This window comes from Pleurodeles waltl, chromosome 8 (genome assembly GCF_031143425.1).
Source record: "Pleurodeles waltl isolate 20211129_DDA chromosome 8, aPleWal1.hap1.20221129, whole genome shotgun sequence".
In the NCBI taxonomy this organism is placed as follows: domain Eukaryota; kingdom Metazoa; phylum Chordata; class Amphibia; order Caudata; family Salamandridae; genus Pleurodeles; species Pleurodeles waltl.
This window is the reverse complement of record NC_090447.1, coordinates 1243998550-1244286907: the sequence shown is the minus strand read 5'-3', so window position 1 is coordinate 1244286907 and position 288358 is coordinate 1243998550. Positions and strand designations below refer to the sequence as shown.

General features: G+C 44.1%; 1 protein-coding gene across 5 annotated transcripts; it reads right to left on the bottom strand.

Moving 5' to 3' along the window:
- Positions 1–53098: 53098 nt before the first annotated feature.
- Positions 53099–247968, bottom strand: LOC138250553 (probable tRNA methyltransferase 9B). 5 transcript variants are annotated; one of them, XM_069205542.1, is made up of 7 exons: positions 247729–247962; positions 175529–175659; positions 148627–148671; positions 142597–142707; positions 108801–109001; positions 100567–100740; positions 53099–54620 (listed from the first exon to the last, which is right to left on the bottom strand). In XM_069205542.1, exons 5-7 carry the CDS (start codon positions 108952–108954, stop codon positions 53620–53622), a joined length of 1329 nt encoding a protein of 442 aa, XP_069061643.1. In that variant the 5' UTR covers positions 108955–109001; positions 142597–142707; positions 148627–148671; positions 175529–175659; positions 247729–247962; the 3' UTR covers positions 53099–53619. The 5 variants fall into 5 exon arrangements, with proteins under 5 accessions (XP_069061643.1, XP_069061646.1, XP_069061648.1 ...); XM_069205545.1 differs by having other exon boundaries at positions 247855–247962; XM_069205547.1 differs by lacking the exon at positions 100567–100740 and having other exon boundaries at positions 247729–247968.
- Between the last annotated feature and the right edge of the window lie 40390 nt (positions 247969–288358).

Here is a 288358-nt window from a genome sequence, read left to right as displayed (position 1 = left end):
TGAGAAGCAGTGGTTATTTGCACATCTCTGAATTCCGGGGTGCCTATCCTAGTATGTGAATTACAGGGCATTTCTCAAATAGATGTCTTTTTTACACACTGTCATACATTTAGAAGGACAAAATGTGGAGAAAGACAAGGGATAATAAATGCCCCCGACAGGATACACAACATGGACACATCACATTTTTCTATTGAAATCTGACATGTTTTTTTGCAAAGCGCCTAGCTGTGGATTTTGACCTCTAGCTTAGCCGGCACCTAGGAAAACCTACCAAACCTGTGCATTTTTGGAAACTAGACAGCTGGGCTCTCACCCGGTTCTGTTTCCCAGAATCCTTTGTAAATCTCAAAATTTGGCAAAAAACACTTTTTCCACACATTTCGGTGACAGAAAGTTCTGGAATTTGAGAGGAGCCACAAATTTCCTTCCAACCAGCATTCCCCCAAGTATCCTGATAAAAATGGTACCTCACTTGTTTGGGTAGGCCTAGTGCCAGCAAAAGCAAATGCCCCTGTTAGAAATGGGGTCTTTGGTTGACAGTCAGGTTACCCCCTGTTCAAGCAAGGACCCTCACTCTAGTCAGGGTAAAAGAGAATCACCCTCAGCTAACCCCTGCTTACCCCCTTGGTAGCTTGGCAGAGCAGTAGGCTTAACCTCAGAGTGCTAGGTGTAAAGTATTTGTACCAACACACACAGTAACTTAATGAAAAACACTACAAAATGACAACACCAGTTTAGAAAAATAGGAAATATTTATCTAAACAAAACAAGACCAAAACAACAAAAATCCAACATACACAAGTCAAGTTATGAATTTTTAAAGATTAAACTCAAAAATAGTGCTTAGAAACAAAAATGCTTCGATGAGATGTTAACACGGCGTGGTGATGGAGTCGTTCCCAACAAGCAGACACCAGCGGCGCCGGACACGGAGTCGTGTAGACCCCCAAGTACAGTACCTTTGGTGAAGAGTGAAAACAAGCCGATGCGCGAAGTCGGGAATCGCGACGTCTGTGCGAAACGTTGAATCCGTGCACTTCGAGCGGCGTCGGTCACGACGTGGTGCGACGACTTCCACGGAGTCGCAGACTTCAGCAGGGCTGCTGCGGCGCCAGGCCTGCGAAGAGCGTCGCGTTCCAGCGAACGTCACGCCGTCAGGTACAGGCGGCGTTACCAGGTTCTGCAGCGGCGTCAGTCCGAAGTCGTCCGAAGTCGATTTCCTTAGATTCCACCAGCTTTCCTTTCAAGGGCCCAGGGACTGGATAGAGCACCACTTGTCGGGGCAGGAGTCTCTCCAGAGACTCCAGGTGCTAGCAGAGAGAATTCTTTGTTGTCCCTGAGACTTCAAACAGGAGGCAAGCTCTAACTCAAGCCCTTGGAGATTTCTTCACAAGATGGAAGGCACACAAAGTCCAGTCTTTGCCCTCTTACTCTGGCAGAAGCAGCACTGCAGGAAAGCTCCACAATGCACAGTCACAGGCAGGGCAGCATTTCTTCCTCAGCTACCAGCTCTTCGCCAGGCAGAGGTTCCTCTTGGTTCCAGAAGTGTTTCTAAAGTCTGTAGATTTGGGTGCCCTTCTTATACCCATTTTAGTCTTTGAAGTCACCTTTCTTCAAAGGGGACTCACACCTACTTATGAAATCCTGCCTTGCCCAGGCAAGGCCTCAGACACACACCAGGGGGTTGGAGCCGGCATTGTCAGAGGCAGGCACAGTCCTTTCGGATGAGAGTGACCAATCCACCCCTCCCTCCTAGCAGAGATGGCTAATCAGGAAATGCAGGTTACACCCCAGCCCCCTTTGTGTCACTGTCTACTGCAAGGTGAAAAACAACCCAACTGTCAAACTGACCCAGACAGGGAATCCACAAACAAAGCAGAGTCACAGAATGGTTTAAGCAAGAAAATGCTCACTTTCTAAAAGTGGCATTTTCAAACGCACAATCTTAAAATCAACTTTACTAAAAGATGTATTTTTTAATTGTGAGTTCAGGGACCCCAAACTCCACATGTCCATCTACTCTCTAGGGGAATCTACACTTTAATCATATTTAAAGGTAGCCCCCATATTATCCTATGAGAGAGACAGGCCTTGCAACAGTGAAAAAAGAAATTGGCAGTATTTCACTGTCAGGACATATAAACCACATTACTATCTGTCCTACCTTATCCATACACTGCACCCTGCCCTTGGGGCTACATAGGGCCTACCTTAGGGGTGCCTTACATGTAAGAAAAGGGAAGGTTTAGGTCTGGCAAGTGGGTACACTTGCCAAGTCGAATTTACAGTGTACAAATGCACACACAGACACTGCAGTGGCAGGCCTGAGACATGATTACAGAGCTACTTATGTGGGTGGCACAACCAGTGCTGCAGGCCCACTAGTAGCATTTGATTTACAGGCCCTGGCACCTCTAGTGCACCTTACTAGGGACTTACTAGTAAATCAAATAGGCCAATCATGGATAAACCAATTCCATACAATTTACACGGAGAGCATATGCACTTTAGCACTGGTTAGCAGTGGGAAAGTGCTCAGAGTTCAAAAGCCAACAGCGACAGGTCAGAAAAAAATAGGAGGCAGGAGGCAAAAAGATTCGGGATGACCCTGCATAAGCAAAAGTCCAACAGCCCCCAAAACACTATGTGGACACATCACAATTATCAAATATAAAACAAACTACCTGTTTTTGCAGGGGGAGAGGTGTAGCTGCCTTTTTGGTCCTGGGCTCAGCAGCCATATAGGAAAACCTACCAAACCCAAACATTTCTGAAAACTAGACACCCGACGGAGCCCAGGGAGGTGTGACTTGCATGGATCCCCCAGTGTTTTCTTACCCAGAATCCATAGCAAACCTCAAATTTAGCTAAAAAAAAAAAAAGAAATAAAATTTTTCCTACATTCATGTGTGGGATCACTGCACTGGTGCAAATTTCCTACCACCCAACGTTCCCCTCAGTGTCCCAATAAAAACTTGTGTAGGTGTGCCAAGTGCCTGTGACAGGGAAGAACCAAAAACATATTAACAATGAGGGGGAACCAAAGCGGGTCCAAAAGGGCAGTTTTAAAAAAAATAAAAAACGTTTTATGGCTGACAAGTGGGGCAGAATTTTTATCTGTATAGATGCAAAAATGCTGGGTGGTAGGAATTTTGTGGATTCCTGCAGATTCTGGAACGTTCCATCACAAAAAATGTGGGAAAGATATGTGAGTTGGAGGTTTGCAGGGCGTTGTGGGTAAATGGTGCAGTGCATGTGAAGCACACCACCCTGGACTCACCCAGGTGATTAGTTTTCAGATGTGTCTCGTAGATTTTTCTACATGGCAGCGTCCCAAAGTCCAAACAGTGCAGCACTCACCATTCCAAGTGGGACGATGTTGAGAGTGAGACAAGCTCTCATGGCCCAAATGTAAAACCAAAACCCAAAATGACCCAGTGCCACATGCTTGCTGTGGGATAAGATGTTTTAGTGTGCAGGGGAAGAGCTGAAAGACTGTTAACCTCTTCAGTTGGGGTGGGGGCATAACCATGCCCATACTGGTTGGTAGCCACCACCCCACAAATTTGTTTTTTAATTTCCTGGCATCTAGTAAGCTTTCTGCCCCCCCGGGAGTGGATCAGGGGTAATTGCCCCATCTGCTTACCTGTGGGCAGAACAACGTTGTCACCATTTATTTGGTGGGGGGGGGGGGGGGATATGGCCATACCTCCATAGTCTGTTTTTGAAAAAAAAATCTTTCCTGGTGGGCTTTCTGCCTCTCTTGTGGGCAGATGGGCCGATCTGCTCCCAAGGGGGGAAGAGATGGACAACAGTAATGTGCCACCATGGGAAGCGACCCTTGCCCAAGGGGCTGCCCCCCACCAAACAAAACACACACACACACACCAATCCCTGGTGCCTAAGTGGTTTCTGCCCCCCAAGGGGGACAGAAATGCACTAAAATAAATTTGCCCCCCAGTGGAACGACCCTTGCCTAAGGGGTCCATCCCCTTGCGTGAAATTGATGCCAAAAAATAAAAAAATCCCTGGTGTCTAGTGGTTTCTGCCCCCCTTGGGGGCAGATTGGCCTAACAAAATTAGGCCGATCTGCTCCCAAGGGGGGCGGAAATGGCCTAAAATAAAATTATCCCCAGGGGAGGGACCCTTGCCTAAGGGGCTGCCCCCCAAATAAAACACACACTTCACGTTCGGGCAGTAGAAATGCTCAGAGAGACATCAAAGGAACGGAAAGGCCTTTCCTTTCCTTTGATGCCTCTCCTTCCCCCACCACGTGATATGAAGAGAAATGCGTTTGCATTTCTCTTCTGATCCATGGTGGAAGCTGATCTTCCAGCATGGTGGGGGTGGCCTATGATGAGGTCAGCGCTGCCGACATCATCAGATGTCACTTGGGGGGGTCGGGCGGGGGTCGAAGGGGAAGCGATTCCCCTTCCAACCCTGCCCATGGGAGGGGGGTGCTTGGCCATCTGGGGAGCAGGACATAACGGTTATGTCCTCGACACCCAAGCAGTGCAAACAAGGATGTATCCGTTACGTCCTGGGCACCCAAGGGGTTAAAAGATACATCTGTTGGCATTATAAAATAATTTTATTAACACAAGACCAAGACTTACAACAAAACTCTTTAATTAAAGGCTTTAAAAAAATGATGTGTTGTAATAAAATGTGATGTCATAGGATGTGTCTAAACCATACCTCCCTGGATTCTGTTGGGTCTGTAGTTTTTTAAACAGTTTCTATTTGGTAGGTTTATGAGTGCTTACTCAAGATCCTCATTTAAGCTGGCATTCTGCCCACTTTGGGGCCCCAGAAGCCCCTTCAACTAGCCTGGACACTGTTACCCAGTGGATTAAAATTTGATGCAGAAAACCTGGGGCCAGAATGGAGAAATGGGAGCACAGCCCTCTTGTCCAGATTCAAATTGGATGTGCTTGGATGTGTTGGTGCTGACTAAGGGTTACATGTTCATCAGGAAAAAAGAAAATAATTCACTCTGTTCACCACATGCGATAAATGTCAGAGGTAATGTCTCTGCTGATGGGATCGCAGGAGGGAAAAACAGAGCATAGTTTCAGCTTTTAGGTTGCCCCTAACCAGGTGGACCCTATGTCTTGGAATGTGGCCCTGACAACAGCTACACAAATGTATACTCTAGCCCTGCCATTGGAATAGCACCCCAACAAGAAGATCAAATCACAAACTGCAACTCTTTGTTTTATTGGTACATTCATGCCTCCTAAGTGGGCACACTAACATTACACCACATCCTATGCTGCATACAATTAGCTTGCCCTTTCACAGGCATTTTCACGTCTACACCTGTGCCCTTATATGGTCATCCAAACACCATCAGAAAACTGTGCCAACAATATCCACTTTGTAATTAAACCGAGTTCTTATAGCTGGCCTACTTAAGGTCTGGTAGGCTACAAAGAGTCGCTCATTAGTGAAGAAGTCTGGGGAATCTGAAGATTTCAGCATGCAAATACCTGAACTGTTAGTGCTTTTCATCATCAGAATTGGGGGCCTATAAACAGATATCTGACTTTTCAAAATACACACCTGAAGCTAGCTATTAAACAATACATTTAAATAACGTGAAGCATATTTGGCTCCATAAGGAAGGCAGTGGTTAAGTTTTCCAACAAAAAAAGGTTTATTAAAAGTTAAAAAGTTTACATATTCAAAATCATCAATTTCGTGTCACTCAATACATAAATACATTTAGTAATTATAACTTTTTTATATTTGTTTATTGGCTTAACCACAGTAACATAGAAAAACATTTCACAAAACAAAATTTAGACCCTTCGTCTGGACAGCTTACTATCAATAGTATATGCAGCAATTGAATTTCAAGTAATGTATCAGCATAGAAAAGCTTTTATGCTGTGTCTTGTCGCCTATACCCAGATATGTTTCAGCTGTGTACAACTCAAGGCAATACATCCAGAGAGGAGCAACTCTTAGGGTGCAGAGGAGGAGGAGGGAGAATGGGTAGGGAGGTGACACTCGTTCGTTCAAGCTAAGAAAACCTGTACATTGTTTCTCTTCTATTTCTCACACATGCAGCCACCGCTGTTGCACTCATGCAATTAAGATGGTGGATGCGCCCTCTCTGGTGTATGTCCTCAACCAATTACATCTGTAACCAATTCAACAGGGGGGGCCAGCTGTCTGGGGGTCGTCAATCATCAGGCAACATATCCCAGTATCGTTTGAGTTGTTCCTGGCAATATGCAGTATCCTTCAGCCAGTCGGACTTGCAGGGAGATCACCTGCAACCCCATCTCATTGCTATCCTGCATTTCGCCAATAGGAGTGGCATGCCCACCAGCTTCTGCATCTCACTCGGGATATTCTTCACATATCCCAGGAGGATGATCATCGGGGTATGCAGGGTTGTACTTCCCACCACCGCATACTACGTCAGACACCTCTTGCCAGTAACATTGCACCTCGGGGTACCCTCAAGCAGAATGTAGAAATCCACCGTCTCAGTGAAGCATCCCTGACAGCGCAAATCCAGTTGAACCCCCATGCACTGTAAATGCCCTGGAGTAGAGAAAACCCTATGCAAAAAAATTTAAATGAATCAGGCACAAGCGATAATTGAGGGAGTGTACAAATATGTGCACAGCAATATTGTCAACTAGCATCTGATATTGCCATGTCTAAATCACAGTCCCATAGTGTGCGGGCACCAGGGGAGGTGGCAGGTGCTGTTGCCTGTATAGCAATGTATAATCTAGTGATCAGTCGGTGTGGTGTCTGGGAGGAGTGGACTATCTCTAGGGCCTGAAGGACTGGCAGCATGGCCGGAAAGCCCACATTCTGAGCATGAAGCACAGCACGTAGTTGGAGATAGGTGAGTCTATATATGTCAGAGTCACCAGATCCTTGGGGTCTGTGCACGTTCCCAACACGTCCACCACTGAACAGCTCCAAGACTCTGATAGATAAATCACAGAGACTGAGAGAATTCAAGAGGGGAAGAGGGGATTAGGAAGGGAACAGCTGGGAAGGAGACCTGTAGTAAGAAAAAGGTTAGAACACACAATATGAAAATTATATCTCCTGAAATCAATACTAGACTATGATTCTAAGCCTAGTCTCTCTGAAAACATGAATAATCTAAGAGTTAAGTTTAAAATGACTAAGTTTCAAGATGGCCGGATACCTGTAAGGGAATCAAGATGAATTAAATGAAAACTTTCTTATTCAAGTACTTTCCTTTACATGAGAATCAGAAAAAACATTCTGACTAAAGTCATATAAATCCTGTTTTGAGAATGTATACTAGGACCATACAATATTGCATCTAGAAACTCTGGCCTTCTGTGTACTCTTAAAATGTTTCAACACAAATTGCGCATATTGCAGATATATATATATATATATATATATATATAGTAAACACCATAAAAGGATTGTGCACCATGAATAACACAATATGGTTTCAGGAAACAAATCACATAACTTGTCAACTCGAATATTACATAATAAATATCTTAGAATAGTGGCATACAATAAACAACATGAAATAAACTTGGAGAGAATCGTGCGTCTTGCCGATTCGAGTGTCACCATGTAAAATACCAAGAAATGGTAGCACGCAATGAATATCAAAGTCAAATCATCATTAATCGAATCGCGTGTCTTGCCGATTCGTAAAACACAATGTAAATGTCAAGAAATAACAGCTCACAATAAATAACAAGATCAAAGTACAATGAAACGAATCGCGCTTCTTTTGCCGATTCTTAAGCCACCATGTAAATGTCAAGAAATGGTAGCGCGCAATGAACAACAAAGTTAAATCCTCATGAAACGAGTTGCGAGTCTTGCCAATTCGTAAAGCATCATGTAAATGTCAAGAAATAGTAGCGCACAATGGACAACAATGTTTAAACACCATAAAACAAATTGCGCCTCTTGACGATTCTTAAGCCACCATGCCAATGTCAAGAAATGGTAGCACGCAATGAATAACAAAGTCAAACCTTTATGAAACAAATCGCACGTCTTGCCTATTTATAAACTACCATATAAATGTCAAGAAATGGTAGCGCGCAAGTAATCTGTTACTCATTTAAGAATTAAACCAAGAATATGAAAATTCTCAATAACGGTGTCAGAACAGTCCAACCACCGTCTTACCGCCTGGAACAATGATCACCAATGAAGGATGAATGGCAGAAGACTGGAAGATCCAAATAGGCCGCCGGGACAGGAGCTCAGGAAGAAGCTGCTGCTCTGCACCAGGATCTCTGAATAGTGAGCACTGGGAGTTGGGCTGGCTCTCTTTTATAGAGTCTTGGCCTAGCCCAGAACCACCCCCAGGCATGTTGCAGGGAAAGTCTCTGGAAGGCCCTGGAAATGGGCCACACCCTAACACACTCTGAAAACCTGCAGCAATACATTGCAAAGGAACAGTATTTGTAAGCATATTAAAAATAAGTTTTCAGGATTGAACTCTGCAATGCAAAAGGTTAAACCACAACATATCAGCACAATGCATAAATTACGTTGTATTGAGAGTGCTGTTTTTTTGCATTTTTGTCACCAATAGAGCGCGTACTGCTCTGGTGTTGACAGTACTCCCCTCTCCCAGACGCGCTCTAGGGCCTGGTTTGCTTGGATTAAGACGATGAAAGCGTCTCACAAGTACTGGAGCATGAACATCAGATGCGGGAAACCCATGAGTTACTTTCATGATCATAACCTTTCCATGCAATTAAGTACCATAGATTACGCCCTCTCAGTTTAGAATCCAACACTTTCTTGACTTCGTATTCTTCTTCCCCTTGTACTAGAACAGGAGCTGGATGAGGGTGGACCTTTTGGACTGCCTTTTTCAAGAGGGAAGTGTGGAACACTAAATGAATCCGTAAGGATCTGGGCAACTGTAGTTTATAGGTCACCGGATTGATTTGCTGAAGGACAGTATAAGGACCTATGAATTTGGGGTTAAACATGTGCTTCTTCTTGAAGTCTATATGTTTTGTGGAAAGCCGCACTTTGTCACCTGGTTGATATTTCGGTCCCTCACAATGTTTCTTGTCATAATGCCGTTTATATTTTTGTTTGGCTTTTTCTAAATGCTGTTGAATCAGTTTCTGGGTTTGATGTAAATGCTGAATGGTTTCTGACACAGCTGGAGTAAGAGAACTTTCTTGAGGAATTGTGATGGGCAAGGTGTTAGGATGATAGCCAAATAAACAAAAAAGGGTGTAACGCCAATAGAAGTGTGGAATGAGTTATTGTAAACTAACTCAGCTAACCAGAGCATGGATGTCCAAGAATGAAGTGCCTTTTCAGCGTAGGCACGTAGGTATTGTTTCAAAGTCTGATTTAGTCTCTCTGTTTGACCATCTGTTTGAGGATGGTGACTAGTAGATAGCTTAGATGTCACCTGGAGTGTTTTACACCATGTCTTCCAGAAATTGGAGGAAAATTGTGACCCCGATCGGAGAGGATAACCTTTGGCAGTCCATGATAACAAACCACTCTGTTCAGTAAAATAGTTGCCAATTCACTAGAAGTGGGCAATTTTTTACAGGCGATGAAATGTCCATATTTCGTGAGACTATCTACTACCACCAGAATTACTGAATGCTGTTGAACCACTGGTAGACCGGTAATAAAGTCTAAAGTAATGTGCTCCCATGGACGACTTGGGGTTGGAAGTGGATGTAACAACCCTTTTGGTTTTGAATGACTTGTTTTAATGCGAGCACAAGCTTCACAGTTGTTTACCATTGCTTTTATATCTTTTGTTAGGGTAGGCCACCAAAAATAGCGTTGGATCAGTTCAAGAGTTTTAGGAGTACCTGGGTGACCTGCCGTAGGTATAACATGCAACCAATGAAACACTATCTTGCGAAGTTTGGTAGTGGGTACGAACAAACGAGCGTCATGAAAGGGTAAACCTTGCTTGATTGACCTTTTGGGATCTGCTTGGGCCCATGTTTGCCATTTTTCAACAGTGAAAGAGTTGCAAATTTCTTCAAAGAAATCTTCAGTTTTTACGATACATAGAACCTTTTCAGGAGCAATGATGGCTCTGGAGGCTTGGAATGCAGGCAACGTGGTAGACTCTTGACGGGACAAGGCGTCAGCCTTGCGATTATCTTTACCAGGCCGGAAGAAAACTACAAAATCAAATTTGGCTAAAAAAAGCATCCAGCGTAATTGGTGAGGGGTCAAAAGTCTGGCTGAACTCATGAATTGAAGATTACGATGATCAGTAGATACTGTGACAGTGTATTTGCCACCCAACAAATGATGTCTCCATTCTTTAAAGGAGTCACAAATCGCCAGAAGCTCTTTTTCAGCAATGACATAGTTCTGTTCGGCTTCGTTCAACTTCCGAGACATATAAGCTGCTACAGGATGAAGTTGACCAGTGTCTTTATTTCGTTGTGATAAGACGGCTCCTTTCGCTACATCTGAAGCATCAGCTTCCACTATGAAAGGTTGATTCGCATCAGGATGAGTCAAGACTGGGGCAGTGGAGAAAGCTTCCTTCAAAGTCGAGAAGGCTTGATCAGCTTATGGGGACCATACAAACTTTTCTTTCTTTCTTAGTAGCTTAGTGATTGGAGCCACTGTCTGGGAGAAATGATTTATGAACCTCCGGTAAAAATTTGCAAACCCCAGGAAACATTGTACATCACAAACAGTCTTTGGGGTGGGCCAATCAGATACGGCTTTTACTTTCTTTTCTGCCATCACCATACCTTGAGGGGTAAGAATAACCCCTAAAAACTCAACTGTGGTAACATGAGACTCACACTTGGTTAGTTTGCAATATAAATGGTGTTTTCTAAGGGCTGCAAGAATTTTGACATGTTGGACATGTTCGTTTTCATTGTCTGAGTAGATCAAAATGTCATTGATGTAGACTATGGCAAATATTTTGAGGTACTCTCTAAGAACGTCATTAAAGAAAAATGTAAATGCTGCTGGAGCATTACCCGACCAAAAGGCATGACGGTGTATTAAAAAAGGCCACATCTTGTCTTGAACGCTGTTTTCCATTCGTCACCCTCTCTCATTCTGACCAAATGATAAGCACCTCGAAGGTCAAGCTTTGTGTAGATTTTTGCTCTCTTTTCTTGTTCCAATAAGACCGGAATTAGGGGTAAAGGATATTTAGTCTTGATGGTGACTTTGTTCAAACCCCTATAATCAATGCAAGTTCGCAGTTCTCCATTAGCTTTTGGAACAAAAAACAAAGGCGAAGCTGCAGGAGACTTAGAGGGGCGAATGAAGCCATTCTCCAAAAATTGATTTAGGTATTTTTGTAAATGTTGATTTTCATGTTCTGACAGGGCATACACACGACAGTTGGGAAGTATCGCACCTGGGGCTAGATCAATTTGACACTCATAAGATCTATGAGGAGGTAGAGTCTCTGCTCATTTCTCATCAAATACATCTTTGTAAGATGAATACTGTTTGGGCAGCTGAATTTCTTTCTCTGCGGCAGTAGCTATGTAAGAGTTGCAAACTTTTGATACTTGAATCTTTTGGAGACATTGTTCTTTACATAGCGCAGATGAGAACACGATTTTTAATTCTGCCCAATTGATCTCCGGATTGTGATGAGTTAACCATGGCAAGCCGACGATAATCCCATATTGGGGAGCATGGATCACGTCAAGGATGATTTTCTCTTTATGTTTTTTCTTTGATTCTTATCTTCACAAATCATCGACAAGGGGATAGCCTGAAGAGTTACCGGACCTCCAGTCAAGAGTTTTCCATCGACTGCCTGGATAATTTCTGGGGTCTTCTTTTCAATACATGGGATCCCCCATGCACGAACCAATTGGACATCAACAAAGTTCCCAGTAGCCCCAGAATCGACTAGAGCTTTTTTGAAATAGATCTTTTTCTTGACCTGAACTCTTATTTCCAGTTTAAGATGTCTAGATTGTGAAGAGTCCACGGTGACACCCAAGAGCAACCCTTCTCTGCATATTGGGTGTTTTAGTTTCCCAACTCGACTGATGCATTGGCTGCGACCTTCTGAACTGGACCTTGCTTGTTCTTTGGTTTGATTGGACAATCTTTGGCAAAATGACCTTTTCACCCGCAATAAAGACATTGTCCATTTTTTCTGCGTAGGTCCTTTTCATCTTTGGTCAAAGGTCTTTTGATGGTTCCAATTTCCATCGGTTCCGGCGTTCTTTCTTTCGGAGTTCTTGAGTCTCTGTTATCATGAACGCGCCATGAATATTTTTCAATCTTTTTGCGCGTTCCTTTACGTTCTGCTAAACGATTATCAAGTCTCAAGACAAGATTTATTAATTCTTGACAGTCTGTAGGTTGTGGGTCGATTTGCGCTAAGATATCTTTTAGTTCCTCTTTGAGTCCCTTGTAAAACAAGACCGCTTGTTTTTCTTCAGGCCAGGATGTCTCGGCAACCAGCTGGTTAAAGTTGGCTAAATACGACACTAGGTCTTGATTCCCTTGGCGTAAATCTAATAATTCACGATCTGCTGACTGTGTTACAGTTCTACGATCAAAAACTCTCTCAAATTCACGAACAAAATTTCTCCACTTGTACAACAAGGGACTGTTTTTACGCATAAGAGGAATTGCCCAAGTAGCTGAATCCCCAGACAGATATGATAACAAGAAAGCTACTTTGGACTGGGCATCGGGGAAAGTATTTGGTCTGCAGGTGAAGTGTAGTTCCACTTGAACCAGGAAAGATTGCGCTTTCAAAAGGTCACCTGAGAAACGTTCTGGGGGAGCTAAAGGAATTGCAGAAGGAACATTTAGGGAAATCGGATTACTTCCAGAAGCCTGAGAAGAAGTACCTGGCCAAGACACACCTGTGGGACTTTGTTCCTTCTTCTCTACCTTATCTTGCAACTGACTCACTCTCTCTGCTAAGCTAGTTGTCAATTCTTTGGATGATACCACCTCTGCTTGGAGCTGGGTGATAGCCTTGACTAACTCGTCTAGCGTGGCCATGCTGAGAACATACACAAGCCAGGAGGATAATAATTTGTGGGCTCACTATTCTGTCAGAGTCACCAGATCCTCGGGGTCTGTGCACGTTCCCAACACGTCCACCACTGAACAGCTCCAAGACTCTGATAGATAAATCACAGAGACTGAGAGAGTTCAAGAGGGGAAGAGGGAATTAGGAAGGGAACAGCTGGGAAGGAGACCTGTAGTGAGAGAAAGGTTAGAACACACAATATGAAAATTATATCTCCTGAAATCAATACTAGACTATGATTCTAAGCCTAGTCACTCTGAAAACATGAACAATCTAAGAGTTAAGTTTAAAATGACTAAGTTTCAAGATGGCCGGATACCTGTAAGGGAATCAAGATGAATTAAATGAAAACTTTCTTATTCAAGTTCTTTCCTTTACATGAGAATCAGAAAAAACATTCTGACTAAATTTTAAACCAGTCATATAAATCCTGTTTTGAGAATGTATACTAGGACCATTCAATATTGCATCTAGAAACTCTGGCCTTCTGTGTACTCTTAAAACGTTTCAACACAAATTGCGCATATTGCATATATATATATATATATATATATATATATATATATATATATATAGTAAACACCATAAAAGGATTGTGCACCATGAATAACACAATATGGATTCAGGAAACAAATCACATAACTTGTCAACTCGAATATTGCATAATAAATATCTTAGAATAGTGGCATACAATAAACAACATGAAATAAACTCGAGGAGAGAATCGTGCGTCTTGCCGATTCGAGTGTCACCATCTAAAATACCAAGAAATGGTAGCAGGCAATGAATATCAAAGTCAAATCATCATTAATCGAATCGCGCGTCTTGCCGATTTGTAAAACACGATGTAAATGCCATGAAATAACAGCTCACAATAAATAACAAGATCAAAGTACAATGAAACGAATCGCGCTTCTTTTGCCGATTCTTAAGCCACCATGTAAATGTCAAGAAATAGTAGCGTGCAATGAACAACAAAGTTAAATCCTCATGAAACGAGTTGCGCGTCTTGCCAATTCGTAAAACATCATGTCAATGTCAAGAAATAGTAGCGCGCAATGGACAACAATGTTTAAACACCATAAAACGAATCGCGCGTCTTGACGATTCTTAAGCCACCATGTCAATGTCAAGAAATGGTGGCACGCAATGAATAACAAAGTCAAACCTTTATGAAACAAATCGCGTGTCTTGCCTATTTGTAAACTACCATATAAATGTCCAGAAATGGTAGCACGCAAGTAATCTGTTACTCATTTAAGAATTAAACCAAGAATATGAAAATTCTCAATAACGGTGTCGGAACAGTCCAACCATCGTCTTACCGCCTGGAACAATGATCACCAATGAAGGATGAAGGGCAGAAGACTGGAAGATCCAAATAGGCCGCCGGGACAGGAGCTCAGGAAGAAGCTGCTGCTCTGCACCGGGACCTCCGAATAGTGAGCACTGGGAGTTGGGCTGGCTCTCTTTTATAGAGTCTTGGCCCAGCCCAGAACCACACCCAGGCATGTTGCAGGGAAAGTCTCTGGAAGGCCCTGGAAAGGGGCCACACCCTAACACACTGAAAACCTGCAGCAATACATTGCAAAGGAACAGTATTTGTAAGCATATTAAAAATATGTTTTCAGGATTGAACTCTGCAATGCAAAAGGTTAAACAACAACATATCAGCACAATGCATAAATTACGTTGTTTTGAGAATGCTGGGTTTTTGCATTTTTGTCGCCAATAGAGTGCGTACTGGTGTTGACAATATAATGGGGTGTTGAAGGGCTCCTGCAGCGCCACCTCTGGGGTGATAAAGTGGCCCTCGGGGTACAGTGGTCTCATGGGAGTCAGTTGCATCCTCTGAAGCCTTGTGCATATGCCTGTATCACACATCACAAGTAGCACTGGTTAATCTAGAAGAGGCACAGATAGTGCGTAAAGACTAACCGCATTCGCCCTTCAATGGAGTTCATACCATGCCCACAGTATCTACTCTATTTCGCAGTCATTCTGGGGGAGTATATATAGCCCTTGATAGTCGGCAAGGCCTTATCATATTGTGTTCCAGGCTCGTGTGAGGCAAGTATTGTATTGGGTGTACGAAGTATGCGAATTGCGCTTGGGCACAGCTGTAGTATAGATCCATAACGGGTGCCCCAAGCCCACTCTGCTCAAGGGGCAGTCTGAGCAGTTCCAACGACACTCGAGGATGCCCCTGCCCCCCCAGGCCAAGGAGATCAAAAGCAAGAGCAGCCACTTCCTGACGGGTGAGTGGCATCGGAAGGTTAATGAACAGATATAGGAACTTGGGGAGAACCATCATTTTAGCTATAGCAGTCCAGCCAGATAGTGAAAAGAACCGCCAACAGTCTACTTTATCCTCCAACCAGGAGATTGCTCTTCTGTAATTCGACACTCAGTTTATCCAACTTTCTACTCAGCCAAATCCACAAGTGGCGGACAGGTACCTCTGATCAGCACTAGGGAAAATCAGAGGTGTGTGGTTGCATCTGCCAGTGGGAACACAGTGGATTTAGCCCAATACATTTTTATACCCAAGAGTTTGCCAAATCGTATGAACTCGTGCATTAGGGTGTCTAAATTAGTCTGCGGGTCCTGAAGATAAAGCGTAACGTCATCCGCATACAACAATACCAAGATCGGTCGCAGTCCGAAGGCAAGCCCTCTGTGATGATCGTGTTACCTTAGGCATGCTTGCCAACAGCTCCATCATCACCTGAAAAGCAGCAATAGAGGGCAACCGTGCCTGTTACCTCTAGAGGCAGGGAAAGCATCACTGATGGAGCCATTAATGCATAATCTGGCAGAGAGCTCAGTGTATAACAATTTGATTAGCTGGATGAATTTGGGGTTGAAGCCAAAACGGGCCAGGAGTGCAGAGGAAAGACCATTCCAAAGAGTCAGACTCTTTGGTTGCATCTAAGAATACAGCTTTCATGGTCCACCAATTGCGCCACCTCAAAGTATGTCCGTAGATTTATGTAGTTGATCTGCCCGGGACAAACCCAGACTTGTCTGGCAGGACTATAGTCTGCAGCAAAGGTAGCAGTCTTGAAGCAATATGTTTTGCCAAAATGTTATTGTTTAAATTTATTAGTGACAGAGGTTGGTAGGAGTCGCATTGTACCAGGTTCTTACCATCCCTGAGCACAGTTACAATAAGTGCTTCTCTTAGTGAGTGTGGCAATACGCTGCTTTTGATTGACCCAGCATACATCTTGAGGCGATGCTGTGCCAGAAGATCTGCATACTCCCTACAGTACACCATCGTTAAACTGTCCAGTCACAGAGCTTTATCACTTTGGAGCCCCCAGATGACCTGGATAATATCTTCCTCTGAAAAGGGGGAGTCTAAGACTTGTCTGCGGCCATCTTCTAGCCATAGAAGTCTGAGCGTTTTGAAATATTCAGTATATAAATCTTCGCCGAGTGAATGAGCAGAGGACTACAGAGTAGCATAGAAATTCTTCATTGTTTGCTGCACTGCCACTGTGCCCACCTGCAGGCTAGTGTAGTAATTGTAAAGTTAAAATCAATCAAATTCATAGAGGTAAGATGACAAGTTGTGTATAGTTGTCCCAAAGAAAACGGTAAGTAAATTCTTCCATTTGAGTGCCCTACTTTGCTCTAAGCTGTCTGGGGAAAGGTTCTGGATATCTGTCTACATTATATTAGCCAAAGTCCCCAATTCTAACATTTGCTACTCCTACACATGCTTCCCATACAATGAACCAATCAGGGTAAAACAAAGATACTGAGGCAAATTTACTACCAATTTGCATTGTGGCTGCGCAACTCTTGTGGCACAGCCCAAATGCAAAATGTTATTTGTGATTTACAAAGCCACGCAAATCAGATTTACATGGCTTTGTGAGGGATTTTTCCCAAAACATAGAACTTGGCAGCCTTGCATTACTTTGCACTAAGGAGGCATTTCATGAGTGGAGCATTGCAATTCCCATGCATACACCAATGGATGTTGGTGCATTTTCAGATTTTCTAAAGCTTGTAAACCTGGGACTACGTCAAAATGAACCAGGTGTATCAAAGAGAAATATATTTATTTCTCCTTGATACTTCGTCTTGTGCAGTAAACTATTATTTACTGCACAAAGGCAATCCTGCCTGTAACAAAGGCACCCTTGCACCTTGGTGCAAGAGTGCCTGCATTGGCCATAGCCTATACACAGTGGGCCATCGGTAGGGGACAGCAAAAATACACCATATCTTAGTTGATATGGTGAATTTCAGCTATCTCTCGTTCACGCAACACAGCACAGCAACTTTCATTTTAGTCCTGCTTTGTGTGAAATGTAAGTAAGCATGCCTCATGGTATTTAGCTCATTAGTTTCTCAAGATACTACACAATATTGTGGCTCTCAATGTACTTCAAATTCACACTTATCTGCAGCATAACAAGATACGTGGGCTCATCCTGTACTATGTAGGTGCATCATTGCCGGAGCATCATTGCAACTGTTTACATGGGAAAGTAAGCACAGAAGGATCACATATGTTAATTGAGACTTCAGCTTCTCCTAAAAATATGAATACATATTTATGAGACAAGCCATTTTAAAATGCAGCCTACTCTAGTAATGGTCAATCTAAACATGAATAATACATACAAATTGGCATTTGTGTGTTCCGGTGGAAAAATCGATATAAATACAAAACATTTAATACAGAAACTCGACATCAATCACTAAGAAAAACTGAAAGCGATGAAATGAAACACTTGTTTCTGTGAACTAGATTCTCTGACTAGAGTTCCATTAGTTATGACGAGTTCATAGCAAACCACCTCCATAATCTGAGCCTCCTTTTCAGTATTACTTACTCCAGTCCGTTTAATAGAAGGGCCGGAGTAAGATAAAAAAGTTAAAGACATCACAACATCCACAGTTGTTGGGCAGGAGAGAGCCTGCACAGGCTGCCAGTCTGCCTGGGAGCGCCCTGGCTGGGCACTCCCAGCCAATCCTGATGCTGCTCTGAGTGCGGGGGAAGAGCTGAAAGACTGTTACCCCCTTCAGTTGGGGTGGGAGCATAACCATGCCCATACTGGTTGGTAGCCACCACCCCACAAATTTGTTTTTTAATTTCCTGGCATCTAGTAAGCTTTCTGCCCCCGGGAGTGGATCAGGGGTAATTGCCCCATCTGCTTACCTGTGGGCAGAACAACGTTGTCACCATTTATTTGGTGGGGTGGGGGGGAGGGGGGGATATGGCCATACCTCCATAGTCTGTTTTTGGAAGAAAAAAAATATTTCCTGGTGGGCTTTCTGCCTCTCTTGGGGGCAGATGGGCCTTACAAAATTAGGCTGATCTGCCCCAAGGGGAAAAGAGATGGACAACAGTAATGTGCCACCATGGGAAGCAGCCCAAGGGGCTGCCCCCCACCAAACAAAACACACACACACACCAATCCCTGGTGCCTAAGTGGTTTCTGCCCCCCAAGGGGGACAGAAATGCCCTAAAATAAATTTGCCTCCCAGTGGAACAACCCTTGCCTAAGGGGTCCATCCCCTTGCGTGAAATTGATGCCAAAAAATAAAAAAAATCCCTGGTGTCTAGTGGTTTCTGCCACACTTGGGGGCAGATTGGCCTAACAAAATGAGGCCGATCTGCTCCCAAGGGGGGCGGAAATGGCCTAAAATAAAATTATCCCCAGGGGAGGGACCCTTGCCTAAGGGGCTGCCCCCCCAAATAAAACACACACTTCACGTTCGGGCAGTAGAAATGCTCAGAGAGACATCAAAGGAAAGGAAAGGAAAGGCCTTTCCTTTCCTTTGATGCCTCTCCTTCCCCCAGCACGTGATATGAAGAGAAATGCTTTTGCATTTCTCTTTTGATCCATCGTGAAAGCTGATCTTCCAGCATGGTGGGGGTGGCCTATGATGAGGTCAGCGCTGCCGACATCATCAGATGTCACTTGGGGGGGGGGGGGGTCAGCTGGGGGTCGAAGGGGAAGCGATTCCCCATCCAACCCTGCCCATGGGAGGGGGTGCTTGGCCATCTGGGGAGCAGGACATAACGGTTATGTCCTCGGCACCCAAGCAGTGCAAACGAGGATGTATCCGTTACGTCCTGGGCACCCAAGGGGTTAAAAAATACATCTCTTGGCATTATAAAAGAATTTTATTAACACAAGACCAAGCCTTACAACAAAACTCTTTAATGAAAAGCTTTTAAAAAATGATGTGTTGTAATAAAATGTGATGTCGTAGGATGTGTCTAAACCATACCTCCCTGGATTCTGTTAGGTCTGTAGTTTTTTAAACAGTTTCTATTTGGTAGGTTTATGAGTGCTTACTCAAGATCCTCATTTAAGCTGGCATTCTGCCCACTTTGGGGCCCCAGAAGCCCCTTCAACTACCCTGGACACTGTTACCCAGTGGACTAAAATTTGATGCAGAAATCCTGGGGCCAGAATGGAGAAATGGGAGCACAGCCCTCTCGTCCAGATTCAAATTGGATGTGCTTGGATGTGTTAGTGCTGACCAAGGGTTACATGGTCATCAGGAAAAAAGAAAATAATTCACATGCAATAAATGTCAGTAAATGTCAGAGGTAATGTCAGTAAATGTCAGAGGTAATGTCTCTGCTGATGGGATCCCAGGAGGGAAAAACAGCATAGTTTCAGCTTTTAGGTTGCCCCTAACCAGGTGGACCCTAAGTCTTGGAATGTGGCCCTGACAACAGCTACACAAATGTTTACTCTAGCCCTGCCATTGGAATAGCACCCCAACAAGAAGATCAAATCACAAACTGCAACTCTTTGTTTTATTGGTACATTCATGCCTCCTAAGTGGGCACACTAACATTACACCACATTCTATGCTGCATACAATTAGCTTGCCCCTTTCCCAGGCATTTTCACGTCTACACCTGTGTCCTTATATGGTCATCCAAACACCATCAGAAAACTGTGCCAACAATATCCACTTTGTAATTAAACCGAGTACTTATAGCTGGCCTACTTAAGGTCTGGTAGGCTACAAAGAGTCGCTCATTAGTGAAGAAGTCTGGGGAATCTGAAGATTTCAGCATGCAAATACCTGAACTGTTAGTGCTTTTCGTCATCAGAATTGGGGGCCTATAAACAGATATCTGACTTTTCAAAATACACACCTGAGGCTAGTCATTAAACAATACATTTAAATAATGTGAAGCATATTTGGCTCCACAAGGAAGACAGTGGTTAAGTTTTCCAACCAAAAAAGGTTTATTAAAAGTTAAAAAGTTTACCTATTCAAAATCATCAATTTAGTGTCACTCAATACATAAATACATTTAGTAATTGTAACTTTTTTATATTTGTTTATTGGCTTAACCACAGTAACATAGAAATACATTTCACAAAACAAAATGTAGACCCTTCGTCTGGACAGTTTACTATCAATAGTATATGCAGCAATTGAATTTCAAGTAATGTATCAGCATAGAAAAGCTTTTATGCTGTGTCTTGTCGCCTATACCCAGATATCTTTCAGCTGTGTACAACTCAAGGCAATACATCCAGAGAGGAGCAACTCTTAGGGTGCAGTGGAGAAGGAGGGAGAAGGGGAGGGAGGGGACACTCGTTCGTTCAAGCTAAGAAAACCAGTACATTATTTCTCTTCTATTTCTCAAAAATTGAAATGAATCAGGCACAAGCAATAATTGAGGGAGTGTACAAATATGTGCACAGCAATATTGTCAACTAGCATCTGATATTGCCATGTCTAAATCACAGTCCCATATTGTGCGGGCACCAGGGGAGGTGGCAGGTGCTGTGGCCTGTATAGCAATATATAATCTAGTGATCAGTTGGTGTGGTGTCTGGGAGGAGTGGACTATCTCCAGGGCCTGTAGGACTGGCAGCATGGCTGGAAAGTCCACATTCTGAGCATGAAGCACAGCACGTAGTTGGATATAGGTGAGTCTATATAATGGGGTGTTGAAGGGCTCCTGCAGCGCCACCTCTGGGGTGATAAAGTGGCCCTCGGGGTACAGTGGTCTCATGGGAGTCAGTTGCATCCTCTGAAGTCTTGTGCATTTGCCTGTATCACACATCACAAGTAGCACTGGTTAATCTAGAAGAGGCACAGAAAGTGCGTAAAGAGTACCCGCATTCGCCCTTCAATGGAGTTCATGCCATGCCCACAGTATCTACTCTATTTCGCAGTCATTCTGGGGGAGTATATATAGCCCTTGATAGTCGGCAAGGCCTTATCATATCGTGTTCCAGGCTGGTGTGAGGCAGGTATTGTATTGGGTGTACGAAGTATGCGAATTGCGCTTGGGCACAGCTATAGTATAGATCCATAACGGGTGCCCCAAGCCCACTCTGCTCAAGGGGCAGTCTGAGCAGTTCCAATGACACTCGAGGATGCCCCCACCCCCCCCAGGCCAAGGAGATCAAAAGCAAGAGCAGCCACTTCCTGAAGCAACGGGTGAGTGGCATCGGAAGGTTAATGAACAGATATAGGAACTTGGGGAGAACCATCATTTTAGCTATAGCAATCCAGCCAGATAGTGAAAAGAACCGCCAACAGTCTAATTTATCCTCCAACCAGGAGATTGCTCTTCCGTAATTCGCCACTCACAGTTTATCCAACTTTCTACTCAGCCAAATCCGCAAGTAGCGGACAGGTTCCTCTGATCAGCACTAGGGAAAATCAGAGGTGTGTGGTGTGGTTGCATCTGCCAATGGGAACACAGTGGATTTAGCCCAATTAATTTTTATACCCGAGAGTTCTCCAAATCGTATGAACTCGTGCATTAGGGTGTCTAAATTAGTCTGCGGGTCCTGAAGATAAAGCGTAACGTCATCTGCATACAACAATACCAAGATTGGTCGCAGTCCGAAGGCAAGCCCTCTGTGATGATCGTGTTACCTTAGGCGTGCTTGCCAACAGCTCCATCATCACCTGAAAAGCAGCAATAGAGGGCAACCCTGCCTGTTACCTCTAGAGGCAGGGAAAGCATCACTGATGGAGCCATTAATGCATAATCTGGCAGAGAGCTCAGTGTATAACAATTTGATTAGCTGGATGAATTTGGGGTTGAAGCCCAAACGGGCCAGGAGTGCAGAGGAAAGACCGTTCCAAAGAGTCAGACTCTTTGGTTGCATCTAAGAATACAGCTTTCATGGTCCACCAATTGCGCCACCTCAAAGTATGTCCGTAGATTTATGTAGTTGATCTGCCCGGGACAAACCCAGACTTGTTTGGCAGGACTATAGTCTGCAGCAAAGGTAGCAGTCTTGAAGCAATATGTTTTGCCAAAATGTTATTGTTTAAATTTATTAGTGACAGAGGTTGGTAGGAGTCGCATTGTACCAGGTTCTTACCATCCCTGAGCACAGTTACAATAAGTGCTTCTCTTAGTGAGTGTGGCAATAAGCTGCTTTTGATTGACTCAGCATACATCTTGAGGCAATGCTGTGCCAGTAGGTCTGCATACTCCCTACAGTACACCATCGTTAAACTGTCCAGTCACAGCGCTTTATCACTTTGGAGCCCCCAGATGACCTGGATAATATCTTCCTCTGAAAAGGGGGAGTCTAAGACTTGTCTGCGGCCATCTTCTAGCCATAGAAGTCTGAGCATTTTGAAATATTCAGTATATAAATCTTTGCCGAGTGAATGAGCAGAGGACCACAGAGTGGCATAGAAATTCTTCATTGTTTGCTGCACTGCCACTGTGCCCACCTGCAGGCTAGTGTAGTAATTGTAAAGTTAAAATCAATCAAATTCATATAGGTAAGATGACAAGTTGTCCCAAAGAAAACAGTTAAGTAAATCAATTCTTCCATTTGAGTACCCTACTTTGCTCTAAGCTGTCTGGGGAAAGGTTCTGGATATCTGTCTACATTATATTAGCCAAAGTCCCCAATTCTAACATTTGCTACTCCTACACATGCTTCCCATACAATGAACCAATCAGGGTAAAACAAAGATACTGAGGCAAATTTACTACCAATTTGCATTGTGGGTGCGCAACTCTTGTGGCACAGCCCAAATGCAAAATGTTATTTGTGATTTACAAAGCCACGCAAATCAGATTTACATGGCTTTGTGAGGGGTTTTTCACAAAACATAGCACTTGGCAGCCTTGCATTACTTTGCACTAAGGAGGCATTTCATGAGTGGAGCATGGCAATTCCCATGCATACACCCATGGATGTTGGTGCATTTTCAGATTTTCTAAAGCTTGTAAACCTGGGACTACGTCAAAATGAACCAGGTGTATCAAAGAGAAATATATTTATTTCTCCTTGATACTTCGTCTTGTGCAGTAAACTATTATTTACTGCACAAAGGCAATCCTGCCTGTAACAAAGGCACCCTTGCACCTTGGTGCAAGAGTGCCTGCATTGGCCATAGCCTATAAACAGTGGGCCATCGGTAGGGGACAGCAAAAATACACCATATCTTAGTTGATATGGTGAATTTCAGCTATCTCTCGTTCACGCAACACAGCACAGCAACTTTCATTTTAGTCCTGCTTTGTGTGAAATGTAAGTAAGCATGCCTCATGGTATTTAGCTCATTAGTTTCTCAAGATACTACACAATATTGTGGCTCTCAATGTACTTCAAATTCACACTTATCTGCAGCATAACAAGATACGTGGGCTCATCCTGTACTATGTAGGTGCATCATTGCCGGAGCATCATTGCATCTGTTTACATGGGAAAGTAAGCACAGAAGGATCACATCTGTTAATTGAGACTTCAGCTTCTCCTAGAAATATGAATACATATTTATGAGACAAGCCATTTTAAAATGCAGCCTACTCTAGTAATGGTCAATCTAAACATGAATAAAACATACAAATTGGCATTTGTGTGTTCCGGTGGAAAAATCTATATAAATACAAAACATTTAATACAGAAACTCGACATCAATCACTAAGAAAAACTGAAAGCGATGAAATGAAACACTTGTTTCTGTGAACTAGATTCTCTGACTAGAGCTCCATTAGTTATGACGAGTTCATAGCAAACCACCTCTATAATCTGAGCCTCCTTTTCAGTGGCGGCGAGATGGGGAAGGACGGGATGGAGCGGACGGGGTTAAAAAAACAAAAGAAAAAAAACCCTACTTATCTTTCTGGGGAGACATGTTTGTATCCCCTCAATCCTTGTCCTTTTCCCGGCTGCACACAGGCTCCCAGCCAATCACGACACTGCTGTCACCAGCATGACAGCAGTGTCCTGATTGGTGTGAGCGGCCTGCTTCAACGCTCAGACTGGGATGTTCTCCACTCAGCTGTGCAATACAGTCAGGTAGAGAACATGCAAAGTGTGCATGTCTCTGTTTGGTTGGCCCAACATGGCCAGCCAAACAGACATGTGCGCTTTGTGGTGCACATCCCCCTCCTCCAGCCCGTTCCAACCCAGCCCTGTCCCTTTCTCCCAGAAAAACTAAAATGATAATAAAATAGTGTTATTATCTTTTTCTTTTTGCTACAATCCAGTGGGGCGATGTTCCTCTGCTTTAGCGGAGTAGGCACCTCTGCTCCTTTTGTTAAATGTAAGTAACGCAACAGAGGTCACATAATTAAATAATAATAGTGCACAACCTGCTAAGCAATCAACCTTTAACAAACATTACCTATAAAAAAAAAGAGAATAAAAATAAATAAAAAGATATTCATGGAGGTCATTTAAGGGTCCCCAGGGGTCGCAGTAACAACCCTGGCTTTCCCCTAGCAACTTCTGGCTCTGCTTTTGGGAAGCCTGGGCTCAGGTATGTCAAAGTCAGTGTCAGGTAACGTTGCCACCTAGCTGGTTTTCTACTGGCACCACAGGTATTTTTCTGTCCCAGGCGGTACAAAAATAAGCGGAATCACCTACAGCTGGTATTTTTATATTTTAGCCATTATATGCAAACAGGAAATATAAGTAGAAACCAATTCAAACGTGTTCTAGAGCTGCATTAATGATCCATGCCTAATAATTAAAATAAACTCAGACAGGAACATCATGTTACCAATTAATACATTCAATTTTGTTTATAGTCCTATTTAGCATCATGTCCAGGCCTTTGCACACTCTTACAACTACAACAAATGGTGCATATTTTTCTTTTGGAGAGGTGGCAGCCTTAGTGCCAAGTATACAGGTGTTGTTCAATCAATCAGTCAGGTTTATTTTGCAGACAAAACCGCATAAAAACCTACATATACTGATAAAAACAAACTGTAAATGAATCTTCAATAGATAACATTAAATAAAATAATAAAATTATATAAAAAATTAACTCCATATTAGTAGTAGGTTACACTCAACTTTGAAATACTCAGGCGAATCACTGTTATGGACTCATCCATTATAAAAACAATAAAACTTTGATTGACCCTGCAATAATTAATGATTTTAGATTAAATATTACAAACTTTATAACTGCACGCCAGAAGGTTTCTGATTGAGCCACACACAGTTTAAGTATATAGTTGTGAAAACACAACTGACCGAGAGATATCAGATTGTAAGATCCTCACTGTTAAATACTGGTGTGCACCCAAATAAAGAGAAATAAGGCAGATACAATTCCTGTTAGCTATGTAATATGCATGGCAGAAGAATAATGCATGTTCTATGGTCTCAACTGCTGAACAATCAAAAAGTGAGCACTGCTTATTGAAGGATTATAAAGTGGACCAACTTGAAGTAAAACCTTTTGGTCCAGATGTACAAAGCCATTTAGCATTTCTTAATGAGCTGAATCGCTATTTCAAGCCATTAATAAATGTTAAAAATGGCCTTTTGAGATGCACAAAGCCCTCTAAGCAGTCGCAAATTGTGATTTCTACCCCCATAGAAATCACAATTTGTGATCCCCTACATAGGAAATTACATATAGGGGTTACCTATTTATGATTCCGATCCACATGTGCAAAGCATTTCTTAAATGTAAATTGGGCATTTAGGAATGTAATTACCATTGACTGCAAGACGATGGTAACGATGTGCAATTTAAAAAAAAATACCCCAAGATGCTTTTTTTAAGTGCAATAGAGCACACACACGTCCCTAGAGCATATGTTACTCTACCTGTGCACTCCTATTTTTGGGGTGCATCACAGGAGGCCCTAAGCCCATAGCCATCCTTGGTTTAGCATTTCTAAAATAGCGCTATGTTGAAAATGCTGAACAGGCCCATTGGAACAAATGCCATGGGATTTCCTAATTGCGATTTTCTACTATTGATTCCTACTCTGTAGGAATCGATAATTCCATACATATCATTTTGCATTTCCTAATTAGCGATTTCTTTGGAGTAACTATTTAGGAAATGCAAAATTGCATTTTGATAAATCTGACCCTATATATGTAAAGTGCCATGCCAAAACCTCATAAATAGCACCTTTTTAGGCTTGGATAGATTTCATCTACAAATATCTCTAAAGAGAGTGAGGATTTACGTTCAAATACGTGGCAGCGAGGCTCCCTTCTGCTGTGTTCAGATGTATTTGGTCTGTAACAAATGACCAGGACAATTTTTTAACAATACCCTAAGCCAAAGGAGTTAGGGATAAGGGATCTGACCACCAGTTAACTAATCCCAATATGACTAACTATAGATTTTACATGGTTAAGCCAATGTATAGTATTTAACATACAAGATTTGACTATTTCAGCGAGACATGCCTAATAGGAGGCTAACACATCCATATCATTCAAAATCAAATCAAATCAGGGTTTATAAAGTGCAACTACTCACCCTTAAGGGTCTCAAGGTGCTGAGGAGGTTTGTCCTCTGAGCTTCAGTCGAAGAGCAAGGTTTTAAGGTCCTTCCTGAACTGGGGTAGTGATGGTGCAGGGGCAGGTTGTTCCAGCTCTTTGCCGTAAGATAAGTCCATACATTTAGGTCCAGACATGTATAAAAGGGGTCTCAGAGCATCTAGATGCGTAATTCTTATAGCCCTAAGTAAAAAAATAATGGTGTCCAAAGAGTGGATTGAGGGAGATTAAGAAGAGATCTGATGAACACATTTACTGGTACTATCAGCCTTGTTGTATTTACATAGCCCCAAATCTCAGCCCCATAAAGAGCTGCTGTCCGAGACTTTATAAATCTCCCAGGCTGGAGTCACATGTCTAGTAATTGATGCACGTTGAAACCTTAAAAGTGTGCCTGCCCCATACTGCAACATAGATCTACTTTTCAAGAGTATTGGAATCCAGCATATTTGTGGTAACCAAAGTAAGAACAGTTTCTGGGTGACTGCTAGTCATCCCTGGGGAATAATTATGTAAGTCTAGATCAGGGGAATGGGAATGTGAGACAGCAGGAATAAGAGTTACTCAATCATTCTCTTTCAATGCCAAAGCAGAGGAACTAAACTTAATAGGAGATATCTTCTGTATAAACGATAAATCAATTGGTTTAGATGTGGACCTATTTGATGACCATGAACAAATAATGGGAAAAAGTTGTAACTTCAAGGGTGATGGGGGAAAAACAGTGTGCACCAAGGAAATTACCCCATCTACTAAAATGCAGTCTGCTAAAACCAGCTTAATCATATCAGGAAAATCCCCTTTCCTAGCCATTCAGAATTCATCCACTGTATCAGAGCGAACCAGGGATAAACAACCTCACTGCATCCTGATCCATTAGATTACGTTGTTTTTTTTAGAGAATTACTGTCTTCACTCATTCGTTCTCCTAGCTTAGAGCCATTAACCTTATAAACCGTGGCTGCCCTGTTAACATGGGCACTTCTTCCAATTACATCCCTCTATGCATTTTATCTAAGTGTTTTGCAATCATTAGTTACACACTTAGGGCGAACATACTTATAAGTGTCATTCTTTCTATGTAAGCCACCAACAACTTCCAAAGCTGAAGGCATGATATGTTCCTCATGCCCTTTGTGGGCATAGTACATTTGAGAATAAGGCTCAGGTCTAGACTGATAAGAGGTTTTAGAATTAATCAAAGGTAAAACTAAATGAGCCAAGTAGAAGAAGTGAGTTGACTCTTGGTATTACTTACTCCAGTCCGTTTAATAGAAGGGCCGGAGTAAGATAAATTTAAAGACATCACAACATCCACAGTTGTTGGGCAGGAGAGAGCCTGCACAGGCTCCCAGTCTGCCTGGGAGCGCCCTGGCTGGGCACTCCCAGCCAATCCTGATGCTGCTCTGAGTAGCGTAAGGATTGGCCGCAGGGCAGGCTGGGAGCCTGTGCCTGCAGCCAGCAGAGGAGCAGATGGAGCGGAGCAGTGCGGCTTGGCGCGGCGATGGAGGTAAGTGTTATTTGTTTTTTATTTGTAATTTAATTTTTATTTACCTTTCCACTGTGCGCCGCCCCGCCCCTTCTGCTCGCTGTGAGCTACTACTAGGTCCTGTTACCCCCAGTTAAAGCAACTGCTCCTCTTCACATTGGTAAATATATACCAAATAAAAAAAGGTTTGGATTTAGTCCAGATGGTTTCAGCTGGTCACAGAGAGCCACACTATTTGCTGTTGTGCTCGTTCACGTATACCTCAACACAGGTGTAACACAGATTTTAATTTTAGCTTCAGTTTGAGGGATTTGTCTAAGTTTGTTTTATTGTCTCTATTAAATATATCAGTGAAAAATACTGGGTATTTTGTTTCTAAGCATTGTCCTGAGGATGGTCTCACATATTAATTTACAAGTGACACAAACATCAACGTCTGTCCACTACTTGCCTCTTTGAAACCAGTTTAGCTTTTGTCAACACCCGAATAATTTTGTTATCAAACAGATTTTGTCCCGGTCGAACTATGTTTTTGTAAGAGTAGACCAACAGTACTTTTGGCCCTATCGATGGGCTTGATGGGACAATGGGTCATTAGTCTGTTAGACACAGGATTTTCTGTAAACCCACATTTCTGTTTGTGTCTTCTGTTTGACCTTTTAAGTACACACATTTGTTTTCTTGTATGCACCCGAGTGTTGAATTATTTTCTTTATCACTTTGATGCTCAATACTAAGAGATATTTCTATGTCTGTATGGTTGATCAAATCTATTTAATTTCATAAGTTAGGGTTTGAATGACCCCCTTGCCCGCTGTTTGTTATTTGGTTGATGTATTTACCAAGCTGTAAAGGGATAACTTGTTTGCCTGTGTTTATTGCAAAAACACAGCGGTGGCTTTGCATTCCTTAGTTTCAAGACATTTACCTTCATATTAATAGTGAATAATATTGTATTATTCAATATTTGTGTAATAAAAAATAGAGTGCACCTAGCTGGAACGGGACCTTTGGTGTCAGTTGTGGTAAGTAAAAAAAAAATGTAAATGTATGTTGTGTGCGTGCTTTGAGTGAGAGTGTGTTTATGTGAGAGAGACCATCTGTATGTGTGTGTATACCACTGTATGTATAAGCATGTGTGTGTGAGTGAAAGTCAGTGAGAGTCAGTGACAGATAGTGATTGAGATTGTGTGAGATCGAAGCCCATAGTACCTATTCTTTGACGCAAGGCAAAGCTGCACCAAAGATACTGTGCTGCCTTGCGTCAAAAGGAGAGAGCAACAATGCACAATGGGCCATATGTACGAACACATTTTCCCATAGACATAGAATGGGTAAAACCCTTTGCTACATCTGGCCCAATATCTCTTAAGATATGGTGCATTGTTTCTCTCCCTGTTTTGTTGGTCCACTGTTGGCGGCCAAGCCCTCTTTGGATAGTTGGATAGTAATTTCCACCCTTGCCTTTTGTGCCACAAAAGGGACGCAAACACAGTGCAAAGTATGGTAAACCTGGGCCTGAGTGACAGTACGTATAAGTGAGCTTATTTGAGACTAAGGGCCAGATGTAGGTAAGTAAAATTTTGCGACTTGCAAATTGCGAGTCATACCGACTCGCAATTTGCAACTCGCAAAATTGCATGCAGAAAGGTGTCTCAGACACCTTCTGCGACTCGCTATGGGGTCGCAAAGACCCACCTCATGAATATTAATGAGGTGGGTCGCAAATTGCGACCCCATAGCGAGTCCATGCACTCACAGAGATGGTGGTCTGCTGAAGACAGCAGACCTCCATGTCTGTGACTGCTTTTTTAATAGAGCAGTTTTTTTTTTCTTTTTGCAGCCCGTTTTCCTTAAAGGAAAACGAGTTGCAAAAAGAAAAACTTCGGAAACCATTTGGTTTTGTTTTTTTCAGAGTAGGCAGTGGTCCATAGGACCACTGCCTGCTCTGAAAAAAAAAAAAATTCGGCATTCACAAAGGGGAAGGGGTCCCATGGGGACCCCTTCCCTTTTGCGAATGAGTTACCACCCACTTTAAGTGGGTGGTAACTGCGAGTTGGTTTGCGACCGCATTCGCGGTCACAAAGCAACTCAGCATGGTCATGCGGTCGCCAATAGGAAGGGAACACCCCTTCCTATTTGCGAGTCGCATCCTCAAATTGCGAGTCGGTACCGACTCGCAATTTGAGGTTGTGCATCGCGTTCGGCCTTTTGCATGCCGCAAACTGCGTTTTTCGCAGTTTGCGACATGCAAAAGGCTTCCTACATCTGGCCCTAAGAGCGAATGCGAATGAGTGAAAATGAATAAGAATGAGTAAGTCCATGTAGAGGTGCCCCTCGACACGACACCTGGGAAGCAGGAAGATGTAATTTTACCCTGTGGTTGATTATGTAATTGTACATTGACTGTGTGGGTGTTTATTGCATAAAATAAACAAAAAGTTTATTTAAAAAAAAGAGTGAATGCGAGTGAGTGAGAATGGATAAAAATTTGTTAATGGGGTGTAAGAGAGTGTGAATGTGATCTTAGGGTCACTTAACATGCGTTCCTGGAAAAAACAAAGGTCAATGGCCATCTGATGTCACTTCCTGTGATGCCATTAAGGTCAAATGATATGTGATGTCACTTATGCTACCACTGGCATTTCATGAATCGACAGCCATGAAGATATTTAAAATTAAACATCACAAAACCTTAGAATATTGTTATAAAAATCGACATCAAGTCAGCTCTTTCTTACAGCCATTAAAAAATATGGCTACAGCAATTGCGACGTTATCCGAGTTTAGCCCCAGTAAAAAATCATAAACTGAGGTAATTTGTTGTAAATAATGGTTTCAGATGCTTTATGCTTAATACCTTATACTTTCGACAAAGAAACATGACGTGAACTAAGGTCCACGAAAAGAAGTTACATTTTGATCAAATGATAGCACCCGGCGATGTATTACGATTGAATGATTTGCGCGATTATCCAGAATAACAAACGTCCGTGGAACAAGTTGGAGCATGGACCTTAAACATGTAATATACTGCACCTGGAACAGAATTAGCTTTGCAAAAGTTTTATTCTCGGTGTATTGCCTGTCTGCAATAAACGACATTTCAAATGCCGTCTGCTATAGCTGACTCTGCTTTCCTGGTAGGGCCTGACCTTTAAGTTCTTCTAAATCCAAAAATAAACCATACATTGATCGCTGAACCTTGATCTTTTTGTCTTGACCTGCTTGCTCTTAGACAGTCTGTAGGCAATCTGTAGCCAATGAGTGGTTAGCTCGAAAATAGTTATACAAATGTTATGTTAGCGATCTCCTTTACTAGGGGCAAAACATCCCCTCGCCAAGCACTGCATGCAGACTCACAGCTCTGTTATACATGCCCTTCCACTGTTTTTAAATCAGGGGTGGGTTCGTGAACTAACCCCGAATAACCAATACTGGTGAAAGGGAGTAGTTTTGCAAGATACGCTGTTTGTCTTGCAATTACACTAGCCGAGGCCAGTTACCACAAAGGGTGCCCTGAAAAACGCTTGGTGAGCATGAATAATTAATGTTAAGCTGTTATTGAACATGACTCTTCGATATCTATCCATTTTAGTAGTCTCCATTTTGGAGCTATTCATTTCCCACATAAATGGTAATGTATGCTTTTCGAACTGCATACCCTTTGTTTGGCAGTGTTAAAAATCAATTTATTCACTGCCGATATCTTTTAAGGAAACCAATGTCTTCTGCACAGTCAAAATAACCAACTCTTCAACCAATAGCAGAGAATTTACTTAAGCTCCATCTAATGTAGGGGTCTTTTCATTAGCCTTGTAAAAGTTGGAGACAGATTGTGCATCAACAGACAGAACAGCATTGGGGTAAACATGCACCTCTGTTTAAAGCTGTTCTGTACTTTCTCGCTCCGCTCCCTATTTAAGGCTGTTGTGTACTGTCAACCTTGCCATAGAGTTTCTATTACGTCAACATTGAGCTGTGCCAATGTAGCCATATTGCAGGCTACTAGTAATTTTAATAACCTATTCGGGAAGCACCTATTGGCCACTGGAGCTGATGGTCCAACGTGTTGAATGCAAAACGAAATTCTACAAAACAAATGTTTTACCTCTTGTAGAAATTGTTTTGTGAATAGTGTAATTTAGTGCAAAGTTATGATAAAGTATCGACTGAGCTGACCTAAAACCAACCTGTTCTTTAGGGACTGTTATTGGCACTGGCCCACTCTTTAACCTTCCTAAATAACAAACATGAAAGCTTTTTTGAGAAAATGTTGAGGAGTGAAATAAGACGATAGGCACTCAGATCTTTCCCTTTCTTAAAGATTGTTTTTTATTAGGGAGTCCTTCTGTGTTGATGATATCTTAAAGGTACTATTCACGTTATTGTGATACAGGCCAGTGGTGGTTTGTACTGTGAGGTAGAGGTGAGGCGGCCGCACACATACACCTTGTCTTGCGTCAGCCAATCAGAAGAGGACCGTCCCTAGCTATTCACTGAGTAGGATGTGGTCAGTGAGAGTTGCTGACCTCACCTCCTTCTGTGACAAGGCATCATGATAGACACTCAGCCCTGGGCACTTCAGGGCTTAAAACAGAAACATCCAAGTCTGAGCTATCAATGGCACTCCCCCTCGTCATGAGGGAGAGGACCTCACAGAGCTTTTCTGGGCTGAGGAGGTCACACACCCACAGGGCTGTGAAATCTTCAGCCTGGCTAAATCTGGCTCAGACACCCAGTACTTGTGCATTTAGCACATGCAAAGCACCTGGCTGCCAGATCAAACCATAAAGTGTGTCTATCAGGCTGACCTTTGTTCAGCCTCACAGACACTCATTGTGCTGTACAAAAGGTGGGGGATGGTTCCCCATTGCCCTTAAACACGGACCGCTGCGGTTATGGGCAGAGAAAGACTGCCCACAACACCGGAGCTCTTTTATATATAACATTTAAAATTCCACCTGGTCCGGTAATCTTACTCATCATTAGATTTTCTATGATCTACACAGTCTTCTGAGGACATATTAGAGGCAGCTCCTAAACCCATACGCTACTGTACAGCTATTCTTTATCACAAGAGTTGGTAGCGCATAGAGTTAGGTCAGATATTATTCCTCTTGAAGGCTTGTATTAGGGGCACCTTGTGATCCAACCTTCAGCAACCATTATCCACAACTTCTTAGAGTCCATCTTTTGGATAGCCACAGACACCCTACTTCAATTCACTTTCAGTGACCGTGTTGATGCTCCCACTCAAATTACCATTATGGAGGGCCAATTTGCGGAAAATGAAGAATACAGCACTCAAATTACTCAGCCAAGGCCATTAAAGAAAAATGTTTCTACAGTTATCAATTTTGCACATTTATTCAAGATTCAACATTATCATTACGGCAAGCAAACATTAATCACAATAATGGGAATAGCATTAATCAAATCATAACAATAAATTCTAAGTAGAAAAGGAGCACATGTGACTAACCTTTTCTACATAAAATAAACAGTAGCTCTCTCCGTTTTGAACAGAGCTAGCAAAATAGAATAATATTGTGAGAAATTCCTCACTAAAATAAACAGCAACACTTCTTAAATGTGAAATGCAAAATATAAAAAAAATCCAAAGTCTAAGATGTATGAATGTCTAAGGTAAAAATCTTAATGCCTAAAGCAAATCATAATTCTAAATCCTAATAACAAAATGTTTTCAAAACCTTCATATTGGTTTAGACAAAGGGCACAAATTCATGTTATGTTATTACGTAAACAAGTGGTACTAAAATGTTACTTGCACAGTACACCAATCAGACTATTCATTTTCTATCCACGCCAAACACCTACGTGTAAATGATTTTCATTGGATATTAACCCACACCAATTAGTTGGAAACAGGTGAAATAAGAAATTCAACTTAATACAGTGGACTCTTCTGCACATTCATATCAACAAATGTAACAGAGGATTAGCACATTAGCCTTCAAACTGTTTCAATGCCATCTCCCCAGCTAACAAAGCTAAAATGATAATCTGTGTACCTACAAAGACAAAGACACGTGGCCACAGAGGAATTTTCTGAAAATCAAATGAAAAGAAATGCTTGTGCACAATATTTGTCAAAATGTTTTATTGCAAGTTTTCATTCAAGATAAACAATGTAGATACATCAAGATGTGAAGGATTATAATGAGGGGAAAGGAGGCTCTATAGAGCAGACAGTTCAGACTTCCAGCGATATGGTTGTGCCTATCACTCTGCAACAACCTTTTTATGAAATACAATCTAACAGAGTTCGAGGTCTCTTCTATTTTTTTTAGGTTGATATCAGGGTGGAAAGGTCGGCGATTCCTAAATTATTTGATTCTTTTATTGAAAATTATTTTGCCACAAAAAATCGTGACCCTATAATATGCAATTGAGTCTAAAGGGTTTGAGTCAGGATGCAGGCAATAAACAAGAATGGAGCCTTGGATGTATACAAACAATATATTGTATTTCGCAACTGAGTTACTGTGGATTTGACTACTTCGGAGAGTGAATAATTCATTGAATATTGGAATATTGCACTTAAACCTGATAACTGATTGTGAATAAAACAATTTAAGTTGCTCTCTACCCCTGATGAAGATACGCTGGCAGACGTGAAACACATGTTGGCCTTTGTTTCTGTGTAACAAAGAATATATGTGGTGAAATCATTTTCAATTAAAAAATCAAATTGAAGACTCACAGATGTCTTCAGCATGATATCTACCTAAAAAAGGAGAAACCTCAAACGCTGTCTGTTTGCAACACATGCATCATATCAACACCCCAAAGTTACAAAATGAGAGATAAGCAATGGTAGTACACACGCAATGCAGATGGAGGGTGATATGTCCTGATGTATCATACAGGTCTTCAAAAACCTAATGCATTGGGGATAGTGATTCAGATTCCAGACAAATCATATCCTAATCAACGTCTCGACTCCCTGCATCCATAAACCCAAGACTACTAATAACAGATTGAGGGGAGGGGCAAGCATGGGGCTTGCATACACATGAAGGCACAGAAACGATGAAGTTCTGTGGGGGCACTTCCCTTCAAAGAGGCCTCCTCTGCATCGGGGAGAATGAATGATTGAATGTGGGGTAAAAAAAGTTTCAACTTAATCAAACACCACCCCCCATGGACCCAGGGCACAACATTTAAACATGTATGTTCAATAATTTAGACTAGCCACACCTATGTTAAGCATTATTATTTAAATGGAAACATCATTTCTCACACATCTTCTCCTTTAGTCATCCATGTATATTCCTTCAACACTCTTTTTATAATTCCTTGCACCTTACTTTTTCTCTTCTAATTTGCTTATTCTTGATTCTACACTCAGAGACAAATCACTGATTTATGTTAGTGTAAATAATTGGTTTACTGATTGAGGGGGATGAAACCACAATCCTTGTCAGGTTGAAGTCACAAGCAAACCCCAAATTAACATGTGCTCAACCTTCTGGTACCTTGGCACAAAGCAGTCTGGCTTAACTTGGAGGTAGTGTGTAAAGTATTTATGCAGCATTTCAAACAGTAATGAAGTGAAAACACAACACAAGAAAACCCCCACACCAATTTAGAAAAATAGAGTAGAACTTAATAAATAACTTGACAACAAAATTACAAACATCCAATTAGTAGAACTAGAGCTATGCAATTTTAAAGATTTAAGTGAAAATAGCGCCAAAAGCACAAAGCACCACTCGCGACTATCTGGTTGTGCGAGACCTGGTAAAAGTCACAAGATCGGGCTGACTGCGATGGAGTGCCGGTCAGATTAGCCCTGCTGAAAGAGGTACCTTCAAAGTCCACCAGAATGAGTTCCATTCGCTGTGGAAGGGGCTGCAAGGATCATGGAGAGTGTCACAGTTGGCTGTCGATGCAGCACGAAGATCAGGCTGAGTGTCGCGGATAGTCATCACTGTAGCAGGAAGTACATGTCGGCGTTGCTGATGGTCCTTGCCTGAGCTTCACATCAGCTGTCACTGCGAGCTGTCGATGGTGTAGCAGGAAGTGAAGACTTAGCGCTGCCGGGTGTCATTATCGATCACTGTAACACAAAGTGTTGGGTTCACCAGCACTTCACATTGGCAGGTGGTGCATGGAGAAAGATCTTGGCATGAACGGGGGCATTCGCAAAGAGCCCAAAAACTTCAGGGGAGCTCCACTGAGGCTACACCCAGGCTCCAGAACCTGATGGTCACCACTTTGGGGTCAGGAACTTATTCCAGCAGAAGCCAACAGGGCTCAGGCAGGTCCAGTTGTAGACCCAGACAGGTCAGCTGGGCAGGGAGCCTCTGGAGCTTGCCTTGTCTCTGTAGCTCAGAACAGGAGGTCAGCTGGCTGACCCTTGGTGTCACTTCAACCTCGAATGATGTGTACAGGTCCAAACCGGCTTCTCAGCAAGCAGGTCAGCAGAGCAACAGTGTAGCAGGGCAGCAGAATGGCAGTCCTTTCAGGAAAGCTGCACAGCAGCCCCTCTTCTATAACTTCCACAGGTCCAGGGGTGTGCTGAAGAGTTGGTGTCTGAGGTTCAATATTTATTCCTGATGCCTTCTTTGAAGTGGGGGTATCTTCTAGAGGATCCCCCTTGAAGTGTTCAGGTTTCCTGCCATAGCTCCAGACTAACTACAGGTGGTACGCAATCCTTTTTGTGAAGGCATGACAGCCTATTCAGGTGTAAGACAGGCTGTGCCTAACTCCATCCTCCGATCCTGCCAGTGATGGCCCATTCAGGTACACCTAATCTATCTATTGTATGTGGCTGTCTTGGAAGAATACACAAAGACCCACTGTCAACTACTCTTAGTCATGTGACCCAGAAACAGGCTGCAAGCAAACATACTTTAGCACTGGTTAGCAGTGATAGGACATACAGAGTCCTAAGTCCAACAAAAACGAGATCAGAAAAATATGGAGGAGTAAAGTGAAACATTTGGCGGAAGACCATCCTAAGGCTGACATGTCTAACGTGTGTCCCCCTAGCTGCAACTAGGGTGTGGAGAAGTGCAATTTAGACTCCATCCTTTACACATACTTATTCAGAAAAATGCAAAATACACATTCGATATATTTACTGTGTGCCATAATAAAATTAACATATGTGAGAATGTATCTCAATTAATGAAATCTAACCACTAAAAGACTGAAGTTTTATAAATATGCATATTAATGTGCATATAAAATGCTTTCAGGTATTTATTATTCACGTCTTACGTTCATATTTTAACTTGCTTTTATTGAAGTGATATGTATTCCTCTTCTTCACATTTTATGTTTATTTAGAAAGTTAACATGTGCGTCTATAATTAAGTATTTGAAATGCACATTAAGGGGGTCATTTTGACCCTGGCGGTACGGGACCGCCAGGGCTAAAACGACGGAAGCACCGCCAACAGGCTGGCGGTGCTTCCAGGCGTATTACGATCGCAGCGGAAGTGCCGCGGTCGCACCGGTGATAATACGCCTGGGCAGCGCTGCTTGCAGCGCTGCCCAGGGGATTACGAGTCTGCACCGCCAGGAAAAGGCTGGCGGAATGGGGAGTCGTGGGGCCCCTGCACTGCCCATGCCACTGGGAGTGGCATGGGCAGTGGCATGGGCAGTGCAGGGGCCCCCTGACAGGGCCCCATGCAGCTTTTCACTGTCTGCTATGCAGACAGTGGAAAGTGCAACGGGTGCAACTGCACCTGTCGCACGGCCGCAACGCCGCCGGCTCCATTTGGAGCCGGCTCCTATGTTGCGGCCGTGATCCCCGCTGGGTTGGCAGTCGGAAACCAGGTTTCCGCCCGCCGGCCCAGCGGGCATCTCTAAATGGCCGCGGCGGGGTGCGGCCACATGGCGGTCAGATCTTGGCGGGCGGCTGATGCCGCCCGCCAAGGTCATAATGACCCCCTAAATGTTTAGTTAGAGTCAGGCTAACTTTAACTGACTAAAGATCTTAATTCCGAAATGCATTTTGCTTTGATAGAATTGCTTTTTTTGCAGGTGCATTTCAAGGCTTCCTTAGCTAGAGAAAAGGAGTATTTTCCTATGTATTAGTTTACTTATACTAAGGTCTGAGAGAACAAATCCTGGCAAGAGACGTGAAGATCTAATGAGCAGCTAAAGCCTCCTTCTCATTGTGTACCAGGAACAGGGGATGTTCAAGGTTACAGTAACTGTCCAAGTTCTGTGGGATGAGAAATTCAGGTGGTGTTGCAAATGTAGATGACGAATCAGAAGCCAATTGTTTCTTGGAGGGGAGGAGAAGTTACCATTGATGTTGAAGGTTCTGTTTGTTTTAATTAACGCTTATGCTGTTAGAAATTAAGGTAGACTTCCCTTAAATTTCGAGGGGTACAGACCTCTCAGCTGCCTTTACATTTCTAAGTTTGAAGCTTCATGCTAAACACTTAGGGCCTGATTTAGAACTCGGTGGACGGGTTACTCCATCACAACTGTGATGGATATCCTGTTTACCGAAAAATAAATCCCATTGCATTCTATGGGATTTAGATTTCGGCAGATGGGATATCCGTCACCATTGTGACGGAGTAACCTTTCCTCTGAGTTCTAAATCGGGTCCTTATTCCTTTTCCTGGTGGACTTTTCAGAAGCCTTCATTATCCTGACACCTTCTCGCATTTCTGAATTCTTTTAAAATTCTATTCCAACCATCCTTATTCCTGATTTAGGATTATGACTAGATGATTAAAATCATCTCATATTCAGAACAGAGAGCAAGCATTTCTTTATGGAACATCTATTTCTAATTCTCAGTTTCTGTATTGCAGTAGATGTTATTGCTTTTTATCTTAATTTGATGACACTGTACCGATTGCGATATTTCAGCTTGCCAGCTGTAATTCGGTACCTTTTCAACATTTTCATTATTTACATAATTATTGGATTGATAATTGATTGGAAATAAATTACTTAATTTCAATGATCAATTATTGGTCCTCATTGTGTGGCCAAATGGGCTGCACAGAAGTCTAAATTGTTGATTCCCTCGATGTCGCCATCATCTTAAAAAAGATCTGTCAGATGAGAGATTGTAAATCACACTCCTGCATGCTCTCAGTAGAACTACCCAACCTCTTCTGAGTTCTCATCACTAAGGTGGAAGAACCTGACTAAACCATGAGCACTGGCGTGGTCTCACCCAGGACAGTCTTCCAACGTAAAGTCCATTACCTGTAGAGAGATGCATCACCTCAACAGTTTAGGATTTTCATTCCTCATTTGCATTAGTCATCTGAGGGGTGGTTTGCCTGGTACCGAAGTGAGCCCCAAACAGGTATGGTCTCAGCTTCTTAAGTGCTCAGACCAGAGCAAAGGCCTGGTTTTTATTTGCACCCACCTCTCTTACTGGGGAAGTAACCTCCTGCTAATGAAGGTTAGTGGTTAGTCTAGGCCCACCTCATTTAACCGTGTCAAGACAGCCCCATGCCATGATCTGAAGCAGCTCTCTGCACAATAAACTCCTTAGAGAAGTCAGCAGCCTTCCGTCCAGGTGCTGTACACATGGCCTACTTGAGGGTGACATACTTTCTTGCAGTTCTCTGTCAATGTCATCTTATGGGCTGCTTCTTAGACATCAGCTCTCTTAAGGGGCAACAATGGTGCTATATTCCTTAACAAACCTCCTATAGTATCCTGTGTGGTCCAGGAAGATCCTCACTTCAAACTGTGTTTAGGATTTTACCGGGCCAGGATAGTCTCAATCTTGGCCTGGAAGGGATGCACCTGCCCCTGCACACCACTTGCTCCAGATACACAAATGAACCCTGCCCTATCTGGCAATTACTATCCTTCATAGTCAAACCTGCCTGCTGCATGGCCTCAAGCACCTCCTGGAGCTGATACAGATGTTCCTCCCAGCTGGAGCTGAAGACAGTTATAAGATCTAAGTAGGCGGCACAGAAGGCATCCTCCCCAACTAGGACCCTGTTTATCAGCCTCTGAAAGGTTGCCATGGCATTCTTTAAGCCATAAGGCATCACCCCAAACTGGAATTGGCCCTCTGGGGTTAAGAATGCAGACCTCTCTTTTGCCCCCTCAGTCAGAGCCATCTGCCAATACCCTGATGTAAGACCAAAAGTACTGAGAGACTTGTCAGCGCCGGATGTTGTGCACCCTTAGTGACCCCTCACAAGCAGAAAAACATGATCTATGTCATCTCCCACATAATTGGGCACCAGATCTTTAGGTATGCGGGCCAGATTTACAAAAAAAGTGGTGTAACACAGAAAGTAACCTTCCTGCGCTGTCACTTGGAAAGGACAGGAATGCACGGTATTTAAGGAATATGGCGCATTTCTGTCCTTTCTTCTTGTGCTGACACACAATGGGCTGCTTAGCGCCAATGCAGGCACCCTTGCACCATGGTGCAAGGGTGCCTGCATTACATGCAGGATTGTTTTAGTACAGGTTGGGGCACCTTCTAGTACAAAAACGATCCTGTGAGGCTTTTTCCTCTTTCTATGTGTTATAGAACAAAGAGGATAAAACGAGGCGAAATAAACATATTCCTCCTCGTTGCACCTTACCTAGGGAGGCATAGACTTTTGGCACATCCTCAGATTTACCAGGGCTGGTACATTTAGGGGTTGTGTCAAAATCCATGGGTGTTGTGTGAGAACACCCACCCTTATGCCCATGGAACTCCTCCCTTGCGTAGAGTAAGGCAAAGCAGCGATGTGACCGCCTTGCCTTACTCATATTTATGTGGCCATTAAAAGCCACATAAAGTGACTTTGGTGGCCTCATGGATATGGTTGCAAGAAATGTACCGCTGTTGCATCATAAAAAGTGCAAGGGGCTCATTGATATGCCCTTGAGTGTATGCTGACACCATTGCTTCTGGACTTTGCTTGTTTGGCTTTAAGGTTTGGGTCTTTGAGGTTTCTCTCATAAGCTATTTTTTTTCTTCAGAGACAATTCCTGATCCTCCATGTTAAGTTGGGCCATCTGTAGCCTGAACTCCATCTCTGCCAGCTCCTTTGGGGACAGGCTGGGCAAGGACACATTGCTTCCTGCTGAGGCTAGGTGTTCCAGCTTAGGAGATGGGTCATCCTCCTCCACTGAAGACTGGGTTTTAGGGCTGATATCCAGGTCCTGATCGTGCTCATCCATATCACCCTCGTCAGCCTGTTCCTCAGCTGCTGTTAGTGGCTGGTGAACCTCCAAACAGGCCCTAAGAGTTTTCTGCAGCCCCAACTTCTTGGTACCCTCTCCTTCAAGAACTGTTTGAGCTCAACCACAGTGTAATGTTCTAAGATGATAAGCTTGAATTTCAGGTAGTACTAATAAGAATAGATTTGAAAAAAAGGAGAATTAAAAAAACACTGAAAATGATCTTAAAAGTATTTATCTGGAATGGTAGTTTAACACAAAATTACTGTATGGCACTGAACAAACACAGGTCCTAATTCTCACTGCTGAACACCAGTATAAGAAATGGGGTTACTGTGTGTGGGGGGGGGGGGGGTGGTTGTGAAACACTGCTCAAGCAGCAATCACAATCCTTGTCAGGAAGAAGTCACGAGCAACCCCCAAATAGGAAAGAACACCCTACGTCTGACAGGTCTAACAGTCACTCACTGCCATTCAGGTATTGGCAAAGGCATCTTGTCAACAGTAAGCTAATAATCATTCAGTAACTTAGTGTAGCATCCCAGCTCTCTCAACATGTGCTTTCTATATTTCACCTGCTAGGTTCCAATTACAGAACTCTCCATCATCAATAATCATAATGCCTCGAGTTCTGTGTTCATTTCTTTTGTGTAGTCATACATCATGTGCAGTTTAGGGTGTGCAAATTGCCATTCATGTGGAAAATTAATAGTTCCAAAATAGAGCCATCATTTTTAGATCTGTCCTAAAGACAAACACCACTATTCTCACCCTAACTGATCAGCAATCTCTGTATAAGCAATTAAATCGTAAAGGGACCCTCAATTGATGTCACCTTATTCTCCTGTGTCTAACATTAATCACTTTCAAACTTAGATCATAAAAATTATTGTCAACAATGGCCCCCTCTTATCAATCAATCAAAAAATGTATTAAGCGCACTACTCACCCGTTAGGGTCTCTTGTCAACTGTGACTTTTTCATATGTCGGGGTGGTTATTCCCAGCTCTTGCTCACGTGCCAATTATTTTTACAAAATGATCTTTTCTATTGATAAAATCATACCTGATCATCACCCGGAGCACGGAATATTTTGCACGGTTTGTCAATGCTTGTTTACGGCCTTGAGGAAGCACACAACTGTTTCTTGGGTTATACTAGATGTTGACAAATATGATTTTTATTAGCGGGTTAATATTTGAAAACTCATGACTGTTATACTTTGTAAAAATGTCCATACTTCTACACATCAGTTTTTTATTAACAAATATTGCCAAACCCTGAGACTTAGTTAGCCCTTGGAGATGAGTGATGCTGATTTAAGGCAGCCCTGCTACCCCGTTACTTGTAAACCCGACAACTTCAGGTTTCCTCCGTCATAATTACATCACCACTTGTTGTTACCAGTCAAGAAGCCAAATACATCCCAGGAAACACAGAGCTTCTAATTGTCCTGTCAACTGAATCAGGCAAGCTGGTGGGTTCACAAAGAGTTCATCTTACCTAGCTGGGGCAAAACACCCATCTTTTTCCCCTTTTCGTTAGTTGAGTTGGGCAAGGCACCCTTGTCTGAGATAGAGAAGTTCAGCAGCCTTAAAGTTACTATTTCAACGCAGTACTTTGTTGGTATTTCCCAAGATAGTCACCATGCAACACTGCAGACTCGCAAGTTAGTTAAGAGTGAGTGGACTTGCTACCCAGAGTATTTGTGAGCCTGTCAGTCCACAAATCCATCAGCCCCAAATACACACCATAGACATGCAATGCTTTTCACCAGTTTACAAATACAGGCAGAATAAAACACGATGTGTGTGTGAACCCCGACCCTCCTTGCCAGTCACAAATTCAAACCTTTAAATATCTTTAGAGCCTAGATGTTTCAGCTCTGAGATATTTCAAAATAATTTTATAACTGTACTAGGATTTTAAATTGTCATGTTAGCAATTATTTTATTCTTCCATCATTCATCCGTGGGGGACTCATCCAGTTTACATATGTAATATACATCAATTTATTTAATGGGTTGAGTGACCAATGGTACAGGAACATCAAAACGAACATGAGAGTGAACACTGATATATTTAAAAAATCTCTCTGACCATCGATTGAGCCTCAAAAATATGTTATTGAAAGTACGCAGATCAGTCACTGCCTATTGCCAGCACTCAAAGATTTACAGTAAAGTGAACAAAACGTATTAATTTAATAACACAAAACCTGTTCTCAACAGTTAAAATTATTTTATAGGTGAATAGATAGTGCGTGTGAAAACTTATTCCTTCACCATAATACAAAAGGACTTATGTGATACACTCTAGTGGGGGAGAAAAAAGTGTGTATTTCTATGCCTGAGATAGACTAGGCAGAGCACACTCACCTCTGCGCCATGGTGCAGGGCTATGCATCGTCCCAGGCAGCCTATTAGAGCATCACCCCATGGGATGACAGGAGCAGCAGCAGCAGGGGCAAGCCAGTGCTTAATTTGTGCTGGTTGTTTCCGGTGCGGAGCACCGGTACTTATTTTTCAGGGCCGGCGCTTACTCTTTTGCCTGAAGCATTTGCTGAGAGCAAAAGACACCTATAGGAAATACGGAGGAAGAGAAAAACGAAAAAGTGTCACATAGGGAGAAAGCTGCTAGAGTGTGTGAAGGGGCAGGGAGTGGCTTTAAATGGATTGAAGAGGCCCGAGATGGCTTCAGCATTACACTGCCTCAGTATTCTGTGCTCGCACATTTAAATGCAGGAGCCACGTGTTACAGAGGAGGGCTTTGAGCACCGGCACGATTTAATTTACAAATTAAGCACTGGAGCAGGCCAGTGTCAGTAGATATAGCTCTGTACTGTTTATCCCCTTGCTCAGCCCAGTGAAGCAAATCTGGTTGCTGAGTTGAGCGAAAATGTGGTATTTAAATAGGTTGTATTTTTTAAATGTATATAAAGTTCACCTTATTTGAGGGTAGCCAATAACTCTTTGAAAACTTTATAAGCAATATGTGTTAACGAGGATAACTCAATCAACAAAAACTGTTCCAATACCTGCACAACCTGTTGCAGTATTTAATACAGATGCAGGGTTATTCTAATGAATATCGACACCAACAATATTTTGGCATACTAATACCAATGACAGAATGTCGAGGGACAACGTATCAAAAAGTAAATACATATAGGTAAGTATAGATTTACTACTGGTCACTCCACACTACGGACTTTTCACACAAATGTACCACCTAGGGACATATAAGTAGAGCTAGGTTTAGAAAATCTAAACTTGTCAATATTTATCTTTCGAAATTCTGTCTTACTGATGTTGTTGATTCGATATTCAAGGGAACACCCAGATGCATAGAGACTAAGTTGAGCTTTACATAGGGAACTTGCCCAAAATAGATCAGCGAGTTGCTCAGTTGATTGATTGGATATTGAACGTGTGTACTTGAAACACCAGTGATCTAAGCCCCCAAGCCCTGCTTTAGACCCATCCAAGTCGTCTTATACTTCAATGCGAGAGATTATTCTCTGGGTTTTACAGTTCAGAATGTGTTTCGAAAGACATTTCTTTGCAGCATTACAAATCCAGATTACTGCAGTGCACTGAAAGAGAGTAATGGGTATAATTCATCATACTGTGATGATCTTCAGAGTCTTAAGCACTTGTTAATGCTTTCACGCTCGCAGTTCCATCCTTCTGATGGTTTTCAGGGTTTCATTAGTTCTGCTTATGATCATTGAGTTTTTAGTCATCCAGTGTCCGCTTAAACATAACAGAACCTTATTAATCAAAGATGTGCATATTTCTCATCTTGATAGCTGAGAATCATATTGAACGTGGCCCGGGAGGGTTGGTCTCATTACCTAAATTTCATAAAGCAAATGGCTTTCCTTGCACATGACTACGTATTTATTTAATAACATTGTGCGGCTGCCTGAGTTAGAGTTACAGAACACACCAAACCAGTCGTTCTTAACCTTTTGACGTCTGTGTACCACCACTTTATCATTACTGAACTCAAAGGAAACCCGCTAAATCATTATCAGAATCCGGGCACGCACTCCCTTACCCCCGAGTCATTATTGGAAGCCTTTGGCTTAAGCAATTTTTATGATTTCAACCTCAAAACAATACACAAAAAATAGAAAAGAGTGATCATAAAATACATATACAAATGATTAAATATTTTATTCAACTCACTTACTCAAGACAAAATAAATAACATGTTCCTTTCATTGTGAAGGCTAGGGCTTTTCTAAATTCAGCTGAAGCCACCCATTGTCCCCACTGTGTTCTGTTTGATGCATTTGCACTGCTACAATGAATCAATGGGAGAATGCAAACCTAAGTTTTAGCTCCTGTGAGAAATTGGATGGTTGTTGAGAGTGGAGGGGTGGGGGGGGGGGGGGGGGGGTAGGGGTATTACCCCTTCTCAAGCAACAGCCACAATCCTTGTCAGGGTGAACCAAAAAAGTCACCAAATTAACCTGTGCATAACCTTCTGGTAGCTTGGCACAAAAGCAGTAGGCTTAATTTAGAGGCAATGTGTAAAGTATTTATGCAGCAATGAAACAGTAATGAAGTGAAAAAATAACAAAACTCCCCAAAAAATTAGAGTAACATTTAATACATTATTTGATATAAAAACAACAACAAATATCCAATCGGTAGAACCGGAGTTATGACTACATTTTTTTAGTGCAACCTTGTGCCTAAAAGATAAAACCACTGACATCTAGGCATGCAAGAGAGGGGCAAAGTCTGAAGTAATGGCCAACCATGATGAAGCATGTAGATTGGCCCCAGTCTTGTTTTTTCTTCAGACTTAGAAGAAAGTTGAAAGAAAATGGTTGCAAAGGTAAGGTTTATCAGGGCAAGGCAGTCGGCAATATCCGAGGAGGAAACACCGTCATTGGGGAGCTGCTGAACAAAGTTGCAGTGAAGATTTCTTTGCTCAGATTTAGGCCCTCACTACCAGCCTGGAGGTCATAAAACTCTGACCCCCAAATTCGATAGGAGGAGGCAGCTGTCGTACCAGCTGCCTCCCTGCCGGTCGTATTGAAATGTTCCCACCGGGCTGACATTCTCACCTGTCAGCCGGGCGGGAACAGTGCTATGGTATGGGTCTCAGTTCCCTTAAGGGAGCTGAGGCCAATACCTACCGTAGCACACTAGCACCCTTGCATTTCGAGGGTGCTGGGCAGGGGGGCCCCTGCACTGCCCAGGCATGGGCAGTGCAGGCCCCCCCCGCACTGTGTTTCTGGCAGCCTTTCCATGGCACCAGACTCCTAATAAGCCCCTTAGTCTCTTTTTTGAAAGTAGAACATCTTCAGAGTGACAAAGCTGCAGGCTCAATCCAAGGAGGGCTACAGGATGCTGGATATCCTTCCAGGGAGGAACCACTGAACAGGATTTGCTGCTGTGGAGAACAATGTAGTGGGATATTGCGAAGTCAGGTGACTGGCGATGCACCTTTGGCACATGGGCAAGCAGTTAGGTCCCAGTCTCCTCTGGGTTCTCAGAGCACTTTTTGGCAGAAAAAGTTGTAAGTCACCAGTTTTGGATTTTGGCTGGTTGGGCACTTTTAGCACCACTTCCAAGCATCCAAGACACAGGGGCACCACTTGGAGGGCAGGACTTATTTCAGGCTGGATCAAGGTTCACTTTGAAAGTTTAAAACTGTGATAGGACACTGAAGTACTATAAATCAGTAGATGTCAAAAGTAGCAATTCTTGTATTAAACAAATGGTCCAGATATTAATGTAATCTATTCAGATTTAGGGCCCGATACCAAGATTAGCATGCTGGCAGTCGGACTGCCACATGACCGCAACAACCACCAGGATCCGAGAACCTGCGGTTGCGGCGCTGCTGAAAGCCATGGTCAATCACAGCAGTGCTGATGTCGGCACCACTGTGCTGATCATGACTTGCCTTTCCATTGTCCTTTTCATGTTGGAGACGTCGCCATGAAAAGGCAGATGGAAAGGCAAAGACGGAGCCACTGGGGTCCCCTGCACCACCCATGCCCATGTCATCGGCAGTGCAGAGACCCCCCTTTTAGCAGTCAGCATGCGCATTGTCTCCAATGTCAACAGTGCACATTCCGACTGTGCTGGTGGCGCAGCCTGCGCGGCGGCCCTTTTAGAGCCGAAGCCAATGGCGCTGCACTGTCTCTGCCATCCGGCCCCGCGGGACCATCACAGCTTGGCGGCATCCTCCCGACCACTGTATCGGCAGTCTGACGGTCGGACTGCCAATTTCGTAGTAAGGCCCTAAGTCGCAATGTTTCCAGTTTTCATACAAGTACAAACAACCTAACATCAGCCATAAATTCCAAAAAGTATCAGATGAAAACATGTCATACTATCACCAGAAAATGTCGCTGCACCAGACCAAATGAGACTCTTGCACCTTGGGTGCTTCACACATCAGTGCATAGATTGTTCACTGTTTGAAAAGCATTTCTGTGTTCCTTTTTATTGACGTTCTCAGATTCAGTTTCTCACCAGATACATTTCATTGTTTCACAACTTAAACAAGAAAGCATTTCACCTAGGCATCACTGAAGGCTGACACAGCTGCTGATTTTGATGTGTGTGTTAATCTGGAGTAAAATCCATTTTGGGCCGCGAGAAATTCCTCCAAAATCGGCATTTGCATGCTAGTTTGATCCTTAAAAAAGGCTTTAAGCTGCCCATTACTACAAAAATATCAGGGGTAATTACATTTCCTCCAAATATCTGGAGATCCTCCCATGGTTACCACTGCTGTTGTTTTGTACCCCAAATGAGTTATTATGAAGCTAATTTTGATCCCACCTACCTAGTATTTTAGTGTTATTTTCCTCCAGGGAAAAGCTGGAGTTAGCACCTTCCTTTTACTTCACTGACAAGGATTATGGTCATTTCCTCTGGGGAAACTAGCTATATCCTTGTAATACATGTATTTTACCAAAGAATGCACCTTAACCAAAATGGCAGCAATAGGAGCAGCTCTGTGGAAAAAACGTTTTACGTATTGTGCACAGAAGGGCACATGTTCAATCTGCTGTGGCCCTCAGCAGGATGTGGCATACCAGAATACACTACAAACTAGAAGAAGGTACAAGCAGGGCATAAACAGATGTAGAGTTGATATTTTTGCAATGTCAGATGAACACATTTTTAAGAATTACAGACTTGATTCTCACACAATATTATTCATACTTGACCTTATAAATTGTGATTTAAAGCCAAATAATACCATTATAGCCGCAGTTCCTCCACCGGTTAAATTTTTGTTGGTGTTGCACTTCTGTGCAACTGGTTCTTTTCAAGTAATTGTTGCCATGGATTCTGGACTCTCTAATCTACCTTCAGCAAAATATTACAGCAAGTACTCAGTGCTAAGTTGAAACATATGCAGTGATTCATCATCTTCCCTAAAACTGCAAGTGCTCTAACCAAAGTGGAGACTGTACTCTATGGTATTGCTGGGCTCCCAAACATTGTTGGAGCCATTGATTGTACCCACATTGCATTGTTTCAGCTTGTGCTCATGAACAGATGCTCACGAATCGAAAGCTGTACTACTCCATCAATGTTCAAATGACTTGCACTGCTGACCTCATCATCACACACTGCAATGCAAAGTTGCCAGGATCTCCACAACTAGTTTATTCTACGCGGTAGCAGTATTCCAGATGTTATGACTGCTCTTCAACATAAAAGGAACTGTTTGCTTGGTGAGATTTATTTTTAGTTTTTTTCTTTTTGTCAGTTACATCTTGTTATTGGCATTAGTTTCCAATTATAATACAGTCATAGGCATGAGAAGTAAGGCACATAGTATTAAAATCACTTATTACAGCGGTAAAATAGTTAATCAAAAGCTTCCATTTTCTTGAGTCTGCCTGTTAATAGAATTCCTATTTGAAAAACCACATAAGATGGTCATAAGACAGACCAATAGTGTTAGTTTGAAAGAGTGACAGTTTACTGTTTTATTAGCAATCTGGTTGGCTTCCCTATTGAGCAGTGAGAATAGGATCCTCTGTTAAGCTGTCTCTGCATGGCTGTTGCCCGACACTTTGCCTAACAGTCCGCAATTCTTTTGCGTGCTGGTAATTTCACAGTGGTCTATGAACCACTGAGGGATAATGCCTACTGTTTGCAGGAGATATTTCCAAGCCATGCTGGTTGGTAGAAGATCCTCCTCAAAAAGTAGATTTGCCTTGGTAGACACTTCCTCTAACCGTGGCTCGGACATACAATGTGCCCAGCCCCATTTGTTTGGGCTAGTAGCTATTGTTAGTTTTATGGATTCTGCTGCAGTCATAGCATTAGATCAAGGCCAGGCAATTGTGTTCTCTATCTCAGAGAGTGATACCAAAATATTTCTTTAGTCAGCTTGCCAGGTTTATACAGTGGGCCATATTTTTCAACCCTTGTGCTGCAGCTGCGTCACTTTTCATAACGCTCCGGCAGTGCAGTGTGCAGACTCATACCTATTAAGCCACACAAAGCCACTCTATGTGGCTTTTCACAGATATGGTGAAAGGTAACATAGTGCATGCCGCTGCGTTGCCTTACGCTACTTCATGGAGGCGATCAATGGGAGTTGTTGTGGATGTTCCCACGCAACACCCATTGGTTTTGATGCATCCCCAGATTTACAAGGATCTATAAACCTGGGAATGCATCAAAACCGTATGCCTCCCAAGGGCAGGCGCAACAAGGAGAAATATCTTTATTTCTCCTTGTTTCCTCTTTCTTTGTGTGCAGCACACAGAGAAAAAGGAAATCACCTCTCAGGATTGTTTTTGCACAGGAAAGTGCCCCTTCATGCACAAAAACAGTTCTGCCAATAATGCAGGTGTAAGGATGCCTGCATTGGTACTAGGCAGCAGATTGTGCACCAGAACAGGGGGGAAAGAAGAGACATGCACCATAGCTTCTAAATAGGGTGCATTTCTGTTTATTTTCTGTATGTTCCAGGGTGGTATCAATTCCATCTATTCCTTCCAAACTAGCACTATCCATAGTCTCCAACACTTTTAATTCAAGATTACTAAAGGTTAAGTTATAAGGAGCACCCACCACATGTTCCTCTAACGAGCTGCTTTGCCGTGCTATTATCTTCGCTCACTTTCTTGCACACGTCATACCATCTCTTTTTAACATCAGTTACAGGGTAGTGGATATGGCATTTATCTTTTGCAGCATATTGTCCCAGATACTGTTTTTATTGTGCAGAGATGCAAGATGTGACTGTGCATCAAATAAAACGTAATAGTTTTCCAGGGAAGAGTCAACAAGCAGTTCCAGAGATTGTTCAGAAAACGTAGCCTTCTTTTTTTAGGGTCGAGCGCACAAGCGCTCCGCCCTGTTGTAATCACTCTTTTGGGCTTTTAACCACACCCATGTCACACCTGTCACTTTCATTGGTTCGTGGCCTTGCCTTTTAAAATCCACTTGATTTCATTAGTGAAAGGCATGTATGTGTCATGCTTTTTCCAGTTTTTAGCCATCCAAGAGAGCACCAGCCAACTACTAAAAACATACAAGGCTCCATGTTTTCAGCATGGCTTCCAGACTACTTTATCATTTTATTTTCCACGCAGCGTAATCGCGCTGGGTTTTACATAGCGCTCGTTTTTTTGTTTTTCAATTTCAGCGCGATTGCGCTGCATTTTACTTAGCGCGATCGCAATAGTTTTTTTTTCTTTCAATTTGTGTGGCAAGAAAAAAGTCTGATTAGAAGTATACAACGCTAAAAGCTCTAACTCGAGCAAATACGAGACCCGTTGCATTGCAAATGCCTGTTCTACATACAGTTGCAGTGGCCATGTTTGCAAGTACCTCGAGCCGAGTTTCCTTTTTTCTGATAACTGACTTGCCAAAAAATCCTCTGAAAAGAAAAATGTTTATCTTCTTCTTTCCCAATCTGGCTTTTCCAACAGAAGCTAAATTTAGAATGCATTATTGGCAGCAAAGTTCACAGGCCTGATGATCTGAGCAAACACCAGTGACACACCTTGCTTTTAACTCCACAAATCCGACTCCGGCAGATTTTCACAATTCCTAATGGTTGCTAGGCAAGCCCTGCTAAATTAACAAAATAGCAACTCCATACCGAGTGGTTAATTAGAACATTTAAAATAGTTTCATAAAAATACCATTACACTTCTGATGCTAAACTGTCGAAGGAAAAATTGAGATAATTCATTGCACTTCACACTGAACAAAATCGGCACCTCAGTGGAGTTCTGAATACAGTTACTTTGTTACATCAGTGCTGAGCAGTACTAAGAGGTCATACAACTTGGTAAATGTTCAGAAGAGGAAGGGGCTCTCCACAGGCTGCCCAATGGCATAATGTTGGGCGCCATATAGTTCATAGCTGGGTGCCCTTGCCACCTGGATTGATCTCATGCCTCCATGTTTGTGATCACCAAGATGGGTGTTCTGGAATTCATGAAGCAAGGTTGTCAAATGAACATCATGAATTCCAGGAAAGTGAAACATCCCTCTCCAAGACAGTGGTCTTTCTATATGCTGTTACCTGAGGTACATAACCCAAGATGTATTAGTCTTTTAAAGTGATGTCAGTTTCTGCTCGAGACATATATAAAGGAAGCATTCACAACAAGAATCTTTATTACAAAGCAGTTGTTCCCTGATTTTTATCATTTTCTTCTCCCTTGCTACTAGTTTGGCACTGGTTTTCTTTGCATTCAAGCCGTTCGAACACATTCTGGATTCTATTTCTGGGTGACTCCTGCTTCTTTTCCTCTCCCTGTCAGGGGGAGTTTAGTGTCTTGCTGATAATTTCAGAGTTATATTTATCTTCATTAAAGAGCTAGAAGATTGATTTTTTGTTATACTGCTAATAAATGTTCCAGAAGAAAGACTTTTTCTTGACATGGCCCGTTACTGCGGTTTGTACATCACAATGTTTGTAACCACTCGTGCCCCTCTGAGAAAATTGGCGAAAACTTCCTTTTTTGTGGTCCCCGGGTTGTAATGAGGCTATCAGGAAAGTAAAGAATGATAATGCGTCCACTGAGCACATGAAAAAAAATTGCCCCTGATCTGTGCACTGACCAGAGGAGGATGGACATGTGCTCATTCAATTAAGCACAAGGCAGAGAGAGATTCACCTCAATGAGTGGTGCCACATGCCAGCATTAGAGTGAGTGATGATGAGATGCTTGGCAGTGCAGTTGCTTGAATCACAATTCTATATGGGCAAACCATTCACAATTTTAAGTTACCATCACGGACACTTAGCAATTTATGGCAGCCCTCAATTTGAGGTGCTAACCAGGGTGGAGCATGCACCTCATCGAATAACATTTTAAATTTGTGCACAAGCCTGGGAAAGATTATCATCAAGATGATCACATCTCAAGCCATTTACTTTTAATGACCAAAGGCTGCCTTTCTCTTTCTGAGGAGTACATCCATTTCGGAGTCTCATGTGTCGCACAAGAACACACAGGGAAGTAGGTCTAAAACACAATTGTACTTAACATGGTTGGTGGAATAGCTGTGAGGAGAAATCTATCGTTCCTGATGTGGTGTGGTTCATGTACCCAAAGTAAAGCCTACCTTCAGCTGTTGTGTTTTTTGGCAAAGAAACTTGGGTACTGAGTCCAAATGTAGTTTCATTGTGGTCTTGTATCAATTCAATAAATGCATAATCTACAGAAATGCATAGTTTGGCTTTATTAAATGATCTGTCCACAAGTAAAAGGCTCTTGCTCCAAAGAGGGTCAACAGAATACAAATTTTGTCTCAGGATACCGTTTGCTTCATCGGAAAATTATTGGCATGGGTGTAGGTTTCATCTCTAATTAAAAGTTAAGTTCCAGTAAAAATAAAATTAAACTATTTTCAATAAAACATTTTATTATGAAATGTATGAAAAACATCTTTGTCACCAATATAAAACATCGTACAAAGCAGGTTACATACTAACCTATCCATTTTAAATAACATCAATACTGTCACAAACTAAATTCAGCGCACTTGTGTAGTTTAGGCTGCAATCAAGCTCCTTTAAAAAACAAAAATATTGAATAAAACCAGCAGAACTAAATAAATATATAAAAATCCCTTTCTGGGAAAAAAAATAGAAGCATGAAACATCATCCATTAAAAAAAAGCATCAGATTTACTTCTACAACTGAAAGCAGCTCGAAGAATGGCTCTTGAGTCAGAAATTTATATCTTCCACACATTGACTTTTTCCGCAACGACGCACCAATTGGCATGGTCAAAGTAAGCCTGCACAACGTGCAGTTCGGGAATGTGATGGTCTATCAAGTCTACAAGTTCCCCTTTTCTAAAAACATGGTAATACCGGAGGCAAGCACTGTCAGCTGGGGTCTGGTCCGGATTCTTGGGAACACCCTTCCTGAGATCATAATCGGTTTCCTGTAGAGAGACTCCAGCTTTGTTCTTGTTCAACGGTTTATAAGAATCAACCTGCTTAATAGGAAAGTTGTTTTTCGACTGTTTCCTACCCGGTAGCTCCTTGTGGCGGGATACTAGGTCAGGCAAGGATACTCTGCTACAATCGCGGATCAATTGTTCAGAAGGGGGTTGCTGGGAAGTACTCTCTGAATCAATGCCGCATAAATGACTGAAATGGCGAGGCAGAGGGGACTCTGCAATGCCCAAAGAATCATCTTCAGAGTTCCGCCTGGACTCTGCAAACATGGCCGGACTCCCCTTTGTGGAGTCTCCCGGCTCCTTTTGTTCGAACAGCTTCTCTCTGCTTGAGTTAACACTGCACTTTGGAAACTGGTTATTATTGAAACTAAGGCGATCACCAAGGTCAAATACTGAATCAAGGGACTTTGAAAAAAAATTCCACCTTAAAGATTTGTCAAAACATTTGTAAAACATTTCCTTTCCTCCCACAAAAGATGCACTGTTTCTAGGTGGCTTCACTGCACTATCCATGCTGCTCCAGCGCTGGTTAGCTGCTGCTGGCCGGTGAAGTAGTTTTTTTGGTTCAACCACTGCACCATGTGAAGAGACATGACTTGGGGAAAGAGGCTCGCTGTTCCAAGGGACAAAGATATCTTGCTTTCCGAATTTCCTTCTTTTCTGCTCCATGGCCCACACATAAATCATGATCCGGCCTCCTGTCCTCAAAATGCGAGCCATCTCCTTGATTGCTCGGATTCGCCTCTCCTTGGTTGAAAAATGATGAACCACTGAAATGTAAAACGTACAGATTAAGACACTGAATTATACATTTGTTCATATATGTGAAAATAGCTTCCCTACACATGACAAATTTCTGCTTACACAGGTTATATCATAGTGATGTCTCCAAAGGAGTCACAAAACTACTCACATGCAACAATTTCCAGCAGTTTGTGAACATACTGTTCATCTTTCTAGAGATGGTGAATATCTACTTTATTTCCCATTCAAATACAACTATGTCCAGAGCAAAATTAATTTGTATAAGGAACTCTTCAGGGACATAAGTGTGAGCAATTATTGTTATCTCACTGTTCAATGTCATTGTATTTATATAGAGCTTACTACACCCGATGAAGCGTCAAAGCGCTTTTTCGGCAAGAAGCACGCTACTCTGGAACCCAAGAAGAATTAGTGGTGGATTCGTATAGGGAACTAGGAGTATAGTATTAGTATTATTATGAGTTAATTTCAGCAGAGGATATGTGAGTTTGTTAGTTCGATTGACTAGAGTAATGGAGGGATAGACGAGGGAAGAACCCAGAAGTGTTAATTGGGAGTTTATAGTAATAGGATGAGGCCTGGGGTGAGTAAAGGAGAGCTGGAGGAGGGAAGAATCTGTGGAAAGGGTTAGGGAGGTCATAGTAGCAGGATGGGTTTTGGACGAGTTAAATATGAGCTAAATTAGGGAGAATTTAGTAGGGTTTTTTGGGAGATCAGTGTAGTAAACTGAGGTTTGGGGGAGCTAGATGCGGTCGAGGAGGGAAGAGCTTAGGCAGGGTTATTTTGGAGATGAAATAATTAGAATGGGTTTGGAATGAGTCAGAGTGGGGATGGAAAACAGATTGATAGAGACACAGGGTGATGGGGAGACAGAGTGAAGCTCACAAGAGAGTAAATGTATAATATTTTTTATTTCTTTTATATATATCATAATTTTTTAATTTATAATTTTCTTTATAGATTTTATTTAATATTATCTCATCTGTACATAGACGTTATTCAGGTTTAAGTCAAATATAGTTGCTTTCCCTCATTAAATTCTCATGATCTCTTCAAACACCAGACCATGCATTTTCTGCATCCGATGACAGCATATGGACACTGGTATGGAATCATATGTATAAACGTATTGTTGAGTACTTCAAAGATACACACATCCTCTAAAAAACTGGTATTGTGTTGTGCAGTGTTTTTTGTTGTTTTGCTGACATTGGATGGTATCAATGGCATAATTTAACGGATGCATGATGAAACAATGCATGCACTTACATCGCATGCCTTTACAACACGGTAAGTACAATGCATGGTCATTACCACGCATGCACTTACCACAAAATATCTTTACAATGTATATGCTTTTACCACGAACATTTCGTAGTAAAGGTATAGTTGGTAAAGGCATATGCATGATAAAAACTAGAGGTAAGTATGACATACATTATTATATATATATATATATATATATATATATATATATATGTATACACACACACAGTGTATGTGTATATATATATATATATATATATATATATATATATATATATATATATATATATATAGAGAGAGAGAGAGAGAGAGAGAGACACACACACACACACACACACACACACAGCTCAGGCAGTGTGTACTATGCTGACCAAGAACAACAGGAGTGTGATGGGGGCGCCTCTCCATTTTATACTCTCAAGATACAGTGCATGCCAAATTAACACAAAGGGTCACGTTGCATATTAAAGGGAGTGTTATATACCAGAGTAGTGGTTATTTAGAGAGTCCTTTCCATCTTTCGTCTCCATACCGAGCCAGTACCTATGATATGGTCACTGCTCTCATTAAATATGACTTAATGACTCTTTATCTGTGGTGGAGGTTGCAGTGCTGTGCACTGGTACCCAAGCCACACTTGTGCCTGGTGGCCATTTATTTTACATGATGTACATACTGAAGAATAACTGCAGGAAAAGTTAAAGAATCAACCAACTTGTGTGCATCGATCTTTGTACAACTTGCATGGAGAAGCCACCATCTTTGATTGGAAGACGGATTCAGGTCCGAAGAAAATATATATATATTCATTACTAATGACAACAAGAGTTGCTTCTTGATATCTGTATTGATTGCCTTTTGGCCTGCTGCCACGTACAAGACTCTATGAACTACTTGTGAGCCTTGATGCTATTGTGCAAATATTCTGGGTTCCCAGCATACCACCTGTGATCTACATGGTACACTATAAACTCAGCGGACAATAAAGGGCTCCACTGGTAGTGGACTGTAGCGTTTGAGTAAGTGGCCTCAAAAACATACCGATCACAACTGAGTGAGAAGTCCTTTCCTTGGTTTGATTGGCATCCCATTTGAATACCAGATGGCTGGAAACAAGGCATCAAGACAACTACTAGTCTGGGAAGCAGAAGTCCTTATAAACAGGCGTCTGGCCCGGGGGACACAGCCACAACAGGTGTCATGCTAGACCTCCTAAACCTCTGAAATATTTAGTACTCTGGTTCGATGGCAGCCTCCTGACTCTCAAAATACAGCGCAAGAAGCTCGAATGGGTCTGGAGAAAAAGTTATCAATCATTCAGTAAGAATCTATAGAGAGGAAATTGAGAAATATGACAGAGCAACAAAAACTGCTCGGGCATCCTATATCAGCAACCTAACTGAATCCACTTACACTCCCCGCTAAGCAGGTTTTTACTATTATTAGGTCCTTCCTAGAACCTAGAGCTAGAACTCCGTTGCCTTCCCCCACTCCTGCCAGATGTAACATTAGTTGGCTTCTTTTACAATACGATTATATCAGTCTATTCAACATTCCTCGACATGGCTAGGAATAATTTTTTTTCCCTCACCAAACCTCCTATCCCTTGACATCTTTCTTGCTTCCAACGTCTTTGAATTTCAGCCCTGACTGCACTGGCGGGACCTTTAAATCAGACGACCCTTTGGATCCAGCTCAGCTTATGGTTTATGAAGCTGCTTCCACTATCATTAATCATGTACTGGTGAAATTGTTGAAACTTTATCTCCTCTGCTATGTGCCTTCAGCTTGGAAGCATGCAGCGGTAGTACGCCTGCTCAAAAAGCCTTCACTGGACACTGCCAAGCTCGAAAACGTCTGTTGGATTGCTTTGTTGCCTTTGGCCTCTAAACTGTCTAAAAAACATATCAATCAATAGCTCTCATCATTTATTGAGGCCCATCATGTTCTTCATACCAGTCAGTTCGGCTTGAGGCCTCAGCACAGCAAATAATCTGCCCTGCTGGACACAGAAGAGGAATTCAGATGGACACTGGTTTGGGGAGGGGGCCAAAGGGGGGGGGATCCGTTCCTGTGATCTCACTAGATCTCAGCTTAGCTTTTGATAACGTTTCACACAATATCTCGTTGAATCTGCTACAAGATTGTGGGATTAGAGATAAGATCTTGGCTCGCTTCCTTCCTTAAAGGTTGGAGCTTTCAGATCTTGGACAAACCCCACTCGAGACGCTCATGATTGAGTCTGGAATCCCTCTGCACTCGTCCCTGTTTCTGACTCTTTTTAATACCTACGTCCGTCCTCTGGCGGACCTGATAGAGTTGTTCAGTTTCACTGTACTCTCCTATCCTGACAACACTCAATTGTATTTTCCCTTTCTATGGAACAGGGATGAAGTGCAGCATGTGTTAAGTCTTGTCTCGCGTTGGATGGGAAGGAACGGTTTTCAGCAAAATGGATGAAACACTGAGGTGTTGGTTGTGAGCAACCAGCCGACACTCGTGTCTCTGGTTTGAAGGCCAGGCGAGCTTGGCACTTTTCCCTCACCTCAGCCTGCAGTAAAAGACCTTGGGAATTGGCTTAATAGTGAGCCAAGAGAAGACCTCCAAATCAAAAGACTGCCTTGGTTTTGTTTTGGCCTACTGTTTAGCCTGAAAAATATATTGTGGGCTTTACCAAAACAAAGCCAAAAGACTGTAGTCTAGGCAACTATTTTTTCGAGCCTGGACTACGGCAATGTACTCTATTTAGGGGTGTCACTGTCCTCCATTCAATGACTACAGACAATAAAAAATGCCGCAGCACGGCTGTTACTCCACAGATCGATATCATCCAGTGTTCCCTCAAATACCTTTATTCCGCTGGCTTCCCGTGGAAAAAAGGATTAATTTCAAGGCAGTTGATATAGCCTCCAGGCTTTCTCGGACTGTAAGCTTAGGTTCATCAGTGGCCTGATTCGGCCATGCAAGGGAGGTTTACGAGAGCCAGAGCTGTAGGACGGGCTTTCAGTTATCTGGCTTCCAAAATCTGGAACTCTTCAACACCTTTCTAGAGCGGCCCCTCATCTAGACCCTAATAAGGAAAGGCCTGTCTGGACCAGAATCGAGCAACACATACACAATGGTGAAGAGACATGTGATTCTCTATAGAGGTCATAAATCAGTGTCCGATCCTAACAATCAGATTCTAACTGAAATGTACATCATATGGATGTCAACACAACCTCATTGGAGAAAACATTTTTTTTTACCTCTTAGAGCCCCTACCTGGCAATATCTATAGACACCACATGCCTGCTAAAGCAAGACTGAGATGGCAAAAGGCTAAAAGACAATGGAACACTTGATGGCAGACACCCTCAAATCATTTGGGGATATTATAAGTGAATTCCATCTGCCTTGTTGTCGGGTCTGGAAATATCTGCAATTATGACTCTGCCTAGAAGCCCAATTAGGGTGCAACCCTGGTGCGTGAGACACACAAAAGTGTCTCTTACTATGCTTGCTACTCTGTCCCACACGAGCCCGCACTTTGGCATTTAGCCAACGGAAACACTTTTCCTGTTTACATTCCCCCAGCTACCTCTTTAAAAGTGCCCCACATTTGCCATGGCCTGGCCAGCCTTCAGGCTCCTGACAGCAGGGTATGGCTAGACAAGGCAACTTACTTTCCACTGCACCACCATCCAGCTTTCAGACAATTTGCGTGATACAGCTTTTGATGGTCATTCCATCAACTCGTGCTTCTTCTCACTCTTGGGCTCTCCTACTGAAGTCCTGACAATAATCACACATTAAGGGATCAAGAAGCAGATGACCTTTTCACTGACCAGTCTTAATTTGTCTACTGCATATATATGGGTTGTGCTTCTTGTATTCTTCTTGAATGAACTGTGATATACACTCATTGCTTGATTTACAGATGGGCGTCATGTTTGTCAAAGCACCAAGCAGGTTTTTACCTCACTGTCACTTACCTTCAAACAGTATTTGTTGCAATTTGTTTCATCATTAAAACTGGAAAATGCTTAAAATTCATGTTTGATACTCATCATAGGGATCCCTGTTCCTTCTTACATTCTATAATGCCACAGGTTTCTAGCGATTTCTGGGTTTCTCTTGTTCCGTCAGACAACTGAAAAATTAGGGGAGAGAGCAGACACACAGCTGTACAGATGAGATTGTTATATTCCCGGGGAGGGGAGTATCGATGGATATTACAGTATTGATGTGTGCTGCAACTGAGTTCCCACAAGACCTATGCAATTGGACAATCTGTCCTATAAGAGTACTACTGCTGGAACACCTATTTAAATATCCACAACTGTCAACCTCTTTCCCCAACTGTCATGCCATCTCACAACTGCAACTTTTTGTAGATAACAATATTTTTACACCCATATAATTGGGTTTCAGATGTTACATGGAATCAAATCTGCTCATCTTTGCATTTGGCTTATAAATGAGGGGGCTCCAATTCGCTTTTGGCTATGCTAGATCTGTTCTTGGTTTTGACACAGTCTTCTCTGATTATTGGGTCACAGTTTTAGGAACCATAGAATACACCATCACATGGTTTCAATTCTTGTTGCCAAATACATCACAAGAGGCTAAGCTGTATCATTGTTATTCTTAGTGCAACATTGTAATCTTTGACATCCATCAATGACTGCCTATTCCCCGGCAACACCGAACATCTGTACGTCCTATATTCTGTATCTCCCATACTAAAAAAGTTTCCATACTTTCTTATGTTGATGACACAATGATTTATATTGTTACCTAAAGACCTTCACCCTTATGTGGGTTTACTTCATCTTCTGTTTTGGAGCAAGACTGGATGAATAATAACTGTATCTAAATTAATCAATATGAAAGTGAATTGTTAAACTTTGATGCTAAGAGTTGAACCGTCTTGTAATCTCACAATTTGACTTGGTCAGATTTTTATTAAAGGTGCTTTTGGCTAAACTATTTTTTGTTTTACACAAGAACTCGTTAACATATCTAAAAAAAACAGTCAAAGGTGGAATAAAATAAAGGAAAGAGAATAGAAAAGGAAAAGAAGAAAAGAAAGAAAAATAAATCACATCTAAATTATTTAAGATTCCGGACATCTTTAGACATAAATGTACTCCAGCAGAAAAATAATGAGTTGGGATTCCTTATGGATGTTGACTTTTAATTTAAACTACCAAGTGCACTCAGTGATCAAAACTGATGTAATATCATGCAGCTCCTTGTGCTTTGGTGGCTGGTACAACAGTTACCTCTTGCCTGGATTACTGTAATACACTTTGTTAGAAACTGGGTCTCTAGTTGGCAGAGGTAATCATCCTGTCAAAGTAGGGACCACAATCCTAGTCAGGGTGAGTCAGATACACACCCTAAATTAACCTGTGCTCACCCCTTGGTAGCTTGGTACAGAGCAGCCTGGCTTAACTTGAGGGGTAACGAGTAAAGTATTTGTGCAGCACTTAAATTACAGTAACAGTGAAAACAATACAAAACAAATTCTCGGCAGATTAGAAAACTAGAGAATATCTGTTTGAGTAAAACAAGACCAAAGCAACAAAAATCCAATAAGTAGTTCTTGAGATATGCAATTTTAAAGATTTAGGTGAAAATAGCACCTAAAAGCTCAAACGCCAACCGTGGGTATCTGGTCGCGCAAGAACAGCTCAATGTCAAGAGCTCAGGTCGACCACGATGGAGTGCGGGCTGGTTACATGGGCCCACTTAGGCCCACTGAACACACTACCCTAAATCCTGGTGTGTCGTCTGCCCTGTGTTGCTTTGGGAGGCCTCACAGAGATTGCAGTGAGGACCACAGAGGACAGAGCACCTTAGGCCCAACTTCTAAGGGTCCAGAACTAGGGTGGTACTATTTGGCTGGACAGACTCACAGATGGCAGAGTCCAGGTGTAGGAGCAGGTTGGTTGGAAGTCTTTTGTGCCCCTGATACTTCAGAATACAGGAGGCCAGTCAGTTGGCCTTTGGAGTCACTCTGGCTTTTGGGTTGTAGAGATGCTGGTCCAGTCTTTCTCACTCTCAGGCAACAGGGCAGCAGGCACAGGTCAGCACAGCACAGCAAAGCAGGAGTCCAGCAAAGTAGCAGTCCTTTCAGCAGCACAGCAGTCATCCTTCCACACAGGGTATCCACAGGTCCAGAAGTGTAGTGAATGGGTGGTGTCTGAGGTCCACTATTTAGACTTTGGTAGCCTGGTTCGGGAAGGTGGGAGAAGCTTCTAAGGACATTCCTTTGAAGTGGACAGATACCCTGTCTCCCCGTCCTGGCTTCAAGCTGGCTGGAGTGACAATGCAGGGTCATTAAGCCCTATTGTGGGTAGACAAGTTTATTCAGGTGTAAGTGAGGCAGTGCTAAGCTCCGCCCCCTGCACCAAGCCAGTTAATGGCCCATTAAGGCCCATCAAGTCACACCTAATCTCCCATTGTGTGAGCTGTCTAGAAGGAATGCACAAGGCCCAGATGTCACCTACCCCAGATGTGTACTGGAGACCGGCAGTAGGCACGCAGTTCTGAGAGCAAAAAAAAATGGCAACTTTCTAAAAGTGGTATTTCTAAAATTGTAATGATAAATTTGACTTTACCAATAGATGATTTATCATTACATTTTCATAGGTAGTAAACATGACAGCTCTACCTCCTTCCCATCAGGAATTACACTTGATAAATATATTGAGGAATCTCTAATGTTATCCTATGACAGGGGTAGGCTTCACAGTAGTGAAAAACACATTTGGGAGTTTGTATTACCAGGACATGTCAAACTATAAAGTAAATGTCCTGCCTTTCACTCACACAGCACCTTGCCAAATGAGCTACCAAGGGTCTACTTAAGTGGTGTCTTATGTCTAATAAAAGGGGAGATTAAGGCTTGGCAAGGGGTTTTAAATGCCAAGTTGAAATGTCAGTGAAACTGCACATACCAGCATCTGCAGTAGCAGGCCTGAGACATGTTTAAAGGGTTACTTAAGGGGGTGGCACAATCAGTGCTACGGGCCCTCTAATAGCATTTAATTTGCAGGCCCTGGGCACCTGTAGTGCACTTTACTAGGGACGTGTCTGTAAATTAAATATGCTCATTGTGGATAAGCCAATGTTACCATGTATAAGAGTACAGAGCAATTGCACTTTAGCACTAGTCGGCAGTGGTAAAGGGTCCAGAATCCTAAAGCCAACAAAAACAAATTTAGCAAAAACTGGAATCAAAAGGCAAAAAGTCTGGGGATGACACTGCAGAAAGGGTCAAGTCCAACATATTTCATTGCGGGCTACACAGCGCTGTTTTTCACAGGCTTCATAGGTCTCAAAATTCAGTACTTTGGGCAATCTTTCACCTGAACAGATGAGACCAAAGCTCCACAGCAAACCAGACTTTGCACTGGAATCCATGTAGAGAACACATTCCATTCAAACTCTACTGCATGATTTACAATTGCATACAGCACATGGTTCACTGTTATTTCACATGCAAAACCACTCTCCAAGTGCCTATTTGAAAGATTGGCAGTAAAATCGGGGAAATGCTCCTAGTCTCCAAATATAATTACAGTCTATGGGGGGGGCTACTCAATCTCAGGACAGACCCTATTATTATGCATCTCATTGCCATCAGACATCAGGCTTTCCCAAATCTATACCCTTCAGGAATAAGCTGAAGAACAACTGTTTAGTCGGGCTGTTTATAGGATAAACTGTAAGGGGCCCCTTCGGGTACCAGGCACTTAAATTCAGTTGCTACTTCATTCAACATCTTAATTTTTCCTTGGGAGGCTTGGCCTATGCAACATGGTATCTTTAGAGAACGTGTGTGGTGTGAATACAACAGCTATTTAAGCAACAATACACTTAAGATGAAGAACTCAAAGGTTTGAGCCCATTCAGAATAAATCTGCTAAGATCACCAATTAACTTAATGGAACAAAAATAGTCCAACATGATATCCAAATTGTTCAAACCAAGATTTCCCCTTTAGAAGTGGGTCCAGTCTCAGCAAGCTAACTTGACCAATTGAAAACACAGAGTTGGAGTGAGGGTTTGAAGAGTCACAAGGCCAGTTTGTGGTTGTTGGCAAGTCCTGCATGAAGGTGCTAAAATGAACTGGATTGATGGCAATGTGCTTCCTTACAGTAGATCAAACAACATGAGGAAGCTAGTTCTGGAGGGTTAGTTGGTTGCAACAGCAGCAGGAGTTGTAAACCAGAACAACCCCCCCACTCCCAAACAGTAGGTCAGCATTGTCATCACCTGTACCAGGATGGTGTTTCAACATAAAATCCATCCCCTGAAAGGTATTCATATAAGCTGGGTAGGACACACACTGGGGAGGGAAGAGCCAGGCTTCCCCTGTACACTTCAAAGGGTGCTCTTTGCTGCAATGATAGGTCACAAGGAAGGGGCCTGGGTACATCTCAGGAAGGAAATGAGGCTGTTCAGTGAATTTTAAAGAGTAGGGCTGGGAGGCTGGAGCAACCTTTTAACACACATCACTGTGGCTAACATCTAACCAACTGCTTTCATGAGGGAGAGGGAGGAGGAGTGTGCACTTCTACTGTAAATCACTTTTGGTGTCTCGAAATGGACTACAAGCAGTGGGGACTGAGACCCCCAAAGACTGGTATTTGCAAGCAGCCAGACTTGCTGTGGGAGGAGGGGAAGCTCTTTAAGACTTTTGCCTGTGACCATGACTGCGGGCCAAGCCCTTCTAGTATTCCTGCTGGGTGAGGATCACCACCCAGGAAACCCAAGACTACCTGCCCTGGAGCACCAGCACTTGCCAAGACCAGTGTGCTCTGTAAGGAAAAGGAGAGCTTTGGCTGGAGTGCAGTCGAGTGGGGAGCACGGTTGAGTGAACTTCCTTTGGGACATGTGAGGAGATGGCTGCTGCACCAGTCAGGTGATTCTTGTATGCCAGAGGTGGGTTGTCGTGACCTAAACTGTGTGCATCCATACGGCTATCAGGCTGCAGCCCAAGCGTAGTGAGGAGCCATGACCCTCTATGCCAGAAGGGGCCACTGTGTGAAGATTGCTTTTCTGGGAAGGCAGTAGCCTTTGAGGTGTGGCAACCTTGTATGCCAGGAAGAGTTGCTGCTGAAAACTTCCCTGTGCAAAGCAGGCCAGAGCCTGTGTACAGGGAAGGTCCAGTGACACTTATATGCCAGAGGGGGTCCTGGGAGCAACAAGATGGGCAATATGATGAACAACCCCCCAGATGCCTAGAAAGGCTCAAACCTGGAATTGGGGTGTTTCACAGGCTACGGTAGTCTGGATCTATGGGTGGAGTAGTGCATATGATCCCTAAGAAGTTGGTGGGTGAAGTATACCACAGACCCTTGCAGTATTGGTAAATTACTTGCCTTGATGGTCAGGCCTGCCTTTTGCAGAAGCTGAGGCCGCCACTAGAAGCGCACCACTTAGTCATCCTTGCTGGAGCTATAGATTGCAGTGTCATCCAGGTAGATGACATTGAAGCCCTCTAATGTCACCAGGCCCTGGTCGACAAACTTCTGGAAAATTGTAGGGGCATTCTTGAAATCAACGAGGTTTAAAGTAGCTCAGAAGCTAATATTGTCCAGAGAGGCCCAGTGCAGCACTTGCACCACTACTCCACCTCTGCTTTTATTTTGAAGCCTTAAATTTTGAGAGCCGGCAGAGAATATGGATCAACACACTTGAATTACTGACATCTCCAACCACAACTAGGAATACCCACAGAAAGCACTTTATTGATGACAGGAAGATATAACATCATATCACCTAACTGTTAGAAGCATGCATTATGGCTGAACGTTACTTCAACAGTCTCAGAAAAGGATATCTTTAGTCTGCACATTTGGCTGTGGTCTCACTTACCATATAAATGTTACCAATAAATACAACATTGCTTTTCTGCAGCCAGGCACATTCTGCAGTTAGGTTTCAGATGTGCACCTATTCCAAAACAAATTAGCTATGGAATTATTTACTATATTAACTTGATACACTGTAGCATTCTGGCTGGTACTTTTCTGTTCCATTACCTGTGATTTGCAAATAGTCAATACAATAGAATAGGAGTATCCCTTGCATGATAAAAAGGTGTGCTCCTGCCCACAGTGACCCAAATGCATGCAATCCCTGATATTCTGATTTATTGTGGCCCAATTTACAACCTAATCCAGGGTGCACACTGAGGCCTAGGCCAGTCCTTTTTTTCCACCCGACAAACTTAATTAGCGTTTTGTTACCTTGTACATTCTATGTTAAGAGGTATAAAGAATAGTTACAGGTAAATAGCACAAAGAATGTGTCGATACATATAGCCCACTGCATTGCAAAATACTCAAATACAATGTTGGGATGTTTCCACGTCTTGTACCTGAGGTAAAAAACAGGCAGAAAAGGCGCTGAAAGAGGAGACATAGGTTGGGAATCGGAGTGAAGCTTACGGAGCCTTTGAGAATGCAGGAGCTGGCGGGTGAATAGGTAAGGGCAGAGTGAGAATGTGGAGCTTTGGGCAATATTTTCTTGGGGGCATTGTGTTGGTAGTGCTATTAGGTAGCCCTTGACTTGCAATGACTCATCTTGCTTAAGAGGAGGCCAGTTCGGCCAAGGCAGTCTTCAGAGGTTCTAGAACAGTGTCCCATTGTGTGCTAGGGGGTACTTAATGAGGCCTCTAACCACCTCCCTATGGTCTATGGGATGATTCTGCAAAAAAAAAAAAAAAAAAAATTATAAAAAGCATATAGGATTGTGCTATATATAAAAAACGTGTGCCAGGAGTTAAGATCTCCAAGTCTAATGGCACCCTTAGGAATGGGAAGGCCCAGGAGAGAGATAGCCGGCGCATAAGGGGTTGCTCTCTTGGTGAGGGGTAATAAACAGGAATAACAACATAATGCCACTCAGAGGAAATGAAAATTAGAGCAAGGGTTTCAAGAGGGCGTAAGAAGCAGCTTATGTCTCATGCCTGACTGGGTGGCATCTGGAAATCTGTCGCCTCATGGGAAAGCCCTGTAAGAAACTTACTCAGCCACTGGAGTTTGCTGCTAAGTAATACAGCTCAACATGTGGGGCTCCTAGTCTCCCAGAGTTTACAAGAAGGCACAGTTTGACAACTGCCACTCTTTTTCTACCTGTGTACCTGAAGCCACCCAGGTGCCCGTCTAGGTCATGGACAAACGTTAGTGGTAAAATTGAAGGCAGATTCACAAAGTAATATAGGAGACAGAGAAGGGTCATTATTTTTTAAAGAGGCATGCAGCCTATTGTGGGATAAGGGCAGGGAGCTCCCAAACGAGATCAGGGAGGGAATGGCAGATGCCTAGGTCAGGTTACCTTCCCTGAGGTCCTTATGTGAATGATAGATCCGAGTACCAAGATAACAAAATGTAATATCCTTCCAGTGTAAGAGGCCCTCACTTAGTTCTATTACAATCTCTGGGGTATCTGCAAGTAAAGCAAAAGGACATAACTTTGACAAGTGACCTGGAGACCAGAAGCAATCACAAAGTCTTCAAAGAGACTTTGTAGCTCAGTGATAGCTGCTTGGAAATCACAGAGGTAGAGGCTGTCAGCTTGTACCCCATGTGGCAGGGGAATTCCCCAGCTCATCTTGGCCACGCAGAGCTTGATTGATAATGGGTCAATGGCAATAGCAAATAAAAATGTGGACATGGGACAATCATGCCGTGGTCCCAAGCCCACATCAGCAGGGGGTGGAGGGGGGAAGATGGATTTCCTTAAGCAGACCCAAGCAGTTGGGCACAAATAAAATAACTGGGAGTCAGATAATGTGGGGACCAATGCCAAATCGATGCAGGATCTCAAAAGGGTAATTCCAGCAAAGGGTGTCAAATGCTTTTCCAAGATCTAGGCTCAGGGCTATAGATCTCAGTCAGATCTGATAAGCCACCTCAAGGATTCTGAACAGGCGATGTAGGTTGAGCAAGGTGTTTCTGAAGGGAATATACCAGTTTTGAAAAGGGTGGAATAGCTTAGGGATAAGTGGGAGGATATTAGTGGCCAGGACTTTGCTCACTATTTTGGAGAGAAACTTGCTGATTGAATTGCAGTGCAATAGAATCTGCCACCCAGGAGTTAAAAATAGCACCCAGGGAAGAGATGCAATATGATATTCTCATGACTAAGGCTTCTGTGGTCAGTTATTTTAGGGGATCACAATTAGGAGTGCATTTCTGTAAATCAACCACTTTTTGATTGGTCTAATCCTTATTTACAGGTTAATGAACAAGTTACTTACATTCTGTGACAAATTATCTGGTAGAGATATACTCTAGTTGTAGATTCCCTACCTGGGAATTTCCACCAAGCATCAGTCTGGATCTGGAGATTTTTCTCAAGCAGTACCCCCGCGCCATTAGAAGGCGTCTGTCGACTCCGCATCCATCATAGGCATCGTGTTCGCTGGATACAATATCGCGGGTCCTATATAGGTACCGCTGCTGTGCTCTTACGTCAGCTTCATTTAATAACTTTCCACACCAGAAGCGCAGAGCCATAAAGTACACTGACCATGGTGCATCAGAATTAGGACCCTGAAAAAGTCCCTGTCCCTAGAAATCAGTTGCACAGTGTGGAGGATGGGTGGGTCGGTAAGGAATCTGAAACTAGAATCTCTCTCTACCAGATAATTTGTTACCAAAGATAATTAACTTGTTCATCTGATAGAGACTTCTAGTTGCAGATTCCTCACCTTAGAATAGAGGCTCAAGCAATACCATCCCCGGAGGTGGGCCTGTGAACCAAGATCATCCTAGGAAGTCCTGCAGGACCGAACAGTCAAAGTACCCGTCCCTTCAGACCAGACTGTCCAGGCAGTAGTTTGGTGAATGTGTGCAATGATCCCCGCGTTGCTGCCTGGCAGATGTCCAGGACAGGAACTCTGCATGTTAACGCAGTGGTTGCTGCTGTTGCTCTTGTGCTCCTGGGGTTGCTTCTTAGTCAACGTAAAGCACATTTTAATGCAGAGAACTACCCATCTAGAGATGGTCCTCTTCAGCACTACCCGACCTTTCTGCGCACCCACAGAGAGTTGATGATCCACCCGGAACTCCCTGGTACAATCAAGACAGAAGGCCAACAGGCCTATTGGGGCACACTGCAGACATAGAAATATGTGTCAATAGCATTTTTCTTGGCCAAAAGACTAGTAGCATGTAAGTGGGGCAGGAGGCGAGCACCTAAATTCAAGGAGTGGTTGCGAGACCTACTATACTGTAAAGACCAAATCACCACCTACGCTGAACTCCTTCCTGCAAGCTCACAGCCCCGGAGCATCTTGGATCCCTAACAGACATACTTATTGAAACAACAGGATGAAGAAGGACAGGGAGAAGATCATCCTCACATTGAGACTTGTACTCCCTTGGCAGGACGCCAAGGGTGATATGCGTGCCGGGCTTGAGATGCACGGATAACTCTTCACTTATATTGAAGATCTCCTAGTGGGAACTCACTGCCCCTACAACTATGGTTGGGTTGCCAGGAATGCCCATTCATTATAAAGCAGAGTCTTACCTTCATACACCTTTTCAGGTAAAGGAGTAATAGGTCAGTAAATGGACAGCTCATACCTAGGTTAACTTCAAGACTATATTAACTTGTGTCTCCTTTCCAGTGAATGTGATCTAGCAAACCTCACCTGAATGCTAACACATCTTTCTTTGCATGTAGAGATGACTAAAGGCGTACATCATATTATTCTCGGATATGTGACTACTGCATAACGACTCTGTATATATGTGTTAATTTGAAATCAATACAGAACATTTAAAAGAAAAAAAAATGCCAATGCTCTTTTTGGGTCCAGGCGGTGGAGAGTCTACTCTTCCTTGGAAGGATGTGGGGGCATGTAAAAAGTAGGCATGGTGATGGTTTGGCGCACATGAAAGGGTGTGACCACTTTTGGTAAAAAGGTAGCCCTGGTACGAAGCACCACCTTGTCAGGATGGAGGGAAATGAAGGGTGGCTTCGATGAAATAGCCTGTAGCTCACAAACCCTGCAGGCTGAAGTGATGGCTACAAGGAAGGCTGTTGTTTAGAGTAAAAAGTATAAGTGGACAGTCATGAAGTGACTCGAAAGGAGCACACATCAGAAAGTAAGAACCAAGTACAAAACCCACTGGGGCATTATGAAAGGTGAAGGAGGGAAAATAAGGGTAAGACCCTTCAGGAATCTACCAACAGTAGGCAATTTAAACATGGAGGGTTGATCAGGTAATCTCAGGAATGCGGAGACAGCAGACAAGTAACCTTTTAGGGTGCCTTAAGCAGAGCCCTGCTGGGCTAAAGAAAGAACAAACAAGAGGACCTCTGATAGAGAGGCACAGAGGTGGCCACCAAACTTGTCTTTGCACCATGCCACAAATTTGTTCCAATGACAGGCATATACAGTTTTGGTGGAGGGACGCCGGGCTGCCAAAATACCATTACAGACTTCGGGAGGAAGATCAAAAGCTGTCAAATGCTGCCGCTCAATCCCCATGCAAAAAGGTGGAGACTGGACAGGTTCGGGTGGAGAACCGTTCCCTTCTGCTGCGACAGAAGATCCTCCCGAAAGGGCAGTCTGATTGGACGATCGATGGCCATGCTCAAGAGCCCGGATACCAGACTCTTCATGCTTAATTCAGAGCCACAAGAATTACTTGGGCCCCAACGTCCTTGATATTCTTGAGAACTCGGGCAGAAGTGGTATTGGCAGAAAAGAGGCCAGAGTTCCACTTGAGATTAAAAGCGTCATCGAGCGAGTGCCGCATTGGAAACTCCAATGCGCAAAACAGCTGACATTGCACGTTCTGTGCGGCGGGGAACAGTTCTAACCAAGACTCTCCCCACTGCTGAAAGAGACCTTACACCACGTCTAGATGGAGACGTCATTTGTGATCGACCAGGCATTGACAGCTGGGTTTTTCTGCTCTGGCATTCAGAGAACCAGCCAGATGTTGAACCACCAGGGACATGCTCTGATATTCCAGCCATGTCCAGAGGCGCAGAGACTCCTGACAAAGGGTCCACGACCCCACCTGCCATGGTTGTTGCACTACCACATGGAGGAGGTGTTGTCTGCGAACACCTGCACCACTGTCCCTGTGAGAGAGGGAAGGAATTCTTTCAATGCTAACCTGATCACCCCGAGCTCCAAAAGACTGATAGGGAGCCTGGACTCCACCGGAGACCAGACGCCTCTGATCTCCGCCTCTCCCTTGTGGCCGGCCCACCCCAGGAGTGACACATCTGTCCCTACTGTCACATTTGGTTGTGGAAAGGAGAGGGATGTGCCTCTAACCCAATTGCAGTTCAAAACGCACCACTGCAGATCTTGCACAGTTCCCTCCGAGATCTGGACAATGTCAGAGAGATTTCCCTGATGCTGTGCCCACTTGAACTTCAGGTCTCACTGCAGAGACTGTATATGCCATCTGGCACGTGTCACTAGCAGGATGCAGGCGGCCATGAGGCCCATTCTCATCGGAAACCAGGATAGAGGCTGATACATCGGTGTCATAGCCCGAATATCCTGGACTCGCCCCTCGGGAGGACAGGCCCGAAACCACACTGTCTGGAACAGCTCCAATGAAAGGGAGCGTCTGAGAGGAAGTCAGATGTGATTTCAGCATGTTTATAGTGAACCCCAGCGAATGCAGGATGTCTGCTGAAGTCTGGAGGTGGGAGAAAAACAGCCTGGGGTGAGCCAACATTCAACAGCCAGTTGTTGAGGTATAGGAAGACCGAAACCTCTGACCTGCGAAGATGAGCTGTGACTACTGCCATCACTTTGTTGAACACCTGAGGGGCGCTGGTAAGGCCAAAGGGGAGCACGGTTAACTGAAAATCCTGTGACCTACCATGAAATGCAATTAACATCTGTGGGCAGGCAGGACAGGAATATGGAAATATGCGTCCTGCAAGTCCAACACTACCATCCAGTCTCCTGGGTTAAGGGGAGCTAGGACCTGAGCCAGAGTGAGCATTTTGAACTACTTGTTGAGAAAGAGATTGAGGGACCTGAGGCCTAGGATAGGGTGGAGACCCTTGTCCTTTTTGGGCACCAGAAAGTAGAAATAACAACCACGACCTACGTCTGGCACAGGGACCCTCTCTACGGCTCCCTTGGCCAAGAAAGCCATTACTTCCTCACGGAGAATTGCCAGCTGATCCTCTGTCACCCGATCGTAAGATGGTGACATGGCAGGAGGGATAGTCTTGAAGGGGAGGGACTATTTGCAAAACCTACCTGTCTGACATAATGCATTGCTAGAGGGGCAGGTGTTGGGAAACCTGCCTCCAATTGGTCCCTGATGGGGAAGCGCTAGACTAGGAAGGTTTGGAGGCTGCAGCAGGACAGGTGGTGGACTGGGCAGTTCCCTGGATCCACGAGGATGTTGGATCCCACATCTCCAGCCACACAGAGGCTGGGCATCATGCGTGGCGCTGTGGCTGGAGGGAAAGGGACATGGCAGGGCACCCCATCTGTAGCCACAAAAGTAAAGTTGCAAAAAGCAGACTGAGGGTGGAAAGGGGCAGCTGCGAGGCCCAAGGAACAGGCCTTAGCCCTGGACTCAAAGTGCTCGAGAGCGGAATCAGCTTTGTCTCCGAAGAGACAGGTGCCATCGAAGGGCATGTCCATAAGCACGGCTTGGACATCCCCCAAAAAAGGCAGACATCTTCAACCAAGCATGGCGCCTCAAGGTCTCCGTTGATGCAACTGATATACCTAGTGAGTTGGTCATATCCAGTCTACATCCAGTCTTCGCTGCATCCCTCCAGTCAGCAACTGCTTGAGAGAATGGCCTAGGCATCCTCCAGGACCTGTGGTAGCACCTGCGCAACCGTGTCCCATTATGTATGGGTGAAAAGGCCCAAAAGGCATGCAGTGTTCACAGACTGCAATGACAGACTGGAGGAAGAAAACATCTTCTTCCCAAGCTGATCCAGTCTTTTGGATTCCCTATCCAGGGGTGTAGAAGGGTACGTAGAGGCCTGGATGACCAAGCTCTCGGGTGGGGTGTTGAGTTAGGAACACAGGGTCATAAGGCACTGTTCTATGATGGCAGGCGATTGTCCTATTGTCAGGAGCCCCTGTGCTGGGCTTGGACCAAGTTCTCAGCACAACTTCAGTGAGGGCTTTATTAAAAGGCAAAAGGGTTTCTGAAGAGGAAGCCCCAGGCTGAAGCATCTCAGTCAGAAGGTTAGTCCTGACTGCCACCGAAAGCAGCTCGAGGCCCAGGACCTCGGCCACTCAACTCACCACCAATGAAGAAGAGGCTCCTTCCTCCGTAGCCACGATAGGGGGAGAAAGCATGCCAGCGTCAAAGAAAGTGTCCAGACCACTAGCTTCAACCAGGTCCTGAGCCTAGTTCATGGGGACATCAAGCTAGTATTCTAAAGGGTCCAGGGACTCTTTCATACGCTCACCGTATCCATGAGAACAAGGGTCAGGGTCCAGCCTACGGAGCAAGGTCTTTGTCAAAGTGAAAGTCTGAATCACCGTCGAGCGACGCTGGTCCGGCTCGGTTTTGGAGTCTTGAATGAGTATGGGATTGACACCAACCACAGGCCCGGGGGGTGTCAGGAGCATTGAAGTCTGAATCATGCCGGGAGAAGGTTGCAGTGGCACGATTGATGCTGGTTCGGATCAGGATCCCTGGGTGCCCTCCGGAGCAGAGGCCGAAGCTGCTGGCACGGAACCCAAGGGGTCCCTGCCGACCCCACGGGGCCTGAAGGCACTCCAAAAAAACAGTTGACCTGGCTTGGCAGTTCGGGTTGGTCTGTTTCCATAGGGAACAGGGTCAAGACTGATTTGTATATGACTGGGTCCAAAGTGGAACGGCATGGGAAGCAAACAAAACGATGGATTTAGGCCCAGATCTCTGTACTGGGGGTGAATGTTTGACATTGTTCAGCATTCTGTCCATCACTTGTTCTTTTTGCATTTGTTGCCCCAAGTGGGAAGGGTATGCCCAGACATGTGTCCCATGCTTCCCATACCACTGGAATCAAGCTAGCCTGGCTGATGAAGGGTGATACCCTGAAACCCAGATCTCTGTACTGGGGGTGAATGTTTGGGTAGTCCAACCCTGCAAGAGTGCCTTCATGCAAAAAGAACAAGTAATGGACGGAATGCTGAACAATGTCAAAGATGAGGCTCAAGACCTCATAAAACTCACTCAATTGGGTAGTGGTGGCTCCGGTTCCTGGAAACATGTGGAGCTGACCCAGAAGTAGGCTCCGAGGACAGAGGCCTAGAGCAACAATGCTCGTTGTCACACGTTACGTCATTTGACCGATGAGGTGAAGTCAAAGAACGCTTGCTCTTCTTCAACTTCTTTTGCTTACCCGAATGTCCTGAGGAGTTAAGAGTGGGACAACGAAGCGTGTGGGCTCTGCGAGCGGTATTAGGACTTTGCTCTCGACTGACAGTGATGGAGAGGTGAGCCCCAGGCTGCAAGGAGCTGAAGGGACTGCTCTATCAAAGCCTTTCGGTTCATGCCCTGGCACTCGGAGCACATCTTCTGGTCGTGCTCCAAACACCAAAGAGACGAGGTGCGGATCTGTCACAGACATCATCCGATGACCGGAGTCGCAAGGCTTGATACCAATCTTCTGAGATGACATCTCAGCGCCCCAGAATGTCAAAAAAGCTTCGACATAAGTCAAAAAGTTCAGTCAAAAAGTGACACTAGAGGTAACTCTTTAGATCTGCACGTAGGCTGGCGCGTAAAGAAAAGAACTGATGTCAGCGAGCCAGGGTGTCACCTATATAGCACCCACGACGTTGTATCCAGCGAACACGGGTGGCGTTGTTCAGCATCAACGTTACGCAGGGAGATTGCTTGAGAAAAATCTCCAGATCTAGACTGAGGCCTGGGGGAAATTCTAAGGTAAAGAATCTGCAACTAGAAGTCCTTTCATTGCTCACAATTCCCATTTAATATTGCAATCACTTTTAGTCCTACAGTTCACAATTTCAATTCAAGGAGTAAAACAGGTTTTTCAAGGACCACACCAAAACTTGAATAAGACTGACCGGTGACCAAAACAACTGAGATAACAAACACAAACACAGCTTACGTTTCTCAGTAGAAACCAGATACATAAATTCTAATTTTCACATATTTCACCCAAGGCCTTAGTAAAGGTCTTGAAATTACTTTGAGCAAAATGTGTGTGGACACGGAGCCTCTAAAACTAAAAGGATTTGGTGGTAGGGCAATGAAACACTGGGCAACCTTTCTTCAGAGAACAGGCTCTTGGGGGGCCAGGAAGCATGTGGACTGTTTATGTATGTGATTATTGTGGACATCAACCACAACAAAGACCCGTGGGCCACAAATATTGCTGGTCTGTAGTCTTTCCATTTCCTTGACCATAGCACCTCTCACTCCCAGGCATCCTCCTTTTCCACTTCTTCTTTTATCTTTTCTTGTCACTTTATTTGTTAAGAAGAACAGCCGTCCAATCTTAGCTCCGGCACAACAGCTTCATAAAAGCATCATAAATAAACACGTTAATTGGCTTCAGTCAGCCTCCTTCAGCCACTGTCGCTCTGGAGTATCATGAATGTTTTGGATCAGTCTTTACGACATCGGAGAGGGAAAGGGACAGTGCCCTTCACCTATTGTTTTGGTGTGTTTTTCACATACTGGGGTAAACGACACAGCAGCCATTTGGTGATTAGAGCTCCATTCTGAGGGAATGGAAGAATCACTGCCAGTGCTAGTTCCTGGGTTTGGCTTTACCTTCCTGAATATGCAGTAGTTACGTTGTGTGAAGTACACTTACGCCTTAGACTGAGGCCAAGAAGCTGCTTTAATACCAAGGCCAAGCTTTGGCATCAAATCCTTAATGGCACAAGGATACCACAGCATTGAGACTTATCGACATGAAAACGCAGAGCCTCTGGATGAATTTCTTACAAATCTGTTTAACTCTAATAGATAAACCAGAAGGATAGTTAGCTCAGCCTTGTAACATATGTTTGTGCTAATACTTTCAGGGCTTCTGTGCTGGTAGGTAAACAGGTATTATCTGATGTCACTTCTGGTGGCACCTTAAAACGCTAATTATTAGTCACCCTAAAGAATAGCTCTGGTGATGGCTAATTGATAGTCACTGTTAAGAATAGCTCTGGTGATGGCAGGACCGGTAGCTCAGTGCAACACTCGTGGCGGCAGCTTACATGTCTGCAAGATCAACAGATGGGGATGCAGAGAGCAAGAGGAAGAAGGTGCAAAAGAAACACACAAGGGCACTGTGGGAATGAGTGTACGAGTGAGTATAGACTAGACCTAAAAATTGAGCGATTCTAGGTAAATCAATGTCTTTGCCTGAAATTAAAAATAAGTGACCTAAAAATGTGAACATATCTGCAATGAGAGAAAAAAAAAATGTATAGTGTGTTGGTCTAGAAGGATCCTAATTACATGCTCCGCCCCAACCCCACCTCCCACCATCAGGTCTATATTATTTTAATTTTGACTCATTACAGCCTTCGTACTCTGGTGTTCTAGATGTAGTGCCTTATACGTGATGCTCGTTGCAGGAAAGACCCAATATGAATAATATATTACAGAATATAAAAGAGAAATAAGAAACAACTGGAACAAAAGCTGCACACTCACACAAAATGTCAAAAACCAGCATCACAGTCAGTCTCATGACTACATCACACATACTTGCGTTCTTTGGATAACAGCCTCGCCATTTATGAACGGAGCATACGCTTTAGTTTGGAGTGTACTAATTATGTTTAGGTGCATAACGTCATTAGCTGCCAGATTTGCTTGGCTGCGCTTAAAGAAAGAAAATAAGCGCACGTGAATCCATATTCATGAAGCCTCTGGGTCAGGCTGCATGGTTTCCTAGGCTTCAAACAGCTGCCGATTTTTATCAGATAATGTATGTTTGCCAAAGAAAAGCATTGACAAAATTGCTCGATAAACGACCGCACCAGCTTTAATAGTTTACCAAACTGTCAAGCAAGCTTATGATTACTGTATCCAAACCCGTGAGCTTTCATAAGTACTGTGTGGGAGATCTGTCAGGAAGGGGTACGACTATTCCCTTTTTAAATGAATAAAAAACATAGCAAGTCCAAATCAATTTTACATTCCGCTGAAACAATAGGGAGATCGCCGGTCGCTGAGAATTGTGAGCAACACACGGCGTAGGTCTCAGATTAGAATCCCAGCAAGGCCACCTCACGCTTATTCTTGTCAGATCAAACAAGGATGTGGAAAGCCAATAGGTGCCCCCTTTGAGAGTTATTGCCTTGGCAGTGTTTTGTAGCCATGTCGTACAGGAGCGCTGATGAACTGCAGTGTGGGAAGAACTAATTTAAGAAAGCGGTATGATGCAGCCCGGGCTAATGTACTTTCAGTTTTTTTTTTTTTTTTTAAACTGCATTAGTGCTGCATGCATCATAGTCTTTATGAATATTCTTTGTAGCCATACTAAAAAAAAATTGCCAAAGTTGACAATGCCCAAGCCGTACAGCATGAAAAAAGGCAATGCAGAGCCAAGTCTCAAAGGTTTGCTTTGGCATTGGTATTGCCAGTGTTTGTTAGGTCTCGGAACACCACCTCCGATTCAGAGCAAATTAATTAATCTCTGCATGCATGGAAAAGAAAATAACATGACACTGACAAAATACTTATCACAGAAAGAAAGCAGTTGTGTCCATGTCTAGGGGAAAATACAATTGGAAGCAGATAACATCTGACGTCATAATAAAAGCACATAACCCCCCGTTGTCACAATAAACATCGGTTTCAAAAGAGAAAAAGGTATGTGTGTGCACAGTAAAATACAGCTACAAATGGCAGGGAAGAATAACGAATAAAAGTAGTACCTCGGTCACAGCATGACCAGTGGAAGGACATCAATCAAGCTGAAGCAATTAGCACTTGGTTCAAGCTCCAGCCGAAAGAAGAGAAAGTGAAACCAGCACACTCTGGACAGTTAGAAGGCATCAAGTAAGAGTGATAATGAAGCAAATAAATAGTAAGCAATGGGCAGGCTGCAAGCCCTTGATTGTATACAATCTTTCCTGCAAGCGAGAGCATGCAGTGCATGTGCTGTCGCAGGGAATACCTACAAAATTACCTCGAAAGCAATTAATTGCACAGTAGGAATACATAAGTAGTTAATGTCATTGGTGGTACCCTGTGCTTTTACTGTCAAATTGAGATATGGCTGCGAGGAATGCTGATGCCCAAAATGGAAAATGGGTGGGGGGGGGGGTAGAAGAGGGGGGAGTATGGGTGTGTGTGACAATTTACATGAACGCTGTGCAGAAGTCATTGCAGTTTTAACTGAAAGATGTAAGAACATGAGCTTTATATTATCCAACCTTCTGCTAGACTTTCATTACCAGAAAGTTCAGGCACATGTGTGAATAGGAAAGGGGGTCTAGCAGTTGGCATCACAATGATAATGGCTGTATTTTTTATGGGTTTGCTGTGGTATGTAAATGGATATCAACTACTCAATAAAATAAAGTTCTTCAGAGCTCTCTTTAATCACAATTAGTGAGCAAAAGTATATATATCACAGAAAATTGATAGAAATAAAACATTTATGGTTAACATCTATTATTAAATAAAAAATAAGGTAAAAAGTAATTCAAAATATTTTCTAGGAAAAGTTAGGATCATTCCATCAAAACGTGGTGGATATCCCAACCTCCATATTTACAAGTGCCACAGGCTATAATTCACTTGTAATATGGAGTATCCTCCATGCTTTGACGGAGCATCGTGTTCACTAAACTCTAAATACGGTGCTTAGTAATTATACCTTTCAATATATGCAAGATTCAACAGAGCCACTAGTTTATTGTGTTACACTCAAATTAATGTTGCATTTCCCACCAATGATCAAGTTTCTCATCGTTAACTATAATCATTCAGACCCTCACCAAATAAACTTTCAATCAATCCAAAGTGATAATTCAAGTCACCATCTAGTTTATCTTTCCTCCCTTTTTAAGTGAATGTGCAAATAGAGGGCAGATACGACCTAAGATGTTAATGATTAACCAGTTACTTACGTTCGGGAATGCTGTTTCTGGTGGATTCTCTACCCACAGACTCCTCACACCTTTAAAATACTCACTTTTAGAGTGTTCCTCGGGCTGGATCTAAAAAATGTAATATTTGTGTTCTTGCATGCTTCTAGTTGGCACAGTGCAGCTCCACATTGACCTCATTCTGCCCTGGAAGGGATGGAGCAGAGCTGCATATAAGCGCCACCCCTGTGCAGCAACATCAGTTTCTTGCTAGACCCCATCCCCCCCAGACATGGAGCCCAGCAAAACTGGAGGTACGAGAGTGTACGTCTCTAAACAGGGACCTTTTTAAATGTTAAGAAAAAAGCCCCTCCACAAAATGTGGAGGTGGGTGGACAGTGAAGAATCCACAGGTAGAGTATTCACCAGAAAGAGCATTACCAAATGTAAGTAATTTGCTTTTCTGATGGATACTTCTATCCACAGATTCCTCATCTTTAGAATAAATACCAAAGCAGAACCTCCCCAAGGTGTAGGATCTGTGGATTGGACTTTCCAATGTCCTTTCTTTGCCCCAGAGAACCCCACAAAGAGCTGATCATCCACCCAATGGGGTGTTATGTGTAGAAGTGTAGGGCTCTTTTAGGGTCCAATTGATGGACCCTTTCAAGGGGTGAGGTGAAGCATAAATGTGTTGGAGAATGATGGAATGCCCAATGTGAAACGGCATAGCAACGTTTGGCAAAAGAGGCAGCCCTTGACCTCAATACCAGCTTGTCGGGGGAAAGGTGGTGCTGAGTGGCTGCACTAAGAGCGCCTCAAGCGCAATCATGGGACGAGCTGAAGTGATTTGCCATAATACAGGAAGTTTTTAGATCCAGAAAGTGCAGCAAACAGCTGGCATGGGCTCAAATGGAGAAAACAAGGAAGGTAAGGACCACATTAAGGTCCCACAGGGTGATCACAAAAAGGTTTGGGAGGGAATATGAGTGTCAAAGCTTTAGTAAAAACAAATATCAACGGGTGATTTAAAGAAGGAAGGCTGATCCAGGAATATCAAAAAGGCAGATAGGGCCGATAAATAACCTTTGATAATGCCCACTGCAAGGCTTTGCTGGGTTAGAGACAAAACAAAAAAGTAACTCATCCAACAGTTAGGCTTGTAAGGGGTCTGTGTTGCAGGCTTCACACCAGGATACAAACTTGTCCCAGCGCCCAGCAAAGATAACTTTGAAGCGGGACACCAGTCCGGAAGGATGATATCCATAACCTCTGATGGTAGACTGAACACAGTCAGCTACCGCTCCTCAATCTCTGTGTACGGAGGAGCATGTTGGGGTGCAAAACCTTGCCTTACTGTTGTAGCAAAAGAGTTTCCCACAGTGGTGGCCAGATGGGAGGACAAGCTCGTGCTCAGATGTTGTGGGATCCACACTCTCCTGGCCCAAAACAGAGCCACTAGGATGACTTGATTGTGGTCATTACTGATCTCAGAAATCGGGGCAGGAAAGGCAGCAACTGAAAGCCATACATGAATCCTGTGAACCACTATAATCTAAAGAGAGCATTCCTGAGAGCTCTAACAAGCAAACTTTGAGACTCTGTGCATTTGATGTGGAAAGCGAGGGTCATTTCCACAGCTGGAAGATGCTGGCACAAACCTCAAGAAGCCACTCTGTCCTGCTTTTTGCAATACAACATGGCAGCAGCATTGTCCAAGAAAACCTGCACTAGCTTAGCCCTATTGAATTACAGGAAGGCATTTGACACCAAGCGGATGGCCCATGGCTTCTAGAGATGAATGTGGAGCCAGAGCCCAGAGACCTCTGATCTCATCCTCTCCCAGCTGACTGCCACAACCAAGCAGGGATGAATTAGTTACCACTGTGACCTCACGTAGGGTAAGGGAGCAGGGTCGGCTGCTGTTCTGAATGCAGTCAAACACCACTGCAGGTCTTGTGCAATCTCCCCGGAATCCTGGATGACATCTCACGGGTTGGTGCTGTGCCCACTGTGACTTCAGTTCTCACTACAGAGCCGACATACTCCGCCTGGATGAATGGGACAAGCAAGATGCTCGAGGCCAACAGGACCATAAGTCTCAAAGCTGCTCTCATAGAGATTTAAGACCACAGCAGAAACATCACAGTCATAAGCCTGAATGTCCTGGAGTTGTTGTGGAGAAAGGCCCTAAACAACCCACTAATGGGGAGCCTTTGTGACAAAGTCAGGTAAGACTTGGGCCCATTGATAAAGAACCCCAGGAAATTTGCCATCATGTGGAGGAAGTCCAAAGTTGCTTGTGCAAAGCTAGCCTTCAGCAGCCAGTCATGAAGGTAAGGGAAAACTGGTACGGCCAACCTCTGAAGCTGCGCCATGATCACCACCATCAGTTACGTGAACACCAGAGGGGCTCTGGTAAGGCAGAGAGATGCACAGCAAATTGGAAATACTCTTGGCTGACCTTGAACATCGGGTAGCATCTGCAGAACTGTAGGAGGGCCACATAAAAATACATATCCTACAGGTCATTGGAAACAATCCAGTTGTCTGGATTCAGGTCTGACAGAACTTGGGCCAAAGTGAGCTTACTGAATTTGTCCTTCCAGGGGAGGGCATTTAGGGGGCACAGATCTACAACAGGATGAAAACCTCCACCCTTCTTCGGCATGAGGGATTAGCAGCAGTAGCAACTCATCCTTTTTTCTGAGGCCAGTATCATTTAATGGACCCTCAGGCCAATAGAGCTTGCGCCTCTTGCAGCAGCAGGATGGAGAGGTGTGGTCAACTGGTTGACATTAACAGTGTATCCACAGAGGTAACCACACCACTAGCCTCAATCAAGTCCATGTAAATCTTCGAACTCCAGCAATATCAGGGCCAGATATCAGTGGGGAGAAGACCAGTGTGAATCTTGGAGCCAGAGTGGAAGTTGGCAGCAGAGTCAGTACAGAACCCAAAGCAGGTTTGAGGGGCTCCAATAGTGTTGAGGACAGATCTGCTAGCTGTAACACAATTGGAGGCTCCTACATGTTCTTGGGGCTAGAAGATGCACCAGAAGGAACCTGATGACTGACAAAGGTATGCAGCATAACCTCCAGAGTCACCAATGGCCTGGGTAATTCAGAGCGCAAAAGGACCAACTGAGGAATTGGCTTTGCAACTGGAGAATGGGAGCAAGAATGGTTGGCATCCAACCCTCTTGACTTTTCTTTGGACTTAGAGTGGCAGGTTGGGGTCAAGCCCCACTTCGACTTTTTACATTTCTTATTAGACATGGACTTAATGGAACCTTGACTGTGGAAAGGACCGGTTCAGGGAGTGGCTTTCAGAGTGGAAATGAGTCTGCCTCCTAGACTTGGAGCGGGAACTGGAGTGATGCAAGGTCAGAGACTTTTCAATGTTTGACAACATAGAGCTTCACTTCAAGGTAGCAGATCACCTTCAGGTGCAGGAAGGAACATTCTTTGCATGTCTTGGAGTTGAGCCCTAGACCCCAAGCCCTACACCCCAAGCACCAAGAGCAAGCCTCGCGTGGTGCCACAACCAACATTGGTTTTCGACAGTCACAAATTGTTTTGAACCCTGTAGTCTTCAGTGTGGACATCATTTCCTTGCAGACTGGAAAGTAAACAATGAAAGAATGTGTATGAGGATCCACAGCTCCGCCCCTTTGTATCAGTTGACGAAGGCATGTAATAAAACTAACTGGCATTGCCGTGCAGAGGTTACTCTTATAGGAGTCTCTGCTCCATCATTTCTGGGCCATAATGAAGTCAATGCGGAGCCTCAAAGAGTCACCTAGAGGAGCACAGGAGCACTGCTAAGAAAATTTCCAGATCTCATCTGTCACTGCAGGAATATACAAAAAGTGAGGAGTCTTCGATTAAAAGTATTCACCAGAAAATAAAAATCTGCATTACAAAGTCAGATGGAGAAAGCATCTCAAGAAGAATAAGTCTGACAACATGCAAGATGTCAGCTCACTTTCTCCAAGCCCTGCCTCCCCACCTATTGAGACACTTTTACATTTTTACCTCATTGCTTAATTAATTGTTCCCTTTGCAGGGTAGTATTGTGACCAAAAATACTTTAAAAATTAAAAGTGCTGTGAATAAGAACAATATATTTAATTTATTATTAATCAAGTGTTTAAAATAAACAGTTCAGATGTAAGCAAGCAAGGAGGCAAAAAGATATAAAATTAAAAACTGAATTAACTTAAAATATTTAGGGTTGTCTGAGTGATGGGTGGAATGGGAGAAATGGAATGGGAGTGTGGGAGATTTCAGCGTATCAAAATATCAAGACATGAAACTTGACCATTGATATCAACGGAGTTGCATTTAACACTCAAAAAAGGTACCACTTCCCAAGTATTATTTTATGGTCAGAGTCCTAAAAAACGTGTAGTTTTATGTGAGGAGATTTAAGCCTCTGTTTGAACTTACACTTTTTTTTGCAATTTTCAAATATTCCCAGTAGAACACCTGGAAAGCAGAGACAGGCCTAGTTTCTCAAGGGGTGCTTCTGGGAAAGCCAGGTGATATTTTTACAGCTTTTCTTTTTCCCCAGTGTTTAAGTGTACATAGTGTACAATTACACACTGTTAAAAGAAAGCCTAGAACACACGCGTACTTTTTTCCTCAGAAAGGATAAACATTTCCAGATGAAGGGGAATGGGTTCAACCCTTTGGAGTAAGACTAAGGGCCTCATTTGTAGCCTGGTGGCCTTAAGACCACCAGCCTCGTGGTGGTGGTCCGACCACCACATTAAGACCCTTAGTGGTGAGGCTGCCAGGATTCCGCCGTCTCTACAGAGATCGGTGATCCAGACAGGATGACGGTGGGTGGAGGTCACAATCCACCAGGGCAGCCTTGTTCTCCGCCAGTTTACTGCCGTGAAAAGGCTGGCAGAGAACAGATGCACAGGGTAGAAGGGGGGCCCCTGCACTGTCCATGCACTTGGCAGGGGCAGAGCAGGGGGTCCCTCTGCCCAGCACCCTCGCAATGTTCACTGTCTGCTTGCAGACAGTAAACATTGCGAGGGTGCTGGTGCACCCTGCAGGGGACAGCATAGCTGCCACTTTAATTAGAGCCAGAGAAAATGCTGCTGCCTGTTTCCCGCTAAGCTGGTTTCAGCCCGTCAGCCTAGCAGGGAAACACCTAATAGATATGGCGGGGTGGTCACCACTTTGGCAGCAGCCAGCCTATCGGGAGCTTGGCAGACCGGCTATCCCGTCCGCCAAACTCAAAATGAGGCCCTAAATGTATCCAGGGTGAGAAAGGGTCGTACAGGATTTAGGTAATATCCACAAACAAGCAAAGCAAACCATTCCTTTTTCCTCCCACTCCTCAACCCTTTCGTGGAGCTTACTACTACCAAATGTCACACAGTTGTGTTTTAGAAAATGTAATTGCGAAAAACAGGCTAAGATGCTCTTGTTTGGTAGTGACATTAAGAAGTTTAACTGATGTATACAGCTACACTGAAAATGTTTTTCTCAATTATTTGAGAATGCAATTTGCAAGAGAAACATGTACTGGTAAAGCCAACAGAACTGCTCTATGGGACCTTCTGACTTTGCCAATTATTTCTAGTGATGCTCTGCAGCATGGTGTTCGAGAAAACAAATAAAAACAAAAAAAAACCTTCAAGAATAAAAGAAAACAAGCATTTGCAATGCAATAGGTCTCGCATTTGGGAGAGTTAGAGCTACCAGCATTGTACATGACAATGTCTTTTACCTATGTGTTTTGGTTTGGACTGTAGTGGATGTATGCCAGGTGCCACAGCAACCCTCCCAGGCCTGTCGCTGCAGGAGAGAGGACACAACAAGGCCACCATTTTGGGAGTGCTTTTACCTCATTATTACAGACTGGCTGTGATACCCTAGAGATGCAACCCTTTATAGTATGTTCACCTACACTTTTATAGCACCAAACAAGCCACAAAGAGGCACCTTTGTGGCATTTAACCCAGAGTATGAGGGGTCAAAAGAGTTAGGAGCAAAGAAAAGGGGGCAGCCATATATTTGTGTGTGTTACTCTTTCAAAGAAATTATTTCTCTAAATTGGCAATACGAGCCTAACGTTCACAAACATTGAACAAAGAGAGTAACAGAAGAGGCAGCTTAACTGCAAATGAACTATAGCGACTTTGTTAAGCATGGCACCTGCTTTGCAGAGCTATGAAATGGCAGAACCTTTATTACCAAGCGCTGTATTAACAAAACAAGTTATCCAGAGACTGGCCCAACAAGAACCAGACAAAGAACCCAAGGGGAGAGGGTGTGGCGCAAGGGCCACAGCTGCCAACCTTGGAGCTGGGGAACACTGTTCAAGTCTTATCGCCTGCTCAACATCCTGGGCAAATCACTTAATCTCCCCCTTGCTACCAAAAATGAATGTGTTATTGTGTAATGTAACCGTTGTTCATGTGAAGCGCTGTAATATCTTTGAATTGAGTTTGTGGTAACTGAACTCTATTTGAAGAGGCCCAATTTACATCCAAAGGCTAGGTGCTTTTTGCTATCAAGCTTGAGGCCGTGAATTGCTTGGATCTGGAGTCATGACTCCTTTTCCACCATTTTGGAGACAACACCTTTTGTCATTATCTTACCTAGAACTAACTTGCGTGCTCGGTTGGTGACCCTCCAGAGGATATCAAGAGCATGTGCTATTGCCTGGTGTTAAGCTCTACTCAAGTCAATTTGTTACTGCACCCACTGCAGAGGTCTTGACAGAACGAGAATGTCACAGATTACAATCCTGACATAGCTTTCACATCTCCTTATCTCTGGAAGGTCGATGCAAATAAATTCTAACAATTTTGTTATGAATAGCACCTGCTTTGCAGCGCTATGAAATGGCAGAACCCGTATTACCAAGCGAAATGTCAATTTTTTTTTTTTTTTTTTAATCAGTTATTACCAGACAGTCCCAACACGCACCAGACAAAGAACCCTAGGGGAGAGAATGTGGCGTAAGGGCCAGAGCTGCCGACTTTAGATGGGGAACATGGTTTGAGTCTCAGCGCTGACTCAATATCCTGTGATTCTGGGCAAATCGCTTAATCTCCACTTGCTACCAAAAATGAATGTGTTCTTGTGTAATGTAAATCAGTGCTCATGTAAAGCGACTTTGTATCGAGTTCGTGCTATATAAAACTGCATAAATAAAGAGCTCCAATACTTTTGTGTCCAGTTCGCGCTACAAAAACAGCAAAAAAAATAAATTAAAAAGACCCTGCAGACTTTGCAAAGAAGCAGCAAGATGCCCGATACCAAGGAAGACAAAGAGACAACATACCACCATCAGTGGAGCTGCGAGGCAAAAGAAAAAATAGTGCACAAACACAAAACTATCTGGCTGATCGTGCAATAATCCATGTAACAGGGCCAGGTTCCAAGGCGGTAACAAAACAGCCTCAGGCCAAACGTAAAGCTTTTACCAACGACATCAAGGGATTTTTGAAAGGCAGGCCCAGGAATGAATTAAAGTGATGAGTGTGGTTAAAGTCCACAGAATAGATAACAACTGCTTCTGTGCTGATATTCTTGACCTAAGAAGGTGCTAGGATGCAGCTGCTGTGGCTGTGTCCTATTGTAGGCACATGCACCATGCATGCATGCGCCCACAAAATACATTGGTGCTGTGTTTTTCTTTTTATTTACTGGTCCACGTTTGACTAACTAAAAAAATAAAAGTGTTTTCTTTTTCAAAGTGGATGGGGAGGAGTAACAAAGAGAGGGGGTGGAGTAACAAAGAGAGGGGGTGGAAGCAACAGAGAGCATGGAGGGAGGAAGGATCACAGAGGTCAGTGTTGGAAGCAGCACAGAGTGCGGCAGGAGAAGTACGTAACAGGTGAGAGAACAACGTGGAGAGTGGGAGAACAGACGTAATGAAGGGGGAGAAGAACACAAGGGCAATCACAATATGGAGAGGTGTGGGTGGAATGCACATGGTTGAGAGCAACATGGAGAGTGGCGGAGGAAGGGAGGCAGCAGGTAAACACATGCACTTTCATAGAGTCTTAACCGAAAAGAAAAAAATGAGTGTCTGAAAAGTAAGCAGTGGAAAGGCGCAAAGAGGTCATGCTCTGGTGGAGGGACAAACACATGAAGAGTAAGGAAAGTGTACACCACAAGTCTTCAAAGTTGGATCGACTGCGTTCCTAAGTTGCTTACTTAACAACATGCCACATAATACAAGGTAACACTATTTTCTTTTTTCACTGCACAGCAATTAAAATGTACAAGGTAACAAAATATGAAGTTTATGCAAATGTGAATCTGCGCAACAAGACTCACCCTAAGGTTCACAGTGACATCCTAACAGAGATCTTTCTCAATGTTCACATATTGATCTCCATAGAATAGGTCGACTGGTCGATAGATAGCTATAGACGATATGTAATTGATTCTTAGTTTCTGATATGACTTAGCTTTAATCAGATGAAAATGGTTGTTAAAAAAAGAGCTTCTACAGGAATTGAAAGCTCTGTCGAGTGGAAGGGTGATGGTGGTGGATAAGGCAGGGAGGTGGTGAAAGTGGTGGTGAAGATGGCGACTGTGGTGGTGAGGGTAGTGGTTAGGAGGTGGTCGTCTTGAGAGCGGTGGTGAGGGAGGCACTGCTGGTGGTGGGTATTGTAGGGTGGTGTGTAAGGTAGGTGGTGGTGGTTAGAGTAAGGTGGTGGTTAGGAAAGGATAGCGGTTAGGGAAGGACGGTGGTGATTATGGTCAGATGGTGGTATTTAGGGTAGGGGTGTTGGTGGTGAGGGTAAAGGTGGTAGGGTGGTGGTGCTAGGGATAGGTTAGTACGGGCAAGGTGGTAGCAATAGGGTAGTGGTGGCAGATTTGTGGGCGTGGTGGTTAAAGTGGTAGGAGGGTGTTGATAGGGCAGTAATGGGGTATTGGTGCTGGTGGTGCTACAGCATTAGTAGGGTGGTGGGTGTAGGCGGTGTCTGCAATTGGTGTGCCTGCATATCTGAGCAAGTGTGTGTGAGATTGTTTAGATGTTTATGATTGCATATTCCCCCAAACAAATATAATACTAGCAATATTGTTCAAAAAGACTACATGAAATATCATTTTAAACAGGCAAAGGGAAATATTGAAAATGGGCAGCTCTGTCTCATGAGTCCAAACATGTTATGCATCCACTTGGCAGCTCCAAACAGGGATACATGAACATCAGGGGTGTTGTGAAATCACACCTATAGATTATTAGGTGGTGAGCCAGTGGGCTCCTTTAGGGTTGTCATGGGTGCCTTTTGTGGCACACAGTTACAGTAAGTGTTCCACTTCTCTCTGACCTCAACAGCCACAAAATTCCATCATGCGCTGTAGTGGATTCTATTTAGTTTTATTGAGAGTCGGGAGTTCAATTAACTTTCTGGCTTGCAGACCTGTGCCCCGTCACCTAGTGGCTTTTAACTTACTTAGCCTGCTCTGTTTTAGCGCAATTATTTAATTATTTCTTCCAAGATGGATGCTATGTTTATAGTTAGGAAAATGTTTTGACTTCACGTTATCAGTGACGCCTTCAGAGAGTGGCACTATCAGCGTCAAAGACAAGTGATATACGTAAGCATTCACATCATGTCCCTTTCCTACTTATGTGTGACAGGAACATAATGTACTTTTGGAGTGAATTGTTTATTTAATTGCCGCCTCAAGCATGCCTCAATATCTATTGTTTGGCAACATACCTGGTCAGGTAGTGGGGTCTTTGTATTCACAACTCTCATCTTCACAATTATGCTTCTTGCACTGTGCATTATCCTACTTATTGCGGATTGCAGTCTTTTTAATAAATCTATTAAATCCTTCCTGCATCTCTTTCATTGCCTGCGTGTGACAGATTTGTTGCTTATGTGAGAAAAGGGTAATCTCCGTCCCACCACGACTCCCCTGAGATGTTGCACTCCAAAGTCCATGCATAAAGGCTGCCAGAAATCATGTTTTACTGTTTGGGTTTTTGGTGAGGTACTACTTGTGAGCCAGGAGGGTTGGGCTGACAGGTAAGTTGTGTTGTAGGATTGGCCTTGTCGCAGTCAAACAAAAGTGCTGTCATCCCTAAACCAGCAATCTGGACCTAGAGCGACTGTCCAACTACAACAGTGCAAGCTTGGTTGCCACAAACCTCACATCTTGCTTTTTTTATGAAAAGGGGGATTAGCCTCAGTAGGGTACACTCCTTGACTTTTTCGCACACCTCTCTTCATACAACATGCAGGGGATAGGCAGGGGGAAGAGAGCAGGCAATACCACAGAGCTGTTTCTATAGGGGGGGGGGGTGGACAGCCTGCAAACACATGTACTGTTATTGAGCGCAACAACTAAAATAAAAAAAATAAAAAGTACACAAGCAGTAGAAGGACACTGGGCACCATAAGGAAGCAGTACTGGGGCAATGCTCTAGGGGAGGGACAAACACAGTAAGAGGAAGTGATGTGTGACTAAAGAGAACCAAGTAAATGAAAATGACAATGAAACAAACCAAAGATAAGAATTAGATGGCCTCTAAACCCCTTGTAGGTACACAAAATGTCTCGCAAGGGACGGTGTGCGCGCCTAAAAATGTGTTTTTATGCGAGACCTACAAAGATACTTTCTTCCGCATCAGTTTCTGATTAATCCCCTTATATCAATTTAGATCACCTCTAACAATTTTAAAAAGAGTGATAATTGATGCTGCTTTGGACTAAATATCGGAGACGTTGTTATATGTATTTGCCCCAACTTGCAAGAAGAATGGCAGAGACAGCTTAGGAACTGTTTTTGCTCAGTGCACTTGTACTGCATCTGAAGCAATGACATTCACTCCAAGTAGAATTCATCTAAAAAGGATCGTTTGCACTGTAAAGTTCAAGAATGCAATTATCTGCCATTTTTATGCTATTTATGTACTAGCGGTAAGATTAGAATAACGATTTGAATTAAATATCATATGCTTACACGAAACCTAATAAAAGGATTACAAAAAAACAATAAATATCATAAAAAGGAATGTTATAGTTTTTCTTAGTATTGTGTTTATTGTTCTTCTGCAATGCTGCCAAGCGGCTTTGAACACTCACTTTAATGATCTGGAAGCCCATTGACTGGCAGTTAGCAGACATGCTTGGTGGGGGATGTGAATATTCTGCTGTTGCTTCAGTTCCGAAATAAAATAGGGTCAAGTATGTGTTTGGTGATTTAGAGCATCCGCCAAAAAACAGCCCGGGTCCAGAGTTAAATCTGGGTTCCGTGCCCTATCTAGAGAGGGGGAAATCGGAGGATTTCTGATGATGCACCCTCGTCTAGTTTCACTGCCGACTTGTCGGCCGACCCACACTGGGCTACCCATCGCTCGCTTTCCCCGCCTTGCATTGTGGACCTGGGCAGAGAGATCAACCAACATAGCCCCACAGCCGCTTTGTGAGTTTCTTTTAGAAAAAAAACGTTTGCCAAGTGAGGAAAAAAACACACACACTGTGCAAACTGCCCTGGCCACAATGAAACGGTTTTACAGATGGACTACACAGGCAGACCTGGAAAATACGACTGCCAGCCGTCCACCTGGGCAGAATAGGGCACTGGCCTCCGTTGAGCGGGGCTGCTAGGTCACCGTCCGAGGTCTAAATTACCGCTTCGCATTTTACTCATTGTGCCCCATTTTTAAAGCGGACTCGACAGATCCTGACAAGTACATTTTGAGAGGCACTTTAGATTTTTGTTTTGGTGAACTGCTTTGCCGTGACACAACTCATCCGCCTTTTTCAGTCGGATGGTATTTTTCCCAGAACCTGCATTCCATCAATCACGTACTAATGTAAGAAAAGTACATTATGCCTAAAAAATACCAATATGTATACTAAATATAGGAGTTGAGCAGCTATGAATGGCTGTAGACTGATGCTCTCATTTTATCACGTCTCGAGTTAGGTATAGCAGCAGCAATTTTCATAGAAAATTGTACAGTAACTTCAAACCACATATGTCCTCTTGGATGGGTATAATGGTCACTCCATTAAAATAGTGGGATACTGCATATTAAAATAAAAATTCTTATGGTTGATTATATAATTTTAAAATGCGCTTCTCAACTAATTCCATCACGAAACACATCTAGAATAATAATTATGCAAATTACCAGCAAGAAAGAACATAAAAGAGCCACTTCTAGTATACCGATTTCATGCAGCAAACACCAAGGCATCTCATTACAGCAGATCTAATGATAATGCAACCGTATTCCATTAGTGAAGCCATAATCATAATGGCATTGTTAGCAAATTCATAACTCGAATGCCGCATAAGAAAATGTGTGCGTGATCATCGCTGCAATGAAGCATCAAATTTAAATCTACTTACTACAGTCACACGAGAGTGAAATCGCTGCTCCTCAAAATAAATCAAAGTAATTTCAGTTTCCCTGCAAAAGTGCAGTAAAATCGAACAGCTCACGTGGAGCGGGAATAATACATGGTAAATACAAATGACAGGAGACATGAAAGATTCGAGTCAGAAACATGACTGAAAATCCACACCAACCTAAGCAATACACTTGCTTTGGTGTTACAAATGCACTTAAGACTTGGTTGAGCTTCACTGATGTTTCACCTTCAGTATCAACTTAAAAAGTAAGGAAAGAAAATGAAATGTATAGTTCAGCTGTATTCTTGGGTTTGTTATCATACACGTGTTAAAGCAGAGCGGCTTAAGCGCTGGTGGTGCCCGGTGCGACACTTTTTTGGCACCACCCCAGCTCATGGCCATATCCTCAGATTCCCTCACTACCACCCGGCAAAAGTGCCCCATCTCTCTCCACAGCCCCTCTCACATACATTTCATGTGTTTTAAAGCACTTGTAAAGCCTGACTTTGTTAATCCACTCAGCTATCCACATAAACTATAGTTCTCTCCTTTACAACAGGCATATTAACCCTCTGCGTTACTTTATGGCGAGTCAAAGCTTCCGCTAGACAAAACTCTCATCCCTTTCCATAGCAGGAACATTAATCACAAGAGGTATCTTGACATTTTAACTGTTTCCTGAAGGCTGGACTCACAAGGAACTTTTCAGCTGGTGCTTTTAAATTGCAAGATTTGTAAGTTCTTGTTACACAGCGCCCCCCCTGAAGTCAGGCCCCCCCCCAATCCAGGTAAGCACCCGGTGCAGCCACACCTGTTCGCACCGCCCTAAAGCCGGCCTTGTGTTAAAGCATATGTTACTTAGGGTTATGCTTTACAACAAGGCCAATAAATCTTTTAACCCAGCATGAATGGGTGAGGAAATAGTTCAATCAAAACTTCTTCAATCACAATTTAAAATGACCATATGAACCATGTGGCCACACAAGGAAAACTCCAGTCTGAAATAAAGTGAAGGGGTTTCTTTAAAAGCTCAGACAAAGTCACGTAGACAATACTCAAAACAAAGTTATAAAAATACAGTCTCACCATGGGTTGATCAAGCCGATGAAAAAGATTCAAACAAAATATCATCAAAAATACCAACTGTCTCCTTCAGTCCTTTTTTATTTGCGAGCAAAGCAAATATCAAGAAAAAAGAAAACTAAAAAAAAAAACGTTTTACTTAACTTAAAGTTCAAACGTTAGTTGCAAATATATATACATATATATATATATATATATCTTTGTTTGAGCTTCTAGAATGTTAACCAAGTTTTTCTCTAGCAAATGTTCAAAAAGCCTCCAATAAAAGTTCAAGTGTTTCTAATAAATGCTCAGTTAAAAAAAAAAAAATCACCAATATACACATCCAGTGTATGTCTCAGTTCATCAAGTGGCAACAACATTTCAAAGTCCAGTTCTAAAGAAGAACACATTTAAGAATGCTGAACTAGATACTTATTGTTAAAACAAAATGTTGTAAATTCTTTCTCCCAGTCATTTGCTCCAAAGTATTTCCATTCAGGTGCTGTGCACTTTTGACTAGGAACTCTCTCTTTGATCTCCAAGCTACTGGTTTATCAGCATCACTGCTGCTGTGACCAGATTCTTCAGTTTTTTTCTGGTTTAATTGGGGGCACTTGCACTACTGGCACAGCGTTCTCATTTGATCATTTGTCTCCGGGAACAACTCTTTCTGCTACTGCAGTAGGTCCTTTGTCAGCCTTAGAGCTTTGCAAAGCCAACTGCTTCTGTCCTGACACTTCTGTATCAACCACTGCTGTTGACTCGCTCAGACCCTCTCCTCCACCCCAGACCGCAATTGGGCTGCATCAGCCTCTTGCATTATCCCAAAAGCTTGGCTAACCTTATCCCTTTTACTCACAGTAACCGACCCTTCGGGTGCGGAGGTTTGTGTCCAGGGTGAATCTAAGTAACGTGGCTGCCATATGTAGGAACACATTTTCCCATTGACACAGAATGGGAAAAACCCTTTGATACATCTGGGCCCTGGTGCTGTATGACAGTTTGGCTCTGAATTGGTCCTGGTTCATGCCACTAACTCACGTTTAGACTGGTTATTGCTTGTTTCTCTTGGCAAATGACAGCCCTCTATGAGGCTGAGCTTCAAATTGGGGCAGAACATCCAGTCCGGAATGAGAAGCAGACATTGCTTGAGGTGTAGAATGCCTAGAGCAGGGGACACTTTCAAGTAATATGACCTTTCCCAAGCAGCGCCCTGTGACTGCTAAGACTGTAGCAGTGACCTCTCCTTGTGGTGTACCCCATAGGGCCCCAGGAATGTTAGCTTCCTTTAGCAGCATGTCTGATATAGGACTCAACAGTGTGAGGTTTCTACCAGCAGTGCCCTGTCAGTAGTGTCACCACAGCACTGTGAATAGCTGACCACAGTTCTGTAGGACTCCATTAGGGTTAAAGTCCTTACTGACCTGACAGTGTGGTAGGAAACCAGCAGTGTGAGCTTCTTCTCAACTAGAGATGAGCAAGCCAGATAAGAATGGAAACTGGCTCCAGTTGAATATGTACCCTGACCCCGCCATTGCACCATGGAACTAGTATCCCTAAATGGAGCTGGACCCAGCACCCCAGACAGTGCCTCTATTCCTCCCTAATGTTCATAAAAGACAAAAAACACTGAATACAGGACAACTAAATGTAAACTGGAATTCAAACAAAGAACGTGTATTGAACACTCAATTTGTCCGGTTGAAGAGCAGTAGTCTGAGTACCACCTCTCTGGGATCTCCTGCAATCAACAGGACAGAGAAATTTCAGGCAAGTCACTTTACTTCACACTCCTATTTTCTTGACCAACTAATTTGGAAGCACCATGAAGTAAGTTTGTTCAGGGTGCACTTTATAAAACTCCTAGTTGGGCTAACGGAAATATGCTTCACATACATTAGTATGGTTCCCCATATATACAGTGGTCATGACAAACTGACATTTCCTGTTCACTGAAAGAAATGTCATTAGGACAAGTTTGCGCTATAATAAAAAATACAATACCACAGCAAACATATTTGGTCCCAAAACTTGCAAACAGTCACTGATAGGCAAAAAAGACACCACTCCTCAAGTGTAGATGTGTGAGTGGCAGAGAAGCATGAGACAAATTAATTCCCTGGAAGCCACAAAGGCACACCAGCAATCTCAAGAACGACTGGGGATTTAATGTAATTCACACTGGGCCTCAAGAATCTCTACCTTTGTCCCCGTTCCCTGCCCTGTCCCAGCAATACCCCTCCTCTACACTGGTGCCATAAATTCTGCTCAACAGATATGTTTTTATTTACCTTATTGTATACCTAAAGTAAACAAGGAACACCTCTGCTCCGCTCATGTCTGCCTGTTCTTCAGCACACTGGCACATCCACAAATGTTCTCTATCTTCAGTTACCTATTTACCTCTAACATTGGGTTCCGGAGGAGAATGCTACTGCAAATCTATAAACAGCTTCAACGCCTCATAAGGAGTAGTAAGCGCTGTCTAAATACAATTTACAATTAGAGTTTTTTTCTTTGTAGTGCTTCATCAGTGTCGACAGTGTCCTTATGAGGAGAACGACATTAGAATTGGTTTCTTCTGTAGCACCTGTGCCATGCACTAACACAACAAAGCAACCATAAAAAACTACACTGATTTCAGACTTCAGAGATAATGTTTTTTTGTGTGCGCGGCTACCACTGATTTGCACGAGCAATAACAGCAGCATCTGTGCCCTCTGTCCTTTACACAAGGTAACAACAACATGGTGAAAGTGTTACACTTGTTTTCCTGAAAAAGAACTCTTGCTTTTAAGATAGTGATAAAAAAAAACAAAATAAACCTTCTTACGAAAGCAAATGTAAAAATGTCTAAACATTTATCGACAGCCATGGTGATATTGGACTCGCCTTTTTAACTGTTTTCAAGTCCTTTAACTGGATAGCACTACTGGCTCTGTGTTCTCTCTTTATGTGGCAAATCACTGCAGCATGACAGGGCAGACTATTTTACCATCCTGCTGACAGAAAAAAACATGACTTGCTATCACTCTTCCCCTTCACCTAAACTATGCAGTGGTTCCCTAACTGCGTGCATCTGTGTGCGGCGCCCATGGCTAGTTTTGGCAGGACACAGATTGGGATCCACTGATTTACATCACCATCCACATATCGACCACATTGACCCACTTCTAAGGATGCACCTACCATGCATTGCTCTTCTTTGGGACATCAACTGAAAATCATCATCACTTAGATCAATTACAGAAAACTGTGATGCCAACTGATTCACGTCTACATGAGTAGCCCGATTTAAATTCTGTAGGGAAACATTTGTCTGTTGTTGGGACATTGGTACTTGTGGAACGTACATCTGCTGTCTTTGGGACACATTTCAATTTTGCATTTGGGGTTTCTAAACTCTCTGCATTTAAACCCAATTATTGCCTTGTGGTTTTAAAATTGCATTACTCTATCTGATTAGTTGCACAATTAATGGGCTACTCTGTCCTCCAATGAAAGAAACAGCCACAACAATGACATAGATTGGTTCTTTTCAAGGCCTGGATATCAACACCACTCTGATCTACAGGGACACCCCATCCTCTAGCTTGCTGCTGATAACCATTCCTTTGCACTGCCCGAGTTCCTTGCATTCCACTGGTATTTCCTGAAAACTGTTGAATGTGACTAGCTTTCTGTGCAGCTTTCTATTGCATCACCATCACTTTCTCCTTCAACTTTTTCTGCTTTAATTCTAATTCATTGCTGCAGTATTCTGCATACTGCAGGGTCTCATCAATTGGTTTGTTCTGCCAATAAATCACATGCTTCTGAATCATTTAATTTATGTCTGGCTTCACTCCCTGCACAAATCTGAACACAAATGACCCACATCCTTAGCTTCTATGGCTTCAGTACCGCTGAAATGTTTGAAAGCCTGCAACAATCTCTCATAATATGAATGTATTGACTCCGATTCCTGAGTCACCTTATCAATCTTCAGCCAATCAACGTCCTTAGAGGACATCTTTTTTCAAAATGCCAATCACTTTCTGATGCTCTTTCATCACCTCCTCAGACGTCGCTTTTGTCACTGGATATCTTGAAGTTTCACTATCAGGACAAATCGACAGCAACCTTACACTCAGTCCATAAATCACTCCGAACCACGTCAAACAAAGTATTCAAATCTTTCCACCGTCATTTTGAAAGTTTAAAAAATAGTTCTGTTTGCTTCTTCCGTTTCACTGGTTTCTCTCTCAATTTCGTGTAATCCTTTGTGAAAGACAAAATATCACTCCTACTACAAGGTACATAAACAAATCCACCACCAGGAATTTCTGTCATGGGAAGCATCTTCACATTTCCCTCACTGTGACTGGCTCCTGCCGGAGGCAAATCTATTCTTGTTTTCTTCTAAACTCTTTTCTTTGCCCATCTTCCTCCCCACTTTCTTTTAAATGTAAGTAATCAATTCTCTAATCTGCAGTCTCATTCTAGGCGGTCACAAGTTCCATATATCTTTGTCAGTAAAGTCTTCTCTGTAAGTTCTCTTCAAGGGTTTTGTTTTCACCAAATCAACATCATATCTCTGGGCTACTTCAGGTAGTCTGTCATATGCTTGACCTGCACATTTTGTAATGTCTTTGCACACAAACCTCAATTCATCTTCAGTATAAATCTCTAAATGAACAGGGTCTACATTTCCCAATATCATTTTATTTAATTCTAACTTTAGTCTGGGTATATTCAATGGCCTATCTCTCGCTGGTGTGTTTTCTGCACTTGCAACTCGTTCATCCTGTTGCCTCCCCAGGACTCAAATTATTCAGCTACTCAATTGCTTGGCAGCAAAGCCTCACAAACATATTGGATTATTCTGTAACATTTCTGATCTTGGATAACCTGCAATTGATTGATTCAGGGTACTTGCAATAGACATGTCACCTGGAGCGTTAAAAGGCAATCATCTATTAGAAGCACTACAAACAATTTAAATAGGAGGTTATGATCTGGGCACAAATTACGGTGAGGATCTCTGAGGAAACCTCACATCAGGGGTAAATTCTGTGACTTTCCAAAGACATAGGATCTGAAATACAAGTAAGGATCATTTGTCTCGGAAGAGAATTTATTGTCTCCACCTCTGAACCACTCGGCTTACAAATACCAGTGCATTGTTTGATGCAAACCCGTTCGAGACACTCTGAACATTCAGGACATTTAATGCGTGTGGATTATTCCCAGTTCATGCCTGGAGTGTAAAAAGGAACAACTGGACCTATTTTCACTAGAACGGTCAATGCATCTGGGTTCATATGATTCATTGGATTCTGCAGAACTGCCCTTCCTACACTTGGTCCTGTCAAAATAATATTTCAAGCTTGTCCTGTTTGATTTGGGGTAAAACTTTGCACAGGTTGATATGGACTGAAATTCTGCACTAACTGATTGGAATAAAAATTCTGTGCTGGCTGATTAATGATAGAACTCTGTACTGACTGGTTTGTGGTAAAGCTCTGAAGTGGTTGATTTACATTGTCAATCTGTCCTATTCAACTCACATTTGAAACTGGCACTTTCTCATTTGGGGTCTGTTCAACTGGTGCAGAAGGTACTTCAAAAGGACACAATTCTCAGTGTACACTTGTTCCTATCTGCTCAGAATTATTTGGAGACGGAAAATGTAACAATAACCGATTTATAAAATCATCACGTGAATCACTCTCATAAGTTTCAGCTTTCTGTTCGATATCTGTCAACTACTGTGCTTTATTCTGTCTTTTTCTAAGTCTTCGGTTTAGTGCTTTCTCCATCGTCACTAGTAATGGCTCGATAGAACCTAGCTACTTTAATTATATCTGCTCTCCAATCTTTTTTCTGACTACCCCATCTTGCATCTGCTAGGTGACTAACCAAACTTGGCAAAAAGTAAGTAAAAAGAGTAGGCCTCAGCATTTCAGAAGCTCGGTCAAGGGTCATCTTCTTGGGTTTAGGGCAAAAATGTCTAAGCATACTGACTAAAGACCAACTGGGGAACAGTATATTAAAGTCCATAGTGCAAGATGGTTCACTCATCCTTCACTCCACATGACTCGGAAGGTGTAAATGTCCAATAAAAGTTCACTGCATGGCTTGGATCTGCAACATCAGTGAAGATTCCTGTTAATCAACATATAAAAGGCATCCATCTTAGCTCATCTGTGTGGGTTGAAACAATATTATACATAATCTGTTTCCACAGTTCCTGAATGTACTGTGCTCAAGATTACTTTCTCGGGCTCACCATGTGAAAACTAGGGCATGTATTACCAAGCTTACATTTTATGGGAATGAAGTCTGAAAGAAAAGTTCATGTTAACAAGAATGACTAAACATTTTTCAACACAGTCAGAAAATAGGGCCTGGAGGGCCCCACTTTAACTAAGCAAACGGAATTAAAATGGCACATTCATTAATGGCACATTCATTTTTATCGAATTAAGGTGCATGTAACACTCAAAATATGAATTCAACATTAATAAGCTTTGTCAGCATTCATGTTAGAGTAGATTATAAAAACAACTCTTAATACATTGCTTTAACTATAATGTTGAACTACAATCTTCAAATTTGTATGCAACTTTAAACATTTTCTTGAAAATCATTATCGTTTTAGTGCACACTATTTATTAACTTGATAAAGAATCACATGGAATTGAACTAATTTATTCTACAAGTAGTTTTAGGGCTATACCATCACACTTTAGTTCTCCATTCCACAGTGAATACACATTGATATAGGCTTTCAGTGCACCACTTTATAATAAATCTATCAGAGCTTCAAATAGTAGAATGCATGGATAGTCATGTATTGATGATGATGTGACATCACATGTGAAGTGCACACTTTTATCCAAACAGTAATGCCTTTGCATGCCTCCCTCTGGTAGTTGTTCCAGAAGGCATCAGTTGTCCCAAGCTTATTGCAGGATTATGTAATAAAGCAGGATTTAATAATATTGTTGAAATGGAAACTGCTGCGGGAACAGACCAGCCAGCTGCGCAAACCACAGCCTGAGGACAGTCTAACTCCTTCCTGAGACCGACAGAGAAGTAACACATTACTTTGGTTGCTAACAGACTGCAACCCCAACACTCCAAAGCCACAGTTCAGAGCCACTTGAAATTCCCAAAGAGACCAGGCACCCTCTAACAAACAGGGTGACATTAGGTGCCCATCTGACTGCAGCAAAGCCCAAATTCTATGGTGATGAGGGAGCAACGTGGAGTCAACTCAAGGGGGCGGAGGTTTGAGAGGGGTGTTTCTTTGGGGGTCTCAGCACACAGGCAAGAGAGCTAGAAAACACGTACACTCTCATGGGGCACTGAAAGAAAAAGAAAAAAGCAAATCATAACATTGGCAGGAAGCATACAAGTCAGCCAATCAAAAGGATGGTAAGGAGGCTATGCAACAGGGAAGGAACAAGTACAAGAAAAGAAAGGTAAGCCATTGAATAAGAAACACGCAAATGAGAATGGAAAAGCCAACCAATGGAAAGCAATGAGAGAAAAGCTGTCTGAATGGGAGACCTAAATATGAGGGACTGTACAAGGTGGATGGCATCACCACAGCCTAGGTTATCTCTTGACAGATAAAATGCATATTAACAAGAACCAGTGCCCCAAAAGATATTTCCCCCCTAGCATGTCTGGCACCTTAGGATCACACCCTCCTAGAGCTCCCCTGAACTGAACTTAGGTTTCAAGGAGAAGACATCCTTGGGGTTGTACCCCAGTTCCTTGTTCTAAGAGGTCATTCATCTAACCAGTAGGTGAACACTGGTGGATTGCAGATTGTTTCAAAAGGCAGCATATGTGCACATCCCCAGATCCATGACCCGTTCTAACCTGGGATGAGATAGTAGGGCTGCCAAAGAGGTCAATTTGGGTGGATGCATGGAACTCTCGCAATTCCAACTATATTTTTGCCATTTACCGCAAACAGATTAAATGAAACCCATGTTACTCTTACAGTAGCCATTTGATGCCGAAAAAAATGAGTATAACATGTTTTAGAAAAAGCTCCTAAGCAAAAGAGCACATTCAACCATTGAAAGTTAAGACTGCAGAGGTTGGAGGAAAACCATTGGCACCTAACAGACTGAGGCACCGAAACACTTAAATATTGCTAGAGATGATCAATTAGAACAATCAACAACGTAAAATTATAATATGTCCATACAAATCAGGAGCACAACTTACCAGCAATGGATAGGACTGCATCAAAACACTCATTTCGATAGGGAAGGCAAAGGCCGTCGCACAACATGATTTCATATCCCTGATTCCGTGCAGATTCTGCCAGAGGAAAGCAGTTATCACACCCCACTTTAAATGCCTGGGAGTTGATATGAAGATATTTGCCATTTCCACACCCTACCAATGACAAGAAGTGTTTGTTAAACTAGTGTTAACTATCTCACTGAGTTTTTTTGTTGCAATGAACATCCTGGGTGACTGGGGTGAAAATGTTGATCTGCAGTATGCTCCGCAATGTTAAAATGAGTTCATGGGCATGGTGTTGCTTACAGAATTATGTATTTATGCCACTTTGGAGAAAGGAGTGCAAAACAGAACAGAAAATGAGAGAATTCTTTTCACATGTGCCTGTTGGACACCACAGCAAACCACTTATCGCACCTATTCATACTGTATTGTGTTTTGTCCACCATGCCATCTGTAAACCTTGCACACCATACAATAGAGCACAAACACTGGGATGCAGATTGTTCTTTTATTCCTTGCTCAGCACATTTCCAGACACCAAATGCAATGCTTATGCCCTTACAATATTTATACCATAAGTAACACCGAAAAGCACAACCTAAGTAAATAACAATACATACTCAACCGAAAAAATACTACATTCATTGTAATCTCTTTCGTGGAGTTAAGGGTTCTTATATTCTCTGCCAACCTCCTAGGTGTTTGAGGATCACTTCCCTGGCAAGCTGCATTTATATCTGCAAACAACTGCTCAAACGCTTCGACCCAATCACCTCAAATCTGGCACACCTTAACACACTCTTCTTTACAGAAAATGATGTGCTCCTTGCCACTGAGGTATGTTTGTATGTTAAAAACTCCTCAGAGCTATTGCCGATAGAAAATAGCCATATGGGGAGGACCGGAGACCCCCTCCAAAACCCAAAAAAATCGTTAGACCACTCAATTAGAGAATTTTATTTTTTACGTTTTACGCCTCTTTGCAAACACTCTGTGAATGAAATCCACAAGTGATCTAATATGAGGGTTGGGCTTCAGTATAAACAGTAAACAGAGTACGTACTTAGGATCACTCTTCTGCCCAGACAGCTTGCTAACCATGATCAGCTTTCCCATAAGAGGCAACATGGTGCATAAATATGAATTTAATGTATTCCTTCCTGAGCAGAAAAATAATTTAAGTTCATTCCCCTCACATCTTTTTTTCCTGGAAAGAGATCTTAAGCATTGGCAAATCCACTAGGTCTCGCCTATGCAAGAGATACTGGCCTTGCCAATGTGTTTTAGCCATGTTGTACACCAGCGCGGCTCCGGTTCAGAATGGATAAAAGTTAGAGGCATAGAGGAGAGTGATCTGAGATGTTGTAGAGTGGAGTGGAATAGAGTCCAGTCACAGAGGGAAATATAGCGGGGTGGAGTAGCATGAAGTGGAGTGGCAACTCATGGTGTGGCATAGTGGGGTGGAGTTGAGTGATCTAGAGTGGAATGGCATAGAATGGAGTGACGTCATACAGTGGAGTAGCAAGTTATAGAGTGGCGTGGCATAACGTGTTGTAGAGTGGAGGGGCATACAGTTGAGTAGTGTTGTACAATGGAATGTCAGAGTGGAGTGTGGTAGTGTAGCTCATGCACTGCTACAGCAGAAATCACATTTTAAATTGAAATTAATACTCCATTTGCAGAGACATACAGTTTTACATACAGAGTTAAAACAGAATTTAGTCATGTATACAGTGCACAAACGATAATGTGTGTACTGATTTGATTTAATTGTATTAAGAATTACAAAACAAGTGTTTAATTTGTGCTTTCCTCATTCTGCTATATACGGAAATATATGCACAGTTCATTTACAGATATTTCAACTTTGTTGCGTGCTAGAATAAGCCCTTTCTTTCAGAGCAAGATTGTCACATAAATCCTCTCACCTTGAAGTCAGTGAATGAAAAGTAAAAACCAAAATCCCTTGGAAGACACAACCGGACATTTGACCACTGTTTTTGAATTCACAGCAAATGTGACAAGATAAAGACAATTTTAAAAGACCTGTTTACAGAAAGTGTACACTCCATGAGAAATACAGTAAATAGGTTATGCTCCCCAGGAGGGACAAATTCAAGCTGGATAACCTAAAACAAATAAAACCAGCAAATAGAAAGCAAACAAACATGAGTAACAAACCACAGTGCCAATGGCAAGCAACAGACAGAATGCATTCTCAGGGAAGATTTCAGAATGTCCCCAAAATGTTGTTAGCAAATCAGACAGTTGCACTGTCTGGTAGGCTTCGACCTTAAAATCAAATTAATCCAGTCTTCTCCTGGAGATCCACTATTATTTAGGTTTTTCTTTTTGTCTATATATAATTATTTATTTTTTCCTACTCAATTATTAACACTTTAATTCACAAACAATTTTGTTAAAATGGCATTTTGTCAAACCAACCTTTCATTTTAACATCTCCCAGAATAATATGTTCCAAGCGATATATTTTCCAGATTAGAGGCTAGAATTAACACCTTTGAAAGGGCAGGTAAGTGTCCAAGAATATCATGAAGAAAATTGGTTCCCAGAGTTGTTTAGGCAAAAGTCACAAGACCTGGCTTTGGGTATTAATATTATTGAGTCCCTCTGCTTCATTCTATGCAGTTCTTGCTCACTCTTAACATGTACTTGTTATGCAAATGTAGGTGTTTTGAAGCTTAGCAGTACCCTATAAATCAAGATGGTTACCTTACTAAGCTTAATACCTCAAAATATTACTAAACATGATTCCAATGATGATTCTGGATACAGCTCACATGTGGTGGGATATTCAGTAATCACTTTTGCTTCTCCAGTTTTGGCCAAGAGATTGATTTGGTAGAACACGGCTTTCCCAAATCTGAAAGTTCATAGTGATTCACTAACATTACATTCTGATAGATGCATGCTCATTACGACAGAATAACAGTTTTATTCTAGACCTAATTTTGAAGATTATAATTGCAGTTTGGATCTTAAATCCAGGTGGGCAGTAAAGGTGTCTATTTAGAGCCTAGTTGTGCTCAGAAAGAATCTACCTTGATATAACCATGTGTATATCAGTGTCATACGGGAATCAGTATTTTCTAATGCTACATCAAATGTATTACACCATGCTACTATCAAGAATGTCTTCTTGTAAGGCATATTGTTGCCTGTGGTGTAAATTGGCAGAGGCCAATCAGATCGAAGACAACGTGTATAGTGGGTAAAAGAAACCTAAAGGGTAGCTGCACTAGAACCAATAGTGCAAATAAAAATCTAAATAAGTAAAATCGTTTATGGAAACCCACAGGGAACATTTTGAGTAGGAACTGATTTAAAATCATTTGGCTCTCTGCTGTTCATGTTATCAGGCTTATCTATGTCTTAATCTTAAATTCTACTCGAGAATTTACATTCAACACATTTTATTTTTTTATTTTTTCATCATGGTTGAAGCTGGGTATTGTACTTCCTTTGGTTTTCAAGGGATGAGCGAGGCTCTATTTTACACTGGATTAACTATATACAATAGTTACCATGCTTGCATGTCAGGGATAGTGAAAAAAACAAAACTTTGGAAAACTAGGATATTTCTTTACTTTGAATGGTACCCAGCAAGTTGGGTTTATAATTTTACCCTGTGATCCCAAAAATGTTGAACATTTAATCAGGTTGAAAAGTGAGAGAAAAAGCGAGTGTAAAGTTCATACAGCAGACATTGGCAGTTAGACTTTTAGCCTTGTCAATGGCCTTTAAAAGAAGAAGTCGAGCAAAAGGACTAATTTTCCTTCATCCATTTGCACAGGACGTTAACATCATTGGATTTCCCATCCTACATGCGCCCCTACTTAAATACTGAAATCAATGCTCAACTGACCAGAAGACTCCAGATCATACAAAACTCTGCGGCCAGGATCATCCTTAACCTCCCACCCTACACTCACAGCACCCAGACCTCAAAGAGCTCCAGCACTGCTCACAAATGAGCAGGTTTTCAAACTCCTCACACACACACTATATTTTACAAACATGCTCCCCCACATACCTCAAAACATGCATAAACTTCCACACACCTAAGCTCAACTCCTACTCACACATCCTCCCCCACCTGCATACACAGAAGCAGTTCAGGTGGTCATGGCTTCTCCTACAGCCTGAAACAACCTACCCCTGCAAATCTTAGCCTCCTCCTAAATCCTTTAATTATGCAAGAAACTAAGTATCTGGCTCTTCAAAAGACCAGACCCTGGTTCGGCCCATACAACTCCTTCGGTGTCAGGATACCTTCCAATGTGAGTTATGCACTATACTAATACATACAACATAAGAGTGACACCATTGAATTTCCCATCATCCATCTCCATAGGAAGAAAGCACTAGTTTCCAGCTTTGACTGTCTTCATTTATGGATTCTGCAGCTCAGCTGTGCCTGTTTGCACCCTTGTCTGTGCACTCACCAGAACCCCTCCTCCTACCCACTTCCTTATCCCCATCGCTACCCCACAGCATCCCTCCATGTCCAGAATCCTGGTAACATTTTCACGGGCTGGGCCTCAGAACATAACACTAAAGTGTTTTTTCATACGCCACCTGCCATTTCAAATGCACTTTCTGGCACCCACCTCACTCCCCCCTACGAAACCACAAACACCCAACACACAACCACATACACACACAACCCCCCACTACACCACACCACTCCCTCTCCTGTATAATCCTCAACATTTACTCCCTTACTAAACACGACATAGAAATTGGGATCTGCTACCCAACCCCTCACCAGACTTGCTCTTTGCTACTGAAACATGAATGACTCCCTTCTCGCCCCAGATAACCTAGCACAACATGACAGGACAAACGGATCCAGAGGCAGAATCGCGATCGTCGTCATAGAATCCATTGAACACTCCACCATTACATGAAAAAAAAAAAAAACTGCCTCAAGCTCAGTACAGGCAAGTCAGAAGTGGTAATCTTTGGTAACAACACCTCGCTGTGGCATTCTGCCTGGTAGCCTGCTGAACCTGGACCCACTCCCCTCCTGGCAACCGACATACCTCAACAACTGCAAAAGACTTCACTAACCTACCAGACACCTACGCTGAGCCAGACTCTTATTTTCACTCACCCCACCTCCACATACACAGAATCAGATCCAGAGGTTGTGCCTTCTTCTACCTCACTTTTAAGTCCTCCAACGATTTAACCCTGCACATCAGAACCTTCTCCTCAGTTTTCGATTTCTGCAAGAAACTTAAGAGCTGGTTTTTCACCTAGCCCACCCCCCAGCTCAGCCATACAGCTCTTGCTTCAGCGCCAGTTTACCCTCCTAAGTGAATTGTGTAATATACAATACACCTAAAAGTAGCATTTTTTCGGATATTCAGCGGTGTGCAAATTGTTTTTAAACTGAATTGTATAGTTGCTTAAAGAAAGAATACAAATCAAAGAACAAATGTACTGCTATTGATACGGTACACTTTTTGGGCTGAGCGGTTTATATGCATGTTCGTGCTTCTCCTTAGCCCATTCGGTGCGGAGTACGGCTCAAAGTCATCCTCTGCACCGGTGCTCGTGTGCGGAGGGAGGACAGCTCTAAGCCGTTCGCGCACACTAGGAAGGAAATCCCACTGCTGCAGGCACCAGAGGTGTTTCCTCAAACTGAAAATAGCCTTGGGAGGAGCTTCCATAATTCCTGAGCCCTTTTGTAGTTTTTTACTGAAATGACAATAAGGCACACTGATGTCATTTCAATGAAAATGACCGTGAAGTAAGCTGGTCGGCTCATTTAACTTTATCCTTGCTCACAGGGCTATCTCAGCCCCCCTGTGCACTGATGCAGATCGAAAAGGTATCAATGGAAAGAGGATAACCTCCCCTTTCCAATGGTACCTTTCTCTAGTGGATCGCTGCTTGGGATCACTGCAGGAGGACAAGCCCCAAGCACGAATCTACCACTAGACACCAAGGAGGGGGAGCGTCCCCTTGGGAAAGGGCTTTTGCTCCCCCTGGTGTAGAGGAGATTTTTTCTGGTTGTGGTACCACCTCCCCCAACAACACTCTTTGCCTGGTTTTTAGATGCAACTTTGACTGAAGTGCACTGGGTTCCTGCTAACCAGGTCCCCAGTGTGAGTGTCCCTCCCCAACAAGACACCTGGTCACTTGATCCCGTAGTGACCAGACCCTTCAGCCCCCTGTAAGCCCCTAGTAAATGGTACCCCTGGTACCTAGGGCATGGGTACTGAAGATGGCCCCTCAGATCTGCAGCACAACTTGTGCCACTCTGAGGGACCCAGCACCAACCTTGCAGACTGTCATTGCAGGCTGCGTGATAAGGTGCTTCCAAAATGGACAACATAACATGGCAGTCTCTTAAAAACTACAAGCAATATATGTAAGTCACCCCTCTAGCAGGCCTTACAGCCTTAAGGCAGGGTGCATTATATTACATGTGAGGGCATATCTGCACTAGCAGATATGCCCCTGCTATGTCTTTGTTGATTCCCAGACATAGTAAATGTCCAGGAAAGCCATTTTAAATGCATGTGCTTGACACTGGTCATTACGAGTTCCCCAACTACATGATGGCTTATGTTTGGTATCAAACATCTAAGAATAATAAGCCCTCACTGACCCAGGTCTCTTCAGATGGTAGAGGTGACCAGCCCCATGCCCTGACCCCACTTTTGGTGGCAGCACTGGCAGGAAAATTAGTTAAATTAGGAGGAGTGCCCACTTCATGCCAGAACCACCCCTAAGGTGGACGAGTTGAAGTAGTCACTACTTTTCAAATTCCTCCATCTTGCTTGGAAGAAATTAGGCTAATAGGGTTAGGGTTATGCCAACTTCCCAGCAGAAGTGGCCATAAGAAGGGTGTAATCACCCTTGAGGTGGTCAACCCATTAGCTACCGCCTGGCAGTCCCTGCAATGCACCAAAATTAGATGAATGAAATCTAAGTTCTAGGGTTCAGGGCGTCACCTAAATACCTAAGAAGACAAAAATAAGAGTTGCGTCTGCAGAAGAGGAAAAGAAGAAGCAGCTGACCTGGAACCAGCCCCTCCAGCCTGCCTGCTGACCTTGAAGGATCCTGCACAAGAAGCCAACTTGTACAGCCTTCAATACAGACTCCAGTCTCCCGTGGGCACCGGACTTGCCCTGCAAAAAGAAACTCCAATGAAAAGACTCTGCAGCTGCTGGAACCCTGGAAACCCAACACCAGAAGTGACCGCTGCACCAGATGCACATGACCTGAGGTTAAGTGAACAGACTGTGCCAAACTGGGTCCCCGGCTGCCCAGGGACCCAATCCAGTGTATTCTCACCCACTATGAACTCTCCCTATGGCATCTGCAGGCTCTGCATGCAGGCCCCCTCTCCCACAGGCTTGGAGAGAAACAAGTCTGACAGTTAAAACAGCAAGCACTGCACCCTGACCTCTGCTGGGATGGTCACTGGTCCAACAACGTTCCCCGACTCGTAAGAGCTCAAGTCCACCATGGGCCGACCCCTGCAGCCTCAACACACAGAACCCCATGACAGCGAGTGCTCCCAGATGTGAAAACCCAATGCCTAATGATAGCCCTGCATCCATCGCCCGTGGGCACAAGAGAAGAGGACCAAAGGTGCAGCTATGTCCTCGAGCACCCAGGTCTACTACTTACCCCTTTGTTGTCCCAGACTGGCTTCCCAGCCAGAACTTGCAGCCTGTTTGTCATGGGGTTAGACTCCCGTAGTAAACCATTGGGCACCCAATGCTTTATTGCACCCGACGCCTTACTGCACCCAGCCACTCTAGCGCCGCCCAGTGTGACCTGTTGGTGTGGTTCTGATCATTGCCCAGTACTTGCCTTAACTCCCTGAGATTGTCTCCATAAGTCATTGTTAACCCTGTGTTTGCTGAACATTGTTCTCTCTCTGTACATCCTTATACTTTTTGATATACTAATATCAAAGCTCTTTAAAAAATGGCTGAACCTGAATGCTGCAAGACCTAAAAAGTGGAGGAGGCTCACAGAGTAGGTGGAATTGCTTACAGAGGGCATTTTACATGTTGATAATGTTTCTGGATAAACAAAATCGAGTTTGAAACAATAGGAGATACTTTTATTGTTACGCTCTGGGCAGCAGATGATCAGCATGCAGTCTGTTTAAGTTCATAACATCCAGGTTGTTTACAATGTAAAACTATAACAAAACTTACCAATATCAGCAATCAAGCTTCCTGGCTCCTGGGCTAGCAAGAATTCTTGGACCTTCGGCCAAGCTTTGTATCGGGCATCACTGAAGTAGGGAGCAATCTTCTCATAGACACTATGAACATGGTCCCTTTCCAGGACACTCGCCTCCTTCTCCATGGTGAAGTGAGCAGAGGTGTCACTTACGCTTGTTCATTTTTAAAAACCTAAAGTTAAAAGTAATATTAGAGAGTTGGAATGAGGTGCAAGACAAAGCATACAAGCCCAGGAAAGACCTCAAGTCATAACGTAGCACACACTGCGTCTGTCGTCTAAAACCCAGAGAGAGCTGGCACGTTTTGAAAACCTTATATCTTTTCACTGACTATTTAGAGCTATCAGAGTATTTGAGGGTTTCAAGCATGCTTAGGAAGGTAATATAAAAGGAGTTCGATGGCAAATATGGTCAGTGAAACATTATCATGAGTGTTCCTTTTGAGACAAAGTTCTACTGATTGGAAAGTACAAGATAACTGGTATCAAATTAGTCACACTATACCCCTTCCTAAATTTGTTTGTTCACATTTTGGTGTGCATAGCATTAGTTTTCTTCACTTCAAAATGCTTTTTCCACTTTATGTTAGATGAGAAATGCATACTCATTAGCTACCAGTTTCATCATCTTAAAGTACTTGTAAAAACATCACAAAAAAGCTATCCCCAATCTAAACCTGAGAAACTCCTCTCCTAAACAAAATCCAAGTATTCTTTTAGAAAAAGAAAATCCTTTTCTTTTTATATGTGACCCTCACCCACTCTAATAGTGTCATGCTTCATTATCTGGTCCACCCCAGCCTCAAAATGCCAGGGTGGGCTCAACCGTATTCCAGGGAGCACTTTTACTATTATTCCTATGGGGGGGAAACCAAGAAGATAAGAATAACTCATGCTGGCCTAGGTGTCCCTTTATTAGTGGTCAGAGTGGGTATATGTTAAAATCACCTTGGAGGGGATAACTAGGATATTATGGTCCTATGATCCTCTCTCATACTTTCAACATGTTCCAGCCCCTATCCTATGGCCTACATGGTCCAGTGCATTTGTCAGGAAATCTAACATTGTGCTACCCGATGGCAACTCAGTCACTTCAACATAGACAAACACGCATGCTGTGCCAATACTTGCATGTAGGTGGAGTCTATTAACTTGCCTTGTTCTCTCAATGCAGGGTTATGGTATCCAATTAGGGTTACCATTCATACCACTTGGGTGGCAGGTGGACATGCACCTGTAGTTACACTGTCCTCAGTGGATACATGCCACTGTTTCACCCATTAGTGTGCCCGCTCTCACCCCACTTGCCCTGTAAAAACATTTAACTTCCGCTGGATCCCAATTTGGGTCATATCCATTATGACTAGGTCATCTGCGTATAGCAGTCACAGTATATAGTGCCCCCCTATCCTGGGGGAAAATAAGGCAGATCCCTTTCAGACTTTTGAAAGGTCCTTTAAATATAATACAAACCGAGTTGGGCCAACCCACAGCCCTGCCTTAGACCATTCCATATCTTGATTTCAATGGATAGGGGGCAGTCCTTGTCCAGTTTCACCTGCGCCCAATTCCCCTGATGGAGTTTTTTTTTAAGTGTACTTAGCAAGCCATTATGCATCCCTATCTAATCCAGGTCAGCACAAGGTATCTCAAGGTTCACCAAATCGAAGGCCGGTTGAAAGTCTACAAAGCAGCAAAAAAGATTGGCTTTCAAGTCAATTGTCTTCCTTGCTACAAAGTAATTGTCTATGGTGAAGTGTCCGGCTTCAAAACCACCTAGTTCCATGAGTATCAATCATTCCTGATCTGTCCACTCTTTATATCTTTTTAAGATTTACTAAAGACTTTGTCCACCAAGTCCATAAGACTTATCAATCTGTAAATCTTAGGGTCTAGGACGGGACCCTTTTTATGGATAGGTTTAATGACGGCCCCATTCCAGCTTTCTGGTGCTATGCCTGTCTTTGTTATAGCTATAAACAAAATTGCCACAATCTTAGTCTACCAATCTACATTATTTTTTATCAATAGAGCAGGTAGATCATCTGCTGTTTTGATCACTCATTATAATTTAATCGTTATACTATCCAACAGTGCTCCTAAATAGGTAGTAAAACATGTTAGAATCGTTTCAGCAGAACACGTACACCGTTTGCACATATGTACAATATGTGCATTTAAATACAGGGTTTTTTGGTCTGTCCTATTCATCCATTATTCTGTTCAAGTGTCATTCACATTTTGCTTTCGCCCACCATGGCAGACAGCATGGGACAATAAGTAAGCCCATTTCTCCCATTGGATCTCTTAACTGTGTGTGATGGCATTTAGGCTCTCATTACAACCCTGGCGGTCGGTGTAGAAGTGGCGGTAATATCGGCAACAGACCAGCAGAAAAAAAAAATTAAATTACAAGCATGGCGGTTACCGCCATGCAAAACCGTCACTTCTACACTGTGACGGCCAGGGTGGGACGCCAGCTGGCCTGGAGACTTCGGTCTCCAGCCCGGTGGCCGTCACTAGACTGCCGACAGTATCAGGACCCCGCATACCGTCATGGATTTCGTGGGGTTTTCTACCACCACAAAATCCATGGCGGTAGGCACTATCAGTGCCAGGAAATTTGCTCCCAGGCAGTGATAGGGGTCTCCCCCTACATCCGTCCCCCTCCCCAGAATCCTCCCCCCAACCCCATGACCCCCCACCACCCTCCAAAAGGTGGCAGGACCCCCTCCCCACCCCGGCCCCCCAAAACATCCACACCCCCCCACCCCGTACACGCACGCTCACACAACTAATACACATACACGCAGACACAGACATATACGCACACATTTCCCATACACACAACACACACCCTGCATGCATTCACGCACTTACACACCACCTCTACACACTCACACGCACACACCTATGCCCGCACACAACACCCCTCTGCCCCCCTCCCCTAACAGATGATCACCTTACCTTGTCCGGTGATCCTCCGGGGTTGGAACAGGATCCATGGGGGCTGCTCCGCCACCAGCTCGCCGTCACCAGAACACCACCACGCCGAATCCTGGTTTGTGATTCGGTGGGCGGTGTTCTGGTGATGTGGCGGTGGAGCAGCCTCCACTTCACCGCCGACCACCAGTATGGCTGCTGGCGGCTTTCCATCCAGAAAAGGGCAGAGGGCTGGCAGCAGTCATGATACGCTGGGAGGGATACTGCTGCACTGGCGGTCTTCGGCCTGGCGGTACCTCGGCGGTCTTGGAAAAAGACCACTGGGGTCCAAATGAGGGCCTTAGTCTGTGCACACCAGTCTGAAAGTCAATCCGCTTCAGTACCGGGGCTGGCTGGCTCCACTTTGATTTATTGTTTCTTTTATTTGATTTTGCAAAGGATTATTTGTTATTCCCCTTTTTGCAAACATTCCCATAACCTTTAGATGGTCTCATTTTGCTTATCATTACTCTTAGATTTTGAGTTCCTCTTTGGTGTGTTACAAATGGTAAAGGATAAACTGCAGACTTACCAATGCTTTAAACAGTGTTGTTTTTACTTATTATTACGTTTAAACTTCTAATGCCCATTGGATGTGTTTGGAAAAATAAGTCTCAAGCTTGCCAAGGCCAGACCTGCTGCCTATGCCAAAGCTAGTTATGCTTACAAAAAAACATGTTTTCCTCACATTTTGGTAATGGAAAGTTCAGGAATCTGAGAGAAGCCACAAACTCCCTTCCACCCTGCATTACCCAAGTCTCCCGATAAAAATGGTACCTCACTTGTGTTGGTAGGCATAGTGCCCACTGCAGGAAATGCCCCAAAACACAACGTGAGCACAATCGGGTGGCTTGTGGGGTTTTCACTGGGTTTTGTTACCCAGAATACTTTGCAAATCTCAAAGCGTGGCTAAAAACATTTTTTCCTCACATTTCGGTGCTGCAAAGTTCTAGAATCTGAGAGGAGCCACAAACTTCCTTCCACCCAGCATTCCCCCACATCTCCTCATACAATTTGTACCTTAATTGTGTGAGTAGGCCTAGTGCCCACAACAGTAAAGGGTCCAAAACACAGCATGGACACATCAAAATGATCTATTACAAAACTACCTATATTTGCAGGGGCAGCACCTGCGTTTTTGATCTTGGGCTCAGCCGTCATCTGGGGAAACCTACCAAACACAGACATTTCTGAAAACTAGACACCCGTGGGTGTCTAGGGAGGTGTGACGTGGGTGGATCCTCCAGTGTTTTCTTACCCAGAATCGTCAGCAAATCTCACATTTAGCTTAAAAAAAAAAAAAAAAAAAAAAAAAGAAGAAATCATATTTCCTTTCACCCAACGTTACCCTCCATCTCCCAATAAAAATTATACCTCACTTGTGTAGGTAGGCCAACTGTCCATGACAGGGAAGGGCCAAAAACATGTTGAAATTGAGAGGGAACCAAAGCGGGTCCAAAAGAGCCAAAGTGGGGCCGAATTTTTATCAGCATAGATGCGACAATGCCGGTTTTCAGATGTGTCTAGGTCTGGTAGACTTTTCTAGGTAGCAACGTCCCAAAGTCCAAAAAATGCAGCTGCTCACCATTCCAAGGGGGAAGATATTGGGAGTTAGCCAAGCTCTCTTGGCCCAAAAATAAAATTAAAACCCAAAATAATCAAATGCCCTCTTGCTTACCCTTGGGATAAGATCCTTTAGTGTGTAGGAGGGAGCTGAAAGACTGTTCCCCTTCAGCTGGGGTGGGGTGGGGAGCATAACCATGCACATACTGGGTGGTAGCCCATACCCCTTTATTTTTTGTTTTTAATTCCCTGGCATCTAGTAGGCTTTCTGCACCCCCTCTTCCCTGGGGATTGGATTTTTATTTATAATTCCCTGGTGTCTAGTGGGCTTTTTGCCCCCCCTTGGGGTCAGATGGGCGTTACAAAAATAGGCAGGGGGGCAGAAATGGCCATCAGTAATGTGCCACAAACACACACACAAACATACATACACACACAAACACACACACATCCCTGGTGCCTAATTGGTTTCTGCTCCCCTTTGGCCTAAGTAATGTGTCACGATGGGGAGGAACCCTTGCCCAAGGGGTCGCTCCCCTTATGTAAAGTAGTAATAATAAAAAAATCCCTGGTGTGTAGTGGATTCTGCCCCCCACCCCCTTGGGGGCAGGTTGGCCTAATAATAATAGGCCAATCTGCCCCCAAGGGGGACATAAATGGCCTAAAATAATATTGCCCCCCAGGGGAGTGACCCTTGCCCAAGGGGCCGCTCCCCTTATTTGTTTACTACAAGTGAACAAACTTCCTGGGGTCTAGTGGGCATTCCTGCAGCACGATCGCTAAAGACTTTTCCTTTCCTTTTCATGCCTCTCCGACCTCCCCTTCCCCTGTCTTGAGGAGAAATTACTCAGTTTCTCCTCTGCCGTGTTGGAATCGACTTCTGATGAGGTCAGCGTAATCGAGCGCTGACATCATCAGATGTCACGGGGGGGGAGGAGGTGGGTGAGGGTGGCAGCGACAGCGATTCAGCTGCCATACCTGCCTAGGAGGGATGGGTGGGGGAGGCCCACAGGGAGAGTGCTAGCACTCCCCCTGTGTGCCAGGTGCTGGACGTAATGGTTTGGTCCACGGCACCAAAGGGATTCATTGAAAAGCAATCACATACACATTGGCCTGGACTACAGACCCTATCAGACTACTATTCCTGAGATTGTAGCCAATTCTTGTAGGGCACAATTTGCAATTAAGGACCACTATGAATGGTGGTTTTAAGAATAAACATACAAGAAGATGGGTTGGTTAGCAAAATAAAAATTGTACTGCTAAGACAGTTTGAAATCTGCGACCACTTTTACCAAATCGGTTCCTAGTACCTCGCCCCTCCTAGACAGAATAATTTTTTGGGTTCTTTTTATGAGCTCTATGGTTTGATAAATAATAAAAATTCAAACTACCATGCTCCAAGTAATGTTTATTGTCCTAAGCTCCGCCTGTGACCGCTGCATAAGATGAAGTGAAAACACAAACTGTCTTCATTCATTCCTTGCAATAGATTGAGTAATTGTGCTCCACGAATATAATAGAGTGAGTTAAACTAGAGCCGGGCCAAAATAAACCACAAACATAATTGAGGCATCTGTTGAGGCTCTATAGAAACATGATCACCACCATTAAGACCAAAATAATGGAGAGGTGTAAGACAAAGGCTGGGTGCTTTTACTGCAGGAGAATAGGAGCATTATTCTTTAAGTAACAGAAAGAAGCAGATGATTGATAACTGCAGCAGTGCACTGAACGATTTAAATACTGAGGTGAGCTCTTGGATGCCACTGAAGGCAGGTTTACATTGCTAAACATGTGCCTCATATGAAAGCACTGGATGAATTTGTAATTCAAGTTCCTAATGCCCATCTTAAAATGCTCTAAAACTATAAGTAAATGCATTTGTTTTGGAAAAATAAAAATAATAAAATAGGCTTTGCAAGAAGGAAGGGAGCAGGGCATTAGATCAGAGCAGTTCCATTCCCGAACAGTTCACTAATATTGGTCCTCTTAAAAAAAAAAAAAAAAAAAAAAAAAACACACATCAGCAACATACAATCACTTTATACGAGACAGGAAAACATTTAACAGCTATTACTAGCCATGATAACATTTTACAGTGGCATATCTGCTCATATTAAGAGTTTAGTTGTTCTTTAGAAGACTTCCCTCAAGTCAAGGTGTGTGCTAATAATGTCTACCATACATTAAGGCATGAAACATATTTAACCCCTTCTGTGCCGCGGACGTAGTGGTTACGTCCCCCGGCACAGTGCTGCTGTGCCGATGACGTAACCACTACGTCCTCGGCACACAGCCCAGAGGGAGCGCTCTCGCTCCCTCTGTGTGCTTCCCTCCCACCCCCCAAAGTCGGGGATGGAAGGGGAAGCCCTTCCCCTTCCACCCCCGACCCCCCCATAATGACGTCAGCGCGCGATTGCGCGCTGACTTCATTATGGGATCCTCGCCGCACAGGAAGCCATTTGCTTCCTGTGCGGCGACGAGTCAAGAGGTGAGTTCCTCTTCCCGGTGGGTGGGGGGTTGGGGCTAAAGAGGCACCGGGGAAAAGGAAAGGCTTTTCCTTTTCCCCGGTGTCTCTTTGAGCATTCCTGCTGCCCGATCGCATTGCGATCGGGCAGCAGGAATGCCCACTAGACACCAGGGATTTGTTATCTTTATTGTTTTTTTACTGTTTTTGGCACGCGGGGAGCGGCCCCTTGGGCAAGGGTCGCTCCCCTTTAGGGGGGCAATTACTACGGCCATTTCTGCCCCCCTTGGGGGCAGATTGGCTACTTTTCAGCCAGATCTGCCCCCAAGGGGGGCAGAAAACACTAGATCACCAGGGATTATTTTTTTTTTTTGCATTTATGTGTTGGGGGTGCCCCCTTGGGCAAGGGGCGCCCCCCCCAAGGGGGCAGAGAACTGTTGGCCTTTTCTGCCCCCCTTGGGGGCAGATCGGCCTATTTTTTTTAGGTCCATCTGCCCCCAAGGGGGGCAGAAGCCACTTAGGCACCAGGGATTGTGTGTGTAGTGGATGGGGGGCGCCCCCTTGGGCAAGGGTCGCTCCCCTTTGGGGGGCATGTCTTTTCGGGCCATTTCTGCCCCCCTTGAGGGCAGATTGGCTACTTTTTAGCCAGATCTGCCCCCAAGGGGGGCAGAAAACACTAGATCACCAGGGTTTTTTATTTTTATGTGTATTTGTGTGGGGGGGGTGCCCCCTTGGGCAAGGGGCTCCCCCCCAAGGGGGCAGAGAACTGTTGGCCTTTCCTGCCCCCCTTGGGGGCAAATCGGCCTATTTTTTTTAGGTCCATCTGCCCCCAAGGGGGGCAGAAGCCTCTTAGGCACCAGGGATTGTGTGTGTAGTGGATGGGGGGGCGCCCCCTTGGGCAAGGGCCGCTCCCCTTTGGGAGGCATGTCTTTTAGGGCCATTTCTGCCCCCCTTGAGGGCAGATCAGCCTATTATTTTTAGGCTGGTCTGCCCCCAAGGGGGGCAGAAACTACTAGAACGCCAGGGATTTTTTTTTATTTGTTTATTTTTGTGGGGGGGCGTCCCCTTGGTCACGGGGCGCCCCCCCAAGGGGGGCATTGACCTGTTGCCCATTTCTACACCCCCTGGGGGCAGATGGGCCTATTTTCTTAGGCCCACCTGCCCCCAAGGGGGGCAGAAGCCACTTAGACACCAGGGATAGTGTGTGTGTGTGTGTTAGTGGATGGGTGGGGCCTTGGGCAAGGGTCGCCCCCCACTTTGGGGGCACATGTACCCAGGCCATTTCTGCACCCCTTGGAGACAGATCAACCTATTATTTTTAGGCTGGTCTGCCCCCAAGGGGGGCAGAAACTATTAGAACGCCAGGGATTTTTTTAAATTTGTTTATATTTGTGGGGGGGCGTCCCCTTGGTCACGGGGCGCCCCCCCAAGGGGGGCATTGACCTGTTGCCCATTTCTACACCCCCTGGGGGCAGATGGGCCTATTTTCTTAGGCCCACCTGCCCCCAAGGGGGGCAGAAGCCACTTAGACACCAGGGATAGTGTGTGTGTGTGTGTGTGTGTGTGTTAGTGGATGGGTGGGGCCTTGGGCAAGGGTCGCCCCCCACTTTGGGGGCACATGTACCCAGGCCATTTCTGCACCCCTTGGAGACAGATCAGCCTATTATTTTTAGGCTGGTCTGCCCCCAAGGGGGGCAGAAACTACTAGAACGCCAGGGAATTTTTTTTATTTGTTTATTTTTGTGGGGGGGCGTCCCCTTGGTCACGGGGCGCCCCCCCCAAGGGGGGCATTGACCTGTTGCCCATTTCTACACCCCCTGGGGGCAGATGGGCCTATTTTCTTAGGCCCACCTGCCCCCAAGGGGGGCAGAAGCCACTTAGGCACCAGGGATAGTGTTGTGTGTGTTTTTTTTTTTTTTTTAGGGCTGTCCCCTTTGGCAAGGGTCGCTCTCCATGGGGACACACTACTAAAGGTATTTTCTGGCTTCCTTGGGGTAGACAGGTCTATTTTATTAGTAGGCCCCTCTGCCCCTATGGCAGAATCCACTTAGGCACCAATTTCTAAATGTTTGATGGTGGGGTGTTTGTCAACTGAAGAAGTCTTTGCATTTGTGATAAAAAATGTTTTCCTCCTTTTTGTTCTAGTTCAAAGCTTTTGCTTTATTTGCTGTGGCTCCTTGCGGTTTTGGCGGTGGTTGACCTGCAGTTTGCACAGTTGCATGTTTTAGGTAAGTAAAAACAATTTACTCCAAAGGAGTATTGTTGCCATGCATGAATGACATGTTTGTAGGGGGTGTACTAAATGCAGGATTGTGTGTGAAATTGTCCTTAGGTTTGTGCACAATGATATTTGTTTTGTCTTATTTCTAATTTGCCTTTCTTTCTTTATTTTTAGTGGGATATCATTGGTGATTGCTGTGTAGTTGCTGGTGAATCAAGCTTTTTCAGGCAAGTGAGCGGTATAGTTTTTGAGTTTAAAACTCTTACTAACAAAGCTACACTTTGTCACTTGTCTTACACAGTGCTGGTTGTTGGTGGTGAATTTGTCCAGTTAATTTTAGCAGGAGATATCATGGCTAGCCGCAGGATGACCGCTCAGCAGGTGGTTGGTATGCTTTTTGAGTCACAGTCTGATCATGACTATGAGACAGACTCTGCATCTGAGGCAGAGGAGGAAGTCAGAGATTCTGGCAGTGATGTTTCTCTTGGAGGGGAATCTTCTGATGATGAAGCCACACTCAGTGCAGATGAAGGGCCTGTTGTAGAGGAGGACAGTGATGTGCCAATAGTGCAGCAACCTGGGGCTGAAAGGTTTCCCGTTATAAGACCTGATGTCTGGGTTGCCCCAAACATGCAGCAGCCAGAGTTGCCTGCCTTTACTGGTCTCCCGGGGTGTAACGCCAATACAGAGAACTTTATGCCTATCAATTTCTTTGAGTTATTCATGGATGATGTGTTTTTGGAAGAGATTGTTGAGCAGACTAATTTGTATGCGGAGCAGCATTTGAGGGACAACGCTGCTAGACTTAGGCCACACTCTAGAGCTGCCCAGTGGATTCCCACAAATTTGGAGGAGTTAAAAAAGTTTTGGGGTTTGACTTTTTTGATGGGGTTGATAAGGAAGCCGTCACTGGCTTCTTATTGGTCTACTAGTCCCTTGATGGCAACAGCTATATTTCCAGCGACCATGAGTCGTAATCGGTATTTGCTTCTTCTTAGGATGCTGCATTTTGTTGACAATGCATTAGCCTTGCCACGAGATCACCCAGATTCTGACCGTCTTTTTAAGATTAGGCCTGTCCTTGATCATTTTGTAGATCGGTTTTCGGAGGTCTATGTTCCAGGCAAAGATTTAAGTGTGGACGAGTCTTTGGTCCTCTTCAAGGGTCGTTTGGTTTTTAGGCAGTACATTCCTAGCAAAAGGGCACAATATGGAATTAAATTGTATATGCTGTCTGAAAGTAGGACAGGATATGTGTATAGTTTCCGTGTGTACACTGGTAGGGATTCCAATATTGACCCCCCTGATTGTCCTCCCACTTTTGGAGTTACTGAGAAAATTGTGTGGGATCTTGGTAGACGACTGTTCAACAAAGGTCACCATTTGTATGTAGATAACTTCTACACTGGTGTGCAATTGTTCAAGGAATTGTTTAGAGTGGACACAGTTGCTTGTGGCACAATCCGTTCTAACCGGAAAGGCTATCCAAGGGAGCTTGTCTGTAAAAAACTTGAGAGAGGACAGTGCTGTGCCTTGCGGAACGAGGAGCTGCTAGCTTTGAAATTTTCAGATAAGAGGGATGTCTACATGCTAAGTACCATCCATGATGAGAGTACTTCCCCTGTGACTGTTTGGGGCCAGGTTGCTGAAGTGCGCAAACCTGTGTGCATTTTAGATTATAATAAGCACATGGGAGGTGTAGATAGAGTTGACCAGAGGTTGGAACCTTATACTGCTATTCGTAAGTCTTACGTTTGGTATAAGAAGTTAGCACTTCACCTCTTCCACTTAGCAACCTTCAATGCTTTTATTGTGTTTAGGGATAGGTCTCCAGAGTCAAAGATGACATTTGTGAAATTTCAGGAGTCCGTGATAGAGAGCCGTATTGTGGTGGAACAGGCCAGAGTTCCTAGAGAAGCAGTGGTGGAGGATGTGGCTAGATTGAAAGATCGCCACTTTGCGGAGCACATTCCTCCCACACCCAAAAAAGACTTTCCAGCTAAGAAATGTAGAGTGTGTTTTCGAAGAGGTATCCGGAGGGAGTCTCGAATGTACTGCCCGGATTGTCCTTCAAAGCCTGGGCTGTGTGTCGGTGCTCGTTTTAAGAATTACCCCACCCAGAAGAATTTCTGGGAACAACCATGAGTGTAAACTCATGTCTGTTTTGTATTTTCATGTGTTTAGTTTCATGGTTAGCATTTCTGTCATGTTCTTAGTTAGAGCTTTTGTGTTTGTAGTTTTGTAATTCTTTCTACTTAGTTAGGGGTTCCTCTGTTAAAAAAAAAAAAAAAAAAAAAAATGATGCCATTGTGGGTGGAGTGGGGCTTGGCTGAGAGTGTACATATTGACTTGCTGTTGGCTACTGCAACACACTGCCAGCCAAACACCAGTCCACACACTGCCATCAGCTGGTGTGATTGTTGTATCAGGCACGTGGGCGTATGTAAGTGATGGGCCCTTGAGTGGCGCTGTCTGTCGATGTGAGTGTTGTAATGTGCTGGGCCCGTGACTGGCGGTGTGAATGGCCTTGTGTGTGTCATGTATGAAAGTTGTGTGAATGGACTGTAAAGCGGTTGGTGCCTTGTCGCGGCTTTACAGCTCACGAGCTGTGAGTCATTGGTTCAGTTTTTTGCCTTTCAGTTACTAACAGTGCATTTCATTTTTGTGAAAGCTCTTGTTAGTAAAATTTGATCCACTGAACCATCACTCACCCTCGTGCCAAATCCAACCAGTATGTGTGGTAAAAATGACAAAACCTGCTCCGCTGTAATCAGGCGTCGCAGCACACCTGTGACACGCTAGGTGCCTCAGGTGGGACCCCGATGATGAAGCATGCCACCAACTTGGTTGGTGGGTGAGGGGTCTTTTTCACATAACCTAACTGTGTTTCTTTTCAAAATGTTAGTGTTTGGCACATCACGGACGTATGTGGGCACATCAAAACGATATATTACAAAACTACCTGTGTTTGGGGGGGGAGAGGGCACCTATGTTTTTGGTCCTGTGTGCGGCCTTCATCTAGGGAAACCTACCAAACCCAGACATTTTATAAAACTAGACACCCCAAGGAGTCCAGGGAGGTGTGGCTTGCGTGGATCCCCCAACATTTTCTTACCCAGACACCTCTGTAAACCTCAATGTGCTTAAAAAAAGCATATTTTCCTGACTTTTCTTCGTAGGATCACCACTCCAGCACAAAATTCCTACTCCCCAGTGTTCCCCCTCAGCCTCCCAAGTAAAATGACACCTCACTTATGTGGGTCCCCAAAGCAGAGTCAGTCTAAAGATGTATAAAAGAATATGTCCTTATAAACTTGCTGTGCTATCCCCTCTATCTCTACAAGTTTTGGGCCTTATTCTGTTGCAGGCACCTGGCCCACCCACACAAGTGAGGTATCATTTTTATCGGGAGACTTGGGGGAACGCTGGGTGGAAGGAAATTTGTGGCTCCACTCAGATTCCAGAACTTTCTGTCACCGAAATGTGTAGAGAATGTGTTTTTTTAGACAGAATTTGAGGTTTGCAAAGGATTCTGGGTAACATAACCTGGTCCGAGCCACACAAGTCACCCCATCTTGGATTCCCCTAGGTCTCTAGTTTTCAGAAATGCACAGGTTTGGTAGGTTACCCTAGGTGCCGGCTGAGCTAGAGGCCAAAATCTACAGGTAGGCACTGTTTTCAATGAAAAAATGTGATGTGTCCACGTTGCGCTTTGGGGCGTTTCCTGTCGCGGGCGCTAGGCCTACCCACACAAGTGAGGTATCATTTTTATCGGGAGACGTGGGGGAACGCTGGGTGGAAGGAAATTCATGGCTCCTCTCAGATTCCAGAACTTTCTGCCACAGAAATGTGAGGAACATGTGTTTTTTTTGCCAAATTTTGAGGTTTGCAAAGGATTCTGGGTAACAGAACCTGGTCCGAGCCACACAAGTCACCCCATCTTGGATTCCCCTAGGTCTCTAGTTTTCAGAAATGCACAGGTTTGGTAGGTTTCCCTAGGTGGCGGCTGAGCTACAGGCCAAAATCTACAGGTAGGCACTTTGCAAAAAACACCTCTGTTTTCCTTCACCAATTTGGCTGTGTCCACGTTGCGCTTTGGGGTGTTTCCTGTCGCGGGCGCTAGGCCTACCCACACAAGTGAGGTATCATTTTTATCGGGAGACGTGGGGGAACGCTGGGTGGAAGGAAATTCGTGGCTCCTCTCAGATTCCAGAACTTTCTGCCACAGAAATGTGAGGAACATGTGTATTTTTAGCCAAATTTTGAGGTTTGCAAAGGATTCTGGGTAACAGAACCTGGTCCGAGCCACACAAGTCACCCCATCTTGGATTCCCCTAGGTCTCTAGTTTTCAGAAATGCACAGGTTTGGTAGGTTTCCCTAGGTGGCGGCTGAGCTACAGGCCAAAATCTACAGGTAGGCACTTTGCAAAAAACACCTCTGTTTTCCTTCACCAATTTGGCTGTGTCCACGTTGCGCTTTGGGGCGTTTCCTGTCGCGGGCGCTAGGCCTACCCACACAAGTGAGGTATCATTTTTATCGGGAGACGTGGGGGAACGCTGGGTGGAAGGAAATTCGTGGCTCCTCTCAGATTCCAGAACTTTCTGCCACAGAAATGTGAGGAACATGTGTATTTTTAGCCAAATTTTGAGGTTTGCAAAGGATTCTGGGTAACAGAACCTGGTCCGAGCCACACAAGTCACCCCATCTTGGATTCCCCTAGGTCTCTAGTTTTCAGAAATGCACAGGTTTGGTAGGTTTCCCTAGGTGGCGGCTGAGCTACAGGCCAAAATCTACAGGTAGGCACTTTGCAAAAAACACCTCTGTTTTCCTTCACCAATTTGGCTGTGTCCACGTTGCGCTTTGGGGCGTTTCCTGTCGCGGGCGCTAGGCCTACCCACACAAGTGAGGTATCATTTTTATCGGGAGACGTGGGGGAACGCTGGGTGGAAGGAAATTCGTGGCTCCTCTCAGATTCCAGAACTTTCTGCCACAGAAATGTGAGGAACATGTATATTTTTAGCCAAATTTTGAGGTTTGCAAAGGATTCTGGGTAACAGAACCTGGTCCGAGCCACACAAGTCACCCCATCTTGGATTCCCCTAGGTCTCTAGTTTTCAGAAATGCACAGGTTTGGTAGGTTTCCCTAGGTGGCGGCTGAGCTACAGGCCAAAATCTACAGGTAGGCACTTTGCAAAAAACACCTCTGTTTTCTGTGATGTGTCCACGTTGTGTTTTGGGGCATATCCTGTCGCGGGCGCTAGGCCTACCCACACAAGTGAGGTATCATTTTTATCGGGAGACTTGGGGGAACATAGAATAGCAAAACAAGTGTTAGTGCCCCTTGTCTTTCTCTACATTTTTTCCTTCCAAATGTAAAACAGTGTGTAAAAAAGACGTCTATTTGAGAAATGCCCTGTAATTCACATGCTAGTATGGGCACCCCGGAATTCAGAGATGTGCAAATAACCACTGCTTCTCAACACCTTATCTTGTGCCCATTTTGGAAATACAAAGGTTTTCTTGATAGCTATTTTTTACTCTTTATATTTCAGCAAATGAATTGCTGTATACCCGGCATAGATTGAAAACCCACTGCAGGGTGCAGGTCATTTATTGGCTCTGGGTAGCTAGAGTTCTTGATGAACCTATAAGCCCTATATATCCCCGCAACCAGAGGAGTCCAGCAGACGTAACGGTATATTGATTTCGAAAATCTGACATTGCTGGAAAAAGTTACAGAGTAAAACGTAGAGAAAAATTGATGTTTTTTTCACCTCAATTTCAATATTTTTCTTTTTCAGTTGTTATTTTCTGTAGGAAACGCTTGTAGGATCTACACAAATGACCCCTTGCTGAATTCAGATTTTTGTCTACTTTCCAAAAATGTTGCGGTTTCTGGGATCCAGCGTTGGTTTCATGCCCATTTCTGTCACTGACTGGAAGGAGGCTGAAAGCACAAAAAATCGTAAAAATGGGGTATGTCCCAGTAAAATGCCAAAATTGTGTTGAAAAATTGGGTTTTCTGATTCAAGTCTGCCTGTTCCTGAAAGCTGGGAAGCTGGTGATTTTATCACCGCAAACCCTTTGTTGATGCCCTTTTCAGGGAAAAAACCACAAGCCTTCTTCTGCAGCCCATTTTTCCAATTTTTTTTGAAAAAAACGAAATTTTCACTGTTTTTTGGCTAATTTCTTGGCCTCCTTCTGGGGAACCCACAAAGTCTGGGTACCTCTAGAATCCCTAGGATGTTGGAAAAAAAGGACGCAAATTTGGCGTGGGTAGCTTATGTGAACAAAAAGTTATGAGGGCCTAAGCGCGAACTGCTCCAAATAGCCAAAAAAAGGCTCGGCACAGGAGGGGGAAAAGGCCTGGCAGCGAAGGGGTTAAGGAGCCTTTTTATTGTCCTTTGTCCCACATCTGATCAGTTTCTCCTCTGCCATGCTGGAAGCGACTTCTGATCAGGTCAGCGCAATCGAGCGCTGACATCATCAGATGTCACGGGGGTTGAGGGTTGCAGCGACAGTGATTTGGCTGCCATACCTGCCCAGGAGTGGGGGGTGGGAGGCCCACAGGAAGAGTGCTAGCACTCCCCCTGTGTGCCAGGTGCAGGACATCGTATTAGAGGGGAGATGCACTAGACCGCAATGTGTCCTGCCTCTCATAGCCTGCCACATCCCTGTGCACCTGTCTCTTGCACCCTGCTGTACCCATCAGTATGGTACAGATTGAAAAGGGGGAGTTAGAGGGTACATCACCTACTCTCACAGCAGAGAATCTGAGAATAATTCAGCCGTTTCATTTTAAGGAGTTTCATAATACATTCTCTTTTAAAATTAATTGGGTTGTTCCTCCTGCCTCTATCCTCTGCCCGTTTCAAGAAATTCTCTTAGGTGCTTCGGGAGTTTGGGCAGCCCCAAGCGATCTTCTCACCTATGGAAGGCACCATACAAGCACCTTCAGGGTGTAGTATTTCTTAATCCTGGTTACATGATGTACAAGAATGCAGTATTGTGAAAACAACCCCACAAGGCCTCTAATTACTTGAGGATTTCATATCCCTGTAAACATTTCCAGTCTTTGGTTTTCGCTACACAGATCAGTGTTCCATGCGCGTCCATTCAATTGGCTGAATTAGGTAAACGAAGACTCGCAGGCTGCATTGATTTGTTAATTCAAAACCCAGCCCTGGACCAAAGAAACAGGACCCATAGAGGTAACTCTGATCAGCCATTTCTGTCCTAATAGTATTGCAGCGGGTTACTTGTACTTTTGATTTTCCAATGCACATGCAGGGCTACAAGTAGCAGAGTAAAAGGACAGGGCATGCTGGAATCCACAAATCTACTGTGACGGAGATGCATTAAGACTGTTGCACTCTCAGTGCTAGCAGCTGTAGAATCACACTGTCAGTGTGACGGAAAACTGCAGTCCCGGAATGCAAAAGTAATTCCAATAGGTCTGGCGTCAACGTATTAATACATGTAAAAAGACAATGTTTATGTGGAAATTAGCACATTAGTGACCTATGTGCTGGTTAGCCTAAAATAATCCCATCCACCTGCAGGGGGCAACATATATTTTTTAAACCCTTTACCTCCTACCTCACCACCCCCAAGCGACACTTTCACTCGTCTATGCAGAGATCTAATCCGATTTTAGCCTGTGACCAGCACCACAACTTTGCTTTACCTTGTAATCCCATACACTGCTCCCTGTGCACAGGAACTGCTTTAAAGAGTTCACACGTCATGGGATTGTACTGCATTTAGTCTTATTGACAAACAATAATGAAGCTGCATCAAACGGACACAGCTGATTTATTCAAGCACTACTTCAGCTAAAGTAGGTGGTCAATAACCTGCATCCTTTTCTAAACAGATACATATATCCTGTATTTTGTGGAATTAAGACTAAGGGAGTAGGGCGTGTGTTCATTTTAAGAGATGGCAGGTGTTGCGGCCACCTAAACCCCCTAAAAGAGGAATTATTTGCCATAATTCGGAGGCATTTCTGGGAAGGTGAGTGCTGCAAGCTGCCCAGGGCCCCTTCATGAGTGTTAATTGAAACTGAAATAACACCTTGGTTGCGGGAGAGCCTGGCCCCAGGTTTCATCCTTGCTGCATGCTTCACTATGATCACCTTCAAAATGCAAGGCAGGATTGCTATTATATACAAACTCTCCCAATCCATTATCATCTTTCTATTCTGCCTGCACTGCCAGCCGAAATCCTTTTTCTCTGCATTGATATTTCTGCACTGGCCTCTTCCATCAGTGTCTTCATCTACCACATCTTTCCCATCCCCAGGCCGGAAACATATTTCTGTTCCACTCCAACGTACTCTTAATTCCCCATGCAACCAAAGCTTCTAACTTCTTCCGACTTGCAGACCTTAACATTTGCATTGATGACTAGCATCATCCTAATATGAGAGTCCTGCTTCACTCCTGCCAAATTCGGAGTCTCACCCAATTGGTTATTAATCCTTCTGACCACGTCGGCCATGTGCAGGACCGCAACTTTGTTCCTTCCAGCCTTCTCTATTTCACTACTCAACCCCCTTCTTTTGACTTTAGGATTCCATTTTCGTCCTCTTTGTGTGTCACTTCTCTCCCTAAAGCCATCTCTGACTCCACCAACACCAATATCTTTAGGAGGTGTAATAAGATTATTCTTAAAGCCTTTGAACGATCCGTAGCGCTGATTTTCTGTCCATTTGTAACTCAATGGATAATGATGTAGCCAACTTTAGCGCTTGTATTAGTTTCACCTTAAGCGTCTCTACCCCACTGTCAAGCATTCTCACAATCAATGTGCATCCTTTGACCCACTCCCGCTGGTGGTTGCTGGAATTGGAATATTGCAAGGATTAAAGTAGGGCCTCAGAAAAGCAATGGCTAAGGCCCTCATTACAAGTTTGGTGGTCTTTTGGCAAGACTGCTGCGGTTGCGGGTGCCAAAAGACCGCCAGTGTTGGCAGTATTCCGCCTGCCATATTAACAGTCCACAATGAAGACCGCCAGAATGCAGCCATAAACCCAACACCGCCGGGACGACCGAGGGTAGGATAGAGGCGGTCCCACCACCAGCACTGCCATGTCAAACACATTCCTCCCACCAGATTAGCACCCACAAATCAGCACAGCTGTCACTGCACGGTGGAAAACCATTGGCAGTGCGAACTGCCAAGGTCAAAAACTCACTTCCACCAGAACACAGCATCACATTAGACAGTATGAATTCCCCACACCTGAGACACACCACACACACCTGCACACTGCACTATATAACACACCCTCACACAACCCCACAATCCTTCGCAACCACAACTACCAACACAGACAGGGAGAAGCACACTAACTGAGGACACTGCACATCAATACCATAGGCACCATCACACTTCACACACCACACAACTGCACCAGCAACACAATACACACATCACCACTTCACACAAACACCAGATACCACCAGCACATACAATCAAACACCCCCACCCCACTAACCACCCTACACCTTTGCACACAACACACCACCACCCACAACACAACACAACCACCATGTCACCTCAAAAGCACCCACTCTTCACAGACAATGAGCTGAGGGTCATGGTGGATGAAATTGTCAGGGTAGAGCCACAACTGTTTGGAGCACAGGTCCAGCAAACATCCATAGCCAGGAAAATTGAGTTATGGCAGAGAATTGTTGACAGGGTGAACTCAGTGAGCAAACATCCACGCACAAGGGAGGACATCCTGAAGAGGTGGAACAACCTACGAGGGAAGGTACGTTCCATGGCATAACACCAAATTGCCGCACAGAGGCGGTGGGGCGCCTCACCTCCTCTCCAGAGTTCGCAACGTGGGAGGAGAAGATCTTGGCAATACTGCATCCTGAGGCCCTGACTAGAATACCCAGAGGACTAGAGTCTGGTAAGTAACTAACACTCCCCTGGCACCAAGTACTACTCCCCAGCATGCTTCCTCACCACCCTATCACTCCCCAAGTCACCCTATCAACCACTGCACCTCACGCCCAATCACCTCACACCCCTACCCTGCATGTCACACCACCACTCAGCTACAATGTCCACACAGTCCCACCCAAGTGCACGGATAGCACTGCCAACAACAATCACTACAAATACCACAGTGCACCAGCCCTTCTACAGATAAACCTGCTATGTCCACTGCACAGTGCAACTCCTGCGTGTATAACTATTGCACCTGCCACACCAATTGTATGCTTCGACTGAGCACCAACACATAGCAATGTCAGAAATGCAGTCCCCATTCCTCAAACCCCAATGGAACAAGGGACCTAACCCACAATCCACTATCCAAAACCAATGCCTGCAGTGCTTAATTTGTCATTGCCATTACTTGGAATCAAGTCAAGCCACTGTATGCATCAAAGACAACCAATCACACCTCCACCAGGTAATACTCATCGACTCCATCCACAGGTGCCCCTGCTACTACCACCATAAAGATGGTACCAGAGAACAACAGCCCTCCCAGGATGAAGGCCCCAATGTTGTCTATGGCTCAGTATGTCTGGACATTGACGACTTACCTGGCCCATCAGGGACACCTGGTCAGTCCACCACTCCCAGCCTCTCCCTGCCCACATCCAATCCCCCCACCTTGTGGCAATAACAGCACAGCCAACCCCTCGTCCCCAAACCTGTGTCACAAGGACTGGTCAATCAGTATTGTGCCCCACAGTACAGGGACAAGAGTTGACCCCTCACACCCAAGACAATGAAGGTCCTGGTGACACTGGGAACAGGCACACCATGGCAGTGACACAGGGGGGCAGAGGGCATGGGAGGGCACCTGTGGGCCAGAGGACAGGGCAGCCAAGGGAGCCAACTGACCAGGACTCCATCTCCCAAGTCCTGGGAGCATACCAGCAATCCCAGGACAAGATGGGCCAAATACTCGCCATCTTGGGAGAAAACCCAAAGGCTGCAGAGGGAATACCACCAGGAAGCCATGCAGCAGTGGCAGGCACTCAATGCCTCCATGGCCACCATTCTAGGTGTGCTCAGGGACCTCCCCAACATCCTGCGCCCCACCTCCACCCAGCAGCAGGCCGCTTCCACAGGCAACCCCTTATCTGAGCCATCTACATCAGCGGCAGCCAATGGACTGGAGACCCTGCCAGGGGAGCCACAGCCCACTGACACCCCTCCCTCTGTAGTTGAGGAACTCCCCCCCACCCCCCAGCAAATATGGTCATCCATCCAAGCATCCAGCTAGCTGGAGCAGATGCCAAGACCAAACCCACTGCCAGGAACTGACCCTCTCCTGAACATCCTCCCTTGTGTACCACTGACACCCTGTTGTCTGTTCAATATAATTTCTCCATTTTACCTTGTTGTATAGCTATTCTACCCATATTTTAGACGCATTATTTTGGTAAACTAGGCTGGCCGTTGTGCACTTTAGCTCAGTTACATTTTATACAGCATCACTTTATTTTTCTAGCAATAACCACATTTGTGGCGTTTTATTTTTCTCCATTTACTTGTTCTTTTGCCTAGGAAAACATTAAGTCCTTAGTAAGACATTAATTTCACTTTGTGCATTCCTCAAGGCTGCACTCCGATAGGGTTGCTGGCAACATTCACAGAAACACACACATTCCTACGTGGGGACCCTTTCTTAGAATGTCAACTTTTTATTTTTAATAAAAACACTCCTTTGTCTCATACACCTTAGAGGGAGATTCCAGCCAGATGACCACAACTGCATGCTGCTTGCCTCACTACAGCTGCTTGCTTAGACTGCAGAAGCCCCGGCCTTCATGGGGACGGTGTCTTTTTAGACTACAGCCTTACTTACTCAGGTATGAGGGATGATGTCTTTCCAGGGGGGAAACCTGAAGGGAGGATTAGGACTTATTATGTTGTCTCGAACATAGCTTAGGTAGGAGAACTATTTATCACTCCTACTGACAGCATGGTGGGACTATTTTTATGTTTCACTCTCCTTGTCAAAACTTTGCTGTTATTGTGTTTTATCATCCTAGTTATTGTGATACATGCCAATTTATCTAAGAAGCAGTTACTTCAATAAATCCTTATTGAACTATATTCTGCCTCCGTCTTTGCCTGTGTGAGACTAATGCAATTGGGAGAAAGGAATGAGAGCTGATCGACCACGCTTCCCCTGAGGAGTCTTTCTTGTCATGCGCCCGGTTGCCACAATCATCCCTGTTCTTGGATAGAGGTGAGGAGCTGCTAGTCTCCGGAAAATCCAGATTAGGTTGACAGGTGTCACATGGTGTGTAATTGTACTTCGTACCCACAGTTTATGAGATTCTGCCACCCAAATCCAGTAGCCTCATTAGGATAATGAGAACCTATACGACAACCTATGGCCCTTGGACACTGGACCTGTACCACCTACAGCTAGGACAACCACTCCGATGATTTCATCCACCATGACCCCACTCATCAACTGTTAGACAAAATATTAACAATAAACACTGTAGATCACAGCAAATGCATTTGTATCTTTATTGTGCGATGTTCAAATGTGTTTTCAGCTAAATATCATGTGTATTAATACCCCTCAACAAACAGCCAGTGCAAATCACAGTAGAGGGAGGAGGCCTAGTATATCAGAGATGTCACAATAGTCAGTTGAACAAGAGACATTGGTCCAGCCACACACCAGAGTAGATCCAGTGATCAAATCTGAAAAAAGCACAACACAGGGACACAAATCAGGATGTGAGGCATGGTAGCACTCTAAGCACATTTGCAGTCCATCATTGTGATGGCCATTGTGAATTGGCACGGCAACAGGGCATTACTGATTAGATTTCTACATCAACAAACACAATGAGTACATGACTAAATAGCTGTAACTGACAGCTGTAATGGGCTCAACTCAACAACTTCAACTGTTAGCAAAGGCAACTTGACATGAATGGCTCAGGCAACTGCAAGGAGAGGAAAGGATACACTGTACACAGTCCATAGCTGGACTTGCATCAGGACATGAGATGACGGGACACATAGCACACTACAGGACTGTCCTCAGAAGATGTTTACCTAGCATCCTGCATAAGGGACATATGGCTGAGCCCAATTACACTGCTCCTGACATACAATCAGTCGTCTATCACCACCCACACACAGGAATGGGTAAATGGTACATCTACACTGATGTAAATGGCCAGGAGGGGCATTGTCATTAATCCAAGTGCAAGTGCAAGTATATCACCAGCTACAACACACAACATACCTGTATGTCACTGGAAGTACTGATTGACCAGCTCTGTCCTAGTGTGTGCTGCACCATCCTCATCTGCCTCTATCACTTTCCAAGTCACCATCACCACCCACTGGTCCAGTGGCCACCTCCTCATCTGCCAGTAATGGGAAGTAGTGTCGCAGGGCCAGATTGTGGAGCCTGCATCAGGCAACTATGATCTGGCACACCTTTTGGGGACTGTAGAGGAGGCAACCTCCAGAGACGTGGAGACACTGGAATTGTGCCTTATGTAGACTAAAAGTCCTTTCACTCACATGCCTTGTCCTGCCGTGGACCTCATTGTAATGTGTCTCAGCATCCGTGGCAGGGAACCTAACTGGTGTTAACATCCAGGGCAGGTTAGGATAGTCTGGTTCAACTGTACGAATAAAGGCAGGACATGTTACAAACCAGGGACAGCCACAGAGAAGAATGTGTTGACAGGTGCTATAACAGACACACATCCATATTGATACCTACCAATAAGCCAAGTCCCCTCTCTCTGTAGACGTGCCATCATGTGTGGGACATTGCTGTTCCTCATTATGTAGGCGTCATGCACAGATCCCAGAAACTTGGCAGTCACTTGGGAGAAGTACTGGTCCGCCAAACACACCACCTGCACATTAGAGTGAAAGTTTTTCCGGTTCCTATATATTTGTTCGTTTACAGTGGGGGGGGCCAAAGAAATATGGGTGCCATCAATTGCTTCTATGATGTGAGGAATGTGCTCAAGGGCATAGAAGTCTGCCTTTAAAGTGGCCAAATCCGAAGTTTGGGCAAACCTGATGTAGCTGTCCATGTGTTTTAGGAAAGCAGACAGTACATCCTTCAAAACGATCTGGCTCCAACTGGGTACAGAGCTCCAAAATGGTGACACGATAGGTCTGGGCGATGAGTCCCTCTTCCAAGGTAGCGAGGTCGACTGCTGGATGACACACCAGTGCATTTCTTATTCTCCTCATTACATGGTATCTAGGACGGAGAGGAGAGAATGCAGAATGTGATTAGCACTCCACACGTTAACTGTAGAAAATGTTGTTCCACACACTAAACTATGCATACATGCCTGTACAGGTGACAAACACTACATTGTGTACGCAGGAGGGCCATTTCTGCCATCCGTGCTGGCCATTGTTGGTCCTGTAGACTGTACATGCCACATAACACGTGTGATGTCCCATGTTGTGTGCACATATTAGCGACATTAGCAACACAAAAGGATGATGGACGGAGTGCGGACAATGCAAACACTCACCCCCAGTCACAGATCTGGGTTTAATCCATCGTTTTTTTGCTGCCCATGCCATTCCAGTTTGGACCCAGCCATATGCAAATCAGTCTTGACACTGTTCCCCATGGGAACAGTCCAGCCCGAACTGCCAGGCCAGGTCTTCCCTGGACTGGAAACAAGCATCCTGGGACCGGTTTCGGGGTTTCACCCCTCATCAGCCAGGCTAGCTTGAATCCAGTGGCATGGGAAGCACGGGACCCACGTCTGGGCATACCCTTCCCACTTAGGGCGACATTAGCAACACAAAAGGATATGAGTCCTGCATTGGGCCATGTATGTAGATGTTACAGTGATCTAGGGTGCAACACCGCCTATGAGGCAGCCAGTAGGTGAATATGCAGTTCATGTGAGCTCCGCCCATATTACAGCACTGTGCGTTGAATGTGACATGTCTGTGCCAGTACATGATGGTACAACATGGGCCTGCGAAGCATTCTGGACATATAAGTACCATAACACACTTATTTTTCAACAAGCCATTTACTGTACATAAAATGACAGGCGCCTGTCCAGCAGCAGAGGACAAATTGAAGTGATACAAGTCTGCTGGCATATGCCAACATGGCGGTAGGCAGTCGCAACCATCGTGCAACGTCTGTGATTAAAATTGCTGCCCATGGAGGACTGGGACCAATGATGATCACCACCGGCAGCGATGGCCATGTACACGGCAGCCGTGACCACCGTTTTCTACCGCTTACCTCACTTGACGCCTGACACTCGTGCAAGCAACAACACCACCACTAGGAGCCATCATGCCACGTCCTGTAGGTGATAGGGCCCCGGCCTTCACCCAAGAAGAATTGAGGAAGCTGGTCAAAGGGGTCCTACCCCTGTATGGACAGCTGAATGGGACCCCAGAGGAGCAGGTGAACCCCATGCCATTGTTGTGCATGGTAGGGGTCTGTGTTGTTGTGAATAGCATAGGCATACCGGCCACAGAGTACATGCATGCTGGGGGCATGGATATTAGGAGTGTGACCCATTACGATGGATGTGGATAGCAATGTGGTGTGTCTGATGTGTGTAGACCATTGCGGTCTACTTTGTGCTGGTCCTAATCACTTTCTCCTCCAGTCTGTGTCACCCATCCAGGTCAGCGCCCATCAGATGAAAGGGACTGGGTGTGCCATCGCCAAGCAAGGGCGGGCCCATGGGGGTCGATAACTAGCAGAGCACCCATTGTCAGAAGTGGTGGGAGCACCTGAGACGCTGGGCTCGGAAGACCGCGAAGGCCCAGCTGCGGATGTCCTCCCAACAAAGGAGGGGTGCCCGTTGGACCCTGACCTCCCTAACGGCCCGCATTTTGGCAGCGGCCTACCATGGGGTGAATGGGTGCTTGAGGGCAGCACAGCAGCCACAAGGGGGTGAGTACTGACTGTTACCTCGCCCTTGTCAGGCCTGGAGTGGGATTGGGTGGGCTACCACTGGAATACTATGATTGTGGACAATGGTGGACGCACAACGACAATGGGTATCAGTGACCCAGCCAGGGTAAATATGATTTATGTGTGACCAGACAATACCATCATGCATTAAAATGTCACATTTCCATGGTTGGGACAGTTTTGTCAGCCTTAGCATTGTCTCTAACCAGCTCCAGCCATCTGCATCAGAGGTGTAAGTGCAATCCCATCTATGTTGGTCTCCTACATGAACTGAGAATGTCTTGGTATTATACAGTTGCTGCCATGGACTGATTGTAGGTCTGGCTTCACAGTTTCACAACAAGAAGGGCCTCAATGGGACAGGAGAATTGCCCTGATAGGTGACTATGCAAACATATGCCACCTTCAGAGTGTAGGGATGTGTAGGGAAACAACAATGGGATACTGCTACATGAGATTACATAAGGGCAGATTGCACAGCAATTGCTGCTATTGTAGATCTCATTGTGTGGACTTGGCCTTACTACTATAGGATGGTACTTGCTGTGGTAAGTGCCCTGCAGAACCAACATTGTGTATTCATGTCATTTTTAGATGTCCCTGCCAATTCCTCTGCTGCCATGGTGAGTCACTGCCTTCTTCATGTCCATATCTGTACTTATGTGCACATTTGATGTTAAATGTCCACTACAGCTTTCCATTGGCATTAGGTATTATCAGACTTGAAGTGCAATTGCATGCCTGGCCATGAGATGTTTTGTGAGATATGCACATGTTCATATATGTTTAGAGGTTAGGTGTTAACCCTTTGTCCACCTTTTTTTTTTTTTTCTCTCTCTCCCTCTCCCTCCTTTTGTGAATCAGCATTATTAGGCGAAGGAGAAGGGGCACAGGCAAGTAGGGGGCAGCCCATGGGACCCAGGAGGCTGATTCCAGGGAGGCTGAGGGACCCAGTGGGATGGAGGATGAGGGGAGTGCCACAGGGGAGACCGGATTGTCTACATCATCCTCAGAATCCACTTCCAGTGCATAATCCCTGGCTGTGGCGGACCTATCTGGGACCACCCCAGCACCATCATTGTCCACCACCCCCCTTACTAGCACCACCCTCCCTGCAGCTTCCCACCCAGTTGCCCTGCCCTCTGACCCAGGAGGGTGGGCGTCTCCTTCGCTGAATGCACCTCTACCCCAGCCAGCCCTGCTGCCCTCAGTGAGGAGGCTATTGACCTTCTGAGGTCCAACTCTGTGGGTCAGACCACCATTGTGAATGCCATATAGGGATTGGCGGCTCAAGTGCAACAGAGCAGTGGGTACCTGAAAGGCATTCACAGTGCCATGGCTGCCCTGCAGAGATCCTTTAAGGCTCTGGCCTCGATGGCAGACAGTGTTCCTTTGTCTACCGCTCCCCCTCCACCTACCTCTTCCCAATCCCCTCTCCCCACACCCATCAAAGAGTACACCTTCACAAACGCATGCATCCACTACAATAGATGCTGTTCCACATGACAAACACAAACACCACAAGGCCCAACACCAGCATGCACAAAGACAACACCCACCTGTAGACACAACAACATCCACTGCCTACAGAGACACCCCCACCACCCTCTCCATCACAGACACTTCACCATTCTCGACCGCTGGCACAACATCAACACTCCCTGACCCAGCTACAACTCCGATATTACCCAGAACCACCACAATAGCTGACCTGCAGACATCCACCCCAGTCACCATATCCGTACTCACCACAACTACCGACACCTCTATATGCAGCACATCCACCATTCCTGCAGCCACCACCCAACAGACAGTCACCCATTCAGCATGGCAATTCCCAGCACCTTCTGCCTCCCTCCCTCCTCCCAAGACACCTAAACGCCAGCACTCACCCACCCAACAGGCACCCAGCATACATAAGCATTCCACTCACCCACCTGCACCCATGACACACACAAAGACACATCTGACAACCACTCCTTCCCGTGACCGCCCTTCTGTCCCTAAAATGCCTCCTTTATGCGTTTACCCAAGAGGTCCACCACCAAAACCAAAGTCCCACCTCCCAAGACAAAGCCTAAAGACCCTCCACCAAAACCCACGGCCCCCCCAACCCAAGACTAAACCCAAAGACCCCCTCCCAAGCCCAAACCCCCTCCTCGACCACCATCCCCTCAACCCCGAGGTGCCGACCTGCCCCATTGATGCCCCAACCATGTGGACGTGATTTTGCAGTCAGGAGAAGTTGGGGCACTGAGACGTGCCATTTGTGTCATGGCACGGAGACACAAGGACTGGCCAATGGCCTTTTGTCTGTACATAGTTCTTTATTTATATTTGAGTTTGAATACATCAGGGCCAACCTGATGCTGGTGACTTACTTGTCCTGCCTTCCATTCAACATGTCTGATTGTGTACGTGGGCTTAGGTTTGTGGGTGTGTGAGTTGTGGGTGTTGGTGGTGGTGGTGCTGGCTGGTGTGCTTGAAATGCGTGTGTATGTGTGTGTCCTGCCATTGGTCCAGCTTCTACTAATGTGGTTTGTGTGTGTGTGTGTGTGTGTGTGTGTGTGTGTGTGTGTAATATGATTGTGTGGTTCCATGCATATGTGCAGCTAGGTTGAGCATTGTACGGGGTGTGATGTGTTATGGTGGTGTTGTGTGCCATTGTGTGGTTGTTGTGTGTGCGCCTGTGTGGTGATGGCTATGCCATCTGCAGTCTGTGTTGTGTGGGCGTGGTGTGACATTTGGTACGTTGTGTGATTGGTTGTGTGTTGTCGGTACGTGTTGTCATGTGTAGGTGTGCAGTGCAATGTGTTGGCAAGCGTTTGTGTAGCTGCGGTTGTGATGTTTTGTGACTCAGTGGTGTTGTGCATATGTGTGCTGGCTTGTGGCGATGATGTGTTTGTGTGTGCGGGTGGTGTGTGTATGGCACATGTGTGTTGTGTGCGGGTGGTGTGTGTATGGCACATGTGTCTTGTGTGTGTATTGTTTGTGTGTGTGTAGGTGTGTGTGTTGATATGGCTGTGTGGTTTCGTGTGTCCCCGTCGCTAGCCGTCCCAGATGTGTGTGTTGTGTGTGCGCGTGTGTTCTAATACCTTTCCCACCAGTGTGTGCTAGGTGTGTGTACTTACGGTTGTTGTCATCGCTGGTTCCGAAGACGCAGGGCGAGCAGGAGCATTGGGAATAGTTCAAGTTCTGGTTCCATAGCGGCTCTGGATGTGTCTGTGTTCTGGAAAATGAGTCTCCTTTTATATGGTTCATTGCCGCCAGGGTTTTGGTGGCAGTGTGCAACCTCGTAATATGCTAGGCAGGAACATGGTCCCCGCCGGCCCAGTGATACCTATCGCCGTCCGCCGCGGTCCATCCGCACTGGCAGTGAATTGGCTGTGTTCGGTTCAGAAGATCCCGCCATGGTCATAATATTGCGGTCTTCTCCGCCAGCCCAGCGGCATGACTGCCATCACCACCATGGCAGTCTTCGCACCGCCAAACTCTTAATGAGGACATAGGTGAGACATCACAAAGATCTTTATCCTCACGGTATATACATCTAAAATTCTTCATGTCCGTACATCTTACGTTGCCACTTCCATCATTAATGTTAATAATTCAGCAAGCAAGATTGTTTAAAATTGTGAAACCTTTCATCTCACTTTGCTTGTACTGTTCAGCCCAGTCCAATCATTCTCTAGCAGACATAAAACTAGATCCATTCCATCTAATTTCAAATACACCCTTTCTTCCCCCAGATGTGCTGCTCCATTCTCACTGTTTCCCTATCTCCTTTTCATGTTGTCTCAAATTGATTAGATTCTTTAGCTGTGGCTCTCCTCTTGACCCATGCTCCTTGTCTATTATGTCCACTGCTTCTACAACCATCAGTGTGGCCATCACTGAAAATCTCCACCTTTCACTTAAGCTCTAGTAGCAAGGAAGAAAGCCCCGAGTGTTTCACTTCTAAAGAAGCCTTCTTTAGATCCTTTTAGAGAAACCTTCTTTAAATCCTGCCATGCTTAGTAACTGAGATGCCTTTTGTGGCAATAATTTATAAGTCAATGTGGAACTCACTGAGTTTTTAGAAAGCAGCCTGTCTAAATCGAATGCGGATGTGCCTTTGCCCACTACATAGCAGAGTCTGCTCTTTTAGCTGCCTCCATCATCGCAGGGGGATCAGGGAAGCAGAGCTGGGGAAATTGTTCTTAACCTTTCCACAGCATTTGTCACTGTGGCTCGACTACTTAATTTGGACCATCAAGCTACACTGTTGTGTCACGCTCTGCCTTCCTGTGATTCTAATCCTTCTTCTCTGAATATGTCAAAACTGTCTTTTTGGGTCTATTCAAGTGAGCTTTTAAACCCACCTCAAGTGGGGGGATGGTGACCTCAGGGATCCTCAGTAAGGCCTATCCTTTTCAATCTGTGTCTCAGTGTTAGCTGATCTCATCCATTCTTTGGGCATCTCCCTAATGTTATCAGCTGTAGGCACTGAAATAATCATCAGCTTGAATGACAATAAAAGCATTAGGCAGATGGACCATTGCAACTGATTATCAAAAATGCTGGACTGGCTGGCAGTTCCATCACTTAAAATGAACTTTGATACAATGAAAATTCTTATTGTCAGTGGCCCCTCTGCCCCGCCCCCTTCCGCCCTCCCATTTGTGGCCCGTAAATTGCTAAATGTATGAACGTCTTAAGCTTGTTCTCAGACGGTAATCTTCTTTCTCCTCTCAAATCGCATGTACTACCTCCAACTGTTTCTACCATTGTTTCTACTACTTTCAACTGCACACGATATCCCTTGAATTGTCCTTTCGCCACTGCACTAAGCAATTCCCTTTACCCTGGACTTCCTAAATGCCTCTTATCCAAATTGCAGTTCACAATTTTGCCACCTGCTGTGTGTTTTGGGCAATCCCCATCAGAAGCCAGTCTCTGACCAACAGGCCAATCTCTGCACTGTACACAGAGCTTTACGTTCCCCATCTTTCACCGGCCGCCTTTATTCTCAGCCAATTAGAATCCGTTTCAGCTCACTCAAGTCTTCAAAACTGGTGGTTGCTCATTTTCCTTAGTTGGTGCTAATCAGTGAAACAATCTGCTGCGTACCCTTCGCCTGCAAACTAATTACTGTGCTTTCCAGAAATCACTCAGAATCGACCACTTCTTTATCATTCCCGAATTCAGTTTTTTGGGGAAGGCTCTTCTCTTCAAGAGGCAGGACACCCGCTTGGGTAACGCAGCGCTTTAGAAAAGCTCTCCTCATTCACTTTGTTTATTTACCCATTCATGTGTTTGTGGTCAGTTTGCAGTTACAACCGTCCCCCATACATTGCCTAGAATAACGGCGCAACAATGCGAAAACTAACCATGAATGTATCGATGGATAGGGTGAAAAGGGGACATTTTCAATCTATAGAGTCCAAAAAACGTGAAAAATAAAGGGTTAAAAAACAGGGGGGCTACCGAGCTATTCGAGACGTTCAGAAACATATCTTATATGCCAGACATAAAGCAATTTATGTTTTTAAAGCACTCAATTTAGCCTCAGAGTGGCAGAATAGAAGAGGACGGTGGAAAGTACAACAAACAGTTGCATAGTAATTTGCCAGGACAGTGTACTTCAAAGTACAATATTATGAATTATTCGTTTTCCTCCCGGTAAATAGGCTGCTAATTAAAATTGCAAAATATTTTTTGTTTGTTTTTTAAACATGCATATTCTCTCTTCGCATTACTAACATACCAGGTGTCCGTGTACCTTGCTGTGCTCCTTGACACCAAGCAGGTTGCAGCAGAAATAACAGCACACGAATGGGAAGTCGGAGTCTGCCTGCTGTTGAACTCAAAGGAGGAGCAGTGGGTTACAGTGTGGAAGGCACTCTACTTTGCTCAACTGTACTCTGGCCAGCAGCAAAAGGGAACTCAGCTTGAAGCATTATTTAGGGCTTAAGAAGAGGTGGGGGGTGTGAAGGGAGGAGAGGTGCTGGCGAAACTGAACCAGTGTCTTTCACGTACTCCTCCAACCACCCGTGGGAATAAGTGTCAGCTTAACTGTGGCACTGGGGATTTCTTGCCTGCATACCAGACATAAATGGGGGTGCTGGATCTTCGTTGTTCTTTGTTAAGTACCTGTAATGCATAAGGGTGTGTGTATTTCCCAGATGTTCGCTTCCCTCCATCGCTTGGTAAATAAGCCCAAATGACCACAAATAAACGCTTGAAAGCAAAATTAAACAGGCATGAGAGGCCCTGCTGTCTTTATCCAAAAACAGTTCATTCAGGGACAAAAGGGGAATAAACAATACGAAGGCAAAAATGGCCTCGGCACAGAAAACGGAATCGTGCTAGTGTTTATGGACGTGCCCTTGTAAAGGTGGCTTTTGCCAAGAAACATAAGACAAGACACATTAGAAAGAAAATGGCTACCTGAAGTAGGCTATGAATATTATGGGAACAATTCCGCAGTTAATAACGTCATACGTAAACTACGTTTTATTTTTTTAAAATCAAAGTGTTGATTTTACTGATGGAAGCTTGGTTTTCAAAATGGCTTCTGCCTTGGCCAAATAGTCTCTACCAGCTGCACCTGAAAACCTTCCGATGAAATGGAATGGAAATACTCCATAGGAGGTTGAATAATACACATAACGGCCTATAAAGTGACGTTGAGAAAGAAATACTCCTCTGGGCAGATCTAAGATCGGACTGGCACGGCCTCAAATTAATAGCTGAAATGGAACGGCCCGCAGCTATCAATGACTAGAGCAACGCCCACTCCGTTTCATTTCCATGAAGTCAAGCAGATATCTAAAGATGTCCAACCAGACTTAGAAGAGTGGCTTACAGAGCTGTACAAAAAGGTGCTGTAACTTATCTCAATGTGGTGCATTTTAGGCTTCCAGAAGAAGCTACAAGCAAGGCAATAGATGGATGACTACTTCGTTCTGGTAAAAGCGCAGTGATGTAACTGCGAGTGACTTACTGCTTATGATGCTTTACATTTAAATGAGAATGGATCAAATCCATTCAAATTTGAGATGCGAACTAACGTTGTCTTTAGAAAGACCTACAATAATGCATGCTTTTAGAAACAATTAATAGATACTAAAGCAGGAGATAACATGGAAATACCCCCACGTAATAAAACAAATGGGAAATGCCCTCTCTCGTGGGGTATTATTTATGTTTGGAGTGCGTCAAGTTATCATCAGTGCTGAGATATGAATAGAAAGGAAATTATTGGATACGAAACAGAGATGGGATATGAGATTTTGTGATCATGGCATGTCTATTTGCTCTTTGGCCTTCCCTCCTACCTGCATGAACACCATACATGTGTAAACAGCATACAGATTTACATTTCTTAATAGTAAATTATATGCGTCTTTTCCAGATGTAAAGGGGCAGCCCAGCAAGGGATTGCTACATTTTGCATCATTATAAAAAAAGGGGGTGAAATCTTGATGGGGGTGTTTTAAAAGTGCTAATTTTACTCAGTGAAATGTGCTTGGCGGCGACTATTATTCACAGCTATGTGTGTCCGCACAGCAACCTGTAGCCAAGCTAATCATCAAACCTCCTTATAATGGGTTCTAGAAGTTGGCCCTTTCCAGCACGCAGGTATCATGTTGACTCCGTGAGGACTTAGCCCTTTGCAGGCATTCCCGCCAATACCAAGTTGCATTCTGGGACTCGGAGTCTTCTTTTGAGGTTGTAGGGGCTAAAAACATTCCAAATGATGTAACAAACAAACAAAAAAAATTGGGACTAGCTGACTGTCACTCATCGCACCGAGCCATTTAGCAGCAACGTGAGTTCATGCAGCAGCAACGTGAGTTAATGCAGCGGGCAGAGATAAAATGATTTCCTTCTTTTGCCAAGACGATTTCTACTGCAACAAATCATCATTTCACAATCAAATAAAAGGATGGCCTTCTTTTGCAAAGAAGATATTCCACTGCAACAGATGATCTCACAATCTATGAGATAATGGAGACATCATGCATTCTCGGCTACAGTCACCGCACATGCCCTTCCTATGAATACAATAATGCAACGAATCAGGATCGGAACACCATTACAATAAAGTACCCCCATTCTTACTTCCCGTTTCCACACAGAGCTATGCATAGGATTTTATGTAGGCTAAACAAGGAGCAGTAGTTTCACTGGCTTCACAATATTACACGTGCAGCCTTTCCAGAGAGAACAGAATGATAAAAAAAAAATATTGCACCTCTTTTGAACCTATGCTGGCCTGACAGCAGCAAAGGTCCCCGTCACTACTCCCTCTCTGAGCATTACAATGATGGAGATGAGCTAAAGGCAATTCATTGCACAAGGGCCCTAATTCACAATGGGCACATTGGAGTTCTTAAAGAAGGCCCTCAGTGCTACTACTTCTTGTACTACAAAATGCGATCCTCAATCCTATGCCAAAGATCTCCAACTTTGCATCTCTTAACTTTTTCGTGTGGAGACATATGACACAGAGGAAGACATTTCTAGACTAATAAAACAAGTGACTTACCTTCAGTAACACCTTATCTGGTAGAGAGAATATCTAGCTGCAAATTCCTTACCTTTGAAATCTCCCCATGCGGCAGACTGAATCCGGAAGATTTTTCATAAACAGTCCCCTGCGTGTCAGTAGGTGGCATTGATCAGAGCCATGTCTGTTGGCATCGTCCTCACTGGAAAAGACATTGGGGTAAATATATAGGTGCCAACCCAGGCATGCCGATGTCAGTTTATTTTCACGACTTTCCATGCCAGAAGCGTGGAGTCATGAAGAGCACAGACGACTGGTGTGTCAAAACTACGGCCCTGAAAGAGTAATCCCTGACCCTAGAAATGCGTTCGCAGAGCGGGAAGGACGAGTGAGTCAGTAAGTAATCTGAAGCTAGACACAGACTCTAGTAGATAAAGCATTACCGAAGGTAAGTAACATGTTCATCTGATAGAGTTTTTTATCTGCAGATTCTTTACCTTTGAATAGATACCCTAACAATACCATCCCCAGAGGTGAGCCTGCCAACCAATTTCAAATGAGAAAGTCCTGCAGGACTGAATGGGCAAAATGCCTATCCCTAGGGACCCAGCTGTCCAGGTAGTAATGTTTAGTAAACGTGCGCAGAGAGACCCACGTAGTTGTCCGACAGAGGCCCAGGACCAGAACTCAATGTGTTAACGCAGTGGTCGCACCTTTAGTTCTGGTGGAATAAGCCTGCAAGCCTTCAGGAGGTTGCATTCTGGCCACTGCATAGCAGATCTTGATGCAGAGTACGACCTAACGAGAGATGGTTTGCTTCTGCACCACCTGACCTTTCTTCGCACCTGCATAGCCCACGAAGAGTTGGCTGTTGACCCGGAACTCAAGAGGGCTCGATAAGGATAAAATGCCAACACTCTTTTGGGGTCCAGGAGGTGGAGTCTCTCCTCTTCCTTAGAAGGATCTAGGGGTGCGTAAAAAGAAGACAGAGTGATTGGTTGGCCTACATGAAAGAGCGTCACAACTTTTGGGGAGAAAAGAGGCACATGTGCGAACCACCAGTTTGTCAGGATAAATAGAGAGGTAAAGCGGCTTGGATGACAAAGCCTGTAGCTCATTCACTCACTCGATGGGCAGAAGTAATTGCCACAAGTAAGGCTGTTTTAAATGTGAAGCCAGAGAGGACAATTGTGGAGAGGCTTAAAAGGAGCACACATTAAAAAAAGTTAGAACAAAATTAAGGTCTCACGGAGGCATAATAAATGGGGAATGGAGAAAGTAAGACCCTTGAGTAACCTGTGTACAATAGGGGACTTAAAGAGGGTTGATCAGGCAGCCTCAAGAAGGCAGAAATGGCAGACAAACGGCCCTTATGAGTGCCCAACGAAGAGCCCTGCTGGGCAAGGGAAAGAATGAAATTTAAAACCTCAGAAAGAGGCACACAAAGGGGGAATCAAGAGATTCTTTTTGCACACCATGCTACAAATGTCTCACAACCATCAGGCACATACTGTTTTGGTGGAGGGAAGCCTGGCTGCCAAGATAACGTTACAAACCTTGGGAGGAATGTCAAAAGCTGTTGACTGGTGCAGCTCAATCTCCACGCAAGAAGATGGAGAGTGGACAGGTTTGGGAGAAGAACCCTCCCCTGCTGCTTTGACAGAAGATCATCCCAAAGGGGCAGTCTGGTCTGAGGATCAATGGCTGCTCAGTATCTCAGGATACCAGACTCTCCATGCCCAGTCCAGAGCCACAAGGATGAATTCAGCCCTGTCGTTCCTGATCTTCTTCACAACTCTGGGAAGGAGTAGGGTAAATCAAATAAATTCAGGATTTGTAAAGCATGGCAAATCACCCGTGAGGGTCTCAAGGTGCTGAACTGTAGGCACCAGGAGATTCATTGACTTGTCCAGAAACACAGAATGGCTGAGGCCAAGACTCAAAACTGGTTCCCCCAGCTCCAGCTGTTAAGCAGCATCCTCTCCTCTGGAAGGCTGGAAAGGCGTATAGGTGGACTGTGTTCCGCTCAAGAGGAAAAGCATCTCCGGGCAAAAGCCGGCTTGGAAACTCCAGCGTGCAAAACTACTGACATTGCTCTTTCTCAGCAGAGACGAACAGATCTATTGAAGGTTCTTCCCACTGCTGAAAGATCTTGCGCCACCTCTGGCTGGAGACACAACTCATGATCTGCTAGGTATCTTCGGCTGAGCTTGTCTGCTCTGGCATTCAGAGAGCCCATGAGATGTTGAACCACCAGGGATATGCCCTGCTGTTCCAGCCATGTCTAGAGGCACACAGCCTCTTGACAAAGGGTCCACAACCCCACCACGCCCGGTCAGTGGTGTTACCATGAACCTGCACTAGCCTTCCCTAGACGGAGGGTAGAAAGGCTTTCAATGTCAGTTGGATTACCCAGAGCTCCAGTGGGTTAATGTGGGCTCCAAATTGCGCTGGGGACCAGAGTCCTCTGATCTCCACCTCTCACAGATGGCCATCCCCATCCCAGGAGTGACGCAACTGTCACCACTGTCCGATCTGATTGAGGAAGGGAGAAGGATTGGCCTCTGACCCAGTCATGGTTCATTAACCATCACTGCAGATCTTTAGTAGTTCCCTCTGAGATCTGGACCACGTCGAAGAGATTCCCCTGATGCTGTGCCCAGGGAAATTTCAGGTCCCACTGCAGAGGCCACATATGCCATTTTGCATGTGTCCCCAGCAGGATGCAGGGGGCCATGAGGTCAACATCCTCAGAGTCCATCTCACCGAAATCCAAGATAGAGGCTGAAACGTCAGAATCATGGCCTGAAAATCCTGGACTCGCCGCTTGGGTGGATAAGCCCAAAACTGCACTGTGTCCAAAACAGCTCAGATGAAAGGGAGCATCTGAGAGGGAGTGAGGTATGACTTTGGCACGTTTATAGTGAAGGCCAGCAAATGCAGGAGGTTTGCTATAGTCTGGAGGTGGGAGATGACAGCCTGAAACAAGCCCGCCTTCAACAGTCAGTCATTGAGAGAGGGAAATACTGGAACCCCTGATCTCTGCAGATGAGCTGCAATCACCTTTATTACCTTGGTGAACCCAAGGGGCACTGGTAGGGCCAAATGGAAGCATGGTGAACTGAAAGTGCTTGTGGCATACCATAAAGCGCAGCTAACGTCTATGGGCAGGCAGAACGGGAATGTGACAATAAGGATCCTGTAAGTCCAATGCTACCATCGAGTCTCCCGGGTCAGACAAGACCTGAGCCAACATGAGCATTTTGAATTACTCCTCCTTGAGGAAAAGACTGAGGGCTTGTAGATCTAAAATAGGGCGAAGATAGTTGTCCTTTTTGGGAAAAATAAATTAGCGGGAACAACAACCACAGCCTACTTCTGGCACCAGAATACTCTATATGGATCCCTTGGCCGAGAGAGCTGTGACTTCCTCGCGGAGAAGGGACAGATGATCCTCCATCATCCGGCCATGCGATGGTGGCATGGAGGGAAGAGTAGCCCCTTTGGAAAATCTGAAAGAAAAAAAAAAAAAAACAGCTGTCCTGTGTTATGGACTGACAGTGGGGCAGATGATGGCGATCCTGCCACCAGGTGGATATACATGGTGGTAAAGGGGCAAACTAGTAGGGTTTAGAGTTAGGTGCAGTTGGGGGGGGTGGACTGACCAGACCCCTGGCCACCTGACTCATGAGGTCGGTGGGGACTGCGCCCTTGCCCAGCAGCTGGGAAGAATGTGTGGGGGTTGGAAGCGGGTGGCTGCCGCAAGGCCCATGGACCTGGCCATAGCCCTAGATTCCTTAAAGTGCTTGAACGCCAAATCTGCCTTGTCTCTGAAGAAACAGATGTCATAGAAGGGCATGTCCATAAGGGACCTCCAAAAAGCCAGACATCCTCAGGCATGCATGGCACCTCAGGGCCACTATCGTGGAAACCGCTCTGCCTAGCGAGTTGGTCATGTCGAGTAGGCAAAAAATTGTGAACTTTGCTGCATCTCTCATTGGCAACAGCCTGAGAGTACAGCCTGAGCCTCCTCTGTTAACTGTGGCAGCACGTGCGCAACCATGTCCCACAGAGTGTGGGAATAACAGCCCAAAAGGTATGCTGCATTCATAGACCACAAAGCCAGATTGGCGGAAGAAAACATCCTCCCAAATGAGTCCAGTCGCTTGGATTCCCTATCCGGAGTAGCAGTAGGTAGACCAGTAGAGAAAGCGCCTTGGGAGTTTGAGGCTTGGACCACCAAGCTCTCAGGGGTAGGGTATTGTGTGAGGATGGTTGGTTCTTCAGGTGCAGAGTGATGGCTATTCATAGCCCCTTTGCTGGGTTTGGACCATGTACCCAGAAGGACGGCCGTAAGTGCATCACTGAACTGGAGGAGGGGTTCGGATTTGGAGGCTCCTGGTTGCAGCACTTCTGTCAAGAGATTAGTCTTGACTGCCACAGATGGTAGTTGAACGTCCAGGACCTCAGCTGACCTCACCACCATTGCACAGGAAGCTCCTTCCTCCTTAGCCACTGTAGGGGGAAGAAAGCATACCGGTATCTGGAGAGGTGTCCAGTCCATTAGTTTCATTGAAATCCTCAAGTCTTCTTCCCAGAGGCTTATCACAAGAGAATAGATAGGGCTCAAGCTCTGATCTAGGAGGCAAAGCTCCTGCTGGTGTGCAATGCCTAACCGGCTCCATGTCGCAGTCAGGAATGATAATAGGAATGGTGCCACTGGCGGTTGCCAGGAGCATTGACAGCGGGACCGCCACCAGGGAAGTTTGAGATGGTATGACTGACATCGGTCCAGACCCAGGACTTGATCCTCATGGGCCCATCAAAGCGGAGGCCAAAGCTGCTGGTGCGATACCAGATGGGGCCCCCCTCTGACTCAGCGGCACCCACAGGTGCGCCGACGGGATCAGACTGCCCAAAAATGAAGCACATGGCCTCATAGAACTCCTTCAGTTGGGCAGGGGTCACTCTGGCTCCTGGAAACTCAGGGAGGTGCAAAGCCAGCCTGTGTGCAGGTTAAGAAGAACAAGGTCTAGAACACCGACGCGGACTCCTCGCGTCGGCTGACTGCTCCAATGTCTTGCTCTTCTTCTTGTGCCTCAACTCACCGAGGACTTGGAGTGGGGGGGGGGGGGGGAGGGAAACAACTTCGGATTGTGTGGCTGGTTCCGGAACCTTCCCCTTGAAAAGGACTTAGATCTGCTTGGAGTCCCGGGCCGCGATCAGCTTTACAGACCACTCCCTCAAAGCCTTCAGATGCATGCCCTGGCACCCTGGGCACAACATCGGGTTGTGGTTGCGCTCCGAACACCACAAACAGACGAGATGCGTATCCATCACCAACATCGCCTGGTGACAGGATCCACAGGGCTTTAAACCAGTCTTGTGTGATGACACACCAGGAGGCAAGCCTCAAAAAAGTTCAGTCAAAAAACAACTCAGGGGTAGCTCTTCTCTTGGATTAGCCCTGGCTGTCACGGAAAGAAAAGAAGGGACGTTGGTGCGACTGGGTGGCACCTATATAGGTACCGCAACATCCTTTCCGGCGGGGGCAACGCATGTGGAGCTGAATGAAGGCACCTACTGCAATGCAGGGGTTCTGCTCACGAAAAATCGTCAGGATCTAGTCTGATGCCTGGGGAGAATTCAAAGGTAATGAATGTGCGGCTAGAATTCTCTATCAGATATGTGGTACAATCACAGTAATGATGACTGTAGTGCAGACTCAGTTCTGGCAACAATGAGTAGTAGCCAATCCTACATTGAAATGAAACATATTTCAACATATGAACAGGTAATTATATCCACTCCAGTTGCATAAACAAATACGATGAGTAGGTTCCACCATCTTGAAGAGACAGTTCGAGGACGAGGCCTCAGTAGGTTATGGTGATGAGCCAATGATAAACAGATACAGGCCTGATTGGTTCACTATGAAAACATATTTCTGTTGCTATAGGTCTGTTCGGTTTATTATGAAAAGTTATGAAACACACATTAGGCCTGACATACTGACTGTGAAAAGCATATGTTAAAATCAATAGGCATTTACGGGGGGATTATTATTTGCATGCATTAAACCCTAGAGAAAGATTTTGCTAGATGAAATGTCACAAATTACCTTAACATGTTGAATGCTGCCTCCAACAAACCCTAGGGCCAGGATCTTGCAATAAAAAAGAAAAAAAAAAGAAATCTCAAAATAATACACACATGTATGTACATACATACATATGGAAAATGTCACTTACCCAGTGTACAACTGTTTGTGGCATGTTCCGCTGCAGAGTCACATGCTGTGCATATACTTCTGCCATCTAGTGTTGGGCTTGGCGTGTTACACAGTGTTTTTCTTCGAAGAAGTGTTTGAGTTATGGGATCGAGTAAAGACTCCTCTTCGGCTCCATTGTGCATGGGCATCGACTCCATGTTAGATTGTTTTCCCGCAGAGGGTAAGGTAGGAGTGATAGAGTATAAAGAATAGAGATGTCCAGGCTAATGGAATGTTTAATATGATACACACACACACACACACACATATATATATATATATATATATATATATATATATACAAGTTTTGTTAACTTAAACGACTACAGGCTGCCGGGGAGGTGGGAGGATGCATGTGAATCTGCAGCGGAACATGCCACGAACAGATGTACACTGGGTAAGTGACATTTTCCGTTCAATAGCATGTGTAGCTGCAGATACACATGCTGTGCATAGACTACAAAGCAGTTAGTCCTCCCATAAAAGCTGTGGTTAGCCTGTAGGAGTTGAAGTTGTTTGAAATAATGTTCTGAGTACAGCTTGACCTACTGTGGCTTACTGTGTTGCTAAAACATCTACACAATAGTGTTTAGTAAATGTATGTGGTGTTGACCAAGTAGCTGCTTTACATATTCCAGCCATCTGTATGTTTGCAAAAAAAAGCCATTGTAGCACCTTTCTTCCTTGTGGAATGTGCTTTAGGAGTAACTAAGAGTTGTCTTTTGGCTTTAACGTAGCATGTTTGGATGCATCTTACTATCCATCTTGCTAATCCTTGTTTTGAAATGGGGTTACCAGTATGAGGTTTTTGAAAGGCTACTGTTTAGTTTTTCTGAATGGTTTTGTTCTATCTATCTAGTACATTAGTGCTCTTAATATCTAATGTATGTAGAGCTCTTTCTGCCACAGAATCTGGCTGTGGGAAGACTGTCATTTCCACTGTTTGATATGAAAAGGTGATACTACTTTTGGCAGAAATTTGGGGTTAGTTCGTAGTACGATTTTAGGTTTGTGTACTTGTATGAACGGTTCTTCAATAGTGAAAGCTTGAATTTCACAGACTCTTCGCAATGATGTAATTGCGACTGGAAAGGCAAATTTCCATGTTAAGAATTGCATTTGACATGAGCGCATAGGTTCAAATGGTGGATCCATAAGTCGCGTAAGCACTATGTTTAAATTCCAAGAAGGAATCGGAGGTGTCCTGGGTGGAATGATGCGTTTTAAGCCTTCCATAAAGGCTTTAATAACTGGGACTCTAAATAAAGAGCTGTGCTGTACATTTTGCAAATATGCTGATATTGCAGTAAAATGTATTTTAATGGAAGAGAATGCTAAATTTTATTTTTGCAAATGAAGTAAATAGCATACAATATCTTGTATTGATGCTGTAAGAGGGGCAATCTGTTTAGATTTACAATAATATACAAATCTTTTCCATTTGTTTGCATAGTACTGTCTAGTAGTGGGTTTTCTTGTTGTTTAATCACTTCTATACATTCTGATGGTAGTCTTAAATACCCAAACTCTATGACCTCAGGAGCCAAATCGCTAGATTGAGTATGTTGGGATTTGGGTGTCTGATCTGTCCTTTGTTTTGTGACAACAGGTCTGGTCTGTTAGGGAGTTTGGAGTGTGGTACTACTGATAGGTCTAATAATGTTGTGTACCACGGTTGACGGGCCCACGTTGGCGCTATGAGTATCATATTGAGTGTGTTTTGACGCAATTTGTTGACTACAAATGGAATGAGTGGGAGAGGGGGAAAGCGTAAGCAAATATCCATGACCAATTGATCCATAGAGCATTGCCCTTGGATAGGGGATGTGGGTGCCTGGATGCGAAGTTTTGGCATTTTGCGTTTTCGCTTGCGCAAACAGATTTATGTTTGGTGTTCCCCATTGTTGAAAGTATTTTTGAAGTACCTGAGAGTGTATCTCCCACTTGTGTGTTTGTTGATGATTTCGCTGAGAACATCTGCTAGTTGGTTGTGTATCCCTGGAATGTATTGTGCTACCAGGTGAATTTGGTTGTGTATTGCCCATTTCCAAATTTTTTGAGCTAGGAGGGAGAGTTGGGATGAATGTGTCCCTCCTTGCTTGTTTAGGCGATACATGGTGGTCATCTTGTCGCTTTTGATTAGGACATTCTTCTGAGTGAGAAGAGGCTGAAAAGCTTTGAGTGCTAGGGAGACAGCTAACAACTCTAAGTGATTTATGTGTAGCTGTTTGTGTTGGGCATCCCATTGTCCTTGGATGTTGCGATTGTTGAGGTGAGATCCCCAGCCAATCATTGATGCATCTGTTGTAATTATGGTCTGAGGCACAGGATCTTGAAAAGGCCGCCCCTTGTTTAGATTTGTGGAATCCCACCACTGAAGGGATATGTATGTTTGGCGGTCTATCAACACTAGATCTTGAAGTTGAGCGTGGGCCTGTGACCATTGTTGTGCAACGCACTGTTGTAAGGGCCACATGTTTAGTCTTGCATGTGGAAAAATTACAATACATGATGCCATCATTCCTAATATCTTCCTGTAACAGACTGATGTGATCTGTGGATAACTTGTGTGGTTTTGGTGGAATGATTGGGGGAGTTTGTATCAATTCTAGGCAATAGCCATTGCGGATAATTGATAGTACCCAATTGTCTGTGGTAAAGTTTTGCCAATTGGTGTGGAACCTTTGTAGTCTTCCTCCCACAGGGGAGGAATGGAAGGGAATGAAACAAGTCACTGTTTAGTGTGTTGTGAGGTTTGTTTAGCTGTTTGATATTTCCCTCTACCTCTGGGATACTGTCCTCTATATGTGCTCTTAAAACCACCTCGTTGGTATTGAGGTTGGTAGGCTGGTTTTGCCTGTGATGTGGATGCCTCTGCCGTTTGAGCCCTAAATCCACCTCTAAACTGAGGTTTCTGAAAGGATCCCCTGTATTGTGTGGTATATAGTGCACCCATAGCTTTTGCGGTGTCTGAATCCTTACGCAATTTTTCAATTGCAGTGTCCACTTCTGGGCCAAAAAGTTGTTTTTTGTTGAGCGGCATATTCAACACCGCTTGTTGGATCTCGGGTTGGAAACCGGAGGACCCGAGCCATGCATGCCTCCTTATTGTTACAGCAGTGTTGACACTCCTTGCAGCTGTGTCTGCTGCGTCTAGGGCAGACCTAATATGATTATTCGTGATGGCCTGCCCATCCTCCACTATTTGCTGTGCCCTTTTTCGATGTTCCTTGGGGAGATGCTGAATTATATCTTGCATCTCATCCCAATGAGCCCTGTCGTATCTAGCCAACAACGCCTGTGAGTTGGCTATTCTCCATTAGTTGGCTGCCAGGAATGCAAGCTACTGAGTCTGAAGGGAGTTGCTGAGTTATATAGACAGGATCAGAGGAAGGGGGCTTGTATTTCTTTTCTATCATGGGAGTTATTATCCTTGCTTTGACTGGCTCGCTAAATATTTGATCAGCATGTTTTAGCATGCTGGGGAGCATAGGGAGCGACTGGTATGTTGAATGCGTGGAGGGGAGTGTATTAAACAAAAAATCGTCCTCCAACGGTTCAGTGTGCATGGTGACACTATGGTATGTTGCAGCCCTAGCTAAAACTTGATTGTACCCTGTACTATCCTCAGGTGGTGAAGGCTTAGAGGGATAGCAGTCTGGGTCGTTGTCGGGAATGGGATCTGGATCATTAAGATCCCATGGGTCTACATTGTCTTGTTGAGAGTCAAACAAATGTGATGGTGACTGCATTGGTGTGGGACTGGTAGGAGGAGAGATATGCAGGTGTGGAGAGTGAGGAGGAGAATAAGGAGAAGAAAATTGAGGAGTTGGCGGTCTCTCCTTTGTCTTTGGCACTTTAGCTGGAGGCTGTGTAGTGGCCAATTCCTCTTGAAAGGCTAATTTCCTCTTAGGTTCTAGAGGAGGCGCTGTTAAGATTCTGCCAGTTTCTTTGTGGATATGAATCCTGGCTTGCCTTTCGTCCATCACTTCAAGTATTGGCTGTACTTGGAAGTCTTATGGCTTTCTTTGAGTGTCTTAGAAAATCTATGCTCCTCGGTGTAACCTGCTCTTTTCGGCTCTGAAGCAGTTTTTTTCTGTATCGAAAAAGATGGTGTTGTGGATGGTCTCTGCTACTAAAGGGATTTCCGAAATTTCGACTCCGAAGAGCAGTGTTTGCTTGAGTAGACTCCAATGGTTTCCAAGGAGTGGCCTTTTTCGGTGCAGAACTAGCGGTTTGGTCACCGGGTGTCTTCTTTCGGGTCGAGCCATGGCCTTCCGGCAGTGGCTTACCCAATGCCTTATATTTCGGTCTTTGTGATGGTACAGGGGCAGGCGTACTCACGTGTTGTCCTGCCGTGACCGGTCTGTCTTCCTCGGATTTCTGGTCGGAGTCAGAACCTCGAATGGAGACTGCTGTCTGCATGATCTCTTCCTCTTGGATGTCGAGATGTTTGGAGCTTTTGGACACCATTTCGAGCCTTCGTGCTCTTCTGTCTCGAAGTGTCTTATTTGATCAACAGGATCTGCAGGCCTCGCAATTTTCTTCCCGATCTGGGGAAAGGCAAAGATTACAGACTAGGTGTTGGTCTGTATCCGGGAATTCGGCGTGGCACAGAGGACAGAATCGGAATGGAGTCTGATCCATGAGGCTTCCTCGCGGTCGGCCTGACCAGGCCAGAGTTGGGCGCTCGCGCCCCGAAGTGCGAGTAGAGATGTCTTTTCCGACAGTACCGATGTGTCGATAGGAGATGTAGACCCGATCGATACAATACCAGCGAAAGTAAAGCGTTTTCAAAGTTTTCCAATTCGAACTATCGGAGCAAAAGGAAACGCGTCCAAACCAGACAGCAAAAAGAAAACAATCTAACATGGAATCGATGCCCATGCGCAATAGAGCCAACGAGGAGTCGTCACTCGATTCTGTGCCTCGAAAACACTTCTTTGAAGAAAAACAACTTGTAACACTCCAAGCCCAACACTAGATGGCAGAAGTATATGCACAGCATTTGTATCTGCAGCTACACATGCCATCGAACATATATATATATATACACATTATATATATATATATATATACACACACACACACACACACACACACATACATACACATACACACACACTATATATATGTATATATTCACTTAAACAAAAGGTTACAGGGATGTTATAGTTAGGATAACATTTTAATCGTACAAAACCACAGAAATTCACCTGTTAGTTACCTCAAGTAACCATACCGTGCGCCTTCGCCACACACAGTTTTTTCGTTAAACATTTTACTGCAACTATTACACTGATATTATCAATCATGTTATCAAAGATGCCATGAGTGCCGTAATTTGTGGAGTAATTAGCAGTGCATGGTGAGGGCGAGAGTTAGTTACCTAAGGCTCACATTTTAAAAAACCAAAACAATAGAAATTCACCTGTTAGAGTTATCGCAAGTAACTATAACTTGCACCCTAACTATAACGTCCCTGTAAGCTTTGTATTTTCTCTCCAGTGAATTTAATTTTTAATTTTTTTTTTTTAACAAAGTACATTTAATTACTATACATTAATCCAACCACCTCCATGCACGGACTTGCCTTGCCCTATAACCATCCAACCTTGCGCCACGCACGGCCTGTGGCCAGTCCCTGCGGTCAACCCCTCTAATGACCCAACCCGAAGGCAGTGTGCAGGAGGTGGTTGGCCAAAGGGCCTGGCCTGCAGCCAGTCGCTGCGACCAACCTCTCTAACCACCCAACCCCACGCTGGTCATGGCTGCTGGCCATGCACAGTGAGAGTTGGCTGCAGTTACTCGTGGATTCCCCTCCCCTGGCTGATTTCGGTTCAGGGGTCCCCATTCCCCAGGGTCTGGCGTTAATGTATGTATTTTTTTGGGGTGTGGGGAGCCGCTGGCCCCCCCACCTGTGGCGATCTTGGCCCTGGAGACCCCATCCCCCAGGGCCAGGCATTTCTAAAAATAATTTTTTTGGGTGGGGGTGGGGGGGGGGGGTGGGAGGGAAGGGGCCCCCTCCCATGGTGAATTTTGGCCCCAGGGACCCCATCCCCTTGGGCCCTGCATTAATATTTTTTTTTCCTGGGGAGGGGGGCCATGTGACCCCCCCCCCCCTCCTTGGCCGCTCTTGGCCCCGGAGACCCCATGCCCCGGTATAAACAACTTCTTTTTTTTTGGGGGGGGGGGGGGGGGGTGGAAGAGGTGGCCCGTGCAGGCCTCATCCCCAGGCCAATCCCCCGCATTTGATGAAAGGTTAGCCCTCGGGGGAGGTGCCAGTCCCTGGGGCTTTGGGGGAGGCCAGGCAGCCCCGCATTCAAAATTTCAATGCCCTCGTGACCTGGCATGCATTTTTTTTTTTTTTATTCTGCATTTTTTTTTTTAAATGCTTTTCTACTCTGAGGGCTCTACCTTGGCCACTTTTTTTATTTTATTATTTTTTTTATTGTTTTTTATTGAGACTCAGCTGAAGCAGAGTCCCAAGATGGCAGCCAACACTTCCTTGTTGAAGTGTTGGCAGCCAATCGGATCTTAAAACAAGATCAGGTTGGTTCGCGGAGCCTTTGCATCCTTATGTTAGTTTGTTTTTTATTTAATTAGTCAAAAACTATTGAACGGATTTACACCAACAAAAAGGTTGCTTTCTGGACTAAGACCTACCTTTCTGCCAGATTTGGTGTAACTCTTGCGAACATTTTGTGAACAGTTCATGAATTTTTCATGAATACGCGTGCAAAAAGAAGCATTACAATTGGCTGACCGCAACCCGACTAAACAGTTGCGCCCGCCATTATATTTCACGGGACACGGTCCCTGGGGGATGAAAATCCAAATTGAATTGGAATAAAAGGGTCAGGATGAAGGTACCCCGACCCCAGGAGTGTGATACAGTAGTGTGATATAGGTGTGTTTTAGGGGCAAATTATGGGTTTAAAATAATTTTGCACCACCATGTGAGATATTCGTGAATTTTCAATTATTTGCAAATATGGAAAAAATGTAAAGAAAAAAACACAAACTCATTCATACACCAATTCATTCACTCATGCATGCACTCAGACTCATGCACCCACTCAGACACACACCCACTTTCAGACCCACTCACTCACGCACCCACTCACTTACAGAGACAGGCTGTGTGGCCAAGCTGCGCTGCCCACGGCCAAAGGACGTGCGTGGCCCGGGGTTGGGTGGTTATGGGGGCTTGGCTGCAGGCAGGGGTTGGAATAACATAGTAATTAAAATTGCTTTACGCTAAAAGCCATAGAAATTCTCTGAAAAAACACAGATTACAGGGGCATTATAGTTAGGTTCTCAGTTTACGGATACAAAACCATAGAAATACAGCAGTTATAGTTAGATTTTTTTTTTAAAGTAACTATTACTCACGCCCTAACGTAACTATAACCCACGCCTTCACCATGCACAGCTAATTACTCCACATACATCATTGATGAGATCTTGTACAGCATCTTTGATATTATCACGGAGACATTTCCAATAAAATTATTGATAAGAAAACTGTGCATGACAAGGGCGGGAGTTATAATTACTTAAAAGAACTCTAACTATAACTGCTGAATTTCTATGGTTTTGTACGAGTAAATTCAGAACCTAACTATAACGTCCCTGTAACCTTAGGTCAGCTCTCTTATGCTACTGGTCAGACTGAATGCCATGTACACTATACATCCATCCATGACAGCGGACTGCACAAGTTAACTGTTCAGTCTATATCAGTCATCGACTCTCTTGAACCTTGAATTACAGCATTTTCTGATCAAGTGAACATCCACCTGTGTTGCAGTGTCAGAGCTGGTTGGTCAGGCCTTTAGCTTTGAATTTTCTCTTTTACTTCTTTGCTGCTCTTTTATTTTAAGGTTTCCTAACCAGTTACAACACGCTCTCCACGCAGTGCTAACAGGTTACTTGCCTGCTGCTCATTTCACCTGTGGTGTGCCATACCCCACATGGCCAAGGCCGTCTGCAAGTAATGAAGCTTATTTACTACTTTAACTACTACGTGGAGCAGCACAGGTCAGTGGCAGCAAAGTCCCTGCAGCTAACAGTATGCATATAATAGTTTTGTAGCAAGCTTCTACCCTATGACCAGGCAAAGCAGGAACAGGCACAGATGAGACAGTAAAAGTTAATTTATTAGCCCATTTCTTTCTTGGTATTTCAAAGCCAAGAACAGAACATAATGACACTGGCTTGCAATAATAGAGCAGGAAGCAAACCACGGTACAGTACGCCTTAGGTAGAACATCTCCATTCAGCACATCTTTGCAGTTTGCCTGAATAACAGAGCAGCAGGAAGGTGTATTGAAAACCCACCATCAACCTCTTAACTGCTACAATCAAAACTTAACGGTATGCAAACATTCCTGCACATCTTTGATATGGGGTGGGACTGGACTGCTGGTAAGAGTGATTTGAGCCCTGAGAAATTAGATAGGCAGGAAGCTAAGGGAAATAACGGAATGTTACTTGAAGAAGCACCTTCAATGAAAGGGTACAAAGAAAAGATTTAAGAGCAGGCATGAACGTAGGAATAAATGTTAACAGGAATGAAGACTGGAAAGAAATGGACCTAAATAAGCACTGAAAAACACCATCTTTGTGATTATGTAGGGAGCAAAAAAGTATACACATTGATAATGAATGATTTTCACAATTTTTGAAAACATTGGAAAGAACTTAAAAAAACCCTGTCAGAATTCACAACAAATAAAACCTGAACACAGGAAAGTCTACCGATCAATGGCAAAAGGCACTTTGTTTCATAAGTCAGACATGTTGGCATTGTAAATGCGCCTATATATTTCACAAACATCTATTCAATCTATTACTCTTTAAATACACAGAGCGACCTGTTTAAAAAATAAATGAGAGATAATGACTTTATATAATCACGAGTTCCCTTATTGAAAAACAAAAAAATAATAATATTAATAAAAATGACCACACAATTTAATTAACTAAACAAAATCACTGGTGAACAAACTCCTGGAACAAAAGTTGTCTGCATTGCACAACCTTCTCTCAGAATCACTGGACATTCACCACCCCCCAAGAGAGTTTCTTTCAACTAGGTCAGGAAACATAACTCGACCAAGGGGCAATGGATCTCTGGAAGAATATATTCTATATTTCTAAATCCAACAATACACATGGCTATCGCTCTGTAAACCTTCAGTGCCTTCAGAGCTGCCACCATAGAGGAGAGGCAAAGGTAATTAAATCTGGCACCTGATGGATGGTAGGCCGCCCCCATACTCTAAATTAATCTCTTAGGCGAATACTCACTGCATCAACAACATGCTTGAAACTCTCAAGCACCCTCAAAGAAGATTGGGTGGGCATACAAGATCGATCTGATCACATAGGTCTCTGCTTCAGAACCCTGTTTTAATCAAGAGGAATTTCTTCATCAAAAAGGTTCTTCCCCATAAGCATCTGCTCAGCTTATCAAATGTTGTGAAGTAGTTTATCAAATTTGTCTGAAACCTAAATCTAGAAGCTATTTCCCAAATTTGTCACCACACAAACTGGCCAAGAGAGTCCCGCTGCATCATTCTGACCACTACACATACTTGACTAACAATCGAAAGCACCAACTCCTACTCCAAGACTTTTTTTAAAACACCAATTATCTTCCTCATCAGACACTGTTGAAGCAGATATGTTAATTAAGAAAATGTATTAATAAGGTTTGTGCTTAATAATTAAAAATTTGTAGAGAAATTAATCGTAGAGAAAATAATGTGCACGTTTTAAAATGTGCCCTCAGGGTATGTCCGCCATGTTAACGATGTTGAACTAATAATTAAAACTGTATGAAATAATGAAAAATATGAGAAAAATGTAGTAATATGTCATATTGAAATGTATAACCTATGTTTAACTTTAATTTGTAGTGTTAACTTAGCCGAACTTAAGGCCTAGTCTCCCTAGGCCTCGCACACAGAGAGCAGTAAACAATAACGGCGTTTGAAAGAAGCTGCTATGGTCTGACCTTGACTCACCCGATGTAAAAGTTGCTTAGCTAGAATTTTCTGCAAAGTATCGGCGGACAGGAGATGATGAAGACAATTTGATACAATTATGTGTAGAGTAGGCTAAATGTACTTTCCCAGGACTTGAACAATGAAGGCACTGACTGAAGAGAAACATGCAACAATTTCGATACCTGAAGAGCCGGGTGATGAGGACATCGTATAGCAGACCAATCCACATCTTGTGAACGGACTGATATTAAAATTGGCAGATTTAGTAAACAAATACTATAGGTTAAACTCATATCTGCTGACTGACTGACCATTTAGGAATTAGGGGACGGATTGGGAGACCCTAATAAAAAGTCATGACAAGGGGTTAAAACTAAAGATGCGAGGGGAGAATTGATGACGTCAGGAGACGCTGTCTGGAGTTCTGTCAGTGGGCTCATGTTCTGTGAGCCTGATGTGTGGCTGACTAATTGATGACCTGAAGATGAAGACTTGTTGCTGATCCATCCTGGATAGGTAGCTACAAATATGTGACTGACAATTTGTGCCTTTTCTTCTAAGTACCAACTGTGCTGATTATAGAATTCTCACTTAGATAGATTTTTTCCAAATTAATGTTTTCTCTCAAATGTTTTTGCATGAAGCCCCACATGCGGATGCTAATCTTGGTTAGATAGGCTGTTAAGGGAGACGTTGACAGTGAGACTTGATTGACAAGCTATTTGCTAAACTCTGCTATTAATGCTGGTAATTTTGGATTATGTAGATGCATTTACACATATGGTTTTCTTAAAATTATGATGTTTTTCATTAACGAATTAATAATCAAGCAGATTGAATAAAGATTGAACTAACGGATCAATTAGAATTGTAATTGTTTAACTCCGAGGTGTGGTTATTCATGAGTAGATGGTTTTGAGCTGTTTATCCATGTAATGGTTCTTCATTATTGATGTTAGCTACTGATTCAGTATTCACTGCATGACTAGGATACTCCATGCAATTCAAAAGGTTAATCAACCTATACGCGTCCCCTTGTAAGTTTACTTACCAAGGACCAGGCGCGCTAGCAACACCATGTGCGAGTTTCTCAGTAAGTCCTCCTTTCAGTGCATGTCAGCCTAGTCCACTGGATGCACATCCGGAATTTTGATCACAAATGGCCCTCTACAAAATACTTAAACCTAAATTCAGATGATTTCTAAAATAAACTTTTATTTACGAGTACAAAATTCTCATGAGATGCTTAAATTTTATCTTTGAGCAGTAATTAGGTAAAAAAGTTTTAACACTTGGAACGCATCATTAATTTGCATGGTGTGCTTCGTTTAAGGCACTCAAAAGTATCTTTCAGATTTACTCCTTCCGCTTGTCCACCTAGAAAAGGGAGAACCAAACACCTTTCAGTGCTTTTGGTCAGCCTCTCTTTGTAAACAGCTGACTCTCTGCGCTGTATAAGTCTGGCTCTTCTGCTTATGTCTGCTCTTCAGAAAGACACATTTAGAGGTTCTGGGACAGAAAATACTTTATTTTGCTCATATCACATTATCCCTGATGAAAGGATTTGGGGGCAAGGGCAATGTCCCTCTACAGCTTATGTTGCCCATGGTTGGCACAGAGTTAAAATAAAAAAAAAAGTGGTTGACTCCAAAATCCCGCTTAGCAGGTGGCTGGTGGTAGGTTGTACTACTGACTGTCTTGGTACACGTATATCATACACATCTTTAAGTGTTGGTGATCTAAACCTGCACTCTTGAATATCTAAGCAGGCATATAAAACTTAACCAATCAGAACTTTTCTGTCTGTGGGTTAGAAGACCATTTCACATGAATGCCACCTGGACTGAAACACTGTGCTTTCTACTGGAGGAATGAAAGTACGTGAAAGTATAAAATGCTCCTCAAAACCTCTAACGGCTTATGTAGGTTATCATCAATAACCTATCCTAGAAGATAGATAACCCAATGGTGGCCAAAATAAAAACCTGTAGACCAAAGAATTCAACTTAAATGTAGCCTTGTCACTCACTCAATTACCCAGAGTCAACAGAGAGATTTCTTGACAACAGCCCCATGATATCCTTTCCTGAAGCCACATTTTGGACCACTTACAGATGGTGCAATATTGTTTTTGAAAGGTGAACATAATCTTATTGATGTAGTCCAGGGAAGCATTTTCTGAAACCCTCTAACAAACAGTTTGTGATGTTGACAGCAAACAGAGAAGCTTTTTTTCCCTCAGAGCGTGAATGAAAAGAAGCTGCTTTTAACAGTTGTTAGAAATGGGTCTTTGGTTGGCAGTCAGGGTACCCTCTGTCCAAGCAAGGACCCTCACTCTAGTCAGGGTAAGTCACACACAATCCAAATTATCCTGTGCCCACCCTCTGTTAGCTTGGCACGGAGCAGTCAGGCTGAACTCAGAAGGCAATGGGTAAAGTATTTGTGCAATAAATCATAAAATAACACCATGTAGCACCACAAAAATACACCACACATTGTTTAGAAAAATATATAATATTTATCTGATAAGATGCAGGTCAAAACGATTAAAATGCAATAAGCAGATGTTGAGATATCACTGTAAAAGTGATATAAAGTGTCTTAAGTCTTTTAAAAGCAAGCAAATGTCTCTTAAAAACAATAAAGGTCTCTTGCAAGCCCTAAGTACTGGGTTCACGTGCAAAATCTCTGCAAGGGACCGCAGAGGAGGCGATGCATTGAAAACGGGGAGGTGTGCGTCGGTTTCACCCCTTCGCACACCGACTTGAGTCGTTATTTTTCCCCACACGGTAAGGCTTTGCATCGATTTCCGGCGCAAAGACTTGGTCCCTCTTCGGGTTGCAGGGTTTTCTGACGCCCCCGGGGTCTGTGCGTGGAATCCTGGGCTTGTGGAGCAAAGTCACAAGCGCTGCATCGATCCAGTGGGCGTTGCGTGGAAATTACTCCTGCAGAGCAGGCGTGGCGTCAATTCCTCTCTGGAAGTCGGGCTGTGTCGTCCTGGGTCGGCTGTGCGTCGATCCGGTGGGCCATGCGTCGAAGTTCAGGTCGCACCGCAGGTGCCGCGTCCATCTTCTCCTTGCCAAGTCACGATGCGTCCTTCTGGTTCGGTGTGCAGTGAATTTCTCACCACGGAGCTGGCTGTGCGTAGAATTTTCGCCATACAAGGAGTCTAGTTGCAGGAGAGAAGACATTTTGGTCCCGAGACTTCAGGGAACAGGAGGCAAGCTCTATTCAAGCCCTTAGAGAGCACTTCTCAGCAAAGCCAGGGAGCAGCAAGGCAGCAGGGCAACAGCAAGGCAGCAGTCCTGGTCAGAAAAGCAGTCCCAGTGATTCCTTTGGGAAGCCAGGCAGTTCCTCTTGGAAGGTCTGGTTCAGGGATTCTTCACCAGCAGGTTTCTTGTCCAGAAGTGTCTGTCAGGTAAAGTGTCTACCCCAAGAAGTGTCTGAGGTCTGTGGTTTTGGGTCCCCTTCAATACCCAGTTTGGCCTTTGAAGTAGGCCTAGTTCAAAGAAAGTCTCACTTGACTGAAATCCTGCCTTGCCCAGGCAAGGCCTCAGACACACACCAGGGGGGTGGAGTCTGCATTGTGTGAGGGCAAGCACAGCCCTTTCAGGTGCGAGTGACCACTCCTCCCTCTCCCTCCTAGCACAGATGGCTCATTGGAATATGCATGCTATACCCCAGCCCCCCTTTGGGTCACTGTCTGGAGAGAGGTGCAAACAGCCCAACTGTCAAACTAACCCAGACAGGGAATCCACAAACAGGCAGAGTCACGAAAATGGTTCAAGCAAGAAAAGTTTTACAGGTCCCAAACTCCACATGTCTATCTGCTCCCAAAGGGAAGCTATGCTTTCATCATGTTTAAAGGCAGCCCCCAGGTTAACCTATGAGAGAGATAGGCCTTGCAACAGTGAAAACCGAATTTGGCAGTATTTAACTGTCAGGACATATAAAACACAATAGTATATGTCCTACCTTAACCATACACTGCACCCTGACCATGGGGCTACCTAGGGCCTACCTTAGGGGTGTCTTACGTGTAGGAAAAGGGAAGGGTTAGGCCTGGCAAGTGGGGACACTTGCCAAGTCGAATTTACAGTTTAAAACGGCACACACAGACACTGCAGTGGCAGGTCTGAGACATGATTACAGTGCTACTTATGTGGGTGTCACAATCAGTGCTGCAGGCCCACTAGTAGCATTTGATTTACAGGCCCTGGGCACCTCTAGTGCACTTTACTAGGGACTTACTAGTAAATCAAATATGCAAATCATGGATAAACCAATTAACAGTACAATGTATATGGAGAGGACTTGCACTTTAGCACTGATTAGCAGTGGTAAAGTGCACAGAGACAAACTAGCAAAAAGAGACCTGAAAAAATAGGAGGAAGACGACCAAAAGTTTGGGGATAACCCTGCAAAAAAGGGCCATTTCCAAAAATCTAAAAAAGCGTCAATGTGGATTAAATAAATGTTATGTAAACATAAAAAGAGTAAATACACACATGGATAAGGTATTACTAATAAATTCACACAAAGAGCATATGTACTCTAGAACTGGTTAACAGTGGTAAAATGCTCAGAGTTCAAAAGCCAACAAAAACAGGTCATGAAAAATAGGAGGAAGGAGACAAAAAGTTTGGGGATGACCCTGCAAAAAGGGCCAGGTTCAACAACAGTGCTAACGTGTACCTGAACAGTGAAACTGGCATCAAGAATTATTCACATATTTGGGGGCCTGGGCGCCGGATCCAATATGGCGGACATGTAATTTCACCACTCCGCACCGTTTCACTAATCCTAAATTCAGTGGCAGCGGCTGATGTTAGGCGTTATATGGCCAAGCGCTTCTTGAAGCGCAACTCAGACGCCCATATAGCGTCGTCGCCTGAGGCAGGGAAGGCGCCGCAATGCAGGAGTATATGCCGGAGTTCTGGGTCTGCAGGGCCACAAGCGCCAAGGAGCCGGAAGCACAGGAGAACAACGGTGAGGCCCCAGGGACATCCCTCTGACCCAACGTGGTGCGGTCTTCCCCATCGGGAGACCGGTACACGGCGTGGGACCTGCAGTGCAGGAGAGGGGGACCCTGGGGCAAGAGACACGCACTGGCACCGGCGCGGAAGAGGCCCAGAGGAGGGAGACGGGCCACTGGTGTGAGGCCATCGGAGGACCGGAGGACCTGCGGGCATTCCTGGAGCAGAGACGGAGCTGGGCTCACTGGTCCAGGCGGGAAGCTTGGCTATGAGAGTCAGCAAAAGTGAGGGTGGACCAACGTGCAGGGGAGCCCTGGAGGCCCCATCAAGAGGAATGCTACAGGGGCTAAGCGGCTAGGCTGTGTGACCTACCAGGGTGAGGACAGTGCCGAGCCTAGACTGGCTGAGCTGGTGGAGGGGCAACGAGCAGAACGGCAGAATGGGCCAGCCCATCCGCCCCCTAATACGAAAGAGGAAATTTGGTGGGGCCAGCCGGGTACGAGACCAGAGGTGGAATCTGCTTGGCTACTTGGGACAGTGATGGGGCTGTGGCGCTGGGATGCTTTGGGTGGGGCGGCTGGAAGAGACTTGAGACGCGCCTGTGGTGGCACATGATGTAGAGGGCCCACGGGAGAGGAACAACACATGAACCCTGTGAACCCCACTATTGTTTGCCATGGGAAAATCAAAGCCCAAATCACAGGGCCATATGGGACAAGCCTCTCTGGACTTGCACGATGACCAGGCCCTGGGGGCGGCTACCCCTCTCGTGCCAGAAGGGATGCGCGACATTAAATAAAATATTGGGGGCCATTGAAGACTCTAAACTTACCCTGCAACGAGACATAGGCAACGTTGCTGCTGAACTGGGTTTGCTGCGTGCGGACCATCAGAAACTGTAATATAAAGTGCGTGATGTGGAATCTACGGTCACGGGCCTCCAAACATCCCATCAGGTGTTGAAACTTAAAGTATCTCACTTGACGGACAGAGTGGACCACCTGTAACGTAGGGTAGAAGATGCGGAGGGGCACAGTCGCAGCAACAACGTCCGTACTGTCAGATTGCTGGAAGGAGTGGAGGGGAGAACATGGTGGAATTCCTGGAGCCTTGGCTGCGTTCTCTTATGGACGAGTATAACCTCACACACTTTTTTGCCCTTGACAGGGCGTACTGCATCCCGGCGCAAAGACCACTGCCTGGTAGGCCGCCCAGGCCCGTTGTGTCCAAACTTCATTACCGTGATCGAGATCTGCTGCTGCAAAGGGCCCGCACGGCTGGACCCTGGAAGGAGGGCAGATGAGTGTTCCCGGACTTTACGATGGCCACCTTTTCGGCAATGAAGAGGGTACTCAGGGAGGAAGGGATATCCTATGCCCTACTCTTTCCGCCCCGGCTGAAAGTAATGGTGGACGGAACTGCGCATTTCTGCCAAGACCTCGAGGAAGCATGGACATGGCTGGAAACTACAGATTGGGCACACTTGGGTCCCAAAAAAAGAAGACTACAACCGCCGTAAGAGAAGGAGAAGACCCTGGAGTCAGGCCCACCAACCACGGTTCACCAAACCCTCGCCAATCCAGTCAGAGGAGGGGAAGAAGCTGGCGATTTGAGCTGCTGCCTCGTTAACTGAGACTGAACTTTCAGACGGGGTGGGGAAAGAAAAGACCAGGATCATGCTACAGAAACCCACCTGTCGGACTCTGACTCTCAGACAAGCACACCAGAAGATCTCTGCCATGTGACGCCACAATCGTCTGAATACATAATTTAAATGGACTGCGCTGAATCGTTTAGAGCTGCCACCGATTCTACATGATGTTCTTTGCCCTGAAAGGCTGGGCCGGACTTAGAGACGATGTCTCAACTACTGCCTTGCCCTCCCCCCTATTCCTGCCTCTTCACCTTCGTTGAGACGGTATCGTATGTCACCTATTATGGCTATTGTGTACTGTTTGGGTGCCTGGCCGTTGCTGGACTGTCCTTGGGAAGGAAGTTGGGATTTCGTTTATTTGTTATGTCCTCAGGGATCCTGGTGGGAATGTGCATGTTGATCTTCAGAGTGTGGCGGAGGTGGTAGAACTGCTGGGGGTTTTGGCTGCCAGCGACAAACAAGTAATGTTATACAATGCCTGTACAGTTGTCTGCCCTTAATGTGATCACCTGGAATGTCCGGGGGCTTGGATTCATGTCTAACAGGCATAACATCTTGTCAGATTTAAAACGCTGCAGAGTACATATTGCAAAGCTGCAAGAGACACATCTCATGCAGATAGAGGTTGAGCGTCTCCGCCGGCGTTGGAGAGAGCAATTGTTTGGGACGGCCTACTCTGCATATGCCTGAAATACATTGATATGGGTAAGGGCGGGGTGCCCTTGGAAGCAACGAGGGTGATAGTGGACGATGATAGGTGGTTTGTCTTTGTAGAAGGTCGCCTACATGGTAAACCTATCATATTGGAGTCTGTGTATGCCCCTAACCAAGACCAGGTCTGCACACATGGCTGACTTCCCGGGGGTTGTTCCTCAATGGGGGTGACTTTAATGGGGTCCTAGATACAGATCTCAATCGTTCCTCTCAGCCAATGCAAGGAGCTCTCTCCATTAGAATATCTACAGGGTAGGCTGCATGGCTGACTAGCTGGGCCATGGAGGATGTGTGGCGTGCGCATCACCCACTGCATCTGGATTATTCCTATTACTCCCATATCCACCAGGTTCGCACTAGAATAGACAGATTTGTATGCAATGGGTCAATCTGTGGGCAGATAAGACACTCAGAGTACCTAGGCCGTACATTCTCGGACCACAGCCCACTTCTGATACATATGCACATGGCGGAGCCCCGACCCCCTATCCCGACATGGCGCCTCCAACCTGTGGCGCTGGAAGATGCCGGTTTCCGAGACACGTTATCCACAACAGTGGCAGAGTATTGTTCCTGTAACGTGGGATCAACATCACAAAGGGGGGTGGAATGTGAAGCCCTGAAGGTGGTGGTACGGGCCACTGTATGGGTCAGACGACCGGTATTAAGCAAGCACTGAAGAGAGACCTCCAAAGCCTCTAAGATCGACTGCATGCTTTGGACAATGAGCAGGGTCATGACCCGGAGGCCCTACACCGTTTATTGGGCATCCGTGAGGAATACGCTGTAGCCCTTGAAAAACTTAGTTGTCATGACCATGCAGGGTATATGCGCAGGGTGCACAAGGAGGAAGGTAGGACTGAACGATTACTGGCCTGGTTAGTTCGCCCTCACTCAGCAGGAACCCCAATTACTGGGATCACGCTGCCCGACAGCTCACTGATACATGCACCCCCAAGTATAAATGCAGCATTTTGTGATAATTACCTGCCACTGTATGCACTCCCCCCCACCCCCCAAAGAGATGCCTTTACCGGATATGCTGGGCGAATTGTTGGCTGGGATGTAACTGGGGTGCTCACAGAAGAGGCCTGTGCCCTGCTGGGCGCAGAAGTGACAGTGGGAGAAGTGAAACTGGCAATTAAAGCCTTGTCAACTTGTAAGACCCCCCCCAGGATGGACGGCCTTCCACCAGAATTTTATAAATTGACGGTTGGCATTTTGACTCCAAGATTGGTGGTGCTGTATGAAGAGGCAAATGAGCGGGGCCTTCTCCCTGTGACTGTTAGGGTGGCTCTGGTGGTCCCTCTCCCTTAGACTACTGATTGGTATGCAGAGGTATAAAGACTTCCAGCCCCTCTCCATGCTCAATACAGATTTTAAGGTCTTGGCTAATAGGCTCTTGCCATATATGTGGAAGCTGATCCAGGATGACTAATGTGGGTTCATATCTACCCGGAACATCTCACAAAATCTCCGCAGACTGTACACTGTGTTGTATGGCTATCCCCACCAGACGGATTAAAACGCCATTGTAGTGTCGGTAGACCTCAAGAAGGCTTTCGACAAGGTGAGATGGGACTACTTAGAAGTTACGATGCAGCGGATGGGATTAGGAGAAGCATGGCTCCATTGCTCTTTGCCATGGCAATGGAGCCACTAGCAGAGTGGTTCAAGAAGTAGGGGAATGGCAGGGGGCTATCTGGGGGAGGAGTGGAAAATATATTGTTATACGCTGATGACCTGTTGATCCATTTACGGAATGGGGAAAGGGACCTGCCCTGGGTGCTTAATGTGCTGGAAGATTTCGGTAAATACGCAGGGTTACATCTTAACAGGAGGAAGACGTGCATGTTCTCAGTAGCTGCAGGTGGTATCCCGCCCCCCCACCTGTCCGGTAGATGTTAAGTGGGGTCACAGAACGTTTTGATATCTTGGGATTCAAATTTACCACGACGTACTCAATCTTAGGGAGGGCAACCTGGGCAAAACTCAGATCCCTTTGGACTGGTGTAGGTTTTTGGCACTCCCTTAACTTGCTCTTCATGGCGCAAATCTCACTGTATAAGATGATTATGCTCCAGAGACTTCTATATTTCTTCGTTAACCTATGTCAGTACACTAGTTAAAATCCCTAGATGCCCTTCTCAGAGAATTAATATGGAACGATGGGCGCCACAGGGTTGCACTGGCCACTCTCCGCTTATGACTGGAGGCGGTGAGGGGGGGTGGAGGGGGGGCTGGGAGTCGCAGACTTCAAATGTTATTATATAGCGGCATAGCTGCAATGGCTGGAGCTGTGGCTGAATAATCATGGGTTGACAGAACTGGACTGGGACGGTGCCAGACAGCACACAGACTAGTTAGTGGCTGGATTGTTTCAACCAAGACTCCGGTCTTCACAGGATGGGGTTCTCATGGTTGAGGCCTACATGGCCTGCTGTAGAGCACTTAGGCGCATTAGGATCCTGACCCCCTACGCCCCTGATATACCATTGGTGGGACTTCCACTTGGTGAACCCCCTCACTGCTTTATACAGAGACAAATGCTTCCCTGGATGGAGGTAGGGTTGACTTCCGTAGGTGACTGTTATGCCCAGGGTGAGTGGTCGTCTTTTACAGAGCTCTCAGACCAGGCTGATCTACCACGGGGTCAGTTTCTGAGGTACAAAGCAATGGCTAGAGCTGTGCGAGACCTATGGGGAGAGGGAACGGAGGAACCTCCCACCCATGCTGTGCTCCAGACAATGCTCCGGATGGGTGGAGGATCCCACTTAGTGACCTGGTTATACAAGGCATTGAATGGAATGACGGGTAAGCCACTACATTCCCTGAAGGCTCGTTGGGAGGCAGACATGAGCAGGGATCTGACGGAGATTGAATGGGAACGGGTAATTGCATATGCATCCAGTGTCTCTCGGAACATATCCTTTAAACTGATTCAGGTCAATCTCATACATAGGACGTATCTTACCCCCCACAGACTTCAGTCTATATACAGAGGAGAACCCCAGGCCTGCCTTGGATACCAAGCCCAAGATGAGGATTTTGGGCACATGGTTTGGGGATGCCCTACCCTGGGAGTCTGCTAGGCTGCAGTAATTGAAGGCCTTAACGTCATATTAGATAGGTCCCTGCCCGTGGCTCTTATAGATTTGGCTTTAGTATTAGCACGGCGTAGGATAGCGATGTCCTGGAAAACCCGAGGGACCCGGGCTAACTATATGGGTACAAGAAATCACATGTTGGGCACAGGTGGAGGAGAGGACTTTAGGAAGAGAAGAATCCCAGGGGCTCCGACGCCAGCCTATAGCACACCTCTTGGATGAAATAACGGATGAATGGGAGTCTATTCATCTCCCTGGCGATGCCCATACAGACACCAGAGTTGAAGGGGGAACTGGGTAGAACTCTATCCTTATGGCTGGGACAACACCCCGGAAGACACTTGTGCTTGCATGATAGAACTTATGTCTGACAGATCAGCGAGGTCAGTTGAAAAGTTCTTGATAATGTATAAACACAGAGACGCCAGAGATCACAAAATACGAGGATGTGGTTATTCAGTTTAAAGAGTTGCACCTTAGTATTTTTAGACATTGTTTTCATGTATGTTTAGAAATGGCATGGTTGTGCTCTGGATAGCAGACGGCCCCCACCCAAGGGCATGACACCAAGTATTTAGGACCCCTAGTGGAGGTCTCTCATATTACTGTAGAACATAATAGCCAGGAGTATTCATAGGAGTCATTTATATCTTTGCAAAGAGCAGAGTTTCAGGTAAGTGTAAAGTGTAAAGATGTCAAAACAGACTTATTTATGCTCAGAATGATACAGATGTAACAAAGAGGTATGTACCCAATGACAAAATACTTAAAATGCCAATAAAAATACTTGAAAAAAATACATTTTTTTGCAATAAAGATTTACCTTTCCAACCAAAAACAATAACTTCAGTTGTGACTCCTTTAGGGTGTAGTAAAACGATCCCTCACCCAGTATTAATCCAAAGTGAATAGGATTGCAAGGTCAGACAACCCTGTGGACTGTGTATCCTGCCATGGTGCTGAGTGCATCAGCAAAGCACTGACTTTCTGCCAAAAGCTCTCAACGATGGAAAGTAGAGGAAACCAGGTACATATTGAAAAAGGTAAGCAGCAGTTAGATCCCAAAAGAACACCACACACGGTAGTCTCAACTTCTCAAAGAAGGGACACATTAAACCCAGAGAAATGTGTTAGGAAAGAAGGGACACATTTGCCGGAAACAGTTAATGCTGCAGAAAGGTTTAGCAAGAGCAGCCTGTCATTGCAAAAATGTTAGTGTCATCCAAGAATGAAAAATAAAAAATAAATAACAAAAAAAATAAACACTCTGTCCAAAGCAGAGGTATAAACACTTACTGCGGATGAGAAAAACAGAGGCTGAATGAGAAAATCCCATTGTTTTCGACAAGATTAGCCAGGACTGGAAAAGGTGTAATTGGGCGCACATTGGTATGTTAGAGTGCAGAAAGAACTCTTCTAAAAAACAAGATATATAAACATCTTCCATACTGATGGGGCATAACCTGGAGAAGGAAAGAGCTGAAAGCACCATAACAAATGGTAGAAGCAGGAGCAGGGTCCACAGGGGTGCTAAACAGTCATTTATAAATGCATCACTTATTGGTCAAAGAGCAAGGACACAGATCTCCTCCATAGATGAGTACTCCTTCATGACCAATCATACTGATACCATGTTCTGATTAAAGCAGTTGAGATCTTCAAAGTGCATCTGCGAATCCACCACAGGTGTAGCAGAGGAGGTGCGATCATCAAGGGATAAAACCAATTTGAAAAATGTTTATTTTTTACTTGCCAAATGGCAGCTTTACAAGATTTTTAATTTACAGATTAGGATAGCTGCTTTATGGGAACTGGAATTTACAGATTAGAATAGTGCATGTTCAGGCAAGGAAAATAATTGGCCACCACGGGAAAACACTGCAAACACAAAGTTCTCAAAATAAATCACTTGAAATCTGAACTGATAGTGAGGGATCCAAAACTGAAGAGGGCGCTGCAAATACTAGTGACAAGTAATCAACAGTTGAACAAACAAATGCATATAAATACATTTAGAGCAACACTGACCAATCAGTTATCTTTAAACGCTCACCTGGAAAGCAGCTGAACCAAGGCAGGAGTAATGTCCACAAATCTAGCACAATTTGAAAGTCAAAGTAAAGTGGATCCAAAATCCTTGGAGATGGTGGTCTAAGCCAAAATCATAAGCATACTGTGCTATGGTGCTCAAATCTGGGTAGAAGCGGTCAATTTTTCAGTAACTGGCGGTCTTGAATTTAGCATTTGGAAAAATAGTGGCTGCCAATAGTGGCTGCCCTTGAAAGGGATTAAGGATATGGCCAGATTGAATAAAGAGTTGCACTTGCCCACCCCCCCCACCATTCAATTAAGTGCATATTTATGGCAGATACTTACTGCGTAGACATTGCATGGAAACCAATTTTAAAACTCAAAATTATACCCCAAATGCATGACGTTTTCCTACAGTTAAAATGGACTTGCTGGACCAGCCAATCTAAACAATTTTAGTAAAAATCAGGTTAAAAGCTTGTTGAGGCATTGCCTTCATGACGGAGAGTGATTTTAACGTAAATTAGCCTACTATATGAGAGGAGCATTATTTGGCCCAGATTCTACAGCTTCCAGTCCACTAATGCAGGAAACATCTCTGTCTATCAGACGATCGGAAAAAAAAACAGCTTAATGTCATGGCTTGAAGCAACACCCTGTTGCAGAAAAAACGTACGACCAGAAGACAACACACATCTACATCCACCCCACGCGTCCTGTAACTACCGATCAGAATCGCGAATTCACTTTGCATTATTATGTAGAACATATTCTATTCACAAAGTACCCATTGGGCCACCACTACAGAACTCTATCATATGGAACAAAGAATCAGCAATGATCTTCCTGTAGCTGGATAGCAAAGAAGAAACACTGAACAATGGAATGTTTTGTGGCTATTTTTTGTGACTTGTACAACTAGAAGATAATATGGGTAAGGTTGGATGATGCATATTTTGCATGTTGTGTGGGGACAGTAATAAGCACATTGGTTGTTCTGATATGGTTAATTACACATGCATAGTTTATTAAGCTTCACCGCTTTGGGTGTATGATACAAGTCTTGGCGCTAGTGTTTGTTACTGTAAAGTATTTGATATGGTCTTTTCATGATAGACTGGACCGGTTGATTTTGTACATTTTGATTTTAGGTGAATATGTTTTTGGTTGGAAATGCTCATTCAACATATGAATGCACTTATGGATCAGGGGTGTATAAATTTTATTTTATGAAGAATATGATTTTAGATCATGTGAGGCTACTGGTAGTGATTAATTATTGTTCAGGCTTTTGATACACGATAACGTGTGTGTCCTTCACCAGGAGGGACCTGTACTATGGACTTTGGCACCCAGAGTTGCCCACCAGGAAAACAGCTACCTCCTGCTCAGGAAGATGGACACCACAGATGCGGTAAGGGGGGTGTATGCAGACACACATAGGGCAGCCTAGCTGGGCCTGCACCTCGTGTAGCAGAGAGATGGCTGGGGCCTGACGAGGGGGCACCAGTAGGACTGCCTCCACCCGTCCCTTCAATCCCTAACCCCGCCAGTGCAGGCATGGTCTATGGAGCTTGCTCTGTTTTCCACGCCTCTCACTCCTCTTTGGAAGGGGGGCCCCATTGGCCATTACCTCTCAGCCACCATACAGAGTGGGGCCCTGTGCAGCCCCAATGGCTTCCTGCCACTGATTATGGGAAGAAGTGACTTGCAGAGAATACCGACCGTGGTACTGCACACCAGATTGACCGTATTGTCCACTTGAAAATAAATATTTTTTCTGGACTTCACAGACATTAAATGTAGCACCGATGCTGGGTATGGGCTAGAAATGCAGAAAGACCCCCCCACCACCTTTTTTACATCATAGAAAATTCTATACAGGCATCAAGGCTCACACTGGGCAGTCCTGGCAGGCATAGTCTCTCACATTTGATGCCCGAGTCAAGCACCATCTTCTCATCAACCAGCAGGAGTAAGTCTTAATTTGGAGTCCTTGCTGCTGCGCACAACGATTTACTTGCTGGACTTGTGTTCTGGAGCGGGACTCCTCCTGGCACCTGGTGACTACTCTATTTAACTCTTCTACCAGGCGCACCGATGTCGCCCACTGGGGACCTCAAGGCTGCAGTGTTGCTAGCCTTTCCTGGCACTTGAACGATAACACCACGTCATCCCTGAAACACTTGGCGCACCAGATCCTTTTCCCTGAGGCTGTCAGATGTTCTCAACTTGCCTCATGGCCCGCCCCCTCTGCCCTCACTGACACCACCATGAACGCCAGACTCATTGGCTACACCCTCATCTTAGTGGACGCAATTACTGACCTTGCGCCAGAGGTTAAATCCATGCTGCAAGAGATGTCCTCTGCCCGCTTGGACAAGATGGATCACAGGCTGGATGAGGTGGCAAGTCAATATGCCTATGTACCGGATGGTGGACGAGATACAGAATTTCTGCATAGAACGTGAGAACTGGCTGGCCGGGTACAAAAGCAACTTCCGAATCTACAAGGTCCCAGAAAGAGCAGAAAAAAACAACAACTTGTTGGGCTATATGACCATCCTGCTCCTAAAGCTCTGTCATATCCAGCTACGCAAATGCTTGGAATTCCAGAGCGCCCACAAAGTCAGGCCCCAGAAAGCCTCTTAAATTTAATTCCTTGCAACCAATTATTGCCCATGTGCTCTCCAATCAATACACTGGAGCCATTTTATCTGTGGCCAGAAAATTGTGAACCTGCACAGATCAATAAAAAACACATATTTTGCTCTGCTGACTTTTCTGCAGTCACCAACATCAAGGGCAGGCAGTTCCTGGCCCTTCACAGCCTCCTGAAGTGCAAGGATATCAAATACGGCCTACTGGAACCTGAAAGGATGGTACTGGCTGTCGATGGGAAGAAATAGAAGTTCACTGAACCAGGGAACCTTGACCTGTTCATGGATTTCCTGGGAGACAGTGCAACAGATGCATCCATTGGTGTAACACCAAAATCTCTAACCCTAGAGAACCCTCTTCTTCCTTGGAAGCCCCTTAGACACCAGCCCAGACATATGCGGGTGGGAGGCATACCAAGGAGAGAGCTGGACCGAGCTGGTCTGCACTAGGTCATGGAAGCATTAACCAAGGACAGGAACAGAGACAAGTCAAGGTCTCACCCTGATTCCTAGGGACTCCAGGCTAAAGTTTCCCTCCTTCAAAGTTCTCCATGACTGGTCACCTTGACAACTCAAGAGGACCCTCTTGATACCCCACGACAGATGTTAGAATTGTAACATGGATAGTCACAGCCTATTTCATATCATATGGTCCTGCCTGAAACTCGCTACTAACTGAGCCGTGGTATGATTCCATCTCCGCCTCCATGGTCTAATTCACGCCACCCTATCACACACCTAGCGCTACTACATGATGTCTCTAACCTGACAGACTTGACAATTCATGAACACAGAGGGTTGGCAACCTCTCTTGCCATGGCAAACAATGTATTCACATACAGTGAAGACAGATCACCACGCCCTCCATGTAACGAATGGTTGATTGAGCAACACAGAGGGACTAGACATGAATACATCAGATACAAATGAAACAAAGTGGGCATGTTTAATGGAGTGTGGGGAACCTTCCTGACAGATGAGGCTGTTCCACTCTGATAGGGTAATTCTCCACCCTCCCTTCCCTCAAGACACAGATGGATTTCCCAATCGTCCACTACTCTTGGTCATCTTCTTTGGCCAATGGAGAAATGATACAACCATACCCCCATCTTAGCCTCTCACTAGACCCCATCCCACCTGGACCACCAACTGTATCTCCACACCATACTACCACTCCCGTTCTTGCTTGCCCATGTCCACACAATGAGGCATCATGCTTCCCGCTTCCCTGGCAGTCCCAGATGATCACCTGTCTTGCTCACTATACCTCCCCATGCGGGTTACACTATTGCTATTGGTCTTGATGCATTTCCTTGGATGGACTGGTTACATTTGCCTGCAAATATCCCCTCTCCACTCCCACCCCCCCAACCCTTTGTTGCATATTTTAAGTCAATGCTTCTTTCCTATGTGCTGTTTTTGGAAAATCAATAAAATAGGTGATGCTGTTAGATTCTTTTTTTGCAGCTTTTCTGTCTAATTTAACATACTTGATGGTTTTAATCTTAAGGTTTGTATGGCTTACTGGAATTGATATGGATCTTTTAAATTATATATAAAATATTGACTAAAAGTAACCTGTAAGGATGCTTACCTCCGCATGTTAGGACACCAACACCTACACTGCCATGGATCCTCAAGGTTCACCCTTTTAAGTTGGTTTCCTTCCATTTAGACCAATCACAGCAGCCACAGTTGCTTCAAACGGTATACGTATCAGCAGTTCTGAAGAAGAAAGGCAAAGTGATAAGTCAATTACGGCATCCAATAAGAGAACAGTAAACTACCTTGAACACAGGATTTCTAGCTAAAAAGAAGTGAAGGACGTGGAAAACAGTTCTCTGAAACAAGAGGTTGAAGACTTCAGGATGTTTGACGGATTATATTGGTAGTACCTAGCAATCTGAAGTAGATGTTAGGCCTCAATCCCAGACACAGTAGGATCCACCTCTTACCGATGCCATAAAGTCACCAAAAGCAGATCCTTTATGGAGGTCACACTATGATGAATTAAAGGTGCTCACAGCCTCGTTTGTTGAATGCTGCATCATAGTAAGAATCTTAATTGTGATCTCATAGTTAACTGGGAGCTCATATTGTTAAAGGAAATAGGATAAGACTACTCAGTTTCCATCCAAGAAGCTAACAACTGCTTCGTGATTTCATGAAGTTTAATTAGCTGTGGTCTGGGAGGTCTGAAAAGCAGCTTTCCAATCCAGATTGAATTGTAGTCAATTTACTTTCTGCCATTAATATGTCACAAATCGGAACACATGGAAAAATTTAATTATACATTCATGATTGCAGGATACTCATAATTCTCAGCTTAATGGAAAGATTATAATTGATAACCATCCCCAGGTTTGATTTGGTGGAACAAAGAAATAAAGCATTAACCCACAGGCTACGGCCAGATCTATTGATTTTGATGTTACAAAGAATACAATGCACAAACTTTAAGGTACTGTGACCGCAAAACTGAACTTGCAAATTACTAATGGTAAATTACAAGTGATACACTCTTAAGACTTTCAAATGTAAACCTTACAGTTCTTTGGAATTTGTATGAAAAAGTTATTCCAACTTCCATGCCAATTGCAAGGAAATGAATGAATGAATTGTGACAGCGATTGCAAACTATTAATTGGATACTGACAACTCAGAGTGGATGATATCCATTTCCAAATGTAAACTGTCCATGAGGGACATCTTCCACTTACAGAATATCACACACTGGCATTGGGATGGTATGGGCACAGACAGCTGCCCGGGAGACTGTTCGATTCACCAACCAATGTCCATTTGCATTATGCAAATTTACAGTATCATTGCAGCTCTGGATCCTTTAAAAGACAGGGGTTGACATGTTGGCATTCCGCATATGTAAAAGCCATGATATAGGGTCTACTGTCAATTCTTTTGCACACTATCATGTGAATTTGAAAATGATTTTAGACCTGCCTTCTTGTACAGCAACCATTCCTACATTCTTAGTTTTTACTACAATCCACTGCAGTTATCTTGCATTTCAACAACTTACCTTGTGAAGGTAGAAGGGAAGATGAAGTTTGCTGATTAGATTGCGAGATCTATCTAGGCATGATCAATGTATATGCTTGGTAAGAAATATGGTCAGTGACTGTTGCTTAGGGGTTGAACATTTAGGGAAAAGGTGTTGGAGGTATTAAACTAGCATATTTGGAGAAGGGCATTTTAATTTAACCATAAAGGTGCATAAAACACCTTCTTCTCCCTAATGCGCGTCTCAGATTTCAGGCAATTTAGCAGTACACAATTTATTTAATTATCAAACAACCATTTTACAAACACTTCAATTTCACTTGCAGTCAAATATTCATTTAACATGAGGCGGTTTTCCCTCACTACAAATCACAGCAAGGCTCTCTGGAAAGGCTGAGTTTGCAACAAAAAAAACAGTGTACAAAAGGTTAAATGTATGCAATGTCTCAGAATGTGATAAACCAAATCTACCCTACATAAGACGCAAACACTCAACATTGGACAATTCACACCTTTCTGTGTGGGCTTCCCAAATAAATTATGCATATTCCCTAAAGAAATCCATGGGTGTAAATTTCTGTTAATGAATTTTAAAGGTGTCTACTGTATCCAGTTGCATCATAAGGGTTTGGAAAATTGGATTACATATGCAGAGTGAAAGAAGGTAAATTCCATTGAATTTTAAAAAGGTGTATACTATATCCAGTTGCTTCATAAGAGTTTGGAAAGTTGGATTATATATGCACAGTGAAAGAAAGACAATTCAACTGCGTCTCCCATTTTCCCCCTTAAGGAACATTAGGCTAGTGCATCTAAAAGTAGATGTTTGTAGTCGTGAAGTACTGCCACAAAATGCGTAAAGCACACAACATGAAAGACGAATTATGGCAATGGTAAACAATAACATTTTTTTCATCCATTAGATGATACTCGCTTACAATCAAACAAACAATCAGTGCCCCAGATGGCTGCAGGCATTCTGCAACACTCCGAGACCTCTTGCACTGGTCCTCGAAATTAGGCAATAACATTTCCAGATTAATTTCTAACCAGAAAAGGCCATATATATGTCAGGGAATAGACTGCATAGAACTCTGCCAACAAGCAGTTCCAGAGAGCCAAAAATGAAAAAGACAAAAGATAAATGGGGAGAAGAATATAATGGCAATAATACACCCGGGATTGGCACACTTCGAGCAATTAACCTCTCCAGCTCTGGCCTATCACAGATGGAATTAAAAGTACTGGAGAAAGGTTTAAGAGTTATGCCCACCAACACATCCAATGCTTTCATCACAAGAACACTAAGCTCTTATGCCAAGCATTAGAAAATGCCCCTTCTTGTGGGTTACCCCCATTATTGCTGAATTCTATTGCAGGTTTTTAGACTCTGCACACTGGGGGACTTCTGTCCAGTTCCCGGTGTATGTGATCTGACCATTAAACATGTAGAAAGTGCATAATCCTTGACTGACTTATTTAACTCCCCTATTAGCCCATAGTATATATGGTGCAGAAATACACTCATCTCGTGAAAAGGTAAATGTGACTTGTGGACTACAGTACATGTTGTGCCATCCACTTGTGTGGCAAAGGAAAACATGGCTTCAAGTCCACCATTGTACCCAAACTGCAGCATTGTAAAACCTGCAGTCGGACCTGAAATAAAAAATTTTTGACTGGTAGAAATCTCTTTTAAATATTTGTAAGTCGCCCCTACGTAGGTCTTGTAGCCCACAAGGTAGGGTGCAGGTATTTAAAAGTAAGACATGAAGATACATTTTATTATGCTCCTACTGTGACAAGGCCCTAAAAGCTATTTTCACTGTGTTAGGCCTAGCTATCTTATGTAGAAAACCAGAGCGCAGACTAAAATGCTAATACTGTATGTAGGGCATGGGACTTGCTTGAAAAATAATTAAATCACAATTTTAAATATTTATTAAAAATGTAATGGCAAATTCACATATTTAATCGTTAAGAAAAAGTAACTTTGATAAAATTACCTTTCTCCCCGTTTGACGTGCCTGGAAGCTAATTTGCAGGGAAAGGGGTTTTACATTTCTCCAAGGAGCATGAAAAAGGCTAGGTTGAATGGGCAGAGATTACTTCCCTGAGCTAAATAGACTATGCAGGGTGTGGTCATTCTGCTGACAACACAGTGTCCAACCCTGCATGACAGATCTGTCTGTACGACATGTAAATGTTTTGCAACAATACCAGGACAAGTCTTGTGTATCATTTGTCTGGTTACTGAAGGACCCTGCTTTTTGTCCTACCAGATGTCAGTCTGTGGGTCTGTTGTGGGTACGGTGGCTGCTTCAAATTGGGCTATAGTGTTATATGTGGGAGGACACTAAGAGTACCTTAGGACACTCCCCACTCATATCATGGTCTTCAGAGCCCAAGATTATTGTGACTGAAGACTTTTGTCATCTTGGATTTGCCAGGACAGATTGCATTTTGGGCCTGTTTGGAGTAAAGCAAACAGGAACTACTAAAACCGTAAGTAGGTCAGGGCCACTGAACAATTATTCTGTTGGTCAGAGGGGGTCTAGGGGTGTCTTTGGGTCTACCTCACCCAGAGGCTGGTGAACCCTACAAAGCTGGAACCTCACCTACTCTTTCTTAGAACACTGCAGAACATATGAAAATATACCAGGCAGACTGCACCTGCTGTACTTGGCATCTGTGACATATGAGAAAGACCGGAGGAGGTTAGACACCCTACCACTTTAAATCCTAGGACAAAGATTTCCAACAATCATAAGGGTGATCCACTAGGTCGCTCCAGGAACATAAAAAGGCAGAAGACGACATTCCTGTGCAGAATCCAAGCAGACCAGTGGCAATTGGACCTGGACTGGACTTTTCTGTTGCCCTCTATCTTACACCCTGAGAGTCTCCAAGTGGTCCCTCTGAGGTTTTGGAAGTGTATTCTTGTGGTTGACTGGGCACCAACAGAAATTTTGGAACTTTTCTCAAAACCTTTTGTTCCAAAGCTTCAAGGGCCCTGACTGCAAAAAGTACCCAACTGACAGTTTCACAACGTTGAACTGAATTTTACGGTTGTACCACACGTATAAGACTATGTACTTGTACAAGACCAGGACCTCACCGTGGCCGGCCTCAAATCGCAACTAGAGCCCTTTGAGCATTGAACAGATTGCCATATCTTTAATAAATTCATATCTCATACTCTCCATATTGGATTTTGATGTTGTTTCGATGTCATTTTAATTACATTTTAACCTTTGTTTTTATAAATTAGAGTGGGTGTTTTGTTGCATTTTGTTTTCATGTTTGTAACCGTTTTGGCACTTCTAAATGCTTTGCAGATTTTCTCTAAGTTAAGTCTGTGCCTTCTGTGCCACAGCTACCGGGGTTTCAGCTCAGGTTTAAATTACTTAAACCTTTGATTGGATCAAACAAGACTGACTATTACTTGGGGTGAACACTAATCCACCCCAACTAATGAAGCACTTTCGCACACTGATAACAGATGTCTGCTAATGTCACCTTACACGGGTGAATTTCCCATGATTAAAAAAAGTTTGGTGCAACACATTTTGACAACCAGATGCAGTGAATTGCAAGATCTTGTTTTCCTCAGAGTGCGGAGTATTTAGTGCTATGTGAACACACACCACTCCACAGACGTACAATTAACCTTTTCAGATGTTTGCCTTAAGGAAGTATCCATTTGTACACCGGTGATCATAAAACCACTATTCTTTTTTGTTTTTGTTTGGTCGCTTTCAAATCGATGCTTGAGTACAAGATCGGCTTTCAGGAAGGTACTTTGTGTGAGGCAAATGCGCTCCTTCTCACATTTGGGATACAAAGGTGTGCCACAGGTGCACTACGGAAAGCTGTAAGTGGAGAAATACAGTTGGTATGTTCCAAAAGGGACAAACTTAGTGGGAAAAATAGAAAAATGTTGTTCAAAATCTCAAAAGCGTGGAATAGCGAATTCTAAAAATCTACACTGAACAATGTTTTACCAAGCATTGACACAGAAAAACAAATGTCTTAACACAATGAATATTACAGAAATGCCATTTAAGTATAACACCGCAAAAGGCACAAACTGTAAATACAAGTTGTTCCACATTCAACTTAGATTAAACAATCGTGCACAGGCAGTAAAAATAGCACAGCTAGTAAAAATAGCACAAGCTTGCATTGAGAAGGTTCATAAATCTAACACGTTCCAGTTTTAGCTTGTATAACCTGTACCTTTTGAATATTGATTCTATATATTAAAGAATCTCAACTGAAATATTACAAAGGAATGTCAAACTTTATGAATAACAAAATGTATCCAATGACATCAGTATACCTGAAGTATTTATATATGAAGAATGTTTTATAAGAGATTAAAACGTAGTTTAAAACAGTGACTCTGTGGTATTTCCTTCTTTTATGGACAGAACAATTAACAGTGTTTGTATTCCCGAGTTCCAAAAAAGTTAAAATGACTCGGACAAGTAGTCTGTATTCCTCAAAGGAGCATAAAGGCCTTTTATCTCCATTTTCGTGTTAAACTATATAAATCTACTGTTCAGTTTTTAGTGTGGAAGCTGAAGGTTCAAATAGCTTATTATCCATTAAGGTCAAAGTTACACGTGGCCGCAAACCTTTTTGTGTTGAGGTATTTCATTTATTAATGACCCTAGTCACTGGCCACACCCCTGTCAGAGGACCCCTCCACTCCCTGGTCACATCCCATCTAGATCCACTCAAATCCACACGCTTGTGGATCAAGTCTCTGTCTCCTCAAGACAGAGGGAGAATTCACAATCCATCAAGGCAACGTCATTTTGGCATGGGTGAGGGGTTGAGGAAAAGGGCATCATCAGAGGAGTTTAGGTCTTTACTTGTAAAGAGTGAGGGACGTTTCTGTGGTGAACTCAAGGGCACATGCACTGAAACTCAATTTTTAAGCAAATTCACTGGTTTGCTTATGCAGTGTTCCTAGCCCTGCCCTACATCACTGACAGGGGTGTGTAATTCCTATAGCCCACCCACTCCCAGGACAAATTGTTTGGGGTCAAGGACATCAAGTTTTAATGTTTATTTGTCATGGAGACAGGCAGGCCCAACACCCTGCAGCACAAACCCTTTGACTGCCAGTTACAGTCCCATTTTATGGATCAGGGAAGGGCATGGTCTGCAATAAAGCCAATATTGGAGTCCATATGCTGAGGCTGTTTGGACTTGTATTTATGATTCATTAATGCAAAGACTATTACTGGGGTGAGCGCTCTAAGGAAATGTTGCAAGCTCCGACTGAACTGCTGACACTGGTCCCAGTATACTAATGTACACACATGATTGCAAAGTTTAGCAATGTGAGGCAACATATATACTCCCACAATGCTGCTTTTTCAGAAGCATGAAAGCAAAATTGATGGCTCTGCTTTCAAATTAAATGTTCACAAAAATGCAATTAGGAAAACAACGTTTTGCTAAACTACTAAATTTTAGGTACCATTTCTTTGACTCATGTTTCACTAAATGTGTTGATGCATGCTAGTATTCCCAAAAAAAAATTAATGAAAAAAAAAAAAAAACAATCAATGTAACCAGTTTCAACAAGATTATGGGAAACATGAAAAACAATCATTGGCAAAGCTGATTGGTGATTAGCCTTTTGGTTTGTCGATGCTTGTTTTGACATGAGTTTTGTCAAATTTTATTGCTGTGGGAGCTGCCAGACCATAATTTTTTTTGCAAAAAGCAATAATATTTGTTGGTCTCAAAAGGCACACATTGCACAATAATCACTGAACAAAACTACTTTCTGTGCTGATATTCTCCTTGTAAAAGAGTAGAATGCGGTCACTCAGTTAAGACAGTCAATAGATAGATAGACAGAAACCGAACCTTTAATAAAAACAAAAGATCTTGGTTAACTCAAGACCTAATTAGGGCCCTAATTCTTAAACGGAGTCACAAATGTGCACCCATGGTATATTCCTTTGCATTAGTGCAGATTCACAGCTTTCATTAATTCAAGATAATATACAGAACTAGGCCAGGAAATCGTACTCCAAGAGAATATTTGTGCATTTTAGCATGAGCAAATATGCATGTGTAGATTTTACTCATGTGACTATCTGTTGGGCGCTTACAAGTTCACTTTCCCCACCAACCTGTTTTTTGCCGCAACAGTGGAAGAAGTTTTACTTCTGTCCTTGCCAGGAGTAGATTTCCAACATTTCTCAGTATGGGTAAGGATCAGAGAATAGCCAGTGAAAACTCCCTAAATCATGCAAGTTAGTAGGTTTGCACAGACTCAAAAGCACATTTAAACCCTGGAACTATTGCTTAACACTACCTCCAGTCTTGATGGTGGAAAGGTAGCAAAATGCGGGAACTGATAGAATTCAAACCCTACTATAAAATAAGCCCTGGAATAATCTGAGGCTATTATCAGGGCAGAGTGCTAACATAATGAGATTGCTGCATAATAGATTGCCGCACTACGTAACACAAGAGGATTTTTTTACAGGACAAGTCGATTCATGAAGCAACCTATTCCAATGGCAAGAAGATTTTTTATTGAACTCCACACCCCTGACTGACATTGCAAATACTGTTTTCCAATAGCAAAACCCACCCTAAATGTTAAACACTACTGACTAATAAACAAATATCAACCCTGCAAGTGGTCACTGCACTGCTCATATCTTACTGAGCTTCTAGCCTCGGCTGTCAAAATCACTGTGATGAGGGCCTGGGGTCAAAGCAGTAATAGTGGCAAACAGTGCCAACAAACAAGTTAATAGTAATTTTGTGACTGCGGAGATGCAGCAGTCGGGGCAGAGAACTCCACACATAAAAAGATGAAACAGGTAAACTGTAGCTTGTGAAAACCAAACGAACCATAAACTTACACAGAGGTGTACACACTCATATGCAAATATACAGTATGCAATTTGTAAGAGAGCAAGTGCGGGGACCCAAAGGTATGCATGGAAGCCCATGTCTACTTCTACTGAATGTTGGAGTATTCAAAACCAGAGATGCTGATTTTCGAGTTCCCCCTCATCATTCCACCAACACACACTCCCTTCCATGGTGTCTCACTTTTTCAGGTTCTTTTTCATTCCTGCTTTATGCCGTTGTCACTTTTTGTCTGTCTTTCTGCCTTTCCTCCTTTGCACTTTCGTGTTTCTCTCTCTCTTGTTGCGTTTCAAAATCTGATGAGGGAAAAGAACAGCCAGTCCCTAAAAAAAGAGTAGTGGTTGGCCACGCCAAGTATGCTTTATCCAAGGTCCAGTTGTCCAGTATCAAAAAGCCACTCTTCAGAGCACCTAATTGACCTGTGATGCATCCATCCTGATAGCCTCCTGCAGTCGAAGGTCCACAAAGGCTGTGTACTTCATGACATTATTTTATTTCTACTATCATAATTTGTCCTGTATCTCGGGCAATTCTACCAGACCCAGTCGATTTAGTACAGAGACTGATATATGCCACCAGTGCAATAATGCTTAACAGCAGTGCAACCTTACCTTGTTTTGATAAGAGGCGTTCAACAGCTGCAACTTCAGGAAATCCCAAATACCACCTGCAAATGAAGAACGATATAAGTAGACATGGCCACCCTGTAGCCCTTTGGGACTAAGGTGATTAAATAGCCTGTCTGGTCAGATGGCCTGGCAAAGTAAGTGTCCACTACCAAAGAATGTCCTTGGGCCTGGCTGTATTACAAATGGAAATACACTGAACTCAATGTTCTCCGCTCATCTTACACAGTGCTCGCATACCCACCAGATAAGCAGCATAATATAACCAGGAACTATTTACTCTGCACGATTTGGCAAATAGTGAGAATAGAATTTTAAAAAAAGCAACAGATACAAACAAGTTGGGCAAGGTTCCTATTCACCCTTCAAGAAAGAAGGGGGATTCGGAGGATTAATGGTTCAGTGTATGACCTCCTGTGGATACTACTATATAATGAAATACACTGTTTCAAAGAGAAAGATAGGGTAAACACTATGGATTCCTAATTATTAGGAGCAAGAGTCCTCACACACCCTATTGGGTGTTATGCTTCATCATCGGACGTGCTCCTCGTCAGACCGGCGATGCAATGTCTGACGGGCACCCCCGTAGGGGGGCTCTTTGCCGGAGACCTTTTCTCGATGATACCACAAACCCCAAAAGTGAGTAAGGAGAAAAAGAGGAGAGAACAACGGAAAAACTAAAAATTAGCTCAAGACCCTAACTGAATACTAAGTTTATTTGTCTATGTTGGGTGATGGCCAAGATTAAAAATGTAACAAGGGAATTGAAATAGAGATAATGCTCAACCACTCTGTATCAACTTGTTAAAGAAGAGAGGAGGCCAGGAACTACCAGACCTACCTCAAAATGAGGTTGACATGTTTCGCGTCCCTATGGTCCAAAAGGATCCTATGACGCTTCTTCAGGACCTAGTGCATCTTAAACCTCTCCTACTATAAACTAAATTGACTCCTGCAATCTGTAACTGTAAAAAAAAAAAAAAAAAAAAAAAAAAAGGTTACCAGTCACTTACACGAGTCCAATCTGACCCGAACTTGCTGTTCCTATTAGTCACCCTGAGGATGTATAAAAACAGTTAACAACATGTAGCTCAATTTCTAGATAATCATTGTCAGGATAAGTACAAAATGACGTCAATAAAACAAGAAACATGTGACAAACTGTGCACCACAAAGTGATGGTGTTGGAGGTGGCAAACCCATGCAAATTGAATAAGGATGGGCTTACCCTCCCAAGTAGGGACCGGGCTTCATGGGACCACACAGGCCATTAGCCAGGCTTGCAAAAACTCTAACCGTCAAGAAGACAAAAAAGCAAGAAAACACACACCTCTGTTACAGTATAGATTGAGACTTAATCCACCAAATGACATAGGGGGTTATTCTAACTTTGGAGGAGTGTTAATCCGTCCCAAAAGTGACGGTAAAGTGACGGATATACCACCAGCCGTATTACGAGTTCCATAGGATATAATGGACTCGTAATACGGCTGGTGGTAAATCCGTCACTTTTGGGACAGATTAACACCTCCTCCAAAGTTAGAATAACCCCCATAGTGTGTTTAACTTGTACAATGATTATATGCAAAATTTCATTAATCTGAAAGCACATATATCACCCATTCGTATGGTGTTACTAGAGCTGGTCTTGGTTAAAAGAAACAGGAGACCAGTATGGATCCGGGGTTACTAGGTCTGATTATTGATACAGTGGAAAAGAACTTCATTTCAGCCCTGCACACAACTCCTAGGTAGACAGGCAGTGAAAGTGGCATGTTCGTAATACGAACAATCTGCCTAGAGCAAAAAGAAATGTGTCAAAAACAAGTAGAGAGTTCTCTGATTGATTAACCAGACGTGGGAATACACCCAAAGGGGAACACGGGCTCGGAATCCGAACCCTCGTTGCTTCCCCTTCCATTAAAGTAATTGCACACCCGGAGACCACATGCTGTAATGACGCCTCCTGAACTGGGGGGGGGGGGGCCGTCACATCGTTTCTCATACGTCAAAGATTAAACGGACGAGTGTACGTGGCACTTACTTCACTAGTCCTGGATGTGTGTAGGAAACCTACCCCTGGCCGCGCTCCCGAATGATAAAGGGAGCCGCAGGCCAAGGGGCAGAAGTAGTCCGTAGCCCGGAAGTGGGAGCGTAATGCTGACGCTCTCGTTGCCAGGCAACGCGGCTTGGCACGTCCAGACACACCATCGATAGTGATGGTAGAAATAAAAAAAGGAAAGCAGTCCTGGCTTGTATTAGTCAGAACCTACAGACGGCAGCCGTAACAGAACGTGTGAAGTAACATTAAAAGCTGCCATGCAACATGGGCAAAAATATTACTCTAGGGACTACGCCAAAACGCTAGTTCATTTGAAAAGCCGGCACAAGAACAAAAGCAGTGGATGTCAAATGTCCAAAGTACTGTCAGTGTAAAACCGAAAGACTTGTTAAATAACACAGTGATTTTCAATAATGTGTGTAAGGGGTGCAGGATCGAGTTGTATAAAGGCCATACTCAGGAGGCAGATGAATTCCAACATATGTATAGTAGACAATATAGGTTAATATTCCTACAATACAAGGGTGCTTCAATGCGAAAAATTAAGCCAAGGAATATCATCATTTAACCCTTGGAGATGTGTGTTAAGTTTATAAACCCAACGTTGCTCCAATTCAAAGAGAAGTCTCGTCCCCTTCGGAGCGCCAGTCTGCAGTACGACCCACCACATGTCTTCCAGACTGTGGTTTGCTTCTATGTAGTGAACGCTTAATTTAGTCGTGGCTCGACCGCAACAAATATTACTACGGTGTTCATTAATCCTCAATTTTACTGCTCTAGTAGTCATTCCTACATAACGTAGATTACAAGGGCAGGTAATCAAGTAAACACAGTTGCAGGTTTTTGCAATTGGTATGTTTCAACATACGCCATTTCCCTATTGGTTCTAATTCAAGGGAATCTACGCGTTAAGTGAGAGAACATACATTGCAGTTACCACATGGAAAATGTCCTATGACTGGTGGGAGATCCCAGAGGGACCTTTGTCTGGTGGGGACAATACGGGGTCTGGGCCGAGTGTGGACCAACATGTCTTTGATATTGGTGGCCCTTTCAAAAGCGAACAACGGTTTAGGAATATTCTCTCCTCCGCAAAAGAGGATATCCCATCTCTTGTTGATTACTTTCTTGATAGTATTGGACAGTGGCGTAAATGTAGACAAGTCAGTTTTATTTCTGAAGGTCTAGGGGTCATCTGAAGTAATGAGTCCCTATCACTATACTTTGCTCGTTTATAAGCAGTATTTACCACTCTGTTGGGATAGTGCCGATCACATAATTTACTCTGCAAATCTGAAGCTTGCGTGTCAAATGAATGCATATTGCTGCAATTGCGGCGTAGATGCAGAAACTGGCCATAAGGCAAATGATCTCTGAGCGCTTTGGGATGATGGCTCTCATACAACAAACTATTGCGATCTGTCGTTTTTTGATATGTGCATGTCGTAAGTTTGCCACCATCAATGCTAATCACCAGATTCAGGAATGGAATCTTGGTGGTTGAAAACTAAAAGGTAAATTTCAAAAAAGGATCCAAACCATTGACCCATGTTGTAAAAACGTCTACCTCGGTAATAGGACCCTGCCAGACACTAAAATGTTGTCTATATACCAACGCCATCATTTGATATTGTCGAAGAAAGGATTGGAATCTGGCAATATAAAACGTTTTTCAAAGTCATACATATAGAGGCAAGCCAGACTGGGGACAATAGTGCTGCCCATTGACGTACCTCGTATCTGGTGAAAGAGCAGGTCTTCGAATTGAAAAAAAAAAATTCCTTCATAGCTAAGCTGGCACAATGCATTATAAAATGGACTGGGATCGCTGAATCCAGTCTGGCAGATAAGAGGGCTGTCTCAACTACCTTTAATGTAACTTCTTGCGGAATGTTGGTATATAATGCTTCAACGTCTAAGGTGATAAGAGCATGAACGTCACCTGTGGAATTGATAGACTCGATTAGGTTAAGGACATCTTTAGTATCCCTCAGGTAAGTGGTTGACTGCTGCACAAGAGGTTGTAGAAAATGATCACAAAATGTGGATAGGGGTTGGAGAATCGATCCTATCCAGAAACTATAGGGCAGCCTGGAGGGGGGGGGTAGGGGGGGTCCTGCCTTTATGAATCTTAGGGAGACAATAGAATTAGGGTGTGCAAGGATTCACAGTGTCCAAAAATTCTGCTTCTCTCTGTGATATCCATAAATTTCCACAGGCCTCCTCTATCATTCCTTGTATCTCAGTTTGTATTCAGTCTGTGGGATCATGGTCAATCTGAGCATAATAAGTAGAGTCACTAAGGAGGCGTAGGCACTCTTGACTATAGTCCTCTGAATTCTTTACAACTATTGCACCACCTTTGTCCGCTGGTTTAATGATAATACTGGTATCAGCTGCCAGTCCTTTAAGAGCAATGCTCTCAGTTTTGGGTATGTTGACAAAACTTTGTTTTGGTCGTAATTTGGTTATATCAGTGGTGACTGCTTTTTCAAATGTCAAGACCTCGCAGGGCATTGAGGATGAAGGTGGCATGAATTTTGGCGGTTTCTTTAGATCTGAATCTGAAGGCAAGTTATCAATAGGTTTATCTTTAAAGAAGACCTGCAGTCTGATCTTTCTAAAGAATTGGGAGAGTTCACACTGGAGACGGAAAAAATCTTCTTTGGGAGTAGGTACAAAGCTCAAACCTCTGTTCAGAACCTTAGTCTCATCAGGGGAAAGTGGTCTAGAAGACAAGTTGACCACTAAGTCTTTGTTTGTTGGACTTTTCCCTGGCTCCGAGTGACCATCTGTGGTTCCTCCTGAGCCCAACGCACTCTCCTGCCTCTTCCTCTCCTTCTGCCTTTTCCTCTGCCTCTGCCTCTTCCTCTGCCCCTGCCCCTGCCTAAATTTTTTTTATATCTCCCAGTCAATGAACTGCAGTGGGTGTGGGTCGGGAATATCAAAGACAGAATATTGAAAGGCCACAACAAAATTACCAGAATATTGAGGGACAAAAGATCAAAACATAAGTTTGTATACATTTTCTGTACTTAACTTCACATACAAGTATCTTAGATATCTACACACATACTTTAAACTTTTAAAGTTTTTAGGTAACATTATAATTGGTGAATGTGTCAGTGGCATCATTAATGATTTGAAAAAAAAAGAAAAAAAAAAGAAATTCACCGGGTATAATTAGCAGAGGGCCAAATATAATAAAAATGAGGGGAGCTGCACGGTCGACCTTCCTGAGCCTTATTATGCCCCTAGCACCTGATTATTTTACTAATAATAAAGGGGAGGGTACGCTGTGCGGGCCCTCTACCCGAGCCTTCATAAGTCCCAAGGATGAGGATGCGCCTTATTTAAAAGTGGAGGGGCAGTGCAGTCCCCCTCCCAGAACCTATTTTGGCCCAGAGAACTCAACCCCCAAAGCCTGCATTTTAAATACATGGGTCCCCGCTCTCCCCCCCCCAAGTACCTGCTGGAGGCTGTGATGGGAGCCCCAGAGCCCCACCGCCTCCAGCTGGTCCCTTGCATGGTGCTGGAGCAAGCACTGCTCCCGCCCGGAGGTAGCAGAAATATGTTGTTCTGTTTCCCTAAACAGATCACAAGTATGCTCCCAGCCATCGTGAGCATTTTTATAGCACCTGCCGGCTGGGGTCATTAAGAGTTTGGCGGATGGAAAAGGCCATTTGCCAAACTCCTGTGGTCAGGTTACCCCAACTGCAGTCCTCTTCCCGCTGGCCCCATTACGAGTTTCCCGCTGGGTCAGCGGGAGGAAACAGAGTTTCTACCCGCTGGCCCAGCGAGAAACAGCCCACAACATTGACGCCGGCTCACAATTGAGCCAGCGGCAATGTTGCACCACCACCCGTCATGCTTTTACACGACGGGGCTGGCCATGGGGACCCCTGCACAGTCCATGCCATGGGGCCCCCTGCAACCAGTCTTTGCCAGCTTTTACATGGCGGGGCAACCGACATGTAAAAGCCGGGGGGGTCGTAATCCCCTGTTTGAGCACTGCCATGTCAGATTGGGATCGCCAGCACCACCAGGCCGTCGGGCAGCTGAAAAGTGTCAGTGCTGGCAGTCTGACCATAGCGCAATCTTCACGGTCGTAATGTGACTGCCGGACCACCACATCGGCAGCAGTCTGACTGCCACTGCAGCCCAGGCGGTCCGAAGACCGCCAGGGTTGTAATGACCAACTTAGTGTCTGCTCTAGTTTGGCGGGGGAGTTGAACATTTTCCTGTCAGGTTGGAGAAAACACATTTCCCTGCCCACTTCAGAGTGGCAGGGAAACTATTACTTCACAGGGGTTGGCTTCCCTGGAAACAGCAAGTGAGACAGCCCAAGTGGGCCATTAAAGGCACAGGTGGAGGTCACACGCTCCACCCCCCTTCCGTTTGTTTAAAATGACGGCCCTGGAGAATGGGACCTTCTGGGCAAATAACAGCTGGGGGATGGGGGGAACCTGTTTTGGGAACCCACTTTTTCTCAGCCCCTGTTTGACAACTCATCCAAACTTTCCATGAGCAAACTAGTCTAAAAGTAGCACTTTTGTGGAGATTTGTCAAATGGCACCAAATTATTAGAAACACAAAAAGGCATTTATTGTGGAAACATGATCCTAATTATAAATACCTAGTGGCGACCACCACCAGGTAATATATATTAATATTGGCAGTCACCACTGGATAGTTATAGGTTATAGGTAGGACCACATTACATAGGATATGAATGATTTGGTTTGCTAATAACTTTGGCTCCAATTGACAAATCTTCCAGAACCTTTTCAAAAGAAAAACACACCTCAGCTCCTTCATGGAAAGTTACAGGGCATTCCATCAAGCGATGACCAAGAAAAAGGGGTGGGTCCCAAAACTCGTTTTCCCATTGCAATTTTCTACAGGAAAATTGAACAGCATTATAGAGAAAACTATGGAACACAATTGTACCAAATTCTGCAGAAAGCTAAATCTTTACCCAGAAAGAGTGCTTTTTGTGATTTGGTGCAACTCCAGGTTCAAAATGTATGTACATTTCAGGTTGCAGAGGATCCAAAGAACCAACATCAAAAGATACAATCTGACTGCCTGTAATCAATATAAATAAAGCTATTTCAGCAGCCATTTTAGGACTCGGAGACTCAGTCCCCTGTCCTGACAACATAAGTATAAAACATGTATGGGGTAGGGTAGAGATACACTGAAATACCTGGCCATGTGTGGGATGAGGGTCACAGAAGGAGCACCTCTGGGGCCAAAAACACTGTGCCACAGATCAGTGGTAAAATTAGAAGAAAAAATAAAAGGGGGGGGGGGGGTTGTGAGGCGGTTCCTCCTCCCTGAGCCATTTGAAGGCCCTAGGGACACCAGCTCCCGGGGAAGATGTCATTTTTATTTTTTGAGGATGGGCATAGAGCATCTCTCACCAAGCCACAGAATGATCCCAGGTATCCCATTTCTGGGGCCTGATGAGTTATTTGGGAAGTCCCCTCCACCCGAAGCCACTGAAGAGCCTCAGGGACTCCATCTTGCAGGGCCCGAAGTATTAGTGCACTGGGAACCCCATCTACCGGCACTATGTAGACTCCTTCCACCAGGCGGAAGCAAAAAGAAAAGCTGCTCCAAGCTGGTCGGGAGTAAAAGAAAACCTGCTTCGAGGCAGGTGGGAGCAAACAAACGGAGAGGGCAGGTCCATAAGGGCAATGGGCGGAGGTATATTGTTGTGTAGTTAAGGCCAGGGCCACTGGAATTATGCGATTAGGCGGACGCACCAGTTTTCGCTTAATCAAAGCTTAGCTGCATTTGCCACATAATCCATAATCTGCCACAATCTGAAGAGTTAACACATCAACATTTGCCACATAATCCATAATCTACAGCGTTAACACCCCAACATTTGTTTCAAACTCAAACAGTTCTAAAGTTACTAAAAATGTGGAGACGTGTTGCAGCACAGTCGGAGGTTCATTGTAAAGCTGGACTGGCCACCTGTCTGTTGCTTAATGCTATATTTGGGTATTAAACTGGTATCTTGCAATGTTCTCTTATTTAGATTCAGTATCTGGATGTCTAGAACACGTTACAATAATCTGCCAATTATGTGGATCAGGAAATGCTCAGAGTACATACTCTTTCAGAAAGTGGATCCTCAACTGCAAAACTGCGTAATAATGAAGCAATGTCCTCTGTAAACCAAGGTATATGGACTGGTGAACCATGATGCAGTGGTTGATTCCAAACAGTACAATGCCTGTAGATGTAGCTGGGTCATTATTCAGCACATGAGGACCTCTATCTTGAGGTCCCTGCGTACTGACTGGATTAAATCACAAATATTCCCACATTGAAATTGTGAGGTCTGTTGCCACTATTACTGACTGAATGCATGCAAGACTCTTAAATGATAGCCTTTGTTAGGAGGCTGGGAATCTCCTGTGTCATACAAAGTAACAAGCATTGGCAAAGCCAACAGGTCTCATCTACAGGAAAACAATCGGTCTAAGCAATGTGCTTTTGCCATGTGGTATACCAGTGAAGCTGCTGTTCAGCATGGCTAAAGGTTAGTTGCGTGGAGTGTCCTAGAGTGAAGTGGGGGAGGAGAGTGTCAGACTGGATTTGTTGGAGTAGAGTTTCACAGAGTGGAGTGGGGGGAGTGGAGTGTCAGAGTTGAGTAGAAGGGAGCTGAGTTCAGTGGCACAGTGTGTAATAGAGTGCAGTGTTGTGGAGTGGCGCCTATTAGAATAGGAAGGAGTGGGTTAGAGTGGATTGAGGTAGTGGGGTAGACTGGAGTGAGGTGGTGTGGATTAAAATACTGTGGGGTGGATTCAAATAGGGTGGATTAGAGTGGGGTGGATTACATTGGTTTGGGATGGGTGGATTGGAATGAGGGTGGAGTGGATTGGGGTGGTTTAGAATGGAGTGGACGGATTTGACTGGACTGGAGGGGGTGGATTTGAATAGACTAAAGGGGGTGGATTTGACTTGACTGGAGGGGGTAGATTTGACTGAGGTGCAATGGAGTGGATTGGAGTAGATTTGAATGAGGTGGATTGGAATGGAGTAGATTGGATTACAGTGGGTGGAATGGATTGGGTTGAACTGGATTAAGGTGGATTGGAGTAGGTTGAATTGGGATGGAGTGGCTACATTGCAGCAAGGTTGATTGGAGTGGGGCATACTAGAGTGGGGTGGATTGGAGTGGGGCAGATTGTTTTGGATAGGAGTGCAGTGGACTGGAGGGGGTGAACTGTTTTGGATCAGATTTACTTTTTTAATTGAAGTGGGGCAGACTTTTGGATTGGAGTAGGGCAGTATCTATTGAGTGGAGCAGATTGGAGTGGGTGGTGGATTGTAGTGGATTGGAATGCGTTGAGTGCTTTGGATTGGAGCGAGGTGGACTGGATTGGCCTGAGGTGGATAGGATTGAGAGGGGTGGATTAAGTTGGGGTGAGGTGCTGTGGATTCGAGTGGGGTAGATTGAGGCGTACTGAACGATTATGTGTAAAACTATTTCAGAAATTACGCAGATGGAAGAAACAACGTTGCTCTGCAATATTTAGAACAAGATAATTGTCATCTTTTGAGAACAGCACACACAAGCAAAAACAAAAGAAAACATGAGTTAAAAGTGAGAAAAAAGACTTGACAAAAGAAAAGAAAGTTAACTAAAGAAAATAAATCTTTGCAACTTTGTTTGTCCTGCGGGGCACATTTTTGCCAGTGACATGCCCTCTGTTCCAAGTTTAACTTTAAAAGTTAAAAAGAACAAGATAATACCTCAATCACGTTGGAAGCAGAGGATGGATATCGATTAAGTTGAATCAATCAGTGCTTGGTCCCTGGTCCACAGAGGAAAGTGGACCGGAGGAACGGAAATTATGCTTTACCTGCAATGACTAATTATAAGGCTGTAAAGATTAGCATGCAAGCCAACAAATTGAAGACTACGGGCAGGCTCCAAGCCCTTTTTGTTAACAACAGTGTCTCACAAGCGAGGCACATGCACTAGCTCATTCCCTTGCAGGCTCGACCCTAAAAAGAAGATGATGCTTCAGTACCCCATCATGTTGCTTGTCCTAGTGACCTTTTTCATCTGCACTAGAAGCTTGACCTTAGGACTGAACAAGCGATCGCTGGGCTGTTTCCAAAACGTGCATCTGGATTTCTGAGTGGATATAGGAAACACAGATAAGAGGACCATCAAAGTTAATAGAATTATGGAAAAACGCGATTTAATAAAGACATAATATTCAACTAGTCATTTGTCATGTCCAAGGCAGTTCTAATGTCCGTACTTGAAACAGCCTTAACCTCCTTCAAAATTTACTATGCCTTCTTCTAGTGGCTTCAGGGAGACACGGTTTAAAAAAAAAAAAAAAAAAAAAAAAAAATCACTCTCCTGTGATGAAATTTCAGGTCAAAACCAGATGCTACCATTAAGCAGATTCTTTTTATTGTCACTCGAAGTAGGAGACTTTAAAAGCATAGAACAATAATCAATAATCATAATACAATGCCAACTAGAACACTACTCACAAATTGAAGCATCCTCCCAACGGTCCTTCCTCTTTTTATTGCTGATCAAGGAGAAATTATTATTTGGATATATTTTGAACGTTTTGGTGAGAATAATTGACCGGAATTTGCATTATGTTAACATACAAGTCTAGTTTTCAGAATTGGATGAGTTATTATAAGTAGTAAAGTATAGGTTATCTATTTCAGCAATAAGCAAACATTGCTGTTGGTTTAGATCAGTGGTTCCCAAACCTTTGACTTCTGTGGACCCCCGCTTTATCATTACTGGAACCGAGGGACCCCCACTGAATCTTTACTAGAATCAGGGGATCCCTCACTGAGTAATTAGTCTAAGCCGGGGACCCAGGCCTAAACATTGTTTATGAACTGAACCGCAAAACAATACAGAAAACAAACATTCCATCAAACACAAATGATAACGCGTTTAATTTGTAAACAAATGAAATAAAAAAAGTAATAGGAAGATTGGAGCTTTTCTAAACTCAACTGAAGCTACACATCGTTCATATCATATTTGGTTTGATGCATCTGCACTGCTCCAGCGAATCAATCTGAGGATACTAATTAAATTTTTTTGCCTCCAATTTGAAATTCCTTGACATCTACAGTAAGTTTTAAAATGTTCAATTGTACATTTAACCACTATATTTATTTACAGTTAATCTGTTAATATTAGTTAATTTTCTAAGCAGACACGGAGCCTCTGAGGGGGCTTCACGGACCTCCAAGATCCCTCCGACCACCAGGAGAGGTTGGGAACCACTGGTTTATGTAGTGAATATACAGTGTTTAGATAAAGAAAATGCTTGTTTCAGAGGTTAGAACTTAACTCCTTAGTGGAAGGGAATTTAATTTATGAGCATTTATTTACTTATAGTAAATTCCTGTTGGACAGTTCATGCTGTCAGAGGCTTATGCAGCTTTCAAGAGCATCGTTCAAGCTCTCACACATTGTCCTAGGTGCAAGTAGAGTTCCTTACCGCTATCTTGCTTAGAAGCGTGTGCACAAACTTGGACGACCTGATCGTGGCGAGTTATTGCATGATATGTAGGCCATTTTAAATCATGACATGTTGTATATACTTTGTGGTCTTTAGCCCGCCCATAGGTTTCCCATTGGCTGGCTCCATCATCACTCTCCTATTCTTCCCCACCCCATTTGCCCATGACATGCATTTGTCATGCCTCCTCCTATGTTTTGCCCTCCCCGAGAGAAGAGACCAAGTAGTAATTTTCATCCCTAGCTGCCATTTTAGTATGTTATTGGAACTACTTTTTTCTTTAATCTGGAGCACTTGAGACATGTGCTTGTGTTTTACTGAGCTCTGCTGTAAACAGGGCTGTAAATCGTGTTCTTATCTGACAGATGCTGTTTAGAAACATAACATCTAAAATCTGCTGTTTCAGCAGAGCCCCACATCTGCTCCATGACTTACAGCTCAAGTTTAAGATTATTTGCTTCCTAATACTATCTAGGTTTTATAATGCTTCAGCACCTTCTTCATGGAACTTTTAATTTAACCAGTAGCAGCCTAAATTTCATCTCCTAACTTGCAATCTATAAATCTAAACATCATTTGCTTTGCCCTTCTGTCAATGTTTATGTTTTTCAAATGAGCATGCTGCATCTGCCCACAAGTATTACGTTTCCATAGCTATGTACCCCTCCCTGGGGGCTTCACGAGTACCGTATCATCAGCAGTCTGCTGCTATGGGACATCAAGCACCAGGCCAGGCAAGCAGCTGTCCGGGTGCGCTGTGTGCCAGCCACACATCTGAACCATAGAGGGGGGGGGGGCAGGCCATGGGGAAACAAGGCAATGGCTGCTTGTTGCTCTCCGCTCAAGCCAACAGTCTCAAACTCTTTAAATACAACCCTTGGTTCAGTACATTCAACTGAGAACAGACTGCACACGATCCCTCCTCTATTTTTCACCTAGATTTGCTTACTTTGTCACCAGAGTTAATTCCACTTTTACTTCGATAATAGTTCAAAGGGAAATGCTGGGCTTGCAAGGGAACTGGTAGCCCTCTCTACCCTGCACATGTCTAATCCTGCATTAAATATAGTATGTTCTGCTATGACGGTCTCTTTAAAGAATCAATACAAGAAACAAAGTAAGAAGAGGGGAGCCACTTTGTCAGCACAGGCGCAGACATTTCAGCACTCTCACATACATCAATACCTGAGCCACAAATACAAGCTCTCAATATCATATAGCCTAATTTATGCATACCTACAAATATTTACACAGGCATAGGTCACTCCTCCATCCCTCTCCTTGTATTGTTCTGATTTGATTACATGTTTCTACTAAGCATCTACCTCCAAGTTTTTTATTTTATTTATTGACTTGTCCATTCCTACCCTCGTGTCTCTGAGCAGCAGTGCCAATGTGTGCCTGCAAACAAATGAATATTGGCATTTTCTAGCTGCGTGAGTATTAATACAAAGGCTTCAGAGTTTTATAGATGTTTTGAAATAGTTGAAGTGTAGACACACACCATAATTATTACTACTCTATGCGTTCCCAGTGGAGGAGGTTCCAACAGTTCTGAAGAAGGCCTCTGGCATAAATATTTAAGGGGTGTTTGCACAGGGTACAAATTCCTTCCCCTATGGACGTCTTGTTTTTAGGAGCTGCCTGTGCTGTCAGAAGCATTACTGAAGAGTATCTAAAACTTTAACTTCATGCAAATGAGCAGAGTGATTTCAAAAGGAATATAGGCATATTCCAACACATTAAACACAGTGAGATGACAGGATGGCTCTGTGAGTTTAACAGTCACTGTTAAAAGCTACAGTGATCGGAAGGTGAATAGTTCAAACATGAGGAAGGTCATCTGTGCATTCCATCCTTCTGAGGTCGGTAAATTCAGTACCATTAAATGTTGGGTGACAGTAGCACCATTACATTGGGTAATAGTAAAACAAGTTATTTAAAGAGCTTAGTCGTGACACAAGTTAGCTACATAAAAGCACCTTATTATAGCACATAGAATTTAAAACAAAGGAACACTGGAGCTTAAGAGTGATGAACAACAGCCAATAAAATTGTCATGTTGCACTTAAAAGCACAGTTGCATCCCGTGAGGCGATGTTGAATTCAATAATAATTGATTAAGCACAAATCTGGCACCCAGAATTGTGAACGGTTTAAAACTCTGGGTGGGTTCTCTCAAACTTTCATCCTCAAAGGTTGATCAAATCAGTTATCTGAGAGGAATGATTCCCAGGATGAACTTGCACTTCAAAAATCTTGCATTTTTCCTTTAATTACATATTTATGCAGCATAGTAAGAGAAAACACACAATCAACAATGAGGAGAATTCTTAAATAATCTGAGATGTAAACAGTTCTAATGAATACATCTTGTTTGCTGCACGGAGGGCACCTAAATAGGAGGTTTATTCTTTTTATTAATTTATGGGTTTTCAAAATTTGGCACTCTTCCTGTTTGCCTGTTGTTTCATAATATACATATATAACTCACCCAGTTGAGGAACCACCAATGGAGCTCAATTTTAATGAGCAAAACTGTGCTTCCCCAGCACTCAGTGGTGAAATTACAGCCAATACCAGCTACGGGACCGTTCTTCTGCCAAGAACCTGTATGTCAAGGTCACCACCCCAGTGCCATACACAAATGCATTGACCCTGATAAAGGCAATGGCTCTCGCCTTTACAAGACAGATTGTTTCCTTATATAAAACAAGCATTGGAAAAGCCAATCTGTGATGATAAGTAACGCAAAAGTGCGCAAGGTGAGATCCGACAGTTTGCTTCAGCATAATGTCTGTCACGGATTGCAAGACAGATGTTAATTTAATATTTGGGAATTAATAGGTCAGGAGAAGGTATTTCTGGTAAGGCTACTGATAAGAGGCAAGAGTAAAACACAGGAAATACAGCGATGACTAAAAGAACGTAATATGTTTCAGATAAGGAGTATTGGTCCTTTAGTAAGGGTGAGAGTGAAGAGGTGACTAAGGAAGAGAATGTAGAGAAACCCAAGAAAAACATTATGGGATTTTCAGACTGGGGTGGTCTGAGCACCACTGAAAAAATCTGTATCCTTGGCAGTACAAATTACGGTCTCCATCGTGACACAAATGCTAATCAGAGTAAATCTGAGGAAAAATACCAAAATGTTAGTCGTAAAGAAAGGAGCCTTTAGATAAAGAGGGTTAGTGCATTCAGGATATTGATCTTTCAGAAAGTGAAGGATGGCTTGATAGTTTAGAAGGTGATTTATATGTTGAAAAGAAACATTTTGGGGGAAAGAAGGATGTGAAGGCATTCGTCTAGTGAACTGATATGTAATCCAGGCATAATTAGAATCCACATAGTTCAGATAGGTGGCCACTGAACCATAAGCATGAATATTTGGTCTATTAGATCAGATGACCAAGGAAAAGGAAGTTAGAATTATCTTGAAGGCTAAGTGCTCTCGACCGGCTGTGGATAATAAAACTTGTGTCACACCGGACTTGGATTTAGATTTGATTAATTTTCTACTCAAATTCGGGAAGGACCTAAGAAAAAGGTTTTAGGAGAGCAATTAAGCAGTGTGAAGAGAGTTCTTTATGTTGTGGGTCCTCTTGCTAGGGTAATGGATATGGCTGAGCAGGCTCACTAAGAACCTTCAGTTATTACACTGTTTATAAGCCCAAAGCTAAGAGAATTAGCTGAAAGAGTATTTGTAAATGATTCAAAAAGGTTGCTTTTCTGTGAAGGCCTTGTAAAGACAATAGGCAAATAGGTAATGACTTCTACAGCCTTGGAAAATGTGGAGAATTCATTAAAAAAAAAAAAAAAAAAAAAAAAAAAAAAAAAAAAAAAAGTCTTTGGAGAAAATAGAAATTTTGGAAGATCTGGAGGAAAGGGTACGTTTCGCCAGCCATCAATTCCAAGTCCCAATATCATTCTGTAGGAAGAGGAGATTTCAGAGGATTCCAATCTAATACAGGATTCTTCCCATAATAAGCAAAAACAGGTTGAGCACGTACAGGAAGAGGGAGAGTCTTGTAAGCTTTTACCCCCTCAAGGTGAGCACGGGGATTACATCTGGTTTTATCCAGAGAAAACAGTAGGGGGCGGGGGGGAGGTTGTGTCTTTTTCAGCAATGATGGAAAAATGTTACAACAATCCATGGGTATTAGAATTAGCAGAAATGCCTTGGCAGGAAAAGTAACCTTTTGCAATATATTTTACAGAGGAGCAAGTATGTTCGGTGGATTTAGAGGTGTATCAGACACTGGAGAAGAGTGTCGTTATTCCGATCCAAAGAAATCAAAGATTCAGAAGTTCATTGTTTCTTTTAATGAAGGATACAAGGTGATATCCTGTGACTAATCCAAACAAGATTGTAAAATACCAACATTTCAAGATTGAAGACTTCTGTCTTTTGAGAAAAATTGGCTTGTGAAACTGAATTTGAAAAATGCATACTTTATAATCTCTACAGTAGAGGAGAATGAGTTTCTTAAGGTATGGAAACAGAAAAGAATTGCACCAAATGTGATGTCTGCCATTTGGCCTAGGATCAGCTTCCGGGTGCTTTACAAATATTTTTAGGCCTTTAGTAACATGGCTAAACGAAATAGGGGTATGAATAATATATTCAAACAATTTCTTTATTTGATGTCCTAGGATCAGAAAGAGTTGAAAAAGGATTTAAGAATTCCTTTGTTTTTTTAAGGCCTAGGGGTTCTGCTAATTAAGAGAAATATTTAATGAATACAACAACATTAGGGCTTTTGTGTTTTCAAGCAGATAACTTTGAGACAACGTTGAGTCATCAGTAAAAAAGAGAAATATGATAAACTCAGAAATAGGCCGTTAGTTGAACAAGGGTCAGTTTACTTTGAGGATGCTTTCTCAGGGGTTCTAAGTCTACTGTCGTCTTCAGCACAGGTTGTGTTCCGAGGTCTATTACATTTTCAGTGTCTACAGAAACTAAAAGTGATCATCTCAGGAAAGGAGGATGGTATGGCGATCTGGTGAGTTTGACAAAGGAAGCAACAGAGGAATTACCCTTCCGGGTTGAACAATTTGGGACTTATAATAGAATCCAAGCCAATTGGGCTGGCGAACGAGAATGGACAAATGCCAAACAGGATGAAAATGGACAAAAGAATATAAGTTCAATCATACAACTTGTCCAGAACAGAAAGCGGGTCTCCTTGCTCTTCAGAGTATTTCACAGAAAGTAGAGAAACATAATTAGGAAGGGCAATATTTGGCCTTACTTCCTGAAAACTGTTTGGGAAGAACAATGCCAAAGCAACCAGTAGATTTAGCTTCAGAGCATTGGAATTTTTACCTGGAGAGCGAGATTTCTGTGAGAGCAGAATATTTACCAGTCACAAGATTGTGGTAGCAGATCAGAATTCACAAGTATTCAGGGATTGGATGGATTGGAAATTGAATGTTGTAGAATTGAGAAGAATACAGGAAGTTTGGGATCTGTAAAAGTGGATGTCTTTGCATCATGGTTGAGGAGTCATATAGTAGGTTTCTCTAGTTGGAGACCAGATTCAAAAGCATAAGCAGTGGATGTTTTTCTGCAGGATTGGAGGATGGTGAAAGAGTATGCTTTTTTCACCATTCTCAATGATTCAGAGAGTTTTGATTAAGGTGAGAATAAACTGAGTGAGTTTGTTTTGGTAACTCCTTTTTGAGTAGGACAACCATGGTTACGGAGTCGGTTAGAGTTAGCAATGAGGGAACCAATGTTGGTGCCATTTTCTTCAGGTCTCATAACAGAAGTAAATAGCCCTTTATTTTGTGATTAAGGTTTAGAACTGTCTTGTCTGGAGGATATCAAGGAAACCTCAGAAATAGCAGGAATTATGCAGGAGACTAGAGTGTATCTAGATGAATCTAGAGCCCCAGGAACGAAAAACTAAAGAAGTGCATTGAAGATTTCGAACACAGAAGGGCTGGAGCACACAATACAAAGAGCACCAAAGTGATCAGTAAAACAATCAGTAAGAAACAATCCTAGGCTTGCAGTGAAATTCTATAACAAATGTAATAGACTTTCGGAAGTTAATGTAACTTTAAAATGGGTGATATGAACAACCAAGTCCAGGAAAACTCCAGGGCATCCAATGAACAGCAAAGTAAAAGAAAGCCACCACATGTTTTGTCCTTGTAGACTTTATCAAGGCTGCAATGTAACATGACTGAATGACATGTTACAATGTAAACTTCCTTATAGTGTTCATACCACAATAAAATATTAATTAATGATAAAAGTGTAGTCTAAAGGAAAGACCTAACAAGATATCTCATGTGGTGTGAACTGAGCATAGAGCTTTATACCAAAAGTGACACAAGGGCAAATAATTGAGTAAATTGAACATATTATTCTATGACACAATGGTGACTATATCACCAGCAAATTGCAGAATAAAGACAGGAGACAAAGATAGTGGTGTCATTCGCATATTAAACGCATGCAAGGTATATATAACAAGAATAGATCACCAACGCCATCATCACATGTAATGTTGTGCTGTGTAAAAAGTGCTACTCAGTCGTTCGCTCAAGATGTGTGAATGGACAGACATCCTATTTTCTCTCCTAGTTGAAATATTTTGGGTAAGTGCCAACCAATACCTGATGAACTTTGTAGATTAGAGGCCAGATTTTTGAGCGTCCATGAAAAACGATTTGTTTTCATACATCTAATTCAAATTAAATGTCCTTGTAGTAAGAGTTAATGTTACTGAATAAGGAACACACAACTGTATAAGCGGTACTCATAGATACCTATAATGTAAGGAAGCAACACTTTACTATGATCAAAGATGGTCAATAATGGTTCAAGTCAAAAGATGTGAGCCTGCGTAAGAGGAGTTCCCGTATCTGAGGCATAAGTACAGCCAAATGGGAAAAAGACTGTGATAAGCTGTCCAAGTTGAAGGGATCCCTAGACAGCCATGGAGAAATAATATACACATATACCCTTGGAAGTGGAGTATGAGAAGGCACTGTAGGATTCTATGCATCACCAGAAAATACTTGTGAAAAGACTCACCTAGTACTCATGCAAAGTACGTATTGTACGTGATCAACCATGAAAGTTGAGTGTCCGACCTGACCAATAAGTGAATGTTAATAATAAAAAGGGTATTGCAGAATCCAGTGAGACGTACAGGATGCAACTAAGAACATAAAAATCATCTCCATACTAAGTGTCCACATAAATTTATAATGTGGAGATTTAGACGAGTTGGTACATGGAAAGGAATTCGGATTTCTTGAAAGCCTCTGTGGTAGGGCTTGTAAAAAATTTCTCTCCTTGTTCTAACTATAAATTGTTACAGATCTGCTGTGGCTGCAGGTCATCAATTGGTAGATGGAAAATTAGTTATTAAATATTTGTAGAGAGATGAAGAGGATAAGGTTGAAAAGACGACCTTGGGCTAGGCATGATTCTATGTGGGATGTGAATCTGCTGCTAAAGTATTTTGAGAGTAAGCCATCAAATAAGTACTTGAATATAAAGGAATTAAGATTAAAGTTGGTGACTTTACTTTGGGCCTTTCCGAAGTGTCGGATGTGCGTGCATCTACTAGATATTAAGAATAGATCTTATGTTCCAGGAAGGGTACTCTTTGAAGATTCAAAATGAACAAAAAACAATGCCTTCAAAAATTTACCTCATTTTGAGGCACATCCAAAGCTATGTGTAGTGTCATGCTTGAAACAATACAAGTTCAAGATGAGTGAATTTCAGGGGTAGGGAGAGAATCTGTTGTTGATTTCTTATGTTAGGCCTTTTATAGAAGTATTGACAGCAACCACCGTAGGATGGGTTTGTGTGGTGATGAGTGATTCGGGTGTAATAGGTCAAAATGTAAAGCTCATTAAATAGGAGGGTATATGGCATCCAAGGCATTTCTCGGTGATGAACATTTGGAGGGTATTTTAAAAGGCTGTTGATTGGTCTGGGGCATCAGTTTCTACAAACTGTTTTTAATAAAGACCAGTGGAGCCTGTTTCATGTGCTTCTTGATTCGGTTTTGAACATGTATAATGGTAGCCTCTGGCCTGGACATAAAATGTATACTCTCAAACATCACTGATGAGAGAATTTGGATTTTACTAACAATACCAAGGCTAACATTATCCTTCCTTTTCCCAACCAGGAGGGAGATAAAAAGAAAGGTAAAAAGAGATTACTTATAGAGAATTAGTTTATCCCGTAGTGTAAAAATAAATATGTTGACACAGTTAATTATTTTTTTTTCAACATATACAGAGTAAGGAGAAAACCTCTTTAAGTGGAGACTATGCTACAAGAATATTCAATGGAAAATGAAAGTTTAGGAAGTTCAAGTTTATTGTGGAGCAGACAGAAAGAGGAAAGATTTATGGGAGGATGCTTACATGTTAGCAGAGTTCTATTTGAAATGTTTTACATTTGTTGTTCTAAGCTCTGAAAGTCTCCTGTTTGGACTGGCAATAAAGAGACTTTATGCATAATATTAGCCTCTGTGTCTTTAATAAAATTCAGATTCTCTCGTCAATGTTCTTGGAGAATCTACATTCCTGTTAAGAACTTCAGAGCTGGCTCCAGACAAGCTTGGAGCTGTGCTTTCACTAGGCTCAATGTAAATACGTTCAGTAATTTTTGAGAAATTAGCATTAAAAAAAAAATATATATATAGGAGGTGCAGGGTGGACTTTTAAGGGTTAATATTATCAATAGCTGGACTTTTGATTTGTGGTTCCTTTGAGGATTTGAATCACAAAAACTAGAGGATTGTAATTTTGAAAAATAAATCCCATCGGGAATCAGGAACATTTTTTTCTTTTGATCCAATGCAAGACTAACAGATCCTCAGAATATTTGAGGGTACAAGCAATCATATTGGCTGGGAGTAACTGAAAATATTGTTGCAGTAGGCACTGAAGCATGTATCCTAAAAAAAAGTGGATGAGTGGGTAAGAAGAGACCAGGGGAGCGTCCCATGGCTCCAGAATGGATGAGAAGAAGGGCCTCCGGGAGGAACTCGCTGCTGCCCAAAGGCAAAAAAAAAAAAAAAGTGTCTCCTAGGATTTGCTGGTCTATTTTCAAGTCTGAAAATCCACAAATTTGAGAGAAGATACCCATCTTCTTTGCACATCCTAATATGTATGGCAGAGGCAATGTATACATATAATGCAGAGGGTTTAGGCATGGTGGTGGCTGTCCATTAAAAGTTAGAGAACAGACCTTAGCTGTATGTTAGATCCTGGTCCAACCCCTGCTGTGCACAGTTGATGCTGGTTAGGCAATCCATAACTCCTGCCTCCACCATGAAAACAATAAATAAAGTGCAGTGCTTTTGACTTCATTATGTATACCAATAAATAAAAGAAATGTGCAACCTAACATCATTAAATGGCATTTCTTTAAACTAAGGAATTACACGGTATTCATAGTGACATCTTGGAAAATGTCTATAGTAATGTGATAGGAAACCTCACCAATAATGGCATCAATGTAATGTATGATATTTTTATTTTATTTTATTTAAAATCACCGATTGTGAGGTCCTGAGCCGTGTATTTTGTTGGCAACTTAAGGTTTTCATGGTGAAGGCATGACCTACTGTTGGTGCAATTAGCATAACTGACCAATTTCAAGTGCTTCTAGAGATTATTTTGTAACCATGTATATTTAAATGTTTACACTCTGCTTATTCTGAGTAATATGATCGGTTTACAATTTTACATTTTAGTATTTTTTGTTCACTTTCAGTAAATCTTTTGGCCTTACTGGTTTTTTTTTTCAGCTCTCCTGAAGCCAAACTCTAGCATTACACTGAAGTACTTCAAGAACTCACAGAGTAGCAAAAATTACCTTATTTATGAAATATGGACTGTTGCAAGTTACAGTCACTTAGAGACATCAATCTGATTGAGAGTGAATATTTTGTTATCTAAAAACAAATGCCAGATTCTATAGCAGCAGGCCAAATAAGTGTTTGAATCTGGTAGATTTTCAATTACAGTGGTTGTGCTCTTCCTCCAGCCTGCTTCTTTAGCTGTAGTTTTGCTGAGGAACAGACACTGCTGAAGCTTTGAGCCTCTGACACTCATCAAGAGAGATAATTCTAAGGGGCATGCTCACTGTTAAGAGTACTGGAAAAGAGCCAAGGTTAAGAAAGAAAAGTAAGGTCCAGCTACCCTACCCTAGCCCATTTGATATCATACAGTTACAGAGTGAGGATGAAACAGTGAAGACACTACACACAGCAACCTAGACATGAGCAGAGGATTTAGAGAGTGTAGTGACAAATAGCTATCTTGATTTACGGTCCATTTCACTCATTAATAAACTGATCCTAAAGTGTATTAAATTAAACTACTCTACAACTTTTCCTGAAATAAATTCTGGGTCCAAGTTCCCATAACGTGACAATTTTTGAATGGGAAACCCCCAATCTGTCCGTCTAAGGTGGTAAAAAGACTGTCTTGTCCACGCGGAAGGGCACGGCCAGATGTTATGATGGGCATACACCACCCATCCCCTTTTGTTTTTCATTTTTTTTCTTAACTTTGATACATGGCAAACATAGAGCTTTCTGCTGCCCACCCAAGCGCTTTCTATTTTAAAAAAGTCATTTCATCTACCAGGCTTTCCAATGGATTGCGGGTACACCCCTCTGTGAGAAAATGGATTATTAGTTGGGGTGGATGGTAATTGATACAAGAAGTAATAATGCCAGCATTCATGTAAAGGTCCAGTGAAAGTTTTTTTTTTTTTTTTTTTTTTTTTTAAACTGAAGCTCTACTGCCGGTAGGGGACTTAAAGAGCACAAAGGCTTACCTCACGAAATGTTGTAAAGAACTTAGAAGTAACAAAACAGTCAAATAGTCAACAACACAATACATATCCAATTGAATATTTTAATGAACAAAAGGACAACAAAAATCCAATGAGGCAACTAGAGATGTGAATTTCTAAAGTTTCAGAAAAAAATAGCAACAAAAAGTGCAACACTGCAAACGGTGGCTGACTGGTGGGGCAAGGCCAGAACATAGGTAAGGTCGACCACAATGGAGCGTGGGTCAGTTACAGAGACCAGGTTTGTCCTTTTTGACTTAATCCTTGAAATGAACGTCAAAAACTTCTAAGCGAGGCAAGGCAGCAGGCTGTGGACAAGATGGGTTTAAGAAGGCCAGATAGCCATCAGATGAAGGCACAGACTTTTAGCTAGAAAGCTCCAAGCAGGAGAAATTCAAAATTCGACCCAAGGGCCCTTGCCGGAGATTACTCTGAGTCTTCGACGTCAATGACTTCTATGTTCAGATGTAGTCACTTTTTTGGAGCTTAAATGCCTCCAGCAGGGGCCGGCTACAAGCTGTAGCCAAATAGGTCTCCACGAGGCCGGATACCTTCTCTGCAACATGCCGCTGAAATGGATTTGCTGCTGCAGAAAAGCGCCGAGTGAGTGCAACCTGAATCTTTGGCCCAGCAGCAACTCACCTTCATCAGGAAGACTTGGCAGGTGTGTCCCAGTCTTCTTTCTGTTCTATAGGCAAAAGTCCTTTCAGAAGTTTCCAAGTCCTAGTTTTTAGAGTTAGGCAGGAGGAGTACACTCTGGCACTTATCTAAAGGCCTTAGAAACAACAACTAGGGGTCAAACTTCACTCCAGTAGAAGCCACCAGCAGGGCCCAGAGCAGGTCCGGTCAGAACTGGGCAGCTGGACATTTCAGAAAAATGGGGCCCTTTCAACTTTTGTGTCCCTCTAGATTAACAGGGGGTCAGCCAACTGACCCTTGTAATCCACTTCTAAATTCTGGGTACAAGTAGGACAGGTCCACCCCTTGGGGGGGGGAGGGGGTCTTCTTTGTTTTCCACAGGTAAAGAGGTGTTCTGAGGAGGGGACTGGGGATGCCACATGTATGGCCAGTGCCAGTCTGTGTGTGTGAGAAACTCCTGGCCACTCCCTATCCAATGGGGTAGAAGTTCCCAGGGGTCACCCTACCCACTTTTGCAGCACTTCTTGTGTGTTTTACTTTGTAACACCAATTGTGCCACGCTCTACCTAAAAAAAAAAACTAAAAAAATAATAATAATAATAATAAAAAAAAAAACACAACAACAACATGGCAGAACCTTTCTCCCCCTGTGCAGAGCGAGCTCCCTGTGCCCACCTGTGGTCACTTCATATCAGTTCTGTTGTAGCTCCACTCCTACTGGAGACAGGTTGGCTATGATGACAAAAGGGAGGCAGGATTAAGTGTGTGCACATCTGCGACTGATTGGGTAGGCTTCCTTTGAAGTTCAGGAAGGGCCTGGGAACAGACCCCCAGGCCATCCTGCTCAGGGAAAAAAACAATCTTCCCATGCCCAAGCCCTTTGTCCACAGTCTGGAAGCAACACACATCTCACCACAAGTGAGCCATTAATATCCAGATGACACTAAACACTGGCAGAAAAGCACATTTGATTAATGTAAGAACATGACCGCATTCTAGAAATGTTACGAAAAAGTGCTCCCCTTCAAACAATGCTTTGAGATTAGCAGGTATTTCATATGTACCTTTAGTTCAGAGAGGATTTCCAGTAGTAAAATGCACCTGAAACACGTACACATGCCCTGTTTTTTAAATACAATGCACCCTGCCCTCTAGTTATGTAGAGCTTTCTTTAAGGGTGACATGAGTACTAAAAAGGAACGTTTATCCCTGGCAAAAGGTTTATACTGCAAGTCGAATAGGCAGTGTTAGAACTGCCCATCCAATCTGCAGGGGCAGACCCAGAGGCATGCTTTGCTTTTTCAGTTTAGTGGTGACATATGTGCTGCAGTCCACTAGTGGCATTTAACTTACAGGCCATGGGTACACTTTGCTACCATATACTAGGGACTTTTAAGTAAGTCAAATACGCTAAACAAGAGTGTAGACAATTTTGACATGTTTTGGGGTCAGAACACATGCAATGGGCCCTAGTTAGCAGTGCCCCAACGCACAGAATAAAAAGCCAGCAGCATCAGTCCAGAGAAAAGGGGATGACCACACAGAAGAGGTGTTTCCCTACACCCTCAAACTGCTCCCTCCGGGTAGAAGACTGTTTGGGAACCACTGAATTGGTGGGGCTTTTCAAAGTGTTTATTCTGGTGGACCATGGATTTTCGGACTTATTGGGTGGGGGGAGTGGGAGGAGAAAGCAGGGGTAAATCCCCAATATTGCCCCAGGGGACGGAAAGAGTGGCACAGTGAGGGAGTGGAGAGGAGAGCCTGTTACTAGGATGGGTCAGCTGAAAACAAGTGAGTACCTGAGAAATGCTAAAGAGTTTAAAAAAAAAAAAAAAAAAAATGAAATGGATCAGGTTGACACAACGCAATTGTGGGACAGTGATTCTGTTTAAATAACCAATTCAACCGCTGTGCATGTAAAACACCCCTGCTTGTACATAAAAGGGTAAAGTAAAAGCAGTGCAGAATTAGAATCTGCTACAATGTGGCATCTGTTGAATCAGGCTTAATATTTACTGTAATACTCTTCCTCCGAATCCACACTTTGAATTTCTTAAACAATATCGGACTCCATTAGGAATCAAATACCCACAACTACTTCTACAACCACATTCCAGACAGAATAATCAAAGGAAACATCCCATATTCAAAAATACTTGGTGAAAACAAATAAAATCTGCCCTTCTCGATACTATATTTCCATAGTTGCTAAAAACTGGCCAGATCACCCCTTCATCAAAAACAGAAGCTAGTTCCAGACCTAATACCCTGGCAGTTACTAATCTGCCATAGCTCAGAAAGCCACGCAAGAGGAAGATTGCAAACCAAACCAATAATCTGCTAGCTAATTACCACTCTGGCTTTAGGTCTGGCTAGAGCATTGATATAACAAAGCTTAAAGGCTCCAGGTGATATTCATCATATTGCTGGCAGTAGTGAAGCCTGCTTAATTACTCTCTCAGCTATCTTCGATACCATAGACTACAAAGGACTTCTTCAAATACTCAAACACAACATGGGAACGTACGGCAAAGTTCAGTGTTGGTGCTCCTCCGCTGCAAATATTGTGTGGGGTCCCTAGGGGGTCCAACCTAGCACCCACTCTATTTAATCTCTGATCTTCCAAAACACAGGTCTGCCCCTCCATCATATGCGGATGATACACAGCTTTATTTAAAATCCTTCACCTTACTCAAAATTCAACCCCTCAGAACCAGCTTTCTTCAACTTCATTCTTGGCTGGTTTAGAACCTCTAGGTTCTCAACCCACGTGAAACGGACTATCTCTTCCTCTCACCCGCTACCAAATGCAGCATCTAAGCTTCTTGCCTCTCTTAATGTGGAAGGCTACACACCCACTGCAACCACGTCAGACAAATCACTTGCCTTCAGACTTGACCTGGCCCTCAACTTCACCACTCATATCAGCAAGATGGCAGAAACTGTAAAAACGTTCACCTTGGTGAAAAAAGAAAAGAAAAAAAAAAAAATCTGTCCTCATCCCTTCCAATCTCTCAAAATGGGTTATCGTGCACTGGACATGTCTCGACTTGACATTGGCACCTCCCATTTGACTTGCTTTCCACATGATTTACTGTCCACCTCAAAGCAGAATTTCACTCAGGAGCTAGGTTAGTCCAGTCTCCTGGCAAATTTGATCACATCTTCCATCTTCATAGTTAACTACACTGGCTCTACATATCAGCCAGAATGAAATTTAAAAAAATCTAACATTTTGTTTAAAAGGCCATCCACAATAAGCACACTCCTAACCTTGCAGATTTGCTCAAGATTTCTGCTGGTCAAAGATGTCTAACCAGTGGAAATTCACCTTTACACAAACCCCTCAAGTTTATAATGTCTAAAACTTAAAGACTGTCTTCCTTTGGTAAAGCATTGTCGACTTGGAACTCTCTTCCATGGCCCTCAGAACTTTGCCACAATACTCCTCCCTCCAAGAACATCTAACAGCCCTACTTGTCAAACAAAACCCCGTTATAATGCTCCACAATTAACTGTTGATTTCCCTTTCATGTTGGGCGCCTCATATTCTTTATATTTTGCCCTCCCCCATCTCAATGTAATACAGTTACTTTAGAACATTTCTTTGTCGGGCGCCCTAATATATGAGGCCCAGGTTCACGCTATAAATGTCTTAATAAAATACAAAATGAATTTGTGCATCACATAGTTAAAGCAGCTGAGGCTCATAAATCATAATAATAAAATAAAGATGAGCTAGTCGGGCAAATGTAGTGAGAGACTCATTGTTGACAGCGAACACATACACGGTCATTGTGCTAACAGAACATCAGAAAGGTCAGTAAGCCGGGAGTCAATGACTGCAAAGGCTTTTCTGCATAGCACGGGACTGAGTGGCACACTTCTTAAGCACATAAAGAAGCCAGGGTCAAAGCCCTTGCATTCCACATGCTGCTAACACAGCTGCCAATAGTACCATATCAAAAATCCAATCAGAATCTGACTGGCATGACTTTTCAGCCTACAGCAGGTAGTTTCACCAGTAAGGGTAGCATGAAGGTCGATGCTAGCCATAAATCCAAATATAGGAGAAGGCTGCATGCATTGTGGAAACATTTGGAAGCTAACCTCAATTGTTAGCGTGCAAAACTGTTTTTAATTGGATAACATATACATCTTTATTTAACACTTTATAGTATTTCTGAAAGGAACAGATCGAGAAGTGTTCGGTTTGCTTAGTACCTTTACCTTATAGTGCCATGAAGGAAAGTCAAGCCTGCATGGGGGGGCTTACAGGGCTGAATGCCAAAAATGAGCACAGGGCAAAGGCTAGCCCTTGGAAGTTCGGTGCGCGCATTATATTTAATGAAGCTTCCCACCTCATGGGGAGACAGGAAATTGCAGAGGGGGTTGGGGGTAGGAGGGATGTGAAGGAAACCTTGGAACCAAACAGCCCACCTAAACTGCAGTGAAAAGAACGTGAGAGTGGCCACGGGCTCACCGCGTCATTTTACAGACGTGCACGTGCACGCCTACAAAATGATGCAGCGATTTTTACTTTTATTTTTAGTTACCCATCGGAGTTGGCTCCGTGACTAAAACGAAAAAAAAATGCACAGCCTTTTTTAGCAGGTGGGTGAAGCAACACGGGGAAACAAATAGGAGACGAAGCAAGGGTGGAGGAAGCAACACAGTGGGAGCAAGTGGGGGAAGCAACAAACGGGTGAGGAGAGAAGTAAATGTGAAACAGAGGAACAAGGAACACAGCAGGTGGGAGACAGAAGGGCTTCTGGGAGAGAGCTAGAAAAAAAAAAAAACTTGCCATCTTGTGGGCTTATATCAAAAGAAACAAGCATTGGCAAAGCCAATAAGTTTTGCATGAGATTTTTCTTTTGCATTCTATCTTACTAATTGGTTTATAAATATTACAAAAAGGTTATAATGTTCATTTTAAATTTGATGAACCCCTAATAGTTGTTAAGTTGTGATGTATGTTTAATTAATATTCCAGGGTTTTCAAACTTGTAATTTATACCTTATTTAAAATGGAATTGTATCAGAGTATAGCAATGTGTAGTTAGTAAAGGGCTGCTGCCCCATTCAATCATGCCCCTTTTAACTGCAAGGTAACTGCAATTGTGACGACCTGTTTTGTAGTAAAATATAGCAATATTTTGTGTTAAGAGGGGTTCCTAGAGCTTCTCGCCCCAGTGTCACTGCACCCGCTGCTCCACTAAAATGAAGCTCCTTTTGCCTGCAAGGTAACTGCTCTTGCGACTGCCTGCTTAGTAGTAAAATTTAGCAATAATCTGTGTTTAGAGAGGTCCTGACCCCTTGAGTCACCGGTGCCACTGCACTTGCTGCACCATTCAAATGAAGACCCTAGTGCCTGCAAGGTAACTGCACTTGTGACTACCTGTTTACTAGTAAATATTTGGGAATCTGTGTTGAGGGGTTCTGACACCTTGTGCCACTGGTGCCACTGCACCTGTTGCACCATTAAAATCATCACCTCAGTGCCTGCAAGATAACTGCACATCTGATTCCCCGTTTAGCAGTAAAATATTGCAATATTTGGTGTTTAGATGAGTTATGATAACTTTTGTCCCCAGGTGCAACAGCACCCGCTGCACGATTCGAATCATGACCCTATTGCCTGCAAGGTAAGTGCACTTGTGACTGCCTTTTAGTAAGTCACCAAAAGAATAACAATTCAAAATAAAACGTCGCCCAATTATACAAATTATTTTTCTGTAAAACTGAGTGGCAATTTAAGAAACAAACACACCAATAATTTTACTATTTACAACCGTTATTCATCAGAAATAACATTAAGTGAAAAACACAACATCATGAGCCCACTCATGTTTGCGCTACATCTGCACTTGATACTCCATTGCAAGATGGCCGACATGTTTACACACATTTCAACGTGAATTGACTGGCGTTCAGTTCATCTTTTCGTGTACTAACCCTAACAAGTAACCACTCACCAAAAACCAGAAGGTGTACTTTGGCCACACTCCATGTGCCAGCAAAAGCAGAACAGAAAGCATAACAGAAGAGCAGGAAGTGACCTCTTAGCCAATAAAAAAAAAAAGTCAATTGGAGTGACTTTGGAGCGACGTTTGAATGAACAAATGGGAAGTTCAGGTACATAAGGCGCGAAGTAGGGGTGGTTCTAAGTCCCATTAAAGGATTTTTTGAGTAACACAAGACCTCATAAGAACTGTGTAGGCGAAACCTAGAGTAGCACCTGAAAGGCAAGTAGTTTTAGGGCACAAGTAATGATTCCATGCTTTAGGAGAGGGTCAAACAAAAAGATGAAGAAGAGGCCTTACAACTAATGAATAAGAAGCAAGCAAATGAAAAAAAGCTAACCAATGGTAATTAACGGACAGGATCTATGCCCACTGCTTTTATTCATGGAGTTATCTTTTAATTTCTACTCACCTGAAATAGCTGACCCCTAAAAATATGGCTTGGCACCTAGAATATTTGGCAGGAAAACCCAGGGCTCCTAGAGTAAACAGGTAGTCTGGGGTCCTGGGATTATTGTCACTATAAATGTGTCTGTGCAATCAGCTCTGCAGACAACCACATACAAGTTAAGAGTCACTCAATAAGATACATAGGAATCTGGCGAAACGAACAACCCAAGAGGCTCAATTGTCGGAGTACTCAAAAGAGGGACTTTAGAAAGCAGAGGGTCTTATCCACTGCTGCCTTTTAAAACTAGGGCCTTTAAAATGATGCCTTCTAATGGGTCGCTTTTTGCCAGCAACAAAAATAATGACAAGAAGAAAACCGTGTATCAAATGACTCAAGCGGATGCTTGCACTAAAAGTAAATCCGTTAAGCACGGTTGCTTTGATGAAAACTAACTCAACCTTCATCATAGCTACCTTATATTGTGGTACAGATTCTGGAAGGAGCCTGCATGTTAGCACACTCTCATCCTCGTTTGAGATGGCGAATGAATATTAATGTTTTTCTTTAAAAGTAAGCATAATTATACTTCATTGACATACTCCTTGGTAAATTCTAGTATACCACTTTGAGGACTATTACTCATTAATTAAATCGCAGGACAAAGTGTTTCAAGAGCAAATTTCATCACAATAGTCAGGTTGGTTTTTTGAGGTAAGTCTTACAGAGGGCATACGGGTAAGTGTTCATGTTTCTTATTCAATACTTAGACTGGATCTGCAAATCCTATCGTTGGAGAGCTCAAAACTCCTTTTGAAAAGTTGACTTGGCAACATTTACAGTAAAGAGATTGCTTTTATTTTAATGTAAATCAGAACATGTCCACCATCTAATTAACTGGTTGTGAAGATATTTTTACAGCATACTTCACAAGATGTGTCTCCATAAGCTGAACATCTTATGTTGGAGACACCCATTGAGTGATGGGTTGGCTAACAACATAGTCTTGGTGGCAGTTTTCCACCTGGAAGCGGATGATTCAAGGTTAAAGACCTGCAGGAGCATCTTTCCATGAATTAACCCCTTAGGTAAATAATCGTCATCAAGCCAATGTGGTAAGCATGTATGAGGCTGGCTCTAAGCACTCCGGAAACCAAGGAAGATAGCGTTCTAGTGGCTGATGGAAACAAGGTTTTGCCTCCTAGATTTGATTCAGCAGACCGGGGTAAAAGAGACATAGCAAGATAAAGTTTAAAAATGTAACTCTGTCCTTAACTTGCAGTCAATGAAACTTGTTTCTCTAACCGGAGATATGGTCAAATTTCCATTCATTCTGAGCCCCTTCTAACTTGTTCCATAACCCTCTGAAGAGCAAAGACGACGAACTGGCAGAGTTTAGCTTGCTAGAGCGCTGGTGACAGCAACTCTTAGCACCGGAGAAGTAGGATTAGTTTCCTCGGTGTGAGAATAGTGAAAAAAAGTTGCTAACTGCTGAAGTGACATGCAGATCAACAACTGGGCGGAACACCACCCCTGGAGCTTCCATTTGGCTAAAAGTTTTAATGAGTGACCGAGAAACGAAGGTACAGATATTGAAAATGCACTGAGGGAGGCAGCATAAAAGCACGTAAGTAGTTACTGGCTGAAATTAGCTGAGCACACCACTGTTGGATGTTTGTCCAAAAACAACTGAAACCCATTTAGGTTTGCTTCATAAACCTCAGCTAAAAGTTGAAATTTGTCTAGCAGGATACTATGGTCCAGAATACCAAAAGCAGAGACCGGTACAGTAACACTAACAAAGCCAGGTGGTCTTTGGTGGCTATTTGTTTCATGCCGACAATAATGCACTGGTGAACAAGAAACAGACTGACTGATATCCATGAACCTTATTTATTTTTGCTATAACAGCGGTGCATCAAGGTTTTCTTACAATGATGGGTGTTAGATTCAACTTCATACTCTCGGTTTAATTGGCATGTTATGTTATACTGATTCGTATAGCGCACTAAGAACTGACAGTTATTTCAATTTGGAGTTTGCAATTTCCGTGTTGTATTGCGTAAAGAGCAAAGGTAAAATTGGTTAAGAAAATAACAGATATGTTGCAAATGATCTGCGAATGCCGGTATACGAGTGTGGGGAGGCCTCTCTAGAGGGCAGAGTTGCACATTATATGGACTACCAAGTGTTGCGTTAAATACTGGAGTTGGATTCAAACAATGGAACAAGATCACGGAAAATGGTGGGTGGGTGCTTGCAATTTCCCCTACACGGTACACTCACTTTGAAAATAATTGAGAACCTAAGGTGAGTGGCGTGAAGAAGTCTACACAAAGAGCAGGGATGAAGAAAAAAAATGTTGGTTGGCATAAGGATGTAAGCTATAATAGCAAAGGGAAGAACAAAAAAAAAAAAAAAAAAGGAAATCACGTGAGGGAGGTGGGAATGAAAAGCAAAGGGATGAGAGAGACCGTGACTCAGAGGATGGCTTTTTGTTCGATTTTCTAAATTCACTACCACCTACATACAATGCTGTTCATCAAACTGCAGGAAAGCAAGACTCCCTATTGGGAGCTGTAGGAGAGAAAAAACTATTAACAAAAAATAAAAAAATAAAAAATAAAAAATAAAAATAAAAAACACAACAAAGACAGGTAAGGGTTTGACCCACCTCTTGGTCAGAGTTCCCCAGAGAGAGGTTTGGACGCTATCACTCCAGGTCCAAGATTAAGAACCACTGGTTCTACTGTTATTACAAACCCAGGAACATCTGTTACCACAAACCCCAGTGCATCCAATGCTAGAACTACCCTAGATTCTCGAGCACAATCTCGTATTGGAGGGGCTCCCTCTTTATAAAATGCTGCGTTCTGATTCTTCTAGACCTAACAGCGGCCTTTGACACTGTCAACCATAAACTCCTTCTGGACTCTCTCCAGAAGAGACTCTGCATTGAAGGTACAGTCCTCCGCTGGTTTTCCTCCTTCATACAAAACCAAAAGCGAAAAGTAAAAATACTCAACTCGACCTCGCCCACCTCATTAATTACCAGAGGAGTCCCCCAAGGATCTGTCCTCTCTCCCACACTCTAACATCTACATGGACCCTTTTACCACCATTCTCGTTCGAGCCAATATCCCCTTCCATCTCTATGCTGACTACACGCAACTTTATATTGAAATATCCTCTTTAGAAGATATCCACCACCTGAACAAATCCCTCAAAGAAGTCCACTGTTGGCTATCCCATAACCATCTCAAATTAAAAAAAACTTGATAAGACGGAAATACTCCTCCTTTCGAAATCGAACCAGCTCTCTCAGTTGCAAGAATGGCTAAAGTCCATTGACGCTCTCAAATGTATTCTCACCCCTTCGAGCACGGTCATATCTCTGGGAATCACTCTGGACTACTATGCAGGACCACATCAAGATTAACGCTAACAATGCTTTCCACAGCTTTAAACATCTGAACAAAATCAAATCCTTCATTCCCCATGAGGATCTCAAGCAGACCATAAAAGCACTGGTACTTTAAAGACTAGACTATGGGATCTCCATCCTTACCGGCACGGCCAAATCCCAACTTGCCCCTATGAGGTCCATTCTTCACGCAGCTGCCAGACTGGGGACAGGAATTAAAAAAACATGACCACATCTCCCTGGCCCTGAAGAGTCTTAAATGGCTCCCAATTGAAGCCCGCTGCTCGTTCCGTACTGCCTGCCTAACACACAAAGCCCTTCACACTGGGAAGCCAGAATACCGTGCCAAAAAAAACCTCTTGAAAGCAAGTCAAACAAGATCACTAAGAAGCACAAACACCTTCCTCCTCCTCCTCCTGCCAAAAACCAAGAAGCAAAAAACTCTGACATGCTCCTTCTCAAACAACGCGCAGAGAATCTGGAACTCAATACCTATTCACATCAGATCTAACCCTTCCTATCAGATCTTCAAGAAGCTACTTAAAGAATACCTCTTCAAACAACCAACACCCCAAAAAGAATCTCTTACCCCCCCCCACCACTGCCGGATCTCTATCTTCTTGTCCTTGAGAACCCCACTGTATAACCGGTCTGCATTGGGATCCTTATGTTTTTCATGTGTTTATTATCTATACCAGTGGTTCCCAACCTTTTGATTTATGTGGACCCCCACTTTAACATTAATGGAACCCAGGGATCCTGAATCATCATTGGAATCCGGGGACCCCCGCCTGAGTCATTACTGGAAGCTGGGGACCTAATTTTTCAATATTTGTTCATATTTTTTAATTCTAAGCAGTTGCGGACCCCCTGAGAAGGCTTTGCGGACCCCCAGGGGTCCCCAGACCACAGGTTGGGAACCACTGATCTATACTGTTGTAAAGCGCTCTGATACCCTTGGGGTCTTGCCAGCGCTATAGAAAACTTTCTAAATAAAAAATAATACAAATAAATAAATAAGTAAATATATAAATGTGCCTGCTATTAGTGCCAAAGTAGATGCAGAATTACAAATTCAAGAAAGGCAGACAACTCCAAGAGATTTAGATGTCTTAATATTAAAAGCAGAATTTAAGGAGCTTTCAAAAGAAACCTTGATTGGACATTCATAGAGGGGTGCAACAGGAAAGACCTTTTGTTTTTGGAGTAGGGAAGCTGCAAGACGTGCTTGTGAAACTCGTGAAAGATTAGAAAAGTTAACTACGGAGGTTGAATATTACTTGAACAAATGTCAGAAGTTAAAGATAAATTTAGAATGAGGACACAATAAAAAGTATGAGAACATCAGGTTTGCAATTGCATGTTCGAGAACCAATAGGATGCATCTGAAAAAGAAGTAACATTCTAAAGCATGAAGATGCGCGTTTTCAACGGACTTTGCAACATCTTGGTGGTGGTCTCTATTTATTTTTGCATTGGATGGAAGCCTTCCTGACTAGGAGGTATGACAATCTCACAGTGGCCAAATTATTTCTGAGGGAGTTCATCCCTCGTTTCGGCCTACTGGTTTCTCTGGAATCAGATTGCTGCAGTCATTTTAAAGAATGAGATGAAACTACTGTGTGTACCTCTGCATGTGGAGCAGAGGTTCCGTTCTAGCAACAGGGCTGAGGTGCATAGGATTGTGAAGAAAGTTAACAGGATGCTGAAGTCTCAACTAGCCAAGGTGTGTGGGTCTAATTCCCTGAAACAGCCTAATGCCCTTCCCTCAGTTCTGACGAGCCCCTGAAGCACTCCGGTTTGGAGGTCTGGACTCTCCCCATGATATCTTAATGGGGAGAGCCATGAGTCTTCCTGCCATGCCAGTAGCTGTGCTTGTGGATATAAAGGATGATATGCTTCTTAACTACTACAAAGGACTTGCTCATGTGGTGCATTCTGTTGATCATCAGCTTGATTTGGCAACCAAAGGTCCAGACACTGGTTCAGGTGAATAAAAACATCTGGAATTTCTGCTTAGAGATCCATTGTAGAGGCAGATTCCAAGCCATCCTTGTGACAAATAATGCGATGAAACATGGGGGAGGGGAGGCTCACGAAATAGAGCATGCCTTCCAAACCAAGAGAGTGAGAAAAGCCAGAGAGGCAGTGTTGATAACATCCACTGATTCACAGAACGAACGTTTAGAGGGAGAAGATTGGGCACACTGGTCTCGAGGTCAAGCCAAGACAAGTGTAGAGCCTGCGGTGAATGAGCCGAGAGTAACCACAGTAAACCAAGCAGCAGACACTTATGGTGTGCACCCCGAGCTCAAAGAATGTGCAAGAAGAGAGAAAATGGCTGAAAAGTGGTGAGAAACTGAGAGCTATGGTTTCGAAGAACTGAATCCCAGAAACGATTAAAAAAAAAAAAAAAAAAAAAAAAAAGCCAAGAGAATAAAGTGACAGTGAACAACCAGCAGTCAAAAAAAGAGACAAGGGGTGCCTAGTTGAAGGTATTCAGTTCTTGAGTGGACCTGCTTTGCTGAAAGAGGGGCCTGAATTGAGAACCCATGAGACTGAGTATCACCAGAGAGTTTTTTTTTTAAAAGCTTCCATGAACAATGCTACTACAACAAAGATTGACTGCTTTTCATTTTTTAATTGACTGAATCCAAGTAGCATATGTCCAGACACTGAAAACTTACCTTTTATATCCAGAGTATCCTGTGAAATATCCCAGGCACTAGAAGATAAGAGTTATTATTTTAGAGGCTCCTGCTGTAGGCTTTAGGGTATAATCCTGAGGCCAACTGAGCTAAGACTTCTATTGAACATACTGGAAGTTTTGCTGATTTGCATAGAAGGAGCTTATGAGCAGAATTGACTGATACACCGAAAAGATGTAGAGTGAAAATAATAGTAGTAAATGTCTTAATTATATTAATAATTGCTTTTGCTTTAGTAGTGGGTCTTAACTCTCCTGTTGAGCATGCTTCCACTGAAATTAACTGATTTAGCTTATTTAGAGGAGCAACATGCAGGTTTAACATGAGAATTGTACATAGAGATGGAGTTACATATGATCACTAACCCCTTGCCTATGCCCTTTATTGTAGTATAACTTTTACTGTATGTGCGTATGTATAGAAATTTAAATCTGAATTCTCGTGCAACATCTGCGGAAATGATGGGTCATTATTTGAAGTCTGTCAGAAGTTGATATTTCTACGTTTACTAAAGTTTGGATTGTGTGTAAATTGACTAAGCTATACTCCTAATCGGCATATATAAAACTTACCTATAGGTCCCTAGTATATGGTGAAAAATGTACCCAAGGCCTGTAAGTTAAGTGTCACTGGTAGACAGAAGCACCCACTCTGCCACCCACTTCAGTGACGGTGCAAACAGGCCTACTATTTTAGGACTGGATGTGGCAGTGGCAGGCCTGCAAATCCAAACATGCTCCAGAACCCACACCTGGTGTTTAGTAAAGTGTGCCCCTTAGCAAATCAACTGCCCTTTCACTTTGTGCTACTTGCATACAAGGGAAAAGTATGCACCACTCTCCTGCTGGTCTTCTGCGACCCATACCTAAGCCACCTGCACGCTGGCACACTGTATCATTAGACTTCGTGATAGTTACTAAAATCCCAGGTTGGGTTTACTTCTAGCAGTAGTAGATCATTTGTCCAAAATGGCGTACTTTATCCCTCTAAAACATTAACTTCGCCCTTACAATTAGCCCAAGTTCTCTCACACACTATAGTTTGTCTCCATAGGCTTCCTTCAGTGTTAGTTTCCGATCAAAGGCCACAATTTGAATCCAAATTTTGGAAATACCTTTGCCAGGAATTGGATTATGGATATCCACCTGTCGTCCAGTCACCACCCATAATCAGATGGACAGACTGAAGGAGTCAACCAGTGTACGGAACAGAAACTCCTCACGATGCCTAAGGCTGGTTTCAAACCTCATCAAGGGGGCTATTCAGCTGCCAGGTGACAACTGGAGCTCATGCAAATGGGCCTGTATTTGGTGTCTTTCTCGCTCTGTCTTTACAAGGGTACTAATCTTTCTCTCTCTTTCCACTCCTCTATTTCTCCCCCATCTCTCCTTATCTCTATCTCTCTCAGTCCTTTCCCTCCCTGCTTCTCCCCCTCTCTATTTCTTGGACTTTTGTCTAATTTTTTCTTTCGCTTGCTGTTTCTCTTCCATCCTATCTCTCTCCCCAATCGCTCAGTTTTTATACTGTGGGCCACTTTTAAGGTCTTGGAAGAACTACAAATAGTCAGGTTCAATTACATGCAACTGAAAATCATCCCTGAAATGCTGTCAGAGGCCTGGTCCACAGACCTGCAAATATTTAAATGCTCAGTGCTTTATTTTCATATCATATACAAAATGAAAACCTTCAGCTGTAAAATGCTGTGAATAGCCTTAGCTGTTCCTAATGATAAATGCAATATCAAGTAATCATCTGGATCGGTGGGCTCAGGGGTGCCTTTCGTAAGCCTGAATAAAATTAAATTTACACATGCATAATTAGCATCATTTTGGGATTTTAATGTTACACAAAATTCCTAAGATTACACTATGTTTGAGTAATTACCCACCATTCACTAAACTTTTCCTGCAAATGCACCATTCGCTGTAATAATTTAGAGAGAATGAATGGAAACAAGAGAATGCAAGCAGCTATTTTTTTTGCCACCGTTTTAGAGCAAAATGAGTTTGAGTCAAAGGTTGACTTTAGGATGCGTTTTGTGATAAAATATAACGCTTAATCACATAAGTTTGCCAACATTTTGCATAATTATGCACATTTTCCATATCCCTAGTTTTCAGGAGCTTTCTATCCTTGCACCTGCAGGGACAGTGGGCACTTTGTGGTAAGGTTTGTTGCCATTACACAAAAAAAAGTATAGCACAGGCAAAAACAAATTCAAAATTCACTCACGCACCATTTGGGCAGTAAGCACAAACTTCTCACATACACAAATTATATATTGCAAGCATTGCAAAATCAAGTTTCCTTAATGTGTATCACTCCTGTATCCTGCAGTACAGGCAGCTGAGATGATTCCCTAACACACAGAGCATGCATGTCACTGAGAGAAAAACAGTACACTTTTGGGGAAAGGTTTGCACTGCCACTGAACCAGCCAATCATATACTCACCACCAGGCAATGAGGAAAAAGTATATCTCATGGTTGCTTTAGACAACCCACAGCCCTTTTTTACTACAGTCGCAAGAGCCTGTCTGAAAAAGGACGATGTTGCTCAGGGTTAAGCTGTATCAATGTATTGATGAGTTTACACATTGGCTCAAACCACTGATGAGGCTCTGAAGCGCTCCTAGGTACACAGGGTGCCCGGCGCCCTTTTGGAATGCATGGTGTTTCCTAGTTACACACAATTCAATTGGTATAGACTGTAATCAGCACTTTGTGGGAGATGTGGGTTGAGGCGCGTGGAGTGGACTTATATATTTTGTGATTTGTCATTGTAAAGCCTGCCACAACTCAGATGTTGGCCAGGTAAGGCATAACAAGCACCTTTTATAACTCCAATGCATGCTTTTTCTGCAGATGTACGTCTTGGATACAATATCTTACAAAGATGTAATGTGCACTGCATCGCTACCTTTGGCCATTAATAAGGGGTTCCATTGTGCAGTTATTCCTTGGTCTCGCATCTCGTTGTGCACTGTAGCACTAGGGCTAGTAGGGTAAGGTGCAATCCACCATAACATGCTATGGGAGGGCATTAACATGATCGCAACTCAATTCCTAACATTGGGTTCCAATCAAAAGTGCATCCATTAAATGTGATTTGTTGGTTGGGAGAAACAGGCCAGGCCATGCATAGACACTCTCATTGAAATGATTAGCCACACTTTTCCTTTCACTTACAAAAGCTGTACACTAAGAACGTAATGATACAAACTGAAAAAGAAAACAAAAAATAATAAACATGAAAGATAATTCTTATGCAATTATTCTTTAAGGAATACCTCATGCATTTTCGTAGCCCACAAAATGCAAGCCAACAAATTTCCACAAGTTTAACCCTCTCAACTCTCCCGTCCAAAGAGTCAAGCATTGAGTTAAATCATATTAACAGAGCTGCTAGGTAGTCGTGCGATTCACATTCGTCTGCCTTGCCTTTTTTATCCAACCACAAATTGTGTTGGGGTTGCAAGTCTGTACTTATTGTAGTAAAAGCAGACCTAGCTCTAGAATGCCGGTCTGGGAGGCACATGATGAAACATGGGTGGCTCATGTGAGTGCGTGAGAGTTCAGGGAACAAAAAAAACAGCAAGGGGTTTGGGAGATCGATTGTTTTAGGCACTGAGACCTAGCCAATCTCTCCATCCGTTAAGTTACTTATCTAAGTAATGCTGCACGTAATAGTTAGCACTATTAGCCAAGACCAGTGTACAATCTATACTGCAAGCAGGGCTACTGGCCACATGGCATGCATGAAGATCATGCCCTGTGCTAGGGTGACCGGACGGGGGCTTCGTATCACAAACCCTCAATGACTGGATCCGCTACAACAACCTCACATCGCAGTGCTGCAGCTCCTCGGAATCAACACATCACCAGGGTACAGTAGAACAAACATTCAACCTGACTCTTATAGTCCAAAAATATACGAAAGTCAAAAAGGGGTGTGTACATTTAGCATTTATGGACTTGTCTTGTGCTTTCGACACAGTCAATAGAGAGAAACTGTGGACGGTCATGTTAAATATGGGGGTGGACAAAGAATAATTGTCTTACTTAGCAGACTTCATGCTTGTACATCGGCTCGAGTTCGCTACTCTCAGGACGGTGGTTTAACAGAGAAGTTCCCTTCACTAAAGTGGGTTAGACAGGGTTGTGTGCGGGCCCCCTTTCTTTTTCTTCTTTATATAAATGGGCTAGAGAGATCTCTCTGTGAATTGGGGAAGGATCTGCCAATTATTAATAACTCCCCAATTCCAGTGTTATTGTATGCGGATGACGCTGTACTCATTTCAAGGACAGCAAATGGTCTTCAGATTTTATTGAATGCTTTCAATACATTCATGGGAAATCTTGGTCTTAAAATTAATAGATTTAAGTCATTTGTGATGAAGACTGGGCCAAAGCAAGCAAAAACTAAACAAATTGTTTTGGACGGGGAAGAAATACTTAAGGTCCCACATTTTACGTACCTGGTGGTTCCCATTGATGTGGATTTTAATTGGAAATTTTTAGTAAATATAAATTCAATACAATTTCAGAAAGCCATAGAAGCAGTTTTTAGATTTGCAAAAAGGTTGTGACACAAACCTGTAAAAGAGATGACGATTATCTTTTCTAGCAAATGTCTCTCTATCGTGACATTTGGAGCTGGGGTTTGAGTATACGCTGAATGCTCGAGCCTCCAGATTGTAAAAAATATGTTTTTAAGAAGGCTATTAGCAGTCCCGCAATCAACTTCAGTAACGTTCTGCCATGAAGAAGTAGGCCTGAGATGCATATCCAGCTATATAAAGCTCCAACCTATATTACTATGGATAAAAAGTTGGTAAAAACCGGAAGCTTTTTTATGTAGAAGGGTGATAGAGGATTGCCTTTTATTATCACGACCATTGGACATACCTTTGCTCAGATATGTCCACTCTTCTCTTCTTTCTTTAGGACTAGGGGAGTTCTTTTTTAAGACGGACCTTCTGACAAAGCGGGATATCAAAAAGGTAAAGGAAATGTATTGGCAGAAAATGTATGATTTGGAGACGATTTTGGCTACAGATAGAATCCAGGCGAGGAACCAGATTCAGCAATTGCACCCAATGTTATATTTGACTACTTTCAGTCTTGAGCGACAAAGGTTCGTACTTACTAGGCTACGCCTGAATACATTACATTACTTGGTAGCATTTCCTACACGTGGAACTTGGTTTAAGAATCTTCCACCATGCTGCTGCGATGGAAAGATATCCCAAAGTACCTTGCACTTTATACTTTTCTGCACTTTCTATGATATCCCAAGAAAAAGGCTTTTACGTCCGTTATTTTTTATCTAAAAGTATTAGAGCTACCCAGCTTGCTTACCTTTATTTACATAACTTGGGAAATGTAGACATAATACAGGCTGTGTTAAATTTTATATATGCTGCTTTTGGAATTCGAAATAAGTATCAATAATGTTTTTATTAATTTAATGATCATGAAATTTGTATGTTTGTATTTATTGGATGTCTTTTATGGTCTATTTTGTACTGAATAAAGTAAATTGATGATGATGACCCTAAAAAGTTTGAAGCTATTGCTCAGTGGAAAGACCTGCAACATGTCAGAGAAGTACAAAGCTTCCCAGGCTATGCCAACTTCTATAGGCATTTAAGCGATAATTTTTCCAACACTGTTGCTCCAAGCTCTAAATTACTCTGTGAAGGAATGAAGTTTCATTGGGAAGAAGAGGCAGATAAGGCCTTCAACCAATTAAAAGACAAGTTCAGTACAGCTCCCATTTTATGACACCCAGACCCTACGCAGCCGCTTGTGGTCAAGGCAGACACCTCACAAGTAGCGGTGGGTGGGGTCTCGTCTCAGTGCGATCATGGGACCGGGAAGCTCCACCAAGTGGATAACTTCTCCCAAAAATTGAATCCTGACAGATCGAGAATTACTAGCAATAAAAACAAGCCTTTGAGGAATGGAGACCTTATCTCCTAGGGAGTTTACATACAGTCACCATTCTGACAGATCATAGGAATTTACAATTTCTTAAAACTGCAGGTGCTTTATCTGCGCAACAGTTGAGGTGGTCCCAATTCTTCAGTGATTATGATTTTTTGATCCAGTTCCAACAGGGTTGAAGAATGGAAAAGCAGACACGCTTTCTAGACTAACCTAGTCCACTAATGAACAAGTGGAAGAACCACCTTTTAGTACATCTTGAGACAAAATTGTGGAGGCCATTATCCTCGATTTAGATTATTATTATTTTTTTTAATGAGAAGAGGTGCAACTGCAGCAGAAAAGTAATGAGGCCATAGAAACCCTGCAACACCACACTACAGATCTCACTAGCCGTGAGAGGTTACAGTATGTAGCACAGAAGGTATATCTACCCACAAATAAATTACAAGACAAAGCCTGTGAGTGGTGCCATGCTAGTAAGCTTGCTGGTCACCCAGGGGAAAAGCCTAGACATCCTCCAACTACATTTTTTGGTGGACATCCATAGCCAAAGACGCAAAGGCTTATGTAGCAAATTCTGCTACTTGCACACAAGGGAAAAGTTCGCAACAAGCTCCCACTGGTCGTTTTCAACCCTTACCTACGCCACCTGCACTCTGTATCCTTAGACTTCGTGGTAGAATTACCAAAATCCCAGGCTGGGTTTACTACCATTCCGGTAGTAGATCATTTGACCGAAATGGCACACACTAAACCTCTAAAAACATTACCTTCAGCCTCAGAATTAGCCAATGTTTTCGTTCAATCTATAGTACATCTCTATGGGCTTCTTTCGGTGGTAGTTTTCGATCGAGGACCACAATTTGTATCCAAATTTTGAAAATAACTTTGCCAGGAATTGGATATGGATATCCATCTGTCGCCCAGTCATCACCCACAATCAGATGGACAGACTGAAAGATTTAACCAGTGTATGGAGCAATATTTACATTGTTATCTTCTAATCTCTGAAGTGGATTGGGCAAAGTGTTTGTGAGCCGCCAAACTTGCATATAATGATGTAATCCATGCATCTACTGAATATTCACCTTTTTACTGTAATTATGGGTATCATCATCACATTTTGGATTTAAATGTAGTACCTCAGTTACCCATTCCTGTTGTACAAGATTTTTTACAACAATTAAGTAACATTCAAAAAAATGCACAAGACAATCTAAAAATCAGCAAAATAAATGTATAAGACATATGCAGACAAAAAGACGCCAGGGACCAGGTTATAAGGAAGGACAAAGAGTATGGTTGTCAACTAAACACTTAAATCTGAAGGGGGCATGAAAGTTTCATCCAAGGTTTGTGGGCCCCTTCACCATCACCAAGAAAATTAACAAGATAGCCATCAAACCAGAACTTCCCACATCTCCGCCGATTCATCCAGTGTTCCACATCTCCTTGTTAAAACCAGTAGCAGACACCATGCACTGCCCTAAGGGGGACCCTCTCCGATCTTAGTTGGATAATCAAACGGAGTACAAGGTAAGGGCAGTATTAGATTCCAAACGAGTTCGTAATAAACTAATTGTTGGATTGGAAAGGTTACGGACCGGAGGATCGTTCATGGGAACCAGCTGGGCATGTACATGCTCCTCAATTGGTTCGCCAGTTCCATCACAAATACCCCAACAAACTGAAACCAATTGGAGGCACCTTGGGAGGGGTGTACTGTCGGGCCTGCAAACCCGAACATGCTCCAGAACCCACATTTGGCGTTTAGAAAAGTGTGTCCTCAAGCAAATCAACTGCCCTTGCATTGGCCAATGATTGTTGTTGCCTTTAAGTCATGTTTACTTTACAGCCAGAATGGGTATTTTAGCTACAAGGCATCGCTGGTGTGTAATAACTATAAGTGTTGTGCTTTCTCAGATGATTCTCCAACAAACATTTTTACTTTCCAAGCGTGTTGCAAGTTGTGCCTTACTGGATGTCAGCTGACACATTAAAATGAAACTGAGAAGATGGTGGTGCTTATCCACTTCATTATATACACAGGAAAACAATATTGCCTGAACACTGCCCTCCAATAAACATATGAAAATAATGGGCAGCTCTGCTTGATCACTATTATTACCTTAATACAATATTTACAACAGGTGTTAAGGGTACAATGGGTGCAGAGTACAAAACCTGTAATACACATTTCAAAGGAGGTGAAATACAACAGTTAAGGTATGTGGGACTTGGTCCTCCCCCTAACTTTTTGCCTTTACCCACCACCTTTTGCTGAGCTTGTTTTAGTTCTCCTTAGGCCTCTATGCACTTTTACCACTGCTAACTAGTGCTGAAGTGTTTGTGCTCCCTCCTCTAAAGATGGAAGGATTGGCTTACCCCAACTGGAATATTTAATTAACCTAAAAGTTCCTAGTAGAGGGGTAGTGCCTGTAAATGAAATGCTACTAGTGGGCCTGTAGCACTCGTGCCACCCACTTAAGCAGCTTTACAACCTGTCTCCAGCCTGTCTTTTGCAGCCTGTGTATGCAGTTAAACTGCTGTTTTAATCCGGCAAAAATAATGCTATGCAAGACACAAACCTGCCTTTCTAATACATATGTCAGCTTTAGGGTAGACTCTTAACAGCTCACAAGGCAAGGTGCAATATATTTTTTAAATGACGTAATTCCATGTTTTACATGTGATGGTAGTGAAAATCTCAAACTATGTTTTTCACTACTGCTAGGCCTGCTTCTCCCATAGGATAACATCGGAGTTACTGTGTTACATTTAATAAGCTGTAACTTCTAAATGGGAGCAGGTCACCTGTGAATGTTTGGTGTCCTTGGAATTGTTAGGAAAATCCTCTCTTTTACAAAGTTGCCATTTTCCAGCCACAGCCATTCAGTGTCTGCAGTCTGTCTTTGCATCACATGACTGCGTATACCCGATAGTTAGGCTTTGTGTATTCCTCCTACAGTCACACACACAACAGAAAGCTTAGGTGAGCCTGGATTGGCAAGCACTGTCAGGATGGGAGGGCAAAGCGGAGCACAGCCCTACTTACACCTGAATAGGTGGTTTCCTGCCTCCACACAAAGGGCTGTCTACCCTCTGTGTTCAGTCTGGAGCCAGGAGAGGCAGGAACCCCGTGCACTTTTAAGGATAACCTCAATATTTGTTTTACAGAGATGTGCCAGAACCTAGTGGACAGCAAGCTGACTGACCTCAGGAAGCCTGCTGAGGAGGTGGCCATCTGGGTTAATACCAGAGTGTCCAAGAGGGTACCTGGTAGAGACCCCAATGGTGGTCCAGGTTCCCACCAGTAGAGTGAGGGAGAAAGCTAAAGATAACACAGACAAGTCCAGAGTAAGGCAGGGAATAGTGTTCCCAAGCCCCTTCTGAGAAGCAGGGGAGTGGTTCTAGTCAGCAACCTGACTCTCCTAAGAAACTACCCACTGGTGCATCCTTTACAGGGGTGGCCAATGTGGCCTTAGGGGTAAGCAGTCCCCAGAGGCAGGTCATAGACCATGCCAAGGTCTCCCTTAGCTGGGAGACAGACTTGAAGGAGGAGCTTGTGATCCCTAAGGGTGGGAGTCACTTCTACCACGTGAAAGTGAATGGGGTCCCGGTCACTGCTCTGAAGGGCACCAGGGCTTGCTAGATCATGATAGTGGAAAGGCTAGTTTCTCCAAAGCAGTACACTGGCCAGGTGTGTAGGGTACTTCAGGCCCATGGGCATGACTTTTTCCACCCTAGGGTCCTGGGACCCCTGTAGAGGAGATGGGGAGAGGACCCAGAGGAAGGCCAGTTAGTCCCCAGATGCCCACTGACTGCATTCGGGGGGAATGAGTTGCATCCAATGTCAGAAGAATTGAGAGGGGCAGAGGCCCAGGATGCCCTGACAGTTCAGTTATTTATGTTTATCACTCCCAAGCAAAGGGTATGGCAGCCCAGATGGAGGGGCAGGGTGAGGGAGGACTCACCCTTGTCCCCTGTTTAGCCTCAGGGTACAGACCCTGGGCTGAATGGCCAGTCTCCAAATACCACCCCTGAACTGGGGGAGAGAGAGTGGAAGTAGGGTGCGTATCACCTGAAGCATTTCCCCCTCACTCTGAGGAATCTCAGAGGCCAGAGAACCCTCAATCGTTCATAGGTAACTCCTTGACAGCCACAAGGCTGGACAAGAGGTCTACTCAATGTCTCCGCTTGAAGCTTCCACTCGGCATTGGATGGCCTTGGGCCTGGCTCCCGACACTGACAGCTGTCAGTGGGCTCTGTTGATTGCTGTCCTTATGGGCAGAATTTTCCTCGGTTGGGGGCAGAAAGTCTGATCCAAGGGGTAGAGTGAGCCACATCACTTTGTGGGCCATGGAGGTACTGTCAGCCTACTGGGATGCAAATGTGATCAAGTTATGGTTAGGTGCTGCACAGATGGTGTCCACAAGTGGGAAGGGTTCCCAATGGTCCAGTCCAGTGACTCAAGCGAATGTAGACACAGGGATCCAACTGAATTCAGAAGGCACAGAACTGACAAGTTCTTCTGCAGTAGAGAACCACTGTTCACTTTCTACCATGAAGTGTTGATTAGTCGCCCATGGATTTAGCCTGGGGGTGATGCTGGACCCAGCCCTCGCTGCAGCAGTATCCCCAAACATTTTGCCATTACCTTCCACTTTTTGCTAAATTAATTTTGGTTGGTCTTAGGTCTAGGTGCACTTTACCACTGCTAACCAGTGCTAAAGCGCTTGTACTCTGGCCTTAAAACATCACAGAATTGGCTTAGACCCAACTGGCATATTTAATTTACTTATAGGTCCCTGGTAAACTGGAACTATATGTACCCAGGGATCTAAATGGCATGCTACTAGTGAGCCTACAATACATATACAAAACAGTGATGGACTGAATGCTTGAATTAATCTCAGCCACTGGTAATCACTCGGGCCGCATCCCAATCCATTATTGTTTTGCATACCATGCCACCTCAGTTTGGGCCCACTTATGCTAATTAGTCTTGATCCTGCTCCAGTAGGGAACAGTCCAGCCAGAACTGACACGCCAGGTCCTCCCTGAACCAAAACACAAGCAGCCCAGGACTGGTTTCACCCTAGTTATGGGCTCATCAATCGGGAACAGCTTGGCTGATGATTTGATTCTTTGGCATGTTTTTTATGTGTTGTAACATGCAACTTTTGTAACTTTAATTTCTATTGAAACTGTGTTTTTATACATTAGGCAAATATATCATACATTGTTCATGTGGTGTCCCTTACAAAATATTTAGCATGTTTTGTATCACTGTAAATAACTAATGTTTCCATTAGTCAACTCAGCCATGCTCAATGTATTAATCTCAGAAGGCCGCAATGTTGAGATGCACCTCATGGGAATTAAACCAGTGTTCTTGCTGTTACAAAGTGCTGCAGAGGGCACAATGCTGATGATATACCCCCAAGTAATTTATGTAGCATGGGGGAAATCATCATGCCGCATCTCTTCTGGACTGCAGGCTCCAACCTGCTTTGGGGCAGCCGCACACCTTACCACTTAACACATCTGGAGGCACGTTGCTATTTAAATCTCTTGGCCCTTCCGCAGTGTTTGACGCATGCGGAACGCAGCAGGCACATGCCTGGGCCAATACCAGACATGTCTTCGTCCGAAGAGGCTGGGCCCATTCTCTTGGCTCTGGACCACATCTTTATATGGATTAATAGGGTGAGTGGATCATATTTTTTTGACCTGGAGTTTCCTCCACCTAGTTAACACCTTTGGAAAACGCTAGTCCGTTTGTCACTCTCCATTATCTGACTTTTGGATGTTTCTTTTTGTCTCCAGACCAACGTGGTTGAATACTTTATTTTTGACTTGGTTCTGTTTTAGTCCCTAAAGATGGTGAAAAAGAAGAACCCAGGGGCGAAGGACTCTAGTAGCTCCTCCAGGGGCCTTCCCAGCACCTCTCTGGATTCTTTCCTGGCTCCAGCAGTGGGGGGGGGGGGAGGGGGGTTGTCTCCGATAAAACAGACTTGGCTGAACACCGGTTGTCGTTTTAGCTTTGCATACATCATATTGGACCAGTCCCAGCTGCACTGGATAGCCAGATTTTGGGAAGGCCACAGGGGATGGGGCCCGGTTAGTGGGCCACGATCTGGCTCTTGAAGCCTTGATATATCATTCCCAGAGTCCTGGCCCAGAGGGGGGTCTTTTCTCTCCAGGTAGCACAGTGAACCCTCCCCCCCTAATAAAATAAAGAGACAATCCAAAAAGCCTTCCAGGAAGGAGCCCCTTTGCCTAGTAGTAGATGGTTCAATTATGACGGATGCTGGTAATAATACCGCCAGGATGGGACTTGATGAATTTGTTAAAACCTCCCTGGGTGACTTTTTAGAACAAGTCAAAGAGCTTATTGAAGCCAGCCTGGTCCCTTTAAAGGACAAAATAAGTAATCTGGAGACTAAGATAGCAGATTTAATTAATTTACAAAACCGAGCAGCAGCACCCAGGCCTATTGATGGGGTGGTTTGGGACAATGGTAACCAAACAGGTATAGACCCTAGGGGGAACAAGCCTGTGTTACCAAAGTCCAGCAATGTGCCATCACATGTACGTTTCGACATAAGCACAGAAAGCAGGCAGAACTCAACCCAGAGCCAGGCCAAGAGTAGTAACACAACCAGCCCACTGCAAGATCTCCATCACCCATGTCACCCCACGACAAAAGTAGGACCTGGTCCCAGTGAGAAGGAGCGCTCCATCCATTTAAACCTACCTCCCCTGTGTTGCATCTAGTTTGCAGTGCTTACTAATGTGCCACCTCTGCCATCTTTAGTCAAGGAGTCTACAGTCAAGTTTAAGAACAAAGTCTGCCACTGGGTACCCAGAAGTCAGATTTTTATTTAAGGCAATATAATGACATTTTATTTATTAGGAGACTTGGTTGGATTGGACCCCTGGCTAAAAAACTAGAAGGGGACTGTGTGGTTATAAATTGTTGTTACCCTGGGCTAGCCAGACGTTTGATCTCTTTATCTGCCCGGTTGTGTAATGGTATCAATGTGGTCCCACTAGGGTTTTTCTAAAGGTATCTGCAATCTAGGGGAAGAGTTATGGATGTTGCTCCCCTTGACCCTGTTGAGATCTGAAGGCAGAAGGCCATATCCTGAGCTTAGATTTAGGTCCTCAATTGTGGTTAGCAATAGGTTTTCTGCCCTATCAGCCCTGGAGGATAATGATTGACTGAATAGTATTAATAGTCCCCTCCAGAAGTCAGGTCTTCTGCTTCTGAAAGCTCTGTTTCTGCATACTTGGTATCCACTGCCACTTGCTTAATGTTAGATGGGGCTAGCCCTTTGTATTCGAGTGATCAAAAATTTAACAACTCTTCACTCGGGGCAGCTTCTCCAAATATAACTATTACTGCTGCTCTTGTCTTCCGTCTCGTGTCCTGGAACACTGCAGGATACCAATCCAAACTCGCAGGCAAGGGCTGGCTCAGTTTTATTTCAAGCTTTGATGTAGTCATGTTACAGGAAACATGGACATCGGGGGATATAATCTGGGATGTTTTTGTTAGCTTTTCTGTCTCTGCTACTGAATTTCCTGGGTGGAGAGCTAAGGGAGGCTTGGTGACCCTAATGAGTTGCTAAGATTGCCAGGCTGTACAAGTGGTTGCAGACACCTGGGAATCTTGACCATGTGGGTATTCCTCTCTGACAAATGCAATGTTTTTGTAATTCATTTTTATAACTCAACCTGTGAGCTAGGGTGTCAGATTGATGCTTTACTTATTGCCATAGACATCCTTAAGAAGCGATCCGGTTATATGTTCAATGACTTCCAAGTCATAATAGGGGGTTGGGGCTAATGTTAAATTGGGTGCCGCTTAACTTTAGTAGACCCTTTTATACTGAAGAACAACTACTTTATTGGAGACAATGAGGGACCGGGGTAAATAGACTGCATGAAGATGTTACCAGCCTGGGACTATGCAACTCAATTAAAAGGTTTGGTGACTTACTCACTCAAAAGCCGACGTTTGTAGGCTGGGGACAAGGGACAGTGATTATATTATATTTTTATTACCAGGGATTTGGGTCAGCTTGTTACATCTAGGGGTATAACAGAGAACAAGCACAGTGGCAATAACCTCTTATGAATTGATATGAACATCCCAGATTATATTCATCCAAAGAAACTTGCTTGGCCAAAAGGACTAGTCATTAAAGATAAGGGGCTTAGGGTCAATTTGCGCAGGGTACAGATTCCCTCTCTCGTCTTCTTTGATAAAGTCTAATCAAAGTCCAATTGTGGCTATTTTACGGGCAAACAGTTTTTTGGAGCCTGATATTCAAGTTGCATTTGACAATTTAAATAGTTCAGTAAGGGACTTGATTAACCACTCTGGGAAGCATATAAATAACTCATATCCAGGGTGGTTTGATAGTACCTACAGGGCCATTAATAAGAATTTGTGCATGGCCCTTATGTAGGAACCAAGAGATAAGCTGCTAGTGACAGCTGCTGGGCACGACTATACATTAGCAATTAAAAAAGGAAGCAGGATATTAGGAAGGAGACCTGGGACAACGTGATACAGACTTTCAAATATAAGGATGCCCCAGGTTTTTGGAGTATTGTGAATAAAGGGAATCCTTGAGTTGTACCCTCTGAGGGTTTAGGATCTAATATCCTTCCTGATTGTTGGTATAATCACTTAAGTAGCATTTACTGTTGTTATGAGACTAACCCAAGGGAGGTTGGTAGTGATTGTGTCCCCAGTTTTCCATTGGATATTAGATTTTTCTTAGAAGAGGTGGAGTCGGCGATTGCAGAAAGTCCTTTGAGGAAAGCTCCAGGCCTTGATGAGGAACCAATGGATTTGTACAAAGAATATTAATCTATGGGCCTCCATTATTACCAATGATCTTAATGCTGCAGTCCTTAAGGGCATATCTGCCTCTTGGAAGTCAACCTGTATTGTTCCTTTTAAAAAAAAAAAAAAAAAAGGCAACAAAAAGGATCCTACACATTATAGACCGATATCTTTACTGAACTCAGCTGTCAAGATTCTAGGTCATATACTTCATAGAATCGAAAGATGGGCCGAAGATAACAACATACTTAGTTTCACACAGTATGGGTTCCGGGAGGGCCTAGGAACCCAAGAGCAATGTTTAAATCTAAATGTAATCATCAGGAAATATACAATTGCTAAACGTGGAACAATATAATTGGCATTCATGGATCTTAGTAGTGCCTTTGATCGGGTGCACCGCTCTAAACTCTGACAAATATTGGCGGGTTTGGGTTTGCCTCATTCTATCATTGACTTTGTAACACTTTTGCATGAGAAGGTTAATGCATCAGTGAGGTATGGATTAGAGGCAAGCCAACATGGAATGTTGGGCCAATGTTGATAGATATACAGCCGATTGCTCAGGTTAAGGAAGTTTCATATTTGAGAGTAACCTTTGATTTCTAGGGGTAGTTGGTTACCCTGTATTTCCAAGAGATGCTCCCACTTTAATGCCTCAGCGAGGGCTGTTTTTTTAGCTAGCCGCTCAAGTGTGAAACAGACCAATTCAGCCCTTACCAGAGGTGTTTAAGCTCTAATGTCTCCCTATTCTAACCTTTGGGGCATTCATATGGGGGTTTCAAGATTGTCGTTATCTGCAGCAAGAGGAAAATAGGTTCTGTAGGCACTTGCTCGGGGTAGGACCAGGTAGCCCATAGTTTTTTCAACATGAAGAACCTGGTTTGGGTTTTGTGGGCGATTTTATTATCAAGTCTTGAAAAATGTTCTTGCCCACTCGCTATGGCGAGTCATATTTTATCAAGTCAAGCTATTTTTAGGACCTACTCCTCCCTTCGGACAAGTTGACAAAAAACAGGTTATCTGTTCAGTCAGAAAGTGAAGGAGCAATAAAGACGCCTTCAAATCTTGTTCTAGTCACATTTGCTCTGTGTTCAGAGACAGTGGTCAAAAGTCAGTTTGTCTTACAATTAATTTTCCTTCTGACTGCAGAGTTCTAGGATTTTATAAGGTGAAGTGCCTGACCTGCTGTAGAAAGAGTTTGAAATGACAGGCGAAAGGGTGTTTAACAGGGAGGTGATAGCTGACTGCCTGTCTTATGACCTGGGTCACAGAATCCCATAGCTAAGCTAAATGAAGGCATGTGCAAACCGGCTAGGCAGGCCGGAGGTGTTTATTTCTCCTTATGTGCTGCTCAAGGGGGTAGTCGAGTTGGGTTAAAAAAAGAATTGCTGAGACTAGTATCTGTAGACAGGGAGGCATTGGAACTTAGTAAGTCCTCTGTGCGATCTTAAATAATATACAAGACTTGTCAGGGTATTGAACCCTATCTTTATCAGGTTGATAATGTTTGGGAGAGAACGCTTTTGACAAGGTTTAGGTTGCGCTCTATTAGGTGTAATCTCTGTTTTCCCTTAATACAGTTTAATCTGAACCAAATTTTGGTACGTCCTTGTGATAATTCCCCTTTACAAACGTTGATGCATTCTACCCTTTTCTGTACACCCTTTAGACGCAGGTATCTATTACCTCTGCTTAAAACTTTTGGGCTCCAGCAATGTAGACCTGTTTTCCATTATTTGTGTATGGCTGCTGAGCCTGTCGTGGGGTCTGCTGTAGAGGCTTTTCTAAACAAGCATTTGCAGTGCAATAGGTCTCGAATTTGTGAGAGTTGGAGCTATTGGCGTTGTAAATGACAATGTCTTTTACCTATGTGTTTTGGTTTGGAGTGCAGTGGGTGTATACCAGGTGCCACAGCAACCCTCCCAGGCCTGTCGCTGCAGGAGAGAGGACACAACAAGGCCATCAACTTGGGAACGGTTTTGTCTCATTCCTACAGAGTGGCTGAGCTATTGTACACAGGCGTCCAGAGGGTGATGGGGAAGCGCTTTGCACCTATGGGCAGTATTTGAGGTGGGGTCTCTACAAACAGGAAGCACTGCTATTCGAGCACTGTTTTAGACAGCATTTCCAGAAATGGCATTTGCAAGGTCGCAGTAGCTGTGAGGGGACTGTCAAAGCCAAGATACCAGTAAATTCTAAGAGGTGGAAGTGATGGAGTTTGCTCCACTTTTGTGCCCTATGATACGCTGCTCCTCTCACTGTGGCACCCTTGTGTTAGCTTCTTTGTGCTATAGGGTTAGCAAAATGGCTGCCTCTATTAACCGAACTCAATTTGAAGAGGCCCAATTGCCATCCAAAGGCTAGATGTTTTTTGCTATCATACTTGGGACCCTGAAGTGCTTGGGTCTGGAGTCACAACTCCTTTTCCACCATTTTAAAGACAAAATCTTTCGCCATCTTATCGCCTAGAACTAACTTATGTGCTTGGTTGGTGTCCTCAAGAGGTTATCAAGAGCATGTGCTATCGCCTAATGTTAAGCTCTACTCAAGTCAGTTGGTCACTGCAGAGATCTTGCAGAACGAGACTGTCACAGATTACAATCCTGACATAGCTTTTTCACTTCTTCATCTCTGCAAGGTTGATGTAAATGAATTATAGCGATTTTGTTAAGAACGGCACCTGCTTTGCAGCGCTATGAAATGGCAGAACCTGTATTACCAAGCGCAATATAAAAAATAAAAACAAACAAGCTATTCCCGGACTGCCCAACATGCACCAGATAAAGAACCCTAGGTGAGAGGATGTGGTGTAAGGGTCAGAGATGCTGACTTTTTTGCTAGGGAACACGGTTAGAGTCTGTGCACTGGCTCAACATCCTGTGATTCTGGGCAAATCACTTAATCTCTCCTTGTTACCAAAAATAAATGTGTTATTGTGTAATGTAACCCGCTGCTCGTGTAAATCTCTGTAATACCTTTGTATCGAGTTCAAACTATTTAAAACTGCCCCAAAAAAAAAAAGCACTCCAATACCTTTGTGACAAATTTGCGCTACATAAAACTGCAAAAAAATAACGTAACAAAAAACCCACAGACATCGCAAAGAAACAGCAAGAAGCCCAAAAACAAGGAAGAGGAAGAAACAACATATGGCCAGGCAGCGCAAAAGAGAAAAATTGTGTGCTACACGAAGTTACATGGCCGATCGAACAATAATCCATGTAACAGGGTCAGTCTTCATGGCGGTAACAAACCAGCCTCAAGGCGGGACAAACGTAAAGCATTTACCAATGACATCAAGGGATTTTTGAAAGGCAGGCCCAGGACCCAATGAAAGTGATGGACGTGGTTAAGGCCCTCTGGAGAGATTACAACATGTCAATAAGAGCAGTGCTTCCGCGCTGCTATGCTTGACCTAAAAATGCTCTGCAATGGCGTGAAAATGTAGAATTATAACTTATTTTTTCATTTTGTATGCTGCTCTTTTCAGGTTTTTATTTTTATTTTTTTAGAGATAATAATAATCATAGAAGCGCGGGTGGGGTAATTACCTAAATGCCCATGTGGTGGAATAGTTACTTAGTTCATATTGCATTTTTGTTTTGTAAATTTCACAACGAATTTGGCATATGCTCATTGTGACCACTATTTCTATTGATGTGATTTATGTATCACCAGGATATTTTTATATATAAACTTGAGGACACTGACACATGCTTTGCAGTCTCTACCTTTAGTTTGTTTTGCATTATCTGGAAAGGTAAATATGTGAATTGGAATAATGGAATTAGATTTATTGTGCCTTTGAAAGATGACAACTCAACGATGAGAGATAAGTTAATGATAAATTGCAAAATGCTGACATTAATTATCATGACTAATTCTGTGATCATTTGCACAACCAATACCTTTAATGTATGACAAGACTGCTTTTTAACCTTGATATTGTGTATGTGCCTTTTCAATTTATTTATGAAATGATGAAGATTTCATTTTTGTGTAGTATATGTGTATTGTATTACAATGTTATATTCTTTTATGGATTAATATAAATCCGAATAAAGATTTATCAAAATATAAAAAATAAAAAGATGTAGCATAATCTATACAATATTCTTTCCTTAACCTGATATCAGGATGCTGCATGCATAAATCTATTTTTCAGCACTCAGCAAAAGCAGAATTCCAGTAGTTAGCACTTAAAAAAAAAAAATTATCTAAATATTGCACCACAATCAGGAATATTCTCACAAAAAGAAGTAAACAACATTAGATATACGTGTTTTGGTCATAAATAAATAAATTTACTTGGGAAGGCAAAATGATTTAAATTATTTTGCCTATCACTGTTTTTGTCTCTTAAGCTCCTTATAATGAGAGTCTGCAGTCTCCCCTTGCTGTTCATTTTTGTCCAATGTCAGTACCTTACATCCATACTGATTTCACACCTGCTTGAGGCACTTAACATAGGCCAAATCGTTTCTGGTGATCATGGAAGATAAGTGATTAGAAAAACAGAGATGCTGCTGTCCCCACATGAAGTCTTATGAAACAGCTCAGATTGTTACGTTCCTCTCCAGGATGGGTCTTGGGTGGGGCAGGGGCACATTTGTGGGCAAGGCAGGGTGGGGCCTGGCTACCCTCCCCTTCCCCCATCAGAACCAGGGATGGGTAACTGTAGAGTTGGGCGAACCTTGGGTATACCACTGAAGGCTCAAGCCAAATGTGTGTCTTTTGCTCAGATTCAGGGCTTCTTTAACCCTCAAGCCCAAATAAAGCAGATCTTTCATCTGGCTTCTGGCTGCCTACAACAGTATAACTTCATGCACCAGGAACTCAAGACAAAGTATGAACATTTGGCATAAAACAGGAGAGAGAAGGGGATTCTGGTGTAGTGGCTAAATTGCACAGTGTGAAACCAGGAAACCTGGAGTCAATGTCAGCTTGCCTACTTGTACAAAAACAAAGAGGGAGAAGGAGGTTGTTGGGCTGGGGCTGTCCTCCTTATAGCCTATACAACATTACAAAAGAGGCCCAGTTAGCTGGGCCTCTTCTGTAATGTTAGCTTGCCTACTTGACCAAATAGTGTGATCCTAATCAAATCTCACTCTCATGTTGAACCTCTTAAGAGAGGATTTTTTTTAATTTAAAAATCCCTCTGGAGACACAGAACAGCTTCTGTGTCTCCCCTGCCCCTCTGTGAGATCAGCACGCCGCAGGGCACGCAGGGTTTAAAAATATATTTTATAGATTTATGGTTTCTCAGGGGACCACGATCGCCCCCCCCCCCGGGAAACCATACAGCGCTATATATATATATATATATATATATATATATAGAAAAGGAGCACATCGAAGTCTCCATTGATATCCATGGCTATGATGGATTAGATATTGTCATTGTGGATAAATAAAGAAAAAAATTTTTCATAAGAACTCTACTGAATTATGTGATTTTTTAAGAAATGTGATAATTTTGTGGATATCAATGGACACTTCGATGTGCTGGGTCTCCTTTTCAATGTTATGAGCCCATGGCTATTTGAGATCTAGGGGGTTGGCCCTCACGACCCGTGCACCGAAAAGTGCCATAAGTTGCATATATATAATAAAGGAAGAAGGTGCGGTTTCAATTCACCTTGATCCCCATTTTTTTTTTAAATATATATATATATATATATATATATAAAGCATCCCATATGGGGAATTTGTCCGTATCAAAACGAAATTGCTCAAATGAACAAGATATGAATGAAAAATTTGGGGAAACCAAACAGAGATTTTTTTTAATAGAGGATATAAATTGAAGGTGGTGAATGAAGGAGAGATGAAAGAAAAGGCAAAAACACGAGCCCAGGTGCTGGTCAAAAATAAAAAAGTGTCAGATGAGCTGATGGTGGAAAATGATGAGATAAGATTTATTCTGGACTATAGTAAAGAGAACCAACAGATACTAAAAGTATTAAATAGACATTGGCATATGATTAAAAGAGATAATGATGTTGGACAAAGGGTGGGACCTCGCCCATCAGTTACATATAGAAAAGTAAAGCAAAATACAAACGCTGTGGGATAGCGTAACATATAGAAAAGTACCAGCATTAAATGATATACTAGTGAAAAGCCACTGCGAGACCCCCATTATCCCTAACTGGCTAGTAGATGGAAACAAGGGTTTCTATTCCTGCAATAAGTGCAAAGCATGCAAAATTGGTTGCAATAAAAAGGCAGTAATAGATTTTCAGGGGAAAAGAGATTCCGATTAGAGACAGAATTACATGTGTTACAGCTTTTGTGGTCTATGTCATAGAATGCCAGTGTGGCCTACGATACGTTGGCAGCACTATCTGCCCTTTAAAGAAGTGCATCTTGGAACACATTACAGCGGTACAGAAGGATGACAATACCTATGCCATGGCTAAACATCTGAAAAGTCATCCAGAATCAGATTGGCTACACATGAAATATTATGGCATTGCTACAATAAAGAAAACATGAACGAGGAGGTGATAGAGTTCAGAAACGGAGACGCTTAGAATCTAGAGACATCATTAGATTAAAAACAAAGACTCCGTTTATGGTGAATGGCGATGGGGAACTATATTGTCATCTATAACCATGAATAAGCAATAGAAATTAAATTTGAGGATGTCACATGAAGGATTAAATGGATTAGTGGTTGTATAAAGTTGCTATGAATCTCGCAATGAGGAGTTGGAATAATGGGGTACTAGACCCATAATTTAGTTACACAACTGCAACAGAAAAATATGATATACAATTAAAATAAGAAAATAAATTGATGTGATCACATACAATGAGATATATAATTGGTTATTATGATGGATGACAAGTTAAGTTGTAACTAGTATGTGTAATGTGTAGAGTTTCTCTCCTTTTTTTTTATCTCAATAGATATTTTTTTATTGATTATTTTCTTTTTCTGGTACTGTATAGAGTTAGAATGTAGTTGTACAGAATGTTACGTTATAATTGTAGTTTTATTATTTTTTAAAATTTTATTTTCATATATGTATTGTTTGAACTACATATCCCAGAATGCCACATAAAGGCATATTGAGATGAAAAGTATAATTAGAGCTCGAAATAGATTGATTAATTACCGTGAGGGTTGAAACGCATTGGTGGTTGCTGTTGGTATCATTTTGCACATTAAAATGGAGACTGGAGTAATTATGTGAGTGCTGCATCGTTGACAGAAGTGTCAAGTTTGTGTGACAATATATATATATATATATATATATATATATATATATATAGAGAGAGAGAGAGAGAGAGAGCTCTCTCCACACACACACATTATATATATATATATATATACACACACACACACACAGGGAGATCACAAATAAAAGTGTGTGTATATATGTTTTATATATTCGCCACCAGTTGTCTTGCATCGCACGTTGTTAAAGCATTGCACATATGTCAACCCATGCATTTCAATCGCAACTTTTAGGCAGCAATAAAAAAAGTCAAGCTAACTCTTGTGATTATGTTTCTAGAGAAGGATCAGACTTTTGTCTAGTGGCAATTTTGATGCCATAAAGTAGCGCAGAAGGTTTATATGGCAGCTGCAAAGATCAAATCTGTATTTTATGTGAATAGCTGAGTGGATTAGTAAAGCCAGCCATTACCTGCGCTATAATACAAATGAAATGTATGTGCGAGGGAGGCTATGGAGAGTGAAGGGCACTTTTGCTGGGTGGTAGTGAGGGAATCAGAGGAGGTGGTCATAGGAGTGGGAGCACCAACAATGATTGTCGGACTGGGTACCACAGGTGCTAAAGACTGTGACGATGGGTATGTCACAAGGGGAAGTAATAGTGTTTTATGGTTTGAGTGTCTTGAGAGAACGTGCTGATTGAGGAAAGAAGCAAAGGTAAGGTTACTGACCTTTACTGTTGTACACACACACACACACACACACACCAACAATTTTGTGACTGTCTATGTAGGCTAGTGTTTTAGAGGGACAATTTAGCCAGTAGTAGAGATGGATTCTCATTGGATGACTGCTGCTCAAGCTCTAATTCAGGTTATGGAGGACAGCTCTGATGTAGGATCAGAGGCCGAGACATCAGATACTGAAACAGCATATGATGGATACGACAATAGAGCAGAACCTGAGAGTGATTTTTCAGTCAGAGGAGTCCCATCCGACAACTCCTCTTCCAGTGATTCTGAGGGAGGTGATGAGAACACAAGCACAGTCTGTGCAGCGGGACAATAGCGGGTTAACCCAACCCAGAGAGCAGGTGCATGCGGCGGCAAGCACAGAGAGAGTGCTCTCTTGGGAGCTCCCCAATTTAGTTCAGCCCTATATTCCACCGCCCAAATTGCCATCAAAATTATCTATCACAAAGCAACCTGGTTTTGTAAGGCAAGCACCTGCGTTTTTGGTCCTGGGTTCGGCCGCCGTATAGGGAAACCTACCAACCCCAGACATTCTGGAAACTAATAAGCCTGGGGGAGACCACGGAGATGTGGCTTGTGTGGATTCTCCAAAGTTTTCTTGCCCAGAATATCCTGCAAATGTAAAATGTTGAATAAAAACTCTATATTTGTTCTTGCATTTCTGTCACACAAACTACAGGAATATGCTGGGATCCACAAACTTCCTACTAACCAGTGTTTCCCCACCTGTCCTTATTAAAATTCTACCCCACTTGAGTGCATGTACTTAGTGCCTGCATCAGGAATGGATCACCCCAGGGCCAACAGTCTCCCTCATGTAAGGACTATAATTGACTGTTGTGCGATCCATTCCCGCCAGGGGCACTAGGCCTACCCAGACAAGCAAGGTACCATTTTTATCTGGAGACTTGGGGGATTGCTGGGTGGATGGAAGTTTGTGGCTCCCCTCAGATTCAAGAATTTGCCATCACCGAAATGTGCAGCAAACATGTTTTTTTAGCCAAATTTTGAGGTTTGCAGAGGATTCTGGGTGACAGAACCTGGCAAAAGCCCAACAAATCACCCCAATCTGGATTCCCCTAGGTGTCTACCTTCCATAAATGTATAGGTTTCCTTAGGTGCCAGCTAAGCTAGAGGCCAAGATCCACAGCTAGGCATTTTGCAAAAAACACGTCCTTTTTCATTTAAAAAAATGTGATGTGCCCACGTTGTGTTTTGGGGCATTTCCTGTTGTGGGCTCTAGGCCTACCCACAGAAGTGAGGTACCATTTTTATCAGGAGACTTGGGGGTAATACAGGATAGAAGAACAAGTGTTATTGCCAATTGTTTTTCTCTACATTTTTGCCTTCCAAATGAAAGGCAGTGAGTAAAAAAAAGAAATGTTTTTGAGAAATGCCCTGTAATTCACATGCTAGTATGATGACCCTGAAATTCAGAGATGTGCAAATAACCAGTTTCGAAACTCCTTATCTTGGCCCATTTCGGAAAAACATAGGTTTCCTTGATACTCATTTTTCACTCTTTATATTTTACCAAATGAATTGCTGTATACCCGGTATACAATGTAAGGTGCAGCTCATTTATTGGCTTAGAGTAGCTTGGATTCTTGATGAACCTACAAGACCAATACAGGGAGTGCAGAATTATTAGGCAAATGAGTATTTTGACCACATCATCCTCTTTATGCATGTTGTCTTACTCCAAGCTGTATAGGCTCGAAAGCCTACTACCAATTAAGCATATTAGGTGATGTGCATCTCTGTAATGAGAAGGGGTGTGGTCTAATGACATCAACACCCTATATCAGGTGTGCATAATTATTAGGCAACTTCCTTTCCTTTGGCAAAATGGGTCAAAAGAAGGACTTGACAGGCTCAGAAAAGTCAAAAATAGTGAGATATCTTGCAGAGGGATGCAGCACTCTTAAAATTGCAAAGCTTCTGAAGCGTGATCATCGAACAATCAAGCGTTTCATTCAAAATAGTCAACAGGGTCGCAAGAAGCGTGTGGAAAAACCAAGGCGCAAAATAACTGCCCATGAACTGAGAAAAGTCAAGCGTGCAGCTGCCACGATGCCACTTGCCACCAGTTTGGCCATATTTCAGAGCTGCAACATCACTGGAGTGCCCAAAAGCACAAGGTGTGCAATACTCAGAGACATGGCCAAGGTAAGAAAGGCTGAAAGACGACCACCACTGAACAAGACACACAAGCTGAAACGTCAAGACTGGGCCAAGAAATATCTCAAGACTGATTTTTCTAAGGTTTTATGGACTGATGAAATGAGAGTGAGTCTTGATGGGCCAGATGGATGGGCCTGTGGCTGGATTGGTAAAGGGCAGAGAGCTCCAGTCCGACTCAGACGCCAGCAAGGTGGAGGTGGAGTACTGGTTTGGGCTGGTATCATCAAAGATGAGCTTGTGGGGCCTTTTCGGGTTGAGGATGGAGTCAAGCTCAACTCCCAGTCCTACTGCCAGTTCCTGGAAGACACCTTCTTCAAGCAGTGGTACAGGAAGAAGTCTGCATCCTTCAAGAAAAACATGATTTTCATGCAGGACAATGCTCCATCACACGCGTCCAAGTACTCCACAGCGTGGCTGGCAAGAAAGGGTATAAAAGAAGGAAATCTAATGACATGGCCTCCTTGTTCACCTGATCTGAACCCCATTGAGAACCTGTGGTCCATCATCAAATGTGAGATTTACAAGGAGGGAAAACAGTACACCTCTCTGAACAGTGTCTGGGAGGCTGTGGTTGCTGCTGCACGCAATGTTGATGGTGAACAGATCAAAACACTGACAGAATCCATGGATGGCAGGCTTTTGAGTGTCCTTGCAAAGAAAGGTGGCTATATTGGTCACTGATTTGTTTTTGTTTTGTTTTTGAATGTCAGAAATGTATATTTGTGAATGTTGAGATGTTATATTGGTTTCACTGGTAATGATAAATAATTGAAATGGGTATATATTTTTTTTTGTTAAGTTGCCTAATAATTATGCACAGTAATAGTCACCTGCACACACAGATATCCCCTAACATAGCTAAAACTAAAAACAAACTAAAAACTACTTCCAAAAATATTCAGTTTTGATATTAATGAGTTTTTTGGGTTCATTGAGAACATGGTTGTTGTTCAATAATAAAATTAATCCTCAAAAATACAACTTGCCTAATAATTCTGCACTCCCTGTATAACCCCGCAGCCAGGAGGGTCCAGCAAACATAACAGTATATTTCATTAAAAAATCTATCATAGTTGGAAAAAGTTACGGAAGAAAACATAATCAGAGAGGGCTGGTATTTTTTCAGCTCAATTTCAATGTTTTATTTCAACTGTTACTTTCTGTAGGGAATTCTTGAAGGGTCTACACAAATGACCCCTTGCTGAATTCAGAATTCTGTCTACTTTTCAAAAATCTTTATCTGTCCAGGATCCACCATTGGTTTCACACCCATTTCTGTCACTATCTGGAAGGAGGCTGAAAGCACACAAAAAAATAGTAAAAATGGGGTATGTCCCAGTAAAATGCCAAAACTGTGTTGAAAAAATGTGGTTTTCTGATGCAAGTCTGCCTGTTCCTGAAAGCTGGGAAGATGGTGAGTTTAGCACTGCAAACCCTTTGGTGATGCCATTTGCAGGGGGGTAAAATAGATGCTTTCTTCTGCAGCACATTTCTCCCATTTAACAAATAAAATGGTAGCTGTATTTTGGCTAATGTCTTGGTCTCCTCCAGGGGAACCCACAAACTCTGGGTACCTTTACAATCCCTAGAATGTTGGAAAAAAGGAAGCAAATTTGGCGTGGATGGCTTATGTGCACAAAACGTTATGGGGTCTAAGCACATACTACCTCAAATAGCCAAAAAAGGGCTCAGTACAGGGGAGTTGGGGGAGGGGAGGCCCAGCAGTTAAGGGGTTAATAATATTACTAGGCCACATATAGGGTGCACATGACAATTGACTGGTCTCTTATCGCACATCCATAATGGCACTGTCACCAGGGCCTGACAAGGTAAGAACGTTTTTTAAATCACTTTTAATAAATGCCTCTCTCCCGTGATATTATCTGATGCACTAAAATTAAATGTTTGTGTGCCTCAAAGAAATAACTATCTGTTTACACACGATAAGAGAAGCACAAATTACATACTAAATATTTTAATGGCCAAGCTCATACACTGGCTCTTAAGAGCCAGGCCAGACCATCGACACAGCTCTGGCTCGACCCTCTTCTCGCTGGTAATTTGTTGGCTCGCCCAACTCTGGCCAAAAGTGACAATGCAAGCTTCAGAATGCTTTGTGCGTTTGACTACAAAAGTCATGTTTTCAAGTTTGTTTGTAGACGCCACACTAAACTTGAGGCTGCGTAAAAATATGCGAGTATTCCAATCGATCCACAGCCATGATTTATCGTGTGCTTGTACGATGCGTGGGCGTAATATTCACAGCATCGAGTCCACACAAACGCAGAAAGTGGCGTAGTAAAGCATCAATTACTTCCCGAAAGAAAGATCAGCGTGTCTCAGGTTACATTGTTTTCTTGCTAGGTAATGCACAGATGAATCGTCCAGAACTGAGATCCTGCAGGCCTGGACACATTCATGGCGTATGGAACGCACGCTTAACCAACCTGTGACCCCGCTTGTACAGAAGGAGTCTCCAATGATATGAACACCCGACCACTGCAGGAGAAAACGACACCCATCTTTGTACCGTTCAGTAAAGACAAACCCAATCAATGGGTTTCAGGAGAGCGCTTAGAGTCGTTCTCTTCGGAGCAAGAATCTGATGCGAGAAGGAAAAAGCAACAAAGAACAAAGGTGGCCCGGAGCAGGGGTGGTTACCTGGCTGGCAGAAGCGCATCCCCTGCCTCCCGCCTGCAGGGGGTACCGCTGGGCACGCAACCACTCCCAACTGTACTGGTCGGCTTCGGCAGTGAGTACGGAACCATACCAGATCGTGAATCCCACCTGGAGCATGTCAGGAAATCATCCTTAAAGTCTCTCTCCAGCTGGGGCCAGCCCGCTTGCAGCTTAGCCGAAAGCAGCAGCAGCGGGTTAGTGGGCGGCACGGGGGGCGTGGTGAGGTACGAGGCCGGCCTATGGTGGCACTGTGTAGAATTAAAAGACTTCAGGCTCAGCAAGTAGTCCCTCCTCCCAGGCTCCCAAAACTTGCTGTCAGCCAGTTGCAAGAACTTGGGGGCGGATGTCATGTAGTGATGCGGCAAGGAAGTTAAAATGAAAGAAAACCAATGGGCGCTTTGTTTCCGCTCTTTTCCTGTCACTTGACAATGTAATTTTATACCTCTAACGTTCTCCAGGTTTTGACGCCCTTTACGTGGTTACAAGGATACCTCCTTATTTCCACTACTGATGCATTCAGGGGCGTAACGCAGCCTCCTGCAGTGCAGGGGTCCATCAGCCCTTCAGGAGCCCTCATTCTGCCCAAGACAAATAAACGTGTGTGAATTATGGGAGATTCAAAGGCTGTGCTAGAATTGGAAAAAAGTATTTTGAGAACCGATAAATTGGGTTTCAAGGTGTGACAACGAAAAAGGGTGGGGTCATAAAGTTCGATTCAATTCAATGCACCCTTATTTCGGCCGATTGAGGCCATAACAGACAAAATGAATAATAAAATAATTTAAACACAATAATAAATGCATAAAATTAATTGACACCATACGATTTCCCATAGAGTTCATCAGTCGCTAGAAGGTCAAAACTGGCATCATCAAATAAAGTAAAATAAGCAATAGCAAGTACTCCTCTATAGTTTTTCTGGTTTGAACAGCAGCCTTTAAAACTGAACATACACTAAAACAGATGACAGGTGTGGTAAATAATTTCAAAAAGTACAAGGCCTCCATACACCTGCGATATCCCGATAACTTTAACGGAGGTTTAGGAAGTAGGTGGTATATATAGCTATAGTGCTTACAAAAAACATGTAGTGTTAAGAATAACCGCATAGAGGTCTCATTGCAACTACAAACCAAGGAAGGGGCTCCCAGGAAGTCTAACTGTCGCCCGTGACTCAAGAGTCACCAGACTGAACTGGCTCACAATCTGTTAGTTCCAGGGAAAGATACAGAACATGTTCTGTATCGGCAAAGGGTCTGTAAAAGGTCGGCACAGTGATTTAAGTCAACTCAGATTTTAGCCTTTTCTCCTCACAGGCTTCTCCAAATAGGCACTTTTAGCCTACTCTTATCAGCTTTCATAACTTTCTCAGGTTTCAGAAATAGGTCAGGTAGCCCTAGTGACTGAAAAGTTATAAAAATATAGCAGACCCAAGGAACAGCGAGACCCCTCTACAGGCTCAGGCAGTCCTTAATTACATCTCCGCATAACCAGTTCTTGAAATGGAAAAATTAAAGTGCAGGTACTCTGTGCCAGAGTACCTGCTTGTTTCCGAGAAGTGCCGGTACTCTCCAATTAAAAGTATTATGTTTTTCCTGAGATGTGCCGGTACTCTCCCTCTCAAAATAAAAAAGTGCCGGTACTAAGTACCGTACAGAACCGGCCCATTTAAAGCACTGCGCATAACTGTGCTAGGGGGTTCGTCCAGAGGCTGATCCAGAGCAAGAGCGGAGCCAAGCATACCTTATCTTCGATATAATGTTGTCTTAGCTTAGAATGGATAATATAATTAGGGTCTGTAGGTGAGAGCAGGAGCAACTTCTGACAATTACAATCAAGTAACTGAAATTTTTAACACTGCTCAGGGACTGTCCTTGCACAATGAGGCTTCGAGAGGAAGCACACCATGGGCTACAGGCCATAATCTGTGACTTGCCATAGGTTGTTGCTAGGTCTAGACTGCCCATAAACTCCATGAAACTGGTCGCCAATATTCATAATGCATTGGGGTTGTTGGAGCAGATATGCTAATATGACAAATTTCTAATGATTTGGGTATACACACTAATGAGATATATTGATAAAAGAAACTAATAATTGAAAATAATGTGTATGAGTAAAATGTGCCCACAGGGAGTGGTCGCCACATGTGTTAACAATGCTAAAATAATGGAAAATATTAAACATTATGTACTAATATATCATATTTGAATGTAGAATCTATGTTTCATGATGCTTCATATTCTTAACTTAGCCTAACTAGAGGCCTGGTCGGCGCTGGGCCTTGCTTGCTTAAACGTGGAGACACAATGAGCTGCTGAGGACTGAAACTGGAGAAAAGGACCTTGAATTGCAGAGTTCAGACGGGCTCTGCTAGAAATTTATGCACATGTACCAGAGAACAGGAAAATGATGAGGACAATTTGATACAATTATGTGTAGTTTCCCAGGACTTGAACAGTAGAGGCACTGACTAAAAGACTGTGGGCAACAATTTTGTTACCTGAAGAGCCGGATGATGTTCTCATCGACAGAAGGACCAATCATATTAATGGAACTTGATACTTGAACCGACACAACAAGTGGTAAATAAAAACTATAGGTTAGAATCATAACCCCTGATGAGGTTTGTTTTAGTTATTATTTGGTGAAGGCGCTTGCAATAAATTGGATTAGTTGAGTGAAATTGAGTTGAAGAGGACAAGCCGCAAGACTTTGTCAGCCGCTGTGTGTCAGTATGACATCAGTGTGTGCCTCGCTGGGATATGTCGGTTAGTGAGAAGAGCCGCAACCAGATTGGCAGCCATCCGTAAGAGGCAATTGGTTGAGAAAACGGGTGAAGGAAATCTTGGGAGTAAAAGTAATTTCATTTATTGAATACGTATTACCCAAAAACAGGCAAAATGAAGTTTTTCAAGGCATTAAAGAGTGCGATGAGAGGCGATTCTTACATTAAAGCATCATTGGGGGAGCCAACCCCCCCGGAGGATACTCCGGCGCATCTTGTGATGACAGAGAAGGGCATAGCTTTGTTTCTTTGGTTAAAGCAATGGAGTAAATTGACTAAGAATCAAGGGACATTAGCTTTTCCAGAGCATGGAAAGGTTAACTTGAGAATTTTGGACCAATTGCGATTATCATTGTATGACATGAGGCTGTTACCAAGACCGGCACAGTTTGAGGCTTTAGCAGTTTGGGAGTTAGTGGTCAGACAGCAGCAAGAGCTGAAGTTTAATGGGAGGATGAAGAAGGTAAAAAAGTCGCTAGCGGAGGCCAGATGGGATTGGGAGCAGAAGAGATGGAGGATGGCGACTATGAAATAGATTAAGATGTTTCCAGCGATCTCAGAGGGTGATGAGCCAGATAAAGGGGATAGTGCCAAGGAAGAGGAGAGTGAGGGAATAAAGAAAAGGAAGAAGTCTTATGTGGATGATGATAATTCTGATGTCGAGGATCTCATTACACAGTTGCTGAGAGATAAACCTCCACCTCTGATGACCTATGCAGGGGGTCCGGGAACTACTGCTACAGCCCCACATGCTACTCCTGGAACATCCCAGGGAGCCGAGGGAGCTGCACAAGCAGAAGGAGGACAGTTACCAGGGGCAGTACAGAGTACACCTGTCGCAGGAACCAGTGCTGGAGCTCAGGTGCAGGTACATACACCTTCAGTACCAAGAGATTATCCAGATGTGCAAGTTCTTGAGACTGTTTCAAATATCGTAGGGCCGAGGGAGCAGGTGCTTCCGAAGCCAATGTTGGTTCAGACAGACCCAACACCAATGTTATTACCCCCCCCACAGATGAAGTTTACCCTGTTGACAGGGACTTCGGTTGATCTCACACCAGTTATGAATCAGGCAATGGGAGTACCACTCACACAGGGTGCAGGTGCTAGGGCAGCTCCAGATGCAATATTTTTACCGATTACTGTTGGTCCAGCGGTACCTTTATATGCGCAGAAGAAAACGGAAGCAGGGGAACAGACTGAGATGCCACAGAGTTTGGTGAGAAGGGGAGCGGGAGATTCAATACAATCAACATCATCTGCAGGACCCCGTCCTGGTGAGCTTAGATCTCCTATGGGTTTTAGTTCGCTTGTAACGGTGCCGGATGCAGCAAACGTCTCTAATGCAAATCAGGGCTTGACACTCCTGACACCGCAAGCCTCGGGTACAGTGGTACAGCAGTTGCCAGTACCAAGTGCGAGTAATAGCTCAATACAAAGGTTAACAGCACAGCAGTTAACTAGTTGGCTGGATAGTTTAAATTCTTCGCAAGGTGCATCAAAAGGGGAAGATAAGCTGAACCAAGTGGGATTAAATATTGAAGCAAATGAGTTAATCGAGGGAACAATGGGACTGAATAGGTTAGAATCCTACACTGAAGAAGAGCTGAGGTATTTATGCCCAAGGATCACAAAAGAGGTAGGGAAAATACACCAGAAATTAGCGGAAGTGGCAGAAAAGCATGACATTGATCTGAAAACAACAAAGCATTTGAAATGAAGTTTCAGATTAGATTTCGAGGCAAAGGATTTTGAACACATGAGATCAGCTGGAATGAAAGCACATTTGAGGCACTTGCTGCAGAGTGCACAAATCTGGGGAGCATTAGAGAAATGGGAAGGCAGATGGGCAAAGAAAAAAGAGAAACGAAAACGAGATTCCCAAGAAGAAGCAGAGGGAGCTGAGAAAGGGGAAACAGTTAAAATGCTTCCGAGGAGAGAGATTCCAGGGGGTCACTTTGTTCACGTCCCATGGCAGAGAAGTGACATATTGTCCTTTACAAATGATTATCCCAAGTTGAGAGAGGTTTGTGAAACTCTCTAAGTGTTTCTGGGAAGCCTTGAATACCTTATTTGAGATAGTTGTGCCAGCCGACTTATGGGTTGAATGTAAGAGGGCAGTAGACTGGCCAATGAGTGAACCGGAAAGGAACAAGATTACAGGCGCACCATCACCCGAGGTAATGAAGCATTATTATAAGGTGATTGAGTTCCTGAAGACTAGGATTTCCCCTAAAAACATTGATTGGCAGAGGATCGATAGGACAGTCCAGGAAACTAAAGAGTCAATACATACTAATTATGAAAGGTTGTTAAAGGCTTTCAAGGAGTACAGTGGCAAGGAAGCAGTCAAACCAAAAGACATGTTACATTTTGTGTTTAGATTTGTTGAAGGGTTGAGACCTGAAGTAGGGCAGATGATTAAGAATCATTTGATTTGCTGGCAGACAAAGCCGATTGATGAGGTACTGCAGTATGCTAAATATTGTAGTGATGAGATCGAATTGAAACAAATGAAGTTGAAAGAAAAGGCAATGGTGATGCAGATTAAGGCAGCACAATCAGGAGTACAAGGAGCTTTAGTGCCGCCGATGCCGCCGCAACAGAGAGCTGTCATGTTTCAACCTCAAGTGCGGGATGGATATGAAGCGTGGTCCGGATCTAAGCACTGTGGTTGTTCAGAATGACATGCAGGGCATGAAAAGGATGTTGCCATGTCATTTGTGCAGAAACGTGGGACACTGGAAACGGTAGTGCCCATTGATGGTGCAGGAAGGAATGGTTCAGCAAAGTGACATTGGTGCAGCTCATACTGTAGGGTCCCAAGAATGCTTAGTTCCGAATGCTCAAAATCGAGGTCAGAATTTCTTGCCTGTACAACAGTTGCAGGTGCCTTGAGCACAATTTACGTCTCTAACACCAGTATAGCAGCAGGTTTCTATGGTGCCTATACAGCAAATGCACAGACCCCAAGCACCGATGGAGCAGCAACAAGTTATGCTTACTCAACAGGTCACAGGTCAGAGACCAGACAATAGTTGCAATACAGTTCACCAGTTCCCATTTCACAGTGAGGATGAAATAAACAATGAATGGATGAATGACTTTTCGGATGAAGGAGCTTGCATTCTTGCTGCGTCCCTAGAGGTAGATCAGAGAGGGCCTTCTTTGAAGGGAAAAGTAATGGGACATACGGTCTCGTTCTTGGTTGACACTGGAGCCACGCGCTCCACAGTGAGGAGTGTGGAAGTACTGAACTTACTCCTTTCTGGCAGGACAGTTCAGGTCCTGGGAGTGGAGAATAGGCAGTCAACGAACCCTATCACAGAACCAGTGCAAGTTGAAATTGGAATTTATTTGGGACTGCATAGATTTGTGGTGTGTGACTCAAGTCCTGTGTCCTTGTTAGGCAGAGATTTATTGTGGAAGACCAACAGACGCAGGGATAGAAGTCCAAACAAATAGTGAAGATGAGGAGGAACAGGCGTCAGCCATGGTACTCAATAATGCTTATGAAGAATACCCATTGATTGAAATATTCCCGATGTTCATTATAAAGGAGTTGCATGCAGACTTGCAGGGAACAGTAAAGGAAAAGGTTTGGGATTTCACAGGAAAAGAAGTGGGATTGATCAAGGGAGTGGAACCTATTAAATCACTTTGAAGCTGAATTTTGAGTTTCCAAAACTTCCACAGTATAACATGGTACAGGATGTGATGATGAAAGTGGCGCAGATAATTGGGGATTTCCTAAAACAAGGAGTTCCAAGGGAAGTGTTGAGCAGCCCATGTAATTCACTGATAATGGGACTGAAAAAGCCATGTGGGAAGGTACGGGTTGTGCAGGACTAGCGAAAAGTGAATGACATGGTGGTTAAGTGCTATCCGATTGTACCCAATCCAGCAGTGATACTGTTTCAGATTCTTTGTGAGGCAGAGTGGTTCACGGTGGTTGACTTGTCACAAGCTTTCTTTTCGGTGCACCTTCATGAAGATAGTCAGTTTCTTTTCAGTTTCAAATTCCTAGATAAAGATTATAGATGGTTCAGGCTTCCACAAGGGTATACGGAGTCACCACCTTTGTTCAATCAGATTCTGAAGAAGAATTTGGAGTCATTGGAATTACCCTGCCAGTTGACTCTTGTGCAGTACATTGATGACGTATTGATTGCATCTGATAGTCAGTACGGATTTGGAATTGTTCATGATTTTGGTCAATTGTGGTCGCAAAGAGGTTTCATGACCTTCAGTGGAACCCCAGTACGAAATGGTGACAGGATAAAAGAATTACTGTATGCAATTCAAATGCCAGAGGGAATTGCTGTGGTAAAATGCAGTGCGCATCAAAAAACGCAAGATTATATTTCCTTGGGAAATGGGTATGCAGATCAGGTTGCAAGGTTTTGTGCCCTGAACTGTATATTGTTTAAAGACAAGTGGAAATTGATGCCAGAAGAAGAGACCAGTTGTGCAAGTCTTGCATTGAAAATAATCGATACTCTAGAAGAATTGAAAACATTGCAGGAAAATGCAGACAAGGAAAAAAAACTGTGGGCAAAGCTGAAGTGTGTACAGAGAGGAGATGAGATATGGGTATCTGAGGAGGGTCAGATGGTATTGCCGAATTGTCTGCTGACTCAGATGGCTCGGTATTACCACGGTCAGGCACACATTGGAAGAGATGCCATGATCAGCCTGTTTAGGGTTGATTGGTTCAATCCAAAATTTAGGCAAGCAGCTGAAGCAGTGTGTCACAAATGTGTGATCTGTCAGCAATTAAACTTGGGAAAAGGGACAGTGGTGAATCTGAGCCACATTGGAAGAGCAGGTGGACCATTCAGGAGAATGCAATTGGATTTCATTGAGATGCCCGCATGTGGTGGATTGAAGTACGTGTTGGTGATTGGGTGTGTGTTTAGTCATTGGACTGAAGCATACCCCACACGTAGGAATGATAGTCTTACAGTTGCAAAGTTGTTGCTCAGAGAGTTGATACCAAGGTTCGAATTTCCAATCTCTTTAGAATCAGATATGAGAACGCACTTCAATAACGAAGTGATTAAGCTCTTATGTGCAGCACTGAACATTGAACAGAAGCTCTACTGCAGCTATCATCCAGAGGCATCAGGACTCGTAGAGAAAATGAATGGTTCTCTGAAATAAAGAATTGCCAAAATGTGCGCTGCCACAAATCTGAAATGGCTGGATACTTTGCCTCTAGTGTTAATGTCAATGAGAAATTAACCTGACAGAAAGATAGGGTTGTCCCCACATGAGATTCTTATGGGAAGAGCAATGAGGTTGCCAGCAATACCAGCCAATGCTCTTGTCAATATTACAGATGATATGGTGTTGGACTACTGCAAGGGTCTAGCTGATGTGGTTCGATCTTTTTCTCAGCAGGTACAAGCCATTACCCTGCCACCTATCCATGACCTAGGTCACAATCTAAGAGCAGGAGATTGGGTCGTGATCAAGAAGCATGTGCGAAAGACTTGCCTGGAGCCACGTTGGAGAGCTCCGTATCAAGTGGTGCTGACAACTGCAACAGCTGTGAAGTGTGCAGGTTTGCCTAACTGGATACATGCGAGCCATACAAAGAAAGTGGTGAGTCCTCAGGATCATGAAGAAGTATTGTTGAGAACGGCAACAGCAGCAAAGCAAATAGTTCTACATGAACCAGAACCGGAACATGTTGAGCCGGAAATAGATCCAGAATTGGCAGAAGAAGGATCGATCACCCCAGTAAGAGACAAGAGTGCGGAAATTCAGGAGACAGAACGAGAAATCAACCTGACAAAAGTGACAAGAAATCCATGCACAGGAGAGGTTCTCACAGAAGCAAAGAGTGCTGAACCGCAAAGAGACCAAGGGGGTCATTCTGACCTCGGCGGTAAAAGGCCTTTACCGCCGGTCAGAAGTCCGCCATTCTACTGCCGCGGCCGCGGTAAACCGCCACGGTCATTCTGACCCACAACTGACAAATCCCCAAAAATCCGACCTCCACAGCAGGCCGCCACATCAGCGGCCAGTGGTAAACTGGAGATGACCAAACCTCCACCGCCACGCCAACACAAACACGCCCATGTCATTCTGACCCACAAATCCACGCGGCGGTCTTTCAACCGCGGTAGTCCATTGGCGGTACACACCGCCGCGGTCAAAATACACACCCAGCACCAACACACAGCCACATTGGACATTTTGAAATACACACACCTGAAACACATACACACAACACTCCCACATACCCAACACAATATAAAACACCCACCCACATCACCCACAAACCCCTACGACCTAAGATCAGAGACGAAGGAGAGAGAGACACATCACAGAATAGAGAGCTACATCACACAGAGGCACACTACACCATCACACACACCACATAGAAGCACAAAGCACCACACACCAACACACTCATCACCACATACACCACCCCACACCTCATCCACACCACCCCATGGCACCCCAAAGGCACCCACGGTTTTCGGATCAAGAACTCCCGGTCATGGTGGAGGAAATAATAAGAGTTGAACCCCAGCTCTTCGGCTCACAGCTGCAGCACACCACTATAGCCAGGAAGGCGGAGCTATGGCAGCGGATAGTGGACAGGGTCAACGCGGTGGGACAGCATCCCAGAAATCGAGACGACATCCGCAAACACTGGAATGACTTACGGGGAAAGGTGCGCTCGATGGTCTCGCGACACAACATCGCAGTGCAGAAGACTGGCGGGGGACCCCCACCCACTCCACCCGAATTCACAGCATGGGAGCAAGAGGTACTAAACATCCTGCATCCTGATGGCCTCGCTGGAGTACACGGAGGAATGGACTCTGGTAAGTACAATCTCAACTACTTCACCCCCCCCAGCATGCTAACCCCCACCCCCACCCCCACCCTCACCCCCAACCCCCCATCACACATCCTCCCTGAGAATGTCTCTCCAGCACAACCCACCCAACACCAACCCCTTCATGCCACCACAAACTATGGACACCCATCACCTAAGCATGACCACTGCACATACCCCCCCCACCCCAAACACCCCCACAACACCTCCCCCAAGGGAATGCCAGCACTGGGGGACAAGGGCACCCATAAATCGCACGCAATAGCACACACAGAAACAATAACCATACTCTCTTACCCCATGCAGGACCCAAACGCCAACACACCGGTCAGGAGGGTCCAGAAATGTCCATCCCCCCCCGGAAGAGGCCCCCAGTGATGACAGCAGCTCTGTCGACCTGGAACCTGATGACCAGCCCGGACCATCGGGGACCTCTGGACAGTCGGTTCCCCTCAGGCAGCCACAGGCCACAGCAGACCCAACCCCCTCTGGGAACAACAGCACAGCTCCCACCCAGCGGGCCCATGCCTCTGTCTCTAGGACAGGTCAATCAGCGGTGTGTCTGCCACTACAGGGCACCCAGGCTAACCCACCACCCCAGCAACAACAGGGACCTGGGGGCAGTGGTAGTGGGCACACCGTCCAGGGGACAGAGGCCGGGGGAAACCGGGCAACTCGGAGGGCTGCTGTGCGACAGGGGGGGGGAGGAGAGGCCCAGGGAACCCACTCTCCAAGAGGCCCTCACCACCATCATGGCAGCCTACCACCACTCCCAAGAGATGATGGCGACGGTACTGGCCAGGTTCCAGGAGATCCAGGCACAGCAGGAGGAACGCTACATGGGGTTCAGCAATCAACTCACCAACATCTCTACCGCTATGGGGAGCATAGTCCAGGCCCTGAACCGTATAGAAGACACGTTGCGGGACCATGTGGCACCACACAGGGCCCCTGTCACTAGCCCGGACCAGGAACAGCCTGCCACCTCCGCCGGCGCTAGTGGACAGGAGGCCCCACCACAACGACAGGCCACCAGAACCCCACCTCCTGCTGAAGAACAACCACCCCGCAAGAGGAGCCTGAGATCAAAAAAATAGACAGAGTAGGATGTCAAGACCCCCGCCAGCATGAGATACCCCCTGAAGTCATCCCACTGTCCCACATTGCCACCCTGTCCAACCTTGAATTGCCCCTGCTCCATCCTTCCACAGGCATATGGACAATGCACCTGTGAGACTGAGAACTGTACTCTGCCATGGACATTACTCCACCCCCACCCATCACCGTGTTAATATCATGTACCATTATCTAGCACAAAAAATAAATCACTCAATGCACTGAAATCAATCAGGAGTCAGCCTGTATTATTTACAAATGTATAACACATTACAGATCAATTATGTTCTGTTAACTTTGTGCTGAACACATACCGAGGTCAATAAGCATTAGTCCATGGGCTAACCAAGCAGAAGTCACGCAGTGGGTCATACAGCACTGAAAAGGGAAGGGAAAATCAAACATCAGTTTAAAAGAACTGGGGGGAAATAAACAAAGTTGAGATGCCGGAGGCTTTCAGGAAAAGTAAAATGGCGTGGGTGATTCTTACCTGTGTGCTACTGAAAATACTGTTGGATAACTCTGTCCCTGTTGTCTGTGTCGTCCTCTGAGTCTTCCTCCTCTTCACTCTCCGCAGGCTCCACAGCTGCTTCAACACCACCATCTGGACCATCCTCCTGCAGGAAAGGCACCTGACGTCGCAATGCCAGATTGTGAAGCATACAGCAGGCCACGATGATCTGGCACACCTTCTTTGGTGAGTACATCAGGGATCCCCCTGTCATATGCAGGCACCTAAACCTGGCCTTCAGGAGGCCAAAGGTCCTTTCTATGATCCTCCTAGTTCGCCCATGGGCCTCATTGTACCGTTCCTCTGCCCTGGTCCGGGGATTCCTCACTGGGGTCAATAGCCAAGGCAGGTTGGGGTAACCAGAGTCACCTATTAGCCACACACGTTGTCCCTGTAGCTGTTCCATCATATGAGGGATGCTGCTATTACGCATCACATACGCGTCATGCACTGAACCAGGGAACTTGGCATTCACATGGGAGATGTACTGGTCAGCCAAACAGACCACCTGGACGTTCATAGAATGGTAATTTTTCCTGTTTCTGTACACCTGCTCATCGTCTTTTGGGGGTACTAAGGCCACATGGGTCCCATCAATGGCACCAATTATGTTGGGAATATGTCCAAGGGCATAAAAATCACCCTTCACAGTGGCCAAATCAACCTCCTCAGGGAATAGAATGTAACTCCGCATGTGTTTCGTCAGGGCAGACAACACTCTAGACAAAACTTTTGAAAACATGGGCTGAGACATTCCAGATGACATGGCCACTGTTGTCTGGAATGAGCCACTTGCAAGAAAATGGAGGACTGACAGCACCTGCACCAGAGGGGGAATTCCTGTGGGTTGGCGGATGGGGGACATCAGGGCTGGCTCCAGCTGGGCACACAGTTCATGTATAGTGGCACGGTCAAGTCGGTATCGTAGTATGATGTGGCGTTCTTCCATTGTCGACAGGTCCACCAGCGGTCGGTACACGCGAGGATTCATCCTTCTCCTCGCAAGTCCCAGCGGACGGTGCCTAGGAAGGACAACATGGAGCACAGAGTCAAGCAAATCACAGGTACGTTCACCACAGCTTGCATAGCACACAGTTATCTATGTATTGAAAGGCGTGTATGTGTGGCAATGCAAGGCCTAGGCCTGTGTGACGCAGTACAAATTATGCCATGTGGGCCCTTGAAATGCGGCTGCCTGACCTGTGAAGTGGGACAATGGGATGTGAGGTCAATGCGCTGGCGTGGCACACCGTGGCGGTAGGCGGTCGAAGACCGCTATACGAAGCCGCATTGGTTAACATTGAAGCCTATGGGTTTCAGGAGCCAATGACGAGGTGCGCCGGCGGTCGCGGTACGCACCGCCGCGGTACGCACCGCCGCGGTACGCACCGCCGCGGGCGTGACCGCCATTTTCTATCTGCTTAATCACTCGAGACCTGATCATCCACAGGAGAGGACCTATACTGCAAGTGCTGCTGTGACCTCGGTCTGGAAGTGACAATGGCTGCTGCGACTGGGGAAAGGGCCCCTGCCTTCACGTCTGAAGAGTTGGAGAAGCTCGTGGATGGGGTCCTCCCCCAGTATGCGTTCCTCTACGGTCCTCCAGACCAACAGGTAAGTACACCGGGTGCACATGGAATGGGCGATGCCTGTGTGGAGTGGGGTGGATGTAAGTTGGTGGGGTGGGGGGCGAACGAGGAGTGCAACGCACAACAGATGAGAGCATGTGCCATATGGCAAAGTTGGTGAGGGGGGCACATCTAACATGCAGTTCATTGATGAATGTTTCCTTCCCACCCTGTACATGTCAAATAGGTCAGCGCCCATCAGAAAGTCGACATTTGGCGTGCCATCGCCAAGGAAGTCCGGACCCTGGGGGTCCACAACAGACGGGGTACCCACTGCCGCAAGAGGTGGGAGGACATCCGCCGCGGGACCAGGAAGACCGCCGAGTCACTGCTGGGGATGGCCTCCCAACCTAGGAGGGGTGCCAGTCGTACCATGACCCCCCTGATGTCCCGGATCCTGGCGGTGGCCTACCCTGATTTGGATGGGCGCTTGAGGACATCACAGCAGACACAAGGGGGTGAGTATCAGCACATTCTCCTATCTTTCTGCGCAGTGGAGGCGTCTGGGTGGGGGAGGAGGGCTGTGGGTGACATTAGGCCAGGGCGCTTTCTGTAGTGTAGTCCTCTCCCTTAGGCATGGCCCTGTGCTCCCGGCCCCCACCTCTGTAGGGTGACAAGTACAGCTATTGATGGTCCAGCATCACACATGTGCACGTTTGTCGTCTCTAGACCTGTTGTCCTAGTCAGAAGTACTGAGTAGTGTACCCCGAATGCACGGCTTAGTGCATGAGGCTCCTGTGTCTGTCCTCTCCGCCAACGGTGTTGACATTGCATGCACTCAACCTGGTCTTCGTTTTTCTCCCCCCACCCTTCTTCTTCATCTTCTTGTGCATGTGTGCATTAGCATCATCAGGCGGAGGAGATTTGGCATCGGAGCACGAGGGAGCTGCAAGTCACAAGGCCCCGGTGGGCCCAGGAACAGACACCAAGGGGACCAGTGATCCGGAGGGCGAGGGGAGCACCACAACGGGGACCGGTGGTGAGACCAGCGACACAGACACGTCCTCGGATGGGTGCTCCCTAGCGGTGGCGGCAACATCCGTGCCCCCGCCTCTACAGGTACAGCCGCCACCCAGCGCACCAGCCCCGCCCTCCCAGCAGCCCCTCAGCCTACGCTCCGTGCCCGCTCGCCCAGGAAGGCGGGCGTCTCCTTCGCCCCAGGCACCTCAGCCCCTGCCCCTGTCACCCCTGCTGCCCTCAGTGCGGAGCTCAGTGACCTCCTGAGGACACTCATTGTTGGGCAGACTACCCTTTTGAATGCCATCCAGGGGGTAGAAAGGGAGGTGCATCGGAGCAATGCCTACCTGGAGGGCATTCATTCGGGTCAGGCTGCCCATCAACGATCGTTCAATGCTCTGGCCTCAGCACTGACGGCAGCCATTGTCCCTGTTTCCAGCCTCCCTCTTCTGACTGCCTCCACCCTGTCTCTGTCTCCTGTTCCTCAGCCTATCCCATCCACACCATCTGACCAGCCTGCACACACCTCAACACCCAAGGGCAGCTCATCCAGACACAAGCACCACAGATCCCACAAACACTCACCCAAGCAACACCCAGATGTAGACATTCCAACAGTCACTACCACCTCTGTGTCCCCCTCCTTCTCGTCTCCCTCCTCCCTCCCTGTGACGTCTCCACTCACACCTGCATGCACACCAACATCAGCCAGTGCTTCCATCACCACCACACCCTCCAGTACAGTCCGCACGCGTGCAGTCACCACCCCCACTGCCATTTACACGTCCCCTGTGTCCTCTCCCACTGTGTCTGTCACCCCCTCTTCCAAGACACACAAACGCAGGCAGCCACCCACCCAACAGACATCCACCTCACGACAGCCTACAGCACCAGCACCTTCACCCAATGACAGCACACCTGACTCTCCTACAACCACATCCTCTTCTTCCACTCCCATCACCACTTCTCCTACCCTTTACCTTGGCCCTAAAAAACTTTTCCTCGCTAATCATAACTTCTTTCCCTCCGATGACCCACCCCCTCCATCTGCAAAGAGTCCCAAGAGCACCTCAGCCACCACCAGCCCAGCTTCGAGTGTCACTGTTGTGCATGGGTTCTGGAGTCCATCCTTTGCCAGCAGTGACACTTCAATCAGCAGCAAGGACACATCCAGCCCCCCCCAGGCAAGAGGACCAGGAAACAAAAGGGCCGCCGTGAGAGGACTGACACGGCTGCCCCCAAGGAGCAAAGTTCGCCCACTTCACCTGCCACAACATCTAGGGGAGGCAAGGGCCCGAGAGCCACATCTAAGGAGCGAAAGGGCAGCAGGGCGGAGAAGTCAGGCAGCAGGAGCGCGGAGCAGGTGGGCCCCACATGCCACATCCCAGCTGTAAGGGAGGACACCAAAGGGCCCAGGACTCCGTCACCGAAGGGTCCAGAAACATCACGGTCGGAGGGCGACTGAGCAGGGAGTCCAGCCCAGGTCTGGCTCCCTTGACTTACTGGATGAGCACCGCTGAACAGGGCCCGCCGTGCAGAAGAGCACCGCTGAACAGGGCCCCGCCGTGAAGATAGGCACCGCTGAACAGGGCCCCGCAGTGAAGATAGGCACCGCTGAACAGGGCCCCGCCGTGAAGATAGGCACCGCTGAACAGGGCCCCGCCGTGCAGAAGAGCACCGCTGAACAGGGCCCCGCCGTGCAGAAGAGCATAGCTGAACAGGGCCCCACCGTGAAGATAGGCACCGCTGAACAGGGCCCCGCCGTGCAGAAGAGCACCGCTGAAGAGGGCCCCACCGTGAAGATAGGCACTGCTGAACAGGGCCCCGCCGTGAAGATAGGCACCGCTGAACAGGGCCCCGCCGTGCAGAAGAGCACCGCTGAACAGGGCCCCGCCATCTCAAGCACCGCTCCGCTGGGCCCTTCCTGTCAAGCACCGCTCCGCTGGGCACCGCCATCTCAAGCACCGCTCCGCTGGGCCCTTCCTGTCAAGCACCGCTACGCTGGGCACCGCCGTCTCAAGCACCGCTCCGCTGGGCCCTTCCTGTCAAGCACCGCTCCGCTGGGCCCTTCCTGACAAGCACCGCTCCGCTGGGCACCGCCATCTCAAGCACCGCTCCGCTGGGCCCTTCCTGTCAAGCACTGCTACGCTGGGCACCGCCGTCTCAAGCACCGCTCCGCTGGGCCCTTCCTGTCAAGCACCGCTACGCTGGGCACCGCCGTCTCAAGAACCGCTCCGCTGGGCCCTTCCTGTCAAGCACCGCTACGCTGGGCACCGCCGTCTCAAGCACCGCTCCGCTGGGCCCTTCCTGTCAAGCACCGCTCCGCTGGGCCCTTCCTGTCAAGCACCGCTCCGCTGGGCACCGCCATCTCAAGCACCGCTCCGCTGGGCCATTCCTGTCAAGCACCGCTCCGCTGGGCCATTCCTGTCAAGCACCGCTCCGCTGGGCACCGCCGTCTCAAGCACCGCTCCGCTGGGCCCTTCCTGTCAAGCACTGTTAACGGTTCACTGTGCCCACCATGCCTCCTCCTTGACCAGTGGAGACTGTAATCCACCTGATGGACTGTGGCTTTGCACTCCCCAGGATGGCACAGTGGGCAGCCCACCCACTGTAGAGACTTGAGAGACTGTGGCTTTGCACTCCCCAGGATGGCACAGTGGGCAGCCCACCCACTGTAGAGACTTGTGAGACTGTGGCTTTGCACTCCCCAGGATGGCACAGTGGGCAGCCCACCCACTGTAGAGACTTGAGAGACTGTGGCTTTGCACTCCCCAGGATGGCACAGTGGGCAGCCCACCCACTGTAGAGACTTGAGAGACTGTGGCTTTGCACTCCCCAGGATGGCACAGTGGGCAGCCCACCCACTGTAGAGACTTGGAAGACTGTGGCTTTGCACTCCCCAGGATGGCACAGTGGGCATGGTGGCCCCTTCGTGGATCTGGCGTCGTGGACTCATGTGGCTGTGGTGCCCCCCCTTCCCTTCCCCCTGAGGTGCCTGTAGTTTTGTCATCAGATGCCCCTGCAGTGTTCTCTCCAAAGGACTCAGGTCTCCTGTGTGGGCTTTGCCCTTGTGTCGCTACACTTTGGCCCACGGACAATTCTATTTACTTTTGATGTACAGGACTAATTGCCTCGGTTCTCCATGGCAGTGTATATAGTATTATTTTGGTATGGATATTTTGCATAGTTGACCTATATTTTTCAGAGCCTATTTTTTACATAAATTTTTCTTCACAATTTAATTATGTCTTTGCATTTTTCAGGGGGGTTTGGGTGGTGTCACTGTGCATTGTTGCTCTGCTTTGGTGTGTACATAGTTTGGGGGGCTGGGGGTCGCATATGTGTGTGGCCGTAACCTTTCCTCCTCCCCCCTCCCGTGTGTTGTAGGTGCAGTACTCACCGTTGTCGTCTGCGCCGGCGTTCGTACTCGTGGTAGATGAGCAGGTAGACGAGAACAGGTAGGATGTTTAATTCGGGTTCCATGCTGTCCTCCGTACTCGTGGAGTGTGTTTTGGTGAGCGTTTTCACGTTCGTGGTCTGTTTCCGCCGTGTTTTTATCGGCGGGGCTCCCGCCCCGGAAAAGGTGGCGGATTGGTGAGTTATGATAGTGTGGGCGGTACATTGTCTGCCGCCTGCCTGTTGGCGGTGACCGCCGCGCTGTTTGTCTGTACCGCTGTGGCGGTCGGAGTGTTAATGTGGCGGCCTGTGTTGGCGGTTCCCGCCAGGGTCAGAATTCCATTTTTTCGACCGCCGGCCTGTTGGCGGGTTGGCCGCCGCTTTATCACCGACCGCCAGGGTTAGAATGACCCCCCAAGTGCCAGAGCCTGAGGGGGAGAGAGTTGAGACAGGTCAAAGGCAAAGTGATCTGTCTCCTCCTGAACCCGTTGCAGGTCCATCAAGAGAAGGCACTACAGATAAGGTGAAGAAAAAGAGTCCAATCTTGAAGAGATTGTTGACAGAAGGGGCAAGAAAAGGAGACCACTGGCCTGAATCTCAAATAGGCAAGAAAAAGGACTTGGTTATAAATGAGATAATAGAGGAAGAAATAGAAACCATAAAGAAAGAAGAATTGAGTGATGGAGAACTGACAGGAGAAAAGAGGTTGAAAAGAAAGAGTGTAGCAAGTCGAAGATGCGCAGGACCAGAGCAGGCATATGCCGCAAAAAGCGATTGGCAAAGCAAGTTTATGTCTTTTTGCTTTGATAGAGAAGTTCCAAATCAGTATTGTGAAGCAACCTGAAAGAAAAAATCAATAGATTGAGTCGTTGAGCAAAAGAAAAAGAAATTGAGATTATTGATTTTACCGGAAGGTACACTGATAACTTGACACTTAGAATCCTGGAGATGATCAGCTGCTAACTGATTTTGACAAAGGAAGATAAAAGGGGTCTTTTGTGTGAAGCTGAAGCGTGAAAAAGAAGTATATTTTGATTTTTGATTTTTTTTGTCTCCGTGTTGCATATCAATTAAGAGTTAAATTCTGCTTTCTGATTCTTTACAGATCATGGCTGGATTAGATAATAACATTAGCAACATTAGGTATTGCAGATATTTGAGTGTAGGAATGGCGATTGTGAGTGGCATATTGTTTATAATAATGATTGTGGGAATGTCAATCCATGAGATAAGAGAGGCTGAAGTTACATCTGTATTTGAGACTACTACACTAATAGCTATACAGAAGTTTAAGTTTGCATGATTATACTAACGCAATGGGAGAGCTGTCTTCTATCGTCTTTTATCGTTTATTGAGTGAGTATGTGGAAACAATGGATGCGAGGGATTGTCTTGTGTGTACGCAAATACCTTCCTCTGTGGAAGAAGGGGTCACTTACCATAGTCTACCTCTGACTTACGGTATAACTTGTAGTTTGCTACTAACTTGATTCTGTAATCAGGAGTATATACAATATTTTTATTCAAATTATGATATGGTATTTTCTTTTTTTCCTATAATTAGATATTTGAGTAAGATAGCTAAGGATCATGATATGGTATTAGTTAGAGGATTCTTTGAGCCTACACTGACCTTTGGCATGGCTTATGCGCCTCGTAACAATTTAACTTGCTTATAACGCCTATGGGCATACTGACGACAGGAGAAAAGCACTATAAGAGAAACTAGAGAAAGGGTTAGAGAAAAGAACTTACAAGAATGATTATGCTTACACTGCTATTAAAGCACAAGGGAAATTAGCCTTAGATACATTGTATGTAGGGAAGCTTTGTAAATATAGGCCAAAATCATGCACTGACACTTTATTTGTGGAAACGAGTGAATGTAGGCATGTGTTTTTGTTTCAGAGTAAATGGACCTTTATGCTGAATGGTGCAGACCCTGTGATTTCTGGAATTTATTATGTTTGTGGACTTAATGCTTATTACCGTTTTCCTAGAGGATGGTATGGGACATGTTACTTGGGAATAGTTTTTCCTAAAATTTATCAAATAGATGATTTGAAAAAGATACCAAAAATGACTGAGTTACACCAGATGACACAAAGGAGAGAGACATCCTCTGCAATTGTAGGGGATGTTTTTGGAGCCATAATTCCTTCTGTAGGAGTTATATTGAATGCAATTAAAATACAAAAACTATCAACTATAGTAGATAATATGTTAACCAATTTTACAAGAGCTCTACTTTTAATAAACACTGAACTGGCTGCGTGTAGAGCCATGACGCTTCAAAATAGGCTTGCTTTAGGCATACTATTGGCGAAGGACAGAGGAGTCTGTAAAATGATTAATGCAAGGCACTGCTGTTCATATATACCTGAAAACGAGAAAGAGATAAAAGATCTGATCACTAATTTAACTAATGCAAGTAAGGATTTGAAAGAACTGAAGGAACCAGGAGTTTGGGAAAAGGTTGGGAATGGATTTGTTACTGTGGGAAATTGGTTTAGTCAAACTTGGGGTGGGATACTGTGGAAAATTGTACAAGGAATATTAATTTTGATCATTGCTATATTAGGATTATGGGGGGCCTGTAAAATATGGCAGAAAATTTATTTAAATAGGGCTAAAAATCAGAGGAGGGAAGAACAACCCAGAAGAAGAATCTATAGGAAAAATGTAAAGAGAAGAGATCAAAATGTAGCTGAAAGTGATTTGTTAAATGATTGACAAGGGAAAGGTGTGATGACATATTTAGTCATCAGAGGAGGGACTGTGGGCAACAATTTTGTTACCTGAAGAGCCGGATGATGTTCTCATCGACAGAAGGACCAATCATATTAATGGAACTTGATGCTTGAACCAACGCAAACAAGTGGTAAACAAAAACTATAGTTTAGAATCATAACCCCTGATGAGGTTGACCAATTAGCAATTTGTGGGACGGAGGGAGAGACCCTAATAAAAAGTCATGACAAGGGAAGGAAATTCAGAGCGGAGAGGCGAAAGTTGATGACGTCAGGAGACGCTGTCCGAAGTGCTGATAATTGGGCTTACTCTCTGTGAGCCTGATACTTGCTGATGACTGATGACCTGGAGACGAAGACTGACTTGTTGCTGATCTATCTTGGATAGGTAGCTATAAAAATGAGACTGACTAACGTGTGCTTTTTCTTCTAGGTACCAATTGCGCTGTTTTAAATAGTTTTTCTTTCTCTAGATAGATTTTTCCAAAATAATGATTTTTGTCTAAATTGTTTTCGCATGAAGACCCACATGCTGATGTTAATTCGAGTTAGGTAGGCTGACAAGGGCGACTTAACGATGACAGTTGACTGACTGACTCGCATTGCTGAATTATTCAATGTTAAGAGTTTGCTGACTTATGTTGACGCTCGTTTTTGCATATCAATGAATCTTGATGAATAGTTGCTTCTGATGCTAATAAAGTTTGCTTAACAAATAAGTCAAATAAAGGTTTTGATTAGAACTGTAACTAATAGGGAATAAAAACGATTAACCCTTTTGAGAGTGATGGTATTTTCTTATTAGATAGGGCTTTTCCTTGGTGTTTCATGTTGATCGTAATCTTTATTGATGAAACATTAGTTACTGCTTGACTAGGATACTCCATGCGATCCAAAAGGTTCATCGACCTATACGCGTCCCCTTGTAAGTTTACTCACTAAGGACTAGGCGCGGTAGCAGGGTCCTCACTAACAGGACCTCACCTCACCATCTACATATAGCAGTGCGGGTACCTGTCTATTTGCGACTCTTGGGGCGTCTACCGGGCATGCGATTAGGTGAGGGCAAACATCATTAAAATAAAAGATAAATAATAGAGGAGCAAGGATGCAACCTTGACACACTCCACACTTTAAGCAGAATTCCAAGAACAACTCCCGGATTGGGCTCGGGTGCACCTTAGCTATCAAATCATTTTGCAGGTTTTTCTGAAATTCACTACAGATGTATCAAGCACCATGTCCAGCAACTTCAAACACAACTTGGACCTATTCACGGAATCAAAGGCTGTTGAAAGATCCATGAAGGTCAAGTATAGAGGGAAGCTCTTTACCTGAGTATGTTTATCTAGTATTAAACTCAGGTTTAGACACTGCTCTACTGTAGCCCAGCCTTGGCCGAAATCCAAATTGTAATGGCAAAAGTATTTGTCGCTCTTGTGCCCAAGTGGCCAGTTGAGTATAAATCACCCTTCCAATGATTTTGACTGTACTATCCAGTAGGGATATGGATTTGTAACATTTGGGGGACACATGGTTACCCTTTTCAAAAATAGGCACAATGATTGAAAGTTTACAAGAACTAGGAATTCGCATATACAAAGAGCTGTTAAAAATGTTGGTGATCAAGGGATCCCAAACTGCAGTATTACATCTTATTAAATCAATTGGGATTCCGTCAAAACCTGGTCTGAACCTAAGATACTGTATTGGAGCAGGCGGTTCTCAGGGGTATTCCTTGCTCGTACTCTATTGACTACACCCCGAATGATTTACTATTACTGCTCACCATGGCAGATTCCAACCTTTCCCTATCCTGATTGTATAGGGTCTCCTTCCTATTTTTTAAGGTAAACTTGTATGCCTGACGGGCAGCTCTTACCTGTACAGCTATTCTAGGGGAAGCAACTAGAGCGCGCATTAGGTGTTGATTAGCAATTGAGCAAGCCACCAGATTCAGGCAGCTCCTCGGGTGGCTGCCCCCTTCTGTGGTGACACAGACGCCCCCCAGGAAGCATGGCAGCTCCCTCACCTTCAGGTGACATGATCAGAATGCGGCCCAGGCCACGGCGGGGATTGCACCATAGAAGGTGCCTGCTTGTGTCTCGGGGGCACTGGACAGAGCACTCCTCATCTGCGCTCCCAAAACGAACACAATGCTGTCCCTGGGGTTTGCAGGGGGCAGAACACTCTCCGCCCACTCTGCAGAGATTGAGGGCAGTAGATTTCCTCATGCACTGGAAGAATATTACTAAAGCTCTCACCATGCACTCTAGTAGAAAAGCACAAAGCGTTCTTCACAGACTGCAGGGGCAAAAGGGGGGGGGGCATCACCAATCCCTCGGAGACCTGTGGGGGCACGACGATGCAGACCACAGATCAGCAGGCCAGCACAAAGGTACCGATAAATGCAAGTGATCGAGCAGGTCACAGGTCAGCACATTAGCAGGGCAGTCCCAAGGCATTTCCTGCCGAGTCCTTCCAGCAGCATCTAGTGTCTAGTCCACATTGTGTCCATCAATGTCCAAAAAACGTGGGAAACAACCCCTGTACCTATAGTTATTTTGGCATGCCCCTTCTCTTCCACACTGGCTCCAGACATCAGTAGGGGGTAAACAAGCCTTTTGTGTCAGGACAGGACATAGCCTATACAAATGTATATGCACCCCGCCTCTACCTTTCCCAGCCCAGGAAGACCACTCATTATGTAGGTGTAAGCCTATTACACCTCCACCCTCCCTGTGTGATGGCTGTCTGTAAAGTATGCACAAAGACCAGTTGTCTCTCTACTCCAGACGTGGATTGGTGTCAAGCTGCAAAGCACAAGAGTCATAAGTACAGATAAATGTCCACTTTCGAAAAGTGGTATTTTTACAATGGTAATAAAAAATCCACCTACACCAGTAAGCAGCATTTCTCACTACCATTCCAACCATACAAAACCTGCCCACACTGCTCCGTATAGATCAGAGAATACCACTTAGACATATGAAAGGGCATTTCCAATGCAAGCCTATGAAAGGAGCAGCACTCACAGTGGTGAGAAACTAAATAGGCTGTTTATCACTATTAGTCACCTAACAAGGCACATGTCTCATCTGTTATCTACACAGCACCCTGCCCATAGGGGTACCTAGGGCCTACCTTAGGGGTGATCTACATGTAGTAAAAGGGGAGTTCCAGGCCTGCCAAGTAAATGTAGATGCTAAGCCAATGTGGCAGTAAACTATGCTCACAGGCCCTGCGCTAGCAGGCCCGACACTGGTTTGAAAGGCAGCTTCTATAGGTGGCGCAAGCTGCGCTGCAGGCCAGTAGCATTTAATTTACAGGTCCTTGGTGCAAGGGATACCACTATATAAGGGACTTACAGATAAATTAAATGTGCCAATCAGGTATAAGCCAATCATACCATGTTTAGAAGAGAGAGTACATGTACTGTAGCACTGATCAGCAGTGATAAAGTGCTCAGAGCCCTAGATCCAACAAAAAGAGGTCAGAAAAACAGGAGGAGGAAGGCAAACATTTGGAGATGACCCTGAAAAAAGGGCCAGGTCCAACAGAGTACCATAGTGGGCTCACAGTGTTGCAAGTTTGACTTACATTGTGAGGGATGATTTGAATGGCTGACAGCAGTGTTAGGTACCAACTCTGGCAGTTGTTGGTATGACAATACTGATGTTATCTTGCCTCCCACAGTTTCTAAATGGGTCATCAGTGGAGAGAGCACAGATTGTAACCAAGTGTGAAGCTGCTCAAAGTGACCCTCCACTTATTGGCTCAAGGCATCTTTGTTAAGTGATGTAGGCACCTACTCATTCTGAGCCGACGATCAATTATGAAAATGACTGTCCTGGAGATCAGAAGTCTGCAGGGAGACCTAATGGGGTGCCTCCGGGCTATTGTTAGACGAGTCATTGATTACCACCTTAGCAACAGTAATAGGATTGGATTGCTTATGCTGAGCAACTCGCTCTGATTTCCTCTGAGGTACATCAGATAACTAAATTTTCTGTGCAATGGGGGAGCGTACTGCAGCCAGTGAAGTGGGTGGTGCTGGTGGGAGACTCTGTGAGTCACCTTACATGACCATTAGGGAAGAAGAGGAATGGGTGGTAGGAGTGTCAGTCATTAAGCTAGAAGTCACACTACCACATGAGGGAGTACCCGCGCCTAAGGACAATCTGCTTTCCGTTAGCTCAATTTCTGTGTTGATGACGTTTCTGGCATGCTCCATCATGCAGTCAATTGAAGTAGGTTTGGCATGCGGGGTCATAGCATAGCTACCGGTGATCTTCTTTTTGCCATGGCTATTGAGAAAGTAGGTTAATTTGGTGAAGGATTACACTGGGATGGCTGCAAAAAAGAGAGTACAAAGTCTGTGCTGTGCTTAATTAAAAATACTTTCCACACAAAACAAGAGATAGCAAATTAATACCTTCCAAATAGAAAGACCAGGAGATGCAGTCCAGTCCAGCCTCTTCCCGCTGATGATGGGCGAAGATGGGCCTGGTCTTAGTCTGGTCTTCGCCTGGGCCCTGCCTGTGGGTCCCTTTAGTGCTTTAAACACTGTTAATGCCCCACTTCTCTGCTGAGAAGTAGCCTGGGGGATGAAGTCCCACCCCAGGCGACCAGCAAACTTCAGAGTCCAGGGGGAAGTAAGGAAGAGCAGCAACAACACGCCCACGCTGTGGGTCTCTTCAGTGCTTTATGCGCTATCAATGCCCCACCTTTCTGTCGCAGTGTAACCTAGGGGATGAAATCCTACCCCAGACAGCCAGCAAACTTCAGAGTCCAGCAAGGGGAGTTGGGAGCAGCAACAACACGCCCATGCTGCGTGTCTTTTCAGCACTTGACACGCTATCAATGTCCCACCTCTCTGCCGCAGTGTAGCCTGGGGGACGAAGTCCCACCCCAGGTGGCCAGCAAACTTCAGAGTCCAGGCAGGGGCCAGGGGAGCAAAAACAACACGGAGAAGTCATGAAAGGCAGTCTGAAAGTCACCTTATACATTTATGTTTTTTAAGAACTGTCACAAAGAAATTGGCACCAAGGAGAATTGTGACTAGCAACAAAGGCTCTATTTTAAAATATCTTATGAGGTTGAGTCACTTTTTCCAGACAGCTTTGTGTGCCAATTATATTTCAGTGAAGGTAACTCCGGTGGTTAAAGCACTTGCTCAAGGGATATAGATTTTGTTTAGTCACAGTTGTCACTCTTAAAGTAGCACAGTGGGTTCATGTGTCTCCTGCAAAATAGATAAGGTAACATGCAGATGACAGAATAATATGTTATGTGAATAGGTAAGTGGGTCACTGCTTTTGACACAGAGATCTTTTTATTACTTTGATGTCCTGGGGCCTGACCCAATATGGGTCCTGAGCAACAGTGCCAAGTATGCCTTCAGCACTTGACTCTCAGGGGCAGCATGAGTCAAGCAGCCCAAGGATTCTAAGGGGCATAAGGGTGAGGGGGTAGACATACAGACCTTCAAACTCCAACTTACACTGTGGCCACTGTGTGTCGCACAATATCGACTCCCATCACATGGTCACCCAGTGAGGAACTGATATCACAAGGTGTGCACACACTTAGCTGGAGTTCCCTGCAGAGTGCAGGTTTCCAGCTAAGTGTTTGGAGGTTCTGCACAGCGATGTGCATTACGAGGTGTGACTCCTCCCCAGAACATCGGCTGCAGCCTCAAAAGTTTTGTTTTAGGTTTTTGCAGGGTGCACTCGGAGGAAGGGGTGATTTTGAGACAGTGAATTAACAGTGCCTCGGGCCGTACTCAGCACGAATTCCACCAGCATCATTCGAGGCACCACCTCCTCCTCACACAGTGAAAGTTTCACAATTTAGCAGGTCTGACACGGGGGTGAACAGAGATCCGCAACACAAAATACCACACAGCAGCTGCAATAAATGATTGTGCAGTCAAATACTTTCTTTTATGTAATAAGTATTGCCAAAGCCAATAGGTCTTGCCTATGCAAGAGCTATTGGCTTTGCCAATATGTTTTAGTCATGTTGTACACCAGCATGGCTAAAAGTAAGTGGGGTAAGGAATAGGGGTGTAGCATGGAGTGGAGTTTCATAAAGTGCTGACCGGCGTAGAGTAGAGTGGAATGAAGTAGAGTAGCATGGAGTGGTGTAGAGTGTTGTGGAGTGTCAGGAGAGATTAGAATGTCATAGAGTGGAGTGGCATAGAGTGTTATGGAGTGGTGTAGAGCAGAGTGGAGTGGCACAGAGGGGGTTTCATAGAGTGCCGTACAGTGTTCTAGAGTAGAGTGGTGTAGAGTGGAGTAGATTGTCATACAGTAAAGTGGTAGAGTGGCGTAGAGTGTTGTAAAGTGGAGTGGTATAGAGTAGAACGGAGTGGCATAGAGTATCATAGAGTGGAGTGGAGTAACATAAAGTGGAGCAGTGGTGTAGAGTGGAGTAGTGTGCCATAAAAAAGATTGGAGTAAAGTGGCATGGAGTGGCATAGAGGGATTGTGTAGAGCGGAATAGGGTAGAGTGGCATAAAGTGGAGCTGAGCGTTGTAGAATGGAGTAGTATAGAGTGGTGTAGAGTAGAGTGGAGCGGCATAGAGGGGTTGCATAGAGTGGCGTTCAGTGTTCTCGAGTAGAGTGGCGTAGAGTGGAGTAGATTGTCATGCTGTGAAGTGGTAGAGAGGAGTAGAGCGTTGTAGAGTGGAGTGGTATAGAGTAGAACGAAGTGGCATAGAGTATCATAGAGGCGAATAGAGTAGCATAAAGTGGAGTACTGGAGTACAGTAGAGTAGAGTAGTATGTTGTAAAATAGAGTGGAGTGAAGTGGCATGGAGTGGCCTGGAGGGAGTTGTGTAGAGTGTTGTAGAGTGGCATAGTGTGGAGTGGCATAAAGTGGAGCAGAGTGTTGTAGAGTGGAGTAACACAGAGTGGTGTACTGTGTCAGAGTGGAGTAGAGTTTAATGGGGTACTCCCCATTAGTGTAGTATAGTGCAGTATCATAGAGTGGAGTGTCATAGAGAGGAGTAGGGTCGCCTAGAGTGAAGTGGCATAACGTATAGTGGTACACAGTAGATTGGTGTAGAGTGCAGTGGCATAGAGTGCATTGGTTTAGAGTAAAGTAGTGTTGAGTGCATAGAGGCAGTGGCATACAGTAGGGTGGCATACCGTGCAATGGGGTAGAGTGGTGTAGAGTAGATTGCAGTGGCAGAGAGTAGATTATTTCAAAGTAGAGTGAAGTGATGTAGAGTGCAGTGACATAGAGTAAAGTGCTGTAGAGTGGTGTGACATAGAGTGCAATGACACAGAATAGATTAGTGATGTGGAGTGATGCGGTGTGTTAGTGGGGCAGAGTGTAGTGGTATAGAGTGAATTGGCATAGAGTGCAGAAGAGTGGCATAGAGTTGAGTGGTGTAGTGTGGAGTGAAGTGGCATAGAGTGCTGTGGAGTGGTGGAAAGCAGAGTGGAGCAGTGTAGAGGGTGTTGCATAGAGTGTTTAATAGTAGAGTGGTGAGGAGAGGAGTAGATTGTCATAGAGTATAGTGGTAGAGTGGAGTAGGGTGTTGTAAAGGCAAGGGGTGTAGAGTATAGTTGAGAGGCACAGAGTGGAGTAGTAGAATAGAATGAAGTAATGTATCATAAAATAGAGTGGAGTAAAATGACATAGAAGTGCATAAAGGGAGCTGCATAGGGTGTCGTAGAGTAGTGATGCTGAGTGGCATAGAGTGGAGTAGAATGTTGTAGAGTGGAGTGGCATAGAGTGGAATAGAGTGCTAGAGTGGAGTAAGGTTTAATGGAGTTGAGCATCATAGGGTGTTCATCGTAGAGTGATGTGTTGGAGAGTGGATTAGAGTGGCCTAGAGGAAAGTAGCATAAAGTACAGTGTTGCAGAGTAGATTTGTGGAGAGTGCTTTAGATTAAAGTGGTGTAGAGTGCATTTGGGTAGAGTGCAGTGACCTAGAGTATAGTGGTGCAGAGGGCAGTAGAGTAGAGTGGTAGAGAGCAGATTGCTGTGGCTTAGAGTATTTTGTTTCAGAGTAGATTGAAGTGGCGCAGAATGGAGTGGTGCAGGGTAGAGTGAAGCTGTGTAAAGAAAAGTGGCATAAAGTAGAGTGGAGGTGCAGAATAGATCAGAGTGACATGGAGTGATGCAGAGGTAAAAGGCGTAGAGTGTAGTGGTGTGGAGAGCATTGGCATATAGTGCAGTAGAGTGGCATACAGTTGAGTGGTGCAGAGTAGAGTGCAGTGGCATAGAGTGCAGTCTTGCATAGTAGAGTGTTGTAGAGTGCACGGGCATAGAGTAGAGTAGCTCACTGTAGAGTAGTGCAGAGAGCAGTGGCCTAGAGTACAGTGGTGCAAAGTAGAATGGAGTGGCATAGAGGACGGTGACATAGAGAGCAACTGTGTTCAGTACTGTAGCATGCAGTGGCATAGAGTGCAGTGGCATAGAGTGTTGTGGAGTAGAGTGGTGTATAGTGCAGTGGTGCAGGGTAGTTGGTGTAGAGTACATTGGTTTTGAGTAAAGTGGTGTTGATTGTATTGGTGTAGAGTGCAGTGGTTTAGAGTAGCGTGGCATAGAGTGTAGCAGAGTAGAGTAGGGTGTGCCGAGTACATTAGAGTGACATAGAGTGAAGTAGAGTGGAGTGCAATGGCGTGGATTGCAGTGGCCTAGAGTGGAGTGGTGTAGAGTGGAGTGGTGCAGAATAGAGTAGAGTGACGTACAGTGGAGTGGTGCAGGGTAGAGTGGAGTGGGAAGAGTAGTGTAGATTGTTATTAAAGTAGAGTGAAGTGGTGTAGTGTGGAGAGGTGCAGAATAGAGTGGAGTGGTGCAGTGTAGAGTGCAATGGCATAGATTAGTGGCATAGAGTGCACTGGCATACAATGCAGTGGCATAGAGTGCAGTATTGCAGAGTAGAGTGGCATAGAGTGGAGTGGCGTAGAGTAGAGTGGTGCAGTGGAGAGTGGAGCAGCCTAGACTGGCATGGTATAGAGTGCATTGGCAAAGAGTCCAGTGGTGCATAGTTGTTTGGGGTAGAGTGCACTGGCATAAGGTAGAGTGGTGCAGAGTAGAGTGAAGTGGCATAGGATGCAGTGTCAGAGTGCAGTGGTGCACCGTTGATCAGAATGGCGTAGAATGCAGTGGCATAGAGTGCATTGCGTAGAGTTCATTGGCATAGTGTGCACTGGTGTAGAGTGCAGTAGAGTGCCATAGAGTAGAGCAGTTCAGAGTGACACAGAGTAGAGTGGTGCGGATTAGAGTGGCATCAAATTCAGTGACAGAGTACAGTAGTGCACAGTTGATTAGAGTAGCATACAGTGTAGTGGCACAGAGTGCATTGGCGTAGAGTGCATTGGCATAGTGTGCATTGGCATAGAGTGGCATAGAGTAGTGTGGGGCAGAGTAGAGTTCAGTGGCATAGAGTGCAGTGCTGCAGAGTACAGAGTTACAGAGTAGAGTGGCATAGAGTACAGAGTTGGAGAGTGCAGTGTTGCAGAGTAAAGTGGCGTAGAGTGCAGTGGTGCAAAGTAGAGTGGCATAGAGTATTGTGTTGTAGAGTAGAGTATAGTGGTGAAGAGAGCAATGGTGCACAGTAGATTGGCTTAGAGTGCAGTGACATAGAGTGTATTGGTTTTGAGTAAAGTGGTGCATTAGCATTAATAGCAGCAGCATTGAATCGAGTGGCGTGGAGTGGTGCAGGGTATATTGCAGTGGCATAGAGCGGAGTGACATTGAGTGGAATGACACAGAGTGGAGTAGAGGTCAGTAGCATAGAGCAGATTGTTTCAGAGTAGAGTGCAGTGGCATAGAGTAGATTAAAGTGGATTACAGTGGATTGGCGTGGAGTGGAGCGATGCAGAGTAGAGTGACATAGAGTGTAGTGTCGTAGTTTGACTCTTGCTCTAGGCAAGATTGCTGGTTTAAGGATGACAGTACGTATGTTTGTAGGTGACTAAGCCAATCCTACAAGTCGTAACTGTCTTCATAAACCTCCCGGCTCACAAGCAGTACCTCACCAAAAACCCAGTGAAAGGTGATTTGTGTCAGCCTTTACGCATGGACTCAAGATTGTGACATCTCAGGGAGGTCATGGTTAAACGGAGATTACCCCTTTCTCACATGAACAACATGTCTCATTCAAACACAGGCAATTAAGGAGTTTCAGTAAAGTTTCAATAGGTTTTTATTAACAAGACTGCAATCTACAGTGGGTTGCACGGGCTGCAATGATTAGGATAATGAATAATGAAAGAAACAGAATGTTAAAAACAAAAGTCATAAATACAAAGACCCCCACCATCTTGCAATAACATATAGTATAGAATAGATGTGAAGTAGGCCCTAATACCCGAGCATGATGAACCTAATCTCTAACCTAAAGAGAGCTAGGTGTGTTAAACCTACTCTGCCAGTACCATGTCCATGAGAAGAGCCCCCAACCCTCGTTACCTTGGAATGAGGTCTCTAGATTAGACTCCGTAAGGACACGAAGACTGGGTCAGCAACAAGGCAACGTGTAGCATAGATAGTGTTGATGGCACCTGTTAGGATTTACTGTTATGATCTAGGGGGTCATTACAACATTGGCGGGCGGCGTTGTAACCGCAGTGCGGCCGCCAATGCGGCCGCACTCCCGCGGTCCCCATGACGACATCCCCGCTGGGTCGGCGGGCGCAAACCTAGTTTACGCCCGCCGGCCAGCGGGGATGCGGCCGCAACATAGGAGCCGGCGGTGTTGCGGCCGTGCGACGGGTGCAGTAGCACCCGTCGCGCTTTTCACTGTCTGCTATGCAGACAGTTAAAAGCTGCACGGGGCCCTGTTAGGGGGCCCCTGCACTGCCCATGCCAGTGGCATGGGCAGTGCAGGGGCCCCCAGGGGCCCCAGGACTCCCCTCACCGCCAGCCTCTTCCTGGCGGTGCAAACCGCCAGAAACAGGCTGGCGGTAGGGGAGTCATAATCCCCAGGGCAGCGCTGCTTGCAGCGCTGCCCTGGCGGATTATCACCGCCGGGGCTAAAACGGTGGGAAAACGCCGGCCCCGGCGGTGCGACAGCAGCGCTACCGCCGCGGTCATAATATGGGTCCCCGTACCGCCAGCCTGTTGGCAGTACGGGTGCCACTTTAGCCCTGGCGGTCTTTGACCGCCAGGGTTAAAATGACCCCCCTAGTCTGTTTGAGATGTATTTATACAGATCTGGTAGTACCCCTGATGCAGGTATGTTCCCAAACAACAGTTAGGAAGGCATGTTTGGGGCGGCAATTATATAAACAATTCCCTGAAAAGGTACATTATGTTACTGGCACAAGAAAGTGCATAATGTGGCACTCTCATTTATCTTTGACGCTGATAGTGACGCCTTTACAGAATACCACTGATAACCTGAAACTAAAACATCTTAATAACTATAAACATGGCAGCCATATTGGAAGAATTAATTAATTAAATGGGCTAAAACAGAGCAAGCTAAGTAGGTTAAAATCACTGGGTGACGGGAGCACAGGTGTGCAAGCCAAAAGCTAAGCTAAACTCCTGATTCCCATTAAAACTAAATAAGATCCACTACAGTAGTGGCACACAGTGAATTAGTGTAGAGTGCAGTAGAATGGCATAGAGTGGTGCAAAGTAGAGTGCAGTGGCATAGAGAGCAGTGGTTCAGAGAAGAGTGGTGTAATATTCAGTGGTGGAGAGTGTATTGGGTTTGAGTATAGTGGTGTAGAGTGCATTGGTATAGAGTGCACTGATGTAGAGTGTAGTGGAGTAGAATGTAGTTGGGTACAGTACATTGACACAGAGTGAAATAGAGTGGTGTAGAGAAGATTGCAGTTTTGTACAGTAGAGTGGGGGGGAGTTCATTGGCAAAGAGTGCATTGTGGTAGAGTAGACTGTCATAGAGTGCAGTGATGTAGAGAAGAGTGACATATAGAGCAGTGGCATAGAGTACAGTGATGTGGAGTAGATAGGCATTGAGTGCATTGGTTTTGTGTAAAGTCGTGTAGAGTGCATTAGCATAGAGTGCAGTGATGCAGAGTAGAGTGCAGTGGTACAGAGTAGAGTGCAGTGGCACAGAACACAGTTGAGTGGTGCAGAGTAGAGTGCAGCAGTGCCAAGTACGGTGGCGCTGAGTAGATTATTTCAGAGTAGAGTGGAGTGGTGCATGGTAGAGTTCACTGGCGTAGAGTAGAGTGGCATAGAGTGCAAAGTAGATTAGAGTGAACTAGAGTAGGCTGGCATGGAGTTCATTGGTGTAGAATGGAATGGTACAGAATAGACTACATTGGCATAGAGTGCAGTGACATAGAGTGCAGTGTTGCAGAGCAGATTGACATAGAGTGGGGTGGCGCAGAGTGGAGTGATGCAAAGTGCAATGATGAAGAGTGCAGTGGCGCATAGTAGATTAGTGTAGGATAGAGTGCATTGGCATAAAGTAGAGTGGTGCAGAGTAGAGAGGCATAGAGTGAAGTGGCATTGAGTCGAGTGGAGCAGAGTAGACTTCAGTGGTGTGGAGTGGTGTAGAGTCAAAATGAGTGGGGTAAAGTGAAGTATGCATGGTGTGGTAGCATACTGCCATTACAGAGAACACATCTTCAATTGAAATAACCATTACATTTGTACGGACCATTTTACCAATAAAAGTATAAAGCACACAAATGATAATGTGTGGAAATTTCATCACCTAATGTATTGATTTGCTTTGATTGTAATAAAATATTTGTTTCCACCATACTTAGACATACCAACAAATCTGCTTAATTTGTGATTTTCTCTTTGTTAGAAATGGGGTATCTGGTTGGCTAGGGTATGCACCTAAGCCAGGCAGAATTCATCACTTTAGTCAGGGCAGGTAAGTTACACACCAAAGATAATCTGTGCTCATCTACTAATAGATTGGCACAGAGCAGTCAGGCTTATCCCCAGAGGTCATGTGTAAAGTGTTTGCACCACAAACTCACACCACTGACACAATAAATACACCACAAAAGAGACTCAACACACAGGCTAATACATACAAATAGATTTCTGTAATGTACATTTAGATATATCATTAGGCCAAGCTAGCATAAAGCATAAACATTGTGCGTTTAATGCAATGATTGTAGTACCGTAGTAGGACTCAGTTTGTATCATTCCATTGCAGATTGTGACCAAAAGGGGACCGATAATGTTCTGAAATTGGCAAAAGTACAGTCTTCATCGGTTATGAGGGAGACCTTTTTTATACTTCTCTTTTTTTAATTTAGTTGTTTCTTCTTGAGCAAGAACGCCGTGATACTGTAGTTGCCGCTCAAACGCTCCATGTGGGAGGCCAAAAAATTAGGACTTGGGCAAATTGGAGCTCTTATCCAGTTCACAGTCCTGAGGAGAACTCTGACTGGATGGGTTTGAAATGCATCAAAAGTGTTGTATTGGGGATTTGGTTATTATCTGGGCTGGGTCAGAAAAGGGAACATGTAAGAATAAAAAAAAATAATTTGGGTCCCTTTTTAAGTTTAGTCCATTTTACAGAAAAATAGGAGTAGCTTTCCAATCCCTGAGTATAGAGATTAGGAGTTTTTCTGTTAGTCAAATTTTCCTATGAATTTTTGTCTTCAGTTTTGAGTGATGGAATTGGTGTGGTCAGAAATTGTGCTCGAAGAGGGTCACATTGTCATGTTGTCTATTGTCCAACAGTCTAAATGTTGTGTCAGTATTATTGTCTTTTTGCTCTTTAATGTGTTGGTTCGGGAAGGCTGAGGAGGTGTTGTTTGTTGCTACAATTTGAGTGAACATTAGCCAATTCTCTGAGGTGGATGACACGATGTTTTAAGAATATTTTGCCTATAAGTATGTATACCATTTAAATTAATTTTTAAATAAATATGTGGTAGCACTAATACATGTTGTTGCGCTCATTTGCTAAATAGTGTCTAATTCAGTCAGTGCAGTTATTTCTTTTTTCTACTTATACAGAGGCCTAACCTCACTGAGGTAAAATTGTCCCAACCCCCATTTTTAGACTCACTTTCTAAAAGTTGCACTTCTAAAATAGCAATATAGTATATTATAGTAATAGAAGACTCAATTACACCAGGAAGCAGGAATTCTCACTAACATTCCAAACATAACAAAAATGCCCACGCTATTCCTTTTAGATCAGAAATTACCACGTAAAAATATATAAGGGAATTACCAATGCAAACATATGAGATGAGCAGCTCTCACAGTAGTGCGAAACAAAATAGGCTGTTGTTACCACCAGAACATGTAAAACATATAAGTACATGTTCTATCTTTTACATACACAGCACCCTCCCAATAGGGCTCACCTTAGGGGTGCCTTAGGTGAAAAAAAGGGAGTTTAGGCCTTAGCAAGTAGTTTGAATTGTCAAGTCAATGTGGCAGTAAACTGCACATGCAGGCACTGCAGTGGCAGGCCTGAGACAAGTTTGAAGGGATTCTTCTGTGGGTGGTGCAATCAACGCTGCAATCCCCCTGGTAGCCTTTAATTTACACACCCTAGCCACATGGTATGCAACTTTACAAGGAATTTACAGCTAAATTAAATATTCTAAACAGGAGTAAGCCAATGATACCAAGTTTTAGGGAAGAGAGCACATGCACTTTAGCACTGTTTAGCAGTGGGAAAGTGCCCAGAGCCCTAAAGCTGCTAAAAAGTGGGTCAGAAACATAGAGGAGAAAGGAAAGGCAAAAAGTTTGGGAATAACCATACAAAAAGGGCCATTACCAGCATATGGACATTGAAATTTTGTGAGTGCTAGAAATAAATAACACTGTACAGCCTTCCTAAAACACATCTCCATTATCCAGCATGATTGCCACATACTCACTCTCACTTTGAAGTCAGAGAAAGAACAGTAAACACCGAGCTGAAGACAAAGCACGACGTTTGACCTCTGTCTTTGAATGCACAGCAAATGTGACAAGATAAGAATGAGATTTACAGGCCTATTAACAGAAAGGAGCAGTTGTAGAAGAATACAAGGGGAGTTTGTGTGAAAAGGCTTTGCTCCTTGAAAGGGACAAACTGACCCTGGACTGCCTAAAACAAATAGAGCCAGCAACCAGAGAGAAAGCAAATGTGAGTTACAAAGCCAATGATAGGCAGCTGGTAGAATGCATTCCCAAGGAAGCTTTCTGGATGTCCCCAAAATGTCATTAGCAAACCAGGGAGCTGCGCTGTCTGGTAGGCTTCAACCTAAAGGGCTACATATGACCACTATGTAAAATATAAAATTCACAAACAATACACACAGTCCCCTAGGTCAGGGCTCTGGTGTTTCCTAGGCAGGTCCCTGAGTGCCACTTCCCTCAAGCTAGTGGAAGTGATTATCCCCTCATTCACTTTACGCAAAATTCAGGTTAAGCCCCACTCGTAGTCAGAGTCTCAGAGGAATCCCACTCCAACTTTGTATTAAAGCCAAAAGTGTTCCAGCAATACAACTCTATCTGGCAATCAAATTCCCCTGGGTCCAACTGGCCTGAAATCAGTCTTATCCTCACCGGTAGGTTCTGAATGACCCAGGTCTCTGGGCATGCCCCATTTGCAGGAGCCGGAGCTGAAGCTGCAGGAGCTGTCTCTGGTAAGTCTTGCTCATGTGGCCCAGGTAGGCTCCGCTCAGTTGTCTTAGAGTTCCCTCACATGTGGACCTGCAGCAGCAGTGACTTTGGGGTTCTAGCAACTCCTCCAAGCTGAGTAAGTTCTTCCCACCAGTACTGGGAGGGGTGACAATGCTAGTGCTGATCATCTAGCATGGCTCAGACCCTTCAGTGTCACCACCATGGCCTACCTCCTCCGATGATAAGCCCGACCACGCCACATTTCTTGCTTGTTTCCAGCGCTCCCTCCTAAACTCTCCTCTTCCTCACAGGGCACACTGGCCTAAGCAAGTAGACAGGTGCTGGGGCACCAGGTTTCCGGACAAGTGGTCTTGGATTTCCAGAGTGATCCCCTCAACCAGCAGGGGATAAATAGCAGACCTTAGCCCCAGGCCTGATGAAAGGAAGAAGTCCTGAAGAGCTTCTCCTCCTCACTCAGTCCAACTAGCTGCTTGACAGTTGACATTTGTCGGGAGTCTCAAACTCCCCTTCTAATAGTCTATTTTCATGCACCAAATGTGATTTAGAGTCTGAGTCTATGAAGTTTATATTGGAGATCTGCTTCTTTTTTAAATGTCCCCTCCTCTGTTCTCTCTTCCTCCAGATAGCCATCTGTCAAGCAAGAGCAACTCGAAATGTGATAGCAGTCTTTCACCACTATGAAGGTAGCGCTTTGGGCATCCCTCCCAGTCGATTAAGACCGTAGTCTGTGAGACAGGTCTATGTCATGGCACATACACATGATCCGTGTCTGCCTACGACAACAAAATTCAGCATTAGGGATCCACATGCCATTACAGTTGGGCACTCAGGGCAGGGGTCCATCTCCTTGTGAGGGACTTTGACTTCACAACAAATCCTGACTTTGTGGTTCTTCCAGCCATGCAATATTGGCATCCCTGTCAGTAAAAATGTGACTCGTACAACTTGAAATCCTCTTCGTCTCATGTACAGTCCCTTACATTGATTTACACACTCATTTGATTTATTGACAAGGTATAATGTGTGTGTGTGTGGTGTCAAGCACTCTGACACTACATAGTGGGATGAACAGCACCATAAAAGTATTACATGAAAAAAAATAGTAAGTGCTATTCAAATTATTATCCGTGTAGATAGTAGTACATATTGATACATCTTACATTTTTACAATGCATTCATATTTCTTACATATAGGGGTGCACAAAGTCAAAAACCTGCCTCAAAATCCTAGTTTCTCTCAGGTACTTATCAAGTGATAACAAGCTGTGTGTCTTTGTTACCTGATAGTATAGCATCTAGGTGTTAGGCTGCAGATATCTCTGAACCAGGATTATACTAGAGCAAAAGGAGGGCTGATGACCCTTTAATGCTCACCCTGTGTTTTGGGTCCAGCTGGAAGAAAAAATGAAAAACACTCCCTCGCCTTCTACCTATTGCTGCTCTGGATAGAAAGCAGACATCATGCAGGCACTGCTAAATTGTGTCTTTATGTTGGCAAATTACTCACAGACCGATTCAGCATATTTCAGTGGGGCCAGATGGATCCCAATCCGGCTCAATAATAGCCACTGGATCTAGGATCCGTCTAGTTCCCCATTCATTACAGCATTGCTCAGTGGCTTCTGTTCATAGTTTACGTTACGGAACTGGTTGCACTATCAAGGACATTGAGCCACGTGTCAAAGGAAAACACAACACTTTTCTGGGAGTTATTCATCTACAAGGGTACATCCACAAATATTCCACAATTTTAGACAGAGGTTTGAGCCTCACAAATATAGTCAGATAAACCATTATAAAATGTTACTTTGCAGTGTTTTTCATCCCATTGGGAATGTTGCTTTCAAATATTGAAACAGCATTCTACACAGTGATCGAAGTGCAGTAAACATTATCATACATTATATTATATCCTATGTGTGTGTATATATATGTGTGTGTGTCTGTGTGTGTATATCTCATATGGCCTGTCTCATTTTAGAGTATGGTATGGTATGGAATAGCCTGTCATTGAATACTATGGTATGGTATGGTATGGTATGGTATGGTATGGTATGGTGTGGCCTGTCCTTAAATGGTATGGTATGGTATGGCATGGTAGGGTATGGTATGGTAGGTGTGGTATGGTAGAGTAGGGTAGGGTATGGTATGCTGTGGTGTGGTATGGCCTGTCATTGTATAGTATGGTATACTCTGTCATTGTACGGTATGGGCTGTCATTGCATAGTATGGTATAATATGGTCTTTCATTGTATATGGTATTGTTAGACTTGGCATCATTGGCATGGTCTCCCCTAACTTTTTGCCTCTCCTATCCAAGTTGCCTCTGTGTGCTGGACTCTGTTTTTGTTTGCTCTGGACACTTCACCACTGCTGACCAGTGCTAAAGTGTAAGTGTTCTCTGTATAAATTGTATGTGTACATTAGCTTATCCTTGACTGGCATATTTGATTTACTAGTAAGCCCCTAGTAAAGTGCACTAGAGGTGCCCAGGGCCTGTAAATCAAATGCTACTAGTGGGCCCGCAGCACTGGTTGTGCCACCCACATTAGTAGCCCTGTAAACATGGCTCAGACCTGCCACTGCAGTGTTTGCGTGTGCAGTTTTAAACTGCCAATTCGACTTGGCAAGTGTGCCCACTTGCCAGGTCTAAACCTTCCCTTTTTATACATGTAAGGCACCCCTAAGGTAGACCCCAGGTAGCCCCATGGGTAAGGTGCGATGTATGTTAAAGGTGGGACATGTACTTATGTGTTTTACATGTCCTGTCAGTGAAATACTGCCAAATTCGGTTTGCACTGTTGCAAGGCCTATCTCTCTCATAGGTTAACATGGGAGCTGTCTTTAAATATCCTTAAAGTGCAGATTCCCTTTTGGAGCAGATAGACATCTGGAGTTCGGGGTCTCTGAACTCACAATTTAAAAATAAATCTTTTAGTGAAGTTGGTTTTTAGATTGTGTGTTTAAAAATGCCACTTTTAGAAAGTTGTCATTTTCTTGCTTAAACCACTATGGTACTCTGCCTGTTTGTGAATTCCTTGCCTGGGTCAGTTTGACAGTTGGGCTGTTTGCACCTCTCCTCTAGACAGTAACACAAAGGGCTAAAGGGAGGGAAGGAGTGGTCACTTACACCTGAAAGGGCTGTGCCTGCCCTCACACAATGCAGTCTCCAACTCCCTGGTGTGTGTCTTGGGCTGGCTTGGGCAAGCCAGGATCTTGAAAACAACAGAGACTTCTCTTTGAAGTAGGCCTACTTCAAAGGCAGAAAAGGGTATAAGAAGAGCACCCAAACCCTCTGAAAATCAGATTACTTCTGGAACCAAGAGGAACCTCTGCCCGGGAGAAGAGCTGGAGAAGCTAGAGGAGGAGTACTGCCCCTTTGCCTGTGACTGTGCTTTGCTGTGGTGGCCTGCAGTAGCTGCTTCTGCCTGAGAGAGAGGACAAAAGACTGACTTTTGTGTGACTTCCCACTGATGAAGAATCTCCAAGGGTTTGAACTGAGCTTGCCTCCTGTTATTGAAGTCTCAGGGACAACAAAGACTTCTCTCTGCCAGCACTTGGGCTTTCTGCTGAGGGCCCTGCCTGCCAAGTGGTGCCCTAACCTGTCTCTGGGCCCTTGAAAGGTGCAGCTGGTGGAAAAGGACAGAAATCCACGCAAAGACCACTGTGCAGGGAAACCTTTGATGCACCACACGCCTCACGGCTGCTAATTGACGTGCCGCCGGCCTCGCGGCTAAAATCAATGCTCCACCTCTATCGTGGCTGTGAGATTGACGCAACGCAGCTGGAGAAACAATGCGCAACACCCACAGCTGCTTCTGTTAACGAAGAAAGCCCCCACGCAGCGCAGTTTTCTTGACACCGTGCGACCGGATTTCAATGCAACATCGCTGCACACAGAAAATCAGTAATTTCATGCTTTTGGGACAAGGCGTACACTATGTTCTCCCGTCTGTAACACACAGAATAATTATTCTCATTTTATTGCCTTGGACCTCGATACATCGCTTTTAGAGTGATGTTCATTAATCATGATACAACTCTTTCTCACTAGGGCTCTCTCTCCCCTTATCGTTTTCCATGTTTGGCTCATTTTTTCTTCCTTTACATTTCAGACTTGCCATGGTCTTTAGACTTTCCCATTATTTATGCCAAAATATCTGCATTTTTTAACATCTTTGATCATCGGAGCCTTCTAATATATCCATTACTTCCATATCTTAGGAGGTATGCCCATTATTTTGTTATTTTTTTCTTCAGCTCTGCATGATGCCTGGACACACACAATTATATCTCCACACGAAACGTGGGGGAGAGGCACTATTCTTTGGGCCACTCAACACAACATCCCTCTCATTTGGGATGCATGCATTTTTCACGCTCTCTCTTTTTGGTGACGCCTCTGGTTTTAACTCTGAACTGCAATTCTTTCTTTCTTCTCACACGGAATTGTTTTTCCACTATGGGGATGCTCCACCTGGGACGGGTACCAATATGAGGTACCTGCCTCCTTTTCTTATGTGGGTTACATCTAATCATATATGCATAACCTGCGACACGGGGTCTCTCTTTCCAACTCACCAATTTTCAAGTTTATCCACAGTTCACACTAGAACTCAATCTGCCAACAATTTACCAACAAGTCATGTGATTGATACATTCCATTTGTTCACAGCCTTGAAAAAGTCAATGATGACGAAACGTGTCGGCTGTTTCCTTACAACCATGAAAACTGTATTGGGTTACAGACAACTTACCTAGTGTGACTTATTGGATCAGGGTATTTGTTTCCTGAGACACCACAAAGAAATAAATGGATTTCACTACGATCCTGTGATGTGCCGTGGTTTTTCTCTTTTCACACATGGACTGTGACCTTTTCTAGGTGACAGCTTCTACACCCTGTGGCTGGGTGTATAACCGCTCGAGCACTCCCACTCTTCAGGAAGAGACTTTCTCATCATGAACTTTGTATTATAAACAGCGAAAATTTTGGAAGTGCGCAGCATTTACATACAGCCACGATTATGGATGTCACAGAAAATCAAC

Bases quoted from the DNA above. Each gene is read 5' to 3' on its own strand.
- LOC138250553 (XM_069205542.1), bottom strand. From the start codon at position 108,954: ATGGAGAAGGAGGCGAGTGTCCTGGAAAGGGACCATGTTCATAGTGTC. The intron at 100,741-108,800 runs GTAAGTTTTGTT...TGTCATTGGTAG, and splicing joins AAGCTTGATTGCTGATATTG to GGTGTGGAAATGGCAAATAT. The intron at 54,621-100,566 runs GTAAGTTGTGCT...TTTACATTTCAG, and splicing joins TGCAGTCCTATCCATTGCTG to TGGTTCATCATTTTTCAACC.